Source organism: Athene noctua, chromosome 15 (genome assembly GCF_965140245.1).
Source record: "Athene noctua chromosome 15, bAthNoc1.hap1.1, whole genome shotgun sequence".
Lineage (NCBI taxonomy): Eukaryota > Metazoa > Chordata > Aves > Strigiformes > Strigidae > Athene > Athene noctua.
Window position 1 is genome coordinate 20300493 of NC_134051.1, and position 235090 is coordinate 20535582.

At 43.3% G+C, this 235090-nt stretch overlaps 7 protein-coding genes across 31 annotated transcripts; 6 read left to right on the forward strand and 1 right to left on the reverse strand.

The window, feature by feature from the left end:
* Positions 1-6798: 6798 nt before the first annotated feature.
* PDPK1 (3-phosphoinositide dependent protein kinase 1) lies at positions 6799-41316 on the forward strand. The gene is made up of 14 exons (XM_074919162.1): positions 6799-6922; positions 19879-20148; positions 25228-25270; positions 25462-25599; positions 26815-26959; positions 29303-29400; positions 30126-30201; positions 31610-31678; positions 32164-32260; positions 33461-33634; positions 34027-34244; positions 34865-34922; positions 35832-35984; positions 36547-41316. Exons 1-14 carry the CDS (start codon positions 6899-6901, stop codon positions 36652-36654), a joined length of 1671 nt encoding a protein of 556 aa, XP_074775263.1. The 5' UTR covers positions 6799-6898; the 3' UTR covers positions 36655-41316.
* A 397-nt stretch (positions 41317-41713) lies between these two features.
* Positions 41714-78619, forward strand: KCTD5 (potassium channel tetramerization domain containing 5). Of its 5 annotated transcripts, XM_074919815.1 has the most exons (8): positions 41714-41957; positions 51888-51996; positions 53105-53196; positions 54305-54400; positions 57495-57611; positions 64391-64516; positions 67238-67296; positions 72159-76406. In XM_074919815.1, exons 1-7 carry the CDS (start codon positions 41724-41726, stop codon positions 67280-67282), a joined length of 819 nt encoding a protein of 272 aa, XP_074775916.1. In that variant the 5' UTR covers positions 41714-41723; the 3' UTR covers positions 67283-67296; positions 72159-76406. The 5 variants fall into 5 exon arrangements, with proteins under 5 accessions (XP_074775916.1, XP_074775918.1, XP_074775919.1 ...); XM_074919817.1 differs by lacking the exons at positions 67238-67296; positions 72159-76406 and adding an exon at positions 77840-78619; XM_074919818.1 differs by lacking the exon at positions 67238-67296.
* Positions 78620-81545: 2926 nt separating this feature from the next.
* UBE2I (ubiquitin conjugating enzyme E2 I) lies at positions 81546-94534 on the forward strand. 6 transcript variants are annotated; one of them, XM_074919332.1, is made up of 7 exons: positions 81546-81649; positions 86324-86402; positions 86635-86718; positions 89933-90005; positions 90746-90855; positions 91025-91104; positions 93886-94534. In XM_074919332.1, exons 2-7 carry the CDS (start codon positions 86337-86339, stop codon positions 93947-93949), a joined length of 477 nt encoding a protein of 158 aa, XP_074775433.1. In that variant the 5' UTR covers positions 81546-81649; positions 86324-86336; the 3' UTR covers positions 93950-94534. The 6 variants fall into 6 exon arrangements, with proteins under 6 accessions (XP_074775433.1, XP_074775437.1, XP_074775432.1 ...); XM_074919336.1 differs by having other exon boundaries at positions 81564-81649; positions 86327-86402; XM_074919331.1 differs by lacking the exon at positions 81546-81649 and adding an exon at positions 81882-81992 and having other exon boundaries at positions 93886-94532.
* Positions 94535-96204: 1670 nt separating this feature from the next.
* TSR3 (TSR3 ribosome maturation factor) lies at positions 96205-100579 on the reverse strand. The gene is made up of 6 exons (XM_074919330.1): positions 100447-100579; positions 100107-100329; positions 99102-99295; positions 98151-98324; positions 96698-96761; positions 96205-96619 (listed from the first exon to the last, which is right to left on the reverse strand). Exons 1-6 carry the CDS (start codon positions 100541-100543, stop codon positions 96472-96474), a joined length of 900 nt encoding a protein of 299 aa, XP_074775431.1. The 5' UTR covers positions 100544-100579; the 3' UTR covers positions 96205-96471.
* Positions 100246-109434, forward strand: GNPTG (N-acetylglucosamine-1-phosphate transferase subunit gamma). 4 transcript variants are annotated; one of them, XM_074919327.1, is made up of 12 exons: positions 100542-100656; positions 100727-100781; positions 101003-101070; positions 102137-102191; positions 102307-102390; positions 103410-103503; positions 105022-105136; positions 105692-105774; positions 106040-106168; positions 107572-107653; positions 108707-108873; positions 109212-109434. In XM_074919327.1, exons 1-11 carry the CDS (start codon positions 100542-100544, stop codon positions 108829-108831), a joined length of 1005 nt encoding a protein of 334 aa, XP_074775428.1. In that variant the 3' UTR covers positions 108832-108873; positions 109212-109434. The 4 variants fall into 4 exon arrangements, with proteins under 4 accessions (XP_074775430.1, XP_074775428.1, XP_074775427.1 ...); XM_074919329.1 differs by lacking the exon at positions 100542-100656 and adding an exon at positions 100246-100324 and having other exon boundaries at positions 108707-109434; XM_074919326.1 differs by having other exon boundaries at positions 108707-109434.
* On the forward strand, positions 109422-110516 carry UQCC4 (ubiquinol-cytochrome c reductase complex assembly factor 4). Its single transcript, XM_074919338.1, has 2 exons — positions 109422-109568; positions 109652-110516. Exons 1-2 carry the CDS (start codon positions 109543-109545, stop codon positions 109989-109991), a joined length of 366 nt encoding a protein of 121 aa, XP_074775439.1. The 5' UTR covers positions 109422-109542; the 3' UTR covers positions 109992-110516.
* A 544-nt stretch (positions 110517-111060) lies between these two features.
* Positions 111061-164843, forward strand: UNKL (unk like zinc finger). Of its 13 annotated transcripts, XM_074918932.1 has the most exons (16): positions 111064-111145; positions 112948-113157; positions 117957-118133; positions 120978-121111; positions 123087-123222; positions 123929-124046; positions 128411-128495; positions 132975-133129; positions 141104-141292; positions 143442-143504; positions 149175-149340; positions 152637-152729; positions 155537-155767; positions 156428-156630; positions 157456-157710; positions 160803-164843. In XM_074918932.1, the coding sequence occupies exons 1-16, from the start codon at positions 111066-111068 to the stop codon at positions 160956-160958; spliced, it is 2451 nt and encodes an 816-aa protein (XP_074775033.1). In that variant the 5' UTR covers positions 111064-111065; the 3' UTR covers positions 160959-164843. The 13 variants fall into 13 exon arrangements, with proteins under 13 accessions (XP_074775043.1, XP_074775033.1, XP_074775036.1 ...); XM_074918935.1 differs by lacking the exon at positions 141104-141292 and having other exon boundaries at positions 132960-133129; XM_074918933.1 differs by lacking the exon at positions 152637-152729.
* The last annotated feature ends 70247 nt before the right edge of the window (positions 164844-235090 follow it).

Consider the following 235090-nt stretch of genomic DNA (forward strand, 5'->3'; position numbering starts at 1 on the left):
TCTGTTTTTATAGTGTCATGTTTGAGACTGGTATGAGGTTCAAGCTGTGTTTTTTCACAGCTTCTCCCAGAATCTCTGACCTTATTCTGAGTTTTGCCTCTAAGTGTGATATATTTCCTTCCAGTGGAAGATAAGAGAACTACCATCTAATAAGGAGACATAATGTGGGCTTTGGTCAAGCCTTCAAAGCCTTCATGTCCTGGGACTTCCCAGTGCATGTTATGTGTATTATCTGCAACCGGAACAAAGGGGCCAGTATTTTACCCTTTCTTTTCATCCTGCTGAGTTTTACTAGAGGAAAAAATTTCAGACTATATGTAAGTAATGCTTGTAATCCACTAAGGAGCTGAAAATGTTCTGTGACAAAGATTTTGGTTTAGTTGTAGGTTTGTTTTGGTTTTGTTTTTTTTTTTTTTGTCCTTATAAAGTAGAAGAACTAACACTGTATGATTATTCAGAAGTAAATAAAGCAGAGGAATTAATGCAGACTTTGATTTTTCAGAAGTTAGTGTCAGAGAGCTTTGGAAAGAACTGTAGAAAACATTCACTATATGAATCATTTGTAAAAGTTGGTTGGAAAACATAGAAGAAGGAGAGGGAGAAACTAAATGCTCTCCCTAGTTGGCAAACCAAAGCACTAAGCCAGTGCTGCTGCTCCCACCATCAACAGAAAAAGGGGTAAGAAGGGGACCAGCATGGTGAGCTGTCCTGTGGCGTCTAGCACGTGAGGACCAGCATAGTTCTGCTAGTGCCCAGCCAGTGGCTACACCTCTGGTGAAGTACTGGTGTTCCCAGTAATGAGTGATAGGAGCTGTATCTCCATCACACATTCTGCTGTTTAGTCATCTGCATGTTCATTTCAAGAGGGGTAAGATCAGACTGCATGATTCTCAACAGTATAGGTACCACAGCACTGGCACAAACTCATTTTGAAAGAGCAGCAAACAAGTCACAACATTCAGCCTGTTGTGCCCTCTCAGTCAGGGTGACTTGTCTGCACAGGGTGGCTTCTGATGCATTGAAGCAAAACACGAGTGTCAAACTGGTGTTTGGCATGCTGAAACATTCCCCGCAGCCATGAGCTTCAGGGCTTGAGATCACTGATCTGCAAACTCCTGCCCAAGGGTGCAGAAGCCTAGCCTGTGAAAGCAGTAATTTTTTCCTGAGACTGTCATTAGTCAATGGCCAAATAAAGCCATAAATCTTTTCCTGGTTAACTAAGCAGATAGGAGGAGAGTAATTCCAGAGACAAGAGAAACAAGCTTTCTCTTTTTAGTTTACTTTTGTTAAATTTGATCGTTGTGTAAACAAAGGACAGAGAAGGTTGGTTAGACTCAGAGCAGCACCATCTTACAAACTGCCCAGCGTGAACTGTCAGTTCCAGCTCCACGGCCCTGTCGCTCCATCTTTCCTGTATGGCCGGGCTCCTGCGACTCATGAATCCTGTGCTGCAGAAATCTTTATCACCACAGGCCTTTTCAGACAAGCATATGCACTCGAGTCTCCCAGCATCCCTCAGGAGAGTGTATGCTCTTTCACAGAACCATCCACATATTCACTCACTTAGCCAGTAAAAACACACAAAAAATAGTCTATTTAATCTTCAGTAATTTAATCTAATCTGCAGATCTGTTCCTGCTAGAGGCACAGCAGTTCTGAAGATAGAGGCACTAATCAAGGACAGAGATCTAAACTATCAGTTCTAAAGCAAGAACCGTAATATCTGATGACGTGCATATTTATGTACTGGTGATCACAGCTGGAAAGGAGGAGAGGAGGTTCTTTTTATGCTTTTTATGAACACACAGAGGGGTGGGTTGGTTTGTCTTTAACAACATGTAAGCCAAGGATAAAGTTGCAACATGAAAGTGCAGCACTTGGATTGCTTCTTCCTGGATGCTCATGGAGCCAAGTTAATTGACAAAATCCCAAATCCCAGTGTCAAATCTTACCATTTCAGGGCTGGTGAACAGACTGATTTGATCAACACACTTCATATTTTCAGTGCAGCACAGAAACTGCGTGACAGCATCAGCTCTAGATATCATGTGCACGTACAACTGCCCAGTATGATGTGGCAGGTGCCTCTGTCCACAAGCAGAACGTTTATATTTGTACGGTGCTGCAGGCCCAGCACAACGTGGCTGCTTGAGCCAAGCTGGTTCACGTGGAGCCTTGTATAGGCAGTGCCAGAGCACAGAAGTAACAATCATTACAGTCTAAACACAAGTAACGAGTTGTCTTTTGTATTATCTTTTTCTAACGTGGTCTGTCAAATGCTGAAAAAGTTGTAAGCTCCCTGAAGACTTTTTCATAGCATACTTTTACATTCAAAACCAGACAATAGATGTATTCAGAATGAGATTCACAGCAGTAAACAAAAACATTAAGAGTGCTTTCACACAAAGCAATAGCATGCCTCACCTGGTTTCGGCGTGCAGAACTGGTTACCCCGTCCTCGGAAGGAGATTACAGCTTTCAAGAGCTTGTGCAGTGGTTCCCACAGCTCAGTATATTGCAGCAGGAGGAGCCCCAGCGCCAAACACAAACCTTCTGACTACTAATACCAGTTTCTTCATGTGGTTAAAGATCCTACACACAGTTTAAGACTCCTGAGCCCTCCCATCACCTTTGCTTACCTTCATGCCCTAGAATCTGCACTGCTGCTACCGCCAAACTGTGGGGTTTTGTTTGCTGGAGATAAGGATGAAGTTGGTTATTCAGTCAGCGTTCTGTGGGAGGAAGAAGGCAGGATGCATTCCTCCCTGGCTGGGAAATCTTGGGCCAGCTCGGAGCAAATAAATGCAGCCAGCTCAGCAATATTTCTGGGGCGGGATAATCCAGTGACAGGGAAGTCACCCGCCAATCTGAACGGCGTTTGTGTACATGCCGGAGGAAGCCGAGGGTTTCTTTATAACGCGCCTGTCTCGGATCTTCTGACCTTTCTTAAGAGTCAAAATTTTATTTTCGCTTTACTGCTGCCACAGCTGCTTGCACCTGCAAACTAGGTAGTAAAAATGAATTTCTCTCTCTGGGTCTGACACCCAGAGAGCTCCGGGCGACTTCGCACCTGCGGGCTGTGGTGGGGGGTGCCGGGGGGTGCCGGTGCGGGATGCCCTGGCCGACCCTGCCCCCCCCCGCCAGCGCCCCCTGCCGGAGGATCCCGGCGCGGCCGGTGCCCTCCGTCCCTCGCACACGCCGAACGGCTCCGCCGGGTCCCCGGGCCCGTCCCCGGGCGGGTACGACAGTCCCTGACAACCGCTGCGAGTCACCGGCAGGGCGGGGGGGCGCAGGTCACCCCCAATGCTGCAGTGACCTGACCCAGCCAACGCCATTTCCCCGGGACCGGAGCTCCCCCTTACCCCGGTTCTGCAGGAGTGTGGGTGCGGAAACCTGGGCAAGCACGGCGGGGAATTAAGGCTGCTGGAAGAGAAGGGCGGTGACTGCTCTCACACACTGGTAAGAAAGGTGAAGGGGCAGAGCGCAGACAGGATGACGGGTTTAGAAGTTTAAATATCATCACTGTGTAAACCTCAGTTTAGTCCCGAGCCACCGTGTACTCGATATGCACTTCAGAGAGATTCACAGAGCATGGCTTCTGTAAATTGATTAAGATTAGATTTAGCTTAGTTGAACGCTCCCGATCAAACAAAAAAAATGAGGTTCTCAAAGCATTTTGTATTACAAGTTGCTGGAGCTACTTCAAAATGTGTATTGGGGTATGAAGGAAGCCCTATCTCCACACGTTTAGGGACCATGGAAATGGGATTTAAATTATGCATAAAATAGGATTCTGCAGTCAGAGACAGAAAGAGATTTTAGACACCTAATTTAATTGTCTAGATTTTACAAGCACCAGAGTTCTCTGTTCTGTTGCCATTACTGGTGAAAGGCTACATCAGTTACACCTGCTTTGTGAATTATGTTTATGCTACTGCTGGTACTTCTGATGATTAATTTTTTCCTTTGCATTTTGTGTAGAACCACCCTCTTATTTCAATTCTTTATATGGATTGCTACCCACTTCTTTGTATTTTCCAAGGATAATGTTTTTCCTTAACATAAAACTACATTCAAAAAGTAGTAGAGATTATCTGTTACCACGGCCTTCACAGCTTCTGCTGCTTGCACTGTGAAATGCAAACACATGCAGCACATCAGAAATTAACTGCAGGTGCAGAACACCCATTTGCTTTTTTAACAGGAGTAATGGTTTGGGCATACCTAAAACTAGAGCAGGCTTTTTCCAAGCAATCTCAGTTTAGAGGTCATGTGACAGAAGAAGGTTAGCACCCAGGGCTGCAGAGAAATGCATTTGCACTTGAACTTGTTTCTTGGAAAATCACAAAGATGTTTTCTGAGTGATGCTGTTGAGGTCATACGACCTTGCAGAGTGGGAAGACACTTGTAACTAGTAGGCAAATGCGTAAGATCCTCTTATCGAGGAAGGCTAGACAGAAGATTTGTTGTATTTTTTTTTAAATTTTGTAAATAAACTGCGATCATGAAAAATAAAGACTCCTGGCAAACATGAGTGTTGAATTATAGTAAGGAAAGCAGGAGAAACTCTGCAAAGTTGCAAAAAGCTTTCGTGTAGCTTATGGCATTAATGCTGCAACGGTGTTTGTGGCTACTGAATGTTTTGTTGCTCTGTTGGTTTTCACGTACATGGATTCAATTTTTCTCTCATCTGTTGACAGTTTTGGCTCTATAACTAGACAGTACCATAATGGTACGCACAGCTGATTGAACAGTCAGATTTATGTTTATGTCACTGCATATTTTTATAAGGCTTGTCACAGAACTAGTAAATTTTATGGATCACGGAGCAGTTTACAGCTATTTCAAAGGTTACACAGGTGAGAGTTGTGAGCACAAAGAAAAGGAAAGAATGAAGAAGGGTATGCTCTTGATGACTCAGCTGAGTTGTGTGCGTCAAGGCAGCACTGTTCAGCCTCCCCTCCTATCCCAGCAGGGATAACTTAGGCAGACGTGATGTCCAATTCATTTGTATCCCTGCTTATCCGGGCTGTGTATCAGCCACACGCACCATACACGTATGAGCTGAGGCAGACACAAATCAGGCAACAGCATCACTATAGGCAATTTACTGCTTAACATCAGACAAACTGTAGCATTTTCCTTCGCAGAAAAACAACGAATGGTGCCTTCAGAACAGCGGTAGCATAAGCACACAGCAGCATCTAAAGCTGTTTCATGATATACCAGCGAATCATGTCAATTAAAGTCTTTCAGCAGGGGAAGCATTCACTGATGCTGTGAAGAGCAGCTTTGCTGTATCATCCTTAAGAGATGAAGACAGTGCTGCAAAGTCCAGCGGCTTCATCTTGCAGAGATGATGGTACTAGACCTGCTGGAGAACTTGTACAGTAGAGTTTTTTTATCTCTTGCTCAGTTGAAAATAAACTGAGAAACTGAAATTAAACAGAAAAGGGGGCAACAACAAAATGTACAAATTTGTCAGCAGTCTGAGGAAAAAGTGGAGAGGCCTATTACTGACCAGGGAAGGGAGAGAATAATAGATGTGTAACAGATTGAAGTACAAAGCACCCTTTTTGCTTCAGTAGAACAATATTGTTTAACAAGATAATTACTAGGATTCATTTTAACAAGATGATAGTAGTGCACAAAACTTGACTTAAACCCCTTAACAAGTGTGTTAAATTCTGCAGGGTCTGACAGAATTCACCCTAAAATATTTTTTTCAAAACCAAAATTACCCAAAAGTAAACCATAATTACCCAAAGCAGTCTCTGCAATGTTGAAAGTTATTTCTGAGAATTAATGCAGAACAAGAATCCTAGAGGGCTTTTTAAATAAAACGTCTCATCTCTTAATGTAGGAAAAATAGGGCCCAAAGTAATGATAAACCAAGTGGCCTAACTTCATTCTTTAAAAGGATTCTGGAATAAAGTACTAAATATATATATATTTAATATCTAGAGGATTAAAAAGTGAGAAGCAATATAAATTGCTTCATCAACTTCTGTCTTTGACAAGAGAGCTCACTTGCTAGTGATTGGGAAGAAGATATTACATAATTTGGTAAGATTTTCGACACTACAGTCTGAAAGAGTGAGGGTACGCTTAAAGCACCCCCCGACACACACACGCATGTGCCCGTCACGGCCAGCGGCTTTGTCCCAGCTGAAGGAGATCATCATGGGGGGACGTTGATTTGGGCCGGCTACCGCAAAAACCTGCCTAGGGAGAGTTCAGCTCCGAGCCTGCAGCTGTGCCGCCCCCCCCGCCCCTGCAGATCTGTGTCTCCCCGGGGCAGGCGGGGGAACAGCCGGTCCCGTCCCGGTCACCCCCCGGCAGGCCCCGGCCGCTCGCGCCAGCGCCGGGGTCGGGGACGCGCCGCGGTGCCGCTGGACGCGGCGGGCGGGAACACGCGTCCCCCCGCGCACCGGACTGGGCGTTTCCGCGGGCGGTGGGAGAGGGCGGCTCTACCGGGGCGAACCCCCGCGCGGCGGCTCGCGCCCCCCGACCCCCTACGTCACTCTCGCGCCGTGGCGCGGACCCGGATGTGAGCGCGAGGCGGCGGCTGCCCCGCCCCCTTCCGCCCTCACCGGCCCCGCCCCCGGGCGGGAGCGGAAGCCGGCAGCGGCGCCGCACCAGTGCGCATGCTTGCCGCGCGTGCGGGCGCCGAGGCTGGCGGCACCGCCCCGTCCGGACTCGTACGTGAGTAGCAGATGGCGCCACCAATGGGCGGGCGGGACGCCCGGAAGTCCCGCGCGCGGCGGAGGGGGGGGTATTGTTGTGGGTGACGTCACGGGCGGAGGATGCGGGCGCCCCATTGGCTCGGGCTCGGCTGCCGGGCGCCGGGGGCTTAAAGGGCGCCGGGAGCGCGGGCCGCGCCGGCCGGGCGGGGCCCATGGCCAGCACCGGCAGCCGCCTGGTGAGTCGGGGCGCGGGGCTCGCGCTTCGGCCGCGGGGCGTGGGGGCAGGAGTAGGCCCGGGTGCCGGGGCCGGCCCGTGCGGGGCTGCCCCTCCTCGCCCTGTGCGCTGCCGGGTCGTGGCGGTTCCGTGGGCGGCTCCGCCGCCCGCTTGGGCTGGGAGCGCGACCGGGCGAGCGCCGCGCCCCGCGGGGCCGGCCTCGGCACCGCCGCTCCCGGTCCTCGTTCCTCTCCTCGCCCCCTCCCCGCCTCCTGGGTCGCCGCGGGCCTCGCGGGAGGGCCCCGCGCCTGTCCCCGGGGTCGGCGGGCGCCCCGAGCCCGGCCCGCGGGCGGGAGGAAGCGGGGCTGGGGCCGAGGCTCGAGTAGCCGCCCCGCGGCCTCTCGCGGAGCCTGGCTCTTGGTTCCGGGTACGGGGCGTTGGCGTGGCTTCGCCGGGCCGTCGCCCACCGCGGGGGCCGGCGTTGTTGCCCTGGGGACGCCACCTGTTACTCCGCGACCGGTTTCTTTCGTAGTGGAACCCAACGCGTGAGGACGATCGCCAGGGCCGCGGTAGGGCGCCGTTTCGAACGCAGTTGTTTACGTTAGTCTGACAGCGTAAAGCTGTAGCGTTCTGTGAGCGCTGATTGATGGAAGATGGAGTTGTAGCCGATACGCAGGGGCGGTAATGGTAAATTGTAGTTTGCACTGTAGGTTGTACAGTTTAGTTAGTGTACAAATTCCCCTATGAAAAGACAGTTTTTTACAGTCTTTCACTGATGTCTGTGTAACTAACCGGCAGGGATATGTTCCTTGTGTGCGTGTTGCTCTGTTTCTGGGTCTCCTTTCTATTGGTTGCAAGCTGCCAGGCTTCACTCTGCAGCACTTAAAACTTTTTCATCAGTTGGAATTGGCTAAAGAGGATCTTCTGCGTGGGGACTGGCATATCCCGTTTCGCTGTGCTCTCCTCTTCATGCTCAGTGCTTTTTTCATCAGGGTGTTACACCAAATCGCATTTGTTGACTGAAGACAAGAATTATGTGGAGTAGCCCTACAGGGGAGGATATAAAATACTGCATTGAAGGTTATGAAATAAAGCGATGCTTGATTGCTGAAGAAATTAGTTTTGCTTTTCTGCCACTTGATAGAGCTCCATATGGCTGCTGCTCAGCATCAGAGATGACTTCTGTTTACTTGGACTCTTTTGAACAGGGAGTTTGCTTACCTTTGTGCTTCTGTCCTTTCTTGTTGCTTCTCTGTCTAGGTTTTTCTCTCTAAAATGCTTCAATTTCTCTTACTTTACTATATACAGTTTAGGTCCCTGCCTGTAAGAGAAACTTACAAAGAGGGAATGAATGAAGAACAAAGTTGACAACCATTTTTGTGAAAAGTAAAATATTTTTTCATGGTAACTTATTTTTAATTTCTTCTTTTCCGTCCTGCTTAATAATTCTCTGATCAGAAGGGTGTACTGACTGGCAGTAGCAGATAGACGTGGCTTGATTCAGCTGATCTTTTTGTAGTTCATATTATATAAAATGTGGGAAATCCATTATTTCTGAGATGCTGAGCGGTTTGTTAATATTTGTGTGATAGAATTAATTATGTTAATGAGTTCTGTGATTATTTTACTATAAATGCAAAAGTCGCGGGAGGGGAGGGTTGTCAAGCATAGAGCACAACTTTGAAAAGGAATATTCCAGCATTCTGCTGCTTAAAGATTTAATTTTTGTATTTGTGTGTGTGAACAACTCATAAAACATTCTACTATTTTATGAAGATGTGATACCAAGGAGAGAATTGCACTTTTAAGAAAGAAACAACTTTAGTGCTGCTTTAGTTGCAGGTGTCAGTGTGGTCTTACTTATTTGCTGTTAATGCCTTCATTATAAGCATATTGGGTATCATATCAAGAAATGCTCTACCTCTCAAAATGAAGAGTCTGGAAGAACGGTTATTTACATTTTCCGGCTTGAGAGGTTTTCCCTACATGCCTACCTAATTAATATTCTCTTGGTTTTTAGCATAAGACTATAACTAGTCTTTATCACTCATGCATAGGCTTTTAACTGTGATAAGTTTTCTGTAAATCTCTTGCCAAAACTGACTGCTGGAATAGAAAACAGTAAAAGATACAGTTGTTGAGAAGGTGCTCAAAGGTGAAAAAATGGAAGAAGCTTAAGAGGAGCAACTTTATATGCATTCATATTTCTAACATAAGAAGTGCTGGTAGCTAGTGGAAAGGAGATGATCCAGAGAATAATCTGGATATAATAGCAATGTTCGACTAAACAATGACTCCACTGTCTGGGCAGACTTTTATTTTTAAAAGCAGATTATTCTTTGGGTTATTGTTCTATTACTTACAGTGCTAGAAGTAATGTCTGTTTTATATAGCTCTTGAAATTCTGCAAGTAGATTGCTGTAGCTGGATATTGTAAGACACCCTGCAGACTCGGGCTCATTTCACTTCCCTAAAGCAGATCAGTTGGAAGGCAGCACTGCAGGAAAAACTTGGGAAGGATGCCGACTGTTGAAGTACTTGAATGAGTTTTGGTACAGAAGGCATGAAACCAGGGGTGCAGTCACTTTGTTGGACTGAGAAAAGTAATAAACTGGCAGAGTAATAAAAATAGGTTTGATCTATAAAGATGTGAAGTATTTTAGTGATCCCTGTTTTTTAACAGTAAACTTGTATTTTATCTAATTCTTGTTTCCTAGAAAAGCTCTATGGATTGCTTTAGAACTGACACAGTTTATGGCATCAGAAAATGTGCAAGTGAGAAATTACTTTTTAATATGGAAAGATAAAAACTTGTTTCGGGAAACATTGTTTGAAAGATAAAATCCTTCTCCAAGTTCCTTATATTGGAGCTTCCTGAAGAATTTGTATGAAGCCAAGGAATTATTGTTTCTAGTATTTCAAGTGGGAAAGCTTTTTTTTTGCAGGTGGCCAAGTTAGATTATGTATATGTAATAAAGAAGCAAAAAAAGGGGAAGGAGATTATTTTTCTCCCTTCCCACTTCCCTTTCTGACATCTTAGTTGCAGGTAAGCTTGTGGAAAGTTACAGAGGTCTAACTAAAGTATATGAGAGGACTGAACACAACATGCCCAAAGGTGTCTGTTTTGTCTAGAACCTTATTTTCCATGTCTTATGGATTCTACTCAACAGTGCTGTAGGAAATAACTAGTTTGTTGTGTGACTAAATACTGAAGTTGAGACTTGCTTTCTGCTTTAAAAGACAAGCTGTAAATACTTCACCTGGCAAATACTCTGTAATTCTTTATGGTGAAAAATTGCAAGGATTAACTTGCTTAGCACATTCTTCTGAAAAGAAAGTATTAAATTTGGTGGTCAGTTCTTCAGTAATCCTGCAGGAATTTAATTTACAGTTCTTGACTGTGCTGTCCAGCCTTTGTACACTCCACCTGTGTACTGCCACCCCTGCGTGGCTCCCTCTCTGCTCTTCGCCCAGAAGTCTTCTTTTTGCCTCCTAGAGCTGCTAGTGAGGAGCCTTGTATAGGGCATCCTTTTGTGTTTGTTAGCATCAGCCCCCATCCATGCTGCGCAGCACCGCTTGCTGCTAGTGTGCTTCATGAGATAACTGATGGTGTAGAATGTGATCTAGACTACTGCGATTACAGATGGCTTTTGTTTTCTTGTGAGCTGGCCCGGATCTGTTTGTGTGAAATGAATTCTCAATGGCTTGTTTACACATATAGCTATTTGGGCCATAGGCTGGCTTTAGGTTCTTCGAGATTTTTGTGGCTTCCTGTTTCTGGTCTGTTTTGAGGCTTAGGCGTGGGGGGAGGGAGGTGGTGCAAGGAGGCCCTAAATAGTCTGCCCCTAAAGGTGCTTGGAATTTAAGTGCTTTGCTTAGCAGTAAGGGAGGTTAGGGGGTAACTGGCTGATGTGCACGTTCTTACAAATCCTTTCATTAGCTTTAATCTGTACCTGAATTTGGAATTAGAATCCTAGAAATTAGTGTCAGTAAATACCACCATATATTTAAGGTAGAAAAAGGCATTTGCATTAACTGAAAAGTTTGGGTCAACATTGCTCTGTATGTGAGAAGTTAACTTCTGTAGAAACAAAGTCAGTCTTGTGGATAAAACACCTTTATTCCCTAAATGAAGACTCAAAACAATCTAACAGTGTAGGGGTGTTCTCTGTGCTTCCAAATCCTTGAGACTGTTAGTTGTATTTTTGCTGATATAACATGAATCTGGTTTCCTCATTACTCACTCACAGATAAACTGTGTTGTAGATTTACTGCAGAAAGTGAGGAACTGGTGGTATGTGATCAGTTCAGTTACAGAGGAGGTAGTGTGTCACAGATGAGCTTTGTTTCTGGTGTTTTGAGATTATTTGGTAGGAACAATACAGTAAGTCTCCCCAACTTTAAAACACTTCTTTGTATACCACGAACTTTGTGAGGATGTACATCAAGAAAGCTTAAGAAGAAAAATCAATTCATTTTGATTCTTCTTCAAAGTTAATCTGCTTGATTATGTTTGGAAGATAGGATTTGTGTCTTCCAAAATTGTTTTAAGACGTGAGGCAAACTGCTACCTAGATACTAGACCCTTCTTTATCAACCTGCTTGTGCCTTACAGTAATACAAAGGAAAGTCCCTGAAAAAAACAATTTTGCTAATCAAATTATCATTGGTTATTAGAGCATGGCATTATGTCAGGCTTAGCCAGGGCTTTATTTATATTTCCTCTGAAATAACTATCTTATAATGATTTATTCCAAGTATTTTCACCATTACCTTCATATTACTGTAATTTTTCTTTAAATTGTGTTAGGGCTGTTAGTATATCAAGCAGACTACATCATCATGAATTCTTTTCATACTTCCTTTTCTCACTATTGCGAAGGTCCCGGCCAGTTTAGGTGGAATAGTGTCTTTGAAGAATTATCTGCTCCAAGCTTTCCCTTAACACTTACAATCTTTAATCTTGAAAGGTATTGCCAGGACATTATTTTTAAAGAAGTTGTCTTTTCTTTTAAATGATGGCCATTTCTATCAAGATACTTTTAAGGCATTTTTTGGGGGAACAGTTTTATGCAGTGCTTCAGTGAATGTGAATGCACCTTGCAGCATTTGAGAGGTTTCAAATGACGCTCTGCCTGAAGGTGAGCATAATAGTTTTGGTGGGCCAGAGCCTAGACTTCAGTCAGTTAGCATGGCAGTCTATTTAAACAACAAAAAAGTCCTCCTTTTATACAACAGAATGCTTTTGAAATTTGTATGGTTTATTCATAAAAATGGTCTATTAACAGATTTTTCATGTGGCAACTTCTGAGATCAAAAATTTTCACTCCAGATAGATGTATGACTTCAGATTCTTTTGCAAAACAGAATTGTGTTACAATAGCTTTTATAATTGAAATAGGAGATTTCAATCTGTTCTTTTAAATGCAGTAATCAGTAACCATTTATGAACCTTGATCAAAGTATAGATTTTGACAAATTGTTTGGCTTCAGACTGTTTTGCTGACTGTAATGGTCGGTTTCTCCAAGATGTGGAGTTGATGGGCAATTTGTTGGGTTATGAGCTAGATCTTAAGTTCTCTATGGTAATCTTTGCATACCATTTGATGATGAGGTTTGAAAGTGCTGATGCAGCTCTATACAGCATAAATGCAAACCACTTCTACAGAAGATTTATGTTTGATGTTAATGCTTTTTTAATGTCTACAAATAATTAATACTTGGAGTAGGGTTTGTTGACTGCAGTTTGAAGAAAATGACTTACTGTGATCTTCAAAGAACATCTCTGTAGAAAAAAAAATCCTGTTGTCCTGAGGAAATATTTTTGGCACCTTTGTAACCTAGTACTGTTTTTAATAAGTGCCTCATTTGTTTTTTGGAGAGGAGTGTTTGTTCCTAGAAATGCCTGTTGAATTTATTTGTTATGATATTGCATTAGACATTTGAATTATCTGCCTTAAGAAAGGTTGAACAAGATCTGTCATTTCAGTACAAGCTTCACTTCTTGTAATATGTTGAAGATTAACCAGCTTGTTTAATTAACTGCTTTGTATAGTACCTAAAACCATGAGATTTTAAAAAAATGCCTTAATATTGCCCCATTTGATCAAATTTTATTATGTTTTTCGCGCTACATTTTGCACTCTGCTGCACAGAGATAAGTCATTAAAGGATGACTTAACGTTTTCATTCCAGAGAAGAATAAGTATTTGCCCATGTAATATTCAGTTATATTTTTTTAAAAATAGATTCCTTCTTTTCAATGAATGAATGTTGAGTGTGGTTCTTTAAAGCCTTTGGCAATTTTTTCCTCAGATTTCAGAATCTGAAGGCGTACTTCTGATTTCCTTGTCCCAGTCTAGTGGTATTCTTTCCTGATAGGGGAGATGTCTGCTATCAGGCTGTGAGCAGAGTACATGTTCTTAAACACCTCCTAAGTACTATGATGTTTTGATTTTTTAAATATGTCTGTATGTACTTGTGTCAGAGTTCCTGTTAGGTGCGTGAACAGTTTACTAGCTGTTTACTGCATTCACAAGTACTGCTGAGGCTTGACTTAATCTGAGTTTTGTCCTGTCCATTACATGCTTGATTTTGTTAGAAGAAGACAGTCTGACACCATCTAGTGATGCTTTTTAAGGCATATGAATGGATTTTCTCTTTTTCTTTGGGCAAATATTTTAATTCCTTAAAGGTAACAATAATGTTGGCAAATAGATGTATTATTAAGTTCTTTAAATTATCTGACAAACTTCTAAGGGTATCGGCATACAGTGGAGTTTCATAAATTATTCAGTGTATTGTTTCTCTCTATATACACACATATGTACAATTGGTTAATAGAAAGAGGATGCTGTTGGTCACTTAGCAGAAAGTCTGACAGTCTGTTTTTAGACAAAAGTCCAGAGCATAAAGAGACATGAGCATATAAGGTATGAGAATTGATGTTTACCCCGGTTTATGGAAGCACACCATCTTTACTGTTCTGGGTTGCCTTCATTCATGGCAGTCACTGTGGCGCAGCAGTGTACAGAGTTTGTGAAAGGAAGACTGGTGTTGAATATTGATGGGGATTACATGATAATCATTACACTTCCTGCAGACCACTCCTGGGTGGGATTGGTGGATAATGGGAAGTGCCACCTGTACTGTGCTCTCCACACTGGGAGGTGAGGCTTCTACTTGGGTTTTGTTATTTTGAGTCAGTGTTTCTTACCTTTCTGATAGCTGAATTGCCCTGCTTTTGCCTGTGTTCTCTTTTTAGGTTCTGTGAGGAATAGTTTGAGGACATATATTCAGGCTCATATTAGTATCTGACCTGATGAGTTGCTTTTTTTCTCTTTTTGAATATTCTGGAACTTCCAGGGTGTCTTGCACTCTAGCCTTTGAAGTGGAGGCTGTCACAGATAGGTATTGGAGAACCTGGAGAAGGTAAATATTTGCATTGTGGGATATGAGGGGGGAGGATGCCAGTGGGAAAGCTGTGCATAGTATCTGTCCATTGCCATTTCTTACGCTCTTTTTCAGACACAAGATGTGTGTCAGATGCAGTTGCTACATGTTTGTCAACCCCCTGAAACACCAGTGCACCCTGAAAAGCATATGTTATATATAACTGCCTAGTCATTCATTTTTTCGCTTTGCATTTTGCAGATAAATCCTTAGGAGACCCCAGGTTGTCAATGTTTAAATTATAAGCAATAAAAAATAAATTTCAATTTCAGAATTTTTGGCTTGTATGACAGTATGAAAATAATTTACAAAACCCCTCAGGCCAAGCCCATCTAACTCAAACAGTCTTCAGCAGAATCTCAGTATTGGTAAATAATAGCAAGTCAGTTTTAACTCTAAAACTACAAAACACCTGTCCAATGAAAGTGCTGACCTTCTCTCAATGTGAAGTGCTTTATTCCTCCTTAATTGCACAGATAAATAGATGACTTCATATTTTCACTTGACAAGTGCATTAATTTGTACATTGAATCTTAGATTCATAGATTTTGTAAGATCTTCCTGTTTCTGTATCAAAGGGCTATGTTTGGCAGAGATGTGATGGGATACTGAGAGCTGTGGAGAGTATCTTATACTATCATGTAGTATCTGTTTTGAAAGCCTCGCAAATCCCATTTGCAAGTGAAAAGATTAATTCATAGATATCCTAGAGTGCTGCTATGTTGCTTTTGGAATCCTGTAATTTCTTAAACAGACTGTGCTGATGTAGGACATACATGTTTGTATTGGTTTGTCTTCATGATAGTCTGTGAGCTTATAATTTCACCTAACATTTATGACATACACCACTCAGTAATTCTTATATCCAGTAAGACTCTTATTGAATTTCAGGTGATCCTAATTTTTAGAGTTCTGTATTATCTGATACCACAAGGGTAGAACATTCAGATTCTTTAATAAACACAGATTTTAAGGAGCTTATTCTAGTCAGATGATTAGATGTTTTTTCAGGAGTTCAGTGTCTTGATTTGTTTTGGTTTTCTCCTTAGTATTTGCACAGTATTTGTGGCAGTAAGACTGCTTCTCCTAGTTGATGCTTTCTAGCTCCATATATTCGGGTATGGTCTAGTTTAAATTCTTTGTCCACTTGTTTCCCACCATTACTCCTACATTCTTGAGCTGTATTTGAATTTGTAGTAATGTTTTGGTAGATAAAAAAGTAAGGTCTCACTGTCTGATTTACCAAAAGCTGTAGATTGCTTTAAGAGATATGCTTTTTTGTCAAATGGTGTGTGTGGTTTTGGTTTTTCTTGGTCTTTAAATTTATATAATAATTTTTTTTTTCTTTCAACCTTTCTGGTTTGAGAGCAAATCCAGGTGTGAACTGGAAGAGGTCCGTGTTTAAGATGACTGTTAATTATAAGTTGGTTAATAATTTAACCAGTTTTGCTTAGAATATGTCCTGGATTCATTTTCCTCAACAGTATTCTGTATTTGAGACGTTATATAATGCCAAGTCAAATGTTTTATGGATGTCTGCATTATTTCATCTAGTAGACCTGTAATAGTTTACCCTAAAAAAACATTCATAGAGGGTTTTGCCAGTGTTCTAGTTTATACAGTCTCATCAACATTGTTTATAATCAAAACAAATGTACCAGTTGAGGTGTAGAGCTAATGATGCTTTGTGTAAATAATATTTTCTGTTAGCAAGGTCTGCTTCCAAAAAAATTGTCCTTATAGGTAAGTGGATGGAAGAGCTTTTCTGATCATGTCTGCCCTATTAATGCAGCTAGAGATTGAGTAATAAAAAATTCAGCAGCTAGACTCAGTGTTATCAGACAGGTGATAGGTTAGGACCCTAGTCACACTGACTTTCTTTGTAACCCAAATGAGATCTTGTTAGAGCTTCAGTGGTAGCAAAGATCTTTTGCATTGGTTCAGTTTTTCTTTTAAGGTTTGTTTCTACAGTTTGCAGGCAAGAGGGAAATGAACAATAATTGGGACTTACTTCACATGGCATGTAAATAAAAGGAAGCCTGTTTGTAGTGATTTAGTGAAAATTAGTTAATGAAGATTTTGCTGTGTCTGTTGGTTTGTAATTCTGCTTACCTTCAGTGGGTTTGTTATTTTCTTCCTTATTAGGTTTTCAAACTCACAGTACATTGCACTAAGAAGGAAACAATTTCTATATGGAAGTGAATTAGGAACACCACCCTTAAGAGCTTGAGAAAGTGGCTGGTATTAGAGGCTATTTTTTTTAAAAGCAGAGATAGAATGATTAGATCAGTGGTTATCAGTGTGGTCCACGGTGATCCATGATGTGCAGTAGGTAAGTCTGTCACTCTGTGAGAGCTTGTGCTTTCAATGGCTTGTCAGCTGAGAAATGTTGGTAATTGCTGGAAGGAGAGCATTCTCGAGCTTCTGAGGAACTGAAGATGAGTTTAGAAGGTTTTTAAATTCTTCAGTGATTGCCTTCATGTCTCACTAAAGTCTGTATCTAGCATAAGCAGAATCTTAAATCTGATTTTTGCAGAAGAGTAGCTGTGTGAGGTTAGACTGGATGAGCTAGCCTGTATTGTCTGGCATATATGAAGTCATGTATGGTCTCTGCAGACATGTTTTTTGGAGTCTTTCAAAACAAAACTGAAGGTAAATAATACAGGACACAAAATACTAAACAATAATGGGTGTGGAAAGACAAGTGTAGGAGTGACCTTTTATATAAATGTTCAGGTGCAACACACCTACTTGCATAGTTCTGTCATTTCTGAGTTAATTGATACTTTAAATGTATTGCCTCTTCCTCTGTCCTTCTTGTTTTTAATCTTGACTTTCCTTTGAGAAAGTCAGGGGACTCATTGACGTTATGCCTTGTCTAGAAATAACCTTCTTTTCCTACAAAGTCCTTTACTCCTGTCTCCGTTCCCCTTAGGACTTCTCTATACTTGATATTCATAGTGACTTAGTTTCAGATACTGTGCAAGGAAATATACTGTGTCCAAACCTTTCTCCCCCTTTCAGTGCTTTTGTGGTGGTTTTTTTCCTTGTTTGTTTGTTTTTTCAAGGTGATCTTGCTAGCTGCAGAATCTAATCAGATCCCCCACAGTGCTGCTGCTTTATTTACCTGTAAACCCTCAGCTGCTCTGGAATAGCCGCACTGGAGCCAGTTCATTGTAACAACCCCAATATTTAGTCTGTCTACACGTGGTTTTTATTTACTATATTTCAATTAATGAGATGTTTCTTACATTGGCATCACTTCACTTGTTGAGCAGTCATGCCTGTGTCAGCCTTCCTGCACACTCGATAGGGAAGAGTACAACCTGTTTTTTAATTCTAGCTACTCTGTATCTTCATAGGGGCTGCTGTTCGGGTAGCTGTCTGAAGGAAAGGGGATTCAGCTGAGCCATGTTAGGGACAGTAATTAGTCTGGGAAAGGTGTTGGCTAAAATAGCTGCACAGAAGGCATGAAAGGAACTGTGACCTGCAGCACACATACTTTTATGTGTATGTGCTGTTTTCATAATAGCATCGATATACTTTCTTCAAAGGGAAGAAATGCTGCATAACTGATTCTGAGTAGGGCCTTGTGCTCCTCTCTGGGGGAGTTAATTCTCTCATCTGTCTCCAAGTCTTCCCCTAGCCTCGTCCCCTCCTTTTGTCCTCACAAAAGTGGTACAAAATATAGCAACTAGCTATCATTATAGGCAGATTCCTCATCAGTCTGTGCTGTATCACAAAGGTCTGATGAAAGAAGCTGTTACCTGTTCGTGGTCTGCTGCTCCATTGGTGTAGTCATAGCTCTTGGAAGAAGCCCTAAAATAGAGATCCTGGAGCAAGTTGGCACTCAGGTTGAAAAGGGAATTTTCCCTCTGCTTCTTGAAAGATACTGTTTAGAATAGTTGCTTAATAATAGATAATTTTCACTTGTGGGAATTGATATTTATGTATCAGTTATGGAGAGTGGAGAAAATGGAGAGTTTTATTTATACTCTTTTTGACCTTGTTACCTTTGTTTCAGTTTAGGAAGTGTATGTTGGCGTGCTTAGGAATACGTTTATCATTGTTCTGTAATGCCACTAAATGTGTAAGTAAAGTGTATTTCTGAATTTTATCTTATTTTTGAAAGAAGTTTAGTTGTTATTAAAGGCTGCTTTTCCCTACTGCATAGAGCACAGCCAAGTGAGTAATTGCTAATTTGGGAACTAGGTGCTTTAAGCCCATATGCATGATTGCATGTGAGTCCAATTCCCTTCTAAAGTGGTTTCTGATAGAAATGCAAAAAATTGTTCTGAATCAATTTGAAATTCATGAGATAAAAAATTATTCTTGTCAGAAGTAATATTTATTTGAATATCAACATGAGGTATGTTACAGACTAGGTCAGAGTTGTATAATACATCTGGTTTGAGCTTAGGATATTTTTATTAAATCATAGTTTCGTTCTGCTGGATGTATGTTAGAATACTGAGATTAAAAAATGATGTTCAGACATGGTGTTACTTTTCTTAAATATTCCCTCTGTTTGCATACCATTTCAGTTTTTATTGTCACAACTAGTTCAACAGACTGTCCCGTTGTCTGTGTTTTCTGGCCAAGTAAAACCCTTCAAGCAGACACCTGACAGACTAATGGAGGTGTATTACCAACAGAGAAGGAAAGCAGCTTGACAAGTTTCCTTAGTCTTGGGAAAAATTGATAAAAGGGTACCAAATGATGATTTGCTTTTTATGTTACAAGGATCAGTATTTGGAGTGTACTTGCTGTTTTCTGGGCTGTATCTGGGTCTTTCTTTTGGAATTGGGATGTCTTCATGTGACTGTATGTACAATTTAAATAGTGTAATCTCCCTTGTTTTAAAAGAACATGGACCAGAACATTCATCAAAAAAAGTATTAGATATTGGTGATTACAAAAGCCTTCACTGATCTGCCTTTTGTATGTTCTCTTCTTCCTGTCCTTCCCTAATGTGTATTAAAGGGAAATACTATTGGAGAAAGTGAGATTCCAAGTAAAAATTCAGGAATGTATCCTTGGTCTTCATTAAAGTTTTCAGGCTTGGCTTGTTCATTTACAGTTCATTGTAACTTGGATCTCTAATGTTAGTTGTGAATACAGGTGTTCATTGCATAACTAGATAATTATTCTAGTTTCAGGAAAACTACTACTTGTTAAGATTGAACAGATGGCTCTGTCTCTTAAGCACGAGATAAATGCAGGAGAATATAATTGAAATTTGATACCTTGGTGTTAGGGAGCATTTTTTTGAGCCTGAAAAAAAACATTCTTGAATTAAAGTGTTCAGACTTTTGACTTACGGCTATATGTGTGTGAGCAGCATGACCTAGAGTTGTTTAACAGTCAAAAGCTGCCGTTTCCAAAATAAATCCTAACATACCCTCCTAAAGACATTTTAATAACCCTTTCAAATAGGACTTTGAGATGCTTGCATGGAAATAAAGTGCAGATGTGTGTGGTAATTATTTGAAGGTGTGGGAGTAATGGTTTCACTTCTCTTTTCAGTATGATGCTGTTCCAATCCAGTCTAGTGTGGTGTTATGCTCCTGTTCATCCCCATCAATGGTGAGGAACCAGGCAGACTCCAGCACTCCATCTGTCATTTCCACCTGTGGCAGCAGACAGGGATCTAACATGGAGGGCACTGCAGCTGAATCAAGATCTAGTTCAAACTCCTTGCAGCAACATACAGGACAGCAGCCTCCACAGCCTCGAAAGAAACGACCTGATGACTTCAAATTTGGGAAAATTCTGGGTGAAGGATCTTTTTCAACGGTAACTTTACTTTTTATAGGAACTGCCAAATTTGTTGTGCAAGTAATATTTCTGAGATTTAAATCTGGAGAGAACAGCTTGAAGACTAAATGAGTGGGACATAGCTGTTTTAAGTATTAAGTGTTGCACTAAATGTGGGTGCTGATTTTTCAAGTACTGTTTAAACTCACCAGAAGTTCAATTGTATCCTGATGACTTGATGCTTGGCTTTTTTGGAGACATTGCTTTCTAATGTAAGCTTCATAGCATAATGGGTTGTGTTAAAATTTTATGATATAAAGGATTAGATCTGTGCTAAGAGTTTGTCGTGGTAAGAACTTCTACGCAATGTCCTGTCTGTGGCAGGAGGTACTGCCAGATGCTTAGGAATGGAAGTTAGAACAGTGATACTTCTCCAGTATTGTTTCTCAGCCTCTATTGTTATGGCCATCAAGGACTCCATGAGCCACAGTTAGTATCTTTGTATTCAGTAGCCTTAAATGGATTGTTTCTAACTTTTGCTTCCATGGCATCACACAAGAATGAATTACTAAAGTGTTAGCTTAAAGAACCCGTGAAACAATTAATACTTTCATTTGATGTTTTTGTAGTTGCCCCATTGTAAGACAGTAAGTAATATTTCTGAGTCTTTTTCACAAGTCATTTGTATATACCTTTTGGTTGTTGACTGGTAAGTGCTGGGTTTTTCTAGTTCTTCCTACACAGTGTGCTGTGGTGTTTAGGAAGCAGGCCTCTAGTAGTCATCAGGGCTAATTCACACTGAAATGCATAGTTTGCAACTTGCAAGTTTCCCTAAAGAATCCATCAGAGTTGCTGCCTCTTGGGTATACTAGAACACACTGCTTCAGTGGGACACTAAATTTCTCCTTGTGATCTCTGAAAGTTAGCACCATGTTCCTTTGAGGACTTCATAGGTCCTTGCCCAGGCTCTCAATAAACCTCTATCCCAGCATTCAGCTACCTATTCACTGGTAGGTGGGGGGTTTTTGTCCCAAGTTAGGTAGCTCAAATGCATTTAGGTGGGCAGCAGGAGAGAAACTGAATACCATGGAAATGTTAATCCCTGCGTAGCCTTATTCTTTTGAGTTTTACAAACAGAATTTCACTTATCATAATCAGTTGAGCCTCAAGTAGTGCTAGAAAGAGCATGTTCAGGAGTTAGGTCTTCCTGCCTGTCCCTTCCGCTGTCAGCCTTTGCAGTTCTGGTCCATTATTGCAGTGCTGTGACTTTAGAAACTGATAATTACTTTTAGGGATGCCTTTCATAATGATCATACTCCACAGGAAATACTTGCTTTTGCTCTTTCCATGGCCACTGAACCAGGTTACAAACTGTTGCTGGAGGGGACTTAACAGTACTTGCTTGTTTTTTTTTTTAAAAAGTAATGTCCAGTCCTGTCTTCAGCAACTGAATGTTTTTAAGATTTAAATTTTAAAAAATTGGTTTAAAAACTTTAAGCTGAGGATAATGACTGTAGCCTTGCAGCCTATAGACTGCATCCTTCCAGAAGGAAACTTGCTGCTCTACAGAATCACAGAAGGGTTGAGGTTACAAGGGACCTCTGAAGGTGACCCAACCTCTCTGCTCAAGCAGGATCGCCTAGAGTTGGTTGCCCAGGACCGTGTCTGCTTTTGAATATCTCCAGGGATGGAGATTCTTTAACCTCTCTGGGCAACCTGTGCCAGTGCTTGGTCACCCTCATGGCAGAAAGGCGTTTCCTGATGTTCAAATGGAACCTCCTGTGTTTCCTTTGCACCGCTGCTGAAAAGAGCCTGACTTCATCTTATTTACACTTGCCCTTCAGATATTTATATCCATTGGTAAGATTTCCCCTGAACCTTTTCTTCTGTAGGCTGAACAATCCCATCTCTCTAAGCCTTTCCTCAAATGAGAGATTCTCCACTCTGTTAATAATCTTAGTGGTCCTTCTCCGGACTCTCAGTAGCTCCATGTCTCTGTTTTACTAAGGAGCTCAGAACTGGGCACAGTACTCCAAGTGTGATCTTACTAGAGCTGAATAGAGGGAAAGGATCACCTCCATCAAGGTACTGGCAACATTCCTCCTAATGCAGCCCAGGATACCATTTGCTGCCTTTGCAGCAAGGGCACATTGGTGGCTCATGTTCAGATTGGTGTCTGTCAGGACATAAAAGGGAAAAAAAGTTCAAAACAGGGAACAGGATAAGATTTCTGCCTGCCCATTTCTCCAGTCTGTTAAGGTCCCTGTGGATGGTAGCACAACTCTCTAATGTATCAACACTAAAGCTTTTCATCTGTGGGGCATGTATCTTCGCGGTGTTATCGAAACATCTCGCTAAAAAGCATATGCTTTCTTCTTATTAAACATGGTTATAGATTCAGAAATCTGATTATATTCCCCAAGATCTTCACCAATATTCTGACTGGAAAAGTGTTCCTCTCAAAAAGAAGGGGCCATACCTCAAAAATGACAGATTCAGAATAAAAAAAAATAAAAATCATTTAGTCGTCATAATGATATATTCCGTTTTCTTGGACTTATAATAAGCTACCACAAACTCTACCTGGTATCAGTGCTGTATTTCAAATTCAGCAGAGATGCACATGATCTGGCTTCAGGGATTTTTCCTCAGAGCATTCTGCAATTTTGTGGGACCTTGGACTCATGCCTGATATCAATAGACAGACAGATCCAGGGCCTTCTAGTTGCTTCACTGCTCTTTTAAAGTAGTAAAAATCTGCTTGCTTTGTAGACAGCTTCAAGTTCCTCTCAGAATAATATTGCTTATGGGCTGGCAGAATTACAATTCTCGTGTTTGGGTAGGCATGTTGTCCTGCTCACCTCCTTCTGTATGGCTTGTAGATATTTTTTTTTTTCCACCCCCTTAGTTTTGTCTCCACTTATAAATGAGGCTTCTCTTAAAAAGAAGAGAAGCTCTAGGGAAGTATGAGTGTCTGACTAAAACCAGTTCTTAAATGCAGACTTAATCCTTAATCTCCATCAGTCTGAAGTATTTGTTCTGGTTTAGAGTTGGGCTTGCCTGCGATCTCTGCCAATTATTTCTGCTTTGTATTCTCTGTTGAGGGTTCCCTGCTCTTCTTATCTCACCTTCCTCCAGCTTGAGACATTTAATTACATTTCTTGCCTTGCTGTTGTCTGAATTTGCAATTTACACATTTACATATTCTGTGAATGCTTTTGGGTTTGTGTTTGTTTTTTTTAAGATACCTATATTAAGGTCTAATTCCTTTCTATGGAACTTATATTCCTTATTGATACTACTTCTTTCCATAGGGTGGGTAAGATTCAGGCCCTGCATAGCAGAGACATGGTATTAATATGCACTTCTTGGTTTTTTTCTTTTTTTTGTTCTGATTCCACTGGGGTTTTGGGGGGATTATTAGTTAGGAAATTAGGATATATGGTATACTCAGGTTTGTTCAGTGAGGAAGAGACTTGAGAGTACCCAAGTACTCATGCTAGGAGGTAAATATTCAACACTGTGTACTTAGAACACAGCTGTTCAATATCAATATAAGTATGTGGGCAATACATCTGAAATCTAATGGTAAAAAATTTGAGACCATGCAGGACTGGAGGACAGTCAGTCTTTGGAGCTATACAGCTTAATTCAAGTTTGGGAGTTATTGGCCAAGATACATTTTCATCTGTGTCAGTTGATCACTTCTGCCATCCAACTATGGACTCTATGTGTCTATATACAGGCAAGATTGCCTATTGGATTTTTTGATTTTTCTGATGGCACTGAATTGTTTTATGAAAACGCACAACTAGCAATTTCCAAAATGCAGAAAGTTAGCACTATATATCTGGGTATTTATTTAAGTACTGACTTTTAAAGTGACTTGCTTTGGTAGAAATGGTAGACTTGATTGATGAAAACTTGGAAAAGATAAAAACATTCTCCTTTGATTGCACAGCTTTAAATAATGTTACCTGTGTACACAGAAGGGTCTCAAAATCCTTATGCAGAGATGCAGCTTGTAACAGACTAGTTGTTTCTTGTGGAAATTTTCACTGATCAAATACTGTGAACGTCAGTGTGTTTGCAGACGATGAAATTTAGAAAATTAAAGGTGCCTCTAATGAACTGAGATTTCAGTTTTCTAATACTGAAAGAGTGCAACTGTATGCACTTCTTTAATCTGAAAAAGTGCCTTATTTAGAAGCTCTTTTTCCTAAATGCCTAACATTTAGTATCAGGTGTACGTAATACTATTTTGGAGTACTCTGTTATAACTTATTTGGCAAGGGGTTAGAATAAAATTGAAAGTGGATTAGAAGCAAGCCTGGTGCAGTGATTTAAAAAAAATAGAAAATTAGTATAATGAGATTCTAGCAAAATATTGGAATGGATCTAAACTTAAAATGAGAAAAGCAGGAACTAGTTATCTGTTGTTACAACGTTATTGCTCAGGTTAATGCAAGAAGACTTCTGAGATTGTCTTAAGCAGACTTTTATACAAGTTCTTTCTTGAAGATGAACTTTGTGTTCCTCCAAAAGCTTTTCTCTTTATAAATGTAGAACTGCCTGCCTGAAGCGTTAACCCTTGCTTCTGCTGACTGGAAATCCTTTACTCCTTTCTTTAAATCTTTTTCCTAACAAACTGTAAATAGTTGAAAGCCCTGTCTCACTTCTTCCTTTTGATCTTTCAGATAAAATTTATCTTTCAATCTTTGTAATTTCTCTTAAGAAAAAGTACTGTGACAGATCTTTGTGTAAATATTTGTGAGTGCACTTGTTGCTCTTTTCCCCTTTAAGAAGATTCGGCAATTTACTGTGACTTATGTTACAATCTTCAGAATTATTGTGGGAAAAAAAAGGCTAATTCAGTGATTATCCAGTCAGGTGTGTAAGTCTTCTAGAGAACCAAGCATTGTACTGTTGAACTGAATTTCTGCAGAGTCTTGCTGAAGCCAGCATAATATGAACATATGCTTAAATGTTTCGCTGATTACGGTTGTGATAGCTTATTTTGGACAATCAGTATTCTAAATACGTACCGGAAGATCAAAAATCAATGTTAGTGTATGTCTAATGAATGGTTTCAATACATTTTCTCTTCTCTGGCAACAGGTTGTCTTGGCTCGGGAACTGGCAAGTTCTAGAGAATATGCCAGTAAGTATTGACTTCTTCAACATGAACTTTTAAAAAATGTAATATCAATGTAGTCCTGTTACGGAACACCTGTTCAGAAGACAGAATTAGTAATTTTGATAACTTTAACCAAAAAAACCCCAAACAAATTGCTTAAATGGACTCCATTTGGTTGTACCTCCTTCATTTTCACTCTGTCTTTTTTCGTTAAGTTAAAATTCTAGAAAAACGTCATATCATAAAAGAAAATAAGGTGCCATACGTGACACGAGAGAGAGATGTAATGTCCCGTCTGGATCACCCTTTTTTTGTGAAACTCTACTTCACCTTTCAGGATGATGAAAAGCTATGTATCCTTTACATTTTAAAGCTTGCTGTAACACTTGCTTAAGAGTACCGATACCCAGCTTTGTTTCCTTTGAAACATTGTCTAACAGGAATGATGAAAATAACCTGAGATATTTAAAATACCTTAATGTTTGCAATGCAGTTTTGCAGTCATACTTTTAATCTAAATTAAGCAAATAGAATGAGTATGCCTCCTCAAAGAGAAGAGTGGGTGGCTTCTGGGACAGGGGAGATGAATAAAATAATACCTTATGTTGTACTTGTGGTCAGTGCTGAAAAGCAACTTGCAAGAATCTTAAGTGTAAAATAATTTTTAAAAAATAAATAAAAATTTAAGGGGTGTATGAAATGGTTTAGAAATGTTTTACGTTTCTGATTTATACAGTAAATGCCACAATTTCTGTGTTTAAAATAGGGGTAGCTAGCTATAGTACTATTTTTTATTTGAACAATTAAATCTATTACACTTTTTTCTTATGTAAAAGTGCTTACAGAATCATCTGAATGATAGAAAGCTGAAACTCTTGTCTGGGCCACTGTTTCCCAAGTATTCTCTCTAACAGTAATTGCAAAGTGCAGTTTCACCTTGAAAACTGATCTGTGGTTAGCTTTTTTCTTCTTGTTTGTGAATTCCCTCCTAAACTTCCTGCTTCAAATTGGCTGTGCTGAGGGTGAAGGGATAGACTGGCCCATTTCTGGGGTCAGTAGGTAGCTGTGCTTTTCAGAGGCTGGTAGCAGTGCCAGCAGGCCCCGTAGCGTGTGTCTGTACATACGTACACGTGTGCACTAACAGAACTCACAGGGGCTCTCGTTTGTAATGTCAACACTTGCCCGTTGAACACTGAGCTGACTCTGGAACTTTCCAGATGATGGGGCAATCTTAAACTTAGCTTGAATGCTAGTTATGACTGTAAATACTTCTTTTTGAGGGTGATTATGTATACAGTTTAAATGAATTATTCAGGTGACTGTCTTGAAAAACTACGAATTTAACCCTTTATGTAGTCTGCTATGCTAAGAAAGTGGGACCTGTGTCCTGGGTGGTTAATGTATTTAAGAAATTGTTTTGGGTTGCTATGTAAACTTACAAATTAACCAACTTCTTCCCTGTTGTTATATATAAGTTTTTTAGTAGTATTTCTGGTCTTTGGAATGAGGTGTGGGGAATTTTGTTCTAGAATGGTTTAGTGATAAACCTTAACTATACTTACATTCAGATTTTGGGCTTAGCTATGCCAAAAATGGAGAGCTGCTAAAGTATATACGCAAAATTGGCTCTTTTGATGAGACCTGTACCAGGTTTTATACTGCTGAAATTGTATCAGCCCTGGAATATTTGCATGGGAAAGGAATAATTCACAGGTAATAAGAAGCTGAGACCAATATGCATTTGATTATGCACAAGGTGTTGTTTCTAGAAATGTTCTTTGTGAGGTCTAAAGCAAAGTGGATTTTATGGGAAGCTAATGAGAGCATAATAGTGTTTCATTAGCATTAGTACTGTTGTTAACAGGGAGCTAAACAAAGAAAACTTTAGGAGGAGAGATCATCTCTGTTATTAGACCAACTGTTCTAGAAGGAAAAAGTAAGCAAACTTTTTGGCCTGGAATGAACATTACCAAAACCTTGTATTTGTCAAGCTTGGTCATCAGTCTAAAACCAGAAACTGACTTTTTAACTACACTTTTTTTCTGTGGTGTTATGTAACCAGAATTCTGATGGTGTGTGGATTAGTGTGCAGCATGTCATCAAGAAAAGTAAAATTAATGTATTTCAGTTTTCACTGAGCGAACAACTTCCACAAAGCTGAACAATAACTAGATAAATGATGAAATTTAGCAAAATTTTTAATCAGACCTTTGCAGTTGTTCTGGATGTAATGATATTGTCTGGATAAGAATGTTTTGTCATTCATATTTATTAAACAAATTAAAGGTGTGTGAGAAATCTGAGACACAGAACTTCTTTTTGGATAAGAAATATATTGTATGTGTAGGTTCCCAAGAAGTTGTTCATGAAACAGTAGATGCTAATTGGCCAAAAGCTGGCTGATTATAATTCTGATAGTATTATTTCTTCTTTCAGTTATATTTAAAAGGACAAGGTATTTTCCTAAGACTTTTCTGTGAAATGATTGGGAATAGAATCTAAGGGGACTGGATGTGGAGGGTACTAAAAGCATAAAATTTCATATAGTGGGAAGAAAAGAGTTCAAGAATTCCCAGCTACACTTTGATTATATAGCCTACACGTTAGGCTGGGAGAATATAAAATGAATATAGCATGATTGTCAGTATTACTAAGCCTATATTGGAAATCTTGTATTATAAGAGCTGCTTTATATTTGCCTCCATATGAAGGCTACTATGAGAAGCTCAAAAGAAAACAGTGAAATTGTGCAATTAGAGAACTTAGTATAAATTTTATTTGATTAGAAGTCCATAGCTCTAGCAGTGCCTGACTGAAAGCTCTTGGGATTTTCTGCTGCCTAAAGAAATATAACATGAGATAGAACCACTTTAAGATACAGGCTACTCTGGAAAAGTTACTACAGATATATCCCTCTATGTATTTAGATATATAGCTATATCCTAGATCCATAATACAATATTAATACATAATACAGGTATATGGTATAGAAACTGTGTATATATGTATAGAGTACAATATACATACATATGTATATATAAAAAAAGCCCCCCCTGAACTGTTGAAGTCCATTCCGTTCATGTACTCTCTAATTCTCTCTGAGAATACTTACAGGAAAATTAACAGGATTTTTATGGCTTGTGTGTCATAATTCTTCCCAATTTTCTTTCCCAGCTTTCTGCGCTAGTCCACAGACTTTAAACTGTACAACTGCCCAACGCTTGCTTTTCAGTAATAGGGGGCTTTAATCTGAGGAAAATGATGCTGCACAGCGGTTGATGGAAACAGCTTTGAATTTGCACTGATTTTTCTTACCAGTGAACCGAAACAACTCCCATTCTTCTAGATTTCTTTTGAGCATCCAAAAATACGTCTTAGGAGGGAAATATGTTGTCTTTCCTTGTCAACTGAGGAAACTTGGTGTAATTTAAATAATATAAGTGTAACCCAATGCTGCTGTTTATGTTGTTGTAATGAACCTCTTGACATCTCACTCTGTATTGCTGTGTATCGTGTGTGTAATAGGGTGAGGTCTGGTTTTATTCAGAACCAGAGGCAGTGTCCATACAAATGGTACACATACGTTTGAAATACAGATTGTACACAGATTTGTAGGTGACAAATGTAAACATCCCATTCTTAAAGCAGAGGTGATTTACAGTTCTGGACATTTTGCTGGGGCTGAGGGGGTTGCCATTGGTTGACCTAACTGAAGTTTTGCACTGAGAAAACAGGCCTAGAAGATCAATCTGTCAGATGTTATATTAATTAAGGTTTGGGAGTAAAGGGGTGTGCTGTTTTAATTTCCGTTGAGCAAGTGAGATGCACAATAGCTTGGTTTTCAGATTGTTACTTCAGATCTCTTCAGAAAAAATGTTAATGGGCCTTTCAGAATCTGTTAGCGGTCTACACGTTGACAGCTGCAAGTTCGAGGAAAATTGACACGACAATGTTCATGGAATGTCTGCATCATTTATGATAGCATTATGTACATAAGTCACTAGACCATTCTGCAACTTCGTGTGCTGTTTAAATACAAAAATCTGCCTTTTCCAGGGACCTTAAGCCAGAGAACATCTTGCTAAATGAAGATATGCACATTCAAATAACAGACTTTGGAACAGCAAAAGTGTTATCTGCAGATAGCAGACAAGGTATGCCATTATTTACTTTGCTGTGTGACACTGATAACTGTAGCAAGTGGTTCTTTGAAAATGTATTTATCAAATTGTAATCTTCAGATATCATTACCTCTTACCTAACAAAATCACTGAGATCTTGAAAGAGTTTTGACTGCCAGTGCTTAGATTGTCAAAAGAGGTAATGCTTGGCGTAGTGGTATAGCCAGCTAGATCACCAAATATCGTGGGAAGTTGAACTACTTCAAATTACTTATCATTTGCAAGACAAGAATACAAACAGGTAGTTACTATGTCTCATTTGAAACAGCTTTTACTCTGTTATGTACTTAACCCTGGTGACTTCCAGAGTTGCTTAAATGTGAGAGTTATAGAATTCTTGTGTCAGTTGCTTTGTATTAACCTGTGAATCAATGATGCTGCAATGCCTGAAAAAGGCACTAGGCTGAACTGAATTTTATAAACATAATTTTTTACTTGAATGTAGTAAGCTGGCATTGGTAGATTTTATACCTAACAGTGCCTAAATGCCTAGCTTCTTGAATCAAATAGATATCACAGAGTAATTGATTTGTCTTTTCCAAGCAGTTTTGGTGGATGGGTGGATAAATTACTGTGGGTTCTTTGTAGCGTCACATAACTTGCAACAGATTGCTTTTTTTTTTATTGGGTAAGGGGAGGCGGGAGGTCGACTTCTCCATAAGTATGTCTTTGCTTATTTCTTTCAATTTTCTTACCAGCACGGGCAAACTCATTTGTAGGGACAGCCCAGTATGTTTCTCCAGAACTGCTGACAGAGAAATCTGCCTGTAAAAGGTGAGGACTCGATTGTATTTCAGAACTTCACTGTTTCTGTCAGGATACTGTCAAATTAAGGGGAGTGGATGAATAAAGCAAGCAAGCTTAGTATTTCAATGAAATGAGATGCTTGAGTACAAAGGTTTTTTAAGAAACTTTGAAGTATTTTTTTAAGTGTTGCTTCTTGTCTGAGTGCTGGTTTCCTCAGTTCATCTACTTTCTGGAGTTCTACAGACAGGATTAGGTGTTATTAGGAGAAGATGTGTAATGTGAATTTAGGTTTCTCTTGCACATAAATCAGTAAACTTTATTCTGTTATCCAAATAACATAATCTTTTTGATTCTGTTTCATATGAGCTTGCTCTAATATGGTAATCAGAATGTCACATTCTGTTGGTTAGGGGAAAGGCTACAGCTTTCATTGACTTGTATTTAGATCAACTTGCAGTTACCTTTGCTAAGCTCTGCTTGGAGTTTGCAGGGGTTTAAAGCTCATCTCTCTAGCTGGTGTGAGTGAAACCCATAAGGAATTTATCTCCTTTAAATTGATTCTTGATGTAACCTACAGACTGTATACCTGCTTTATTACAATGCTGGAAGAATAATCAAAGTAATCACTGACAAATCATAGGGAAAAAAGGTCTCATATCAGTAACTGTGGTAGTTTGTGCTAGAGTTTCTTCAAATGCTACACCGTTAGACTTTGCATTTTGCTTCGAGTAAAGAGGTTTTGACTGGTTTGGCTAATGGAAGGACTTCATCAGGCTATCATTTCTTTTTAGAAGTTACATAATGGATCATTTTTACAGAAAACTCATAATTTGAGTAGTTTTGAGTCTTTGTTAGTATTTTAGTCTTTCATGAGGATTTCTGAGCTTTAATCAAATCTGTGTATAGTTTACCTTGAGGTAAAATAAGTTAAAAATACTTTTTCAAGCCAACACACTAAGACTTAAGACATTCCCTTATCCATGTGCTATATAGCCTGTCTTTTTGTCTTAAAAGGTTTAAGTGGAAAAGCTGTATTGTGACTCTTTACATAAAATATTTAGAGGAAAGGATTTTAATTTTGAAGGAGCATATATTGCACTAAGTTGGATGCATCTATCAATTGTGGTAGTTGATAATAAGTATTCTTTTTAGTCTTATTATGTACCCATTAATTATTTTCACTGAGCACATGTGCTTGTAGTCAGTAGTCGTGGAATGGTTACTGTATGCTTTTTGTTTCCGAAAGTTGTGTTGCTAGCCTACTCTTCTGTCAAGGAATGAAGTGAAAATAGTGTGGTAGTTATGCTAGGCAGGTTTGTCCCATGTGTTTGTGCTATATTCTAACCAGCAGAAGCTTACAATTTTTTTTAAAAATTGGTTTTAAAGACTTTGCATAGGAAAACATGTGATATGTTTTTACCTCTTTCTCTTGAAGCTCTGACCTCTGGGCTCTGGGATGTATTATATATCAACTTGTAGCTGGATTGCCTCCATTTAGAGCTGGGTAAGAGTTTTAAGCTAATTCTTTACATGTGGATTATAAATACATTGACTTGGTTTTAGCTTTTACCTTACTAGCAGTTCTGAAGTACAACTTCTCATGGTGCAGTGTTGGTGTTAATGTCATGCCTGCTTTTATTTGTCCTTTCTGATGTCATGAAGATGCTTAGACAGCTATAACTAGAGTTCCTGAGAGAGATTCCTTAATTTATCCTAGGATTTCACATGTAATTTATACCATGAAGGTAACTATGCCTACATGAAGAGGCACCTCTGTACTGAGCCGTTTGAACTTGTTATTATGCAAGTATCTGGTGTTTACAGGATCATAGATACTTGGAAGACTGTGCCCCTTTACCCTAGAAAGATTTATGGGAATGTGACTTAACTTGTAGATCTCCCATTTAATATTTGTCCAGGTTATGCACTGTTAAGGTGGAAGAACCTTGGAGAACTAATAACAAGAGCTAATATTTTTCTCTTTTGCAGAAATGAATATCTTATATTCCAGAAGATAATAAAGTTGGAATATGACTTTCCAGAAAAATTTTTTCCCAAGGCAAAAGACCTTGTTGAAAAGCTATTGGTAAATATTTGCTGCTGTTAAATAATTTGATGACATTGGAATCGTTCAGCTTACGTAGTTATTTTTTTCCTAAAGTTTCTATGCACTCTATTGCAAACCTTACAATAAGAATGACTGTGAGTGTTATTGACTGCGTAGGGGAGTGTCTTGAAAATCAACGTCCATTACTAAACCGCACTCAGATTATTTTTTAAAATCTGAATTCTAAAGCATGGACAAGGAATGTCTCTCAGTGAAATGGAAGCAAGTGGTTCTAAATATTGTACATTACACAGAAGTTAACATTCAAATACTTAGGTTTACACAGTACCCAGATTAATTCTTGTTGAGTTGTATAATGAATTGTTTAGTTGAAAACAGTGTTCTCTATCACAGGGAGAAATACTCATTACAATGTAAATCAGTTCACCTTGTATTTTAGCATGTACTTACCTTGCACTTATTGCATGTCTCTAATAGTATGAGCCAAAGAATTACTCTGCATGTGAATGTTTGACAGGAACAAAAAGTAGTTCTGTCTCATCAGTGAGATACAGCCATGGCACTAAAATGAATATGCCAAGAACATTTTGGGTGGCATAAGCTTTTTGAAGTTCAGTAGCCTGGCATATTAGTATGGGGTGGAAGGTGAGGAGGAAACTGTCCTGTGTTTGTGGGTGATGATGAGTGTGACCATTGTAAAGGGCCTATCAGCATGTGACCAGGCCAGCTCTATGGCCAAGCCAGTGCCTGCTGAATGGTAAAGTCCAGATTGTGTCAACATCTGAGAACTGTGTGGTTTTAGGGTGCTTGAGGGGTTGGTGTTTGACATCAGCTATAGCTTCCACAGCTTGCATCACTACAGCGTGATGCAGGGCTATACTTAAATGAGCTATATCCCATCAGGACTTTTCTGTGTGTTTACTTGGTTTTGTTTCTGTTTTTATGAAGAAACAAAGCCAAAACATTGTGTGGACCCAAAATGCTTTGGACCCTTTCTCTAGATCTTTGAGCTGGTCTAATGCAAAATGTTGCTGACAAGACATACTGACAAATAACATCTTGTATTGTAAGCAGTCTCCTTATATTCTAGAAACGTGTGCTTAGGGCAGGGAGACCAACTGGTTTGAAGTTTTTGCATGCTGCTGTGCAAATGTGAACGGTGCTCACCCCTTCCTTGTCATTATTTTATGCATGTTAACTTAATTGTAATTTTCTCAGGTTCTAGATGCTACCAACAGATTAGGTTGTGAAGAAATGGGAGGATATGGACCTCTTAAGGCTCACCCCTTCTTTGAATCCATTGTGTGGGAGAACCTACATCTTCAGACACCCCCAAAACTTACAGCGTATTTACCTGCTATGTCAGAGGATGATGAAGACTGTTATGGAAACGTATGTTTGTCCGTTGCTATATTCAGCTCTGATGCTGCCTGAGACTTTCATTAAAGCATAATTATTGCATATTAAATATTTTTATTGAAACCACTGATTGGTTGTATTTGAATGAAGACTCAATTATTAAGAATCTAACATAAAATTGCTGGTTCAAACTTGAACTAGTTGGCATTTTTTTTCTGATAAAGTGTTTGGAAAAAATACTGGCTGGCTTGCTTTTGACCAAGCATACTTTTTTGGATAAGTGCCTGTTTATAGTCTATAGAGAGTAGGCTGTCTTTTTGCCCAAAACTATAGTAAACAAAAGCATGTTTAAATTAAAAGCTGCAGTTTAGTGCAAAATAAGCTTTTTAATCAAAGAAACTTCTTCATTTTGTTTCATCCCTCAGTATGACAATCTCCTGAGTCAGTTTGGTTGCATGCAAGTTTCTGGTTCTGCCTCTTCCCATTCACTGTCTGCCCCAGAGACAAGTACACCACAGACGTCAGGAGGGAATATTGAACAGTATATTCATGACCTTGACAACAATTCCTTTGAGCTGGACTTACAGTTTTCTGAAGATGAAAAGAGGTTACTTCTGGCAAAACAAGCCGGTGGAAATCCTTGGTAAGATCTTTGAATACAGCTCATCTGTTACTTGCATAGCAGTATGGAATCCAGATAAAAAGTTTGATTCAAATTAATATGTCAGTCTTAATATCTTCAAGGAAAAAATTAGCAAATAAGGTTTTTTCTTCTATTTTTAAAGCAGTAGCAGTGACAATCTAATACTGTGTTTCTACAAGGTCTAGAAGATGTTGTAGAGTATGTTTATAAGATAGGCAGAAATGACACTATACCACTGCTGAGAAGTCTTCCCTCTACAGAGTCCTAGAACTGGAAAAGGTTCCTTCATTCTTTCAGTTGCCTTAAGTTGTTGTTTTAATGATATTCTGTTAATGTCTAACCAAAATACCTCCAGACCATCTACTTATTAGTGGTTATCTTCATTTTTGAAAGGAGGTTCTTATTTGTGATTTTTCTTTTTTCTTTTCCTACTGTCAGATTTTAGAAAAAACTCTTTGGCTTGGAATGAGGCAAAGCCCAAAACTCATTTAGTAAAGTTTTTTGGGACTCTTTGGCAGAAAGGAGATACTAGGGACAGACATGAAAAATTACTTGATGATAATAGAAGCTATTTCTGTGGATAAATTGCTTCTGGAGTAATAGTTACTTTTTTTTTTAAGGCATCAGTTTGTAGAAAATAACTTAATCCTAAAAATGGGTCCAGTGGACAAAAGAAAGGTAAGGGCTTTTTTTAATTCTCTGTAACAAAATTCAGCTCTCGCATTTTTGCACAGATGCAGCATAGATAAGGAACCTGTTTCAGAGCTTCCTTGCTTAACCTATTTGTAAATGTGAAATTGTTTTGTTTATTTTTTAAATGTAGTATTGTATTTTCTTACGAATAGATTGGTTTTTTTCTTAGTTTAGTGGTGTGCTCTTGATTATTGGAAAAGGCTAAAAGAAAACATTCTACTGATGCTTTCATTTTGCAACTGTAGTAAAGAGTTTTCGTTCCCCCTTCTCCCAGTCTGACAGAGCCCGTAAATGCTTCATATCGATGCACATCTGCATGTGGATTGAGCCACATATATCAGAAAATAAAATACAAGTCCATATTGTCCTTAACTGTGGTGTTTTTCCTGGAATTGACTAGTGCCTGTAGTCTGAGAGTGTCAGAGGTGACATTAGAACAGCTTTAAGTATTAATTTTAACATGGTACAGATGAGCAACGATAGTCTGTCAGTTTTACAGGAATGTAGGTTCTTTTTCATCTAAGTTACTACCTGCTTGTTCCTAGTTTTCTTTACAAAATCATGAGTATTGATTTCTGTGCTGGAATTCTGGACAAATAGCTTTTGCTTCACGCTGTACGGCTAGTTTTATATTTTATTTGAGCATGAAGATACTTGCTTAAAATAGTACTTGTGTTCTGCCATGTGGTAGGAACGCACTGCAATGCCCTAAAAAAGGGATTGAGGTCAAATATGTAAAGCAAAAGGAAAACACAAAAGTCCCCCAGACTCAAACATACTATCTTATCACAGAGCTGTTTTAATTCTATGTCTGTTGTTAAATTCGGAGATTACACATCTGGTTTTTTTCTCCTCATGCTTTTTTTGCATTGCTGCTTCTACTTTTCTTGTTAGGGATTGTTTGCACGTCGGCGCCAATTGCTGCTCACAGAAGGGCCCCACCTGTATTATGTGGATCCTGTCAACAAAGTTCTAAAAGGAGAAATTCCATGGTCTTTAGAGTTGCGGCCAGAAGCCAAGAATTTTAAGACATTTTTTGTTCACACAGTAAGTGACTTTAATTTCTTTGTAAGTTGCACTAAGGTCCTTGGACAATTATTGTAAGTTGTTAACAAATAAATTTTTCTGTAAAAAAATATAATTCCTTAAATACAAGTGTTGATAGCTTTAATTTAGGAAACAAACTCCACCCAAACACAAAACCCAAACAAAACCAAAACAAAAAACAACAAAATAACCCCTACATACACATTTCCCACAAAAAGACAAGTGTGGTTTTCTGTTACTCATTTGTAGATAAACTATAAATAGATTTTGGGATTTGAAAGAAGTTCTTAAGAAAGACTTTTAAAATTTAGCCCTCTTTGTACGTAGCAGATCACAAGGAGTGTGCCAACAGTATATTGTCAGTTGACTGCTTAACAGTATTGATATGCCAGATGTGTGGTTATTCAGTAATAAATAATGTTATATAATTGTAATTTAATTTAACTTTTGAAAAGTTTAAGAACTGCTTTTGAATAATTATTTTATTGGTAGGTGCAGAATAATTACTGTTTTTTGGTTAAACTGTGTGTGGAGTACTCATTAAAATGTTGTTCACTTATAGCCAAACAGGACATATTACCTGATGGACCCGAGTGGGAATGCTCATAAATGGTGCAAAAAGATACATGAAGTTTGGCGGCACAGATACCACCAGAATGCTGCTAAATAGTAAAGCTCATCCAAAATTTCCCTGTTTACCTACTTGCTGCTAGAACTCCGTGTGCAGCCGATCAGAGGAATCTTTTCAACCCACCTTTTACCATCTCAAGGGGAAGCATATGTCTGAAATGTTCTGTTTTTTTTTAAAAAAAGAAAAAAAGAAAAAAAGAAAAGCAAAAACCTAATGGAATTCAGGGTCGCTTTGCTCGCTCTCTGTGCTTCTGTTGAGGCTTCCACATGCATATCATTGCAGTGAAGATCTTGCTTTTGTGCACTTCAGCTCAATTTCTGCTGCAGACTAGTGGATAGACCTTGCATTACCAGCTTCATTTAAGATGAGTTAAAAACCAATCCACACGCACACACGCCGAATCATGTACCAGCCTTGCATTTTATGGGGCTGGATTTTTCTGTGACTTTCAGATTATCATTAAACTGTATTTCATCAGGGAGCTTTTATATGCCTCTCCTAAGCACCACCTCTTTGTTTTCTCCTCCTTTCCTCACAGTCCCCCAGCTTATTGGTATATGGCATTTGTAGCCAGGTCAGTTGCACCCATGTGTAATTCCTAATATAGTTCTGGTTGCAGGATTTATGTGGTACTTTAGTAATTATGTGAATGATTAAGATGTATGTGTCTGGCAGACAGGCTCCAATGATACAGGTTTTGAGAGAGTGAAATGCTGAATACGGCACTGAAGGTTTTCTAAAATTGAAATGTTGGCTTCTGAAGCTTATAAGATTTTAAACATTCAATTTAAATTTTAATATGAATCATATGTGTGTTTAATCAAGGGACAATAAACTTACCAGCATGCTTTTAACTAATGCTAACTAAAAAAATTAACTAGTTAGTATGGGGGGGGAAAAGATTGCTATTGAAGTAATAAATAGTTTTTCACCTTTTTGGGAGATGAGGGCTAGAAGCTTTCTTTCCAGGGTGTGCATGTATTGTGCATTTTAGTGGGGCCAACTATTTACCTGGGTAGAGAAGGAAGTGTGAAAGCTTTGTACAATTGATTACTTGACTCTTTTTTGTCTCATTGTATAACGAGATATACAAATAATCCTATTTTTGATCCTTGGGCAAATATTTAGCAACTCTGAAAAAATGCAAGCCATTGAAATATTAGATCCATAAAGTAATCTGGTTAAGAATTCAAAGGAAAATATTGATACAAAGGGGAAAATATATGGTACTTAAGGCATATCTATAAAACAAAAATATTTTTTATATCAATCTCTGTCCTCTTCAAATTAAGGCTCTTTTTGTGGTCAAACATTTCTTGTAATGTTGCAAAGACATAACTTTGTGCTAAAAACAACTTCCCTAATGGCATTTTCAACATGACCGTGTTCCTGCAGGAGGAATGGCCTAGGTCTGGACAAGGGCATTCCTTCCTTGGTTTAAAAGCAGTATAAACATCACATCTGTTTATTCACCTTCTACACATACCATCTCTTTGCATTTTGAAGTCTCGTACTACGATGTGCTTTTCTTTCCACCAAAGAAATAAATGCTCCACTGCAGTGTTGAAAACACTCATGGGTTACTGTTCCAAAAGCAGTATTTTAAAAGCAGGGGTTTATCAGGAGTTCTCAGAAAACACATGAATAGATATCTTGGTGTTGTACAGAGTGAAGGGGAACCGTTATGTGGTTGAACTTGGTGACAGTTCAGCTTTTCCAGTATCTTTCAGTCTTTAAAGGAGGGAGTGCAGTTGCCTTTTCTTTTGGAGGAACAACATCTGTGTAGTCTTCTGTTCCCCCACCATGTACACAGGCTTGACAAAAGTAAATCACTGGCTTGCAGTGCCCGGTGGTAAGGGAGCTAAGGTGTCCCGCAAATGGCCGAGATGAGAAAGAGAACACTGTTCCCTTTGCATCAAGAGAAATTTCATCCCGTACAAGGTACGCTCCTTGTCACTGAAATTTCAGCAGTACACCTTCTATCTGTGCCTGTATTAACCCTGTGCTTACTGTTCTAACCAAGATGAAATGTTGTAAGTCTGTTGCAGTGCTATCCATTTGTTCTCTGGCTGTCAAATTCCAGCTGTATGTTGGGTCTTCTAGAGGCAACCCTACCGCTTCTGGATTCAGTCTTTGATGTGGAGATGTAGACATATTCCCAACTTTATACAGGAGAGTTTGGCAGTGATGGAGATTCATGGTGCCACTGCTATTCAGTGTGACAAAACTTGGCCTCAATAAAAGTCTGGCAAAGTTGTTCTGCCAGTAGTGAACACCTTAGTTAGCTTCATTAGGAGATGATCTCCATTGGCTTGTTCACTAGGTGGAAATCTAGGAATGCTTAAACATGTTTTCTGTAATATTTAGACTTGTAGTCATTTTGCCATAACAGAGTAATTACTCTGCTTTTTCACACCTTGAAAATCCTCTCAGTAGACTTCCATCCTGCCCACCGAAAGCTTTCAGCCAAAGAAATCTCGATAGCAGTAGGCTATCAAGAAGGTTACTGGAATGCAGACATCAGCCTTCCAGACTTCCTTTTCTCTTTTGACAGTGCTGTCATCAGGAAACTGTGAGCATCTTCTACAGACATCCCTTCCCCTAGACCTTCAGCATTCCAAATCAAGTCTTCCTTAGCTGCTGCTTTTTTTGGGAAGGGACTAGAACTTTACTGAGAGGTGTTTGCCTTTCGTGGACTGTAAGTGAAATCTGTGGTTTTGAAAGATGGCAGAAGAATAGAGTGAGGCAAGACAAAGCAATCACATGGATTTAAGTATGTTTCACCAGTTTGTCCACTTAAATGTGTATTGGCAGGTGCTGTATACTATGAAGGGCTGGTTCCTGTTTTAAGTGTGGTAGCTTCAGATCTTTATCCTGAAGATGGCTCCTGTGGTTCATGGGAGTTCGTGGAATGAAAAGTACAAGGGAGGTTCTTCAGAGCTTCAGATAAGCCAGTTAATTTTCTGCTCTCTATCCGAGGTCTTTCAAAGCACAAAGGGGGTTGTTAGGCACTTGAAGACTCTTCAGACTCCTCACTGCAAACCTGCTGAAAACCCAGTCTGTTGATTGATTCATTCCATCTTTTGCCTTTTGAACAATTGCCAATCATTGATAAAGAATCTGGTCAGTAATGTTGTAATTCTGTTTTTCTTGGGATTTGAACTTCAGCAAGGTGTTTATTGTATTGGTTTTCTGTGGGGTGGAGATTAAGAAAGGATGAAGTACTACTGCTAGAAAGGATTTTTGAATCACACTGTTCTATTCAGTGTCCAGCACAGTCACAGGAAGTTTAAAACTACTTTGATAAACTGGAGATATGAGTTTATACCATTGGCTTTAAAGTCCAGTTTTGAGGAGGATTTATGTTTAGGAAGACTTGCTTCAGATGTGATGTTGAGGCATTGAGAGCAGACTGATATTACCTAATAAGACCTCATTTCCTGAGCAAGCACTTAGATGCTGAAGACATCTATCTATCAGATAGTACTGTGCTCCACTTTTCTCCTGATGTGATTTAGTTGTGAAGTATCTGCTATATATAAACCTGGAAAAAGCTCTGTGAGTTGAAACAAAGATGTGATAATTGTAGTCTGTTTTCATAGTTCAAGATGCTTAATTTAATGTGCTTGAAATAATTATATTTTGTGCTGGGAACTTTGAAGAGTCCTGAGGATTTCCCACATGTACCTTTCAAAAATTTTTTTTGAGTTATTTAGTGAAGTCAACACAATTATTCATTTGGCTTGTGGACAAAACATTTGATTTGAACACCTTGCTGAGGAGAGAACTTGTGTGTTAATAGTTGCCTAAAGATGTGGTCTGAATTCTGATCACTCCTTTCTAGTAGTGACTTACACGAATAGGTGTGGTATTTATATCTGAAATTTTGCTGAATGCCTGTAATATTTTATGCAAATATTTCATTAATCAAATGGAAGTGCTCCTGCAAAGCTTCATGACACAGATTGTCCATCGGTTGATCAAGTGAGCTTACAGACAAGTAATTTTCTGACCCAAAATGGCATGCTTTCAGTTAATACTGGTAATTTAAGAATGTTTCCTTTTTCTTAGAAGAAATATGACTTTTATACAGCAAATAATTGGAGAGGTTCTTAAGCACCTGATAACCTGGTCTGTCTGTCAGCATGGTAGTGAATGTAGATGGTTGCCATTTGACAAAGCTTCCTATGACCATGTACTAACTCTGATTGGATGTGGCAAATGTTCTCAATTGTAGCAGAACTTACAATTACTGTATCTGACAAAAGAGAAAAAATAGGAACCAGGAACCATAACCATAATCAGTTTTGATAGTTGTATGCTAGCTGTTTTCAGGTTGGTGGCAGTCAGTTACGTGTGTAATATTCTCTACCTGGTTTGTAGCTGTAACTGTGATGTACAGATAAAAGAAGAAAACCCCAAACAAAAAAAACCCAAACCCCCTCAACAAACACCACGAAACAATCTCCTCTCTACGAACTCGTGAAAACAGAAGCAAATAATGCAATGATATGAGATACACACTTTTGTATTTTTATTCTTATAAGGTTATTTGCTGGCTCTTGTTGGCCTCTAGTTCAGTCTGTGTTATTTAAATTCTAATATATGAATTATTTGGATTGAATTCATGTTCGGGGCCATGGTGTTGTATGTATTGATGTACAGCCTTGAATGTGAATAATTATTGTAAACTATATTTTACACCTTTTTTCTGGCTTTATTATATAAATTTTCTATTGGTCGATGATTTAATCATATCTCATAATTTAATGACTGTTTCCTCTCCTCTCGACAGATCTGTGCTGTAGATGTGTAGTTAGTGGTGGATGACGGATCTCTCTATGCTCGGTAGTCTGTAATAAAGGCATGTAGGGTCCTGGCCGGCCTCCGCCTCTTCCTTCCGCGCGGGCGGGCCGGGCCGGGGCGGGACCTCCGCGCCGCTGGGGGCGGGGCGGGGCGGGGCGGGGCCGCGCTTGGCGTCGCGCATGGCGGCGGGGCCGCCCCGGGCGCGCGCGGGGCAGGGAGCCGTCCCGCGGGGACGCTTCCGGTGGGCGGGGCCCGGGGACCCGGAGCTGGGGCGGACGCTTCCGGCGGCGGCGGCGGCGAGGATGGCGGCGGAGAACCACTGCGAGTTCCCGGTCCCCGCGGCCGGCGGCCTGGGCGCGGGCGGGCCCTGCCGCCGCTGCAGCTCGGCGCCGCCGCCCGGCGCGGTGCCCGGCAAGTGGGTCCGGCTGAACGTGGGGGGCACCTGCTTCCTGACCACCCGGCAGACGCTCTGCAGGGACCCCAAGTCCTTCCTCTTCCGCCTCTGCCAGGCCGACCCCGACCTGGACTCGGACAAGGTGAGCGCGGGCCCCGCCGCGGCCGCCGCCTCGCTCCCGCGGGGCCGCTGGGCCCGGTGCGCGGCCGGGCCGGGCCGGCGGTGTCCCCGCGGGCCGTGGGGCAGCGCGGAGCCCGGAGTGGCCGCGGCGGGGTCTGCCGCCGCGCTGCTCGACGAGCCCGGGTACCTGGAGGGGGTGGCTGGGGAGGGAGGGTAAGGCAAGTGCTTATAAACACCACGGAGAGCGCAGGATCCGTCCTGCGTTTGTGTAAATCTTGATGCTGTCTGACCGGGCTTAGTTTCAGCGTTTTGATGGAGCCTCTGCCTGCGCTGATGGGTTATTTCTGCACTGTCATCACTCTTGTTCAGTTTCAAGAACCAGATCAAACTACTTCTGATAACAACCTATCGCTCTGCCACAGCATCCTGTGTTTCAGTAATTCCTTCAGTAAAATGTTACTTACTCTGCATGGACTGCAAACGGTGGGTGATCCTGAATACTCAGGTATTCATTCTGATTCAGTTTCAGTTGGGAACGAAAAGCCACCAATTAAGATTTTTTTTATGGAGTGGTTTGTAGTGATGGATATCAAGTGTTTGTATATAGCGTTGCCTCTGAAAGACGGTTGGGAGCACAATGGATAAAAATGGATGTACAGTACAGCACACTGAGGGAAGAGGAAGGGGCAGCTTACAACCCTTGAATGTATAACCAACAGGTTGGAAATAGTGGTGGGTTTTATTTTTATTTTCAAATAGGTTGGTAGTAAATTTCTTCATTTTCTCACACATAACCTCCAGAAAGGATATTTTAAATGCTGAAGAATTTAGGGAACAGAACCTGAATAGTGTTCCAGAGTTAGAGATGAAATACCTTAAAGTGTGGTGGTGTGGGGATTGTGTTTTGTTGTCTTTGGTTTGGGTTGGGGTTTTTTGGGGAGGATTAGCTTACGCTGACCTGTAAAAATAAATTTTAAAATGTAGGTGGCTTGCTGCTAGGTCAGAAACTGTCTTTACTTGGGAGGGAGTAGGAAAGCTTTCTTCTAAGGTTTCTTAAATAAAAGATAAGCACACTTAATTATTAAGGCACCTGTTTCAGATGTTCCACTGCAAAAAGGTGCTTATTTGCTATCTTTCCATGTCATCAGGGAGAGAAAGAGAAGGCCATTTTTGGAAGAAATGCTTTCATTCTAGGTAAGGCATTTGGTTGCCTTCTTTTGCTGGTTGATGGAATCAGTTGTCTTTCACAAGCACAATCGGTGAGGTGTTGCTGTCTTGCAAGAATTTAAAGAGGCTACTAATGTAAACAGTTTCTTTTTTAGTGTGCTTACATTCTTGGGTTGTAGCAGCAAATCACAAATTTATGCTAAGGTTATTTAACTATTTGGCAGGATATGGAGAGACATGATAAATTGTTTTCACATTTCTAGACTTATGTAGTTATAGTTGTTAATAGCGTACATGACAACTGAAAGCTAGCTGCAGTCACAGCCTTGGAAAGATATCCTCTGCTTACAAGGAACATGCCTACACATTATTTGAGCTGCTTAGATAGGACAAAGTGTCATCCTTTTTTGCTAGTGTAGAAGTCTAATGGAAGCCACTTTAGCAAGATGCAAACAAATTGCATCGTCCTGTCATCGTGAGTAGTCTTTTTTATAAAATTGTAGCTGGTATACTTATCTTTAATAGATTATTTTGTAATGTGAGGCAAGCAGCAGGTATAGAGAGAACTACAAATTGTTGAGGAAAACCTGGATTTAGAGAAAAGTCCTGTTATTCGGAGATGTGTTCTCCAGGCTTATGAACCTGAATGTCTTCAAAGTGGTGTACAAAAAGCAAAGCCTTTCCTGGTTAAATGGTCTTTTTAGTACAGTGCTTGTCAGGGTTTCATGTCCTATTGTCTTGACGATCTGTAGTCACTGATTTTCAGTTCAGCCATTTAGAGTCTGGTTTTCTGTCATCTTGGATTTTGCAGAAGTGGCCTACCTCTTAGATTACCCATTATAGTGTCTTAGTTACAGTACCTAAAATTACTTAAACACGTAGAGCCTTTTTTCTAAGGATTTGATTCAAAATCTTTATATTCTTCATCTCTTGTAAACAGGAAAACATAATCCAAGCAGTTCCTTTTTTCCCTCTGAATGATAACAGGTATCATAGATGTCTCTTCAAGAAGAAAAAAATTCCTCCCTGACAGCTCACTAGTTTGTGATCATACTCTCTTGATGCAATAGCACATCAGTGTATTGTCTGTATGGTTTCATTTTAAAATATCAGAGGCTGTTAGCTGATGAGCACAGTTATTTCGAGGGGAAAATTGGTGGTATTTGTGTTGTCATCCTGGACTCTGGTTCTTTGCCACCTATGTGTAAATCAAAATCTGATAGTGAAAAATTGGGGTTTTTCCCTCATGGTTTTACTTTCTGGAGTCCTGTTGCGAGCTGTAACCTGATACTGAGTTGACATCTTTTTCTTAATTATGTACTAAAGATTATTTACAGTGACTACTGTGCAGCACAACTCTGTGCTCATTAAACAGTTGTTCTTGCAAGGTGCAGCTAATAGATAAAGATATTGCCCTCTTAAAGCCTGGAGCATTAGAGCTGGTCTTTGACCTGTAATTCCCTGGTTTTGATTCCATCGTGTTTTCTTCCTAAAAATCACATGGGTTTTAAACACCTAGTTTTAAAGTGAGAGAGAATGTGTATTTGAGCTCGTGTAGGCTGGTGCCTGTTACACCCATCCCAGACCTACTTGTCCCCTCCTCCAGATGATGAGGTGGGGCAGGGAGAATCCTGAGGGATGAGCCGGCAGATGAGATTATCAAAACCTACAGCCACAGCCTCTGTTTGAAAGAAGTGTGAAAAATCTATCCTTAAATTTTATCATGTCTCCTGTATGGGGAGTTTGTCTGGGATGGACTTCAGTAACCCACTTCGGGAAGTTTTAGATATATTTTCAGCAGATTAATACTGAATTGTGCTCGTAATACAAAAGATGTTTTATAGTTCATAGGCATATTTCATATTCCTCTGATCATGCTCCATCTGCTAAGTATGTAACTCGGCAAAAATGAAGGAGGAGGTACGTCTTTTTATAGCTTCGGTGAGTAAAACCAGTTTATGGAAAGCTCTAGCGTTGTCCCAACTGACAAAAGGGAGAGGGTCAGATTGCACATCTGGAAGCAAGATCAAGCAGAAGAGCCAATAATTAAATTAACTTGTACACCAGTAAATATATGTCTTTGAAGAAAAAAAGTTTAGTTCACATTCTTTCTTGATTTGCAATATTGCCGAGTCAGAATCTTTAGAAAATGAAGGCATAAGAAATGCTTATCTCAGATGAAAACACACCTACCAGCAAAACCAAACAATAATAGAGCTGTTTCTGGTTAAGCTCACCAAGTGAGGCATATAAAATTTAACCATGTTGATACATTAAGATCTTCTGAAAGAGGCTAGGTGGATGAGTTTATTGGAAGTTAGAATAAGAAACTGAAGTAGTTCATAGGTTGTACTTTACAAATACCAGTTGCATACATAATGATTTTCCTCTAATTTCTACACCAAGATGCTTTTTTCTTATTTAACTACATAAGTCATAAGATTTCTTTAATGCTTGCTATTAAAAAGAATTGAAAGGCTTCAAGAAAGGTAGCATGTTTGCCTTCCAGTTATCTTCAGGTGCTAATGTTGAACGAGGCTCTGCAGCCTGGTGCTTGGTATTGGATATGTTTCCAGCTGCAACAGAAGAAAGATCAACCTTGGCACACTCTGTGGCAAAACTAGTGTTGAATGGAATGAGGATAGTGATGTTGATTCTCTGAATTTAGTCTATTTCACAATGTGATACGCATCTTTGTATTTATTTGAGAATCGTTTCAGCAACTGAATGAGTGGTAGTGGTCACACCTACTGTTCACAATAGGATTTGTTTTCTGGAATATTTAGATCTTGCTTTAGAGATGAATACACAAAAATAGACAAGTAGTCTAGCTCGCATTTTCATCCGTGCTTAACTTAATGCTCGTATTCTAAGTTTTGCTGCCAGGTATTTCCTGATTTCAGCATCTTTCTGTTTTATCTATATGCCACTTTTTCTTTTATAAACTGTTTAATCATTCTTTAAACTTTCCCCTGATTGAAAAGATTGTCAGCCTTTCTTAAGGTTTTTGGCAACAGTATTCATGCTTGATTTTTAATCCCTTTCTAAAGCGTAATTGTACTGAGGTAGAAACTATTAAGGAAGCAAGCAAGCACTGAAAGTTTTAGATCAAAATCTTCCTGGCAGCACATCCTTAACCATCAGCACTGAAAAGTATCTTAATTGTAGTCATTATGCTAAGATATATAACTGAAATAAACTTTACTTGTCCATGAGATTTCTGACTAGTTAGGTGGGTTGTGTTATTAATGTAGTTTTGATTAGTACTGGCAGTCTGCTGATGCTCAAAGTTTTTAGGTCACATAGTTTGAGAAAAATGTGTTCCGAGCATCTAGCTCAAGATCTAAAAAGCAGAGGGGGTAGGGAAGACAATTATTTCTAAATCCAGATTTAGTGCCAAATATTATTGTATTTCTGTGCATATTGCTACCTTTAGCAGAATTTTCTGCCTGCTCAGTGTGTGTATACAATGTCAGTTTTTTAGATATCCATGTTAGAGTGCACAGCTTTGAGCTAAGAGCTTGGCAGGGTGGATTCTGAGTTTGTCCATTCTGGAAGAGCACTTCAGAAATCTTCAGACTAGTTTTGGCCTCAATGAAGATCATTGACTGGAAATAAATTTCTGACACTTCAACTAGTGTATTAATGCAGTTCTTGGGGAGAGTGTGTGATGGGATTAGGGAGGTATTAGGGAGTATGTATTTGGTCCCACTTTTGTGTCCTCCTGGAATCCTGTACCTGATTCTTTCTGGTATCCACAATTCAGTCACTTAAAAAATTGGAGAACCTGAAGGGTAGTCACCAGATGAAATATGATTTGGCAGAAGGTTGTAAAGAACAAAACTTTTTTTTTGGCAAGGAATCTTGAGGAGTGACTTCTCAGTCCAGAAGTACATACATGGAGACTAGAAATGTAATAGCGAAGCCTGTTCAGTCTAGCAAAGGTATTGTGAGATTCAGCCAGTGGAGTGTGAAACTATAGATGTCCAGGCTAGAAAGTACATACTTTTAACAGCGACAGTAATTAGTTATTGGAATGGCTCGCATTAAATGGTTAGGTTTCACCCCTGCTTTCTAAAGGTTAAATAAATTGAGTCCTATGTATGTTTTCAATTAAGATCAGGCTAAATATTTGTTATGATTCATTTGACCCTCACTCTCTATAAAGATTGAAGTGAAAATGATTGAGACTGGAATACATGATCATTTAAATGTTTTGGGGACTGTTTTTCAAATCCTTTGAAAATACATGCACACCTTGAGTCTCCTGCCTTCACAACTGCTGGATTGTAGATATGCTTTAGGGTTAATTTAGGAAAGAAGGAATGTGGTTTTGAGCTACACTGACCTTTCATTGGTGCACTGAACCAGGTGGTTGAAAATTTAGCAGGACTTTATTAGGCTTCCTCTAAAATTCAGTGGTATTTGTAACCCAGACTAAACATTGGTGTGGGAGAGTGGTAATAAACAACTGCAGCCTTCACTGTAGCTCAGTAATGTTGTCTTTTAAATGGTGTCCTTGCAGAAAGGAGGAGGTATGGGAAAGGTCTAGGACTTACGGACAAGGAAGGGAAAACTCCTGGTAGAGAGAAGAATGTAATGTAAAAATAGAACTGGGTAAAAATACAAACACCCATGTAGTTAATTAGCACTTCTGTGTTGGATGTGCAAAGACAACTGGAGCATTTGATCTGAGGATCCTCACAAAGAGTGGCAAAATTTGTATGGAACACCTGTAGGGTCGAAATTTGGGGTCATGTGACCACATTGAATAGAGAGGAAACTTGAGTTTCAGCTACTGTTCTGGTGAGAATAACACCTGTTTGTATAAAATATATCTACAAGGGAGAAGACTGAGACCTTATTAGAATATAGATTTGTCCGGCACTTGTGGTATTCACCTGAAACTTGGGAAATGGCTTCCAGATACCCACACTAGTTGTCAGTGAGGATTCGGACCTGCTCAGAACTTGCAGTTATCTGAGGAAGTAGCACAGCTGGGACAACCCAGTCTATCAACATTCAAGACAGCAAGCTTAAAGCTAGTTCGGTTACATCTGCGCAAGCTGTGGTCGCACCTTTTAACTGCCTAGATCACATTTGGAGTGCAATTTACTATTCTTGTCTTACAATAAACCAAAAATGTTTATTTTAGAAAGAGTGTCCAAAATGCTAATTACATGTGAGAATACAGTGTGTTTTCATGTATATGTGGATAATCCAATCCTGACTGTTCTGAAAGTGTGGAAAGACTTAGGACCCATATTTTGAGAGTTCTAGGTGGAGCAGATAACTGCATTACTGTGTCAGCTTCTGTTGGATTTATGTTTACATAAACATCCTTAAAGATCTAGTGTAATCGGCTTTTCCTAGTGATTTCAACGTGAAGTGCTTAGTGTACACTGAAGGATAGTCAGGTGGCTCTCTCTGAAGGAGGGGTGAGAAGGCATTTGCTGTAGGAAGATGCCTGGGAAGTCAGTTTTGTGCCTCTTCTGCCTGTGCATTCTCTGCACGTTGTTACACACTGTTCTTACTGAAGGGTTTACGTTCTGAGTCCTGACTCCCTGGCAGTAATCTGTAGCATACCTGAGTTATAAGGTCAGAGTCCAAGACACACATCTTTCTCTTTGGAAGAATGTTAATTAATGCATGTTTTCTATATCTGTAATCTGGGTAAGCAAGTGGACAGTTACTTTGAATTGTTCAGTCTATTCATAGTTTTGCATGGAATTTACATACTAAAGTGAATCTTATTGACAGAATTTGGATTGCTCACTTTTAGAATTTAGCTAGAGTTCTTTAACTGTTGATATTTATTAACATAAAAAAGAAAAAAAGTTACTATTACACCATAAATTATAAGACTTTTGTGTTCCTTTTTCTTCTTTTTTTATTATTTTTTGAAGACACGTTGTTGCCTGAAAGGCTTCATAGAGTAAACTGTGACACTAGTGAGATGGCACTTTATTCATTTGTGGTATGTGCCATACATGTGTTTGGTACAGTATTTTTAATGTGGAGATTAAGCATTTTTATAGATTTTAGATGGGAAAACTTGCTGGTGATTAGGAAAGGAATGGGTATAATGGGAAGAAGTGAGATGAGGAATAACAGAATGGAAAACCAGGTTGTGGATGATGAGTAAAATGGTTAAAAATAGGAAGAAGGCAAAAGCAATTGTCTTATGTTTCACAGAGTGGATGCTGTCAGTGTGTGTAAAGCATGTTTGATTCAAGTGCTAGTAATAAGCTCTGGTGTGCATGCTAGGCTAATGATTTCAGGTAACACAGGTTGCTGGTGACGTCTCATTAGGTGGAAGCTGAAAGAGAAGGCCTGACATAGCTTGTTTCCTCTGTGTTTGTGTTGGAAGCTTCTTTAGCATATAGAAATCTACTCAGGTAAGAGTAATTTCAGATACTGTAGTCCATTAAAAAAAAACCAAAAAAAGCCTTTGTGTAAGGAGTGAAGTAACCATTGTTACTTGGGATTTCATTTAGAGCTTTTAGTTATTTGTTTCTGTGACCCACCCGTCTTGTCTCTGTCATGGTGTAGAGCTGGTGGTCAGCAGTGCTCCGGGAGGTGAAGGGTAGTGTAAAAGAATGCAACAATCTTATTGAAGAAGCTTGTTTCTAGAGACTTATTTTTCTTAACCTGGAGGACTTCTGGTTTTGTAAGCCTGTGTCTTTCTTAATTCAGTTCAACTGATGACCAAAGACTCTGCTTTTTTTTTTTTTTTTAAACTGTTTCTTTTTATCAGTTTTAAATCTTCCTTTCCAACGTCATGGTTTCTGTTCCTGTATTAAATAATACGTTTAAGCTTATAATTCATACAGTTGTCAGCTAGTTTAATTTCTTTGGGTTGTGTCTGTAGATTGTTCATTCTTGAAGTGTTTTGGTAATGTAAAAGTATTTAAATGTGAAACATGAATAATATGCCGTTTTATGCACTTCAGCTATCCGCTGTTTTTTGCTGTGAGACCATGAGTTCAGAAATTGTGATTAGACTTCATCAAGCACGGTCTGCTCTGAGTGTGGGTTAACTAACAGCACATTTTAAATGACAGTGTGTCTAAGTGTAAAGCATTTAGCTTTTAATTATAGAAAGGTTTCTTATTTTTTTCTGTAGTTTAAGCTGTGGTCTTTCTGCATTCTGCCAATCCTGGTAAGACAAGCACAGTTATTCAGAAACTAAATTCGTATACCAGAAAATGCATCCATCATCTTTTTTCCAATGAAACATTTTAGGAACTTTAGATCCTGTTAAGTAGAGAGAGTTTTCAGGTATCACAGTTCAGTAATCAAACCTTTTACATATCAGCATTAATGTCCAAATGCAAAGGATTGGGTTAGTAGAATTTTTTTCATGTGGAACAAGTATTACTGTCACATGTAGTTTTGGGGGAAAAGATTCAAATTTAGCTAGGGTTGTTGCTAGTGATGCTTTTTTAGTATCTCCTGTAAACTGCTAGAATATTAAAAGTAAGAATAAATTGAAGTGTTTGAGGTACTGGAGCATCTCTCCAGTACATATCTGTAGGATATCAAAGTATGTCAGTACTGCATTGATCACAGATATTCACAGATAGACTCTAAATTATGTAGGAAATAGCAATTTTACTCCATTATCTCTTTGTCAAGAACATCAGCTATGCAGGCAAATTTCATAGGATCACAGACTGGTTTGGGTTGGGAGGGGCCTTGAAGCCCATCCAGTGCCACCCCCTGCCCCGGGCAGGGCCACCTTCCACCAGCCCAGGTTGCCCAAAGCCCCGTCCAACCTGGACTTGAGCCCTTCCAGGGAGGGGGCAGCCACAGCTGCTCTGGGCAGCCTGTGCCAGGGCCTCACCCCCCTCACAGGAGAGAATTTCTGCCTCAGATCTGATCTAAATCTGCCCTCTGTCAGTTTAAACCCGTTACCCCTTGTCCTATCCCTACACCCCTGATACGGAGTCCCTCCCCAGCTTTCCTGTAGCACCTTTCAGCCCTGGGAGGCTGCTATAGGGTCTCTCCGGAGCCTTCTCTTCTCCAGGCTGAGCAACAACAGTGCTGTACTCCGTCCAGTAAACCAAGCATCAGCTAGTTTGATCTAGCCCTTCTATGTCTGTGTGAGGTATGTAGGAACTGCATCTTCAGTATACTTTTTTTTTTTAGAAGATGCACATACAACCCTTGCTTGGTATGCAGCTGGTCTCAGTACCCTGTAAGTATTTGTACATCAGAGCTAAGACAAAACCAAAAGTTTTTAAAACAAAGTGTTAAGGTTAAAGAGAAGGTAGGTTTGTTTGCCTTTAATTAAAAAAAAAAAAAAAAGGCCAGCAAATCTGGAATTAGAACTTCACTGGAATGTAGCTGTTATTCTGATTCTTCAGGTTTCCAAACAAAATGATAGTTTCTTGTTTTTAAGTATTATTTTTAACCTTAGTTTTCATTGTTCTCACTTACTGCTTAGATCTGTCATGCTAACAGTGTTCATAATCTTTTGATAAGGGTTGGTGGGGATTGATCAGGTAAGAGAAGTAGTGCAATACGTGATTAAGTTGAATGATCAGTATGATACGATTACAACTACATTGTTGAATTCCTTTTAATGACTTTATTTGGCTTTAAGTGATGTGGCTATGTCTGAATACATGCTGGCTGTTCAGATGCCAAGCTTTCATTTCCTCAGACATTCAAATTACTGTGGGTTTTTTGGCTTGTTTGTGGATTTTTTGGTAGTGTTTGGGGGGTTTTTGTTGGTTTTGTTTGTTTGGTGGTTTGTTTTTTTTTCTTTTTCCTAATCTAGGATGAAACTGGTGCCTATTTAATAGACAGAGACCCGACCTACTTTGGGCCAGTGCTGAACTATCTCAGACATGGGAAACTGGTTATTAACAAGGACCTAGCTGAGGAAGGTAAGATGTTACTAAATCTCTTGCTTTCTTGTCACTTGCTTATTGTTGTCACTGCTTTTGAATCACCAAAAATAACTTTCAAGTAGATGGTAAATCTTAATCAGTGTAGCATTTTGATGTTTCAAGCAAAGCTGGTAGGTATCAGGCAGCTATTTATTGGAGTGTTTTGAGTATGATTCCTGATTTCACAACCTCTGTCCCCAGTTAGAAATAGAACATAAGATATACAAACATGAGGGGGGACGCATTTTATCCTATAATCCTGTATTTGGGTTTAGTCCTCTTCAGGCATAAGAATACTGGCTGTGAAACAAGCTTTAGAAGATGTAAAGTGAAGTAAGAGTGAAGCTCTGGGATGTTTAGAAGTGTGGAATATGATTTTAAAGAGTAAATTCTGCGCTCAGCATCTCTCTCCATGTGCCCAGTTCATATCAATTTTAACCTAATGGAGGATGACTGTTTTAAACATACAGTACTAAAACTGTATCGATAAGGTATTGAAGAAATCAATCAGAGAAATACAGTCTAACAATATTAGCAGGAAATAATATGAACTATAATTTCCACGTGTTTTGTTAAATACAGTGTGTGTGGAGAACAGGTAAGCTTTGAACATGTGAGTGGGAGCAGTCTGTAATATCTGTCGTTAAGCTTTTGTTTCAGGGTCTAAGGTCTCAAATCTTAGGTATTGAGGAAAATCCTAAACAAGGAAACATTTTCTGCACACTAGTAGCTGCAGAGCTTTTCAGTAGGACTATCTGAATTCCTCTCTTACATTCTAGCCTGAGGCGAGGCCTGAGCTATGCTCGTCCATCAGTCTGCTATGGAATGACATTTTAAAAAATTTGTTTCTTGCCTCTCATTCTGTATGTGACATGGCATCAGTTTTGTTTGGGGTTTTTTTTAGGACAGTTTTTCAGAATGACCTAAACTTTGAACTACATGTGCCTGAAGGAAGTCAGAATCGTTAGGCTGGTAAATGACCTTTTCCTAGGGTAAAATAAATCATTTTCTATAGCTGTAGAGAAGGTCATCTTAGGAACTGGTTAGTGGTTTTGGCCTGGAATCTTTGGTTACACTCTCTTTCCAAAAATTGTTCTCATACTAGGTGTACTGGAAGAGGCTGAATTCTACAATATCACATCACTAATAAAACTGGTAAAGGACAAAATAAGAGAAAGAGACAGCAAAATCTCACAGGTGAGGCTGTTTTCTAGTGTGCTTTTGATTATTTGTTCTATGGCAAGTGGTGGGTGGGTTCCTTTTTTTTTTTTTTCCTCCTTAATTACTCATTTCCTCAGTAAGGTACTGAATGGCTGCCTCCATCACTGGCTGAGCTGAAATCATTAGTATGCAAAGATTAATATTCTTAATCGCGTGTAACTGCCAGACTGCTTACAAAGGGCACAGGCATATGGTTCCAGTTTTTGTTCAAAAACTGAAAACATTCTAAAGAGTTGTTTAAAAATGACTGATAATAGTAAATTTGTCATAATATCGTTTCTGGAAATAGTTATTTTAGAACACAGCTTTTGTAGAATGTATTTTTCTCATATACATTTAAATACTCTGAATATGATGAGATTGCCTAACTATGGTATAACTGCTGTTTATACAGCGTACATACAGATGCAGTTTAGCTCCTGTCATGCTTTTGTAGCCAAGTTTGTTTGTAGTGCTCTGTAGTTGAGAAGACTCCGCTTCTCATAGCAGCTCATGAATTTTTTTTTGTGAAAGTGAATATGATAGAGAAACGGTTAAGTAAAGAAAGTATTCCGGTTTGTTCTTTAACTCTGCTACTCTGGCCTTCCCTGATAACAGTCTTCATGGAGATATTACAAACTCATATTACCAAATTTCTCCTGAAGCCAGGTTGTGGGATAGCGGTGTTGCTCTAAAGGGTTTCAGCTGAAATGATCCTAGTAATTCATTGCTCGGTATGGGAAACTTTGACAGGGAAATAAAGACTTTTTTAAATATGGTCAGACATTCCTTAAAGTTAGGTAGGCCTCTGCAGAACCTCAACCTTGATTTTGAATGATGTGGTTTGCTGCCACATGGAATGGTAGGCAAGTCTTAAGATTATGTTGTTATAACTGGTAAGAAGCACTTTCAGGCCCTGAAGCATTCATGAAGCATTGAGTCTTCTCCAATTTTAATTTTGAACAGATGAGATTTCTTTTAAAGAAAAAACAGAGTATTCAAGGTGATGTTGCTTACCATTTGTAAAGAATATGGACAGTTTTAGGCAAGTCACAAATGTGGTGAATTCCATGCTGTATTGAGCATCTTGTACTTCTTCTTGAAGGTGCCAGTCAAACATGTGTACAGGGTGCTGCAGTGCCAGGAAGAGGAACTCACTCAAATGGTTTCCACAATGTCTGATGGCTGGAAGTTTGAACAGGTAAAAAAAAACCACATGGGATATAATTAAAAAGTCTTCTAAAAATTCAGTTATGTGAAAGAGGAGTATAAAGTCAATTCTATGCATCTTTTTAGGTTCAGTCGTTTTCGGACATTGAATAAAGGTACACAGTTACGTTAGAATTTGGTATTTGTATTCTTATTTGTCAGGGAACAAAAAAACTAGCTTTCCAAGAGGTAAATTGTGCTGACTTGCTATAAAAACATCTACATCATGTTTGAAATGTAATTCTTCGGTGTCCACACATGAGCACTTAAAGGGTGAATAAACCAAAATTGACTGATACAAGTTTATACGATAGTAGGTCAGATACAAAGAGGTCTGGGTAAAAGAGATGACCTTGGGAGTTAAATGTTTGTCAGGCCCAAACAATAGGTCTTCAGAGAAAGGACTGATACACATAAGAGGGTGAACGTAACCAGCGTGGATGTGAAGCTGGATAGGTGTGAGGTACATGAATCTTTTCATTCTTTGCACTGCATAAAAAAAACTTTGTGTGTACATTCAAGAATACATTGTAAAATTGCAAGATCTACTCTGTTATCTTTGCTAATTTCTGTAAATAAGAAACCAACTACGTGGCCTCTTCATCCTTCACATTCCTCACCTACCAGAATACTTACACTGCATTGGAGCAACAAACCTGCTAACTCTGGAGTGAGACAAGTGCTCAGCCACCAGCATCTTTTTCAGTGTCTGGTGCCAACTGTAGGAGAGATTGGAATAAACACAAGGTCCTTAGCCTGTGCAGTCCCACCCTAATAACACAACAAAGCAACATTTTTTAAAAGTATGACACACAAACATGAAAGAGAATGTTTTATTTATATTTGATGAAATGTGTAAGGTGCTGGTGTTATGGAGACAGCCACGATCAAATAAGCTAAACCAGCACAGAGAAAGCTGCTTACACTTCAGTTCTTCAGCTCAAGTGTTACCAGGTCTGTTTGGCATGCTGGAAGCTGAATGTGGTTTAAGTCCCTGAAAAAAAGCTCTCACTTGATGTACATGACTGTTTTTGATCAGCGCATTGACAAAGTTTCTTTGACATTCTTCTTTAAAGGTCGTGAGAAACTGGCTTTCATTACAGATAGAGATTCTTTACTTTTAACAGATTAAATGATATTATGGCTTTTACCTGTCCTAAAGCCTTGTATTCTTTGAGAATGTTGTATTTTGGAGTAATACTGCGTTGAGAGTGCAAGTGTTGAAAGAACTATTATAATCTCTTTTAGAATTTAGAATCTTTTACGACTGAAAAATTCCGGTGGTTTCTTGAACGTTATGTCCTTGTTTCATCCAGCTTTCACCCTACTTCCTCCCTCCCCCGTGTTGCTCTCTTGGACACAGTTTGAAGTAGATAAACACAGCACCAGTATGGTCTCATACTACTCAGCTTCTCATTACCCTCAGACTAGGCCATTCTATCCTTTGGTTGTATTGCAGACCTGCTTTTAGCAAACATCATTCACCTGAAACATGACTAGAATAGTCTATATAATCTAACCAGTTTTATTTGAGATTTGAGAACACTGTAGCATTTCTGTAACTTTTTATCTTTTCTAAACCTGCATTGCTCAGCAGCATGCTTCCTTCAGAAGCAGTCTTTGGGGTGCCACCTACCACGCTTTGTACATATTATCATTGGTGGGATAGAAGTCAGCTTTTTCAGAGGAGTAATATTCCTGTGGGATGAGAGTCCTTGTGCTCTGTGCCCCAGGTAACATATTTAAGTGGTTGGTTTGATCAAAAATATTTCTTTCCCCGTAATGTTCCAAAATTTTCTGGTAAAATACAATTGGATGTGGTGATTAAATAGGATTGGAAGGTGTAAAACTGATGCACTTTTCCAAATACAAGTGAAAGCACTGCTAGAATACTGCAGTTATGTATCAGTCTCAGTCCAAACCCAACTGCTAATAGTTGTGCTGCCCCACTTCTGTGATCTCAGTGAGTTTATTTTGTAGATGATTTTTAGCTTCAATTGTTACGTCTTCAGGCAATCTGAAAAAACAGTGTTTTTGCAATACTGCATAAAGAGAAACTTGGAGCTATACAAAATTGCTGTATGAAAAGGCTTTAGGCAGCAGTGCCGTGTCAGTGATTAATATAACCTGAGTCTGTCACCATAATGCTGTCTGAAATACGTTCGTTCACTGTATGAAGAGGACGGTATTTAGCTGCTACCTTCAAAATTATTCACCTAACAATAGCAGGATAAAAATAAATTTACTGTTCATGAGCCTTCTCATTATTAGCAATCTCCAGTTTACTCAGAATAGGCAGTTGTTGTCTAGTTCCTTACACCTAAAGCTCTAATCTTTCTCAAGTGTGCTGACAGGCTATGCTTTAATTTAAATGGGCTAGGAATTGCCATGTATTATTAAGACAAAATATTTTTTGTAATAAGTTGAGAAATTTAGCTGAGGTTGTTCTGAACTTCCGAATATTAGACATTTGGTAAGTGTGAACAGAGTTCTTGGTACTGATGTTTATGGGAACAAGACAGACAATTTTTTCCACTTCCGTTTTTTTTTCTTGGATCTTCTTTAAATTGCCCCTTCTAAAACCAATTTACAGCACTCAACTTTTTTTCCTCTAGTTGGCTTCATATGTTTCCTTAGCTGTATTTTGTTTATCAATATCTGGAATAAGGTGAAGCTCTTTCATACCCAAGCTTGATATATTGCTTTACATAACACCTTCCAGTCTTACATCCATGTTACCTTCTGCACTTTGCAAGTATGACAGGAAAATAATGCTCACTTTCATAATACACCAAACTTTATGTTTTTCAGAGTAGTTGGCTACGTCACAGTGATATGGGAAGTTTCCTGACTTACTATCAGTAATTCTTAGCTTCCCTTGAAATTACAAAGGGCTTTGCAACTGCCTTCATAAATTTTAAGTATGCTGAAATCAAACTTGTAGCTTGATAGCAACCTGTTCTAGTGGCAAGTAAATGTTACCTGAACGTTTGAGCTCATCTGTTATTTGTACGATTTGGATAACGGTATGTGCTTCAGCTTTACAAAGGTTTCTTTTTGTGTTTTGCTTTGATTGGTTATTTCAGCTTGTCAGTATAGGTTCCCAGTACAGCTGTGGCCGGGCCCAGCAGTCAGAGTATCTGCTGATAGTGTCACGGGAAGTGAAAGGGGAAGAGAGATGCTTCCAGAAATGCTGCAGTGAGGTGTGTCACACCATTCTTTTTGCCCTCACACTGATATGCTTGGCCTCCTTGCATTTCTGCTGCTTTCAAATCATTCCACTTTATTCCTGGATGTACAGCACATAGTAATTTGTGTGTATTTGTGACTGGCTTTTATTTATATTCACGGTATTTCATTATACATTATGAATGTTCATATTGTAAAAATAATAATAAACAAACACACCCCCCCAGTTATTTAGTTAAAGGTTTTTCTTAAGAAGAGTGCTTCTCAATAGGTAATTTCCTTTCCTTAAATCTTCCTCCAAAGTTAACAGCCTTTGATCCATGCTTGTTAAACAAAAATGGTACAATTTAAACATTAGGAGCTCTGAAAATAAAGCTTTGAGTTCACTGGATTTAGAAAGGGATATTTCTGTGTTAATCATTGTTCTAGTTTGAGTGTATCTCATCGACCTAATAGCCAGTGAAGTTTTGAGTTTGAACTCTTTATTTCTGGTAACTCAGAACTCTTAACTGTTTTTTAGGTATATGAAGGATTTTCAAACTGGGACAACAAATAACAAAATTTTTCAGAAATAAAATATGGGGGAGTGAGAGGAGAACACAACCAACAGTTTTAAATCTTGTCTCAAGTGGAAAGAACATCCTGGTTTTTTTTGACTTTTTTCTTCTTTGTTGTTTTGGTTTTTGTGCCACTTGGGAAATTTCCTTGAAACCCAAACGAAGAACCATAGCTTCACTCGTTGGCTTTTTAGGCTGTCTCATCCTTCCTGGTCCCCTCAGGTCACTGCTTTTTTAATTGGTGTGTTACTTCACAGCGCTCAAGAGTTTGGAAATTTTTTGCTACCAGTAACATTGGAGGCAGTTTCCAGCTCTTTACATAGCTGTGCTCCATTTTGAAGTGTCTTACGGAAATTGATTTGGGAACCTGGTGTTCTGTAGTATTTTTCATCAATAAAATACTGAGAGTACTTGTTCTTTTTCTTGCTGTATAAATGGTTGTTCAGTCTGAAAGGTCAGTATAACATCCTGAAGATAACATGGCAGTAAAGCGACTGGATAGGAGCAGAACCTTGCGTATGAGTTTACGTGGACTCTTAGCTGTGCAGTTCTAGATTCTGTACCTGCTCTGTTGCCTAGCTGAGTTCCAGTATCTGCTTTCAATGTAGCGAGCACTGTCTGTTTCTTGCAGTTGTATAGGTAACATTTGGAATGTGGAATTAATGCACTGGGTTTGCAGGCATTCTGGAATGAAGTAGATGTGTCTTGTTGTTGAGAACGTGTAGGGTACAGGCAGCATGACGTTATTCACGTATTCATGTCCTTAGGTAGCTCAAAGTAAAATTCAACATAGTAAAATGGGAGAAGGGGGAAGACAATGAAGAAATTAAGGCAAGTATTGAAAAAAATCTGGAAGTGAATGAATTTTCCTTCCTCCTAGATTTGAAGTCTGGCAATTGCATTGAGAGACCTGAAATAAATACGCTTGCCATCCTAGGGTCAGTCATCAGCGTTGAGTTTAATGACTGATATGTATGTATCTTTATAACATTTTGCAGATCCTTTGAGAAGGCAGTAGAATTAATGCATTGTAACTCTAAAAGGTGTAGAGGCCATTCTTATGTTCACATAACATGATTCTGTAAAAAAAAAAAATAAACGGAGGACTTCTATCAAATGTTAGTATAATAAAAATTAAAAAACAAGCCTTCTGGGGTACAAGGAGTTCACCACATCTGAAACAGAAGCAGTAATATTCAAAGTAGAGGAATACTTAAAATAGAATTTGAAAATAACTATTACGAAATTTACTCAGTTTTGAGAACCAGACCACCACTGAAAGAAAAATTGGTAGTCATGAATTAGAAGAGTTAGTTAATGTAATTCCAGTGGGAAACGGGGAAAGATAGGGCTGTTGTTTGTGCAAGTTGGAGTGGTTGTCTGTGATGATAGTACTATTGCTAATTTGTCCTGTAAATGTGCTGTATAGATTCTGAATCAATATTGTTAAACCAGCACAACAAATCTGTATAGGCAAGTTGTTGAAATGTGGCTGGTTTTGAGGACTCTCAATTCAGTTAGACATGAGATTTGTTCACTTAAGTAATAAGGTTCCTGAAAGTGATGCCCGAACCATTTTGCCTACTCATAGGGATATTTTTAGGTGTACCGTCATTGATTTAAGACAAGAAGAGATTGATATATTTTGCTGCCATTGAGTAACTTGATGCAGGAATCACTTGACCTATTCTCTCAGCTATACATACCACTTGTATCACAGGTTTTTCTTAAATAGTCTTTTGAAAGTCACAGTTATTTTCTCACAGAGTTGCAGACTTAGGAAAAGTTCTTCAGAAAGTTACTTCATTATTGTCCCTGAAATCATTCTTAAATCTTTCCTTTTTGAAAGCAAGCCTGACCATAGCTAGGCATCAGGTAGTTTCTGTCTACCTTTACTCATGCCAAACCATTTTGGTGTTTTTTTTTTTTTTTAAACTTTGCCCTTACAGATTGTCATTTTTTATCTTACAAGTTCAGGCTTTATGAGACAGAAACTTCCCTGTTAGTATTTCTTTGTCTTTACAGGAAAATCCTGACCTGTATTGGCACATCAAGCAATATAATGGAAATAACTATATTTGTTTATTATTATTATTAATAATGATTTTCATTCCTGCCTTTTTTAGTTACAGCTGACAGCCTACTAGTGTCAGCACCCTTATTCCATGCAAACAGTGAATGGATCATGATCTAAAGAATATTCTGTGATAAGTACCACTGACATTTTCCTATGCTTGGTTATGACACTGTTGGGGCTCACGGGGATGCTCAAGCAGGATCACACTGCTTTAGTAATGAAACAAGTCATGGAAGGAAAGAACCAGTGAGGAAAAATACATACATGCATATATACATACGTGTATATATAAGCATACAAATCAGTGAAATTCTGAGTTTCAGAATATTCTTTTTTTTCTTTCCTTAAGTTCTTGTCATTAAAACTCTCTCTGCTGTTTAAGCCCCGTGAGCTAAAAAGTGTTTGTCCTTTCAGAAAGTCTGAGAAACAGCAGGCTGGAGAGTTTGAAATCCTTTCCCTGTGCATCCTAACGTGTGTTTTGCAGACCTCAAATTTCTCTGATACGTTGTGAGCCGTTTTTCTTGGGGGGTGGGGGGGACGACAAAGATGAATGGGACAGGACACATGATAGGATGAGACAGGACACATCACACACGACACAACAGACAGATGGACATGGGGTGAGGAGTTTAACAAGTCCTTCCAGTGTATCAGCATCCTCTTTAAAGTGTTTCCACCCCAACTGGGAACAGTGGGGTGACTTTGAATACAAGGGCGAAAATACTGCTTTATTTCTATGCAAATATCATGTTCTTAGTCACACCCATGTGGAACTGCTTACAAGAGTATCATGTGCTGGAGTTCTGAAGAACTTCTGTTTAACGCTGCAGAAGTGACTTTATCTTGAAATACATCAGCTGATTAATAATGGCAAAAAGTCATCCAGATGTTTTGCAGTCAGCTAAATCAATAGCCCTATCCAACTAGCTAATAAGTAGTCAGTCTGCCACATCTCCTAAAAAGACCAAAAGGTCAATTTATTTGTATTATGACGCATTAGTGGGGGGTGTAAGTAGCTATCAGCTGAGGACCTGTCAACCTTGTTGAATCAGGATTGATGATTTGGCTGATGTTTGGATCTTGTATCATATCTGCTTTCAGAGAGGTCATTTAATTGTTTTGAGTGTCAATGAGTAAAGAAGAATTTTTCATTCTGGTAGTTTTTATCATAGCTTATCTGATAGCAAGTTCTTGCCATTTTGCAAGAAGAAAAATTGCCTGATAAATCATACACTTGATTTTATTATTCAGATTTCTCTTCAGAGAAGGTGAATTATGCATGGCTTTATTTAAACATGTATCCAACTTTTTGAATGTTTTCTAGCCTTTTAGCCTGGGTTAAAAATACTGTTTAAAATAGTCCTATTTTTTACCTCAATAAATGAAGCAGTTACTTTATTTGTATTGTATGGTTTATAATTGCTATATAATATATAGGATAAACTTTATACCACTTCAGCATGCTTAGAGCCAAGTTAACTGCTTTTGTCCTGAAAATCTGGGCATGATAATTTTTGCTGATGCAGATAAGCAGACACTTCTTTATTGACAGCCAGACATGTAGGGGAGTGCTCTCACCAACAACACGTGCCAGGCACCAGAATCATACACCTTATATAGAACTTACTCATACATATTCATTAAGTATTCATACATAAATATACAATTTCTAAGAAATCATTAACGTATTCTCCTCCTATTTTTGATTCTGTGCAGTAGAGGTTAGAAATGTCTAGAAATGGCTCTGGGGTGTAACGTGAGTAGGTGGTCCATGAGTTGGGGGTTGCCATCTCTGGATGGAATTACATTTTGCGTAAGGACACAGTTTTCTTGGCAGGCACTTTCAAGCTGTTACGGTCATTTCCCTCAGTTCCCATTAATCCTGGACCTTGACAACTACTTGCATTCTTCTAGTCCTATATATGTATTATAAATCAGTTTACAAATCATCTTGCGTTTTGTTACCTAGGTTCTAACCATTCCTACTGGACAATTATGACCAATCCCTTCGGCCTTGGTACGGAGCTGTACAGGGGATTTTAGAGTAGCAGTCGGTTGCTAGATTCAAAGTACAATAAATGTAAATAAATTATTTTTACTAAAATATCTCTTAATTCTATACTTATATTAAAACACAGTTTAATTTCAGTTGATAATAAAATCAGTAACAATAGGAAGAGAATCAACAAATCTTCTCTATATCTGAAGTCCAGGTTGATTTTCCAGCTTTTCAGTGGACTTTCTTAGTCCATTTTGTGCAACTGAGCAACTCCTGTATGGGTTTTGTGATGACACAAATATGTTGTGATGCAGACTGCAGAGTATCCATTGTGAAAGATTAGCTGACTTAACGTCTCAAGATAAACAGTGCTCTGTATTCCAGTGAGGATTGAATTGGTGCTTCTGAAACACCTGGAGATTTGTAACTTCGTTACATGGTTTTGGTGGAAGAAATGTCTTTATCACATTCATTTTTGATCAGCCTGTGCTCGCTACTGACTATGTATGCATATTGCAGAACTAGTGTGATGTTAGGAGTGGAGGAGGGAGGGAAAGTTTTCTGGTGATCACACCCAGACAGTGTAGTTAAAGTAGGTCGTTTGAGAGTATTGAATTTTGATTGCTGGTACTGTTCATTGGAGGCTGAGTCTTGCATGCTGTAATACCCTCAGGGTCCAAAAACTTTGACGTGGCCAAGGCCTGACCTCAGCTTGGTTCGTTGTGCAGACACGTTGCCTGCTGCTCTTTGTTGGCTCGATCTGTCTCTGGAGGTGCATGCTTGGCTGTCCTGCCACCATGCTGGAACGTCCGAGCATCTCTCTCCTTAAAAGTGCAATGAGCCTTATTTTCTCCTGACAGTGCTGTATGGAAGCTGCTTTTAACCTTGGTCTACCTCCCGCTTCTGTTGAGGGAATGATCTTATCCTTCAAGTACAGTTTCTGGATCAGGATTTCGTCTTGGCTGCATCTTCCCTGCTTTAACAAGGCTTTTGCTCTCTTTGGTGCTCTGTTAGACTAATGGTAGTACAGAGTTCGTTGTTAGACAGATAACTACAGTGTTTCAAGTGCTCTTGCCCTAAAAAACAAGTCAAGTCTTTTCTGTGGGGCTGTTACCACGGCACTTTAATGATAGAATAGAGATTGGGTAATAGGACAGCCTTATCACATGTGTGTGGTGGTTTGGTAGGTAGATTTAATACCGTTTTGATAATGACATTTAGATACAGTGTATCTGTGCAACGGGTTGATTAGGGCTTTGATCTGTGTCAGTAGTAATTGCACCGTACATAATCTTGTCATGCTTTTGAAATGAACCTTTAAAATAAATGAACCAGCTACATCAGAATTGATTCTGGCTTGGGAAGGCAGGCTGTGTAAAGCTTCTAGCATTAGGTAAGTGTACTGTGTGTAAGGTAAGAGAAGTTACATGAAATTTCTGCCATTTGATAAACATGCTGTGTACAAGGTAGTACTGATGTTGAGTATATCCTTTCTCAGTAAATTGTCATTTATCATTCAATATTGAGACTTGTAGAAGCTTGTAAATACATCACATTTCATTATATATGGCTTCCACTTGTAGCGCTTCCTTAATTAACTCCCTTGTAGCAATGTTAATCTTGGTGTCCCACCATGCTGTGTCTTGCTGTTTTCCAATCAAATGCAAATTTTGTCTTTGTCTGCGCAAAATATGTTTTAATTGAAGTACTGTTATTCTGTAAGTGAAGTGGTGGGTATCCCTTAAAGTCTAAAGTGCTTCTTGCATGCAGCCATTTATATGTTAAATCATGCCACATTAAGATACCACATACAAACTTTTTAAAAATTAACTTTGGAGGATGGGAAGGTTCCCAGTAAATAACAGAAACAGAGAACAGGCTAATTCTCCACTCACCTGTCTCTGTAGCCTTTTCTTTCACAGTATAATAATAATTGTAAATCATTAATTCTGTAAATGTTTAAAAAGAAAAGCTGTGTTTATCTTACCATCAGAGTGTCAGTGTATTTGTCACCATCAGAATGTATTTGCATTGAAGTGGAGAATCATGCTTCAGGCACAACCAGTGGTTTGAAGAGCAGTGTTTGTACTAATGATGAGAACTTACGGAATTTGTTTTATCTGAAAATGCAATTGACTTTTTTTTTTTTTCATCTTTCAGCTGGTCAGTATTGGTTCTTCCTATAACTATGGCAATGAAGATCAGGCCGAATTTCTGTGTGTTGTCTCAAAGGAATTGCATAACACTCCCTATGGCACAACCAGTGAACCCAGTGAAAAAGCAAAGGTAAGTTACTAGATACAGGACTACAGAAATGATGTCAAATTGGATGGGCTTCACTAAGTCATTCTAAGCCTACCTCTGTTCCAGACCATTATTTAATTGCCTTTTTCCCCCCCTCACTCATGACTAATAATGGTTTCCTGTCCATTGTATGAGAGTCTGTAAAGGGCACAGTCAGCATGCATTTGTTGTACCAAATGGGTTCCTTAAATGCCGTAGTCTGTAGTGTGCCTGATACCTGTCCTGGTTTTTTGAGTATTGGCAGATATTTGCTGTTTACAGTTGAGAGTTGAGGTTTGTTTCTTACACACTTGAATGCTTCCTTATTCTGCCATTGCTTCAGTTGAGAACTGTTTTTCTTGCTTGAGTTCAGCTGAAGAAATCTTACTGTCAAAAATGGTAGTTGTAGTATGCCATCTCTCAAAAATGTAGGCATGTGCACTATACTATAAACTGAAGGTATTTGTTAGCTTAATATTTTCAGGTTTCTACTTAGTTCTCTTTACTTTCTGTAACCAACTTTAAAAAAGATTGTAATGGCCACAGTGTCTTAGCATTTTACTCAGTTGTCTTTCAGAGTTTGTACAAGGAAAAATGTAAAAACACAACTGGCTAGTAATAAGACAGACCAGTTATGTATGTATGTATTTCTTCTCTTCAATGCCCATCAAACAGTTTTTATCGTCATATTGTTGCTTTGTATGAGGAGATGTCTACAGACAAACTGGATACTTGTATTAGCTTTTCTTTTGGTATATATAGATGGGAAACAATTGGTAAAACATCAAAGGTTGCTTTTTCAATTATTTTTGAAATTATTTTGAAATAATGCTAAGAACTGATGTGGATCTTGGCACTGAAGCCTCAAATAGATAAAACTACACTACTTTCTGTGCCTTCTAACTTGGTTATGCAGCTACACAGACGGAGACATTTCTGTAAATTGCGCTATAAAAATACTCTAAGCTTTCTGTTGGATTCTTAGTGAAATGATTAATTTATGCTCTTTTGTAACTGTTGAGATAAAACTTCCAAAGAGTTGTAGGGGATTAATGTAATCAAGGGTAAACAGTGAATGTGGGTAAGCCACAGCTTACTCTTTCCAAAACCCTAGTCAAGGTCTGCTTTTGCCAGGATGCTTCAGGAAGACTTTAAAAGTTAGAGGTGTTTGGTAATAATTTAGGGCTGACATATGTACCCGAAATAAAACGTGGAATTCTAGAACCTAATAAACATCTTCATAAGAAATGGTAGTACATCTTCAGGGAACTTCAGAAGTTGCCAGAGTTCTGTTGCATTCCTGATGTAAAAGAAAATACAGAACAAATGGAACTATTAAACTCTTAAGTACAAAAGCTAGTTCAAAGTGCAGTACAACTCTGTAAATTCAGTAGCTCTGAGAAGCTGAATTTTATACCTCTCCATTGAAGTGCTCCTTGGTCGTCGTTTCAGAGAAGGTAATAGAGTGTAATTTGACCAGGGTGATGAATAAGAATTACTGTTAATTTTGGCTGGAGATAATGAACATTCACTCAGTTTGTCCTGGAAGAGTTGAACTGTTGGTAGCAATTAATGGCAATACTTGAAGAATCTTTTTTTTATACATTGTGTTTCTAATGGACTGATAATTTTTTTTTAATAGGTATATGTTGTGCCGGGGGGGGGGGGGGGGGGGAATTTAAAAAAAATTCTTTTTGGTCAAGAGGTTTCTGACAGCTGTGTTCAGGAATCTTGACTGGACCTTGGGACCTGTTGTCTCAGTAGTTCTCTCTTCGCCAGCATTAATCCTCTAATCTGCAATCTATTCATTAGTGTCTGAGTTGGTCTCATGAATCATATGATTGAAATTCTGGTATCCAGTGATATATACAGAATAACGTGCCGATATACTGGGACTTTTAGAAGCCATGAGAAAGTCTTCCTATTACTTTTACAGCAGGTTGGGTTAGAGAAAACAAAAACCTGCCAGTATGTAATTTTTATTGACAAGCATTTCAATTTTAATTAATAGTACTGGACTTTCAGAATAGAGAAAAGCATTTTTCTGATAGCCCATCTAACCAAGCTTCACCTTCATTCCTTCCTAGAGACAGTTTTTCTTGTCTTTTCTTTTTTTTGGAACACAGTTTGCATAGTAAGTTAGTAGCTGACTTCTGTGTAACCTTCTGTTACACCTCAGCGAAGGGAATTAATGGCATTTGGAACATTGACTTTAAATGGTTCCAGTGGCTTTTACTGGTAGCCATAGCTACTGAAGGGTAACCTGTATTCCCGTGAGCATTCTTCTCTTTCCTACCGCTTTATTGACTTGTCACTCTTGGGAAGTCCAAAGCTTGTTCATAATGTCTGCATCCAAAGTTAGATTCTCAAGTGATATCCTTTCCCATCCGTGGCGAAGAGTACACGGAGTTTAAGGTACCAGCTTTACAGTTTTATTTAAATTTTCTCTATACTTACAGTCCCTGTTATGTTGCATGGCACTATTGGCTTCTATCTGCTGACTTCAGGACGTTTGAAAAAGGGAATTTTCATGAAATCTGTAATGGTCCTTGAAATTTTCTGCTGTCATACTTTCTTACAAAAAGTGGGAGTCTCAGATAAAAGTAAATAAATGTAATTCCCAGATGCTTCAAGTGTAAGTGGACTGTACTTTCTTGCAGCTCTGACTCACTTGCAATCTCTTCTTTTCCCTTCCTTTCTCTATACTTGCTGCATGCCACTCAGAGTGAGGATGAAGAAACGGATTACGATATGAATGACTCAGATTAAGTGTAAATGTCATGGTGAGCACTAGCTGCCCTAGGATTTTACCCAGATGCTTTTCTGACCCATTCAATTCCTACCCCCCACTAGTGTCCTTTGGCTAGTCCTGGTGGTGTGTGTGTTTGTGATTATAGTTGTGGCATGGTTCGCAAAGATAGAATTCCTGTTCTGGATATTGCTTCTTTGACAGAGTAATTAGTGTTGCTGTTACAAGCTGTATTACGATTAGTTCCTTTAAAGCTTTTCTGAGAAGAAAAGTTATTTGTGTAGATTCTAGGATCAGATTTGCTTTTCATTTTTATTTTCCATGCACCAGCTTTTCTGTCAAATTTTTTTTTTAGGTGTAGAGGCATCTGATACAAGCTTACAGTAAACGTTCTGAGTTAGATGTCTGATTAGGCAATAAATCAGCAAACTTAACTGAAGTGCAACATAGTCAAAAGATGGTCTTACCTGATAATTTTGAAACTAATAATTTTTGAATCAAGACCTGGCAAATATAAGTAAAATATAAGTAAATAGTGTGATCTTGGTGCTACAGTTATATTTATCACAGGAAACAACTCTTTTGGGGAGGGATCTGGTCCATTCTACTCTAGTTTGACATCTTCCTGAAGCTCAAGGTACTTTAAAAGTCACAAGTGAAAGAACACAAAAGTTGCATCAGAAATAACAACTTTTGCAACCTTTTCCTAATGTGTCTGCAAGAACTGCTCATGTTTATTCTGCTATCCAATTTCTAGAAGATAACTCACCACTGACTGTTCAGTGACAGGGTATGTGGGTCGTCACTTGAGCCTATATAAACTGGAAATACTGACCATTACGTGAGATTGAACTCCAGCTTCTCACCTGGACACCTGAACTTTTTAGCTGTAAAGCAGCTTTATACTTATCTCTGAAGTGTTGCTTCTGCATAGCTGAAGAAGAACCTACATTATTTTCTTAACGGATGCTAACAGAAACTACTGCTGAGGTAGAATAAGGTCTTTTGCCAAGTCTTCAGGAATGGCCTCAAGGAATGGATCAAATCTAAAGCTTTATTGAAAAAAAACAAACCTGACACTTTGCTGGAATTCAGTGAAAGATTCTTAAGCTGCCTGAGAGATGAACAGTCCTTGAAACACTGTTCTATCTGCTGCAGATTTATTTTGAGTGGGAGGAAAATAGTTATCACATTCTGCTTCCCTAAGAAGCAATCACGTGTAGGTTCCTAGTATATGAAAGTTCATTCAACATTGCTTAGAGTGTATCAGTCAACTTTGGATCTGGTGCACTTGGAGAAAAAACAGAACAGAAACAAGAAAAGAAAGAAAACTGAGCACAGCAGATCTGCACCAGGGTCAGGACAGTCCCCAGTATCAGTGCAGACTGGGTGAAGAATGGGTTGAGAGCAGCACTGCAGAAAAGGTCTAGGGGGTACTGATTGGTGAAAAATGAGCCAGCAACGTACACTTGCAGCCCAGAAAGCCAGTTATCTGGGGCTGATCAAAAGAAGTGTGTCCAGCAGGTCAAGAGAAGTGATTCTCCCCCTCTAGTCCTCTCTCGTGAGACCCCACCTGGAGTTCTGGCTCCAGCTCTGGGGTTCCTGTACAGTGAAGGTATGGACCTGTTAGAGTGGGTCTGGAGGAGGGATGTGAAAATGATCTGAGGGCTGGAACACCTCTGCTATGAAGGCAGACAGAGTTGGAGTTATTCAGCCTGGAAAAGAGAAAGCTCTAGGGAGATGTTATTGAGGCCTGCCAACACTTAAAAGGGGCTTATAAGAAAGACGGAGAAAGTTTTTTTTTACCGGGGCCCATAGTGACAGGACAAGGGGCAACATTTTTAAACTGAGAGAGGGTAGATTTGGATTGGATACAGTGATGAAATTTTTTACTATGAGGATGGTGTGACACTGGAAGAGGTTTCCCAGAGCAGCTGTGGATGCCCCATCCCTGGAAGGGTTCAAGGTTGGGTTGGGTGGGGTTCGAGCATTCTTTCAAGCATTTTGTCTAGTGAAAGGTGTCCCTGTCCACAGCAGCGGGCTTGGACTAGATGATCTTTAAAGGTCCCTTCCAACCCAAACTGTTCAGTGATTCTGTGATCTGAAGCGTGTGGTCAGAGGAGCATTAATCGTGGAGTCACCAGTTTAGCTAGTAGAGCATGTTCTCAAGTGGAAACATCTTCCTTGCTTGATTCTGCTCCAGACATTCTCCTCAGTCACAGCTGTTACCAGTTTGGGAGAAGACCTGCCATAACTGTTTTCAAATTTTATTGACCTCTGTTACTGTTGAGACATCTTGGTATGTTTGCCCAGTAAGTCACTAAAATCTTTAGGAATAATGTCATTAAAGGGTTTTGCAGGGGCAAAAAAAGGAGGAATTTTAAACCAGTCAGTCATTCTTTCAGTACATAGTAAGTAAAATTTTAATAGAATTCCTGATGATTGGAATTCAGTTTCTTCTTCAGACAAAGTCACTGCCCATGACTACAAAACATCCTCTTTCGCATAGTTTCTGAACAGAGGTGAGTGGAATACCGCTCCTGAGAGCTTTCTGATCAGAAATCATTTCCCATTTAATAAAGATAAGGGTTATAGAAGAAGTACCAAGCGATGTGTGTTGAAGTATTCCCTGATATGATCGATTTTTCTGCTTTACATTGGGTTTACTGGCTCAGTAAAGTGTGCAAAGTTCAGCATCTAGATCTGGCTTAGCTTTATCTTATTGTATGTGTTCCTGAAGTTACAGGAGGTAGTTCTATTAATCTTAGAAATACTTTTTATCTTCTAGGAGAGAATAAACTCAAATGTTTTATTTTAAATTGGAAAGATTCACAAAACTAATAGATCCAATATTATTTTCGAACTGTGCAGGTGCTTGTTTCAGCCATATTTTCATCTCTGTTGGAGGCTGTTTCACTTACTGACTTCATTTGCTGGGTCGGACTGTTATTTGTTATGTGGACATCTCCTCCAGCACTTTTATTCTCAGCTGTGATCAATAGCAAATACTCGAGGAAAGAGTTGAAGTATGAAGCATTTATAAAATTAACTTCAGATATATTTCCCCACCTTCCAGTAAGCCTCAGTTTAGGAATTTTGGCTTCAAGCCTGCATGGAGATCACTATGAAAGCTACAATGACACTGTGATACCATGAGTAGGTATCAATGACACTATCTTCTGTAAGTTTGTCTAATCCCTTTTGAATATATTATACCTCCAGTTGCTGAGCAGTTTTCAGGGCCTGGCTTTTCCTTGCAGTATTCACTTGTATCTTTTCTGCAGTTTCATATGAAATGCTTTTTGCTTAGTACACACAGTAAATTATTGTCATGAAATAAGCAAAGTTCTGCATTGAAGACAGCTATACCATTGTCCAGGGATTGTGCCTTTGCTTTCTTCTAGCTTTTGAAATCAACAGCCCTTCCCAGCACTACAAAAACTGCCAAGAGGCAGAAGAAAATGAAGTATCATTAGGGATACTTTTATGTATAGGTTAACATTGTTAAGTATGTGTGCTCAGTACATTTGAAGCTTTGCTTAGTGTTTTATTTGGCTACTGTCATGATTGGTTCGTTTGCTTAAAGGCTTCCCTGCAGTACTACGCAGCCTGAGAGTTGACCTCATTATTGCTGATTGCCACTGGGTTTAGAGGAGCAACATGAGAAACGTTGTTGCTTGGATAGTCAGTCCTAAGACTTGGATCCTTTCCTTACTGGAGGAGCCAAAGAGAGTTGAAACAGAAAAAGAGAAAAACAGTCAAACTGAAGTAGACTAGATGTTCTTCATGTTATAAGATGCTATAGACAAGGATTCCATTAGACTTTAGTCCCTATGTTTAATATATGTCTTTTAAAGTGAATATTAAACAAACCAACTGCTTTTAGAAAGAAAAATCCTTTTACTCACTGTAATGGGAATCTCAGTTCCTTGGTAACAGTGGAAGAACCAAATTCCATAGACAGAATTTTTGACAAACATATTCCTCCTCGTGATGGTGGAGCCTGCCTTCCCTCACAGCTGCCTGGCTTGGATGTTTCAGAGGATAATGATGGACAAGGTAATGTGTGAAAAGTTCAGTGTGCTGTGTCCTCTGCCCACAGAAACAGTTGTCACATGGACAAGGATGCCTAAAAAACTTGTGAGATCTGGCATGAGCAAATAATACTAGTCTAAAAATATTTTAAAACTGCTGTCAGAGTAGTACTTACTTTCATGTAGCTGGTCAGTCCAGCTGATAAGCTTTGTATGTCTGAACAGCATAGTAAAAGTCTGAAGAAAGGTAGTTGGTTGACTTTAGTTCATGCAAAAGACCAAGCCTGGGCATCTGTTTCAGATTTTACATCAGTCTGTTGATTTAAATCTTGCCAGCTCGTACTCCTGGCCTTTGAATGCTTCCTGCATCATCTCACCCAGTGTGCCATTTGTGCGAGTTGCTAGTTCCTGTTTTCAGTACTAATTTATGGGACACAATTTGCAGCTGAAACTTCAGAGGTTTAAGGACATTTTACTGGAGTGGGAAAAATGAAGATTAAATTCAGTTTCTAATAAAGTACCCAAGTTCATGTACCACACAGGAGCTAAGTGTCCTCAGAACTAGGATGAGGTGAGATGGCTTCCTTTTTACCTCTACCAACCCTTAAGCTTTGGTTATGTTAATCATACACAGTTCCTAGCAGTGATTTACATCTGTTTTCATTGTTTGATAGTAGGCACAGTATGTATCAACCTGCCTTTTTTCAGCTTTAAAGCACAGACTTCAGGAATGTACTTAAACTGGCTCCCTGACACTTTATCAGTTATTTGAAATAGTCATTATGCTGCTCTTTGACCTCCATGCTTTAGGAATGACATTGAACAAATTTTCATTTATAGAATTTTTATTGGTCTGTTTCAGATTTTGCAAGAACGAGGTTCCAGGATGTGAAGACAGTATTGAACGGTGACAATTTTTTCTCTTTTATTCCAAGACGCAGTGAATTGTCACACTGAAGAGGCTCAGCTGAAAAAGAAAAAATCTGATTTAGACAATTTTCTGTTGATCTGGGTTCAACCATTTTTGCCTATAAGCTGGTGTCAACTGGCTGAAAGCATTGCAAGATTACATAATGGGAATAGATGGTGTGGGAGTGTGTGTTAAGTTTTGGTTGTAGTGCATGGTTGTACTCTCTTGTGGGCTGACTGACACTGGTCATTTGAAAAGAAATGACCATGCACTCGTATTTTCCTCTGAGACATGTAGCACTTAATGTCTGGTGCTGGATGACCCAATGTTGATAAGTTCAGAGACATTTTCCTACTAATCATTATAAACGTTTAAAGGACAATGTAATTGGTGCTACACACACACACACACACACACACACACACACACACACATTTTACAGCCCACAAATGCAAATATTTGGGCCTACGTTGTTTCAGACTCAGTGGCAGCCCCAGTTGACTGTGTTACACTGCACATTCCTTTATGGCTCTGTGACATACTCTATTATGTAATAACAGCCTAGGAGATCAACTGAAACTAGCACATAAAAAGTTACACAACAGACAAAAGGTTACTCTAAAGGAAGGGTGTATATATTGACTGGATTTATAGCATATTTTAATACCCAAAGGGAAGACTAAACTCAGAGAAAATGGCCTTCATCTGAGTTATTCTTGATGTTCCTTCTGCTAAAACAGTCTCCTCCTGCAAAAGTATGCTCCAGTCTTAGCCAGATGTTTGGAAGGGGAATCAAAATTCACTTAAAATGAACAGCTGAACATTGTTTCTTTTGAGATGTTTGTACTCATACGTGTGTTTGTGCTTTTATAAAATGCCTATAAGCATTGAACTCTGTGGATTATGGTAGAGATTTTCCAAGATCTGGAGTTTGTACAGAAATATGGCTGGCTAGTCCTAGATCCTTATCTCTATGACTGGGATAAAAATCAACACAAGCTCATCCAATTTAAAAACTTATTACTTCAGACATTCAGGATACCTGTATCAAGCTTTCTATACTGTTTCAACTATGCAGTTAAAGAACAACACTGTTTGAAAACATCTGGCGCAGCTTTATTAGTTTGTCCTTGATGAAGGCTAGTACACAAGACTGGAGCTTTTTAATACACTATGTTTTGAGCAAAATCTTTAGCACATCTTTAAAACAGTTAATGGAATTGACAGTATAAAACTCAGCTTCATTGACTTACGAGAACAGTAGAAAGGAGTTTCAAAAAGCTACAAGATTGTTTTGAATTCTAAAGACATTACAGTTTTCGTTCTCAGTAAGTTCAGGATTTATGCATATACTCTAGGCAATCCTTTACGCAAAAGCCTGATTTTCAAACACCCAGGGTCTACTCTTTTTTTTTTTTTTTTTTTAAAGGATTTACTATACATTGATAAAATGAGCAGAAACAATTTGTAAAAACCATTTCTACTAAGCAGGTTAAGCAATGGGCTAAATGTTTTGTCCATGCATCTAATGCTTGAAAGGGTTTGTAATGCATTTTGCAAGTTGGATGTGGTCTGCACAGGAAGCTGCTGGCCCCTCCACAGCAACACATAAAATGTTTGTCTTTTTTTAAGATGTTAAAACTGAATTGAATTTACTAAAAATGTAATTGTGTAGGAGGAAATGTTTATACTTTTATACTTTTTTAGGCACCCATATTTTATCAGCTTAAATTTAGCACCCAAATTTCCCCTAAATAGTAACAGATTATCTTGTGTATCTGAAAATAAGCATAACAGTTGTCTGTGTTAACTGCATATTAAAACATTTCCTCTGCTGCAGTAGCCACTGTGTTTTTAAACAGTATGACTTCACCGAGTTCTCTGAGCTCCCTAGCTCATGGAATTGCAGCCAACCATGTTTCTTGTTGTTTTCTTGATGTGCTCTGCAGAGTAATTTGGGATTGGCCTAAGTGGATTTTAATGCCTAAAATATCTGTTTTACAGTGATCCTTCTGAATCAACATTTCTGTTGTCTCTCTTAACCCCCAAAAGACAGAATATTTTATTTCATAAAGTGAAATTTTCAAGAATAACAGCAGCAAAGCATGAGTAACAAACTGAGCAAACTGAACAAATTTAGAATATGTAAAAGAGGGGTTTTTCTAAGTGTGTTTTTTCCACTGGAGTATTTTCAGTTTAAAAACATGCTTTTATGGTGAGATTACCTGCAATTTAGTTTACATTGTTATCCCTGTTGTAGCAAATTTTGGGGAAATGAGTGGTTAATCATTTTGCACTTTGTTTCCAATACCTCACAAAGATTTTAAGAAAGAAAAAAAAAAAAAGAGAGAGAACTTTAATAGGCAGGTACCTTGTAAATTATTTAAACTATGCTGTTTGAGACCACCTGAACTAACTACTTTCCTGTTCTTGCTAATGTTATTATTACTTTAATTTTTGTGAACATGTGAGGCTTTCAGATAGATGGAAGTGCTACTGGTATGCCTTTTTCAAGGCATTGAGAACTGATTCCTAAATAAGTTTGATTTCTTTTTATTTGACTCTTGTAATTTCAAATAAAGTTAGTTACAGTAACAAGGTAATTGCATTAGAGTCCAGTCTACATCACCAGGTTTTGCAAACATTGCTCTGTCTGTTAAGATCTTGCAGGATGAGGTAATGTACTGATACAGTTCAAACTGGAGTCCTTTGTCCCTTTTCTGTCACTTGGAGAGTATTTACCTCAGAACTGCCGGTGACTATGTAAAGCCGATGGACTCCCCAGGGGGCTCTACCTGAAAAGCTGGACTGCAGAAGGCTGTGAGGAAACTCTGGATTTACACAGCTCCTCTGTTCTTAGACCAGAACAGTATTCCAGATTGGAATTTTTAAGATCCTGAGCACGAATTGATCATGGCAGAAGGAAATAAAGCAGCAAGGGAGAGATACCAAATGTAACAATTACCAAGATGACCTCTCATGAAAATGTCAACTCTGTGGAAGATTTAGCTTTCTGCCCTTTTGCTATACCAATATTCAGTGAAGCTGTTGGCATGTTATCTATGGAACAGGAGGTTACTTCAGCGGATTATTAGTGGATTTTCAGTGAAATTCTTGAAAGGCTTTTACATGACAAACATCTTGCAACACTTGTTTAAAAACTGAAGAGTTCAAATTTACCATAGGAATTTCTTTCTTTGAGTTAAGAAACATCATACTGTTGGCCTTAAGTTTTGTCAGAGGCTAATTTTCTGTACTGGAGATGACATTTTTGTGTTAAATGCTTTTAATTTCTTCAAGCAGCAATTAAATCAGTTTATCTGCAATGACCAAACCATGCCGAGGCCTCTAAGATGTGAATGTCACCTGGTCTGTAATAACTCTCCAAAAGTATAGTCTGACTCAGCAGCTCCCACAGTAAATGTGAAATAGATTTTTTTTTTTTTAAACAAATGACAAAAAGGTTACCTCTAATTTTCTCCCACTTATTCTGTGGTTTCCATGGATTGTGGCTAATTGCAGGTTTTTATCCCACAGCAATTTAATTGTGTGTCAAAGGCCTGATTGTATTTAGAAGCTTATATTGATTCTCTACTAAACTTTCAGCTATCAGAATCATATACACAGAAAATTTGGAAAATGTGCTGTGTTTTTTTTTTAACTCAACTAGGTTTCTTGTAACGATAAAAGTTCCTTTCGTTTTTCATTGTAGCATTAGTAAAAGATGTTTCTTAAGAAATTGAGCTCAATGTATCCATCTAACTTTTTCATCTTCAGATTGTCTTTGGACAGTAGCTGTGTAGCTCTATTTCTAGCAATGCAAATGCACATTTATGACTGATTAGAAACAGGACCATTTCCTGAAGATACCAAAATTGAATCTATCTCCTCTTTCTCTGAGTTTTTTTTTTTTTTCAGGAGAAAAATGAAAATTTCTATCAGATTATACAAAAGAAACCTTGATTGCAAGCATGCTTAGGGAATAGGTCTGTTGAGTAGGATGATGGTGTTTTCAGAAGACTGCTTCTCAGAACAGAACACTCTTCTTTGAATGTTGAGGTTGTTGAGAGTTGTCAGTGTCTCTGAGCAGTAGGGAGCTACCACCAGCAAATTAACACACGTTAATTAAAAATTACCATTTTTATTAATATTGCAAAACTGCAACAGTATCTGATTGAATGAAATGACCTAGAAACTCGATTATCATGTGTATTGTCCAGTCATTCAGCTATACTGGAATATATTCCTTGAGAAGTACCGAGAAAAGTGAAATACTGGGCTTGTCATGGAAACCAAAGTCAAGTGAAAGAGTCTGGAGATGAAGCCTGGGATTTTGTTCACTTGAGATGTGATAAAATCAGCAAGTGTCATTCTCCTATTTTATTCTCTCACCACATCAAAAGCATCTTTCAAGTTTTTCAAATTAACTTCTTCAATCAGCCCTGAAAGGTGGGGCCCTTGAAGAGAGATGAGATTTTGTTATGCCTTTAGCAGTACCTGCTAGCTCAGGACAGTAGGATTAAAACTTCCAGGGGTCATTGGAGAAGTATCTTTCCTAACACAACAATTTTGAAGTACCTACGGTCTGATGATGCTGCTTGCCACTTCATTATAGTTTAGACAGCAGTTATCTCCAGCTTTAAGGACAATCTCAGGATCTTACCTGGGTTTGTGTGTGGAATTATTGATTCTTGAAATAGTATAAATATTCAGTTTAAAAAAAATTGTGGAAGGCTCTCTGAACTCAGTGTCATGTAACTTTCCTTTGGCTCACAACAATCAGGAGCTGTCTTTAAAGGCTTCTTACTGAACTGAGGCTTTAAAGGGCTAAATAGATTTTATTGTTCAGTTTGCCTAAATGAGTGTCAGACAGAAGGAACTCTTTCCATTTTCAGTGCAGAAATGCTAAGGGCTGAGATCCTTTCCAGGGCTAATTTGAAGTTCTGGAGACATATAACGTTTAAAAAGCAGCTAGTCTGTTTTTCTTTCAACTCAAGGACTCTTAAAATAATTTTTACAAATCGCTGAACTAATTGCAGATACAAGTGTTCATCTGTGGCTTGAAATTTCAGTATCCAGTTGGGTGAGGAATACACTAGAGAAGATAGCACACTCGCCCACCGCTGTATCATTGCCTGTGCTGAAATCTGCCAGCTTTTATGAACAGTGCTGGCAGTCAGGAGACATTGAGGGAGATTCTGCTCCAGGAAATTGTCACTGAATATTTCATTGCAACTTAACTGTCCTTCAGCAAGATCTACCAAGGCGTTAACTTCTCAAAAGTTCAGTGAATAGATACTGCTGCAAGCACAGCTTTCAGGGCCCATCAAAGGGTTCTCTTTAGCATGTTGTGTCTTAATAATTACTAGAATGAGAGAAACTTTTCAGAAAGTTATTTTGCTGCTTTGGGGGTGGGTGGAAGGGGAGGAGGCTCTGTGACAGTGCTCTCCTTGTTTTAGAAAGCTGAGCCTAAATTTTGATCTGTTGTAACACCTGTTGGGATTTCCAGGCCTGTTAATCTGAAATGTAAGAGTTAATGTGTTTATGTACATGATTCCTGCTCCTTTTGAAGATTTTTCCAAAAGCTTATGCACAACTTTACTCAAACTTAACTTGGCTCATATACTTGCTAGGATGAAGCAAGTGCCAACCTGTCAACCTGGAACTGAAACAAGATCACCACACTGAAGGCATATCAGATAGCAACTGTTTCCACCTGCTTCTGTCCTGAGCCTCATCTGAGCCTAGCTATGAAAAACCCATTTCCTATGGACTGTCTAGTCCCACCTACCCAATTCAACAGATGTTCCTTTTTTTTTTTTCCTTTTCCCCCAAATCACCGGTCTCAAAATTAGTTGTGCATCAGCTGTTTGTGTTAATATCCAAGTGGCCATACTTGCAACATGTTATTTCCTGGATAGTGGATTAGCAATAACACTTTATTTTGTGCCAATTCATTATCTCTGAAGTGTTCTTACTGCAGCAAAGTTTGAGTTTTGATCTGGTTTTAATGCTTTTGCATTAGCCAAAACTCTTAGCACAGACATAGGCAAGAAAGTGAATCCATGGAATTTCTCTGGATAAAAATCTGCTAGGGCTTCCCAAATCATTTGAAGATGGTTACAGTTAACCATAATTTTAAAAACAAACATACAATTAAAATGTGTGTGGGTATTTTTTTAACCTCCTTTTCATAACACTAGCGTGTTGTAAACTGCATGAAATAAACCTGTTTTTTCCCTTTTAAAGTCTGATGTCTTAAATCTTTCTTTACTAAATCCATTAATGTTGACATTAACAGTGTAATATTAGTGATATTCCTAGTTCAGCACTTCAGATGCAAAATGTAATTGCATTTTTGTGCAGTGATTCAAAGCAGTAATACTTTTTTCTTTGTAAAGGAGATGTATCCTTTTTTGCTGCCCCAAAGACTTTGTCACAAAAAATCTGTGTTGATTCATGTATATATCTGCTGGGAAATTAAGGTATTTTTCTTTGCATTTACTATGACTGTTGCTCATCATTATAGTAGGAAATAGTATATAATATTTAGTATAATAGTATATAATATAATATCCCCTCTGCTCTGGATATATAACCACACAAAAAAGATGTACCAAGTTTTAATTAATCACTTTGCGTACATTCTCTTCCATGCAGCTCACAGATCACTCTGCTTAACATCACACATTTATTTTAGAATGTAGTACTTTGCTTTTTAATATAAATGCTTCTTTTGTCTGAAAAATTAAGCTAACTGAAATCAATGCTGTATGTAAGGCCAACATACAGTATTAAGAAATGTAAGTAAGAAGCCACTTAGTAGGTGTTTGCTGCAGAAGTTTTAAAGATAAAAGTGGTTGAAGGAAGTAAATGATTAAGTACCATTGTTGCTGAAATTATTCAGGCAGTTTGACAGCTGTGCCTTTTATAAGTACAGAAAAGTTCATACTGTTGGTATTGAGAAGACCACTGGACTGCTCTTATTTTCCAAAGTGCTAGTAAGAATTAAGTATGAGAAGCTAAGACCTGTGAGTTCTAAAATCTTAGTCTGTACAGTTACATGTGAGGTGAACTTCATCTTCACACTTTAGTCAGTTTAAAATGCAAAGCATATTCTAATCTTTCCTTATATGTCCAGCACATATCCAGCAACTTCAGTAAAATGGTGTCATTTTACTAAACTGATCTGCATTTTAACTGCATTTTAATTTTACTAAAATAGGTCCTCTAAGTACAAAGATTGCTCTAGTATAAATTAACTAATCAACGTGTGCATCTATATTTTTATCACTGTCTTACTAAAAGTATTTGCAGTCAACCTGCACTATTTCCAATCCAGATTCCTACTATGTATATCTGTAGCCTCAGTTGTCTTCACCAGTTAGTGAAAATGAGAATGTAAAAGGGACAAGTGTGTACCCTGAACCAGAAGGTGAGCCGCAGCAAAGGGCTGCATGGTGCTCAGCTGCCCTCTGAGCTCAAACCACACCAGTAAGTCAAGTCATTAACATCCTGTTTGGATCTTTTATAACATTTAGAGTTTATTTGGAGCTAGCTTTCCTTCCAGTGGGAAGTTTCACTTCAGAAAGATAAAAATGACCCTGCAAATTCATCTTTTGGTGTGCTGAAGTCTTGCCCGTCAGCCATAAACACATAGTCCATATTTTTGTGATGTTCCGTGAGACTGCAATCTGCACAATTTCATGAGATAAATCCTGATTTGAAACTGCCCACCTGCATGGGACGAGTTCAAGCCTAAAGGCAGCCTCCAGCAGGGGAGGTGAATCCACAGACTGAAAAGTCAACTCCAGCTCTGGTAGATGTGCGATTCCAAGCACAAATTTAGACCCATCCTGGAATGAGAGGTTTCTTTGGTGATGTATATATAGCTGTTGCAAATATGTCTGTGGAAGCTTTGGAAGGAGTTTGTCCCTTTTCCATCTCTGAAGTCTCTTAAAAACATTAAGCTAGTTGACTGAAGAGATTTAAAACATATCTTGTTATGTCAGGCAATGCCCGTTGCTTTGACAGCTCAATAGTTTTCTTGATAACAGCCTAGAAGTAAAAAACCAGAAAGAATACTCTAACTGTAGGAAATAAATTTAAACAAGCATAGGAATTGTGCAGGGGAAAAAAGGCCTGCAAAGAGCTATAACAGACCACTTAGCTTGTCCCCTTGGTTAATAGCAGGAGCAACTACACTTAGCTTTGAAGACCCAAATGATGAAGACTCCATACCCATGCTTTCCCTACTAAGTAGTGTTGTAGTATCTTTGCCAATAGAAGGAGTTTTTTTAATACCTCACCTCCATTTTTCTTACTGCAGTTTAAACTGATGACATCTTGCCCCCTCCATTATGGTCATGAACCACAGATTATTGCCTTACCCTGTGCAACAGCATTTCATTTTCTCAAAGATGGTTTAAAGGTCCATAGTGCGTACATCACGTATGAAATGATACAAAAATAGAAAACCAACAAAAACCACAGAAATTTTAAGTGGGAATATTAAAAGCCCAGTAGGATAAAGTATAAGTAAGAATGTCCAGCAACGCCTAGATTGATTCTGCCAGCTTTAAGTGCCAGTTGTAACTGAATCCCAGTTGCCTGGGGTTATGAAGAAACAGAATCCCTTTCGTCAGCATTTTAACGTGTCTAAGATGAATCGCTCTTGCAGGTGCCTGCTCGCCTAATGGGATGTTGAACAAGGTCCTAACGTCAGCCGTGTTTTGATTAGGGCCGATTCACATCTAAGTGATTATTTATTGAAATAGTTAATTCTGGAGTTCCCAAGAAGAGAAACCATTCTGAACTTTAGTACTACATAGAACACAGTTCAAGAAACATTAACACAGACCAGTGCAAGGTGTGACCAAGTGGAAGTTTCGGGACTGAAATTTCTTATGTTTCATTAAAATTAGAAAAGTAATTCAATGACGGGAGCAGAATGTGATTTGTACCCTATATGCCGCTACACGCCATTCTTAGAAACCAAACCCAACCCCACACACGCACACAAACCCCAAACCAACGGGAAACAACCCCCAGGGAACAAAGCTGCCTCCCCAAACCAGGTAACACCAACGCGGACTCGGGCCAAGCACACACCGGAGGAAGCCTCCGCGCCCCGGACAGCCGCGCGCCAGCGGCGGCCCCGCCCCCCTGGCCTCCTTCCGTCCCGGGGCGGCGCCAGCCGGGGAGAAGCTCGGGGGGGCCGCCCCCCGCTGCCTCTGACAGGCTCTCCCGCCTGCCTATCACCTGCGCAGCCGCCGCCAGGGGCCGCGCCCCCGTCCACCAATCAGAGGCCCGGCTGGGCGCGGGGGGCGGGGCTCGGCCAGACTCGAGCGCGTCTCGGGGCCGGCGCGGCCTGGTAGACCCGCGCGAGCGCCCGTCGACGGAGCCGAGCTTTGCAGGGCGCGGGCGGCTCCTCAGCGCCCGAGGTAACGCTGCGCCCGGGCCCGCGAGGGAGCGGCTGGGCTGAAGGGGCCCCGCCGCCGTCCCGCCCCGCGCTCAGGCGGTGCGCGGGCACCTCTGGGTCCTGTGGCGCGGGGGTGCGCAGAGCCTGGCGGACGGATCGCGCGCAGGATCGACCCGCGTCCGTGTGGCGGCGCGGACGGGTCGGGCCGAGGGACACAAGGCGCTGCCGCGCTGCGCGCCCAGGAGAGAGAGGGAGGGAGGGAAACTCCGGACCAGAGACAAAGGGGGGGGAGCCGAGCCGGGAACATCCGGGTCATTCGCTGCCGCTTCAATCCGGGACACGCGCGGGTGCTGCGGCCGATCACGGTGAGGCCTGGCCGGGCGAAGGGCCTGGGGCGGCGGGGCCTGGCGCGGCGCGCGGGCGGCCCCGGCCCTTGAGCGAGAGGGGCCGGGCTGGCGCTCGCCGCCCGCGGCGCGAAGGGACGGGCCGCGGCGGGGTGCGTGGGCCTGGCGGCTCCTGCCGCGGCCGCGCGGCCGGGCCTCAGCGCACCGTTGCCGGCATGAGGTGGGCGCTGCGCCTCCCGCGGCCCGTCTCCGGAGGTCTCGGTCGCCGCCGGCCGAGTTGGCCGAGGAGGTCTGGGTGCCACCGGGCCTGCGCGAAGCGGTCCCCGCCCCGACGAGTACTTGCCCGGGAGCCAGCGAGCGGGCGCCGGGGTGCCTTGTGCAGGCCTCGGACGCCGGCCCCGGCCCCTTCGCGGAGCCCGCGAGACCAGCGGCCTTCGGCGGCGGCACAGGCAGCGCTCGGCCCTGCCGCGGCTGCTCCTGGCCAAGTTACTTGGCCGATCGGGCACCGAGACCCGCTGCCGTGCGGTTCCTTTTGTTGTTATCCTTGTGGCTCGGCTAGCCGCTCGCCGAGTACCGCCTCTTCCACCTTTCTCACGCCGCAGGCAGGAGGAGGCATTCCGTTCCAGTCCAGAGTTAGCATACTTGGATTAAACCTCAGCCCTTGGCCTACTCCACCTTTCTGAAAAGTAAAATTTGTGTTGTTTTGGGGCAAACTATTCCAACTGATAACTTCTTCCTGTGTCAGTATTTAACTTGCACAGTAAAAATGTGCGGCTAACAATCCTAATGTTTTTTTTCTTGCTCTTTGGCATTAATAAGACCTATTGAAAGTTCTTGAGACTTAAAGAGCATGGTGTTGATGTATTTAGAGACTTATCATGGGTCAGAACTGCGGGTGTTACTGCTGTTCTGTGGCACAGGAATGCTTCTTTGCCAGACCTGCTATTTGTGTTTGGAAATAAGTTCTCCCTCCACCCCGGGTAAAGTGATCTGTAGGGGAACACGAAGTCTTTGCCTGTGAGTTGGTTTGGTTTTGTCCTTTTTTCCAAAACAGGTAGTAGTAATAGTGGTAGAGGCAAGCTACTGAGTAAATTTGGAAGTTTTTGTTAATTTTGTAATTAGTTGATAGCTGTAAAAGGGACGTTGCTACCTCTTAATGTCAAGGTGTCTTTGGGGAGATTAAAACCAAACAAAATGTGAAGACTGGTCTCTTAGGCTTGTGTGACCCCTGCAAGATAAGGTTGATACACTTCCCCTGGTGCAAAAATTTGTGTTCTCTCCAGTGATGTAGTGCAAAAATATGTTGGGACTTCAGTTCTGTTCGTTAGCAGTAAATTTCTCGGGTGAAGAGAACAAATTAAAATCCTAAGAACTGGGGTGTTTGGAGTTTTTTGTTTGTTTGTGTAGTTTTGGTGATGTGTGTGGTGTTTGTGGGGATGGTTTGTTTTTTATTTTAACTACTTCATGTTAATTGAGAAGTCTTGCATTTGTGGGGTATTTCAGAAGCTTACAAGAGCTAAAGTTAACATACGGATATTCAGGCAAGCTACTATTCCAAAGGAGAGGGAGGAAAAAACCCGAAACAAACCATGCATGTAAATTATTGAAGAAGGTAAAAGTACCAGTGAGAATATGATATCTTCAGGTTTAATACCCATTTAGTATCTCACTCCTTCCTGCTACTCCATAATTTCTGAGATCGAAATATATACTAATGTAATCAATCTCTGTTTGCCCTGTGTCAGCCTCCAGCAGAACTAAAATTATTTTACTGAAGACCTGCTAGAGAGTATATTTGGCAATTTGTTAATAGCTTGATTTGCTTTTGCGAGGTGCTTACCTAACTGGATCTTAATTTTTGAAGTAGGCTTTCAGTCGTCTTTGTCTGTAATCTCTACTTGGTAGTAGTTTGTGATGAGGTTTTAGATGCTTGTCTGCCCCTGTCGGGGTAACTGAAGCCTGTGGAGACCATGTACACTGAAATTTTGGGTGTCGTTTGTTAGTACTTAACTAAGTCAAATGCCTCAAGATTTGAAAAGGTGTTTGTAGAACGTAAGAAAATTTTAATTTACTGGGACACAGTATAGTGCATAACCTGTTGCAAAAGCAAACAGGATATAGAGCCTGAAAGCTTGGGTTCCTCTGTTGAGAACTCATTGGATTGGTGGTGTTCTGTAGGACATACATTGTTTATATGCCCTGTGAGAAGTTGGCATTTCCCTTGGGGTGCATGTAATTAATTGGCTGTTAGCCACAGGAAATATAATTCATGTGTTTGAAAGCATCCTGTAATATGTTTCTTGGCAGAAAAGGTAGCTGAGTTACTAAACTGTCTAAGAATATTTGAATGGTTTTCTCAATTTTCTCAAACGATTATGGTGAGGTTAGTATTATTACAGTGGACCACCAGGTACTAACAGCACAACTGAAATTCTGCCGTATATTCACTAATTTATTTACATCTGTTGCCAAGAGCATAGGCTCACAAAATATTTAAAATTATTCCCTGTATAATTTGATTAAGGGAGAGGCTTTTTTGTTCTGATGGTATTTTTTCAGTGGCTCCACATCTCCTGTGTGTGAACGGACTAAAATCTGAAGTGGTATGTACAGTTTGTGTTAAGTCCTGCAAATCTTCTGACATAACCAAGATACAGATGCATGTGTTGGGAATACTAGGGGAATATTGGACTGAATATAGGAATTTTTGCGTGCGTGTTTACTGAGTGTTTTTAAAAAGTTTTATCTGAATTTACTTGCTAGCTGAAGTTGAAATTATGGATTATGGCCATCCATAAAAAACTGACTTTGAAAAAAAGCTAGGAGGAGGGATATGAAATGCCAGCTGTCCTAGGAACTGCAGTAAAACTATTAATCTGGTGCTGCACTGCTAAGCCACTTTTGATGATGTGTAAATACTTAAATTGGGAGCATGCTGTCTTCTAATCTTTAAAGGGTAGAGCAGATGAACATGAAATGAACATGTCTACCTATCTTACATGGAATAGGCCTGTGCCTGGTAAATCTTCCTAGTGTGAACATCATGCTAAAGGGCATAGCATGAGCATGTGAGATTTTTTTTTAAACAAGAATCTTTGTGAGCTGCAATTCATATTGTTAATAGTAGTAGATGGCAATACTCTTACAAGTAATCTAGATATTAATGGAATGCAAATTTTGCATAATTCTTAACCAGTGTTTAAATGTTTGTTTTAACAGAGTGGTAACACTCCTTTCATTAATTTTGTGAGCTTGTTTAGTGGAAGAATTGTACTCTCCTGGCTGTCATAAAGGCCTGTTAGCTACTTACGGAGTTGAGAACAAATAGGCCTGGCTTCTCCAACTGCCAAGTATCAAGTATCTTACTTAAAATTGGTAGAAGTGCAGTAGGGAGGAAGATTAAAAACCTTCACTGGAGTTGGTTTTGAGCATGTGGCTAGTGAAACCCTGAGTTTAGATACAGTTTGAGAATGAGAAATAAACGCTTGCTTTGACTACTGTTCTGGGTGAATGGAGAATCCTCCCCTGAATTTGAAAGCACTGCTCTGTTGCAACCATCGTGTCTAGAACTGTTCTTGCATCGTATGCAGTAGCGACCTGGGCTTTATGTGTTTCTTCTGCAGTCTCAGTCACCATGCTTGGCTGTTACTGAGGCAGGGAAGGTGCAGGTAGAGGATGCAGTTAGTTTATACTGGAGTTGAAAACCTGCCTTGTGGAATGAGTGGGCTGCTGGCTCTTCCTTAGCTCAGTTCTGGATTGCTGTCTGTTCCTGATGCTGTCTAGAAGTTGTATAGTGGCATCACTGCAAAACTGAGGTGACTTTGTTAAATTCTGTGGCCGTGGTGATTTTCGTGTAGAATACTGGCTTTCAATGGGAGTTTATAGGACAAAAATAACATTTCTTATTCCCCTGTTTGCCAGAAAGAGGAGCAGTACAGGTGTTTGCCCACAGGAGCAAGCCGTACCTTTTGTGGTGTAGTAGGAGATAGGTATGTACTTGTACTTGTCAGTTGCACAAGTAGGAAGTCTGAGCACTTTTCCCATTACTAATAGTGTTTCTGTTGTCAAGCTACTGTCAGTCATTTCCAAGATATGGTTCAAATATAAAACACAGGGTGAGGATAATATTTTGTAGGTCACGTCCAGTCACTAAGAGGTTGTTGACATGGGGAAACGATGTTATTCTTGATGTTACCTTCTGAGGGTGTACGGAAATGTGTGTTTTGGCTATAGTAGTAAAAATCAGAGGCCAAAATATTTCCTGAGTTAGCAGGGCTTATAAACAGATAATATAATGTGTTGTTTACACTGTAAGTAAAAGTTTATACTAAAAGCAGTTATCTTTGTTTTAGAAGGGTTCTGAATATGTCTGGCATAGCTCTTAGCAGACTTGCACAGGAGAGAAAAGCCTGGAGAAAAGATCATCCATTTGTAAGTATGAGGACTGTCAGATTCTGACTCTGCAGTTATGGTGTTCTGATGATTTTTTTTCTTTACTCTGATGTGGGTTTTTTTAAAAAAAAAAATTATTTTTTTAAATTAAAAAGGTGCTTAAAACTGTGTGGCAAAAAGAAATAACTCTGTGTAACGATAAAGTATGTAATGAAGTATTCTAAGTACATCTTCTGAAATCCTCACCCTTTGGCTTTTTGCCTTAATTCAGGGATTTGTAGCAGTACCTACAAAAAATCCAGATGGCACAATGAATCTAATGAACTGGGAGTGTGCTATTCCAGGAAAGAAAGGGGTAAGACTTACCGTTTTCTTAACATCTCACGGCTAAAAGTGACATAAGCCTGCTCATGCTTTACACTGACAACTGACAGTATGACTTACATGTAGTTTAATAGAAATGCTTGGATCATGCTGCAGCCTTAGAATCCAGGTGGAGTGGGCTAAGAATAGTAGTGGACAAAATACACCATGAGCCTGTTCAACTGTTAGCACTGACCACCTTAAGTTTTCAGAGGAGTGTGTAAGAATTCTGCATTAAGCAAACTTTAAGATTGTCGTCTTCTGCTTTATGACAGGGTTTATTGTGACTTCTGTTCTTACTAAATGCTGGTTTAAGCCCTAAAGCATGAAAATTAATACTACCAAAATGTTGCTTCAGCTGGTTAACTGCTGATACCTTTTTTTGTCCACAAAACAGGACTCTTCAGTCCTAGAAAAGTGCTGTAACACTGTTTTTAACTTTTTGAATTTCATGGAAAATAATTCTGCGTTACCAACATGGAATTTCATTGCTCTCCATTTTATGGAATTTCTCTTTTTTTATTGGGGAAACAAGAGTAGAACTCTCTAAAATTCTTTCTTTTTGTCTGATTTCACTTGTGCTTCTGTGTCCCTTTCCTTAAAATAACAAGGGAAAATAAGTAGTCTGTAGAGACCAGAATTGTTTATTTTTATTCAGCTTGATCTGGTTCTAGGGGATAGAACAAATGCAGACTTTCAAGTGGAAATAGTAATTAATGCATGAAACTTCTTCGATTTTTGTACTCTGTCATTACAACATCTCATTCTGAGCAGATTCTTCTTTCTCTTTTTCAAGATGTTACTTAGCATGTAGAGATAGTTCTTGAATTAATTTGATGCAGTTGTTTCTTCTGAGATAATACTTTTACTTAGTGGTTTTCATTCTTATGGGTCTTTAGTGTTTTGCATTGGATGTGGTATTTCTTTTGTTGCTTTGCCTGTTCTACTGCCTCTTGCCAACTTGCTTAAGATTTCGTTTCCTAAATTCTGAGAAGTATGTAGGCAAAACCTGCAGGTTCTGTACTACTGCCTCAGTTTAATGCTGAACGTGGCATTGCCGTTTTGTTGTAACAGCTCAATACTGTGGCAGTTGTCAGCACAGCTCAAGTGAGTTTTTTAAGAAGCACTTAAAAATAATTTAACTACGTAAGGAAAAACTTGTCCCCTTGTGTTCTGCCAAAACAAGATTATCCCTCATAATAGCCAATTATGTACCTTATTGAGATGTCACTTTAAATACTTCTGTAAAATCTTCATGCTACTGCTTTAAAGTTTTGTAAACCACAAAATGGAGTGCACTGGACCCTTGAAGCCAACTGTTTGCTTCTTAGAAAACACATCACACCAGGAAAAGATCAGTTATGCTCATGCAATTCCCAGTAGAGATTTATTTTAAAAATCATGGTTTTTACTTGTGTAAAAATGCTGTCTCTTTAACAAGAAGCACCATGCCTTGCTCATCTCTACCAGACCAACCAGTTGTTCTCTTGCCTTTGTGTTTGGAGGCATGCTGTACTGCACTGCTGCTCCTGAGACACAGGAGTGGTTGAAACCACCGAAATGCTTTCTTGTCAGCCAGATCAAAAACTGAAGTAAACTGATGTTAGTCCTGGGTTGGATATCTTTGATCACTTTTTGACAGCAAATCACTTGTTCTTCAAGTCAAAGTGTAGGTAGTTAACATCTGCAACCTGTCCAGTAACACGCATCGATACTGCTGATACTGCTGTTGTACTAGTATCTTAGTAGAGCTTTTGAGTGTCTGCTGTCTTTCATTCATAAGGTTATGTTGCTCTGTCACAAAGACGGTAAAAACTTTGTTGACTGTTCTGGTGTTCTACCTGAAGAAATGATTAAAAGCTGTTTGTCTTCCCCTATGACTGAAAGCAAACAAAACAGGAAAAGTTTATTCTATCCAAACGCTCTTCTAAAAAGGACAAGTTTGTCTCCTCTGAGAACATAGGGAGAACAGATTATTTCTAGTTGTTGACGACTGATTAGAGCTGTTCAGAAGAAGTTCTTTAAATAGACTATAGCAAATGTAATCAAATTGCTTGCTTTTTAAAACATGGTTATCTTAGGATTCCATAACACTTTTGGGGTGGGTGGTTTTTTTGGTTTTGTGTTTTTTTTTTTTTTTCCCCCCTCTTTGCTTTCTCTTTCTGCTGAAAATCACATAATTCAGGTAAGAAAGAATTAGGGATTTCCTCCGAAGGTGGTCTTCAAACATACCTGTCTGTCCTTGAGGATAAGACTTGATTATTCATGCTGTTAAGATGTGAGACCATCTTTATTCCAGTTTGTTTTAAAGAATGAACACAACACTTAATTCTGTTGCAACATTTTCCTAGCAAGGGCAAGTTACAAATAAGTGGTCTGAATTTTATATATATATATATATAAACTTTCCTGTATTTCTGTACTTCTTACCAGAATTCAGTTTGTCAGAAGATCTGCTTTTTTTCCCTCATTTCCAAGTAAGATGACAAGGAAGTATATATTGGAGACGGGCTTTCTGTCCTTTGCTAGATGTTTTGAGTAGTGCTGTCTTATTTGGTCTGCTCTGTAGCATGGGAACTGCTCTTACCAGTGCTTTTCCCAGTTTCTGATGGGGATAAAAAGCGGCTTAGAATTTCTGTTACATAAAAAGATGGAATCTGTGACACTACTTGCTACCAGATGCAGATAGCATTAGACTAGTGACTCTCCTATTAACTGTACCAGTACTATAGTGCTGTCCAAATTTTTTTGTTCATTTTTGGTTTTATTAGCTACATTCTTGTGAGGCAAATAGAAGCCATTTACATCCACGTGCTAAAGGGGTGTATCCATATCCTATCTTCTCAGACTTATTTTAACTGGGAATATAATGACCCCTTTCTCATTGCACATGTATCATGTAAAATTTTGGAAGTATTCTGTTCTTCTGTGTACTATGGAAATTTTAGTTGTGTATGGAGATCGACAATGATCCTGGCTCTGACTCAGCAACACTTACTAGCAGTAAGGAAGTGGAAAAGCAGAGTTTTCTTTCTTCAGCTCCTTACATAGGTAGGATAACTTGTCTCAGTCTAAACAGCATTTTCTGCTGTGTAGCACAATGATGTTTTGTGCTTTGCCTGAAAAACTGTATTAGTGATAAGCTTTTTTCCCACAAGTTTGACTTATCCTTGCTGTAATTTAAACTCTGCCATAACTTTTTATAGACACCATGGGAAGGAGGCTTATTTAAACTACGGATGCTTTTCAAGGATGACTATCCTTCCTCACCCCCTAAATGTAAGTAAAATTACTTTAACCCATGGTTTATTAGAACAGTGTTAAACTCCTCTATGAGCTTCTATGAATGGTTTATTAGTTTCTTACAGATTTTTTTAAAGGAAAGCTGCTTTTTTCTTCCCCCCGCCCTTGCATTTAGAAAGCTGTGATGGAATAAGTGAAGTGTTCAATATAACAAAATTGGGAGGGGAGGAGGATTGCTGTGTGGCTTTCCTCATAGTTTGACAAAAGCACCACTTGAAGTGTTTACTACTTGATCACTCTTTGGAAACTAATAGGCAGGCATGGTTAGATCAAGTCCCTTCATGTGTTCTTACTTGTTAGGTTGGTCTTCTAAGCCAAGAACTCAGAAGGCACAAACTTAGCAAAAATAATTTTAAAAGTTCCATCAACTTTAACCGTTTCATCAACTTGCTCCAAAACATGGATTTATTCTTTTTTTGGTACAATATCCAAACAGAAGATACCTGGTCACAGTGATGGTGTTACATTACCTGGTTTGATATCACAGATGCAGTGGAGTTCCTGCTTTAGCTGTAGGCTGAGCCGGGAAGAAAACCAGTATTAATAATTCCAGAAATCTGTGCAGGGTTTGTTTTAGGGGGGTGTGTGTGGGGTGTCTCTGGCCAGGTTTGTTGGTTTGTTGTTTTTTTTTTCCCCCCCCCCCCCCCACTGATCTAAACTAACTCTCTGATCTTACTCTTAGTGCTGCATGCAAGTAATTATCTCTTCTTCATCAGGTAAATTTGAACCGCCATTATTCCACCCAAACGTGTATCCTTCAGGAACGGTGTGTCTCTCCATCTTAGAGGAGGACAAGGACTGGAGGCCAGCAATCACAATTAAACAGGTCATTAATTGTACTAAAACATATTCTTAGCCCTTTTATTTGCTTTGCTTATCTGATGTGAATGTAAGAGGTTCACTGTGTGTTTCTAGAGTTGGTTTCTAAGAGTTTTTTAATTGAATGTCTCTTAGTAATACCCACGCTTATGTTACTTCTGTTCCTTTTTCTACAGATCTTGTTAGGAATACAGGAACTTCTAAATGAACCAAATATTCAAGACCCAGCTCAAGCAGAGGCTTACACAATTTACTGGTAAGTATCTTTGTGTATCAGCTTTAAAGCTGTCATGTTGCCTATAGCTTTCTGCTACTTATAACGTGCTTAGGAATGATCAGAGGAATTTTCTTACCTTCATGAGTGTATACTGCAGAGATGCCTAGCGTGTGCTAAGCTTGGACAAAACAGCAACTTCACAGTTATTAGGCTAGTGGAGCTTTTAATAGCATCGCAACTGTGATAAAGTGCAAAGACTCCTTCAGTTAGACCATGATTCTCATCCTGGTTCTAGACCAACATAGAATCCTTTCCCCTAAAGGCTGAGTAGAGATGCGACAATGATTTCATGAGACCAGTGATAGGGGAGACTGAATTAGGCAACAAGTACCATTCATCAGTATAGGAGTAACTTACTTGCATGCAGTAGTGGGTACCTATAAGCACTCGTGCCTGAAGGATGAAGGAGAGCTGTGATTGCTGTAGGAAATATGCAGCACTTTGTGAAAACGAGATCTTCCGAAGAATAGGTTAAAAAGTACAGAAAGCTTGTGGCTTTAGCCAAATGAAGTTTGCATTGGTTAGGAAGGGTGGTTAAGTTGTGAGCTAAAAAGTACTTTTTTTTTTTTTTGAGGCTTAATCTTAAAAATTTTCCACCATTAAAAATGGATTGCTGATCTGTAATCTTTAGGGGAGCAAAACACTTTTAAACAAATGCTTTTGGCACTGACAGCTACTGGAATAATGACCAAGACAGAAGTACAGAATTGCCATTCTGGAGAGAAGAACCACTCTCCAGGAGAGTGACAAGTTTTAAAAATGGCATTTTATGAGACTTCACAATACAAGCTATGTAGGATCTTAGTGAAAAGGAAACATAGGGACGGGTAGTCTCAGAGTTAAAAATAAGGCTTCACTCAATGTTATTTTTTAAGTATCTACTGAAGAGTTGGTGGGACTGAGTGCATATGGAGGACAGTTAGGTGGCCAGACCTTTGGGAGCCAGTAATGATGAGGCAGCTCCCCACTTTTTTTCTTGGTAAAACCACTCTGAGGGAATATGGGGCAGGAATAATATATTTTTATACAGTCTGTGTGTTTTATCACTTCCCACATGCATGTATGTACAAACCGAGACTTCACTAGTCTTGTTTCTGCTTTATTGTAAGCACTTGTAGGAAAAAAAATCTATTGAGAATAAACTATAACATATGCTTTTTGTTACTTCAAATATATATATTGTCCCTTTCATCCTCTTCATGTCTTTTGGACATGCATAGTATTTCAGATGGGTTACTATATTTCTGCAGCTTGAGTGTGTGTGTCTTACTATCTAGTGAGTAACTGGTAGAAGCTGCTCAACAGAGCAGGATTGTGTATGCATCTGTAATTTGGCATAGTTGATAAATACTGGGGAAGATGCAGTGTTGTTTAAATAGATGTCTTTTAGTCAAGTTGTTAAACTTCAAGAATAAACTTTGTATTCACAATAAGAATACTTATTCTCAGGATTGCTTTGGTACTGTCACTCTGTAACTAGCACTCCTAATGTGCTAACCTGCTTCCTCCCTGCTGCAGGCATGCAGAGTCTGCCACAGCAGGCATTCTTTTGTGTGGATTCTGACGGTGTAAGACTTAACAGCTAGGTTGTGTTCTCATGTGACAATGCCGTATAACTTAAAGAGAATGTTAGGATAAAGTTTGTAAATTTATGAGAAGCAATTAGAGTACTTTCAGTCTGTTTGCCAGTTATTGTTCATTGGATGTGACCAAAATGGGCTTCATTTCTTCTTCCCCCGAAACTGTCAACTTCTGAGGATATAATTTGCTGCCTCTTTTGTTTTTTTACTGCAGCAAGCCTTCATAGCTGAAAGTAAGTTAAGTTTACTGCAAAGCTGTCTGCAAAATCTAGTCACTGTAAGCTACCTTTGGCACAAGAGTAATGGTGACAAATTTTTGTTTAGCTCTTGACTGACACTTCTGACAGCTAATACAAAATATGGTGCTGAATGTAAATGGATGCTCTACTAAGCTACTACCATCCCTCATTGGTCCAAGAATAGAAAACAAAGAACTTGCCCTTTTATTTGTTGAGTCTGAGGCTTAATGACTGGTCATAGTTCCCTGAAGTAGTACTTGCTTGTTTAATCAATCTGTTGCAAGTATGCTAGTCTTAATGAAGTACAGTGTTTTTTTCAGAATGCTGAGCTAGCTTTTTTTCAACTGAAGGTCAGGATAAACCTAACCCTGTGAGTCATGGTCTGCAGAGATAAAGGCTGAAGCTACCATACTGTTACCATTTTCCAGTTTCTTAAAGCACGCTTCCCCTCTCTCCCCAAAGCAGTAAAGATGATACTTTTATAATCATATGAAGTCCACCAACTGTTAGTGAACTGCTCTCAACCACTCTGTGCCGTTAGGATACTGGTATTGTTGATGACCTCAGGTCTTAACATGGGGAGTAGAAGACTTGTTCAGATGGGTGAGAATGCTTGGACGTAAGGTACAGCTGGCCTAGAGAAAGAGCAGGCACAAACCTGAGAGAGACTGGTATGGTATGGTCAGATAGTACAATCACCTGACAACAGACGAAGTTTGGGAAGTAACTAGTTAAACTATACTGTACTTCCCTCCAAATTATCAGGGTAATGGTCCAGAAAAGCCTTAAATATATGGTAGTGTTCAGTGAATTCCTATCTAACGGTTTTGCCTTCAGCAATGACTTTAAGTTTCATGTTGAAGAGCAATAGAACAGTAACTCTGTAATATGGCCTCTTGATTTCTCAAGCTGTAATTATCCTTTCTCTCTCTTCTATTCAGCCAAAACAGAGTGGAATATGAAAAGAGGGTTCGAGCACAAGCCAAGAAGTTTGCACCATCATAAGCATCTGTCATGCAGCATCTTAAAAAGGAAGGGATTGGTTTGGCAAGAACTTGTTTACAAAACTTTTGCAAAATCTAATGTTGCTATGTACAATTAATATCCACTTAGGGGAGGGGGTCGTATGTGTGCCATTTTCCATATTCGCCACTTGTATACAGTTCTAAATTTGCTGAATTGCCCCCAGTTTTTTCATACAGGGTCTCTTCCTTCAGTCTTTTGTATTTTTGATTGTTATGTAAAACTTGCTTTTATTTTAATATTGATGTCAGTATTTCAACTGCTGTAAAATTATAAACTTTTATACTTCTATAAATTCACTAGTATCTCTAGTTACTTTGCTATCTGATGCAGGCATGCTTTAAAATGTTAGAACTATATTTAGCCTCTAGCTGGCTGTATGAAAAAAAAAAATCATGCCCTCCACCCCCTTCCCTCCCTGAATTTGTTTTTCTATCTTTCAGAAACTAGGTTGTTATTGCTTAAGAGCCTCTGAGATCCAAAGTCAGCCAGCATCCTTATTCTGCATCACTTCCTTTGTGTTTATATGGCGTTCTGTCTGTGTTGCTGTTTAGAGTAAATAAACTGTTTATATAAAGGGCTTTGTTTCATTTATCTTCATTAAAATGATTAAAAGACTGCCATTTAAATGGCTCTGAGCACAATTCAGTTCAAGTCCTGTTCTGAGGCCTGTGATGCTGCATTTACCTTTTGTTTAGATGTTGCCTTCGTTTCTTTTCCCTGCCCCACCCCCAACATGAATGTGGCCCTTCTTTGGGCCCCGAGTGGTAACTGCAGCTATTCACCTTTGATCAGTTCCTTAAACAGCTTACGCAATGCCTGACTAGCTAGAGACCACTTGCTTACTGTGCATAACGGGATCAACGTACTGGTGTGACCACGTTAACATAAAATAACACAAGCGTTAGACTGATACGAACAATTGTAGAAGCTGTCCGATGAATGCAAGGGGACCTACTGCAACGGAATTTTAAATGGTACTTGTTTATCAGAAATACTTCTGTGCCTTCTTCCATATGTCAATGTATATAGCTTTTAGGAAAAGGACGTGCTCTATGCAATTGCAGTTTCCTTCTGTAAAGGAAATCAGTTAAATTATGTAAGTTATTTTCATGTATGTCAAGCTGATATGCCCTCTATTAAACTTTCACTGCTTTTTTTATTGTATTTTTTTAGTCAAAGTCATTCTGCAAAACAAATGAAGTGTGAAGAGCTTTGTTCCATCTGAGCTGTAGCTTCTTCAGTGCTTTCATTACTAAGAAATGGCTACTGCTAGAGACTGAAGTTACTCTAAGTGTGATACAGCTCTGTTCTCAGATCTGTTCTGCTTCTCTGCATTTGATTATGATAGCTTTGTAACATCAAAGCATTCCCCTAAATTAGAATAGTTACCACCATCACATTGTTCTCAGTCCTTTAAATATTGTGTAGGATTGTTTTGTTGTCACTATCTAGAAATCCTTGTTACAACAGCGCTTGGGGTGGGGAAGTAAGTAATTGAGAAAGTGAGTTAAAGGAAAAGATTCCCTGTCAAATTCATTTACTTGAGCTTTTTTTTTTCTTTTTAAAGGGAAATGGAATACTTATACCACTAAAACTGCTGCCGTGACTCCCAATACTAGCTCCAGTAGGGCTAGCATTTAATCTCTAGTAGAAGAAGGTTGAGAGGTGAAAATCTTGCTGTGACTTGAAGAAACTGTATATATGAAGGTAACACTATGAATTGTCCTCGATAGTACCTCCAGTTCTACTGAAGGTTGCTGAAGTTTAGGCTCAAGTATGTTCCAGTTGGGTGCTGAAAACGCAAAGGAGCATTCTGTGGTACATTCTGAGTATAAAGTGCCAAAACACTGTTAAGTTGCTTAGGACTGTCTATCAGGGTAAATAAAAAAATAGCATGTAGTTACTAAAAAGACATACTGAGATGTTAAAACAATTGCAGGAAGCATTCTTTCCTTTTGAGCTTTGGTAGTCAGTTTACCCTAAACTAGATGAAGTAGTTGAAATACATGTGGCAGGTTCAAGCAAAAAGTCAGAGACTCCTTATGGGGTAGGTGCTCTGAACAGGGCAATCACTTAGTCATGTTTTCCAGTTGAAATATAGCCCAGAAGTGAGAAGAGTTTCCTTCATGTGCTATTAGGTAGAAATAATCCCTATCAACCACTCTCCAGACACACTGATTAAAGTACAGGCTTTTTTTAACTTAAAACCAAACTTCAGGCTCCTTACATAGTAATTAGCACTCCATAAACAACTGTCTAAAAACTAAATAACATAAAGCCTTTACGTGCATAGACAGACTATAAACTCAAACAGAGCCCAAGGTTCACCCAAAGGAAGGCATTTGCTAAGCACCAAGTTACAGGTGAACAAGCCACACTTAACTCTTCACAATAAAATTTCTTTATACAAGATGTTACAGTTCTGGGATTGTTGGGGGATTTTTTAAATGTTCTTGTGGTATGTGGGGTTTTTCTGTGTGTTAATGAGTTTGGGGTTTTCTTTACTTTTCAAATAGTTGATTTATTGGCTCTTGTTGCAGCAACTTTACGCTACCGTGATCTTCTGGACTGCTCTCAGCACTGCTTTCAGTGGCATCGTCTGGAGTGCTCACGCTGTCGTCCTCAGATTCTTCATTGCTTTGTGCTAATCTGGAAACATTTTTTCAGGATTATAAAAGCAAAGCAAATTATAGTAAGAGAAATAGTATTTAAATTAAATTTCATTACCCCGGGGAATTGATTGGTCTGTTGAGATTACAAAATTCTTTTCCTGAGTCAACATCAAATGGATCTGGAAAAAGAAAGAACAAACACACACAACTGATGAAGAAGGTGTATTTTAATCGTCTGCCTTAATTTTCATTTTAAGAGAAGATTATTGGCAGGGAAGGGAAGGCAGAGGAAATCTGATTCCGCATTCTGATGAGTCTACCATCGTAGTTTGGTCAGAAACCAGGGGAGGTAAGACACAAATGTCAAGTTCTATCTTGTTCTAGTTACTCTTTTCCATGCCATTTGTGTCCCCCACCCCCAAGGGGTTCAGTAGCTCTTTAGGGGTAGTCAGACTGTACACACAGGTTTCTAAGGCTTTTGGTAAGAAAACATGTCCTCAGAATGGTTTAGTTCTGAAAGGAGCTATCTAGTTAGTTCATGTCCAGGTTTAGCTCTTGCTGAGTAAGGGCAGGGCTAGATTTGCCTTGGTTTAGACAGGTGGGGAGGACTCTTACTTCAGAGAAGTCAAACAAGGCATGATCACTTTGGTACCACAGTCCATCCAGAAAATGCATAGGACTGTGGGTGGAAGTGTGCTTTATTTGGCATAGGAGTATTGCCCCTTAGGAACTGTCTTCCGTTTAATGTAACAGTAGTTAGGCTTCCACCAAACAGGATTATTCCACTCAGCCTAGCGTATCATGACAAAGAGATCAAAGTTCAGAGAAACTAAAGGCTGTCTACCATCTCCTTACAGTGGGATCCTCTGGCCTGTTTTTATGGGACTTCACTACTGTGAAAGGAAAACATTAATTAGGAGCATCTCTTCATATGTTCTTGATCATTTGATTTGGCTTTTTTTGTGCTGTCTTGAATGAGACAAGCACTCACCTGTGAATATAGCCTGAAATACTGCGATACCAGTAAGTTACTGGAAGGATCTGGGAACAAACCACTACTCTTGCTATGTTATTTTCATTATCCTTATAGGTCTGATATTAAACATCTTGATTAGGGACTATAGACCGTTAATGGACATGGTTATTTCTGAGGTTTATGTATAACTAACTTGCTGTCAGACTGTATGCCTATTATTTCTCTTACAGATTTCATGAAATTACTAGTCTTTTTACTCATACTCTGCTTTTAACATCTCTAGATAAAATGAGGAAGCACTGTATTTTCTTTTTACTCCTTTGTTCTCCAGTATCCTTAATCTGATCAGGGTATCTGCTCCACAGTTCTGCTGTGAATGCACTACTATATGCATTAAATTGCTTTAGTAATTTTCATCTTTTTTGATTTGAAAAAAATACACAAACTTGCTTATAGGAAGAATACACAGTATAAAGACAGAGCCACACATCTCAACAAAGCTCTTCTAGCTTGACAGTATTTTCATAAGATTAAAGATTGTAAGGAAATTAGGAAAAGGAGGTGTGTGCTATATGTCTGTGTTTTTTCTTACCTATTTCTTTGTCTTTTGTTTCTTGGACACTGGATAAAAAATCCTTTTCAACTCTCAGCACTTCTTCCTGGCACTGACAGTCTGCGTATTTTTCCAAGAGATTCTTGTTCAAGTCAATAAATGCCTTACCCCATTTAAACTTCCTTAGAAGAATGGTGGCTAGGTCTGGGAATCCTAAAACAGAAAACAAATAATCAGTTTTCTTTTTCAGTGTGAGAAACAAAAAACCCCACCTATGAGCTGAGTGAAATCTAAGTGCAGTACAGATGCATGTATCACTACAACAGTGACAAGTTTGCCAGCACTTTTTCAGTGTTTGGGGATTCAGACTTTTAAAAGGATTAAAAATCTGTTCAGATTTCAGTTTAACTGGAAATAATCTAACTGAATCCAAGAAAAGTTCAGTCTTTTAGTGAGTTACATAAAATTTTGTACAGGTAATGAATGTTTCAAGCTCTAGCTCCCATAGCCCTTCAGTAAGAGGGCAGTTGTACATACATTTTCAGAAGATAAGATTTGTCTGCAGTATAGTAGAACATGTCTTTTCAATTGTCAAGGTAAGTTCTGTGATGAGTTAGCAAAACGTAACAAGAGGGGGCAATTTCTTTTGTTCTCAGCCAGAACCCACCCTATTAACAGAGTTGTTACTTCTCATTAAGACAAAGGCACTCTGTCTTCTGGGGTTTTTTAACAGTTTTTCTAACATTAAGTGCCATCCTGACAAAACCAGGATCATCAGTTTACCTGTGCTGTTTGGTAGCTGACCTGAACACCCCTCAGATACCTCCATGCTAACAGACACAAGTGCATGGAAGAAAACTAGACAATTGATTGCAAAATCAAGGGGCTGACCAGTGGGGGAGCACTACAGCTTATTCTATCAGGAATCATCTCATTTATCAAGGAAGAACTGCTGGTAACAGAGTTGACATCAGACACATTACAGCCTACCAACAATGCAAAAAGCTGCAGCAAAAGCTTCTACGCAGGACAGTTTCCATGGCCGGCCATAGTTTACAGGGTTTGCAGCCACCAAGTAAGGCAGCAGCCGTAGATGACTTCCTCTCATCCTCTTAAAGGGAGTTTCTTCTAATCTGGCCCACGAGCAATCTATGACTGCAATTCCACTCTGAGCAATGACATGCCTGAAAAAAGCAGCATTACTGTATTTGAAAAACTGTTATCACTGTGTTGACAAAATAAGTGACAAGTGAGAATTACAATTGCCACTTTATACTGGCCACAGATTTGCATACAACCCCCTCCTCTTATCAATCAAAAAGCATACATTTTACAGTGGTCCAAAATACAGATGCAATGAGAAAGAATAAGAACATGCTTTCCTCCAAACGTGTGTGGCAGAAAGGCTTATCCATCTTTCAAACCAAATGTGAAAAATTCTACGTTTAAAAACGTGTCAGAAGTGCACGGTTAATGGCAAAGCTTACATTCCTAGAAGTACACCAGAGTTCAGAAGTAGGTTCTCTGATAGCTTCTAAAGACTGATCTTTTCTCTGAGTAAATAAATACACCTTCATAAAAATGCCACGGGCACATTTGAAGAAAATTCTCAGCATTTCCCCCAAATAAGTTTTCTAGTTGCTGCATTGTGTTGTCTAGCTAAGAACTGGAATATGGAATCGTGAAGGATACAGTAGCTACGGGGGGCCCGTGATTCTGAACAATTTAACCTATTAACCATGTACTTTGATTTCTCACTGGGATCTGCCTGCAGATGCTTTTTTCACCTGAGGCCAGCTGTGTAAAGGTGTTAGGCTGATGTCATAAAAGCCGCTCTATTCCTCGTGTTCAGGCGTCGGTAACAGGAAGGTCAGATTGGTTCCGCAGCGCAGGTCTGGCTGTGGATCAGTGGTTACAAAACGCTCGCCCCGGTCCCCCGTCGCCGATTGGCACCCCCCGCACAGGCGCGGCCGCGCGGGCTGGCCGGGGACTCACCTGTCCGCCGGGGAGAGGCGCTGGGCGGCCAGCGGGCTGAGGACGAGCCCCGGGAACCGCTGCCGCGGGCGCAGCGTCCGGAGCAGCCCCGCCCGCGCCAGCTTCCTCCCGGTGCACTTCTTGGGGTCGCAGTGTCCGAACTCCCACATGGCGAGAGCGCACGGGAACTTCGCCGCCGCCTCCGGGCCGGCCCCCGCCGCGGCCCCCTCGCCCTCCAGGCAAGCTGAAAGCAGCAGGCGCGCGTTAGTGCCCGGCCCGGCCCCCGGCCCGGCCCCGGCAGGGCCCGGCGCGGGGCCCAGGACAGGCCCGCTCGGCCCGGAGGCCGCCGCGCGCCCCGCACCTCTCAGGGCGGCCTCCGCCTCCGCCGCGAAGGTGTCGAGGCTGCGAGCGCCGCGCCGGCCGCTCCTCCGCGGGGCTCCGCGCCGGCCGCACTCCATGGTCCCGCGCCTGGGCGGAGCGGCCGCGCCGCGCCCCCGCGCCCTTCCGCTTCCCGCGGAAGAGGCGATGGCGGCCGCCCGGGTGCTTCTGGCGGCGCTGGGCGCAGCGCTGGGTGAGCGCGGGGGCCGCGGGGGGGCCGCGGGGGGCGCCGGGCGCGCCGCCAACTGCTCTGTGCTCCGCAGGTGCCTTCGCCTCGGCGGGGAAGATGAAGATCGTGGAGGAGCCGAACACGTTCGGGTACGTGCCCGCCCAGCGCGGCGTATCGGCCCGCGGGGCTCCAGCCCGGTCCCTCGGCCGGGCCGGGCGCTTCTGCGGACTCAGCCGGCGCCCCGCGGGCCGGGCCGCCGCCCCGCGCGCGTCCTGCGCGGCTGTAGGTGCTGGGACGCGCGGGCGGAGGGTGTAGCCGCAGCCGGGTGCGTAGCTCGGCCTCAAACGTGTCGCTTACTTTCTTTTGAAAGGTTGAATAACCCGTTCTTGCCTCAGGCGAATAGGCTGCAGCCAAAGATGTCCCCGTCTGCAATATCAGGTAGATGCAAGCGTTCCCTTTTTGTACAGTTTTCATCGTTTAGTGACAGTGATTTGCAAAATAGCCTACCTTGACTTTATGCAGACAAAGACCAATTTTATATGTCATTTTATGAGTACCGTGGAAAAGAAGCAGGGACAAATACATCGTATTGTGCTTCTGAAGGGTTAAAACCTAGATGAACCTCTTTAGTGTTCGATATCCCGGTGTTGTTTGGACTGGTTTTGTCACAGTGCTATCGGTATGTTTCAATCTCTGTTTTTTGAGCCAGTCCCAGATCCCTCTGATCCTTACTAAAAACTTTTTTCCTCTTGACACCACCCCTGACATCCTTGAGATTGTCATATAAAAGTCACCCCATCATTTGATAGTACTTAATACTCAAAAATAGTTTAAAAAAAAGGCTTAAGAGTAGTCTTGGAACAAGTTAGAGGCTCAGTTTAAGACATAAAAGCCTGGGTGCTGCAACATATATCCACCACTTCAGCAAAATAAACAGGAATCTAAAAAATTCTAGACTGTATATGGAGGAGAGTGCATAAAGTAAACACTGAAGGCAAAGAGCAAAATGGAAATAACCCTCATCTCTCTGCTAACCTTAGGCACAGACTTAAAGGGAAACTTAAATACACAGCACCGTCAACATTCTGAGCAAATGGGCTTTACTAGTGTAAACCGGGAATTTGGGTGATACTGGGGACAGACAGCGCCAAGCAAGACTTCTAGTGATTTCAGTGTTAGATTTTGGGAGGATTTGCACTGATGATTCCTTTTATGGATCTGGCCTCCAAATATTTGTTTGTATGCAGGTTTCTTATTTCTATTGTAGAAGGAGGTGTATCTATTTCCCTGAGTATACAAGATGAAAAATGTTAAAGAACGTGATGTAAACCAATATAGCACTAGTGGGAATTTACAGTAATCCATGTGGAAGATAGAAATTTCCTTATGTACAGCAGAAAGCTAAATTTGTCACATACTCCTTGCAGTTTTGTCAACACAGTGACTTGGTTAAATTTAACAAAACCCATTATTTTTCCTTGATGTAATTTTGTGGTGTTTTTAGGCCCTGCACATCTCTTTAGGCTTGCTGGCAAGTGTTTCAGTTTTGTGGAATCCACGTGAGTAATGGATTTGGATATTTGATTCTATATATTTATTAGAAACAAACTAGTTTGTTATTTCAGTCTGAAACATATCTTACTGCCTTTTTCTTTTTTTTTTTTTTCTTTTAAGCTACAAGTATGAGTTTTGTCCCTTCCATAATGTCACTCAGCATGAGCAGACTTTTCGATGGAATGCCTATAGCGGGATTTTAGGGTGAGGCTTTAGACCTTTTAAGTTTTACCTGTGTTCCTAGCAGACCATTTTATAGATTCACAAAGAGGAGGCAGTTTTAAAATTAAGATTCTTTTATTTGTCAGCTTAGGTCAGTGTAGTTCCCAGGGTGTTATGCATAAAAATAGCCCATCTTGAAAAATTCAGATTTTTTTTGTTGATAAATACTAACCTCTTATTTTAGCTGGAGGCTAAATGTTCATGTGAGAAACTAGTAATGTATAAATACAGCTTATATTAACAAAGATTTAATGTCTGTTCACTATTCTCGCTTTGAGTTGAATATAACCTTGCAAAATGAAATGTACTTTATGCCTAGTGGTTGTGTTGAATATATTTAATAAAAGGTAATAAAAGACTGATGTAGACCCAAAAAAGTTTCTCGAAGTAGTCAAAGACCTCAGAGTATCCAAATCATAAGACCTAAAATAAATTTAATTATAAACCAGAGCACTGCTTTAGAATTACTGCCTTTCTACATATTTTGTAAATAGATGTTTCCTTTTTTTCCTTATATGCACAATAATTAGTGAGCCAATATGAGAGGAAAAGGGCACATCAAGATGCTGAGAGTATCATTGGCTTGATGACTAGCAGAAGTAGAGACTGCTTTTTGTAGGTGCTCTCACCAGCACTAAAAATCCTGCAGACATGAGTTGCACAGGGTACTTGGCATCATGGAATTTGTTGTGGGATTGATCTATAAGGTGTATTTTAGTGGCTTTAAACACAAATTTATAAGTGCACATGGTTTGCAAACTGAAAGCTGATCCGCAACTGTGCTCTCAAAGTACTATTGATGTGCCCTATATGGCAGCCTGGATAACAAACTGCACAGTTTATAAGGTCTTGGCTGTTAGAAATGGAAATACTAAAATAACAAAAATTAAGTTTATACAGTTAAATTGAACATGGTGTAAGGGTGTTCCTGTTTTTTCTTCCTGAGTGTTCACCTTTTTCTTTCCGGTGACTTAAAATAAAATGATGTCCTGTTTTTTCAGAATCTGGCATGAGTGGGAAATTGACAACAACACATTTATTGGAATGTGGATGAGGGAAGGAGACTCATGTGAAACTAAGAGCAGACAGACAAAGGTACAATAACCTAGCCTATGCTGATTCAGACATCATGCCTCTCTAGGCACGCTCATGACACTACAGACTGAAACGTTCCTACCTTGAAGAAGCCATCATTTAAGATGTGATATAAAACATAAAGATGAATCCTTGTAGGAGCTAGGTCAGTAGAGGAGGGAAGCTAAAGTCAGGATAAAATTTTGACGAAGTTTACTTACGTATTCTCATTGGTTACTTGTAAGTCTTTTTCCTTGTTAGAGTGGAATATTCTGGTATTACCACTACTGTGGGAACATACAGCGCTTTGTAATTTGTGTCAGGAAAAACAAAGAAAATGAGCTATTTGTTGAATTTAAGATGCCAGCTGATTGTGTTAAGAACATCCAGGAGAAAGGGAAAAGAATTAGGCCGTTAACAACAGCATCAGAGAAGCTAAGTAAGGTGTTAAAACAAGAGCAGAGGGCATGCCAGGGGAAGGAAAGAATCAGATATGTGGGAGTGGCAGAGGAACTGACTAAAGAGAAACAGATTCTGGTGTGAGTACATTTTAAAGAAAAAGTAAAAATTCTTATTTTGTGGAGTGGTTAACATGTTCGTTCTCACATTCAAACGGTCTCTGTGCCAAATAACTGTTCAACTAGAAGGATAAGGAAGGGTGTCTGAGACTTGCCCAGTGTGTGGCATGTGATTTGCACACATCCTTTATCCGTTTATTCATTAACGTTTTTCTACTTCCCACTTCAGTGTGTTGTATGGTTTTACAGATATAACGAATTAAACCTCCCATTCCCTGGTGACGTAGATCGCTATTGTGAAGAAGAGTTAAGGATACCACATAGTTCACAACAGGCTGCTTTGCCTGTAGAAGATGCTTAGCTATTGCAGTGATGGGTGACAATACAGTGCTTGAGAGAGGGATATATTGTTGGAACAAACTAATGTGAAGATTGGATAAGGGACAAAACATCTTGGCCAAGATGAAAACATTCTGTACGGTAATGGAGGTGCCTTGTTAACATCTTTATTTCCCATAGGGGCTGCAGAAAGAATTACAGTTCTTGTATGACCTTTGATACTGTGATTCAGACCTTTCGCTGGCATTTAGTTTTGAACACAGAAAATACTGGTGCTGCAATTTAAAAGATGAAAACAATTGTCTGCAGGCTAGATGTGTATAGTTCTCTTTATTTAGCACACTGGTCAGAACTAAAATTTGTGAAGTGAATTATGCTTATGTCAGATGAGGTTCTGAAGGGCATCCTGTTCACTGTCCTTTTTACTCTCCTTCTTGCTGAAATATGGTGCTTGGGAGTCCAAGGAACAATATGAGATGGGGGGATCATTTCCCATTAGAAGAACTGATTTTCACATTTGACAAAATAACTTGAAGGTGTGCTTGTTACGATTCTTTCTCTGTGGGTGACAGTATGTACAGAAATGTATCTGCTAGCATTGGGAGAGAGCAAATTGATCATCAATGCTGGTCCTGTTGTATGTGGAGGTGTTTAGCTCATTTTTTTTTTTACTGGTGTTTAGGTTCATCTTGTTTGTGGAAAGAGCAATAAACTGGCTTATGTGTCTGAGCCGAGTACTTGTGTTTACTCTCTGACATTTGAGACTCCTCTTGTGTGCCATCCCCACTCTCTTTTAGGTAAGATGTAGAAAATCATTTCTGTGTGAAGCAGCTGGCACATGATACCAACCTCAGAGTGTAAATTTTTAGGTTCTTTGAGTTTATAACTTGATGTAAATGTGTATTAAATATAACATATAATTCGAACTGTGTTTTAAATCCCAGTCATTATAACTCATAGGTATTTATCAAATAAATTGTCATTGCTAGTATAGACCCAGTGAGTGATTTTTTTTTTTTCCCCCCTTGGACTGGGTGTAGGAATCAGCCCTGTAGTATCTGCTCATTTACTTACATTACAGAAAGGGAGAGCTCAGTTGGAATTAAATTCAACAAAGAATTATGAGGCCTTCAGGCTGGAACTAAGAGAAGAACTCTTGGTCAGTGACATTCTCCAGATGTATGAAGCGGAATTTTAAGTTTAACCCCAACTCTTGAAAGTAGTAGAGGCTATGTAATGCATAGAAACATTGAGGTCTTAAAACAAATACGTTTGCGTGCTACTAGAGGAACATTTAACTATTGCAGGACACTGCTGTTGGTTTGTACATGGTTTGACTTCCATTTTTTCAGTTTATCCGACTCTGACTGAAGCATTACAAAGGAAGTGGGATGAAGCAGAGCAGCTTCTGTATGATGAACTAATAACTGAGCAGGTTTGTTAATTTCTTCCAACTTTATTTGGTAAAGAACAATCACTGTCAAATAGCCAAACCTGGTCTCTGCAGTTCTTCCTTTTGGAATGGATGCATTTATTCTGCAGTTGGCAAATAGCAATTTTTGTGCTCTGTAACTGCTATATCAGCTGCTAATTTGTAAATCCAGTGAAGCTTGAGGAATTAGAATGGCCAGTGCAAATTACAAGCATAGATGCGAGTAGGGTGGATTGATCTATTGTCTTTTGGAAACTTTCTTTTTTAGGGATACAAAAAAATACTGAAAGAGATTTTTGAGGAAGCAGGACTTCTAAAAGCAACAGAAGAAAAGGAAGTTGAAAAACAGAATAAGAAAATGAGTCTGGAATTTGAAACAGTGGAGAAGTGCAGTAAGGTATAGAGCACAATATTTACAGTATGGAATTGTCACCTTTTTACTGTATGACATATCAGTGTGACAGCGTTATGTAAATACTCTTTGGATTTCGCTGAAATCTGTTAATGGGATTATCTTTTCTGGTTTCAATATGTAACAGTCTGCATACAAGATGACTTGATATCTTTATTCCAGCCCTTACATCAAAAACAAACCAGCACAACTGAATGCTGGTGAGAAGATGGGGTGGTATGTAGGAATTCATGTAGGCACCTTGTGAGTGCTCTGTCAGGGGAGTATCAGTCTGGAAGTAGGAAGGAATTACTACTGAAAATAAATGTGTAACCAGTCTTGGGAATGTTGACACTTCCCTCTGTGGATAATTACCCAGAGTTGTGTCAGAATGTATTGGCTGTTGTGCAAGCAAAAGGCAGAACGATCTATGCTGTGTCCATTTCTGAATGACTTCCATGTGTGTGAACAGTCCTTCTGCAACAGCATTGAAATGGGGAAAACAGAGGAAGACGGTGTGCTCAGCCTCAAAGAGTGCACGCTCAACATCATAAAAAGAGTATGGAAGGGAATGAATTATAATGCAGCAAAGAAGCTGCTGTTGTCATTTTATTAGCAAAGACAAAACACCACGTAGTAATTCCTGAGTATAACCAAATAAACTGTGGTTAAGCTGAATATACTTATATGAAGATCACTGTTTTGATGTGGTACTGTTAGGAGCTGGAATATTCACCTCTTCTTTTTTTTTTTTTTTTTTTTTTTTCCCCCCAATAGTTAACAATACAGTATTTAATAATTTGTATTTCTTTTTCTGACTTACTTAATTGACAAAGTTGGCTGGTTTGGTAACTGCAGAATCTTAAACAGTCGATCTTTTGCTTTTTCTTAATTCGTATGAAAACCAAAACAATAAAAAATTGGGGCTCCTTTGAGATTTCAGATACGTGGTTTGAGTCTCAAAAGTAACGAGCAATCCCTGGCTCTAAGTTAGCAGCAACTGCTGAAAGGGAGAACATGAAGTTACTAAGTCCAGTGTGGAGGAGGTGAGAAATTTCCAGACTATAGCATTATAATATAAAGTAAGATTAGGCTGGTCCTGTAGCAAACTTATGAATGCAATTTTGTGTTATGATAAAATGCTGGTTAGAGGATAGATCCTAAATAGGTACAGAAAGCATTCCTAATTTGTACTCTCAGACTTGGAAGAAGCTGGCTTCTGTTTTGGCAAGATAGAAATACATCTCTTTATAAAATTTGTACCTTTTTCTTTCAAAAAGCAGTTTATAAGATCTTTTCAGTCAAAAGCTGTAACAGCTGTGCACAGACCCCTTATTTTTGATTAAATCCCATTTTCTATATGCATTTGGAGAGTGGGAGATCCATTTTAAATGTATTTTCTTTTTTAGGAATACAAGCAACTCTCTAAAGAAATAAAAAAACTTAAAGATTTATTAAGTCAGTATGGTATTGCATACAAAGGAGATTCTGGTGAGTTTTTTGGTTCTTTTTCATAATTGTCTATTCAGAATGTGAATACCCAAATGTTGTTTTCAGTTACATCAAGGATTAAATAATATACGGGAGTAAAAATCATCAGACAGAGTTTGTAGTAAATACTTAGGGCTTGATTCCTGTTCAAGAAGACTTGTTTTGCCCCCCAAAAATCTGTTGATGACTTGAAATTTTAGCTTTATAGAAAAATTTTGACTGATGTTGTAACTGAAGTTTGTCTCCAGTACTTATGGTGCCAAAGAAAAAGTAAAGAGGTGTTATGGCATTCATATCACATAAACATCTTTTAAGTAACTCCACTTTCTACCGCAAGGCCTGACTTCAAGAACACTTGAAATGTTCTCTATTTTATTTGTTTTTATCCTTTCTTAGTCACTTTTTTTTCCCTCTTTTTGATTTCTGTTAGGTAAGTACCATATCACATGCAGTTTTTGGAAGGAAAGACTGTTCGGTGCTGGCTGTGAAGAAGCAAGGCTTATCTGGATTAATTCCAGACAAGCTTTTTTTTTTTTCTCTTGTTCTTATTGCTGGGGGTGGGGCTGTGTCCCCGCCGCCTCTCCCCTCCTTACAGTCCATTGTGCCATTATTACATGAACTGTAATATTAAGGAGGATTTAATTTCCCTGGATATATATTTACACCTTTCATGTTCAGAATTGCACTTCAAGAAAACAATGAACCTTTGAGCTAATTAAATTAGCTTAAAATTCGTGATATACTTAACTATCTTATTTTTGTTTTGAGAAACTTTTCTTTTTTAAAAATTGATTTTATTTTCTAGGGAAAACCCATCATATTAGAATTTTTGTAAAATGTCTCTATGTTTAAACTAGTAACTGTGTAACTTGCACAGTGTTTGTGCCTGTTTGGTAGTGCATGTGATTACTGCAGATCACAACTATATAATCAAAAGCAGAATTCACAACTTAGTTTTGAGATAAGCCATTGAAAGTATCTAGTGCATTCTGTGACAGAAATGTTTGGTGTTTAAAAGCAGAAGTAACTGACATTTTAAACTAAATATTACAGCTGAAAATACCAGTGTTGAACATGTAAGTCACAAACCGGTGACTGCAGCGACAACAACTCTTAATGGGTCCAAGGATGATGAGCACCTGCATGGCGATACAGGGGTTTGGAATGACACTGCATGAGGAAACTTGGGTGGTAAACACCAGGGTCATACACAGTGTCGGGTGAGTTGAACGTGCCTCGTGTCACCAAGATGGTTTTACCTTCTGTGAGTATTCTTCCTGAATTTCTGCCCTCAAGCAAAGGGGACGTAGTGGAGCGGGGGCTCACCATTACTGAGGGCAGTCGGCTAATCTGAGAGCATTTGTAGAACTTCTTTGCTAAGGCCGGTATTGGGCAGAGCTTTATGGATTCTGTGTCTTCAGTCCCAGCTTTGTTAATTTATTTGATCAAGCACGGTGACAGGGGTGTAAATACAAAATAGTTCAAGGCCAAGTGTTGTAAGATGGTGTATGAGGGGTAATAAGTACGATATTAAGATGTTTTTTCATCTGTATGCTAGTGTTTTCTGTGCAGACTTTAAAACAGAAAAAAAAAGTTCTCTGCCGCTGCCCCCGCCGTGCTCAGAGCTGATGTCATCTCCGGAGAGCGCCGGACGGGGCCGAAGCTGCTCGGGACCTGGCGGGCTGCTGCCGCCAAAGCACCGAACTGTTACCGAGAGCGGTGGCGTGGGGCACCTTGTGGCGGCTCTGTGTACGGGACGTGAATAAAGCCGCCTCTCCCGACCCGCGCTGTGGCAGCGTCGCCGCGGGGGCCGCGCAGGCCCCGCCCGCCCGAGGCGCCCGCGGTTCCGGTTCCGGCGGGGGCCGCGTGTGCGGAGCCGCGCCGCGGGGATGAGCTGGGCGCTGGGCCGGTGGCGGTGAGGCGGCGGGCGCGGCCGGGGCCAGGGCCGGGGCCGGGGCCGCGGCCGCGGCCGCGCCGCTGACGCGTGTGTCTTTGCAGGGCGCGGCGCTGCCCGCGCCTGCCCGCGCCCCGGCGGGGGCTGGCGCGGCGGCGGGGCGAGGAGGCGGAGGAGGGCGCGGGCCCCATCCCCTTCTCCGCCAGCGAGGCCAGCCCGCGGGTGTGGAGCGTCAGGCGGTCCATGGGCAGCGACCACGAGAGGCCGTGGGTGAAGGTGCTGCCCGTCAGCCTGGTGTGCGGCGGGCTGCTGCTCTGGTGCGCGTTCAGGGACAGGACGGACATCGATGAGCGCCTGGAAGCGGCGTTCTCCGGCCTCACCGCGGACTCGCTGGACGCGGCCCGGGAAAGCGGCGCTCCCCTGCAACCGCGGAAGGAGAACTGAGGGCGAGAGTGCGGGTCCCGCGAAGGGAGGGAGGAGCTGCCGAAAGCTGGCCGGCATTCACCAGGTTAAAAGATGTGTTGGCGCTTTAACGGGAAAACTTAAGTTTTCCGACCTGTCGGCAGCCTCACCCAGCGAGCTTGATCCCCTCACGTATCGTGCTGCCGTCGGTGCTGGTCTCGGCTTAAATCATTTACGCTGGCAGCACAAGGTGTAGTTTCTTCCAGCACTGCACAGTAGGGACGAACAGGATCTCTTGCAAAACAACTTGCTTTTGAAGAGAAGTTTTATAAAACCCATCTCTTCCATGGATCATTTTTCGTAGATGCAGTGTATTACAATATCAAAGCTGTAAGTCTAAAATTGCTGCTGAAGGTGACCTTGATTTGACACTTTGCTAGTCACAGAGTATGTTCAACTTACATTGAAGACAACTGTAAGTGTACGATTCATTAATATGTGATTCTCTGTGTTGTGATTTTTTTTGTAATTCTACTAAACAACATAGAAACTACCTTCAACCCTTAATGCATAGTTGGTTCTTGCTTTCTGGACTAGAACTTTTTAGGCATGCCTAATTTAGGTGATCATTATTGGTAGGAGAGATTTTTGCGGGGAAGTGAAGGGATTGGCTTGCATTATATTGGAGAGGAAACCTCTATAGTTTCATTGAATAACGTATCTGGGATTTCCTACAGATTCATACATATCCGAACTTGCACACTCTGGAAACTTCTTGGAGAGGAAGAATCTAAGCTACCAATACAATTTAGTTTCCTTCAAAGTTAGAGACAACTTTGAAATGTAAAAACGCAGAACTGGTTTTGTGCTATTAAAATGCCTAATTAAAAAGCCAAAACCAAAACCCCAAACCAGCCTCCCGGCGGGGCTGGCGGCCACGCCCTGGCGGGGACACGCGCCGGTTCGCGTGCGCGCGCTGCGGGGGGGGGCGTGGCTGCCTGGGCGCGCGCGCGGCGCGGGGCGCTCTCTCGTGGGGCGGGGCCGGCCGGGTCGCGCCGCAGGGGGCGGGGCCGGCAGGACGGGGCCGCGCCTGCGCGCTGCTGGCGGCCGGCGAAGATGCCGTCGGTTTCGAAAGCGGCGTCGCGGGGCGGCGGGGCCGGCGGGTCCCCGCAGACCGAGCAGCCGACGCACTATACGTAGGTACCGCGCGCAGGCGGCGCCCCGGGCTCCCCGCGCCGCGCCCGGAGGGGCCGCAGCGCCCGAAGGGGCCGCAGCGCCCGAGGCGAGGGGCCCGCTCGCGCGCCAGGCCTGCTCCGCGCGGCCTCCTGCCCTGGCGGCGGGTCTGCGGGGACGCGGCCTGGCCCCGGCCGGCCTCTGCCGCGCTCTCTGTCCGGCTCCGGGAGCCGCGGGGAGGAAGCCGCGTTCTGCGGCGTCCCGGGCACGGCTCCTGCGGAGCCTCTTCGGCGGCTCTGCGCGCCCTGCGTCCGCGCCCGCCGCCGTACCCCAGGTCCGCCCGGGGACCCGCCGGCATCCGCCGGCACTCGGAGTCCGCGCTCTCCGAGCCGTGACAGCGGTTCTTCCACCTCCCCTGAGCGTTGCGTAGCCAGCCTCAGCCCGAGTCCTTAGGACGTTTCCGTGACAATTTTTGCAGACATTCCCATGCTGAAAGACGGCTCCCTTGTGCTCGCCACCCTCTGCAAGCCTGTCCCTTTTTATTCAGACACGGTCTGTAAAGACCCTGCACCCCTTAGCACTCCTGACAGTCCATCTCGTGTAGGAGCATGTGCTCCCCACAAATGCAGCCTAATTTATCTCTTAATTGTGGCATTCCTTCACTCCCGTCCTCTGTATCATCACTTCTATCATGTTACGTTTCCAGCACTCAGAAAGACCACGAAAATGTAGCCACTTACAGCCCATCCTACAGCGCTTAATGTCCAAAACCTCCTTTTTCCTTTTTTTTTCCTGCTCCCCACAATCCTTGATAATTTAAGAGGTTCTTCTCTAAACTTAGACATGCTTCATAACTCTGTGCCGTTAGATCCCCCATGTGCCAATTTAAGCAACTGAGAAAAGATGCCCTTTATTCCTCTTCTAATCCTTGCTTGTCTCTCTAGCTTCAATTCCCCTGTAGCCTGTTACACATCCTGCACCCTTTTAAGTTTCTGCAAAGCCCCCATATACCACTTCCTCTGCAAATACTCCCTAACTTCACCAGTGTAATGAACTTGCTAAATTGGCTAATAGATATATAAACTGAGACAGGGAGGAGTGCTGTCTTACATCCTTTGACAAATGTACCAGTAGTGTCCAGCCTGGGATGACCTTGATATCCTGTGGAAAGAAGTACCAGGGTTCCTAACTAGCTTCTGTGCCCAGCATGCTAATGAGGGACTGCCTTATTCACACCTAAGTAACCTTCAAAGACCTCAGACTGTCTCAACACAAATGTAACAGTCGCTGAAAATAAGTTTGCTGAAGTCCTCTCATAGCCCCTGATAACCTTCATAGAGCTCTTTTAACCCTCTAGCTTTCTCTATAGTGTGTCCACATTCTGGACATGTTCGGATTAAGGACAAACATATAAATCAGATGTGGTTTTTAGCTAAAATAGCCTTTGTAGGACTATTTTGTATGGTAGCAGCAAGATGAATGCTCATTCAAGTAATTTATAATTGCTATTTGGTGGTTACTTAGGACAATATTTTAAATACTGTACTTTTAAAATTAATGTATTTATTTGATTTTAGTTTAGTCACAAAACAGTATAATTTGCCAGGTATTCCGCTGTATTTTATTAGTAATGCATCTGTCAAAAAATGAAGTCACTTGTATTCAACAGCTAAACAGTAAATTGTGCACAGGAACTAAAACTGTATGCAGGTACATTTGTACAATTTTTCACGGGCTGCGTGCACTGAATTGTCAAGTGCCCTGTTAATACTGTAAAAATGTGCCTCCAATAAGATAAACTTGTAACACAGTTTAATTTTTTTAGGTATCTAAAGGAATTTAGGACAGAGCAGTGCCCCCTATTTTTGCAGCACAAGTGTACCCAGCACAGACCATTTACCTGTTTTCATTGGCATTTCCTAAATCAGCGTCGTCGTAGACCTATACGAAGGCGTGATGGGACTTTTAACTACAGTCCAGATGTTTATTGTACAAAATATGATGAGACTACAGGAATCTGCCCAGATGGAGATGAGTAAGTGATTTCTCTCAGTCCTAGGTGTTTATAGTATTATCAGTGACATTAAGAAAAAATGCTGATTTCTCCTTAGCGAAAATGATCGATAGTATCCTGCTGCAGTTTATTTGAAAACAGATTTCTATCAGTGATTTGTCAATTTTTGGCACACAGACTTTTATATAAGGATGTATTCTGTAGGCTATCATAGAGTTAGAACTATGATTTTGCATCGTGATGATCTTTAAAGCATAACATCGTAAACTGGTTTTCTACTGCTATTGTTCCTGCAGGGGGGATTGAGAGGAAAATGTGAACCTAACTGAATTCCCATAAACCGAGGAAAACAATGTTTCAAGAAGAGAAAAATTTGAGTAAAGCAGACCGTAAATCTAGAAAATGAAGATAGATGTGAGTCGAGAAGATGAAGTCAGTTTTCTTTGACTCAGTTATAATGTGAGATTATTGGAGACATTTGTGAGAAGTTTCAGCTGAACTGTGGAGGCCTTATTTTACATTTGATCCTGAGAACTGGTGGCTAGAAATGGCAATTGATAGCCAACTTAAGGTAGAAGAGAAAAGGCATACAGGGCAAATAGTTGGGAAAGGCAAAGGATGTTAAAGGTAGCTTTCTTAAAGATAGCATGTCAGTAGTGGCAGGAGATAAAAATGGAGGAAAACAACATTTCTGAAAACATGCTTACAGTGTGGCAGCATTCTTGTTCCAGAACTCAGCAAAGGAGTATTTTTTTGATCCCGTTTTGTCTTCTGGCTAAAATTTAATCTTTTATTTTAAGCAGCTTCAAATTCTGATAGAAATAGGTTATAAACAGTAGTGCCAGGACACCTTCGTTTTAAGCTGTCTGTGACAACATATTGGTACTTTTTTTGCCGTTATCTATGCCTCTGTTTCTCTATTCTGCTCATCTGGATACACGGTTAGGTTAATGCAGCTTGTGAGTGGACAGAGAACTACCGAGGGAGGTGGAGTGATGACACCCATAGTTGTTGTCAGGAACATACTTTTAAGAGAATTAAATTAGAAATTGTTGGTTTCAGCCAGGCTTGACTGTGATATTTCTTTCCAAAGTTCAACTTGGAATAAAAGGAAGTCCAAAATCTTAAAGCTGTTTAGAAAAGGGCTTTTCTGAGGGTGGCAAATTAAAACAACCTGTTCTGAGGAAGGGCCTGTGAGAAAGACTAGGTGACTTGCACAGTTAGAGGCATATATTTTGAGTAGTGAATAGCGTTCCTCTCAATTTCACAAATGAGGATAAAAGTGATACTTTATTTTTGTCTGACATGTTTTTCAACCATTGTAGTCAACTGAAACCAGATTCTAGAAGAGAAAATTATTTTGAATATGTTAGTATCTGTAATGTAAAAGTGCTCTAAGGGTGAATTACAGAAACCATCTACAGAAGAGCACTTCAAGTGATCATAGGAAAAAATACGTCAGTGCCTCAAGGTTGAACAGAAGTAGAGCTATGTAGCTACACTTAGGAACATCTGGCATTATCCTTTAAACTGGAACTGTTCTATTCTTAAAGGATATCTTTGGAATGGTTTTGATCTGATTAAGAGTATGAAAAGGAAAGGCACGTTTCACTTATCAGGTAACCTTTCAAGTTTTTGTGAACGTATGCTCTGTTTCATGATATATATACACATCTACTTACTTTGAATAGTGTAATGACAGTTTTACATTGTGAGATGCAGATGCAGAAAACAAAGCTGATTTCAATAGTTAAATGTTGTGTGTAGACTCCAAAAGAACTTAAAAAAAATACAGAGTAATATTCTTTGATGTTTCATGATTACTAAGTTAGGATTCAGTACAGTTATTTTAAGCTTGGGAGTTGTCTGTAGAAATATGTGCCATAAAATAGATTTGTTATTCTGCCTGGGAACTTTTTTTTTTTTAAATAAAAAGTTTGTTCCTAAGGAATAAGTGATGTCTGAAGAACTTTAGTGTCCAACTATGGTACATAAGAACAAGTTTATCAGTTTGCAGCCATGTAATCCGATGATAATTAAAATCAGCCATTTTAAATCAAAATACTAGTCTTGTTTAAAGCTATGTATTACAGTAGTTTATGTTCCATTAAAATAGCTCATTAATAAAGTGAAGGTATGATGTAACATCCCTCTAGTTCATTAAAGGTTGAGTAGAACACCTGTTCTGTGCATATTTCAGTGCTTTGGCTTAGTTTGATACTATGTGTGGATAAGTACTATGTGCCATCTAAAATCTGCTTTTATTAGGGGTTTTTACCTTTCTGAGTAATGATCCTACGATGAACTATAGCTGATCAAGATGTTTGGTTATTGTGGTATTGTACGAATAACACGTTTTCATGTAAAACATACACATGCAAAATTGATGCCACTGGTTTTGCATTTTGAGGTTTGCTTGCTGTTTAGTCCCCCTGAGTCACCTTTAGAACTAGCCCTTATCTAGTTCTTTACAAGTTTTAGACAAAATTAAGATAACAAACTCTCCCAGTCACACTGGATAGCCTTGCTAAAGCATTCTGCTAGTTTCTGGAGAACTTCACCTGTATGGGACTCTTTTGGCCGCTAGCAACATGTGCAGTAGGAAAGCTGTGGTTTCAATAAAATTCAGATTTCATTAGCTATTGATGGCACAAGTGTTGAGTCTTAGGGCAAACAAACCTAGGTTTAATTTAGCAGAAATAAGAGTCTTGTGACATAGTTTGTATTTCTTTACCGGCTTGTTTTTGGAACCCATGTTGTCTTTCAATGGGAGAAATTGTGACCTGAGTATCTATACTCTCTCTCTCACACTGCATAGAACAGGTTGTGCCTAGCTTGTTTGACAAGCTATGCCTATATTCCATTGATTATCTTTTTTTTAAACAGTAATTTAAAAATAATTGAATAATTAACATTTTGGGGGGAGACCTCCACTGATAAAGTGATTCCGCTTGGGAAAAACTGCATACATTTAAGCAAAAGTGTTTGCCCTCTGATAAGAAACTTAAAAGACAAGCAATGAGATGTAAACACCTGTACACTTCTTGTATGGAAGATAAGACATTTAATTCTTGTTTCCAACAGGAATGGAAACTTAAGTAGATGAAAATGGAGGCGTGAACATTCAGCATAAGAATGTGACAGGGTACTCTCACCTTTGTGAGGTGTGCATTTATGTGAGTCAAAGATAAAAGTTTGTGATGAACGCTCTGCTGGGAAAATGGAAACATTTGGCCCCTGCAAGGATTCTGCTAGTGGTGTGACAGCAATAACAAACATACAGCCTCAGGTGGCATTTCCTCTTGTTCAGAGTTCTGTACAGGACTAGTGCTGGCAAAAGTATTTGTTTGACTCTTGTGGGTTTTCTCATTTTTCTGTGTCAGTAGGCATTCTGTCGGAACAGGAGGGCTGCATCAACGCTGTTCACACATCACACAGAATTTCTCACAAAGTTCAGCTGAGGCACTGTAAGGGGTCCAAAAGATTGCATCCTGTCTGTCTTTCCATGTAGATCCAAGAAGTGTGAAGGAACTTTCAGATCCTGAGTGTGGACTGTGCTCCATCTTACACTGAGAAAATGAGATGTAGCACTGAATTTGGTATATGTAGTCTTCCCATTAATTTATTTTGTTGGGTTTTAAAGAGATAGGTATAGATCATTAGCTGCAGCCCATTTATCTTGTTTAACAGAATGCTGCTTTTAAATTCCTACAAGGAAGCAGACTGATTCTCAGAAATCAGGAACAGTACCAATTCCTGGATGTCAGCACAAGCTGCAGGTGTTTAGCACAGCAGGAAAAATGTATGATTTTCATGTAAATATATAAATACCAGACTTGTAAATGTTGTGAACAATTGCATTTGTTTAGTCTAGTTTCTAAATAACCTTTTTAGAATATAGTAAATAAAGCTTAAACCTGCATAAATTCTTACAAGTGTTAAAGTCTGCTTAGTGCTTCACTATTCTCCCTCCCTTCAAAGTAAAATATTTCTGTGGGACTTTTCATTTGTTGTTCTGTATCACTCTTAAGCTTTTTGGTGCAGTTTCTTTTTACTTTGGGATGGGGGAAAGTAGTTTTTGGAGATTAGTATTTTTTCACAACTAGCAGAGACCAAAATTAATTACACTGAAATAAACTGGGAGGGAACAGACATGCCTGTGTATATATTTTTGTGGGTGTTTTAAAATTTGTTTACTATTGGTAGTTGGAATTAGAATCTATACATGATGCTAGCAATTTTAAGGTACAGACCGTAACTCACATAGTTGTGCCTGAAAAATGATTAGTATATGTACAAAGATGTATTGCTGATATAAAAATTGTTCTTCTCCATTTAATAGAAGGGTCATTTTAGATTGCCCCGAGATTGTTCAGTAAATTCCATGTCTATAAAGAGCAGTTATGAAAAAAAAATCACCGTGCTTCAGGTACCCCTTGATTTTAGATGATAGCGTTCAGAAAAAAAAAAAAAATTCTTGCACCTCTTAGTGTAGAAATTATTTGATCTTTTGCCAGTATGGAAGATGTCATTCTTTAGTTCAGATAATGTTGCTTACAGGGGTGCTTACTAGATTTATTCGTAATATCTTTGTGAGTCAGCCTGTTATAAATTCTTAGAACTTTAGCAGAGACTAAGAAATAGATAAATGTTTTTAATTTTGAAGCTGATCTGTGGTGGTTGGTTGGGACAATTTTTGTTTCAAGAATCCTGATGAGTTACTTGTTATAAGTTAATAAGAGATATATCATTATTCAGGATTAAATTATGAAAAACAAAACTCAAAGCAATGCTCTAAGTTTGGTCTTTCTATTATGTAGTTGCCCTTACCTGCATCGAACAACAGGGGATACAGAAAGGAAGTATCATCTCAGATATTACAAGACTGGGACATGCATTCATGAAACAGATGCCCGGGGTCACTGTGTGAAGAATGGAATTCACTGTGCCTTTGCTCATGGTCCACACGACCTTAGACCACCAGTATATGATATAAGGTAGTCTTGTTTCATATTCTTCAGCCTAATTAGCAGGAAATATCACATGTCTGTTACCACCACATACCAGAAAGTGCAGTATGCTTTGCATGAAAAATATACTTGCTGCTGTAACTGTAAACATGAGTACAATTCACTGTTCATCAGCGATAGCAGATGGAAGCACACTGGGAAATATAAATACTAAGGGTTTGCAACTTGCATTTTCAAGAGCCATATATGTAATTCTTATGACCGATAAAAGACCAGTCACTCTGCCTTTTGTCTTCTGTGCCTTGTAAATTTGCATGTGTTTTTTATCTTCACAAGTTCATGATTTTTTTAAGCCATCTTTCTGGTTCTCAGCTTGTATGTTTGACAGTTTGCTTACTGATGTCCTGGGTTTTTTAATCATGTTGTATTTTTTCATGTATAAGATACCGGTATTATTTTCTGCTTCTCTAATGTATAATCAAGTTATCACCAAAAAAAGGTACTTTGTGAATCAGGGCAGTGGTAGGTATGAGTTTTAGCTGTGTCCAAAGCTGCGAGATAAGCGTGTTGTTGGGAGGTGTTACAAATGGGTGGAAGGAAGCTCTTGCTACAGAAGGTGGTCTGTATATACCAGTAGGAAAGGATACCAGTTCCTAGATAGCTTTGAAGCCTTGGAGGGTCACAGTTACCTCTTACTGGATACTGGAAGAGCATTCTGGGGAGGTATCGCTATACGCTTGCCCTATTCTTATACTCTTCCGTAGGCATCTGCTATCGGCTACTGTTGGAGACAGGATTCCAGGCTAGATGAACCTTTGATCTGAGCTGGTATGGCTGCTACCTTACATTCTTACCTTTGTCATCCCTTATTCCCAACCATCTGTTGGAAGATGATAACTCTTCCTTCACAATAATTTCAGTAAAGTTAGTGCCTTTTCAGTAATTTTGTAATTATTTAAATTCATATTTTGCCACAGAATACACTGCTGCATTGCCTGGTCACATACTGTTTAGTTATATATGGCTTTTCTTTCTAGAAGACTTTCTTCAGTTAGCTAGCTGATGATGTTTCTACAAGACATCTGTTCATTTTCTTTTTTCTTCTTTTAAACTTTCCTCTTTTAGCATATGCAGCATGATGCCACATCAGTCTGAATACAGAATGCTTAGTATCTTTGTAATCTTTTGCATCATATTAGAATGAGGAACAAATGTATAGCAAGACTGAAACCAAGGTCTGTTCTCTAAATGTCTTCTGATGTGTTACATGATTGTTTACTGGAGATTGACTACATACAGAGCATCAGGAGGAGCTGAGGTGTTTGTGGTAGGAGTCTGTGTTTAGTGGCTTGAACCTACAAGTAGGCTATCTCAAACTTCATTGGTGTTTGTGAAGAACACTTGGGTGCCATTGCCTCTCCTGATTTCAAGTATCCATCATTCATAAGGAAGTCCAAACAATCGGGTTTTATTTTTTCTTTGGTGGTCTTTTCGCTCTACAATGGACACAGATATTAGGGTTTCTTTGTTATAAGTAAAGAGCGGATAAATAGCAGTAGAATCAGTGATGCAGATGTTAATTTTTTTCCCTTAGTAGCCTTGTTCTTCTACATATCCACCTTAAAGAAAAACCACTCTCTACTAACTACCTGTTTTCCTTCTCATTGCCTGCACCCTGACTGTTTGAAAGGTTGTTAGACTTGGCTTTGGGTCTGTCTTGCCTTCCTTTCCCTTTGATATTTTCTTTCTTGGAGGATACTTGGGGTCTGGAAGTTCTTGAAATGATGTGTAAGTGATATAACTAGTTACGTTATAAACAACCACAGCTTTCAAACTTGTCTTCAGAGATCCTGAGTAGAAGTGGTTTGGTACAGGAGGTAAGCTCCTTGAATATTTGTGTCTAGGGAAAGTGCCAGTTGAAAGTGGAGGCCTTTGATTCTCACAGAGTACTATAGATCTGCCTCTGGTACTTGATTCCTCACCTTGTTTTTCCATTGCTTCAAAAGCTGCTTAATATAGTTATGCTATAGTATATTTTTTTATTTTTTATTTTTAATCTTGAACTGATTTGCTATTGTTGAATCTCTGTACAGCTTAATTTTACTAAAATGTTGTAATAAGATTGTCTCAGATTTTTTGGTAGAGGTTTCATACCACTAATACAGTACCTTTCAGTTTGGTGGTAGTCATTCTGATCTTTCGGTAAGCTTGTGGTTGCCTACCTGCAAAGCAGTTGTAAATTCTTGCAGAAGAAATTCTGTTTCCTCATGATGATTCTTGTTTGTTACTAGGTCTCCGTAATGTCTTGATAAACTTTTCTTGCAAAATCTTACAGTGAGCCAAAAGTACACTTGGGCTACTTTTATATGATGTAGTATTCAATAGCTATGTTTTGTACCTTCCTTCAGTTATAACTTTTCCTCTTAGGGTATTTAATTCTCCCTCATAGAGGGGTTCTGTATTTCTGATTACTCTTATTGCCCTTTCTATATGTTTACGTTTTTCAGTTCTACCATGTCCTATGTGGCAGTGGAATATCAGAAAATAATACCATATTCAAAATGTCAGCACGCCAGCACACAGAGGTACAGATGGGCATTGCTGGTACAAACATTGTGTACATAATGTCAGCATTCCTTCCTGTGTTCTCTTTGATTTGTTTGACATCGTTATTCCTAACGATTGTTTGCCAGCTTCAGCTCAGGTAATGGTTTGAAATACAGTCAATTTATTTTATTTTACAATTTAGGCTTGTTAAGAGCTAGATTAAATTACAGAATTTTGGTAGACTTGGACAGGATTATACCCGAAACAGATAGAGTTACTGTAGCTATACAGTTTAGCAGTGTTGTTTTCTTTTCCCCATTACAGAGAACTTCAGGCACAGGAAACCTTACAGAATGGGCAGATAGGATGTGGTGAAGGCATTCCAGATCTGCAACCAGGAATTTTAGCAAGCCAGGCAATGATTGAGAAGATCCTTAGTGAAGATCCAAGATGGCAGGGTAACGTTACCCTGTCTCCTTTCTCTGTTTCTTTGTTGGTGTTTGATCCAATTTGTTGGTCCTGGGTCTTAATCTGGGAGACATACAAAAGCCTTTTTAACAGAGTAAAGAATTGGTTTATATAAGTAATATGGATATTTGAACAATCTGTACTGTCTGTCACATTTATATTCAGATTGGATTTTGAAAATGTTTTGTTATGTAAACATTTAATAGGTCTTTTTCGGTTTACTTGATGTAAGTGTTGCTAGTCTGTGTCAATTGAATGTATGTTCTTAAAAGTCAGTAGGAGCTCAGTTGTGCTAAGTAGTAGTAATGATTAGAATCTTCCTTTTTTGAGTCATTAATAGACTAGTTAATGGACCGTTATTCTTTGCTGAGCTTGACTAACAGGAACGAAGTAGAATATTAAACAGAAAATTGTAGCAGAATATTTAAATCGAAGAATGTCTTGAAAGTGTTATATTAGATCTCTTAAAGTAAATCCAATTGCCCTAGTTTCCTTAAGGCTTTCAAAGTTGGTTCTCATGTTCTTGGTTTAGACTTACTTATTATGTAGCCAAAGATGTTAGTATCAGTTGGATATTGTTAGAGTTCCTGCCCAGGTTTTACTTTAGAAAAGACTGCCAGGTACAATTACTTCCACAAAATTAATGTTTAGTGTGGACTAAAACATAGGGAGAGGTCACATGAAGATACTGTCTCTAAGGAATTCAAGGGGAGAGAATAATACGGTACGTCTCCTCTATGTTTTTAAAATCAACTATAGGGTGAGTTTCAACCGTTTGAGTACTGATAATGTGTAGATCTTAACTCTCAGCTCTAGATCAAAAAATACTGGATGTTTGATGTAAAAAAGACAGCAAAATTGACCAACTACAAGCACTCCTATTGCATTCCTTGCATTGTGACAGGTCTGTGTTACATAATGTTGTATCGCTTCTGTCAATCCCTGTAAATATGGTGAGACTGCACATAGTTTCTGGAGATTGAAAATCATCCAACTAGTGATTTCAGCCTTATTTTCCTAAGCCTTTAATGAAACTATTGGAAAGGACTGAACAAAGAGTAGACTCCATGTGATACTCTTCTTAGTAATCCTTGCTACTTGAAAGGACATAATTAATGACTCTTTGAGAATGTTTGCACAAATCCCACAGGAGTCTTGTAATATTGTGCAGTTTGTTTCTGAGAACATCTCAGACTAAAAGGATTGCTGTGTCAATATAAATGACATTGACTGCTTCTGTTTTACCTACATCCATTTTCCCACCTTAGGAAGAAGTTAGGTTGGTTTGACCTGATTAACTCCTCACAAACCCATGCTTGCCATTAGCTAAATTGTACCTTCTTACTTATTTACTTGCTCCGTTGTTTTTATGAATTTTTCTGTTTCTAGACAGAACCTTGTTTGTCATCTCCTAGTTCCTCCTTCCTGGAACCAAAGATGTAGAGACAGAGGCAAAGGTAGAGAAGAGGCTCTAGAATTTGTCAAGGAAGATTTTACTGGACAGCCTTATAACATGCCTTAACATGGAAACAATTTTGGTGAAATAAGGACTGTCAACACTAAAACTTAACAGAAATCCAGATATAAGATTGTATAAGTTTTTAGTGTTTGTTTTACTAAAATGAATAATGTATTTTCAGGTATACGTTTTCAAAATGTTAAATGTATATAATGAGAATTTCTGGATAGTTTCTCTACCAATAGATTTCTAGTGTTTTATTTGTGTACTTTATTGTAATATTGCTATTGAATATAAAAGCAATGAACATTGCTTTGCATGTAAAGGTGTTAGACTTATTTTTTAAAATGCAGGAGTCAGTCTAAGTTTATAAGAATGGAGGGGGTCTGTGAATCGTTGTTTTTTTTTTTTTTTTCCAAAAAACAGTGTGATACCTAAGCTCACTAAAGACACTCTGAATGCAAAAATTAGTTATTTATTTCTCTTAATTGTTGACCTGTTTACAGACACAAATTTTGTATTAGCTGGCTACAAGACAGAACAATGTACCAAGCCACCCAGACTCTGCCGGCAGGGTTATGCATGTCCTCACTATCACAATAGTCGAGATAGAAGACGAAATCCCAGAAAGTTCAAATACAGGTACATAAATACATATTAAGAATAGGCTTTTTGATCAGTCAGACAGTTGTTAATGGACTGATGTGTTTGGGTTCTATAATGCAATTGGATATTTCTATTGGAATAAAAACACATCTTTCCCAATAGACGTGCTAAAATTTTTTTTTGGGAAAAAAGCATCTGTTCAGAATGATCAGACAGTTCTGAAGACAAAAACTGTGAAGCTGTAATGGAAATGTCCTTCTTTCTTGTGAAGAATGAAAATAATTTCTATTAATCTTAGCAAAAATTGGAATCACTAGGTCAATTATAATTTCTATCTTTTTTTCTGATTTTGTTCTATGATTTACCATTTCTGAGCAATATTTTTAAGAACAAAATTTAATGCATCTCCTCTCTTACTTTTCATCATTCATCATTTTACATCATTCTTGTAAACTGTGGTTTCTTCATTGGTTTTGGTGGGTTTTTGCGCAGTGATACAAGGTTTAGAATTGATGGACTTGCTTGACAGTCTTAGGACTGTGAATAAATGTCATTAGACAGAAGATAGATAAAATCCTACCAGCACATCCTTCTGTCAAAGATTTTCCAAAAAGTCAGTGTCTCTCAGGATTTGCAACTTTATAGGTCCCAGAATCTAAGATTCTGAGATTTAGTGGGAAATTGTTTGAGGCTTCTGCTAGGAAGTAGATACAAACATGCTCTGGACATCGTTTTTTTCTAGGTCCACTCCTTGCCCCAATGTAAAACATGCAGATGAGTGGGGTGAACCTTCAAGGTGTGAAAGTGGCGACAGCTGTCAATATTGTCATTCTCGTACAGAACAGCAGTTTCACCCTGAGGTAAGAACTAAGTTTGTATTTATTTTTAGTGATTTAAAATTTATTATAGATTTATGAAAAAACGTGTGACATTTCATTCAGCACTTCCAGTTGTTGAGGTATTTGCTTAAACAAAACAAAATTTGCAAAGAAATAGTTATTTGTACTGCTGTGGTTTTCACTGATAGGCATTTTTATTGTACTGCTTATAAAAAAATAATTCATATTCTCTGGATTTTGGCATAAATAAATGTGTTCTCTTTTTTTACCAGACTTCTGGGATTGGTAATGAAGTCACGGTAGTAATTGCTACTCAATAACCTGGGACAGATTTCTATTTTTATAGTTAAAAAAGCTTTATTGCAAATAATTAAGAGAAACTGAATAGGTCAGGAGGAGATGGAAGGAGCAGAAAACTCTCCTAGTGGCTGAAGACACCAGAATAACAAGGTGATTTTGGATTCCTCTGTAGGCAAAGTCATTGTAACTTTGTTGGATGCTTGAGCGTAACAGTGAGATGCTACAGCCAAGAGCAGTGCCATGCAGTCTGCTGAGATTTAATTCTTATGTGTCACTATGACAATACTAAATATGCCATTAATGGACACAAACATGATACTGAAAAGACATGTTATGCTAGAAACTGCTTGTACAACATTGGATATCTGTTTTCATTTTGGGACCTTTGAATGGACATGAAGAGTTCACAGCAGAATGTAATTTCTTGCATTAGAAAGTTCAATACTTAGTAAGGTATAAGCAAAGACCATTCAAGCAATTGCTAATTTCTCTTCCAATTATGAAGATTATTGAAGGCATCTCAGGACCATAGTAGGAAAGGAATTCTTAGAATACTGACTCCAGGATTGTTGCAAGCTTCATATCATACATTCTCTATTGTAAGTCCACCAACTACATCTACACCTAAATAGGTATCAGCTGTTCCTTACTTTTGAGATGCTGCTCCAGAATTTCACTGTCCTGATTACTAGAGATTTTACAGTCCAGATTTGTTTCAAATCATCAAATTTCTTCTGCATCATATTTCAGCTCTTTTCTGTAGTAAAGGTGTCTTTCTGCTTAGTATTGCTACCATACATTTATTTATGACAATACTATGAATGAAAGTACTAAAATAAGTCACAAGGCTGAGCCTTGGGTTCTGCTACTAGTTTTGTCTGCTGCCTTCCTCTTTCATAACATCCATTGTCATCTCTCCCATTAATCAATTTAGCAGCAAATAGGAAACACTGCTAAGAGTCCTGTTGTTCCTTAAGTAATGGATCTTACCACATCCTTTACTGAAGTCTTTACTAGAATGGCCACATTTCTATTTTAGAGAAGGACCTTGTGATTTATCAAAGATCTGTCTCTGACAGACAGAATAATTAGCTGACATGCAGTGGCTTGAATCAGCTACTTTTGCTCTTCTCAAACATATGTGAGCTATACTTAATATACCTCAGTTATATGTGCTACTTCTGATGTGATGGCTTTATTAAAAGTACTTGCTAACTGCATGAGTCTTACTTGCCAGTTTTTTAAAAATTCTGATATAACAATTGCCTAATTCACTTCCTGTTCCGGAACTGATGGTGATTTGCTTCCACATCAGCTGTAGTCACTTCAGTCTTTGCTTGTTTTCATTAGCTGTGCTGCCTTTGTTGTAGTGTTGAACATAATTCCTACTGTTAATCAAGGCAGTGTGGTGAGGATGGTGTTATCATCTTGCCTAATTTTAGGTCTGGTATTTAATTTCACAGAAACTAGCAACATACGTGCACTGAAAGAGGAGTTTTCATTCAACATCATACCCTGTGATACTTTCCCTCCTTTGCTCCAGCTCTGACTTTCATCCAGCTTTTGCACCTCTGACTTGAGGATTCAAAGCACTCATTCAGTTCATAATGAAATTCAGTCTATTTAATGGTGGCAGTCAGTTGCCTTCATTCCTCAGTTTGCTTATTTGATGTCAACAACATTAGTTCAGCCTTACTTTTTTATGTCTGTCCTGGTTCAGCTAGGATAGAGTCAAGTTTTTTCCCCAGCAGAGAGAGAGGGGGAAGGGATCTTCAGCCTGGTTATTCATACCATGCTGACGTCAGGTCCAGGGGTGGAGCCTTTTTACTTTGGCTTCTGGTTTTGGGGGTGGCCATACACACCGCGGGCTTGCTCCTTGACCATTTAGCGGTATTTCTCTGTATATTTTTTGTCTTGTTCACTGTTATTGGTGTTTATTGTTATTATCATTGCTACTGTTGTTCAGATTGTTCTATCACTCTGTTGTATTAAATTCCTTGTTACTTTAGCCCGGGTCTGTGCCTAACTTCCAGCCCGACCGGCTGCGGGTGGGGGAGGGGCAACGGCAACGTGCTCTCCGATCCCGGCAGGAGCTAAACCTGCACAATGTCCTTTAATTTAAGTTGAATTAATACTCGCTTTATCCAACATTATCGTCTCTTACTGGATGTTTTAATCTACTTGTTCTTTACCAAATTCAGATAAAGAATATTGTCATTGCCTCTTGGCTTAGTGACTATTATTTTGAAAATCTCTTGGTTATCACATTCAGGAATAGCTTGATTCTACTGTTAATACATAGCAGCCGTGTTCTTGTCTATAGCTGGGAAGTTAGTCTTCTGTAATGATTTAGTTCTTTGAGTTTGCTGTCTGTCTTGTAATATCAGTATGTGTAGATGATGTGGCCATCTCCAGAATCAGTCTTTGAGGTGCAAGCTCTGCCACAATAGTATTTTGATACAGCTGCATTATCACTTCTTGTATCTGTAGCATGTACCAGAAGGCACTCTGCACCATCTGGGTAGCTCATAGGATCAGGAAGGCTATTTTTTGGCTAGGACCTCAAACTAAGACTGAACTTCCAATTACATCTTTTGTTGGAACCATTTGGAAGTCAGCTCTTCTCATTTTTTTTTTTTTTTTATTCTGCAACATTAGCGTCATGTATACAGCATTGGGGTTTTATATTTAACCAATAAACAGAGAACAGGAAAGAAAGGTAATGGGCCCAGCTTCATCTCCTAGTTTGAGTATAGTATCCACAAAAGACTACTTTGCTTTTTGCCATGTCTGTGATAACTCCTAATGAAACTGGTGGAAAGATCAGTCACGCTGTTCTGCTTGCTAAGGGTGTCATTTGGGTGAATAGTTGTCTACAGCGTGGATGTTTTCTCACTTTTTCAGTTCAAGGAAAAATTAATTATTTGGAGAGTGATAAGCAGCAGTAATAATTTTGTGATTTAGCATTTTTCTACAGTTTCTTGGATGATCTTTGTGTTATGCATGAACTAGTAATGAATATAGCAACTAAGTGTTCAGCCGCAATTCAAAATCACTTATGAGAGGGAAATTTATCTCAGATGCTTAAAATAGCTCTAAAATAAAGAGCTTACAGAACTAGTTGTTAATTTTTTTTTCAATACATAGTTTCATTTTTCATGTTTGCTTTAAGGTAGGAGTCCAAGGTAAACATTTTTTTACACAGCATATGCAAGTGCCAAAGAAGTGGCATTCTGAAATAAGAATTATTACTTACCGAGCCATGAATCACTCAACTGATGCTGAAAGCCAAAGAACACAGTACCAAGGTCTGGGGAACCAAAAAGATATCTCTGCTATTTGCCACAGACTTGCAAATCACCATAATTAATTTTCTAAAGAATCTATACGCTTTTAAATAAATTCTTAATATTGTTCTAATATGATAGCATGTCAGCTCCTCCTCCCAGCCTTGTGAGATCCAAAGATGATCAAGATCCCAGTGGAGCACTAAACTGAATCTGGATCTTACTAGGAACTTACATAATCATTACTGTCATGAACAGTCAGCATGACTTAAGTTCTTATGCACCCAGTCAGGTTAGAGAAAGATATTTGAATGTTAGTCTGATTTGAATATTAGAGGTGTCCTAATGAAGGAATTGTGTTGGAAAAAACATACTGTTTTGGTTTGGTTTTCAGCTGTGTAAGCCACTCTGCTACATATATTTCTCCTGCAAGATTTCTTAAAAGTGGTGTAAATTACTTTGAAAATTTTATTCCCAATGTTTGACTTGCTTCTATACAAAGTGGAAAACCAAAGCAGTTTAAACACTGCTTTTCTAAAATATTATTCTTCCTTATTATTTATTATTATACAGAAGAGGGATAAGATTGTCTTGTCTCAGGTTTACTTTTCTTAAAATTCTGCTCTTCAATTTAATTTTAAAAACTTATGATAAGAACTGGATTTTTTGAGAAAACCATGTAATACATATTGTCAGTACATACTCAGAATTTTTCATTTAAACATTTTAAACTTGTCTAACTATTTTGTTGTTACATAACAAATATGTTTAGGTTAACCTCCCTTCTGTTTTGTTTAGATATATAAATCTACAAAGTGCAATGACATGCGCCAAACAGGTTACTGCCCACGTGGTCCATTTTGTGCATTTGCACATGTTGAAAGTAAGTAAGAGAACTGTTACTTTTTATCAGTGTTCATAAAAGTGAACCATCATTTCTAAGCATCAGTAACAGAAGTGACTTAACATAATGAATTTTAATGCATACATGACATTTGATGTCACTTGTTTTTAGAAATTTATTCCATGTTTTCTAATACCATAGTTTGCTATGGGAGCTTGCTACATTTGCATCAAATTTGCATCAACAGTAAAACAGGAGGTGCTTTTCATTACAAATGCAGCTTGTCCCTGTAACTTTTTGGGCTTGATTTGGCAATTTCTACATACACCCTTGACTTCTATAAAATATGTTAGCTGTCCTATTGAAACCTATAGTAAACTTCTCAGGTAAAAGTTGAAAATCCTTGCAAGTATTTGCAGAACTAGGGACTTAGCTAAACTGAAAAAGAACACAGAGAAAATGATATCAGCTGTCCTCTTCATAGCCCACTTTTATCTTCACTGCATTCAAACTGTTATATACAGAAAAAGGGAAGAGGGACCATTTGTTTCCAAGAGAGCACTCAATTCTTCGGTATGCATCTACACAGATTAATTCTGAGTATGCATCACCAGATTCTTTTTAATAGTAGTATCAATTTAGGTCACCCCTACACCCTTCCTGCGCTTCGGAACGTGAAGTGTGCAGTTGCTGCAACAACTATTCATGCCTTCTTTTCAGTTGTGATGCAAGGCAGAACTCGAAGCATTTCTACGTAACTGGTTTCTTACAGGTGATAAAATCTATTCTTTTTTGATTATGTAGTTTTTAACTTGATTATGTAATCAGTAAAACCTCACATTCTTCAAAAAGGAAAAAAAAAATAGAAAAGGGTCTTCTGCTGTTACCTTACTTTTTGCCTTCTACTTTTAGAGCTGGAAGAGGGATGAGAGACCCTACCAATTCTGGAAAGCTCCAAATATCTGCAATTCAGTAGTATTTATCTTATGATTCTGTAATGGTAACTAATAGTAGTCTCCTCTCTCTGTCTAACCTGTCCAGGCAAATATGATGTTCTGTACAACCATTTGTTGTGTCACTTGCCTTACCTTTCAGTGAATAGAGTCGTTCTTGCTGCCCATAGCTCTTCTTTCTGAGAATCTGTGGTATGATCAGTTTGTCTTTTATCTTCTGTGGAATGATAGGTTTTACTTTTCTGTCACTTTGTTACTCAAAGAGGAAGGAAAACTAACCTCTGGCATTTATTTCAAGAAGCCCATTATTCTAAGACCTAGCAATTTTTCAAAACATTACAGCATTTAAGTCAGTATTAGTTATTTCTTCACATCAAAAGTAGCTCACTGCCTTTGCTTTCATGCTGTTGGGGCTGTCTCCTAAATCTGGTCTTTCACTGTTTGCCAGTGTTGACAAGTACTTCTTTGACTTGGGGGAATCTGAAAAGACATGTTTTGTTACAGAAGTAATTTATGGCACTGGGTCTCGGATAGAAGTTTTTTCTTTCCTGAAACAGCTGAAAGAATATGATTTAAACAAATTCTCTGCAACCATGCAGCATGATATAATTGTGACATGCTAGAAAATTCCTGTGGGAGAAGACTACATTTTCTCTGTTTACTTCCTTAGAGCATACTGAATGCTGCCTCCCTTCTTGCCTTTCCAGCATGGAGAGTGTACAGGATAAACTCAGCAGAGCTCGTGGAGATGGAGTTCTTCTGAGACCCCATCATGATTTTTCTGTGTGTCTTGATCATTAGTATCTTTAATAGTCCAGTTGATACTGATTCCTGTGAGAGTAATCATCCTCGCAGAAAGCTCTCTCATTGACAATAGACAAGATTTTCATCTCTACGGAAGAGTTAAGCATTGCCCAGGCTAAAGATAAAGAGGGCCAAAGGACAGTCCAAATGTAACAATTTGCTGATGTTTTTCTCCCTAAGGGATATCTTTCTAACCTGTTGCTAATCCTTCTACCCCAGCCCTGTTCTTTCTTCTACTCTGTAGGATGAATTATTGTACTCTTTAAAGATCTCCAGAACTCCAGAAGAATTCCTGAGACTCTGAACATGTTAGCAGTGCTAACTGAGAAGCAGCAGCTTAATTTTCACATAGTTGCATTAGACAGAATTTTATGTCCATCCGACTTACATGGCTCAACCAGCATGCTCTGGAACTCTTTGGCTTGCATCCTCTGCAATGAAGACTGCATAAGCAGGAAATCTCAACAAATGAACTTGAAATCTTGCAACAGTGCCCACCCCCTGTCTCTGGTAGTCTGAAATTAGATGTTTGGTTACTATCAGCAAGAGTGCCTTTCTGCTCTTGGCAACATCCAAGGCTGTTCTTTTCTACGGTGCCAAGATTACAATTACGAAAAAATTTACTTGTGATTTCATGAAAGATGGAATTCCCCAGGCCAGACTTGGACTGACCATAGCAACTCTCATATTCATAATACCCAAGCTATATGGCTGAAAAAATTGTATTCCATAAAGAGTACAACCCTATTTCTGCATGGCATCCTACGCTACTGATACACCATCCCTGAAGCACCATTGCACTGGCATTAGACAGTTGAAGTTCTTTTTGAGGGCACAATCCTAATCTCCATGAGCTTCAGTGATTGCCATGAGATAGGCCACCACATGAGACTGTTGCAACCTCCTACAACAGCTATAGGTCTTCAAGAAAACATGGTTAGACTGGGGAAGGCTTACACTGTAGAATTTTTAACTTTTGTGCAGCTGGCCACAAACTATGATGTTCACTCTTGGAAGAAATTAGAATGATGTAGAAGCACATGTTTTGAATTTAATGTGTCTGACTTACTATCAATAAGCAGAATAGCAATAACTAATCATGCTATTCTCCCTGAATACCTTGAAAAGAGAAAGGAGAGGTTATTTCTCTTTTAAATGTGTGCAAACCAGTCTTATACCACCTTTTTAGGGTCATATGACTACTTGCACTCATTTATAGCATGTTAGACAAGTATGGTTGTGTCAGGGGAAAAAAATCTAATGAAGATTTAAGAGAGAGCATGAATCAGACAGTGCTTTTCCTATGACAGTGTGGGGGTTGACTGGACATGAGATGGCTGACTGGACTTGCTCTGGGCAAGCAGCTATACAATGAGATGGTATGTTAGTGAAAGTGAGAGTAAATTGCAGAAAGTCAGTGCATCTGTTTCTGTCTTCCCAACTGTTCTTTGCACTCATTTTCTAGGAGGAACCGAGGGGGTCTAGTGACATCATCTTTGCAATCCCTATAGTTTCTTTTTCTTTTTTTTGGTGTGGCTGGACTGAACTTGTGTGTATAGTTACTAGTAGCTTTTTCCTTTCTCTTTTGTGACCCACACCCCTACTTTTTTAATTTATACAATAGTGGAAATATTTGGTAAAGCATTGGACTGTATAGTAAGAAGGCCATGGTATTGTGGTAAGTCAAATGCTAGATAGAAAAACCCCACATCATCAGAAACAATCCTCAGCTATGCTATCTCCACTGAAGAGAGGTGTCCATGTATCTCATATTCTATTTACTACTGTGGCTTGTACTTTCATACACTCTATGAGAGCTACTTATTGTTTCTAGTAGAGAGAAATTTTTAAATTTTATTTTTAACTGTAGTTTATCAGTGCCCCTTTCAGAAATGCAATAGTGGCTAGAGATGAAAAAAATTGTGCTGTAGCTGTAGAATTATTAAAAGATTTTGTTTTAAGTCCTGACTTCCTTACTTTGATGTCTGCTGTGCATGGATGATGAGGTGAGGAATGTTATTAACTGTAGCTGCTTACTAAAGTAAACATTTTTTGTTAATTCATCATGTGCCTGTAAAACTAGAAGTCTAAATCTCCTTAAAATATTGCACATTTAATGCATCAAATATCTAAGATGTTTACTAGTTTAACAAAGTAGCCTTTGGAGAATTGTGAAGGAATTGTTCAGTCACCTTGAGCTGCATTTTCTGGGATGAGAATTAACAAGTTATTGGTCACAATTTATGTATAAGTTAATAATGAACTTTCTCAAAGGTAATTGTTCATTTTTAAGTTAAATACTACAAGTTCCATATTCTCTTCAGATTGTTTTATGATTAGATCAGTTGGTTCTAGACTGAAAAAAGAGAACAAAGAACCCTGGAATTAAGATGCCATTATTACCTTTTCAGTCAGAGTTCTAAAAATGTGTTTAAACCCTCGTGTGATAGAGATTCTGGAAAATAAAGCAAAATCTAGAATAGTTTAACTATATGAATTCCGATGTACTTTCCACCAGTTTTTGATGGAGCAAGTAAAGTAAGAGTATCACGTTTGTTAGTAGCCACAAGTACATAATGGTGAATTACATTATTCTTACTTTGCCTTTATGCTTATATTTGAAGAAAAAGAGAGAGATTTCTTGTGTGTGATTGATGTTTCCATGTGACAGGTGCTGTGTTTGGTACTAGGTATGTAACTGTTAAATTCACACAGCTAAGTATCAAATCTGTGTGTAATTTGTTGGGGATTCCTTCAACAGAGGACACCATGAATGTAGTCATACTGCAAACTGGTTGTCAATCAAAGCCAGGCGCTCACCTGTTTTCAGCAGACAGCATAGGAATTGCAAATGAATGGAGCAGCAGTCTTAACTCCACAAACAGCATTACAAATAGCAGTGGGCAGTCTGGAAATGTAAGTGTAAATAATTCTGGAAAAGTTACTAATTATAATCACTGTGCCAATATACAATGTTTATTTTACTTCTTAAATGTCTGTTTTTTATTTCTTTGTACTTCAGCAAAAGAGAAGAAAGCAACACTTAGAATAAATGTCAGGCAGTAATATTTAACTGGTACTGTAAGCCTAAATGGAATGTCTGCCCTTGGCACCAGATTTAACTATGTATTATTTGTGTTTTCTCTTCTTGTTTTTTGTCTTCAGATGCAATATTTTGAATGCTACAGTGAGGAACATCACTGTTAATCGAATATACAACTACAGGAGAGCTTAATTTACATATTTATCTTTTTTCTATAGGAGAGGTTTCATTCATGGAAGATCTTGCCTGATCACAGCCCTCTTCTCTGCCCTAATTTGTTAACATTAGGAATGAATCGATGTCCTACCTGAACATGCTTTATACTTAGAACTTCTTACAGTGGTGCAGTACATGTAGTGTGTTTGGTAGTAGAGAGGTGTTTGATTACAAGGGTGGTAAATGTAGTTTATATTAGCAAATGTTATCAGTTAAGGATGAGAGAGAGGAAGGGGAAAAATATATTGCAGAGCTTTTATTTTCTTCCTTTCAGTATCAGTTGGAATAGATCCTTTTGTTAGGTTTTATGTTTGTTGCAAAATAAGACAGTGACATCTCTCTTGTTCTCTCCTGACTTGCATTTTTCTTACCTCATTTGCAGCACAGTCATAAGTACGTACACATTTACTCCCAGAATTTTAACTTTTAGCTTTCCAGTGCTGTTGACCTATACTGTTTGGTTAGAAAACATATAAAAGGACATATTTTAAATAATGTTTAAAAGGAATCACCAATAAATAGTGCAGTTGTTAAAACTTCTGGGTTTCTTTATGTATCTTCATGTTACTGTCCTGTAGATCGGGAATAAAGATACCAGTATGCCTACATTTTATCTTAGATTCTCAGTACAGAAGTCTGCTCTATATGTGAAAAGGTTCTGAGAGAGGGTCTGCCTTTTTATTTAGGAAGATAATTTTCTTGTTGCTAAGGTTCTGAAGCTTTCATCAGAGACCCCTAAAAGCATCTCTTTTCCCAGAAGTTTCTTGCCCTTTCATGAATGATTTATGTACAGCTGAAAACACTTAAACTATTCTAATATGCCTTACATCTATGGGGAATCTGCTTCCATGGGTTTTTCTGTTAGCCATTAGGAGTCTGATGAACAGTGTGTACATTTTCCATCCCGTGCTTAGTGAGTCTCTGCCTGTACTACTGTTCAGGTGTGAAAAGGAAAAAGTTGCCCCTACTGCCTTCCCTCTACTTCAAGTGCTATTGCAAGTAGCCACCTTCTTTCTGATGCCTGATGAAATGTCTGACGAAATGTTCTCTCTTTCTTTCACTTGACTACTTAACCTGCAGCATTACTTGATGCACTTCCATTGTTTGTTTTTTTGAATATCCAGTTCTTGATTTTTCATTAGAAGGTTGGTCTGGTTTTCCATGTTTAATTATTGAGTTTTGTTGCTTGCTTGCTTTCACCTTCTCCATCTGCTGTAAATTGCTTAATTTTAGTATTTTAAGTAGTCAGTCTGTTTTCCTCCCTCCCCCCATTTTCCATATCCTAGCAACTTACTTACATTCACGGTTTGTGTTTTTGTCTCTGTTCCAATGAGCTGTCTGTCTTTCTGTCCCTTCTTTTGTCTTCATTCTCATCACTGTCACACACTGGCCCTCAGTAAACTTAATTTTAGTGGTTCTTATCATGATGTGAAATTAGACTTTCTATGCCTCTCTTCCTTTGTGGCTTCAAAACAAAATCTCCCTATTTATCTTCCAAAACTTCTTTCACATATGCTGTTATATCTAGTATGCTGGGAGAGTATCCTGCTGTTTTGTTTGCTTCTAGAGGAAAAGGATGATGTAAGAGACCTAAACTCAGTTCTCTGCTCAGTCAAAACATACCTCTTTGACTGCGAGCAAGTTGCTTAGGTCCCCATTTCTAGAATGTGGAAATGCTATTGCCTTATCTGTAAATGTTATTGGAAGAATGAGTCCATTGAGATTCTGTATGATCCAGATTGATAGCGAGGGAGACTGTATAACTGTTTTAAATATGTACCTTATCTCACCTATACTGTATTCTTATGTCTTCATCTAAGTTGCCTTGTCAGTTAGACTGTCACGAGTCATTCCTCTGTTGTATCTTTCCTTAACATTTCAGTCAGGAAATAGTCTATTCAGCCTTTTTTGGTGTTAGTTCAGTTTCCATGGAGAGCTTCTACATCTGTGTTTCTTTACCTCCATGTTCTGCCTTCTGTTTTGAAGCATCTAACATTATACTTTTGTCAGATCCTTTGCCTGATCTGTGATAGTACTGTTTTTCTACATTCTGCCTTTGCAGTTCCCTTTGCTTTATACTCCACCAGTTGTATCATCTAAATGTACTTAAACCTCCACAGTGCAGTTTACCCAGTATGGTGCAGTATTTCCCTTGACTGTAAGTTTTCATTTCAGATTAATACTACTTGTTTCTCCATACTTGCCATCGCCTCTTATCTTTCCATTTGTTGTGTTGCTCTACCAAGACCTAGATTGGCTTTCTTGGCATACCCATTTTTCTCACATTGCATCAGTGCGGTGAAGTGCCTTAAGTAAGATTTGGAGTCTTTGTATGCATTGTAGCAACACATTCACTCCTCTTTCACAGTCCTATGTGTCTTCTTTAGGAGCTGCATTTACACCAGCAACTTCTACTTTCAGCTCTTACTACTTATTCTTAACCATTGCTACTCTTGTGTGCTTTGTTCAGTGTCCTCTAATTGCCAGAAGGAACACTCCTTTTTACTCATTCTCCTACTGCTCTTTTTTTATGACATGTTTCTTTTCTTTCACTCTTTATTTAACTTTAAGAGGGTCTTATAATTTCTTCTGTTGTGTTGATAAAATTCATGTATCTGAACTTTTCAGTTATGGGAAACAATAGTAGACTAGTTTTCTTGAGTATTTCTGTGCAAACAAGTCTTGAAACAGCTTGATCCTTGTTTCAGATACATTGCTTGCACTGTTTAAACTGTGATGCCCTACTTGGTTAATGAAGTTCAGCATGTTACCACTTCTTCATGTTTACTCATCTTTCCATTGCTTATTGGATGTCCTTCCATGAATTTTCAGCTATGTAATGTTTAATCTTCCAATATACTATGCACCTCTTTTCCTCAGTCAAGGTAATCTCTCTGGCATATAGTCCTTTGCATTCTGTATATATGCATCATTCTCACCCATAAGCTTCTGCCTCACCTGAATTTCATCCCTTCATTTCAACTGTTCTCATTAATATCCTGCAATTTTATTGCAATTTAACATACCCACAAGGTCTTCTCCTATGTCTGTTTTTCTTATAGTGCATGAGAGTTGGATTAACTAGGCTTTCTCAGTGCGTGCAACCATAGTTGCTGCTTTATATGCTGGTTGATTTGAGCTTTTGAGTGTTACTGTATCAATACAAAATGTATATTCTTTTGAGTAACCTTTCAGCCAAAGAAAATGTCAAGAATCTTATCACCTCTCCTTAAAACATGCTCAGCTCACGCTTTAGGATTATACTGCTGAGCTTCTTCATACATCAGGTCTCTGTGTTACTGGTACCTAACTGTGGTGTACCTAAGAGGTGATGATACAGAGCAAAGGCCTGCTGTATGATAAAATTTGTCTGTAAATATTGGTCAAGTTTATGGCACTGCAAGATTAATAGGAAAACTTGCTGTTTATTCTGGAGATGAAATAGGAGATACATTAAAGGTTAATTGCGTTGGTCAGTAATGGAATATATATGTTAGCACTTGCAGGCGAAGAGCCTAGTTTCCCTTTAAAGAGTAAAAGGATAGAAATGTTTGCCATGATGTCACTATGCCCAGAGTTCATGATCTATTCAAAAGATTGTGTATTTGCATAGGATATATGTTGCTCATAATGGATGAAGACAAGATAACCTGCACCATCTTTGTTTTATCAAGTTTATCAAAGATGTGTAAGTACTTGTTCACACGTTTGAGTTAGCACAGTTAAGAAGTCATTGCTTGTCAGCTCAGTCACAGTAAAGATTGTGTGTCTTTTAGCTCATCCTGATTGTAGACTCAGTGGTAACATTCTGCTGCCTTCATTAAGCCCCAAGTTGTCTGTTTTACTTCCTAGCTAGGATGGCTTGACCATGTGCATATGATCAGTTACCACACTCATTTGGTAAATAATACTTTATTAAGCTGTGACAATGCAACTGAGTTTGATTACGTGTACATGATCTAAGTCTGAACACTGGTGATGAATTATACTTCCTTTACTGTGGAATTAGTCTTCTGAGACAGTGAGGGTTGTAGGAAGAAAGTAAGTTACTTGAGAACAAAATCAGTTTTGCAGCTTAGTTAAAAATGCTTACATGTTACCTCTTCCTGTCATCTTCCTCTCCACCCCCCACAACTGTAGGCAATTTAACAGTATGTTTAAAGCCACAAAATGTAACAGAAATCAAGAAACTCAAGAAGCTGCTGTTTTCATAGGAAATATAACTAGTTTTATAGGTGCATGTTTCCTTATTTTCTTTATAGAAGTTCAGCTGTAAGCAAAGGCCTATAGTAGGTGAGAACCAGGGGAAAGAATGTGTCACTGTTCTACATGCTCTTTTTCAAAGCAATTTAGCTGCAGTGAAGAGTAGTGACAAATGATTCCTTTGTAAGAATCTAAGAGGCCAAGGTCTGTGCAGTTACAACATTATGAGGGTGTGACCCTTGTTAAGGCAAGCTTGGCATCTTTCAACTTGCGGTGTGTCAGAAATGTTCAGGCATACTCCTATCACCTTGAGCAGACACAAAATTGGAAAAGTTCTTTTGTAACCCTGTGAAAGTGATAGGTAATCCGAAATACATCCAGCTGCAGTGTTTAGTTAAGCTTAAAAATGAATCTTTGAAGATTTACAGCTGAGCCTCTGTAAAGTGAGAAATGTCAGCAAGTACTGCTCTTTAATTAGACTAAATCCTTAGGGGTTGAACTGTGTTCTTCCTGTGCTTGTGTCTTTGACTACACAGCACAGATTTCCATTTTTAGGACAGACACATTCCTGAAGATCACTTAGATCTGTTGAGTCTCTTTATCCCACACTCAGAAAATCAAATGCCACAAATCTTAAATTAAATTTGTAGGGCAGTTTCCAAAGATCATGTTGAAGACTTCCTCCAGAGTTGAGCCAGCTGTATGAATTATAGCTTCTGTTGTTTGTGCTTCTGTCTCAATGAAGAAGAAAAAGTAATTAAAAAAAAAAGACTAACAATTGGTAATAGATTTTCCTAGTATCAGTAGTGCTGAGGATGGTTCATGCCAACACTGATAACAAAATCTAAATTCTGCAGTATCGAGGAACAAAAAGTAAGCATTGATAGTTTCCCTTTCTCCCTCTTGCACTCTTTTTTGTATTGTGTTGTATTGTAACCTCTTAATGCTTTCATCTGTATATGTATGTTAATGCTACCATTGATACCTGCTGTAACCAGAAGGATCATGGATGGCACCTTACGGTCTTATCTAATGGCCTATATACCTGATATCATCTGATCTTGACCAGTAACTCTGTACCCCAAGCCCAGTACTTGTGGGTGAACAAGGGCATCATTCCCCACTTATGGCTATGTTGTCTGCAGGTAGCCCTCCAGGACAAGTAAACCCTAATGGCTATCTTCCTTCCTCCCTCTTCCCCTGATCTTCATTTGGTCACACTGTAGGGGAGCAATCATGATGTACATCTTCCTGTGTCATAAAATAAACTGTGTTGCCTGCCGACCTGGAAGAGTGGACATGAAAGAGTCTGAGAAACATTCTGTGCAGATTAGAGAAGTCATCCTTAAACTGAGTCAGTAGCTTATCTAAATTAGTGTCTTACTTTGGATGTTAGTCTGCCTTCACTGTCTAGTTTTTTCGTCTTACATATCTGTCTGCTGCATTAAGCAGCCTCATGCTACCAGAAGTATGTTTTTAAGTGTACTTACAAGATGAAACTATGTTATTCATAAAAAGTTTTCAAAATCTTTTGATATGGAGCTGAATATTTTAGCATGTTTTTATTGACAAAAAAAAAAACCCACATTTTTTTTAATTTCACTTGAGAGCAATGGTTTTTTTCCTGGCAGTGTCCTTTTATTTTCTTTTTCTCTATAGAATAAAGAAAGGATTTCAGTACTTTAGAGATGAAAAAATATACAAAGTTAGCATCATCATGCACAGGGGCAATCTTCAGTTTTGGATTTAAAGGAAATGATAACAGAAAGAGAAACGTTGCATGTTGTAACAAGTGTGTGGTCAAAACATGAATTCTTCAGGCTTTGACTTCAGAAGGAATTTTTTCTGAGTAACCTTTGGCTATCAATTTAATTATTTTTGCTGTGATACCCAATCTTCTACTTCTGTCAGCTCTCAGGGTAATGTACATTTCAGACTGTTGTGTAGAGAAGCAGTCTTTGGATTTAAGGAGCAATATAATTACAGAATCCACACCGATAAGGTTCATGACAGGAGATTTTCTGTAGAGATAGGAGTGAGTGAATGCATAGGTAATAATCTTCAGTGAGTATAGGGCTTAATTTGTTGGAAGTGGTTTTTTTTCTGTCCAGGGTTAAGACCTCATCCAGGTTCATGTCTGTCCTCTACCTGATATAGAAGAATCTGAATCTGAAGTTCCTGCTGCTCAGGAGGGACATTCTGAAGTTACACTGTTCTGGGGAGAGAGCTGTCTCTTGTTAAAATGCTGATTTACTTATAATACTTCCCCATTCTTTGGAGTATGGAGTGAAATTAAGGGTTAGGGTTAACCTTAAATCGAGACTTTAACAGTAAACTGTATAGTTATTCTTGTTTGTCTGACTCAGTGTGTATTTTGTATTTAAACAACCCAAAACATCTTTGGCAGAATTTCATTCCATTATTGTATTGTCTAGTTTGGTTCCCTGGAGAGGTGGCAGATTCTGTTCCAAAACAAGCACAGAAGGGATTGAAATGTGCATCATCACTGAGTGTTTGTTCTCACCACTGGGCTGTTGGGCATAGATGTAGGATGGAATGTATTTTCATACTGCCTTTGTGTGAGTCTAGTTATAAATCTAGTTTACTTAAAAATGTAGAAACAAGCAATGATGCCCACAATTCCACCATTACTGTAGGATGCTGGAACCTGAGTTCATAAATTTCAGGTTGATCAGAATTGTGCTTTTAGCAAAAAAATTGCCCAGACCTACTTACAGATTGTACCTTCAGCTTAAGCCTTTTACTTTAGAAGTTTAAAACTCTCTGGAAAATGTACAGCAGAACTAAAAATGATAAATTCAGTAATGTTTTAAAATACTAAAATGATAATTTATTAATTAATAAACATTTAAATAGTTAAGAATCTCAGAAAACAGCCTTTTGAGATTTACAAACAAGCATTGAGATGCTTTTTGCCAAGATTCTACATGTCTTTTTCTTTTTTAACTGCTTGGCTGGATACAGATGAATTCTTTTTTAAAAGAGTGAAATGTTGTATAATGCTTGCATTAAACTGTAAATTAAGAAATATATGAACAAATGGAAATCAAGGTTGTCAGCAAGTATTCCTTTATTTTAAATTTATATCCGTTAACTAATCTCTGCCTGTGATTCATTTTGTGTGTAGGGACCAAACAAGGTTATATTCTGTTATTACAAATGCATCTCATCTTGAAATCTGTATTTTTACCGTAGCTCCATGTTATTTTTGTCATCTGCTACTTATTTAAGCTAATACCAAAAAAAAAAAATATATATATATAAATAAACCAAAGTTAGTGTTGTATTTACATAAGACTGAAGTTAATTTAGAATTTCAACTGATAGTGTTACAGAGGGAGACTGTAGCTGTGAACATAAAAAAAATATCATAGTGTGTATTAGACACTGTTTTCTGTCTTCTACAGATTTCCTGTTCTTCCAGTCCAACTGTAACATCAAGTTCTGGTAGCAGTAGTTCTTTATCACCCCTTGGACCTCTTTGTAGACAGAGATCATTAGCAAATGGAGTTTTGTGTTCTGAGTCTAGCACATCAGGTGTTTCTTCACCAACATCTAGCTATCCAAAAGCACCAGGTTTTGAACGAGAAGATCAGGTACGTGAATAATATCGGTCTAGAAGTACAAATGCAATCTTAAGTTAAATTAGATTCAGCAGAAAATGTCTGCCTTGTGTATCGGCACAGATTTTTGATAATTTAGGACACAGAGATTGAAACCCTCTTCTTTAGTGAGCTAAACTGCATCAAATTACTTTACAGTTGCCACAGGCCAAGAACAGTCATGCAAACAGTCACTGCAGCTCAGCTGACATGCAATAAATTCTAACTATGCAGAAATGTGATTGTCATTTTGAGCCCATGTTGCCAAGAACAGAGCAAGATAACGGGAAAAAAAATCATAACTAGACTTGGGTAGGAATCAGTTTTAATGATTGTTGAAAATTAATAGTGAAAAGATGCATTCATTTCTGGGTGTTGATACTATTTATGAGTTCCAATCTTTGATTTCAGTCTGTTTCTTCTCCCACCTGCAGCTGCCTCTCTCCCTGAACAAATTCATTGCTGAGACAGACATAGATGATAAAATATAACAAGACTTTTGAAGAGAAGGAGAGGTATCTGTAGCATTAACAATAAGAGGAGAATGGTTGAAATTGAAGTTGGTGAAGAGTTAAAATCCTTTAGTCAGGGGGTGGAGAGAAAACAGATAATGCTAGAGACAGTGGGAGAAGGGAAGACTGATATTTTTCAGGGACATGAAACAACTCTGTTGGTCTGCAAAAAAAAAGCTGAAAGCCCAGGATTTTCTTGTTAAAGCTAATTTTTTCTTGCTCTGTTATAATACTGGTTACAATTCTAAATTGTCAGAAAGGTGCTGTTTAGAAAAAGGAGCTCCAATGGCACATTTAAATAAGCTGCTGCCAAGCTGATTGGCCTTCTTGCAAACCTGTGACTTACCAGAATTGCGTTCTATAACCTGAGATGCACAGAGAAGTGCAGAAGTAAAAGACAACAGGAATGAAAGGAAGGAAAGTGGGTTTTGTAAATGGTAACTTCTTGTAGGTGATCACAACATCGTTACTCTGAAGTTCTCCTGGCAGGATTGCTTTCTTACATGTAGATGGTCAGACTATAGGTCAGAGCTGGTCATTGTGATAGAAAGATTTCTATCTCCCAGTATAGAGATCAAGTGATCATTGACCAAATGTCATGGAAGCAGGGCAGTTACAGTATCAAATGGCTGCTTTCTGGACATGAGGCAACAGTAATTGAGAAGTGATGTAACCGTTGGTGAAGGTCTATTTTGCTGGTTTGTGACTAATGTACCGCTACAAAGGATGTGTCTCAGCAGCAAAAACATCCTGTGCTTGCCTTTCCGTGGCCACATTGAACCTGTCTAGAGGGAAAGCAGTGATGGACTTTGCAACTGTTAAAAAAGCATCTAGAGCGGTGAGAGGCACATAAGAGGTGGAGAGTTGTTACTGCTAGGGAGCTTTCATTACAAGACAGATTAGGAATCTCCCAGAGAAAACAAGGAACAGACACAGTAAGACTACCCAAAGGCAGCAGAAAGAACTGATTTTTTTCCTAAGGAGACAGAGAGCACCTTCCAGAGTTTACTGTAATTCAGGAGATCACTGCAAATTACTGACCTGAAAAGAACAGAGATCCTTTGATCCTGCTCTGCAAGGACACAGTGGGCAGAGAAAAATTGCTTAGAACTCCCTTTTATTTAAGTATGCCTCACTTGTTTCAAAAGTTATTGTATTATAAAATGGTGTTCAGAGAAAATCTTCCCTTATATTTGATTTTTTTGTTGTTATTATTGTAGCATGATAATTTTAAGGGAAAATCTAGGCAGTTCCACTCAGACTTTTGGCTACCTCAGGCTTCTATCCCACCAGCCTCTTGGAGAAGTATTGCCCAGCTGGTGGGCATTTGGGACATGTTATTTCTGTCACAGCATAATACTAACATGGCTACTTAATTTTTGGACCAGAAATAACTTGCATGTACTCAGTTATGCATATAAGTGGAACAGTTTCAACTGCTGTTCCTTCTCCATGTAGATTTACTCTATGATCATTAAAATTTAATTCTCCATATGGGACTGCAGTGAAGGAAATGAAATCCGCCTGTTGAAGATGCCATTACAGAGATGCCACTGAGCCTTCATAAACTAATAATATATTTACAGCAGTGACTTACTAAGTTTATATATTAGAGATTTTTCTTCTTTCAGGCAAAGCATCGAAGCTTCCCCGCTGAGAGTCAGCAGAAAATAAATGAACAAGACAACAAGCAGGTATTGGCAAAAACTAAATGCTGTAAATATTTTGCCCTTTTTAATAATTTATTAATGCAGTATCAAAGTTATGTGGCACTTTACAACATAGTCTAAGGAAAATTTGTGCCCAGTGACAGGATAAGAAGCAACGGGCACAAACTGAAACACAGGAGGTTCCAGCTAAACTTATGGAAATACTTTTTTACTGTATGTGTGAGACGGAGCATTGGAACAGGTTGCCTAGAGAGGTTCTGGAGTCTCCCTCCTTGAAGTTATGCAGAAGCCATCTGGACATGGTCCTGGACAGCTGGCTCTAGGTTCTGTGAAAATGTACGATAGGTGTGTGCTGCAGGGAGTACCAGGGATGAGAAGAATATGAGGCAGTTTGAGGATGCGTTTGATTATAGCAACTCGATGGCACAGTTTTCATAGTGACATTTTGGATTAAGTTAATTTGTGAGTGAATTGATAAAATTTAAGGAAGGCCAGAAGGAAGATGACAGTACAGTTGTTCAAGTGTCACATGCTCAAAACTAGAAAAATAGTTAAAGTGACAGGAAAGAGGGCATAGCTTTGACCTGTCGTGAAGCTAATCGGGTGATAGAGGTCATTCTATATATGCAAAGACCTTAAAACTCTGCCATCTTTGCACTGCTAGAACAAAAACCCTGATGCTTTTTTAATGACTATGTCAGGATAAATGAGTTTCACCATTTGCCATTCATGCAGCCATACAGGAGTGTATAATCTAAAGTGGAGGATTAAAATGTATCTTACATTTAAAAAGCAGGAGGAGTGGTGCAGAATAAATAAGGGAAGAAAACAAGATAGACTTGGATCCTATGAGCTCTGTGCAGTAAAATGATAGCACATGAACCAATTTAAAAGTATACATTGTTTTTTTTCCCTTACATGGCTATAAATCAGTGAGAGTGGCAGCCATGGAAACTTTATAATTTTTTCGATTTGCCCTAAAAGGTAGACTTTCTACCTCTATTAATGTTTGTAACAGAGTAAATAGGACATACCTAGTTTAACATCTTTATCAACAACCTGATGGAGGAATCAAGTTTGCAGATAACATGAAATTGGTGGGACCAGTCAGTAGGGCTGGGCTGCCATTCAGAGAGACAGACTAGAGGAATAGGCCAACAAGATCTTTGTGAAATTCATTAAGGACAAGTGCAAAGTCCTGCACCTGAGAAGCAAGAACCTCTTGCAACAGTACAGGCTGAGAACAAGAACAAACTGGAAAGCAGCTCTGCGGGAAAGGACCCAAGGGTCTTTGTAGACAGCTAGCTGAATGTGAGCCAACAGTGTGCTCTGGCAGCAGAGGAGGCCCAACATCATCACAGGCTGTATTACCAGGAGCATGAAGTAGATCAGTGGATGGGGTTACCTTTCTGCTTAGCACTTGTTAGACCACATCTAGAATACTGCATCCAGTCCCGGGCTTACAGTACTGAATTAGGGCAAGCTTAGCACATGGCTGCCAAGATGATCAGGAGACTGGAGCACTTGCCTTGCAAGGAGAGGCTGAGGAAGCAGAGCTTGTGTATCCTGGAGAAAAGAAAGCTTCAGCAGGACCTAGTAGCAGCCTTCCAATACCTATGAGGTGGTCATCAAGAAAATGGAGCCAGCCTGCTCACAGTGGTGCGCGGTGGATGGACAAGAGTTGCTTAAGTTGAAACAAGAAGCTAAGAATGGGTATAAGGACAATTTTTTTCACCATGGGGAGAGTCAAGCAGTGGTTGCTGAGTGTGATTGTGCAGTCTCCATCCTTGGAGTTTTTCAAGACCAGGCTGGCCAGACACTGAATAACCTGATCTGACTTCATTAGCTGACGTAGCTCTGATCAGGAGGTTGGACTAGGTGACCTCCCAAAGTTCCTTCCAACCTGAATTTTCCTGTTATCCGGTGAGCTTAAGAATACTTAGTGAGTTGTTTTAATTCTCTTCTTTTTAAAAAAAAAGTGTTATTTAAACTCCATTTAATTAGAGCAGAGTGTATGAAATTCTGCTATGTAATTATAAAGCTGTTGACATCTTTTTTTAATAACCTTTCTATCCCGTCTCATTTCTGTTTATTTTGTCTCTCCATTCTGTTTAGATATCCTCCAGAATGGGAGTGTTAAAGTCACAGATAGGGTCAGTTTTGGTCTGTCAAAAAGTTTCAAAAGAAGGAAAGGAATCTTTTAGCTGCACAAGTGTATCTGTCTGTAGGTACTGAGTAGGACAAGGAGCTTGCTGTTTGTAAAGACTTTAGGGAGGAAGAAGAGACTAGTCTAGTAGATGTAGGTGTTTATGCTGGGGAGAAAGAGAACTAACTGAAGAAATCCATCAACTTTGTGTGTATGTGTGAAATTTCTTTACTTCCCTCTCACCAAGGGGCCTCAGCTTAAGATGAGGCGGGCCAAAAGGGTATATATTTTGAGTCTGATAATTTTTCAGTAATACAAAAAGCCTGTACTGCCTCTCCTACTTGTATTGACTTTGATGTCATGTTTCTCCCATGACAGGGTTCATGATCAGGCTTATAACCTAGGATTCCTACGCCTTGTCATGTTTTCCTTTTACTTTTTTAATTATACAGCTGTTTTTATGGTTTATTACGTAAATATTGCTGGTTCAGAGATTATTTTTTTTTTGGCTCAAACATTTATGAAAACGGAAAGCAGCAATGTTCCATTTAACATTTTGCATTGGGATATTAGAGAATGTTTTGTGAATTGGGTGTAAATTACAATATTGGAACAAAGTTTGGAAAAGCATATCATAGAATAATGGAATGGTTGAGCTTGGAAGGGACCTCTGTTGAAGTTAAACAATCTTCAGCACAAGGTCCTGCACCAGGGTCAGGAGAGTCCCCAGTATCAGTGCAGACTGGGTGAAGAATGGGTTGAGAGCAGCACTGCAGAAAAGGTCTAGGGGGTACTGATTGGTGAAAAATGAGCCAGCAACGTACACTTGCAGCCCAGAAAGCCAGTTATCTGGGGCTGATCAAAAGAAGTGTGTCCAGCAGGTCAAGAGAAGTGATTCTCCCCCTCTAGTCCTCTCTCGTGAGACCCCACCTGGAGTTCTGGCTCCAGCTCTGGGGTTCCTGTACAGTGAAGGTATGGACCTGTTAGAGTGGGTCTGGAGGAGGGATGTGAAAATGATCTGAGGGCTGGAACACCTCTGCTATGAAGGCAGACAGAGTTGGAGTTATTCAGCCTGGAAAAGAGAAAGCTCTAGGGAGATGTTATTGAGGCCTGCCAACACTTAAAAGGGGCTTATAAGAAAGACGGAGAAAGTTTTTTTTTTACCGGGGCCCATAGTGACAGGACAAGGGGCAACATTTTTAAACTGAGAGAGGGTAGATTTGGATTGGATACAGTGATGAAATTCTTTACTATGAGGATGGTGTGACACTGGAAGAGGTTTCCCAGAGCAGCTGTGGATGCCCCATCCCTGGAAGGGTTCAAGGTTGGGTTGGGTGGGGTTCGAGCATTCTTTCAAGCATTTTGTCTAGTGAAAGGTGTCCCTGTCCACAGCAGCGGGCTTGGACTAGATGATCTTTAAAGGTCCCTTCCAACCCAAACTGTTCAGTGATTCTCTGGAGGTCTGTCCCCTTGTCAATGCGGGGTCAGCTAGAGCAGGTTTCTCAGTGCCTTGTCTAGTAGAATTTTGATGTGCTGGGTCTCTGTGTGTGGCAGAGATCTTGGCAGCAGGGCTGAGGGTACAGTAGTGGCCCCCTCTGACCCCTCCGGCTCCAAGTCAGACCTGCCTCTGGCCAAGGCCGAGCCAGTTAGTGACCGTGGCTGTGCCTCTGCCATAACATGTTAGGAAGGGGAATCTGGTAGGGGGTTAGGGCTGGTAAGGAGAAGTTAGGCGAAGGACACCTGTGCAAACACCATTGTCAGTGGGAGGAAGGAGGACCAAGTGGGAGGGGTGTGCCGGAGCAGAGACACTCCCCCCACATTCCATGGTGAGACAGCAGGGCCACCCCCCTGCCACACGTGGAGGTCACCCCCTGCCACACGTGGAGGTCACCCGTGGAGCAGGCAGCTGCAGTTGAGTCCGGGACTCTGAGGGGAGGAGCCCCCACTGCTACAGTTCACACTGGAGGACTCAGACAGCAGGGCTGACCCACGCTGGAGCAGCATGGGAGCAGCTGCAGCCTGTGGGATGAACTCATGGCAGAGAGAGTTTGTGGAGGACTGTCTCCTGTGAGGGGGGAGCCATGTGGAGTAGGGGAAGAATGCAGGAGAGTGCTTCTCCCCTCCAGGAGGAAAGAGCAGCAGACTGACAAAAAAACCACAATCCCTGCCCCCTCTGCTGCTGGGGGGAGGAGGTAGACATTTGGGGAACAAAACTGAGGCCGGGAAGAAGGGAGGGGTGGAGGAGGTGTTTTCAAGATGTGGTAACACTTCTCACTGTCTCATTGTGTGTGTTGTTGGTTTTGTTAGCAGTTGAATTAATGTTATTTTTCTTCCTCTAAGGAGCCTGAGTCTGTCTTTTGCCTGTGACTATAATGAGTGAGTCATCCCTCTCTATCCTTACATCAGCTCCCAAGCCTCTTGCTTCGTTTTTTTCCTTCCCGGTGATGGTGGGAAAGGGGTGAGTGAGCAGCTGCGTGGTGCTCATTTGCCCTCTGGGCTCAAACCACAATATTTGAATACCTCCAAAAATGAAGGTTCCACAGCCTCTTTGGGTGACACATTCACGTGTATTGCCATCATCACAGTAAAAAATATTTTGTGTCTAAACAAAACTTTCTGTATTTCAGTTTGTGCCCATTTTAAAAAAAAATTACTCATTCTCGTGTTTGTTATTGGCCTCAGTCTTGCACTACATCTAACTTGGAAATAGAAATTTTCTGTGGTATTGGTAGAAATCAGCAGAATAGAAACTGCACAATCACTGCTTATCACACACAAGGCAATGAAAGCATGCATGGATTGATTCAGTCACAGTTAAATGTTGGTTTTAGTAACTAAAATATTGGAAGGAATAAATAAACAGTAAACAATAAAAGGAATTAATATACAGGAAACTCTTCACCAAGTCCCTGTAGACTTTGTGAAGTTATTTTTCCATTTAGAATGTTACTTGGTTACATATTGTTTGCATTTCTTACATTTTATAATTTAAATGCATGATTTGTATGAAAAAAAGTGTTCAGTTAGGAAGAAGTAGCACAGGTACAGGTCATTATATAACATGATACATGTGTCCAGTGTAGCCATGTTTCTTATCTGTCTAAATCGAAGACCAGTTTGTGCAGCAATTGCATCTAGATAAAATGAGCAACTTTGCAGATCAGAAAAAAGAATATAATTTGTGTATGAATGCATAGTGAAATGGTACAGTTCCTCAATAGGTATTTTCCTTTTGAAAAGGAGCATCAGACTTCTGCTAACTAATTATATTTGTAGAGCTTATTTGCAAGTATTTAAACACCTTTTTTCTGAAAGCAGAATTGCCTCAGCATGGTCATGATGTCCAGCCATGTAGGAGAAATGCACTTGCTGGTAAACGATAAAGAAAATTGTCCTAATCGATTTATTTAGAGGGTTCTTCTGGATTTCTTTCTGCTTGAAATAAAATAACTACTTTAAAAAAGGACATTCTGTTTATTTCATACCTACATACATCTGTGTAAGTGTGTTGTGTGTGTATACATATGTTGTTTGGGTTTTTTTAACAGAGTCATCTCAGTGTTTTTTCAGCAGTTAACCCACTTGCTTCAAGTATAACTTCCAGTCTGGCCTCCAGTGTTGGATCAGATAGTTCATCTCCTACAACTGTCTCTGCTGTCAGTGCCAAAGCTCTCACATTCTATTCTGGCAGTAACACAGTTGAATCGGTAATAGGTGAGTCTTAACATTTAATCTCTGATTGTGTGTGCTTTGTTGCATTATTCAAGTTCTTGTCTCAGCAAATGTTCAAAGAGCTTATTGGTAAAGACAGTAATGTACACACCTGCTTTATTATATGTAATTAAAAGCAATATCTGAAATTTAATTTAAAAGTGTTCACGCAAAATCATTATTTTTCACAGGGTCTCCAATGTGAATGTAGGAATGAGTGAATGGGACATGTAAACTGGAACTTTGGCATTGGTATTGGCCAGTGATTTAAAAAAGCATGTAAAACCTTCATAATGCAACTCACTATATTGTTAGAAGTAGAAGTACTGTCTCCTCAACTTACGTTGATGGGGTGATGAAATAGACTTTTTTTTTTTTTAATGTTGCCATAGAAGGTGCAATTACAGATCCTACTGTGTTCCCATGAAAATGGAAGAATTTTCTTTGGCGGACTAAATATTCTCCAGTCTGGTTGTCTGCATGTTCAGGGACAAAATCTTTTGTTCACGCTATGTGGGCCAGATCTGAAAGGTCGCAAAGAGGAGGAGCCCTTGCTTTCTGGGTGCACAAGACAGATTCTGGGAAATGCTTCCAAAATTTCTGTCATTAGGCCACAGGCTTTCCTATGCTTCCAACGAGCTAGGCTGTTTATGTGGAAAATGGTGAAAGGAGATAATTATTTCAATAATAATTAGACACTGGGAACTTCAAAACTGGTCATAGTACTCCTGCTGGATCTCACAGGTGCTGGACAGAGAGGAATAATCACTTCTCCCAACCTGCTGGCTACACTTTGACTGATGTAGACCAGTATTCTTTTAGCTTTTATTGCCACAGAACATGCTGAACAAGTCACTCATCAGAATTCCTAGATCTTTTTCTGCAGTGCTGCTTTCTGATCATTTGGCCCCCAGCTTGTACTCTTGCAAGGGATTGTTCCGTCCCATGTGCAGCAGCATTGTATTTTCCTTTTGTTAAACTTGATGAGGTTTCTGTCAGTCCAGTTCCCCAGCCTTTTGAGATCCCTCTGAACAGCAGTCCTGACATCAAGTGTATCAATAGCTCCCCTTAATTTAGTGTTATCCACAAACTCGTTGAAATTTGTGGCATTTTTGCACTAAATGTGGTTTATTCAGGAGTGTGTGTCAGGGAATGTTGTGATTTGAAAGATGATGTATTTCACATTCTGTGGTGTAAGTCACATGATCAGGGAGTTGCTGTGATTAGTTGGTGTACTTGAAGCTTTCTGTGTTTAAATCGATGTGTAGCAGCAACCAGGAGACTGCAGACAGTGAGTCAGCACTTCGGCACGGTAAGTTAGGCATTCACTCTTTTAATTTTTCTAGGAAAGAAATCTGTGCAGAATATAGGGATGAATCTTTTTCTGCAGTCTTACAAGTATGTATAGGTTGTTTTCCTTAAAGGCTTTTTTGATGATCTGTGTGTTAGAGCAGAAAATAAATTTTAAATTATTTTTAAATTTCAGAATTAGAACGAGCAGAATTTTAGTTTTTACTCTATGCAAATAATACCAGCTTATGATTAATATTTTAAGATATACTATGGAATGAAATCATGTTTTTGTCAAGATAAACACTGCTTCTCAAATAAGTAGAGGCTAGTTGGCTGTAACAAGTTACTTGCGTAAGAATAAAAACCACAGTCTAATTTCTGTATATTAGGTGTGCTAATTCAATATAATTATTAAATTGTGATATGCTGAACAAGTGTTGCAAAGTCGTTTAAACGGTCATATGCTGTTTCCCATGTCCCAGTGTGATAGTATTATTGAGCATAAGAGACTCTTGATTCTTTTGAGAGAGAGTATGCCTCTGCTGTCTATGGATGTTTTTCTACAACAGTTTTCAGTATGCTATGTTTGCTAACAGAATATGAATCATAAAATACATGTCTCATGTAAGCATAAGTTGGTGTACCTTATGGCAACTCTGTAGATTTGGGGTTTTTCCTTAAAAGAATTTCATATGTATGTATAAATATTTTTACAGAGTTTTTCTTTGTGGATATACAGGATGGCACTGAAAATAAAGCACTGCATGTAATCAGAATAGTGCAGAAAATTAAAGACATTATTGTAGAACAGAAAATAAACACATAGTTTTCTTGTAGGAGGTGGTGGATTGAAAAAAGGGATAGAAAAAGATCTGCAGCAAGAGAAGGGGTTAGGTGATAATGGAAAAGGGGATAAATGGGTTTGGATAAAGGATTAGGGGAAATGCATGACAGTTAACATTAGCAAGGACTGAGGAAGCTTTGTCAGGCAGTGGGGTTTGGAGCCCTTTCTGTGGCCCTTTGTCTTGATCTCATGGGGAGCTCCAAGCCTTCTGTGTCTGCTCCTTAAGTAATAGTCCCCAAGAGCAGGGGAAGAGAAGGGTACAGGGAAGTTGTGAATGAGCATACCAATCAAAACTAGTTTTTAGCATTGAGGCTTGGACAGTGCATGACAGACTGGAAGAAGGTATATTGTAGCAGTCTACCCCTGTCAGAGTCAAGGGAGATTGGTTGAGTTGTCTGGTTTTGTTCTGATAAAAAAAAGAAGGAAGTATCATCTGAGAACATAAAATCTGCAGGGTGTTTGAATTCCTCCTGAATTTTTTTTTTTTTTTTAAAGAATAAATGAAAAATTTTTTTTTAAGAGAATAGAGAAATTAGATAAACAAAGTATCAAAGGAGACAGATTTGGAGAGGAATAAATAGGGAATGGACAGCAGTGAATGGGAACAACTCCAGTGGTAGTAGGGAGAAAGTGAGACCTTAACATTAGGGGACATCTGCCAGCCCAGTACTCTGCCCTGTTGTCTGTGTTAGATTCTGGGTGGACCTCCCCATGCAAATGTTTTGATCGCTTCCATTGCTTTCTGTTGGATGCTCAAACATGGGGATTTTGCCTGTCTGGGAGGCTTGCCATTCAAGGAAAATTGGTGTCTCTCCATTTGCTTCCTATATATGTTGTGCTCTTAAGATGTTGTCTGTATTCTCCCTCCACTCCACTGACTTTCCAGCATGTGAGGTGGAATCTGAGAGAGCTGGAAGGTATCAGAAATTAAGCTTTGAAAATCTAGATAATAGACAGTAAGGAGACATGTCAGTCCTTGTTGTGGTAGGGGAGGTCAAGTGTGGCAGAATGAGTTAAGGCCTCACATGAGGAGAACATGACAGGTTAGTAATTTAGGAAGGGTGCAGGCTTAGATTTGATCTACTATTTCTTCATTTCAGCCATCATGATAGTTTTATGGATAATTCAAGGATAATTCATTGCTACATGTTTTGTTTAACAGGTTCTGCTTTAGATTTGCACTTTAATGATGTGAACGTCACATCCATAGATAGAGAATTAGAAGATCAAGAAGGCAGTGACCTTGGATTAGCAAGTAAGAGGTCCAATTTGTAAAATTATGCTCATTTAAAATACCTTTCTTTCTCAGTTTCTAGTCATCAAGAGAGTTAACAGACAGCAAAGACTTTGAAGGAAAAGTCCTCATTTTGTTCCAGTTATTTAACTTTGTGGTGTAAAGGGATTGCACTGCTATCATCCTGTCTGTATTTTGCAAGGGATCAGTCTATTAAACATTTTGGTTCTTTTTGTAACATGCTTAATGACTTGGGCCTGTGGGCATAATAGGTGATGGAAGGATTTACATGCATTTACAGGAAGGTATTATGCTGTCCGGTGATGATGCTAACTGGTTGTTCTTTCACCAGAACAGTTTATATGTTATCTATTAACATTTTCCATTATTGTTCATGATATTCCCCTTCATATAGACCTGGAAGGAAACTGGTAATGTGTGCAACTTCAAATTTATTTCTCTGCTAGGGATGTCAGGCTCAACCATTCTCCTGATGCTGTAGTTTGTTTGACTGGTATTTCATTTACAGCCTTGTTCTATGCTGCAGTAATGATTATGCTTCATTGGAAGTACCATGAAGTATGGAACAGGAAGGAAATACTGTAACCAGTTTTATTTGTATGTGGAAGATAGTTCATGCCGTGTAATAGGTTGACCTTGGTGGGTAGCCAGATACCCATCCAGCTGCTCTCTCATTCCCCCCTCCTCAAAAGGACAGGGGGAGAAAATAAGATGAAAAAGCTTGTGGGTCAATATAAAGACAGGGAGATCACTTACCAGTTTCTGTCATGGGCAAAACAGACTTGATTTTGGGAAAATTAATTTACTGACAATTAACATACAGTTGGAAAGAGAAGAACTAAAAGAAGTCCCTGCTTTTTCCCCAAGCTCAACTTCACTCCCAACTCTTCTCTCTCCCTTCCCATCCCGAGCAGCACAGGGGGATGCAGAATGGGGGATAATTGGTCAGTTCAGAACAGTTCCTCTCTGCTGCTTCTTCCTCCTCACACTTTTCCCTGTTCCAGCATGGGTCCTATCCAGGGCCGCAGTTCCTGTCAGGAGAACCTGCGGCAACATGGGCTGCGGTTCCTACAGGCAGTATCCACCTGCTCTGACCTGCTCCTCTCCACAGGCTGCAAGGAAATTCCTGCTTGTACCCGCGTCTTCCACAGGGTGCAGGGACATACCTGCTCCACTGTGGTTTCCTCCAAACCCTCCACGGGCTGCAGGGAAGTCTGCTCCAGGGAAATCTCTGCTTCAGCAACTGGAGCACCTCCTCCTCTTTCTTCTTTCCTGACCTTGATGTTCACAGGGCTGTTTCTCACACCTTTTGTTCCCTCCTCCTCTGCCTGTGTGGCATTTTTTTGCCCTTTCTTAATTACGTTCTCCCAGCAGCACAACCACGTGGCTGAGGGGCACGGCTGTGTCGGGTGGTGGGTCCGTTGGAGCCGGCTGGAATGGCCATGTCCGGCGCAGGGCAGCCCCGGCCCTTCCTGGACCCCCTCACAGCCCCCCCCAAACCTTACCCCATAAACACTGGACATGCAAGCACACTGTATTTGCCAAAACTCGACTGTATTTGAAGACCACTTTAAGAACCAGAGGAGGGATGGTTCTTCTGCTACTGTTTCATACACTTTTTATCGGGGCTTTACTTTGTCTCTTGATTTTTAAGAGAATTCTTACTTGGTGAGATTTTTTAATTAAACTCCCTTTACTTTGTTGGTTCCTTGCTCCTCTTGGGGGGAGTGGTGTACATTTATTGTCTGGTATATTATGTACGTCTGTGGTTATATATCTGTCCTGTATCTTCCTCATATGGTTGGTCGTGAGGCTGACCTTGGTAGCATTTGCTGAGTATTTCAACATACTTTTTTTTTTAAGACACCATGGCAATGAAGCTTATAATGAGCATCCCTGTCTTGTTATTGTGAAATACTTCTAAGAGGAATTATGTTTTCTCTGATGACATGTATTCACCTGTTTCAAGCAAAACCATAAAACTAGAATCACAATCCTTGTTTTAAGTACAATCATTTGACTGCTATATTTTTTTAAAAGCAAAAGTGATGTCATTTTTAGTTGCTATTCAAACATATTGATCAATAAAATCTTCACAGTAAATATTAAACCATTTCCTGACCAGGAAACACTGCATCTATGCATGTTTATTTAAGTAATTGCATGATGGAACATCTTTTTTTTGATACCTATTTTTTATTATTACCATTATTTGGGGAAATTATGAACAATGCATTTGTTTGACTAAATTATTAGTTTTTACTTTGTTACAAACCCAGTTTTCATAGAGAGTTCAGTACTGTTGACATTTAAAATCTACTAAACAAAAGCAAAAGTATGTAGAGGAAAGAAATTGAGCTCTATCTGATTATTATGCTGTGGATGATTTTTGAAATACGTAGTCTTGCTTAACTCTAGTTTATATATTAAAATAAATGCCAAATTTTTCTTAATCCTTTAAGTTTCAGTCAATTTCTCCATTTGTGTTAGTTAGTGGCTATAAAAATGATTAAGTCAACTTGATCTGAAAAGTGTTTTCTCTTTCTTTGTAGCTGCAGATAAAGCAACTGCCTTATAAAGCTACAAATTCTGTTTTCAGGCACTTGGAAAACTACTTTCAAGTGTTCAATTTAAAAAATATTTTTGTAATAGAAGATAAATGAAGCTTTCTTTTTTAATGGGAGCTATTTGAATATATAATTTAATTTACATTTGATACATTTTTCAGAAAAATACTTAGAGACACCTGTGTACCTGCTTTGGAACAAATGTTGTTTTGTTTTTTTACCCCCCTAATGCATACATAGGTCAAAGATTACTGGGAAGTTCAGCACCTGTCAATATTCCAGGTTCTCTTGTTCGTTCCTCATCTTTACATTCATCATCATCCCTTTCAACCTCTCCACTCAGTTCTCTTTCACAATCGCTGTCTCAGTCTTTTGTTTCATCCGCTACGGCTCCTCACCACCAGCAGCCTCAGCCTTTGAAGACAGAACATAGTATGTTAGGCACCTCAGCCTCTTCTCACAACTCTTTAGGTAAGTTGAAGGGTGCACCTTGTGTATTGTAAGAGGGAACTCAATGGCAGGTAAGAAATGTCCAGTTCAAGGGTTTGCATGTTGCTTACGATTTAACCTGGACAGCAAAGCCTAGCTATTGTATTTGATAACAGTACTGATAATGGAGTTAATATGTGGTATGTGTGAGAAAGTTCAAGGAACAAACTTCTGTACCTAGTGAAGGGAAAAAAGGAATTCTTGGAAGAGGAGGTATTTACAGAAGCATTTGAAAGGGTTAAAATATAGCAGTTGGCATACAAGCAACAGGAATTAATTTTAGCTGCAGCATTTTCCTAAAGCAAAATCAAAAACAGAAAAGGAGGAAGAATTAAAATGATGTATGAGTTGCTAGGAACAAAGGTTTTTGTATGTACATGAATTCCCACTCTTCCTTCTCCTTGTGTGGACTGTAGTGTCTTTTATGGCAAGAAAAAAGCCCAGTGTGCTAAGTCTGAATTGCTCTAAATACTGTCAACATTTTCCAGACTGTCATATTTCTGAAGGTAGTGAAACAATGTTATGAGGCTTGCAGATAAATGTATAAATTTTGCATATGTGGCACATCTGTTTTGTTCTGCATATGAAACATTTTGCAGCAGTGTGTGCAGAATGACTTTTTTTCCTGCCTTTGTTTTACAGGTTTAAATGGTGTTACAGGTAGCATTTGGGACTTTGTAACTGGGAGTTTCTCTCCTAGTCCATCTCCAGTACTAAGCAGTGGCACTACCCCCTCTATAAATTCAAACACCAGTGGGAATGAACTAACTCGAGTTAGACAGGAACTTGATGATGCCAAGAGAAAACTAAAACAATGGGAAGAATCTTGGCAACAAGTAAAACAGGTATGCTAATTTATGCTGTTTGTTGCTTTGTGGTTATTTTTTTAACAAGCAAGCAGCTCCTACTGCTTTAAATTTTTACATACCTTCTTATACCTGGACCCAGAGCTTTATTACAATATGTCAAAGGAACGTTTTTTCCATCCTCAAAATGGGCTAGCATTAGGAAACTGAGCTTTTTAAAGGGCAATTAATTTTCTGAAAATTGATCTGCCTTTCTAGACAGGGATACTTACACATATTCATGATAGGGGTAAAACGCAATGTATCTTGATGTTTAAGTAACTAAAAACACACCTTCCGTCCCATACCTCTTTCAGATGATTAGCACGCAAAAAAAATAGAAGCTTGCCAGCAGCTGTGGTTGTATAGTGTACCTGGACAGTATCTAGCCATCTCAGCAGTCAAACTGAGGTTTCTGGTAACTGCCAGTCTAGTGTATTTTCTGTAGTCCTTTCCTTCCCCTCATGTTGTTCTCTCTGTAATGAGGAGTAGCTAAATAGCTGTACTAAATTTTGTTAGCTTTTGATCCCTCTTGATATTAAATTATGAATTCAACATTTAAAATGTGTTCCATTTATAGAGCTCTAAAAAGGCTTCTGGCTGTTTACAGACAAGTAACCATGAGATACCTAAAAATTACATTAAGACAAAACGAGTTGATAATTAGAAGGTAGGGTAGGTAGGGAGAAGCATTAAATTGACAGTAAAAGCATTGTTATGTCTAAAATTAGAGGTTAACTGCATCTTTGAAGGCTTTTGAATTTGCTCTTCTGTTGTCAACTTAAAAAGTTTATTTTTTATATTCTGGAAATCTCTTTCTCCCAGGCATGTGATGCATGGCAGAAAGAAGCTCAAGAAGCAAAAGAACGTGCTAACGTTGCAGATGCAGACAAACAACTTGCTTTTCAGAAGAAGGAGGAAGTGGAAAACAAATTAAAAAAGCTGAAGGCACAATTAGCTGCTTGTCTATCTACTACATTACCTTATATGAAAAACTATGGAGATATAGAAAAGATATCCTTGCCAAAGCTTCGTTCCTTACAAAATCAGCTGCACGTAGATCTAGAAACAATAGATGAGGTGAGTTTGTTCATCTGCATAACTATTTTTGATAAACTGCAACTGGCAGCTCAGTAACCTTCAATGACATATTTATGCCAGGTTTCATTTTAAAGAGCAACATTGCTCTCAGCGTTAAGTTTTATCTTTTCTGGAATAGTGAATGGTCCAGATTTCTCAACCTAATGGATTCTTCTGAGTTTTTGATCAGTTATCAGAATGAATTACAAGTGATTCACAAGAATTCTTGGGATGATTAAAAAAATATTTAAAACTAGCTTTTACCTCCAACATTTTGGGCACTATCTAAATAAATAAAAAAAGTTGCCCTAAATAAATTAAATAGTTACATGCTTTTCACTTGTTTAGAAGGTAGGTGGTGAGGTTCCCTGCTAGGAGATTGTGTAGTCAGAGAGCCCAGTACAGACTTGGAGCATAGAATCATTGACATTAGAAAAGACCTCTGGAAATCATCCAGTTCAACCCCCTGCTCAAAGCAGGGTCAGCTCGAGGAGGTTGCTCAGGGCCTTGCCTGGTAGTGTTTTGAGTATCTCCAAGGATGGAGAGTCCACTATCTCTGTGGGCAACCTTTTCCAGTGTTTGACCGTGATCACAGTAAGAAAAGGTTTTTTGTGTGTCTGTGTGGAATTTTCTGTTACTTTGTGCCCGTTGCCTCTTCTTTCACTGGATACCACCTAGAAGGTTTTGTCCCTATCTGTTTTACTCCCTCCCATCGGGTATTTATACACATGAGTAAGATGCCATCTCTTCTGAAGGTTAAACCTTCACAGCTCTTTCAACCTTTCCTTGTATGTCAAGATGCTTCAGTCCCTTGATCACCTTAGTGGCATATTGATGTATTTCACCTTCTCTAAAATCCAGACTCGGTTTCTGCCAGAATTTAGGATGCTCTTTCACTGCTGGACTGAGAGCATTTCTCAGGGCTCTCAAAGCTGGGAATATCAGGTGCCACTCCTCTGAGCACATCAAGGAAGGTAGTAATGACCATACACTGCTCCAGGCACCATACTTCAAACGTTGCTGAGCATAACTTGGTTTCACATTGCTTTCTCCCCTGCAGTCTCAAAGGGCAGTGACCACATATGACACCAATTCTTGCTGGTTTGTTTTGACTGCAACAGGACTGTGCAGACAAAACCCCCCTATTTCCCTTCACTACTGGGACAGTCTGCCATACTCTAGTACCAGTTTGAGTCCAGTAGTGTCTTCTCTGTCTCAGTGCACCTTCTGTCCAGTGCCATCTGTATCAGTGTGAACTACAGCCTTGGAAAAATAAAACGGGCTCTCTTTAGAAGAATTTAAAACATAATTTAAGTCTTTATCAATAAAGTAGGTGGGTGAAGATGAGACTTGCTAGTTACCAGGCCCCTGTTATCAAATACATTTACAGGATTCTGGATTGGATTTGGGATTGGTATTGTTTTTCTCCTAAGGGATTTTAAAGAGAAGCAAAAGACTCTTGGGATCTCTTACCAAAAAGTTACTACATGGTGAGATGGAAGTAATTTTGGCCAGGCTGGAGTGATCAGAACCATTCCCACCTTTTCCAGCTCCTCAGCTTCTCAGGTTTCCTTTACCACTGTGACCTCCTCTCACCTAGCCCTTCCTTCCAGGAGTAGGTTTGCTGTCTTAGGCAGCACCAATGTCACGACCTGCTCAGACAAGGGAGAAGTGACTTAGGTTTGTAAATCCCCAACGGAGTGGACAACAGTGACACAAGTCTCAAAGGCCAGACATTTATTAACTTCCCACAGTGTACTAGTTGCGTACACGGTAATTGACGAAGTGTATAATGAGTTGTGGCAAGCAATACAGTATGCCTTGCATTACTTAATGGTAGTGAAGGAAGAGGGGAAAAAGGAAAGGAGGGAGATAGAGAGAATAGAGACATAGAGATCACTGGTCGGTTCCTGCATCTATCCAACCAAGAGGGTTCCAGGAGGCGGCCGTCTTCTTCGCTTCACTGCACTCTCTGACCACCTCCCTCCTTGTCCCCCCCTCAATTTATACCCACTTTCCTTGAGTCCATCCCCTAGGTTGACCCACATACCTACGTATCCTACGTATGGGGAGGGGTGTTTCGTGGGGTGATGTAATTAGCATGATCTTGTTAATCTTTGTTAGCATATTCAGGGGTGTTAACTTTAATATGCGTTTTGTGGGTAACGAAGCTGGACAGATGGCCCCTGAAACTTGACCAGGTGCACCAGAGCAGAACTGGCCTGTCTCCTCATAACTCCCCCCTCCAGCTGCATCCTGTGTTATTCGGGCAGCTTTATCAATTTCGACCATCACACCATCCACCCTGGAACTGTGGTTTCATTCCTTGCAAGTGTTTGAGACATTCCTTAGCTCAGAGGGCCTCCATTCCCCCCACTATCCTTTATCTCTTTCTCGGGCTGTTTTTCTCAGTCTTTGTTTCTCGCAGGCCAGTCTCTTTCAGGACCTGTTTTTACAAGTCACCTCTCACAGTCACACATAGCGTTCTGGCTTCATCTCTTAGTCTGAACCATGTCTTGCTCTTCAAAAATTAGCACAGCTTTTAGATGCTTTTTAATTCTTGTTCCTTAATAGGGTTGATAACGGCTTATCACACGGAGACGTTTATTTGCCATCTTAACCTCCTCCCTGAAGTCTCTATCAGTTGCTTTATTCAAAGTACTGCACATTTGGTATGCTTCCATTTTGTCCTAATGTGAACATCTCCCATGGCATGGGAAAATGTAACACTGGTTTGAAACGGCAAAATGAAGGAGTCTATGACAATGAAAAAGGCTTGTTTCCTCTTTTTTTTGTTTTTGCTTGTTTGCATCACTCATCCCAATTATGCAGGAAAATTCCAGTCCAGAGGTTCAATCCTAGGTATTTTCCTTTCTAAAAGCACCTATGCTCCTCCAGCTGCTACTTTAAAGGTTGCATGTGCTCTGATCTTATGACACCCCCCCCTCCCCCCCCTTCAGCTATTTGTCATAGAAAAACATTGTCCTTTTTGCTGTTAAATTAGTTTATTCGGGACAGCTAAGGGTAAAGCTGCTAGAATGCAACTTTGTACTTTGGAATCATTCTCACTGAGTGCAGTAATCTTTTCACAGGTGATTTTTCAGCTTCAGTCAAAGAAGTGTATCATATGTCAGGAAGGTGATCGTAGCATTATCCTGAATCCATGTCAACATTATGTACTTTGTGATCGTTGTGCAGCTGCCCAAGAAGAATGTCCCTGCTGCAAGAAAAAAAAAAATCTGTGGTAACATACAGGCATAGTACTCATATTCATGAATAAATAATTTTATGTCTTTGTATTTTGTATAAGAATTTTATCACTTACAATTAATCCATTTAATAGTGCTAGACTGATTTCCATTCTGATGTGAGAAACTTAGTCACTTTAAGAAAGAAAATAAGGCTTGCTCACCTTTACATACTGGCTTCGGTCATTTGATGAGGTTCTGTAGTCTTGAGGTTCTCTAATTCCACCCCCCCCCCCCCCCCCATCCCATCCCATCCCATCCCATCCCATCCCATCCCATCCTTTTCTGATTTCCATTTACATTCCTAGTGTGCAAGCTACTTAGGTTCATATGCACTGTAATCACTTTGTATAAATCTTACCATAATGCCTGAATGAATAGTTTCTATCTTTTATTAACAGAAGGTGGGTACATAGATACAGTAACTACACACTCAACAGTACAAATGGCTCCTTTGCCACATCTGTTTTGTGCAGAACACCAGAGCCAGTGTTTTGAAATCGGTCTAACACTATGTTTACTTGGATGTTTGAAAAACTCTAATTAATATAAAAGCACTTTTTAATTATTGTGTTTTGTTAGAAGATAACTTGTAAATTGCTTCAAGCTGCTTTCTAGGTCTTATGTTTATTTTTTAATATGCAATAATATGATGTGTTATATGTGTACTGTGAATTTAAAATACTTCACATGGGTTTACTGTTAAATCACAGTATGATTAAATAGAAATGACAACTTAACTAGTTTTTTTACAATTTATAAGTTAACTGCATCCTGTAGGATTTATAAATGTACCAGTGGATACAAAAACAGTGAGGCACGTATGCTTTCATATTCAACGATATGTTTTCAATTTTGTGAAACAGATCAGTTTTAGTAAACAACTGTGCATTTGCCTATTTCCCTCAGTTTGAAGGTTTGTAGTCTTGAAGTTTTTGTACATCTCCTAACCTGTGTGGTACTCATCAGGAGCAGACATGATATATTTAATACTACCAAGTGCCTATGCCCAATATCCTATAAAATGGCAGAAGACATAAAAAATGAGTTTTTCAAATAATTTCTATTGCTTAATTTTGTATTGAACAATTTGACAGTAACTAGAATATGTCTCTTGCTTTTATAAATATTAAAAAATACACTTTTTTCAGTAATGAAGTAATGCGTGTTTGAAAGGAACTTCATATTTAGGTACGTAATCAGGCAGTGGCACTTTGACACGGTGATTCTTTTAAAAGGTGGTCTACCCTTACTTCATCCTGGTAGCTGGGAACATGCAATTCAGGAGGAGAAGTTAATTAATTGCTGCATGTTAACACTGTATATTTTTACTTTTCTTACATGGAATAATTGCCTGCATTACTACTTTTTCTGTTAAATTCAGGTGTGACACTAGTACAACCTAGATTGAAATGACCTACTACTGTGTTACATGATTTATATCTCCATATTACTGTATTTGGTACAAAAAGTGAGTTCACACAAGCAGCAGAGAGTTAATCTATTTAAATTTCAGTCATGCTAAAACAAAAAACAAGACATATACTAAAATCATTATTGTCGAAACAGAGCTTTTAGAACTGTGTCAGCATATTAAAGGACCCAAGCCAATAGTACTGAAATCACTCTCTCCTTTTTAGTGTTCCTTGTAGAAAGGCTTGAGTTAGCAAAAAGTCATTACACATTTCCTGTGAGAACTAAATGTACAGACATGTTGTTGCTTTCCTAAGACACATTGATCTGCAGGAACATGGAGACCTTTTGGGAAGGGAGAAATAGGATAAAATATTAAATACATTTCTACTTGTTTCAAAATTTTGTCTGAAGATCACTTTAAAGACAAAAGCTGGGTTTAATAATGTGATTTTCTTGACTTTAACACAGTTTCTCGAAAATGTACTGAGAAAAGTATAAAATTGGATTGTAATTGCATTTTCAAACACACTTTTCTGTCCTAAGATATTGCTGTTTTAAAAGTGTAGCCAGCTTTAGACTTTTAAAAAAAAGAACTTGGATCACCAAGTTTGTCTGTAGGTATTAGGTGTATTTTTTACATTTGTGCAGTCTATGATAAAGACTGATTTTTGAACCTTAACAACATTTTAGACTAAAACAAACTTAGTTATGTAATGGTTGGGTTTTTTTACCAGTGAGCAAATCCAAGAATGTGTAATTATAGGTTGAAATTATGTTACATATTTTTCAAACAAGCAGTTATTTTGGGCACCAGTTTACTGTATTTACCTAGTGTGGAACAGCATTCTGCAACCATTGTTCTCACAAAAAACATTTAGAAGTATCTTAGTGAAAATTTTTGCTTTAGTATTTTAGAATAAACCAGTTTAGGCCACATTGTGCTGCTCATATGCAGCTATGTGACATTTGTTACCCACAAGATATGGAAGCATGGTTTTTGTGCCGTCTTGTCAAAGTTTATAGTTCTTCATGTGTATTCTAGTGCATCTGACTATGTCCTAGGGCTGTTTTTTGGTCCCCCTTTTGGTAGTAACAGGCGATTTTCCTAATCTTGTGACACCAACAAAGGAATGTAAACAGCAATTGCAGTGTTAATCATCACATTGACATTCATAGTTTGTATGTGCTGCATTTTAGAGGAAATGAACTAATATGTTTAGTCTGTTGCTTTTTGAAGCTGTATGTTCTGTGTTTTACAATGATGAATCTTGAAAATCATGATGTGCGTTCTATAGTAGTATCAGTATTGAAAATTTTGCAGGTGTTCCCTGTAAGTTTCTTTGGTGCTGAGTTACAGACACATTTAAAAACTATCAGCAAGCCATGTGGAGAAGAAACATACCAAAGAAACGTACCTATGTATGAAATTTTCAGACTGGGCAGCTTGCTATAACTATAGACGAATCCTTAGGTAATCACTTGAATCATACATTATGATACATAGCAATTATATGAAAATAATATGGTTGTTCTTTACAAAATTCTTTTTGTGAGGAATTACAAGCAAAGTTTTCTTTACCTTATTAAAGCAAGTCAAGTGCAAATACAAATAAATACATACTTTTACACCTGTCCTTTAAAATGGAGGATAATAAAATGTATGCAGTTAACTAGAGACAACTATTCGGAAGAAGTCAGAAGTGAAACCTGACCGTTGTAAGCATTTATCCTTGTACTATATACACTATCTAGAAACTGGATACATTAAAGTTATATTTTAGTGAGACTACAGTACGGTAATTTGCTAATTTGCTGAAGTCACAAAACACATAAAAGCAAACTAAATAGATTTTCAAGATTCATTTTGTAACTTGACAAAGTTCTGTGTTAATTTATGTAAGACTATAATTTTTAATGTGAATGCCACTACGTTGTCACAGTTACTTTAGCCTGAGAATAATAGATTAAAATTCTGATTTCTCAGGGTTTTTACAGTTAGGAGCTGTAATTTAACCAGAAGTATGCTAATTGCAGATAGATCCCAAGCTGCATGTTATAGGCTTATTATTAGTCTTCTTTGAATAGCAGATTATGAGACATACTTGTTTTGTTCTATATTGCCATTCAGAGTATCCTAGTATTAAATATAGGTAGTAATATTATTACTGTCACACTATGCTTGTGTAACTGTGGTCATCATCAGACCCTAAATAAATATGGAATTTTTACTCATACTAATTTATGGAATCTGTTAATGTTTTGAGTGTACAGACAGAAATGATTTTGTGAATGAAATTGTTCTTAATACAAAACATATTATTTATAATGCGTACTCATTTACTTGTAGTGAACTGTTTAAAACTGTTAACACTTGTTAAAACTTTTCTACACTATAGCGTTTATGCAATGGTTTACAGAAGTCATTGAATTATTTTTATTACCAACATGGAAATAAAATTTTGATCTTTATTTCTGAGCTATACTGTGTTTAGAGACTCAAAAATATACAGGTATGTTTTCCTCTGCAATCTAATTATGGCATTCCTAATCATTTCAGGGTTGAAATCACTGGGATCAGCATTTACAGATTCAGTGGAGAAAGACGTTTAACCGTGATACAAAGAAACTGAATCAGCACAATGGTCTGCAAGACAGAGGCTGTCAGAGTAATTAAAACATAATCACTTTTCCGTTCTTCTCTGTACCACGTGCTAAGAACATCCGTCCTATTGGGCTGGGGCTGTCATCCTAAGTCTATGCCAGTATTCTGTCCCTAACAGTGGTGACAGGAGACGCTACTGAGGGGGAGCACCTAAGTCTGGGCTCTAGCTGCAGTCTGTGCTTTTCATACCCTCCAGTGTTAGAGATGTTAGAAACTGCAGTCTCTTTAGGCTCAACTTAGACAAGATGGTAGCTTTGTACCTTTCCAACTCAAAAGTTTGTCCTTTGTAAGATGCAGAGTGTGACAGCATACAGTACCGAGGGTGTGGATTCTCCGAGGGTTTTCCTGAGGTGTTGTCCATACCCTTCCTGGCAATGCCTATGACTTTTTCAGACTTTTTTTCCCCCAGCGGCCTATGCACATCCAGCCAGTTACTAAGAAGTCTTGGCTTACATGCTGTCCTTCCATGAGAAATTCAGTAATGAAGGTGGGAACAGCCCCAGCAAGGAGGGAGGGAGACAGACACACACACCACACAGAGTCTCGCATGATGACTTATTCCCAAGGAGACTGGCGATGAAGCTGCGGGGACACACAACCCTCGTGTGCCCCAGTTCCCTTCCCGCACACCTCAAAGCTTTGCACTTCTGCGCTGCTGCCGCCCGTCGACCAAACGTCGTTACTGCAGCTCCGGCGCCCCCGCGCTGCCGCCCGCCGGTCCCGGCCATGCGGTTGGTGCTGCGGGGCCTGCGGGTGCTGCCGCCGCGCTCGACGCTGCCTCCCGGGAAGGAAACGCCGCCGCTGCCCCCCCGCCTGTTGTCGGTAGGTGCTCGGGGCGCAAAGCGCGGAATGGCAGCGCCGGTGCCGCCCGTGAGCAAGTGCCAGGGCCGATCCGCGTCAATAACGGTCCCTGCTGCTGCCGCCTCTGTCCCCTCTCCCGAGGCCGCGCTGGGGCCGTGCGTGTCCGTTCCTGCCCTGCCCCGGGGGTGCCGCCGGCTGCGCCCAGCTCGGGGGCCAAAGGGACGGGCGGAGCGCGGGCGGGAGCCGCCGAGGCTGGAGCTGGAGGGGCCAGAGAAAGGGAAGGAAGGAGAACATCGAGGGCTTGTGGGCAGCAGCCTGGCCCTGCGGGAGGAGAGCGCCTGCCTCTCCGGGTTAGTGTGCCGTTAGGGTTAGGGTTAGAATTAGGGTTAGGGCTTAGGGTAGGGTTAGGGTTAGGGTTAGGTTTAGGGCGCCATTAGGTTTAGGGTTAGGTTTGGGGTTAGGGTGTAATTAGGGTTAGGGTAAGGTTTAGGGTTATGATGAAATTAGTGTTAGAGTTAGTATTAGGGTTAGGGCCTAGGTTTAGGGGTAGGTTTAGGGTTAGGGTTATGGTTAGGGTGCAATTAGGGTTAGGGTTAGGGCTTAGTTTTAGGGTTAGGGTGCAATTAGGTTAGGGTTAGTGCTAGGGCCTAGGGTTAGGGCCCAAGGTTAGGGTGAAATTAGTGTTAGGGTTAGGATTAGGGTTAGGGCCTAGTTTTAGGGTTAGGTTTAGGGTTAGGGCTAGGGTGCAGTTAGGGTTAGGGCCTAGGGTTAGGTTTAGTGTTAAATTTAGGGTAAGGTTTGGGGTTATGGTGACATTAGTGTTAGAGTTAGGATTAGGGTTAGGGCCTAGGTTTAGGGCTAGGTTTAGGGTTAGGGTTAGGCTTAGTGTTAGAATTAGGTTTACGGTGCAATTAGGATTAGGGCCTAGGGTTAGGGTTTGTGTTAGGGTTAGGGTTAGGTTCAGGGTTAGGGTTAGAATTAGGGTTAGGGTGCAATTAGGATTAGGCCCTATTTTTAGGGTTAGGGTCAGAGTTAGTTTTCAGGTTAGGCTTATGGTTAGGTTTACGTTTAGATTTAGGATGCCATTAGGTTTAGGATTAGGGTTAGGATTAGGGTGAAATTAGGGTTAGGTTGAGGGTTAGGGTTAGGGCCTAGGGTTAGGGTTAGGTTTAGGGCCTAGTTTTAGGTTTAGGGTTTGGGTTAGGTTTAGGGCCTGGGTTTAGGCTTATTTTTAGGGTTAGGGTGAGGGTTAGGGCCTAGGGTTAGGCTTAGGGTTAGCATTATGTTTAGGGTAAAATTAGGGTTAGGTTTAGGGTTAGGGTTAGGGTTAGTGTTACGGCCTAGGATTAGGGTTAGTTTTAGGTTTAGGATTAGGTTTAGGGTGAAATTAGGGTTAGGGTTAGGTTGAGGGTTAGGTTTAGGGCCTAGAGTTAGGTTTAGGGTTAGGGTTAGGATTATGGTTACAGTTAGGGTTAGGATTAGATTAGGGTTTAGGTTTTTGGAGCAGTTAGTGTTAGGTTTAGTTTTAGGGTTAGGGCCTAGTGTTACAGTTAGTGTTAGGGTTAGGGTGAAATTAGGGTTAGGGTTTTGTTTAGGGTTAAATTTAGGGCCTAGGGTTAGCGTTAGTTTTAAGGTTAGGGCACCCTTAGGGTTAGGGCCTAGGGTTAGGATTAAGTTTAGGTTTAGGATTAGGTTTAGGGTGAAATTAAGGTTAGGGTTAGTGTTCGGTTTAGGGCCTAGGTTTAGGGTTAGGGTTAGGGTGTCCTTAGGGTTAGGGCCTAGGGTTAGGTTTAGGGTTAGGGTTAGGATTCGGGTGCAATTAGGTTTAGGGTTAGGGTTCGGGTTAGGGCCTAGGGTTAGGTTTAGGGTTAGGGTTAGGATTAGGTTATGGGTTAGGGTTTGGGTGTGTTTAGTTTTAGGGTTAGGGTTAGGGCCTAGGATTATAGTTACTTTAAGTTTAGGGATAAGGTTAGTGTGAAATTAGGGGTAGGGTTAGGTTTAGGGTTAAGTTTAGGGCCTAGGTTTAGTGTTAGGGTTAGGGCCTAGGGTTAGGGTTAAGTTAAGGGTTCCGATTAGGTTTAGGGTGAAATTAGGGTTAGGGTTCCATTTAGGGTTAGGTTTAGGAGCTAGGGTTAAGTTTAGGCTTAGGGTTAGCGTGCAATTAGATTTAGGGTTAGGATTAGGGTTATTTTTAGGGCCTAGATTTAGTATTAGGGTTTGGGTTAGGGTTAGGGCCTAGGGTTACGTTTAGGGTTAGGGTTAGGGTTAGGGCTCCATTAGTGTTAGGGTTAGGGTTTGGTTTTATGGTGAAATTAGGTTTAGGGTTAGTGTTAAGTTTAGGGTTAGGTTTAGGGCCTAAGGTTAGGTTTAGGGTTAGGTTTAGGCTTATGCTTAGGGTTTGTGTTAAATTTAGGGCGCCATTAGGGTTAGGGTTAGGTTAAGGGTGCAATTAGGTTTAGGGTTAGGGTTATGTTTAGGGCCTAGGGCCTAGGGTTAGGGTTAGTTTTAGGTTTACAGTTCATGCCTAGGGTTAGGGTTAGTGTTAGGGCGCCGTTAGGGTTGGGGTTAGGGCTAGGGTTCGTGCTCATTTAGGGTTAAGTTTAGTGTTAGGGTTAGGGCCTAGGTTTAGGCTTAGGTTTAGGTTGTAATTAGGTTTAGGGTTAGGGTTAGGGTGCCATTAGGATTAGGGTTAGTGTGCAATTAGGATTAGGGTTAGGGCCTAGGGTTAGGTTTAGGGTTATGATTAGGTTTAGGTTTAGGGCGCCATTAGGGTTAGGGTTAGGATTAGGGTCAGGTTATGATTAGGATTAGGGGTTAGGTTTAGGGCTTAGTGTTAGGGATTAGGGTTAGTGTCATTAGGGTTAGCATTACAGTTAGGGTTATTAGCTTTAGGGTTATGGTCAGGGTTAGGGCCATTATGGTTAGGGATAGGTTTGGGGTTAGGGCCATTATGGTTAGGATTAGGGCCATTAAGGTTAGGGTTAGGGGTTAGGGCCATTAGGGTTATGCTTAGGTTTAAGGTTAAGATTAGGGTTAGGGCCATTAGCTTTAGGGATAGGGCCATTAGGATTATGGTTAGTGTTGGTTTTCTAGAGGACTTCCTGCGAGAGAATGGACACGTGAGCAATCCTGCATGAGAACAAGACTGATAAGAGACTCAGCCGAACAAGAATGCGATAACAATGTGACCCTGAATGAGGGGGGAGAAACTCAACGAGACAAACAACCCCCCTAAGGGGTTGGGACGGAAGAGGAAGTTCCACAAGGCAGGAAGCCTGGCAAGACTGATGTGGCACTTTTTATCCAATCATAAGAAGGTTTAAAGTGCGGGCTGAAAGTGGAGACCAAAATGGAGTGGAAGGAGCAGAATGACTGGCAGGCTGCAGGAAAGTGGAGGCCTAGATGCCACAGGGCAACTATCTGCCAGGAAAAAGGGGATGCCGGAAGGTGGTGCACGGACTGATGGGCAGTAGTGTTTGAAAAGGACTGGGAAGACAAAAAGGGATAAGAGGCCCTAGCGGAATTAGAGACGGTGAAATCACTAGAAAAGGAAGGGGAGACCTACAGGCGCATGTTGGACGAAAAAGAGGGTCAGGGAGCAAGACAGAGGAAGAGAGATAATGATGAGCGGAGACTACAAAGACAGAGAGTAATCAGCTGTGGGGGGAAAGGAAGGTGGGAAGGAGGGAGAGGAAGAGAGGGTCAAGAAGACAGAGGGATTGAAGGGATAAGCGAGCAAGAGATTGAGAAAGGGAGAGAGATCGGGACAGGCTACAAGCTGAAAGGGAAAGGGCCACGGAGCAGAAGGGAAGGGCACGGGAGCTGGGCACGAGTTTATACTAGGAAAGAACACCACCGAGAGGGGTATGGATCTCTACAGGCAAAATGCTTGGCAGAGGATGGAGGACCGAGAGAAGAAGGGAAAAGGGACAGGCAGTGATGGAGAAAGGAACAGTAGCAACTGAGAAATGAGAAGAGGGACAGGTCCGAGGCAGAGAGGTGGACAAAGAGCATCAACCCAGGAATGGGAACAGGCCAGACAGATCAGGAAAGGCAGCCTGCCTCCCTTCCTCTTGCAGCCTCTTGCATCCTGCCTCCCTCTTTCTTGCAGCCTGCCTGTCTGTCTGCTTCCCCTCCTCTTTCAGTCTCTTGCAGCTTGCCTGCCTGCCTGCCTCCCCCCCATCTTGCAGCCTCTTGCACCCTGCCAGCTTGCCTCCCTCCGTCCCTCTTGCAGCCTGCCTACCTCCCTCACTCCCTCCGTCTTGCAGACTGTTGCAGACTGTCTGCCTGCCTCCCTCTTTCAGCCTCTTTTAACCTGCCTGCCTGCTTCCCTCCCTTTTGCAGCTTGCCTGCCTGCCTCCCTCTTGCAAGCTGCCTGCCTGCCTCCCCTTGCAACCTGCCTCCCTCTTGCAGCCATGCTTGCCTCCCTCCCTCTTGCAGCTTGCCTGCCTTCCTCCATCTCTCTTGAAGCCTGCCTGCCTCCGTATTAACTTTCTCCCTTTATTTTGCAGCCTCTTGCAGCCTCCTGCAGCCTGCCTTCCTCCTTTCCTCCCTCACTTCCTCCCTCTTGCAGCCTGCCTCCATCCCTCCCTTCCTCCCACCTCTGACTTTTCTTGCCTCTACCTGCCCCTGGCTTCACACTCCAGTTCAACCTCCCACCTTTTCTCAGCCTCCAATTTTTTCTACTCTGTACTGCCCTGCAGGCTTCCACCCCATTTCAGTCTCCAACCTTTTTTTTCTGCCTCCATTTTTTCTGAGCTCTACTGCTCTCCAGCCTCCCACCCCTTTTCAGTCTCCCACACTTTTTCCGGCCTCCATTTTTCCCTGGCCTCTACTACCCTCTAGCCTCCCACTCGGGTTCAGCCTCCCACCTATTTCCGGCCTCCAATTTTCTCTGGCCTCTACTGCCCTCCAGCCTCCCACCCCTTTTCAGTCTCCCACACTTTTTCTGGCCTCCATTTTTCCCTGGCCTCTACTACCCTCTAGCCTCCCACTCGGGTTCAGCCTCCCACCTATTTCCGGCCTCCAATTTTTTCTGGCCTCTACTGCCCTCCAGCCTCCCACCCCGTTTCAGCCTCCCACCCCGTTTCGGATACCACCTTTTTCTGGTCTTTATTTCTCTTCCAGCCTCTCTTTTAGGTCTCTTGCAGCTTTTCTGTACTGCCTGTATTTGTGCCTTGATGTGCTCTTTGAAGAATTGAATCGATGGAAGAATTTGAATCTACTGATTGCTTCATCTCTCCCTCTCTTGTTCTCTTTTCTGTCTTTTCTCATTCTCCACCCGTCTGTCTTTCTCTCTGTTGCTCTTGTTGGTTCTAGGCCAGCATCCCACTCCCTGTCTCTATTTCTTCCGCAGTCCTCTCCTGCTCTCTGCCTCCCTGTTGCTCACCTGACTTCTGGATGCCTCAGTGCTGCCTCCCGGCTTTCCTGATCCGTCTGACCTGTTCCCATCCCTGGCTCGATGCTCTTTGTCCACCTCTCTGCCTCGGACCTGTCCCTCTTCTCATCTCTCAGTTGCTAGTGTTTCTTTCTCCATCACTTCCTCACTGCCTGTCTCTTTTCCCTTCTTCTCTCGGTCCTCCATCCTCTGCCAAGCATTTTGCCTGTAGAGATCCATACCCCTCTCGGTGGTGTTCTTTCCCAGTATAAACTCGTGCCCAGCTCCCGTGCCCTTCCCTTCTGCTCTGTGGCCCTTTCCCTTTCAGCTTGTAGCCTGTCCCGATCCCTCTCCCTTTCTCACTCTGTTGCTCTCTCATGCCTTCAATCCCTCTGTCTTCTTGACTGTCCCTTGCTCTCCCTCCTTCCCACCTTCCTTTCCCCCCACAGGTGATTTCTCTCTGTCTTTCTAGTCTCGACCCATCATTACCTCTCTTCCTCTGTCTTGCTCCGTGATCCTGTTTTGCTTCCAACATATGCCTGTAGATCCCCCCCCCTTCCTTTTCTAAGTGATTTCACCGTCTCTAATTCCACTAGGGCCTCTCATCCCTTTTTGTCTTCCCAGCCCTTTTCAAACACTAATGCCCATCAGAGCGTGCACGGCCTTCCGGCATCTCTGCTTTCCTGGCAGAAATTTGCCCTGTGGCGTCTAGGCCTCCACTTTCGTGGAGCCTGCCAGTCATTTTGCTCCTTCCACTCCATTTGGGCCTCCACTTTTTCCTGCCCTTCACTTACGCCAAGCCTCCCTCCCTCTTGCAGCCTGCCTACCTGTCTCCCTTCCTCCTGCAGCATCTTGCAGCCAGTTTGCCTGCCTGCCTCCCTTCCTCTTGCAGCCTCTCACAGCCTCTTGCAGCCTGCCTGCCTGTCTCCCTCCTTCTTGCAGCCTCTTGCAGCCTGCCGACCTGTCTCCCTCCTTATTGCAGCCTCTTACACCCTCCCTGTCTGCTTTCCTTCTTCTGGCATCCTCTTGCACAATGTCTACCTGCCTGCCTCCCTCCCTCTTGCAGCCTCTTGCAGCTTGTCTGCCTGCTGCCCCCCCACTTTCAGTCTCTTGAAACCTGCCTGTCTGCCTGCCTCCCGCCCTCTTTTAGCCACTTGCAGCTTGCCTGCCTGCCTCTCTACCTCTTACAGACTCTTGCACCCTGCCTGCCTGCCTGACTCCCCCATTTTTGCAGCCTCTTGCACCCTGCCTGTCTGCTTCCCTCCCTCTTGCATCCTCTTGCACAATGCCTGCCTGCCTCCCTCTTGCAGCCTCTTGCAGCCTGCCTGTCTCCCTACCTTTTGCAGCCTCTTGTAACTTGCATGCCTCCCTCCTTCTTGCAGCCTACCTTCCTCCCTCCTTCCATCCTTCTTGCATCCTCTTGCACAATGCCTGCCTGTCTCCCTCCCTCTTTCACAATACCTGCCTGTCTCCCTTTATCTTGCATGCCTGCCTCTCTCCCTCTTGCAGCCTCCTGCAGCCTGCCTGCCTCCCTCCCTTTTGCAGCCTCTTGCACCCTGCCTGCCTGCCTGCCTCCCTCCCTCTTGCAGCCTCTTGCAGCATGTCTGCCTGCCTGTCTCCCTCCACCTTGCATTTTCTTGCAGCTTGTTTTCCTGCCTCCCCCACTCCTTCAGTCTCTTGCGGCCTGCCTGCCTCCCTTCCTCTTGCCTGCCTGCCTCCCTGCTTCCTTCCCTCTTGCATCCTCTTCTACAATGCCTGCCTGGCTGCCTTTCTCCCTCTTGCAGCATGCCTGCCTGCCTCCCTCCATCTTGCAGCCTCTTGCAGCATGCCTGCCTGCCTCCCTCCATCTTGCAGCCTCTTGCAGCATGCCTGCCTACCTCCCTCCCTCTTGTATCCTCTTGCAGCCTGCCTGCCTGCCTCCCTCCCTGTTGCAGTCTCTTGCACCCTGCCAGCTTGCCTCCCTCCCTCCCTCTACCAGCCTGCTTGCCTGCCTCCCTCCCTCCTCTTGCAGACTGCCTACCTCCCACACTTCCTCCGCCTTGCAGCCTCTTGCAGCCTACCTGCCTGCCTCCCTTTTTCACCCTCTTACGGCTTCCCTTCCTCTCTCTTGAAGCCTGCCAGCCTCCCTATATAACTTCCTGCCTTCATTTTGCAGCCTCTTGCAGCCTGCCTTCCTCCTTCCCTCCCTCCCGTCCTCGCTTCCTCTTGACACCTCTCTTTTTTCTTGTCTTTACCTGCCCTTGGCTTCACACTCCAGTTCAGCCTCCCACCTTTTCTCAGCCTCCAATTTTTCTACTCTCCACTGCTTTGCAGGCTTCCTCCCCGTTTCAGCATCCCACCTTTTTTTTTTGCCTCCATTTTTTTCCTGGTCTCTACTGCTCTCCAGCCTCCCACCCCTTTTCAGCCTCCCACTTTTTTCCGGCCTCCATTTTTCTGGCCTCTACTGCCCTCCAGCCTCCCACCCATTTCAGCCTCCCACCCCGTTTGTATACCACATTTTTCTGGTATTTATTTCTCTTCCAGCCTCACTTTTAGGTCTCTTGCATCTTTTCTGCACTGCCTGCACTCCTGCCTTGAGATGCTCTTTGAAGAATTGAATCGATGGAAGAATTTGAATCTACTGATTGCTTCATCTCTCCCTCTCTTGTTCTCTCTTCTGTCTTTTCTCATTCTCAACCCGGCTGTCTTTCTCTCTGTTGCTCTTGTTGGTTCTAGGCCAGCATTCCACTCCCTGTCTCTATTTCTTCCGCAGTCGTCTCCTGCTCTCTGTCTCCCTGTTGCTCACCTGTCTTCTGGATGCCTCAATGCTTCCTCCTCTCTTTCCTGATCCATCTGGCCTGTTCCCATCCCTGGCTCGATGCTCTTTCTCCACCTCTCTGCCTCGGACCTGTCCCTCTCCTCATCTCTCAGTTGCTAGTGTTTCTTTCTCCATCACTTCCTCACTGCCTGTCCCTTTTCCCTTCTTCTCTCGGTCCTCCATCCTCTGCCAAGCATTTTGCCTGTAGAGATCCATACCCCTCTCGGTGGTGTTCTTTCCTAGTATAAACTCGTGCCCAGTTCCCGTGCCCCTCCCTTCTGCTCCGTGGCCCTTTCCCTTTCAGCTTGTAGCCTGTCCCGATCCCTCTCCCTTTCTCAATCTGTTGCTCTCTCATCCCTTCAATCCCTCTGTCTTCTTGACTGTCCCTTGCTCTCTCTCCTTCCCACCTTCCTTTCCCCCCACAGTTGATTTCTTTTTCTCTTTCTAGTCTCGACCCATCATTATCTCTCTTCCTCTGTCTTGCTCCCTGACCCTGTTTTTCCTCCAACATGTGCCCGCAGGACTTCTCCTTCTTTTTTTTTCTAGTGATTTCTCCATTTGTTATTCCCACGTGGCCTCCCTCTCTTTTTTGTCTTCCCAGCCCTTTTCAGACTCTAATGCCCATCAGAACGTGCAACCCCTTCCGGCACCTACTTGTTTCTGGCCTATGTTTGTCCTGTGGACTCTTCTTTCCTGTGGCCTTCCACCACATTTTGGGACCCCTGAAAATACTGCCCTTAAAGAGTCTTCTGAAATAGTCTGTCCAGTAACACTCCCCTGCCTTGAAATAGCCCCACCTGAAACAGTTCCTCCCAAAATAGTCCCCCCTGAAATAGTGCCTTCAAAAGAGTCTCCCTGAAGGAGTCCCTCCCGCAATAACTCACTCTCTGAAATAGCCTGTCCTGTAAGAACTCAGTCTCTGAAATAATCCCCCCAAAATATTCCCCCTTAAACTCGTGCCCCTCTGAAATGCTGGGGTTTCAACCCCAAGCCCCACATTAAGTTTGACATAGGGGTGATTTCCACAATCCTTCACAAAGTGGTGGTGAGTTTCCCTTTAAACTTCCCTCTGGCTTTGCAGGGAGAGCCATTAGGTAAATGTGCCCCAGGTGTTCCGCATTAAGTAAAGACAGGTCAGGTGTCCCATCGAGAGGATAAAAGCTGGGACCACTTGCAGGAAGTGTGGACTGGCTGTCTGTGTGGTGGATGCATTCTGAAGAATTTTCTGTTGGGGAAGGACCTCCCAACTCCCTGGAACTGGGCTCTTCAGGTCTGGCTTTTGTCAATGTGGGCTTTGTAGAGATTCAGCATCTGCCTTTCTTGCTCTTATGTATTTGGCTTGTTGACCTGGTTGTCTCCCATCCCTTCTATGGGAGACTGTATTTCACAGTTCATTGCAGCCATTGCTGGTCGTGCGGTGTCGTTGTTGGGATCGTTGTGATTGATGTCAATTATGTGTAACCCAATTGACTTGTACTCCCCTGTGATCACCCGTGTACCAACCCTTTAGTGTCAAATTTAATTTGGTTATTGGTTCATCTTGAGGCTGGCTGTGTCCTTTATGCTAGGCCTGATAATTGGCAAAACACCCTCAAAGTAGCACCCCTGAAATAGTCTGTCCTGTAACACTCCCGCCTCGAAATAGGACTGCAATCAAAGAGTCCTCCCCAAAATACGTCCCCCTGAAATAGTCTCCCTGAGACTTCCTCCTACAGCATCCTACAGCCTGCCTGCCTGCCTCACTCCCTCTTGCAGCCCCTTGCAGCTTGCTTGCCTGCCTCTCTCTTGCAGCCTGCCTGCCTCCCTCCCTCCCTCCAGATCTACCTTTGTCCCTCCCTCTTGCAGACTCTCGCTGCTTACCTGCCTGCATCCCCCCCTCAGTCTTGCAGTCTCTTGCAACTTGCCTGCCTGCCTCCCTCCCTTCTTCTTGCAGGATCTTGCAGCCTGCTTGCCTGCTTCCCTCCCACTTGCAGCCTCTTGCAGCTTGCCTGCTTCCCTCCCACTTGCAGCCTCTTGCAGCTTGCCTGCCTCCCTCCCACTTGCAGCCTCTTGCAGTCTGCATGACTCTGTGCCTCTTATAACCTGCCTGCCTCCCCTCCTCTTGCAGCATGCCTGCCGGCCTCCCTCTTTCAGCCTCTTGTAACTTGCATGCCTCCCTCCTTCTTGAAGCCTACCGTCCTCCCTCCCTCCACATATACCTTCTTTGCTCCCTCTTGCAGCCTGCCTGCCTGCCTCCATCCTTCTTGCATCCTCTTGCACGATGCCTGCCTGTCTCCCTCCCTCTTGCACAATACCTGCCTGTCTCCCTTTATCTTGTAGCATGCCTCTCTCCCTCTTGCAGCCTCTTGCAGCCTGCCTCCCTCACTCCCTCCGTCTTGTAGACTCTTGCAGACTGTCTGCCTGCCTCCCTCCCTTTCTCTTGAAGCCTGCCTGCCTCCGTATTAACTTTCTCCCTCTATTTTGCAGCCTCTTGCAGCCTCCTGCAGCCTGCCTTCCTCCTTCCCTCCCTCACTTCCTCCCTCTTGCAGCCTGCCTCCATCCCTCCCTTCCTCCCACCTCTGACTTTTCTTGCCTCTACGTGCCCCTGGCTTCACACTCCAGTTCAACCTCCCACCTTTTCTCGGCCTCCAATATTTTCTATTCTGTACTGCCCTGCAGGCTTCCACCCCGTTTCAGTCTCCAGCCTTTTGTTTTTGCCTCCATTTTTTTCTGAGCTCTACTGCTCTCCAGCCTCCCACCCCTTTTCAGTCTCCCACATTTTTCCGGCCTCCATTTTTCCCTGGCCTCTACTACCCTCTAGCCTCCCACTCGGGTTCAGCCTCCCACCTATTTCCGGCCTCCAATTTTTTCTGGCCTCTACTGCCCTTCAGCCTCCCACCCCGTTTCAGCCTTCCACCCCGTTTCGGATACCACCTTTTTCTGGTCTTTATTTCTCTACCAGCCTCTCTTTTAGGTCTCTTGCAGCTTTTCTACACTGCCTGCATTTGTGCCTTGATGTGCTCTTTGAAGAATTGAATCGATGGAAGAATTTGAATCTACTGATTGCTTCATCTCTCCCTCTCTCTCTTGTTCTCTCTTCTGTCTTTTCTCATTCTCCACCCGTCTGTCTTTCTCTCTGTTGCTCTTGTTGGTTCTAGGCCAGCATCCCACTCCCTGTCTCTATTTCTTCCGCAGTCTTCTCCTGCTCTCTGCCTCCCTGTTGCTCACCTGACTTCTGGATGCCTCAGTGCTGCCTCCCGGCTTTCCTGATCCGTCTGGCCTGTTCCCATCCCTGGCTCGATGCTCTTTGTCCACCTCTCTGCCTCGGACCTGTCCCTCTTCTCATCTCTCAGTTGCTACTGTTTCTTTCTCCATCACTTCCTCACTGCCTGTCCCTTTTCCCTTCTTCTCTCGGTCCTCCACCCTCTCCCAAGCATTTTGCCTGTAGAGATCCATACCCCTCTCGGTGGTGTTCTTTCCCAGTATAAACTCATGCCCAGCTCCCGTGCCCTTCCCTTCTGCTCCGTGGCCCTTTCCCTTTCAGCTTGTAGCCTGTCCCGAGCACTCTCCCTTTCTCAATCTGTTGCGCTCTCATGCCTTCAATCCCTCTGTCTTCTTGACTGTCCCTTGCTCTCCCTCCTTCCCACCTTCCTTTCCCCCCACGGTTGATTTCTCTCTGTCTTTCTAGTCTCGACCCATCATTACCTCTCTTCCTCTGTCCTGCTCCGTGATCCTGTTTTGCTTCCAACATATGTCTGTAGATCCCCCCCCTTCCTTTTCTAAGTGATTTCACCATCTCTAATTCCACTAGGGCCTCTCATCCCTTTTTGTCTTCCCAGCCCTTTTCAAACACTAATGCCCATCAGAGCGTGCACCGCCTTCCGGCATCTCCGCTTTCCTGGCAGAAATTTGCCCTGTGGCGTCTAGGCCTCCACTTTCGTGGAGCCTGCCAGTCCTTTTGCTCCTTCCACTCTATTTGGGCCTCCACTTTTTCCTGCCCTTCACTTACGCCAAGCCTCCATCCCTCTTGCAGCCTGCCTACCTGTCTCCCTTCCTCCTGCAGTATCTTGCAGCCAGTCTGCCTGCCTGCCTCCCTTTCTCTTGCAGCCTCTCTCAGCCTCTTGCAGCCTGCCTGCCTGTCTCCCTCCTTCTTGCAGCCTCTGGAACCCTCCCTGTCTGCTTCCCTTCCTCTGACATCCTCTTGCACAATGTCTACCTGCCTGCCTCTCTACCTCTTACAGCCTTTTGCACCCTGCCTGCCTGCCGGACTCCCTCATTCTTGCAGCCTCTTGTACCCTGCCTGCCAGACTCCCTCATTCTTGCATCCTCTTGCACAATGCCTGCGTGTCTGCTTCCCTCCCTCTTGCAGCCCCTTGCAACCTGCCTGTCTGCCTCCCTTCCTCCTGCCTTCCTGCCACCCTCTTACAGCCTCTTGCAGCCTGCCTGCCTCCCTACCATTTGCAAAGAGGCCTTTCACCCTGCCTGACTGCCTCCCTCCCTCTTGCAGCCTCTTGCAGCTGGCCTGCCTGCCTCCCTCCCTCTTGCAGCCTCTTGCAGCTGGCCTGCCTGCCTCCCTCCCTCTTGCAGCCTCTTGCAGCTGGCCTGCCTGCCTCCCTCCCTCTTGCAGCCTCTTGCAGCTGGCCTGCCTGCCTCCCTCCCTCTTGCAGCCTCTTGCAGCTGGCCTGCCTGCCTCCCTCCCTCTTGCAGCCTGCCTCTCTCCCTCTTGTGGCCTCCTGCAGCTTGCCTGCCTGCCTCTCTCCCTCTTGTGGCCTCCTGCAGCTTGCCTGCCTGCCTCTCTCCCTCTTGTGGCCTCCTGCAGCTTGCCTGCCTGCCTCTCTCCCTCTTGTGGCCTCCTGCAGCTTGCCTGCCTGCCTCTCTCCCTCTTGTGGCCTCCTGCAGCTTGCCTGCCTGCCTCTCTCCATCTTGCGGCCTCCTGCAGCTTGCCTGCCTGCCTCTCTCCCTCTTGCAGCCTCTTGCAGCCTGCCTGCCTGCCTCCCTTCCTCTTGCCTGCCTGCCTCCCTCCCTCCCTCTTACAGCCTCTTGCAGCATGTCTGTCTGCCTGTCTCCCTCCACCTTACATTTTCTTGCAGCTTGTCTGCCTGCCTCCCCCTCTCTTGCAGCCTCTTGCAGCCTGCCTGCCTCCATTCCTCTTGCCTGCCTGCCTCCATGTTTCCCTCCCTCTTGCATCCTCTTCTACAATGCCTGCCTGGCTGCCTTTCTCCCTCTTGCAGCCTGCCTTCCTCCCTCTTGCAGTCTCTTGCACCCTGCCTGCCTGCCTCCCTCGCTCCCTCTTGCAGCCTGCCTGCCTCCCTCGCTCCCTCTTGCAGCCTGCCTGCCTCCCTCGCTCCCTCTTGCAGCCTGCCTGCCTCCCTCGCTCCCTCTTGCAGCCTGCCTGCCTCCCTCGCTCCCTCTTGCAGCCTGCCTGCCTCCCTCGCTCCCTCTTGCAGCCTGCCTGCCTCCCTCGCTCCCTCTTGCAGCCTGCCTGCCTCCCTCGCTCCCTCTTGCAGCCTGCCTGCCTCCCTCGCTCCCTCTTGCAGCCTGCCTGCCTCCCTCCCTCGCTCCCTCTTGCAGCCTGCCTGCCTCCCTCCCTCGCTCCCTCTTGCAGCCTGCCTGCCTCCCTCCCTCGCTCCCTCTTGCAGCCTGCCTGCCTCCCTCCCTCGCTCCCTCTTGCAGCCTGCCTGCCTCCCTCCCTCGCTCCCTCTTGCAGCCTGCCTGCCTGCCTCCCTCGCTCCCTCTTGCAGCCTGCCTGCCTGCCTCCCTCGCTCCCTCTTGCAGCCTGCCTGCCTCCCTCGCTCCCTCTTGCAGCCTGCCTGCCTGCCTCCCTCGCTCCCTCTTGCAGCCTGCCTGCCTCCCTCGCTCCCTCTTGCAGCCTGCCTGCCTCCCTCCCTCGCTCCCTCTTGCAGCCTGCCTGCCTCCCTCCCTCGCTCCCTCTTGCAGCCTGCCTGCCTCCCTCCCTCCCTCCATCTTGCAGCCTGCCTGCCTCCCTCCCTCCCTCCATCTTGCAGCCTACCTGCCTGCCTCCCTTTTTCAGCCTCTTACGGCCTCCTTTCCTCTCTCTTGAAGCTTGCCAGCCTCCCCATATAACTTCCTGCCTTCATTTTGCAGCCTCTTGCAGCCTGCCTTCCTCCTTCCCTCCCTCCCGTCCTCGCTTCCTCTTGCCACCTCTGTTTTATCCTGTCTTTACCTGCCCTTGGCTTCACACTCCAGTTCAACCTCCCACCTTTTCTCGGCCTCCAATTTTTCTACTCTCCACTGCTTTGCAGGCTTCATCCCCGTTTCAGCCGCCCACCTTTTTTTTTTTTGGCCTCCATTTTTTTCCTGGCCTCCCACCCCTTTTCGGCCTCCCACCCCTTTTCGGCCTCCCACCCCTTTTCGGCCTCCCACCCCTTTTCGGCCTCCATTTTTTCTGGCCTCTACTGCCCTTCAGCCTCCCACCCCGTTTCAGCCTTCCACCCCGTTTCGGATACCACCTTTTTCTGGTCTTTATTTCTCTACCAGCCTCTCTTTTAGGTCTCTTGCAGCTTTTCTACACTGCCTGCATTTGTGCCTTGATGTGCTCTTTGAAGAATTGAATCGATGGAAGAATTTGAATCTACTGATTGCTTCCTCTCTCTCTCTCTTGTTCTCGCTTCTGTCTTTTCTCATTCTCCACCCGTCTTTTTCTCAGTTGCTCTTGTTGGTTCTAGGCCAGCATCCCACTCCCTGTCTCTATTTCTTCCGCAGTCCTCTCCTGCTCTCTGTCTCCCTGTTGCTCACCTGTCTTCTGGATGCCTCAATGCTGCCTCCATGCTTCCTCCTCTCTTTCCTGTTCCGTCTGACCTGTTCCCTTCCTTGGCTCGATGCTCTTTGTCCACCTCTCTGCCTCGGACCTGTCCCTCTTCTCATCTCTCAGTTGCTAGTGTTTCTTTCTCCATCACTTCCTCACTGCCTGTCCCTTTTCCCTTCTTCTCTCGGTCCTCCATCCTCTGCCAAGCATTTTGCCTGTAGAGATCCATACCCCTCTCGGTGGTGTTCTTTCCCAGTATAAACTCATGCCCAGCTCCCATGCCCTTCCCTTCTGCTCCGTGGCCCTTTCCCTTTCAGCTTGTAGCCTGTCCCGAGCACTCTCCCTTTCTCAATCTGTTGCGCTCTCATGCCTTCAATCCCTCTGTCTTCTTGACTGTCCCTTGCTCTCCCTCCTTCCCACCTTCCTTTCCCCCCACGGTTGATTTCTCTCTGTCTTTCTAGTCTCGACCCATCATTACCTCTCTTCCTCTGTCCTGCTCCGTGATCCTGTTTTACTTCCAACATATGTCTGTAGATCCCCCCCCTTCCTTTTCTAAGTGATTTCACCATCTCTAATTCCACTAGGGCCTCTCATCCCTTTTTGTCTTCCCAGCCCTTTTCAAACACTAATGCCCATCAGAGCGTGCACCGCCTTCCGGCATCTCCGCTTTCCTGGCAGAAATTTGCCCTGTGGCGTCTAGGCCTCCACTTTCGTGGAGCCTGCCAGTCCTTTTGCTCCTTCCACTCTATTTGGGCCTCCACTTTTTCCTGCCCTTCACTTACGCCAAGCCTCCATCCCTCTTGCAGCCTGCCTACCTGTCTCCCTTCCTCCTGCAGTATCTTGCAGCCAGTCTGCCTGCCTGCCTCCCTTTCTCTTGCAGCCTCTCTCAGCCTCTTGCAGCCTGCCTGCCTGTCTCCCTCCTTCTTGCAGCCTCTGGAACCCTCCCTGTCTGCTTCCCTTCCTCTGACATCCTCTTGCACAATGTCTACCTGCCTGCCTCTCTACCTCTTACAGCCTTTTGCACCCTGCCTGCCTGCCGGACTCCCTCATTCTTGCAGCCTCTTGTACCCTGCCTGCCAGACTCCCTCATTCTTGCATCCTCTTGCACAATGCCTGCCTGTCTGCCTCCCTTCCTCCTGCCTTCCTGCCACCCTCTTACAGCCTCTTGCAGCCTGCCTGCCTCCCTACCATTTGCAAAGAGGCCTTTCACCCTGCCTGACTGCCTCCCTCCCTCTTGCAGCCTCTTGCAGCTGGCCTGCCTGCCTCCCTCCCTCTTGCAGCCTCTTGCAGCTGGCCTGCCTGCCTCCCTCCCTCTTGCAGCCTCTTGCAGCTGGCCTGCCTGCCTCCCTCCCTCTTGCAGCCTCTTGCAGCTGGCCTGCCTGCCTCCCTCCCTCTTGCAGCCTCTTGCAGCTGGCCTGCCTGCCTCCCTCCCTCTTGCAGCCTCTTGCAGCTGGCCTGCCTGCCTCCCTCCCTCTTGCAGCCTGCCTCTCTCCCTCTTGCGGCCTCCTGCAGCTTGCCTGCCTGCCTCTCTCCCTTTATCTTGCAGCCTGCCTCTCTCCCTCTTGCGGCCTCCTGCAGCTTGCCTGCCTGCCTCTCTCCCTCTTGCGGCCTCCTGCAGCTTGCCTGCCTGCCTCTCTCCCTCTTGCGGCCTCCTGCAGCTTGCCTGCCTGCCTCTCTCCCTCTTGCGGCCTCCTGCAGCTTGCCTGCCTGCCTCTCTCCCTCTTGCGGCCTCCTGCAGCTTGCCTGCCTGCCTCTCTCCCTCTTGCGGCCTCCTGCAGCTTGCCTGCCTGCCTCTCTCCCTCTTGCGGCCTGCCTGCCTGCCTCCCTTCCTCTTGCCTGCCTGCCTGCCTCCCTCCCTCTTACAGCCTCTTGCAGCATGTCTGTCTGCCTGTCTCCCTCCACCTTACATTTTCTTGCAGCTTGTCTGCCTGCCTCCCCCTCTCTTGCAGCCTCTTGCAGCATGCCTGCCTCCATTCCTCTTGCCTGCCTGCCTCCATGTTTCCCTCCCTCTTGCATCCTCTTCTACAATGCCTGCCTGGCTGCCTTTCTCCCTCTTGCAGCCTGCCTTCCTCTCTCTTGCAGCCTCTTGCAGCATGCCTGCCTGCCTCCCTCCCTCTTGCATCATCTTGCAGCCTGCCTGCCTCCCTCCCTCTTGCAGTCTCTTGCACCCTGCCTGCCTGCCTCCCTCCCTCCCTCTTGCAGCCTGCCTGCCTCCCTCCCTCCCTCTTGCAGCCTGCCTGCCTCCCTCCCTCCTCTTGCAGATTGCCTACCTCCCTCACTTCCTCCATCTTGCAGCCTACCTGCCTGCCTCCCTTTTTCAGCCTCTTACGGCCTCCTTTCCTCTCTCTTGAAGCTTGCCAGCCTCCCCATATAACTTCCTGCCTTCATTTTGCAGCCTCTTGCAGCCTGCCTTCCTCCTTCCCTCCCTCCCGTCCTCGCTTCCTCTTGCCACCTCTGTTTTTTCCTGTCTTTACCTGCCCTTGGCTTCACACTCCAGTTCAAACTCCCACCTTTTCTCGGCCTCCAATTTTTCGACTCTCCACTGCTTTGCAGGCTTCATCCCTGTTTCAGCCGCCCACCTTTTTTTTTTTTGGCCTCCATTTTTTTCCTGGCCTCCCACCCCTTTTCGGCCTCCCACCCCTTTTAAGCCTCCATTTTTTCTGGCCTCTACTGCCCTTCAGCCTCCCACCCCGTTTCAGCCTTCCACCCCGTTTCGGATACCACCTTTTTCTGGTCTTTATTTCTCTACCAGCCTCTCTTTTAGGTCTCTTGCAGCTTTTCTACACTGCCTGCATTTGTGCCTTGATGTGCTCTTTGAAGAATTGAATCGATGGAAGAATTTGAATCTACTGATTGCTTCCTCTCTCTCTCTCTTGTTCTCGCTTCTGTCTTTTCTCATTCTCCACCCGTCTTTTTCTCAGTTGCTCTTGTTGGTTCTAGGCCAGCATCCCACTCCCTGTCTCTATTTCTTCCGCAGTCCTCTCCTGCTCTCTGTCTCCCTGTTGCTCACCTGTCTTCTGGATGCCTCAATGCTGCCTCCATGCTTCCTCCTCTCTTTCCTGTTCCGTCTGACCTGTTCCCTTCCTTGGCTCGATGCTCTTTGTCCACCTCTCTGCCTCGGACCTGTCCCTCTTCTCATCTCTCAGTTGCTAGTGTTTCTTTCTCCATCACTTCCTCACTGCCTGTCCCTTTTCCCTTCTTCTCTCGGTCCTCCATCCTCTGCCAAGCATTTTGCCTGTAGAGATCCATACCCCTCTCGGTGGTGTTCTTTCCCAGTATAAACTCGTGCCCAGCTCCCGTGCCCTTCCCTTCTGCTCCGTGGCCCTTTCCCTTTCAGCTTGTAGCCTGTCCCGAGCACTCTCCCTTTCTCAATCTGTTGCGCTCTCATGCCTTCAATCCCTCTGTCTTCTTGACTGTCCCTTGCTCTCCCTCCTTCCCACCTTCCTTTCCCCCCACGGTTGATTTCTCTCTGTCTTTCTAGTCTCGACCCATCATTACCTCTCTTCCTCTGTCCTGCTCCGTGATCCTGTTTTGCTTCCAACATATGTCTGTAGATCCCCCCCCTTCCTTTTCTAAGTGATTTCACCATCTCTAATTCCACTAGGGCCTCTCATCCCTTTTTGTCTTCCCAGCCCTTTTCAAACACTAATGCCCATCAGAGCGTGCACCTCCTTCCGGCATCTCCGCTTTCCTGGCAGAAATTTGCCCTGTGGCGTCTAGGCCTCCACTTTCGTGGAGCCTGCCAGTCCTTTTGCTCCTTCCACTCTATTTGGGCCTCCACTTTTTCCTGCCCTTCACTTACGCCAAGCCTCCATCCCTCTTGCAGCCTGCCTACCTGTCTCCCTTCCTCCTGCAGTATCTTGCAGCCAGTCTGCCTGCCTGCCTCCCTTTCTCTTGCAGCCTCTCTCAGCCTCTTGCAGCCTGCCTGCCTGTCTCCCTCCTTCTTGCAGCCTCTGGAACCCTCCCTGTCTGCTTCCCTTCCTCTGACATCCTCTTGCACAATGTCTACCTGCCTGCCTCTCTACCTCTTACAGCCTTTTGCACCCTGCCTGCCTGCCGGACTCCCTCATTCTTGCAGCCTCTTGTACCCTGCCTGCCAGACTCCCTCATTCTTGCATCCTCTTGCACAATGCCTGCCTGTCTGCTTCCCTCCCTCTTGCAGCCCCTTGCAACCTGCCTGTCTGCCTCCCTTCCTCTTACAGCCTCTTGCAGCCTGCCTGCCTCCCTACCATTTGCAAAGAGGTCTTGCGCCCTGCCTGACTGCCTCCTCCCTCTTGCAGCTGGCCTGCCTGCCTCCCTCCCTCTTGCAGCCTCTTGCAGCTGGCCTGCCTGCCTCCCTCCCTCTTGCAGCCTCTTGCAGCTGGCCTGCCTGCCTCCCTCCCTCTTGCAGCCTCTTGCACAATACCTGCCTTTCTCCCTTTATCTTGCAGCCTGCCTCTCTCCCTCTTGCGGCCTCCTGCAGCTTGCCTGCCTGCCTGCCTCTCTCCCTCTTGCAGCCTCTTGCAGCCTGCCTGCCTGCCTCCCTTCCTCTTGCCTGCCTGCCTCCCTCCCTCTTACAGCATGTCTGTCTGCCTGTCTCCCTCCACCTTACATTTTCTTGCAGCTTGTCTGCCTGCCTCCCCCTCTCTTGCAGCCTCTTGCAGCCTGCCTGCCTCCATTCCTCTTGCCTGCCTGCCTCCATGTTTCCCTCCCTCTTGCATCCTCTTCTACAATGCCTGCCTGGCTGCCTTTCTCCCTCTTGCAGCCTGCCTTCCTCTCTCTTGCAGCCTCTTGCAGCATGCCTGCCTGCCTCCCTCCCTCTTGCAGTCTCTTGCACCCTGCCAGCTTGCCTCCCTCCCTCCCTCTATCAGCCTGCTTGCCTCCCTCCCTCCCTCTATCAGCCTGCTTGCCTCCCTCCCTCCTCTTGCAGCCTGCTTGCCTGCCTCCCTCCCTCCTCTTGCAGACTGCCTACCTCCCACACTTCCTCCGCCTTGCAGCCTACATGCCTGCCTCCCTTTTTCACCCTCTTACGGCTTCCCTTCCTCTCTCTTGAAGCCTGCCAGCCTCCCTATATAACTTCCTGCCTTCATTTTGCAGCCTCTTGCAGCCTGCCTTCCTCCTTCCCTCCCTCCCATCCTCGCTTCCTCTTGACACCTCTCTTTTTTCTTGTCTTTACCTGCCCTTGGCTTCACACTCCAGTTCAGCCTCCCACCTTTTCTCAGCCTCCAATTTTTCTACTCTCCACTGCTTTGCAGGCTTCCTCCCCGTTTCAGCATCCCACCTTTTTTTTTTGCCTCCATTTTTTTCCTGGTCTCTACTGCTCTCCAGCCTCCCACCCCTTTTCAGCCTCCCACTTTTTTTCCGGCCTCCATTTTTCTGGCCTCTACTGCCCTCCAGCCTCCCACCCGTTTCAGCCTCCCACCCCGTTTGGATACCACATTTTTCTGGTATTTATTTCTCTTCCAGCCTCACTTTTAGGTCTCTTGCATCTTTTCTGCACTGCCTGCACTCCTGCCTTGAGATGCTCTTTGAAGAATTGAATCGATGGAAGAATTTGAATCTACTGATTGCTTCATCTCTCCCTCTCTTGTTCTCTCTTCTGTCTTTTCTCATTCTCAACCCGGCTGTCTTTCTCTCTGTTGCTCTTGTTGGTTCTAGGCCAGCATTCCACTCCCTGTCTCTATTTCTTCCGCAGTCGTCTCCTGCTCTCTGTCTCACTGTTGCTCACCTGTCTTCTGGATGCCTCAATGCTGCCTCCATGCTTCCTCCTCTCTTTCCTGATCCATCTGACCTGTTCCCATCCCTGGCTCGATGCTCTTTGTCCACCTCTCTGCCTCGGACCTGTCCCTCTTCTCATCTCTCAGTTGCTAGTGTTTCTTTCTCCATCACTTCCTCACTGCCTGTCCCTTTTCCCTTCTTCTCTCGGTCCTCCATCCTCTGCCAAGCATTTTGCCTGTAGAGATCCATACCCCTCTCGGTGGTGTTCTTTCCCAGTATAAACTCGTGCCCAGCTCCCGTGCCCTTCCCTTCTGCTCTGTGGCCCTTTCCCTTTCAGCTTGTAGCCTGTCCCGAGCACTCTCCCTTTCTCAATCTGTTGCGCTCTCATGCCTTCAATCCCTCTGTCTTCTTGACTGTCCCTTGCTCTCCCTCCTTCCCACCTTCCTTTCCCCCCACGGTTGATTTCTCTCTGTCTTTCTAGTCTCGACCCATCATTACCTCTCTTCCTCTGTCCTGCTCCGTGATCCTGTTTTGCTTCCAACATATGTCTGTAGATCCCCCCCCTTCCTTTTCTAAGTGATTTCACCATCTCTAATTCCACTAGGGCCTCTCATCCCTTTTTGTCTTCCCAGCCCTTTTCAAACACTAATGCCCATCAGAGCGTGCACCGCCTTCCGGCATCTCCGCTTTCCTGGCAGAAATTTGCCCTGTGGCGTCTAGGCCTCCACTTTCGTGGAGCCTGCCAGTCCTTTTGCTCCTTCCACTCTATTTGGGCCTCCACTTTTTCCTGCCCTTCACTTACGCCAAGCCTCCCTCCATCTTGCAGCCTGCCTACCTGTCTCCCTTCCTCCTGCAGTATCTTGCAGCCAGTCTGCCTGCCTGCCTCCCTTTCTCTTGCAGCCTCTCTCAGCCTCTTGCAGCCTGCCTGCCTGTCTCCCTCCTTCTTGCAGCCTCTGGAACCCTCCCTGTCTGCTTCCCTTCCTCTGACATCCTCTTGCACAATGTCTACCTGCCTGCCTCTCTACCTCTTACAGCCTTTTGCACCCTGCCTGCCTGCCAGACTCCCTCATTCTTGCAGCCTCTTGTACCCTGCCTGCCAGACTCCCTCATTCTTGCAGCCTCTTGTACCCTGCCTGCCAGACTCCCTCATTCTTGCAGCCTCTTGTACCCTGCCTGCCAGACTCCCTCATTCTTGCAGCCTCTTGCACAATGCCTGCCTGTCTGCTTCCCTCCCTCTTGCAGCCCCTTGCAACCTGCCTGTCTGCCTCCCTTCCTCCTGCCTTCCTGCCTTCCTCTTACAGCCTCTTGCAGCCTGCCTGCCTCCCTACCATTTGCAAAGAGGTCTTGCGCCCTGCCTCCCTCCCTCTTGCAGCCTCTTGCAGCTGGCCTGCCTGCCTCCCTCCCTCTTGCAGCCTCTTGCACAATACCTGCCTTTCTCCCTTTATCTTGCAGCCTGCCTCTCTCCCTCTTGCGGCCTCCTGCAGCTTGCCTGCCTGCCTGCCTCTCTCCCTCTTGCAGCCTCTTGCAGCCTGCCTGCCTCCATTCCTCTTGCCTGCCTGCCTCCATGTTTCCCTCCCTCTTGCATCCTCTTCTACAATGCCTGCCTGGCTGCCTTTCTCCCTCTTGCAGCCTGCCTTCCTCTCTCTTGCAGCCTCTTGCAGCATGCCTGCCTGCCTCCCTCCCTCTTGCATCATCTTGCAGCCTGCCTGCTTGCCTCCCTCCCTCCCTCTACCAGCCTGCTTGCCTCCCTCCCTCCTCTTGCAGCCTGCCTCCCTCCCTCCTCTTGCAGATTGCCTACCTCCCTCACTTCCTCCATCTTGCAGCCTACCTGCCTGCCTCCCTTTTTCAGCCTCTTACGGCCTCCCTTCCTCTCTCTTGAAGCCTGCCAGCCTCCCTATATAACTTCCTGCCTTCATTTTGCAGCCTCTTGCAGCCTGCCTTCCTCCTTCCCTCCCTCCCGTCCTCGCTTCCTCTTGCCACCTCTGTTTTTTCCTGTCTTTACCTGCCCTTGGCTTGACACTCCAGTTCAACCTCCCACCATTTCTTGGCCTCCAATTTTTCTACTCTCCACTGCTTTGCAGGCTTCATCCCCGTTTCAGCCGCCCACCTTTTTTTTTTTTTTTTTTGGCCTCCATTTTTTTCCTGGCCTCCCACCCCTTTTCGGCCTCTATTTTTTCTGGCCTCTACTGCCCTCCAGCCTCCCACCCCGTTTCGGATACCACCTTTTTCTGGTGTTTATTTCTCTTCCAGCCTCACTTATAGATCTCTTGCATCTTTTCTGCACTGCCTGCATTCCTGCCTTGATGTGCTCTTTGAAGAATTGAATCGATGGAAGAATTTGCATCTACTGATTGCTTCCTCTCTCTCTCTCTTGTTCTCGCTTCTGTCTTTTCTCATTCTCCACCCGTCTTTCTCTCTGTTGCTCTTGTTGGCTCTAGGCCAGCATCCCACTCCCTGTCTCTATTTCTTCCGCAGTCCTCTCCTGCTCTCTGTCTCCCTGTTGCTCACCTGTCTTCTGGATGCCTCAATGCTGCCTCCATGCTTCCTCCTCTCTTTCCTGATCCGTCTGACCTGTTCCCATCCCTGGCTCGATGCTCTTTCTCCACCTCTCTGCCTCGGACCTGTCCCTCTTCTCATCTCTCAGTTGCTAGTATTTCTTTCTCCATCACTTCCTCACTGCCTGTCCCTTTTCCCTTCTTCTCTCGGTCCTCCATCCTCTGCCAAGCATTTTGCCTGTAGAGATCCATACCCCTCTCGGTGGTGTTCTTTCCCAGTATAAACTCGTGCCCAGCTCCCGTGCCCTTCCCTTCTGCTCCGTGGCCCTTTCCCTTTCAGCTTGTAGCCTGTCCCGATCCCTCTCCCTTTCTCAATCTGTTGCTCTCTCATGCCTTCAATCCCTCTGTCTTCTTGACTGTCCCTTGCTCTCCCTCCTTCCCACCTTCCTTTCCCCCCACAGTTGATTTTCTCTTTCTAGTCTCGACCCATCATTATCTCTCTTCCTCTGTCTTGCTCCCTGACCCTGTTTTTCTTCCAACATGTGCCCGCAGGACTTCTCCTTCTTTTTTTTTCTAGTGATTTCTCCATTTGTTATTCCCACGTGGCCTCCCTCTCTTTTTTGTCTTCCCAGCCCTTTTCAGACTCTAATGCCCATCAGAACGTGCAACCCCTTCCGGCACCTACTTGTTTCTGGCCTATGTTTGTCCTGTGGACTCTTCTTTCCTGTGGCCTTCCACCACATTTTGGGACCCCTGAAAATACTGCCCTTAAAGAGTCTTCTGAAATAGTCTGTCCAGTAACACTCCCCTGCCTTGAAATAGCCCCGCCTGAAACAGTTCCTCCCAAAATAGTCCCCCCTGAAATAGTGCCTTCAAAAGAGTCTCCCTGAAGGAGTCCCTCCCGCAATAACTCACTCTCTGAAATAGCCTGTCCTGTAAGAACTCAGTCTCTGAAATAATCCCCCCAAAATATTCCCCCTTAAACTCGTGCCCCTCTGAAATGGTGGGGTTTCAACCCCAAGCCCCACATTAAGTTTGACATAGGGGTGATTTCCACAATCCTTCACAAAGTGGTGGTGAGTTTCCCTTTAAACTTCCCTCTGGCTTTGCAGGGAGAGCCATTAGGTAAATGTGCCCCAGGTGTTCCGCATTAAGTAAAGACAGGTCAGGTGTCCCATCGAGAGGATAAAAGCTGGGACCACTTGCAGGAAGTGTGGACTGGCTGTCTGTGTGGTGGATGCATTCTGAAGAATTTTCTGTTGGGGAAGGACCTCCCGACTCCCTGGAACTGGGCTCTTCAGGTCTGGCTTTTGTCAATGTGGGCTTTGTAGAGATTCAGCATCTGCCTTTCTTGGTCTTATATATTTGGCTTGTTGACCTGGTTGTCTCCCATCCCTTCTATGGGAGACTGTATTTCACAGTTCATTGCAGCCATTGCTGGTCGTGCGGTGTCGTTGTTGGGATCGTTGTGATTGATGTCAATTATGTGTAACCCAATTGACTTGTACTCCCCTGTGATCACCCGTGTACCAACCCTTTAGTGTCAAATTTAATTTGGTTATTGGTTCATCTTGAGGCTGGCTGTGTCCTTTATGCTAGGCCTGATAATTGCAAAACACCCTCAAAGTAGCACCCCTGAAATAGTCTGTCCTGTAACACTCCCGCCTCGAAATAGGACTGCAACCAAAGAGTCCTCCCCAAAATACGTCCCCCTGAAATAGTCTCCCTGAGACTTCCTCCTACAGCATCCTACAGCCTGCCTGCCTGCCTCACTCCCTCTTGCAGCCCCTTGCAGCTTGCTTGCCTGCCTCCCTCTTGCAGCCTGCCTGCCTCCCTCCCTTCCTCCAGATCTACCTTTGTCCCTCCCTCTTGCAGACTCTCGCTGCTTACCTGCCTGCATCCCCCCCTCAGTCTTGCAGTCTCTTGCAACTTGCCTGCCTGCCTCCCTCCCTTCTTCTTGCAGGATCTTGCAGCCTTCTTGCCTGCCTCCCTCCCACTTGCAGCCTCTTGCAGTCTGCATGACTCTGTGCCTCTTGTAGCCTGCCTGCCTCCCCTCCTCTTGCAGCATGCCTGCCGGCCTCCCTCTTTCAGCCTCTTGTAACTTGCATGCCTCCCTCCTTCTTGCAGCCTACCGTCCTCCCTCCCTCCACATATACCTTCTTTGCTCCCTCTTGCAGCCTGCCTGCCTGCCTCCATCCTTCTTGCATCCTCTTGCACGATGCCTGCCTGTCTCCCTCCCTCTTGCACAATACCTGCCTGTCTCCCTTTATCTTGTAGCATGCCTCTCTCCCTCTTGCAGCCTCTTGCAACCTGCCTGCCTCCCTCCCTCACTCCCTCCGTCTTGCAGACTCTTGCAGACTGTCTGCCTGCCTCCCTCCCTTTCTCTTGAAGCCTGCCTGCCTCCGTATTAACTTTCTCCCTCTATTTTGCAGCCTCTTGCAGCCTCCTGCAGCCTGCCTTCCTCCTTCCCTCCCTCACTTCCTCCCTCTTGCAGCCTGCCTCCATCCATCCCTTCCTCCCACCTCTGACTTTTCTTGCCTCTACCTGCCCCTGGCTTCACACTCCAACATCCCACCCTTTCTCGGCCTCCAATATTTTCTACTCCGTACTGTCCTGCAGGCTTCCACCCCGTTTCAGTCTCCAACCTTTAGTTTTTGCCTCCATTTTTTTCTGAGCTCTACTGCTCTCCAGCCTCCCACCCCTTTTCAGTCTCCCACACTTTTTCCGGCCTCCATTTTTCCCTGGCCTCTACTACCCACTAGCCTCCCACTCGGGTTCAGCCTCCCACCTATTTCCAGCCTCCAATTTTTTCTGGCCTCTACTGCCCTCCAGCCTCCCACCCCGTTTCAGCCTCCCACCCTGTTTCGGATACCACCTTTTTCTGGTCTTTATTTCTCTTCCAGCCTCTCTTTTAGGTCTCTTGCAGCTTTTCTGTACTGCCTGCATTTGTGCCTTGATGTGCTCTTCGAAGAATTGAATTGATGGAAGAATTTGAATCTACTGATTGCTTCATCTCTCCCTCTCTCTCTTGTTCTCTCTTCTGTCTTTTGTCATTCTCCTCCCGTCTGTCTTTCTCTCTGTTGCTCTTGTTGGTTCTAGGCCAGCATCCCACTCCCTGTCTCTATTTCTTCCGCAGTCGTCTCCTGCTCTCTGCCTCCCTGTTGCTCACCTGACTTCTGGATGCCTCAGTGCTGCCTCCTGGCTTTCCTGATCCGTCTGACCTGTTCCCATCCCTGGCTCGATGCTCTTTCTCCACCTCTCTGCCTCGGACCTGTCCCTCTTCTCATCTCTCAGTTGCTACTGTTTCTTTCTCCATCACTTCCTCACTGCCTCTTCCTTTTCCCCTTTTCCCTTCTTTTCTCGGTCCTCCATCCTCTGCCAAGCATTTTGCCTGTAGAGATCCATACCCCTCTCGGTGGTGTTCTTTCCCAGTATAAACTCGTGCCCAGCTCCCGTGCCCTTCCCTTCTGCTCCGTGGCCCTTTCCCTTTCAGCTTGTAGCCCGTCCCGATCCCTCTCCCTTTCTCAATCTGTTGCTCTCTCATGCCTTCAATCCCTCTGTCTTCTTGACTGTCCCTTGCTCTCCCTCCTTCCCACCTTCCTTTCCCCGCACAGGTGATTTCTCTCTGTCTTTCTAGTCTCGACCCATCATTACCTCTCTTCCTCTGTCTTGCTCCGTGATCCTGTTTTGCTTCCAACATATGCCTGTAGATCCCCCCCCCCCCCCTTCCTTTTCTAAGTGATTTCACCATCTCTAATTCCACCAGGGCCTCTCATCCCTTTTTGGCTATCCAGCCCTTTTCAAACACTAATGCCCATCAGAGCGTGCACCGCCTTCCGGCATCTCCGCTTTCCTGGCAGAAATCTGCCCTGTGGCGTCTAGGCCTACACTTTCCTGCAGCCTGCCAGTCATTTTGCTCCTTCCACTCCATGTGCGCCTCCACTTTTTCCCGCCCTTCAATTAGCCAAGCCTCCCTCCCTCTTGCAGCCTCTTGCACCCTGCCAGCTTGCCTCCCTCCCTCCCTCCCTACATCTTACAGACTGCCTCCCTCCCTCCCTCCCTCTTGCACCCTCTTGCAGCCTGCCTGCCTCCCCCCCTCTTGCAGCCTCTTGCACCCTGCCAGCCTGCCTGCTTCCATCCCTCTTGCAGCCTCTTGCGTGCTTCCTGGCTGCGGCCTTCCCTCCCTCTTCCAGTCATTTTCAGCTTGCTTGCCTGCCTCCCTCGCTCTTGCAGCCTCTTGCAGTGTGCCTGCCTTCCTCCCTCCCGCTTGCAGTGTGCCTGCCTTCCTCCCTCCCGCTTGCAGTGTGCCTGCCTTCCTCCCTCCCGCTTGCAGTGTGCCTGCCTTCCTCCCTCCCGCTTGCAGTGTGCCTGCCTTCCTCCCTCCCGCTTGCAGTGTGCCTGCCTTCCTCCCTCCCGCTTGCAGTGTGCCTGCCTTCCTCCCTCCCGCTTGCAGTGTGCCTGCCTTCCTCCCTCCCGCTTGCATCCTCTTGCACAGTGCCTGTCTGCCTCCCTCCCTCTTGCATCCTCTTGCACAATGCCTGCCTGCGTGCCTCCCTTGATCTTGCAACCTGGCTGCCTGCCTCCCGCCCTCTTGAAGCCTCTTGCAGACTGTCTCCATGCCTCCCTCTTTCAGCCTCTTTAACTTGCATGTCTCCCTCCTTCTTGCAGCCTACCTTTTTCCCTCGCTCCATATATACCTTCTTTTCTCTGTCTTGCAGACACTTGCAGCCTGCCTGCCTTCCTCCCCGCCTCTTGCAGACACATGCACCCTGCCTGCCTGCCTCCCCCCCTCTTGTAGCCTCTTGCAGCCTGCCTGACTGCCTCCTACCCACTTTCAGTGTCTTGCAGCCTGTCTGCCTCCCTCCCTTACTCTTTCCTTCCTGCCTTCCTCTTGCAGCCTCTTGCAGCGTGCCTGCCTGCCTCCCTCCCTCTTGCAGCTTCTTGCACCCTGCCTGCCTGCCTGCATCCTTCCCTCTTGCAGCCTCTTGCACCCTGGCGGCCTGCCTGCCTCCCTCCCTCTTGCAGCCTCTTGCACCCTGCTGGCCTGCCTGCCTCCCTCCCTCTTGCAGCGTGCCTGCATGCCTCCCTCTTTCAGCCTCTTTAACTTGCATGCCTCCCTCCTTCTTGCAGCCTACCTTTTACCCTCCCTCCATATATACCTTCTTTCCTCCGTCTTGCAGCCTCTTTCAGTCTGCCTGCCTGCCTCCCTCTCTCTTGCAGCCTCTTGCACCCTGCCAGCTTGCCTCCCTCCCTCCCTCTTGCAGCCTCTTGTAGACTGCCTGCCTGCCTCCCTCTTCCAGCATCTTGAGGCATGCCTCCCTCCCTCTCTCTTGAAGCCTGACTCCCTCCCTATATAACTTCCTCTCTTCATTTTGCAGCCTTTTGCAGCCTGCCTTCCTCGTTCCCACCCTGCCTCCCTCCATTCCTCCCTCTTGCCATCTCAGATTTTTCTTGCCTCTACCTGCCCCTGGCTTCACACTCCATTTCAACACCCCACCTTTTATCGGTCTCCAAGTTTTTCTACTCTCTACTGCCCTGCAGGCTTCCACTATGTTTCAGTCTCCCACGATTTTTTTTGTCTCCATTTTTTTCATGGCCTCTACTGCTCTCCAGCCTCCCGCCTATTTTCGGCCTCCATTTTTTCCTGGCCTCTACTGCCCTCCAGCCTCCCACCCCGTTTCAGCCTCCCACCTATTTTCGGCCTCCATTTTTTCCTGGCCTCTACTAACCTCCAGCCTCCCACCTCTTTTCGGCCTCCATTTTTTCCCGGCCTCTACTGCCCTCCAGCGTCCCATCGCGTTTCAGCCTCCCACCTATTTTCGGCCTCCATTTTTTTCTGGCCTCTACTGCCCTCCAGCCTCCCACCCCGTTTTGTATACCACATTTTTCTGGTCTTTATTTCTCCTCCAGCCTCTCTTTTAAGTCTCTTGCAGCTTTTCTACACTGCCTGCATTCGTGCCTTGATGTGCTCTTTGAAGGATTGAATCGATGGAAGAATTTGAATCTGTTGGTTGCTTCATCTCTCTCTCTTGTTCTCTCTTCTGTCTTTTCTCGTTCTCCACCCGTCTGTCTTTCTCTCTGTTGCTCTTGTTGGTTCTAGGCCAGCATCCCACTCCCCGTCTCTATTTCTTCCGCAGTCGTCTCCTGCTCTCTGTCTCCCTGTTGCTCACCTGTCTTCTGGATGCCTCAGTGCTGCCTCCTCTCTCCTGATCCGTCTGGCCTGTTCCCATCCCTGGCTTGATGCTCTTTCTCCACCTCTCTGCCTCGGACCTGTCCCTCTTCTCATCTCTCAGTTGCTACTGTTTCTTTCTCCATCACTTCCTCACTGCCTGTCCCTTTTCCCCTTTTCGCTTCTTCTCTCGGTCTTCCATCCTCTGCCAAGCATTTTGCCTGTAGAGATCCATACCCCTCTCGGTGGTGTTCTTTCCCAGTATAAACTCGTGCCCAGCTCCCGTGCCCTTCCCTTCTGCTCCGTGGCCCTTTCCCTTTCAGCTTGTAGCCCGTCCCGATCCCTCTCCCTTTCTCAATCTGTTGCTCTCTCATGCCTTCAATCCCTCTGTCTTCTTGACTGTCCCTTGCTCTCCCTCCTTCCCACCTTCCTTTCCCCGCACAGGTGATTTCTCTCTGTCTTTCTAGTCTCGACCCATCATTACCTCTCTTCCTCTGTCTTGCTCCGTGATCCTGTTTTGCTTCCAACATATGCCTGTAGATCCCCCCCCCTTCCTTTTCTAAGTGATTTCACCGTCTCTAATTCCACCAGGGCCTCTCATCCCTTTTTGGCTATCCAGCCCTTTTCAAACACTAATGCCCATCAGAGCGTGCACCGCCTTCCGGCATCTCCGCTTTCCTGGCAGAAATCTGCCCTGTGGCGTCTAGGCCTACACTTTCCTGCAGCCTGCCAGTCATTTTGCTCCTTCCACTCCATGTGCGCCTCCACTTTTTCCCGCCCTTCACTTACGCTAAGCCTCCCTTCCTCTTGCAGCCTGCCTGCCTGCCTCCCCACATCTTGCAGACTTCTGCAGCCTGCCTGCCTGCCTCCCCCCCTCCTGTAGCATCTTGCAGCCTGTCTGACTGCCTCCTACCCTCTTTCAACCTCTTGCAGCCTGCCTGCCTCCCTCCCTTACTCTTGCCTGCTCCCTCCCTCTTGCAGCCTCTTGCCGCTTGCCTGCCTGCCTTGCTCCCCCCCTCTTGCAGCCTCTTGCAGCCTGACTGACTGCCTCCTACCCACTTTCAAACCCTTGCAGCCTGCCTGTCCCCCTCCCTTACTCTTGCCTGTCTCCCCCCCTCTTGCAGCCTCTTGCAGCCTGCCTGTCTCCCCCCCTCTTGCAGCCTCTTGCACCCTGCCAGCCTGCCTGCTTCCATCCCTCTTGCAGCCTCTTGCATGCTTCCTGGCTGCGGCCTTCCCTCCCTCTTCCAGTCATTTTCAGCTTGCTTGCCTGCCTCCCTCGCTCTTGCAGCCTCTAGCAGCGTGCCTGCCTTCCTCCCTCCCGCTTGCAGTGTGCCTGTCTGCCTCCCTCCCTCTTGCATCCTCTTGCACAATGCCTGCCTGCGTGCCTCCCTTGATCTTGCAACCTGGCTGCCTGCCTCCCGCCCTCTTGAAGCCTCTTGCAGACTGTCTCCATGCCTCCCTCTTTCAGCCTCTTTAACTTGCATGTCTCCCTCCTTCTTGCAGCCTACCTTTTTCCCTCGCTCCATATATACCTTCTTTTCTCTGTCTTGCAGACACTTGCAGCCTGCCTGCCTTCCTCCCCGCCTCTTGCAGACACATGCACCCTGCCTGCCTGCCTCCCCCCCTCTTGTAGCCTCTTGCAGCCTGCCTGACTGCCTCCTACCCACTTTCAGTGTCTTGCAGCCTGTCTGCCTCCCTCCCTTACTCTTTCCTTCCTGCCTTCCTCTTGCAGCCTCTTGCAGCGTGCCTGCCTGCCTCCCTCCCTCTTGCAGCCTCTTGCACCCTGCTGGCCTGCCTGCCTCCCTCCCTCTTGCAGCCTCTTGCACCCTGCCAGCCTGCTTGCTTCCATCCCTCTTGCAGCCTCTTGCATGCTTCCTGGCTGCGGCCTTCCCTCCCTCTTCCAGCTTGCCTGCCTCCCTCGCTCTTGCAGCCTCTTGCAGCGTGCCTGCCTGCCTCCCTCCCTCTTGCAGCTTCTTGCACCCTGCCTGCCTGCCTGCCTCCCTCCCTCTTGCAGCCTCTTGCACCCTGCTGGCCTGCCTGCCTCCCTCCCTCTTGCAGCGTGCCTGCATGCCTCCCTCTTTCAGCCTCTTTAACTTGCATGCCTCCCTCCTTCTTGCAGCCTACCTTTTACCCTCCCTCCATATATACCTTCTTTCCTCCGTCTTGCAGCCTCTTTCAGTCTGCCTGCCTGCCTCCCTCTCTCTTGCAGCCTCTTGCACCCTGCCAGCTTGCCTCCCTCCCTCCCTCTTGCAGCCTCTTGTAGACTGCCTGCCTGCCTCCCTCTTCCAGCATCTTGAGGCATACCTCCCTCCCTCTCTCTTGAAGCCTGACTCCCTCCCTATATAACTTCCTCTCTTCATTTTGCAGCCTTTTGCAGCCTGCCTTCCTCCTTCCCACCCTGCCTCCCTCCATTCCTCCCTCTTGCCATCTCAGATTTTTCTTGCCTCTACCTGCCCCTGGCTTCACACTCCATTTCAACACCCCACCTTTTATCGGTCTCCAAGTTTTTCTACTCTCTACTGCCCTGCAGGCTTCCACTATGTTTCAGTCTCCCACCATTTTTTTTTGTCTCCATTTTTTTCATGGCCTCTACTGCTCTCCAGCCTCCCGCCTATTTTCGGCCTCCATTTTTTCCTGGCCTCTACTGCCCTCCAGCCTCCCACCCCGTTTCAGCCTCCCACCTATTTTCGGCCTCCATTTTTTCCTGGCCTCTACTGCCCTCCAGCCTCCCACCCCGTTTCAGCCTCCCACCTATTTTCGGCCTCCATTTTTTCCTGGCCTCTACTAACCTCTAGCCTCCCATCCCTTTTCAGCCTCCCACCTCTTTTCGGCCTCCATTTTTTCCCGGCCTCTACTGCCCTCCAGCCTCCCATCGCGTTTCAGCCTCCCACCTATTTTCGGCCTCCATTTTTTTCTGGCCTCTACTGCCCTCCAGCCTCCCACCCCCTTTCAGCCTCCCACCCCGTTTTGGATACCACATTTTTCTGGTCTTTATTTCTCCTCCAGCCACTCTTTTAAGTCTCTTGCAGCTTTTCTACACTGCCTGCATTCGTGCCTTGATGTGCTCTTTGAAGAATTGAATCGATGGAAGAATTTGAATCTGTTGGTTGCTTCATCTCTCTCTCTTGTTCTCTCTTCTGTCTTTTCTCGTTCTCCACCCGTCTGTCTTTCTCTCTGTTGCTCTTGTTGGTTCTAGGCCAGCATCCCACTCCCCGTCTCTATTTCTTCCGCAGTCGTCTCCTGCTCTCTGTCTCCCTGTTGCTCACCTGTCTTCTGGATGCCTCAGTGCTGCCTCCTCTCTCCTGATCCGTCTGGCCTGTTCCCATCCCTGGCTTGATGCTCTTTCTCCACCTCTCTGCCTCGGACCTGTCCCTCTTCTCCTCTCTCAGTTGCTACTGTTTCTTTCTCCATCACTTCCTCACTGCCTGTCCCTTTTCCCCTTTTCCCTTCTTCTCTCGGTCCTCCATCCTCTGCCAAGCATTTTGCCTGTAGAGATCCATACCCCTCTCGGTGGTGCTCTTTCCTGCTATAACCCTGTGCCCAGATCCCTGTTCCATTCCCTTCTGCTCCGTGGCCTTTTCCCTTTCAATTTGTAGCCCGTCCCGCTCCCTCTCCCTTTCTCTCTCTCTTGCTCTCTCTTCCCCTTATGCTCTCTGCCTTTTTAACCTTCTCTTGCTCTCCCTCCTTTCCACCTTCCTTTCCCTCCACATTTGATTTCTCTATCTCTGCCTTTCTAGTCTCGGCCCATCATTATCTCTCTTCCTCTGTCTTGCTCCCTCAACCTGTTTTTCCTCCAACATGTGCCCGCAGGACTTCTCTTTTTTTTTTTTTTTTTGCTAGTGATTTCTCCATTTGTAATTCCCACATGGCCTCCCACTCTTTTTTTGTCTTCCCAGCCCTTTTCAGACTCGAATGCCCATCAGAACGTGCACCCCCTACTGGCACCTACTTGTTTCTGGCCTATGTTTGTCCTGTGGACTCTTCTTTCCTGTGGCCTCCCATCACATTTTGGGACCCCTGAAAATACTGCCCCTAAAGAGTCTTCTGAAATAGTCTGTCCAGTAACACTCCCCTGCCTTGAAATAGCCCCGCCTGAAACAGTTCCTCCCCAAATAGTCCCCCCTGAAATAGTGCCTTCAAAAGAGTCTCCCTGAAGGAGTCCCTCCTGCAATAACTCACTCTCTGAAATGCTGGGGTTTCAACCCCAAGCCCTAAATTAAGGTTGACATAAGGGTGATTTCCACAGTCCTTCACAAAGTGGTGGTGAGTTTCCCTTTAAACTTCCCTCTGGCTTTGCAGGGAGAGCCATTAGATAAATGTGCCCCAGGTGTTCCGCATTAAGTAAAGACAGGTCAGGTGTCCCATCGAGAGGATAAAAGCTGGGACCACTTGCAGGAAGTGTGGACTGGCTGTCTGTGTGGTGGATGCATTCTGAAGAATTTTCTGTTGGGGAAGGATCTCCCGACTCCCTGGAACTGGGCTCTTCAGGTCTGGCTTTTGTCAATGTGGGCTTTGTAGAGATTCAGTATCTGCCTTTCTTGCTCTTATGTATTTGGCTTGTTGACCTGGTTGTCTCCCATCCCTTCTATGGGAGACTGTATTTCACTGTTTATTGCAGCCATTGCTGGTCGTGCGGTGTCGTTGTTGGGATCGTTGTGATTGATGTCAATTATGTGTAACCCAATTGACTTGTACCCCCAGTGATCACCCGTGTAGCAACCCTTTAGTGTCAAATTTAATTTTGTTATCGGTTCATCTTGAGGCTGGCTGTGTCCTTTATGCTAGGCCTGATAATTGGCAAAACACCCTCAAAGTAGCACCTCTGAAATAGTCTGTCCTGTAACACTCCCGCCTCGAAATAGGACTGCAACCAAAGAGTCCTCCCCAAAATACGTCCCCCTGAAATAGTCTCCCTGAAACCGTCCCTCCCATAACACTTCCCCAGGAAGAGTCCTCCACAGTACCCCTGAAATAGTTTTCCCCAATAAATAGTCCCCCTGAAACAGTACCTGCCATAACTCTCCTGCCACAAAACACTCTCCCCGGAAAATCTACCTCCACCAGTACTCCCCCCCCAAAATGTTCTCCCCAGAAACGGTCCTCCCCAAATCCTTTCTCCTGGAATAGTCTCCCCTCAAATGCTCTCCCCTGAAGCACTCCCTCTGAAATAGATCCCTCGAAAGACTTCCCCCTGGAAATAATCCCCCTGTAATACTCTGCTCTTAAAATACTCCCTAGTCAGATAGTCGTCCGTTAAATATCCCTCCTAAATACACCCACCAAAATACTTCCCCAAAGGAGTCTCCAAATAGCCTCCCTGAAATAGACCCTCCATATCAATTCCCCTGAAACGATACCCCCTGAAATATTTAGGCCCCAAAACAGTCCCACTGAAACTGTCCGCCCCCAAATAGTTTCCACATAATACACTCCCCTTTATTCTAAGGCCTACTTTCCCGGGGCCTCCCACCCATTTTGGTTCTTCCACACCGTTTGGCCTCCATGTTTTCCTGCCCTCAACTTCCCCTAAGCCTCCCTCCCCCTTGCAGCCACCACTTTTTTTGGTCTCTACCCCCCCCCCCCCGGCCAGCCTCCCACCATGTTTCAGCTTCCCACGTTTTTTTGGCCTTTATCTCCCCCTGGCCACCCACCCCAATTCAGCCTCACACCTTTTGTCGGCATCCAATTTTTTCTGGCCTCTACGGCCCTCCAGCCTCACACCCCATTTTGGATACCACATTTTTCTGGCCTGTATTTCCCTTCCAGCCTCTCTTTTAGGTCTCTTGCAGCTTTTCTGCACTGCCTGAGTTCCTGCCTTGATGTGCTCTTTGAAGAATTGAATCGATGGAAGACTTTGAATCTACTGATTGCTTCATCCCTCTCTCTTGTTCTCTCTTCTGTCTTTTCTCCTTCTCCACCCTTCTGTCTTTCTCTCTGTTGCTCTTGTTGGTTCTACGCCAGCATCCCACTCCCCGTCTCTTTTTCTTCCGCAGTCGTCTCCTGCTCTCTGTCTCCCTGTTGCTCACCTGTCTTCTGGATGCCTCAGTGCTGCCTCCTCTCTTTCCTGATCCATCTGGCCTGTTCCCATCCCTGGCTTGATGCTCTTTCTCCACCTCTCTGCCTCGGACCTGTCCCTCTTCTCATCTCTCAGTTGCTACTGTTTCTTTCTCCATCACTTCCTCACTGCCTCTTCCTTTTCCCCTTTTCCCTTCTTCTCTCGGTCCTCCATCCTCTGCCAAGCATTTTGCCTGTAGAGATCCATACCCCTCTCGGTGGTGTTCTTTCCTAGTACAAACTCGTGCCCAGCTCCCGTGCCCTTCCCTTCTGCTCCGTGGCCCTTTCCCTTTCAGCTTGTAGCCCGTCCCGATCCCTCTCCCTTTCTCGATCTGTTGCTCTCTCATGCCTTCAATCCCTCTGTCTTCTTGACTGTCCCTTGCTCTCCCTCCTTCCCACCTTCCTTTCCCCGCACAGGTGATTTCTCTCTGTCTTTCTAGTCTCGACCCATCATTACCTCTCTTCCTCTGTCTTGCTCCGTGATCCTGTTTTACTTCCAACATATGCCTGTAGATCCCCCCCCCCTTTCTTTTCTAAGTGATTTCACCGTCTCTAATTCCACCAGGGCCTCTCATCCCTTTTTGGCTATCCAGCCCTTTTCAAACGCTAATGCCCATCAGAGCGTGCACCGCCTTCCGGCATCTCCGCTTTCCTGGCAGAAATCTGCCCTGTGGCGTCTAGGCCTACACTTTCCTGCAGCCTGCCAGTCATTTTGCTCCTTCCACTCCATGTGCGCCTCCACTTTTTCCGGCCCTTCACTTACGCTAAGCCTCCCTCTCTCTTGCAGCCTGCCTGCCTGCCTCCCCACATCTTGCAGCCTCCTGCAGCCTGCCTGCCTGCCTCCCCCCCTCCTGTAGCATCTTGCAGCCTGTCTGACTGCCTCCTACCCTCTTTCAACCTCTTGCAGCCTGCCTGCCTCCCTCCCTTACTCTTGCCTGCTCCCTCCCTCTTGCAGCCTCTTGCCGCTTGCCTGCCTGCCTTGCTCCCCCGTCTTGCAGCCTCTTGCAGCCTGCCTGACTGCCTCCTATCCACTTTCAAACTCTTGCAGCCTGTCTGCCTCCCTCCATAACTCTTGCCTGCTCCCTCCCTCTTGCAGCCTCTTGCCGCTTGCCTGCCTGCCTTGCTCCCCCCCTCTTGCAGCCTCTTGCAGCCTGCCTGCCTCCCCCCCTCTTGCAGACTCTTGCAGCCTGCCTGACTGCCTCCTACCCACTTTCAAACCCTTGCAGCCTGCCTGCCCCCCTGCCTTACTCTTGCCTGTCTCCCCCCCTCTTGCAGCCTCTTGCAGACTGCCTGTCTCCCCCCCTCTTGCAGCCTCTTGCAGACTGCCTGTCTCCCCCCCTCTTGCAGCCTCTTGCAGCCTGCCTGTCTCCCTCCCTCTTGCAGCCTCTTGCAGCCTGCCTGTCTCCCCCCCTCTTGCAGCCTCTTGCACCCTGCCAGCCTGCCTGCTTCCATCCCTCTTGCAGCCTCTTGCATGCTTCCTGGCTGCGGCCTTCCCTCCCTCTTCCAGTCATTTTCAGCTTGCTTGCCTGCCTCCCTCGCTCTTGCAGCCTCTAGCAGCGTGCCTGCCTTCCTCCCTCCCTTTTGCAGTGTGCCTGTCTGCCTCCCTCCCTCTTGCATCCTCTTGCACAATGCCTGCCTGCATGCCTCCCTTGATCTTGCAACCTGGCTGCCTGCCTCCCGCCCTCTTGAAGCCTCTTGCAGACTGTCTCCATGCCTCCCTCTTTCAGCCTCTTTAACTTGCATGTCTCCCTCCTTCTTGCAGCCTACCCTTTTCCCTCGCTCCATATATACCTTCTTTTCTCTGTCTTGCAGACACTTGCAGCCTGCCTGCCTTCCTCCCCGCCTCTTGCAGACACATGCACCCTGCCTGCCTGCCTCCCCCCCTCTTGTAGCCTCTTGCAGCCTGCCTGACTGCCTCCTACCCACTTTCAGTGTCTTGCAGCCTGTCTGCCTCCCTCCCTTACTCTTTCCTTCCTGCCTTCCTCTTGCAGCCTCTTGCAGCGTGCCTGCCTGCCTCCCTCCCTCTTGCAGCCTCTTGCACCCTGCTGGCCTGCCTGCCTCCCTCCCTCTTGCAGCCTCTTGCACCCTGCCAGCCTGCTTGCTTCCATCCCTCTTGCAGCCTCTTGCATGCTTCCTGGCTGCGGCCTTCCCTCCCTCTTCCAGCTTGCCTGCCTCCCTCGCTCTTGCAGCCTCTTGCAGTGTGCCTGCCTTCCTCCCTCCCTCTTGCAGTGTGCCTGCCTTCCTCCCTCCCGCTTGCAGTGTGCCTGTCTGCCTCCCTCCCTCTTGCATCCTCTTGCACAATGCCTGCCTGCGTGCCTCCCTTGATCTTGCAACCTGGCTGCCTGCCTCCCGCCCTCTTGAAGCCTCTTGCAGACTGTCTCCATGCCTCCCTCTTTCAGCCTCTTTAACTTGCATGTCTCCCTCCTTCTTGCAGCCTACCTTTTTCCCTCGCTCCATATATACCTTCTTTTCTCTGTCTTGCAGACACTTGCAGCCTGCCTGCCTTCCTCCCCGCCTCTTGCAGACACTTGCACCCTGCCTGCCTGCCTCCCCCCCTCTTGTAGCCTCTTGCAGCCTGCCTGACTGCCTCCTACCCACTTTCAGTGTCTTGCAGCCTGTCTGCCTCCCTCCCTTACTCTTTCCTTCCTGCCTTCCTCTTGCAGCCTCTTGCAGCGTGCCTGCCTGCCTCCCTCCCTCTTGCAGCTTCTTGCACCCTGCCTGCCTGCCTGCATCCTTCCCTCTTGCAGCCTCTTGCACCCTGGCGGCCTGCCTGCCTCCCTCCCTCTTGCAGCCTCTTGCACCCTGCTGGCCTGCCTGCCTCCCTCCCTCTTGCAGCGTGCCTGCATGCCTCCCTCTTTCAGCCTCTTTAACTTGCATGCCTCCCTCCTTCTTGCAGCCTACCTTTTACCCTCCCTCCATATATACCTTCTTTCCTCCGTCTTGCAGCCTCTTTCAGTCTGCCTGCCTCCCTCCCTCCCTCTTGCAGCCTCTTGTAGACTGCCTGCCTGCCTCCCTCTTCCAGCATCTTGAGGCATGCCTCCCTCCCTCTCTCTTGAAGCCTGACTCCCTCCCTATATAACTTCCTCTCTTCATTTTGCAGCCTTTTGCAGCCTGCCTTCCTCGTTCCCACCCTGCCTCCCTCCATTCCTCCCTCTTGCCATCTCAGATTTTTCTTGCCTCTACCTGCCCCTGGCTTCACACTCCATTTCAACACCCCACCTTTTATCGGTCTCCAAGTTTTTCTACTCTCTACTGCCCTGCAGGCTTCCACTATGATTCAGTCTCCCACCATTTTTTTTTGTCTCCATTTTTTTCATGGCCTCTACTGCTCTCCAGCCTCCCGCCTATTTTCGGCCTCCATTTTTTCCTGGCCTCTACTGCCCTCCAGCCTCCCACCCCGTTTCAGCCTCCCACCTATTTTCGGCCTCCATTTTTTCCTGGCCTCTACTAACCTCCAGCCTCCCATCCCATTTCAGCCTCCCACCTCTTTTCGGCCTCCATTTTTTCCCGGCCTCTACTGCCCTCCAGCGTCCCACCCCGTTTTGGATACCACATTTTTCTGGTCTTTATTTCTCCTCCAGCCTCTCTTTTAAGTCTCTTGCAGCTTTTCTACACTGCCTGCATTCGTGCCTTGATGTGCTCTTTGAAGGATTGAATCGATGGAAGAATTTGAATCTGTTGGTTGCTTCATCTCTCTCTCTTGTTCTCTCTTCTGTCTTTTCTCGTTCTCCACCCGTCTGTCTTTCTCTCTGTTGCTCTTGTTGGTTCTAGGCCAGCATCCCACTCCCCATCTCTATTTCTTCCGCAGTCGTCTCCTGCTCTCTGTCTCCCTGTTGCTCACCTGTCTTCTGGATGCCTCAGTGCTGCCTCCTCTCTCCTGATCCGTCTGGCCTGTTCCCATCCCTGGCTTGATGCTCTTTCTCCACCTCTCTGCCTCGGACCTGTCCCTCTTCTCATCTCTCAGTTGCTACTGTTTCTTTCTCCATCACTTCCTCACTGACTGTCCCTTTTCCCCTTTTCGCTTCTTCTCTTGGTCTTCCATCCTCTGCCAAGCATTTTGCCTGTAGAGATCCATACCCCTCTCGGTGGTGTTCTTTCCCAGTATAAACTCGTGCCCAGCTCCCGTGCCCTTCCCTTCTGCTCCGTGGCCCTTTCCCTTTCAGCTTGTAGCCCGTCCCGATCCCTCTCCCTTTCTCAATCTGTTGCTCTCTCATGCCTTCAATCCCTCTGTCTTCTTGACTGTCCCTTGCTCTCCCTCCTTCCCACCTTCCTTTCCCTGCACAGGTGATTTCTCTCTGTCTTTCTAGTCTCGACCCATCATTACCTCTCTTCCTCTGTCTTGCTCCGTGATCCTGTTTTGCTTCCAACATATGCCTGTAGATCCCCCCCCCTTCCTTTTCTAAGTGATTTCACCGTCTCTAATTCCACCAGGGTCTCTCATCCCTTTTTGGCTATCCAGCCCTTTTCAAACACTAATGCCCATCAGAGCGTGCACCGCCTTCCGGCATCTCCGCTTTCCTGGCAGAAATCTGCCCTGTGGCGTCTAGGCCTACACTTTCCTGCAGCCTGCCAGTCATTTTGCTCCTTCCACTCCATGTGCGCCTCCACTTTTTCCTGCCCTTCACTTACGCCAAGCCTCCCTCCCTCTTGCAGCCTGCCTGCCTGCCTCCCCACATCTTGCAGCCTCCTGCAGCCTGCCTGCCTGCCTCCACCCCTCCTGTAGCATCTTGCAGCCTGTCTGACTGCCTCCTACGCTCTTTCAACCTCTTGCAGCCTGCCTGCCTCCCTCCCTTACTCTTGCCTGCTCCCTCCCTCTTGCAGCCTCTTGCCGCTTGCCTGCCTGCCTTGCTCCCCCCCTCTTGCAGCCTCTTGCAGCCTGCCTGACTGCCTCCTATCCACTTTCAAACTCTTGCAGCCTGTCTGCCTCCCTCCATTACTCTTGCCTGCTCCCTCCCTCTTGCAGCCTCTTGCCGCTTGCCTGCCTGCCTTGCTCCCCCCCTCTTGCAGCCTCTTGCAGCCTGCCTGCCTCCCCCCCTCTTGCAGACTCTTGCAGCCTGCCTGACTGCCTCCTACCCACTTTCAAACCCTTGCAGCCTGCCTGCCCCCCTCCCTTACTCTTGCCTGTCTCCCCCCCTCTTGCAGCCTCTTGCAGCCTGCCTGCCTCCCCCCCTCTTGCAGACTCTTGCAGCCTGCCTGACTGCCTCCTACCCACTTTCAAACCCTTGCAGCCTGCCTGCCCCCCTCCCTTACTCTTGCCTGTCTCCCCCCCTCTTGCAGCCTCTTGCAGCCTGCCTGTCTCCCCCCCTCTTGCAGCCTCTTGCAGCCTGCCTGTCTCCCCCCCTCTTGCAGCCTCTTCCACCCTGCCAGCCTGCCTGCTTCCATCCCTCTTGCATCCTCTTGCATGCTTCCTGGCTGCGGCCTTCCCTCCCTCTTCCAGTCATTTTCAGCTTGCTTGCCTGCCTCCCTCGCTCTTGCAGCCTCTAGCAGCGTGCCTGCCTTCCTCCCTCCCTCTTGCAGTGTGCCTGTCAGCCTCCCTCCCTTACTCTTTCCTTCCTGCCTTCCTCTTGCAGCCTCTTGCAGCGTGCCTGCCTTGCTCCCTCCCTCTTGCAGCCTCTTGCACCCTGCTGGCCTGCCTGCCTCCCTCCCTCTTGCAGCCTCTTGCACCCTGCCAGCCTGCTTGCTTCCATCCCTCTTGCAGCCTCTTGCATGCTTCCTGGCTGCGGCCTTCCCTCCCTCTTCCAGCTTGCCTGCCTCCCTCGCTCTTGCAGCCTCTTGCAGTGTGCCTGCCTTCCTCCCTCCCTCTTGCAGTGTGCCTGCCTTCCTCCCTCCCGCTTGCAGTGTGCCTGTCTGCCTCCCTCCCTCTTGCATCCTCTTGCACAATGCCTGCCTGCGTGCCTCCCTTGATCTTGCAACCTGGCTGCCTGCCTCCCGCCCTCTTGAAGCCTCTTGCAGACTGTCTCCATGCCTCCCTCTTTCAGCCTCTTTAACTTGCATGTCTCCCTCCTTCTTGCAGCCTACCTTTTTCCCTCGCTCCATATATACCTTCTTTTCTCTGTCTTGCAGACACTTGCAGCCTGCCTGCCTTCCTCCCCGCCTCTTGCAGACACTTGCACCCTGCCTGCCTGCCTCCCCACCTCTTGTAGCCTCTTGCAGCCTGCCTGACTGCCTCCTACCCACTTTCAGTGTCTTGCAGCCTGTCTGCCTCCCTCCCTTACTCTTTCCTTCCTGCCTTCCTCTTGCAGCCTCTTGCAGCGTGCCTGCCTGCCTCCCTCCCTCTTGCAGCTTCTTGCACCCTGCCTGCCTGCATCCTTCCCTCTTGCAGCCTCTTGCACCCTGGCGGCCTGCCTGCCTCCCTCCCTCTTGCAGCCTCTTGCACCCTGCTGGCCTGCCTGCCTCCCTCCCTCTTGCAGCGTGCCTGCATGCCTCCCTCTTTCAGCCTCTTTAACTTGCATGCCTCCCTCCTTCTTGCAGCCTACCTTTTACCCTCCCTCCATATATACCTTCTTTCCTCCGTCTTGCAGCCTCTTTCAGTCTGCCTGCCTGCCTCCCTCTCTCTTGCAGCCTCTTGCACCCTGCCAGCTTGCCTCCCTCCCTCCCTCTTGCAGCCTCTTGTAGACTGCCTGCCTGCCTCCCTCTTCCAGCATCTTGAGGCATGCCTCCCTCCCTCTCTCTTGAAGCCTGACTCCCTCCCTATATAACTTCCTCTCTTCATTTTGCAGCCTTTTGCAGCCTGCCTTCCTCGTTCCCACCCTGCCTCCCTCCATTCCTCCCTCTTGCCATCTCAGATTTTTCTTGCCTCTACCTGCCCCTGGCTTCACACTCCATTTCAACACCCCACCTTTTATCGGTCTCCAAGTTTTTCTACTCTCTACTGCCCTGCAGGCTTCCACTATGTTTCAGTCTCCCACCATTTTTTTTTTTGTCTCCATTTTTTTCATGGCCTCTACTGCTCTCCAGCCTCCCACTCCATTTCATCCTTCCACTTTATCACGGCCTCCAATTTTTCGGGCCTCTACTGACCTCCAGCCTCCCGCCTATTTTTGGCCTCCATTTTTTCCTGGCCTCTACTGCCCTCCAGCCTCCCATCCCATTTCAGCCTCCCACCTCTTTTCGGCCTCCATTTTTTACTGGCCTCTACTGCCCTCCAGCCTCCCATCGCGTTTCAGCCTCCCACCTCTTTTCGGCCTCCATTTTTTTCTGGCCTCTACTGCCCTCCAGCCTCCCACCCCGTTTCAGCCTCCCACCCCGTTTTGGATACCACATTTTTCTGGTCTTTATTTCTCCTCCAGCCTCTCTTTTAAGTCTCTTGCAGCTTTTCTGCACTGCCTGCATTCGTGCCTTGATGTGCTCTTTGAAGAATTGAATCGATGGAAGAATTTGATTCTGTTGGTTGCTTCATCTCTCTCTTTTGTTCTCTCTTCTGTCTTTTCTCATTCTCCACCCGTCTGTCTTTCTCTCTGTTGCTCTTGTTGGTTCTAGGCCAGCATCCCACTCCCCGTCTCTATTTCTTCCGCAGTCGTCTCCTGCTCTCTGTCTCCCTGTTGCTCACCTGTCTTCTGGATGCCTCAGTGCTGCCTCCTCTCTCCTGATCCGTCTGGCCTGTTCCCATCCCTGGCTTGATGCTCTTTCTCCACCTCTCTGCCTCGGACTTGTCCCTCTTCTCATCTCTCAGTTGCTACTGTTTCTTTCTCCATCACTTCCTCACTGCCTGTCCCTTTTCCCCTTTTCCCTTCTTCTCTCGGTCCTCCATCCTCTGCCAAGCATTTTGCCTGTAGAGATCCATACCCCTCTCGGTGGTGTTCTTTCCTAGTATAAACTCGTGCCCAGCTCCCGTGCCCTTCCCTTCTGCTCCGTGGCCCTTTCCCTTTCAGCTTGTAGCCCGTCCCGATCCCTCTCCCTTTCTCGATCTGTTGCTCTCTCATGCCTTCAATTCCTCTGTCTTCTTGACTGTCCCTTGCTCTCCCTCCTTCCCACCTTCCTTTCCCCCCACAGGTGATTTCTCTCTGTCTTTCTAGTCTCGACCCATCATTACCTCTCTTCCTCTGTCTTGCTCTGTGATCCTGTTTTGCTTCCAACATATGCCTGTAGATCCCCCCCCCTTCCTTTTCTAAGTGATTTCACCGTCTCTAATTCCACCAGGGCCTCTCATCCCTTTTTCTCTTCCCAGCTCTTTTCAAACACTAATGCCCATCAGAGCGTGCACTGCCTTCCGGCATCTCCGCTTTCCTGGCAGAAATCTGCCCTGTAGCGTCTAGGCCTCCACTTTCCTGCAGCCTGCCAGTCCTTTTGCTCCTTCCACTCCATGTGCGCCTCCACTTTTTCCCGCCCTTCACTTACGCCAAGCCTCCCTCCCTCTTGCAGCCTGCCTGCCTGTCTCCCGTCATCCTGCAGCCTCTTGTAGCCTACCTGCCTCCCTCCCACTTGCAGCGGCTTGCAGTTTACCTGTCTGCCTCCCTCCATTTTGCAGTCTCTTGCAGTCTGCCTGCCTACCTGCCTCTTGCAACTTCTTACAGTCTGCTTGCGTGACTCCCTCTCACTTTCACCCTCTTGCAGCCTGCCTGACTCTCTTCCTCTTGCAGACTGTTTCCCTCCCTCTTGCAGCCTCTTGCAGCTTGCCTGCCTGCCTCCCTCTCTCCCATTTGCAGCCTCCTGCAGCCTGCCTGTTTCCGTCTTTCTTGGAGCCTGCCTGCCTGTTTCCCTCCTTCTTGGAGCCTGCCTGCCTGCCTCCCTCCCACTTTCAACCTCTTGCAGCCTGCCTGCCTGACTCCCTCCCTTTTGCAGCCCTTTCACCTTGCCTGCTTTCCTGCTTCCCTCCCTCCTGCATCATCTTGCAGCCTGCCTCCCTCTCTTTTGCAGCTTGGCTCCCTAACTCTCTCCAACTTGCAGCCTCCCTACCTCTCTCTTTCTTGTGGTATTCCTGCCTTCCTCCCTCTTGCAGCCTCCACTTTTTTCTTGCCTCTACTTTCCTGGCTTCACACCCTGGTTCAGCCTACCACCTTTTTTCGGTCTCCAATAATTCCTACCAGCCTCCCATGCGATTTCAGCCTTGTGCTTTTTTTGTTCTTCCAATATTTTCTGACCTCTACTGTCCTGCAGCCTCCCACCCTGTTTCAGACTCCCACCTTTTTTCGACCTCGATATTTTTATGCCCTTTACTGCTCTCCATACTCCCGCCCAGTTTCAGCCTCCAACCTTCTTTCAGCATCCAATTTTTTCTACCCTCTACTGACCTGCAGTCTCCCACCTCATCTCAGCCTCCCATCTTTTTTCCGGCCTCATTTTTTTATGGCATCTCCCACCCCATTTCAGCCTCCCCCTTTTTTCGACCTCCATTTTTTTCTGACCTCTACTGGCCCCGGCCTCCCACCTCTTCTTTGCCTTCCACCACTTTTTGGATTACAAGTTTTTCTGGCCTGTATTTCCTTTCTAGACTCTTGTTTTAGAAGTCTTTCTATCTTTGTTTTGAGTCAACTCTTCCCTAGACTTCCACTGTGGTCAGAACAGTCTTATTTTTACCTCTGTCATGTATGGTGCCGCTGTTTACTTCCTGGTCAACTGAGGGTGTATGTATCCTGTTCATATCTCCTTCCGCATTACTCATTATGTCAGTATTCCTCTGTTTCTGTCTATGTCTAAATTTCTGATAGGTCCCAGAGACGTCTTTTACCCCTCACCCCCCCCTCACCCTCCTTGAGGCTGTCTGTGTGCCACAGCACACTTTGCAGCTCTCTTTCCATCCCTTGTACTCAGGCTGAACCCTCACTCTCAGGGTTTGTATGTGTCCCAGAACAGTCACCATATTTAATGCCATCTCGAGTCTCTAGATGCAGTTGTTTGTTCCCTGTAGAGATCTGTGCATTGTTGGGACCCCTTATTGAGTTGTAAATTGCGTCTTAGAGCTGCCTCCTGTGTCTGTTTCACTCCCAGCATCCTGGTCTAGTTGTGATGATGCCTCCCAGGGCCATCCTCATGCTCTACAGCCATCTTTTGCCTCTCTTGTGCATTTTTGAACCCTTTTCACTCTCAGATAACCTTTCCTATGTCACCTTTAATCTCCAGAACAGTCATCTTGTTCTATATGCTAGCTAGGATCCCGCTGTTTAGTTCCTGGTCCCCTGAGCACATCTGTAATTTGATTAGATCCCTTCTGTATGACCGGATCATGTCCTTGAGAATTATTTGGGTTGTGCTGCTCGTCAGAATCCTTTTGATAATGTCACAACGCCTCACGCATTCTTGGGTATTCACCGCAGCATGCTGTTAGCACCGTAAGCCCCCCGTGGACTCTTTTTGTCGCAGTTGCACTGCTCCTAATATCTCTATTCCCGAAGAGGAGCATTGTTTTTCTTGTGTATGTCATCTAGAATGCCTCTCAAGATCTTGCTTGTGCTTCATGGAATTTTGGTAGCATTTTGCCTGTGTTCCGATGTCTCTTATTTCTACGAGCCTTTTGTGACAGCTTTGTTCCCAGTCATTGCATGTCCCAAGACCTTCTTTGGGTACCACAACCCCATTTGCCCTCTGTAGTGGCCATCACTCCCTTCTCGTTTTCTCAGAAAGATGTCTGCAGGTTTGCATTTCAGAGCGCTTTTACTGTCATCGTCCATGCCATCTAGGGTGTCTCCATTTGCTCCTCAGCCTCCTAAGGACATCTGTAGTCTGCTCAAATCTCTTTCAGCCTTCCTCTTTGTGTCCTTGAGCTGCCTTTGGTGTCTTTGCCCCTGTTGGGACGACTCTAGTGGTGTTGTGATGTACATCAATGTTTTTGAGGTTGTTCTTAGCAGACTTCTAGCTCTCTAGCTGGCCTAGAAATGTTCGCATTCCATCAGAGTGCTCCATCTGTGACCCAGCCTGGTCATTCTGCCCTCTCTTCAGTCTAGCCATGCCTCTATTCAGTCCATGGCCTTCCAATGACACATTTACTCGGTCTGGATCCTTTTGGGATTTAATTGGCAGTTCCCCATTCCTTTTCTGATTTCCTGGCTTCCTCAGGACAGTTTTTCTCCCGGTCACGATGCGTTCCCGAGAACTTCTCGGTTTTCCAGTTCCCTCTTGTAGAGCTTTAGGTGGGGCCATCTTTGAGCTACAGAGCACTCTTTTGTTCATCTATGCTGTCTGGGATTGCAGCTTTCAGTTCCCAGCCACCCAAGACCATCAGTCTTGTGCTCAGATGATCACCTGCATTCCTTCTTGTCATCTATACACCTTCTTTTATCCATCGGCACCCTCTCAAGAGCCCTCTCCTCATAGTCAGAATGCCGGCGTGACCTTCCTCGATCTCCCCAGCACCTGGTAGCATTCCATCTCCTTTTGTGTTTCTAATGTTTTCTTACGTCTTCCCTTCTTTGTTTGCTACACAGCATTCATAGTCGTTTGCCTTGCTGTCGAGCATGTCTCCGTCTGGTTGTTTCTCCATTGTCTGTAGTTTGCCTAGATGCCCTTGCTGCGTATCTGAATTCTCTTTTCTTACTTTGCCCTTTCACATACTCCATGACAGTATTGTCTCGCTTTAGCTCTCTTTCAATATTATTTCTTTGTGCTCTTCAGAACTCTATTCTCTTTCTTTTAACTGCTTAGCATGCCTTCGTTCCACCCCCACCCCCCCCCCCCGATGACATTTGTACTTTGTTGAAATCCCCTTTGTAGTTCCTCATTGTTATCCCTGAGGTTTCTTTGGTCTTCGAGGCTCGCTCAGGCTCAGGACTGCTCCTTCACATTGCCAAGCTCTCGGAAGGGCTCTTTCAGCTCCTTATTTCCCCCATGGGAACCCTCTCCGCATCTATAACCCGCTCGCTCTTTCTGTCCTCCCATCCATTTGATGCTCCTCCATTTTGATCCTGGTCCCCTGTAGACATCTGTACTTTGTTCCCTTCCCTTTCGAATTCATTGTATCCCTGATGCTTCTTTGGTCTTTCTAATCCATGTGATGATGACTCTCATTTTGCCCGGACCTTTTGCAAAGCCATTTTTGTGCCTCAGAGCCATCTAGTTGTCGTACATCTTACGATACGTCTTTATTTGATACCTGGTATACGAAAGATGTGTGTTGTCGTTAGATATGTTTTGCGGAGAAATTATAACTTTTTGAGTTATAAAGCGGGTATGTTTATTCAGCGCTGGGCGCATGGGGGATCGCTCCACCACAAGCATGCGCATCGTTTGCAGCTCCCGTCCGGCTTATATGTTACAGAATAGTGCATATTCATAGAACGCCTATACATAGTCTACCCCCACCTCCCCTCACGGTAATCAGGTCTCCTCCCCTTGCCCCTGCGTATCGAGCTCCTTTGGCCTCGTTCGGTGGTCGCAGATTTACGGGCGAGGGTCGCACGGATGAAGTATCTCCTCTTCCTCGCCGATCAACTTTTCACCTCGTCGTTCTGCGCAGTCTCAGTTGTTTCCCTGGGCCCTGGCCAAACCGCCAGGTCAGTTTGTGCTAGAATCTAGGATGATTTGTTGCTGGAACATACAACTTCAAGGACCATAAGAAACTTCTCTTTGGGCTAGGAGATATTTGCCTAGCAATGTTATCAACACCTGGTATGTCTTGTTCGAACAGTCCCATACGCCTCCCCTTGTTTTTGTGCAGACCTTGCACCATCAATCTAAGATTGTTTAGACTGCCTGTCTCATTCCTCCCTTTTCTTCTTACTTAGTAAAATCTTTTACTACCTATTTATCTACTTCTTAAGCTATTTCCCTTGTCCTATAAGATGTTAGTACTATTCTACAAATTAGTTTATTTATTGTTTAAAACTCAGATTGTCATATATAGTTTGTAAGCATTTTGTAAGTTTCTAGATCCATACATATATAGCTACAGTAAGGATAAACAAAATTGCTACAGATATTAATAAAGCAATCACTGGGTGAAGGGCTGTGTTTAAGATGCCAGTAGTTGTCGGCGACCATCCGAAGAGTATATCCTACTAATTATGTTTCCCTTCTTGCTCAACCATCTTTAAGACCTTTTTTATCCTTTCCTCATCATGAAAGGTTGTGAGTAAAGTTTCTTGCCCTTTTTCCTTAACTTCTTCCAGTATCCGGTGTAAGTCTGGGTGTTTTAATAGGCTTTCTACATGACTGACATTTAATCCTATGGGGACAGGAAGTATCTTTACCATGAGGCTGCTTTTCAAGAGGGAATGTGTAACTACCAGGGCAGAATAATTGAAATCACACCCCAGGATGATGGTGAAATTACAAATACAATAATTTAGCTGCTGTATCAATTTCTTCTCTCACTCATCTATGATTATTGTGTCATACAGTGTCCTTAAATATGCACATCCCTTTCCAGTATGAACAATAATGGCCCTCAAATTTACGTTGGGGCGTGCTTCAAAGTGGCAAATTTTTTGGTTAGTATCTAAGCAAGTATCCTGGGTTATTAAGGTATTACTGTCACATATAAATCTCTGTTGTTCTTTCATGATCCAGGGTTCGAGATCTACTGCTTGCCATTTATTATCAGTATTCATAGCCCAGGTCTTATGTTCAAAGGGGTACAGTAGAGTCCCGTTGTAATTGACTCCAAGACTTACAATGGGGTGTATGGTGATTAATTTTGCATCATATATGGGTAACACAAAAGTTGTTACTGTATGTGTGTCAGGCCTATAGGTGAAGTTGACCATGTTCCACCGTGATTGTAACTATTTCTCTGTCTCTGTGGCACTATCCCAAACTATTTTTCAAATTTCAGTGGGAAGTGTACCCTCTTCTCTTTCCCTTATTACAGATTCTGCTACTGTTTGTATCCATAACTGGGCTTGTATGCAACTTAAAGCTATGGCAATATCACCTTGTAATTCTCCCAAGGTTTCAGCAATAAGTGTGTGGTCTTTTGTTTCTTGTTGCTCCCAATCTGGCATTATTTTTGACATTGCCTATTGCTGTACCCCTAATACTGATAGTGAAGACCTCAATGGTTGTTGTAATTTTGATATATCACTTGTAGTAGCTGCTAATTTGTTCATGATTACTTCTGAATCTATTGAATTTAACACTCCCAATTCGGTTCCTAATACTCCAGTAGGTCCCTCTGTGGTCTTTTCCGGTAGGTATTTCCCTTTGTCCTTAGCCCAGTTGTCCATCCTTCATCTGAGGTTCGTAAGAAGGGGGAACAATGTGGCTCTATATTAGAAATGTTAACTTGCATCTGTAACTCTACCTTTTTTAGAGACCATTTTGGATTGATCAGCACTTGCTGTTGGTCTATGTGTGATCACATATGGGCTGACCTCGTATACATTGGGTGTAAGATTTACAGTGATTGCTGTGGTTGTCACTAGGGTAGTCACCATGTTAAACTTAAAGGATAGCCCTAGTTTATCCTTGGTATAGAGACATGTCACAGAAACAGCAGGTTGAGTCAAAGTAAAATTATACTCGTATTCTAGATCTTTTGGATCACATATATGACCAGTACTTGACACGATGTATTTGGCATTTAATAGCTTGATTTTAGACACTAATTTGACACACTGACCAATGGGTGATTTCATTCATTACTCGACACTCTAATCTCTTGCCCTACCGTTCCCCATAATTGAGGTACTCCATTGACATCTTCCCATTCAGGTTTTGTATACACCTCTGTTCCCCGCATCACTACAGTAGCTAAAGTCAAGGTTGAGTTAGTATTGGTTATACCCATGCTTCCAGTATACCCAATGTACGCTTGGGACCACGGCCATTCAGCAAACCTTTGACCAGGCATTTGGGGAAAGGAGATTATTAGACTTATCGTGAGAAGCATAGTCTTCCCGGCTGAGTTTGTGTAACCTTCCATGGGGATTTGTGGGCCCTCTTTACTCGGGTGTGATGAATCCAGGCTGAGTATTCTTTAATCTTGACAGCCGTAAAAGTTGAGTAGCACTTGAAACGGCCCTTCCCATTGTGGGTCCAACGTCTTTTCTGTAAGAGACTTAACATACACATAGTCTCCCGGCTGAATGTTATGTACAGGCTCATCTAACGCTCTACCCCGAGTTCCAAATACATGTTTCCTAATTAGAGTTGTTTACTTAATGCTATTATGTATGAAGTTATAGTTTCCTCCCCAATTTGCATCGATGTTCCATTCTGTACCACGTAAGGTATGCTATATAACATTTCAAAAGGGCTCAACCCTTCCCTGGCCCTCGGTTTTGCTCATATGTGCAAAAGTGCCAGAGGGAGAGCCTGGAGCCAGGTCTGGTTTGACTTCTGCCTGAGCTTCACAATGGTTCATCTTTTCTACTTGGCCACTAGATTGGGGATGATAAGGAATGTGAAGTTGCCAGTCTATACCCAGATGGCAACTGATTTGCTGAACTACTTTTGAGATAAAGTGTGGTCCTCTATCTGAGGATATAGTTGCTGGGACTCCAAAGTGTGGAATTATTTCTTGTATTAATATTTTGTCACTTCCCAGGCTTTGGCAGATCTAGTGGGGAATGCTTCTGGCCAACCTGAACAGGCATCCGTTAATACCAGTAAATATCGATACCCCCCTTTTCTTGGAAGTTCTGAAAAATCAATTTGCCATTGTTGTCTCGGTCCATTTCTTTTTCTAATCTGGCCTACTTCTAGAATAGGGGTATTCTTAGGATTAGTCTGGAGGTAAAGGTCACACTGTTGAGTCACCTGTCTCACTATGATATACAGATTTCTAGCTCTAATATTCTTGACCAAATATCGGTGTAGGGCCTCCGCTCCCCAGTGCCCTTTCCTGTGTTCCTCTCGCACCAGGTGTCTAGCTAAACAAGAGGGAATTACTACCTTCCCTTGGGGAGTGATGGCCCAACCTTCTTCATTATATGATCCTTCTAGGTCTGTAATTAACTTTTGATCCTCTTGAGTATAATTAGGCTTACTTTCTGGGATGATTTGCCAATCAGGAACTAAAACTTCCTCTATTTTTACCTCTCTTTTGGCTGCTTGTTTTGCCTCTCTGTCTGCCAGTTCATTTCCTTTTTCCAAATCCAAGTTCACCTTTTGGTGGGCCTTAATATGCATGACTGCCACTTTTGGAAGTTGTACAGCTTTAGTAGTTCCAGAATTTCCTTTCTATTTTTGATGTGTTTCCCTTGTGAGTTCAACAGTCCTCTTTCCTTCTAAATTGCTCCATGAACGTGGACTACCCCAAAGGCATACTTTGAATCTGTGTAAATATTCACTGTCTTGCCTTGGGCTAGTCCTAAAGCACGAGTCATTGCGATTATCTCTGCCTTTTGTGCAGAGGTATTCGCAGGCAGCGGTCCCGATTCCAGTATTTCTTGGGTGGTAGTAACAGCATACCCAGCATACCTCTTGCCACTCAAAACATAGTTGCTCCCATCTGTAAACCAGTTCTCAGCATCTTCCAGAGGGGCATCCTTCAGATCTGTGCGGCTTGAGTACGTTGCTTCGATGGTTTCCAGGCAGTCATGTTGCACTGGTTCTCCTGTGTTTCCACTCAGGAAAGAAGCTGGGTTAATAATGTTAGTTACTACAATCTCCACATCATCTTGTTCTACTAATTCGGTCTGATATTTTAAGAACCTTCGGGGCGAAAGGCAATGTCCCCCTTTAATTTCCAATACTGCAGACGCTGTGTGAGATACAAATACAGTCATTTTCGTGCCTAAAGTGAATTTTTGTGCCTCTTGTATATTTAAGATCACTGCTGCAACCGCTCATAGGCATCTAGTTGCTTGGAGAAATAGGCGACTGCCCCACAATACAAGCCTAAGTCTTGTGCCAGTATTCCTAATGCAATTCACTGTTTCTCGTGTGAAAAGAGAAAGAATGGCTTACTTACATCTAGGAGTCCCAAAGCCGGAGCTGACATCAGAGCCTTTTTAACAGGTCAAAGGCTCATATGGCCACCTTATTCCATCGGAGATTTTTCTGTTGAGTGGCGGTTAGTGCATATAAAGGTTTAACAAGCAATCCATAATTATAAATCTATAGTCTGCACCACCCAGTCATTCCCAGGAACATTCGCAGTTCTTTCACTGTCTGTGTCCTCGGAGTCTGGCAGATCGCCTCCTTCTGAGCTCGTTCTAAAGTTCTTTTTCTAGCACTGATTTCATAGCCCAGATAAATCACTTTGCGTTGCATCACCTGGGCCTTTTTCTCGGCTACTCAGTAGCCCTGAAGTCCCCCAAAATTTAAAAGGCTTACCGTCTAGGTCACACAGGCCTCTTTTGGTGGCAATTAGGATGTTGTCTACATGCTGCAGCATCTCTTCAGGTGGAGTTGGCGTTTCAAGGTCTTTTGCTAGCTGGTTACCGAATAGCGGGGCCGTTCTTTAATCCTTGTGGCAGCACCGTCCAGGTTAACTGGGTCTTCTGCCCACTCCTAGGATTTTCCCATTCAAATGCAAATATTTTCTGACTCGCTTCGAGGAGAGAGAGGCAAAAGAAAGCATCCTTGAGGTCTAAAACAGTAGATCAGATTAGCTCAGGAGTAAATTGTGTTTACAAAGTGCATGAGTTTGCGACCACTGGGTAGAGATCTTCAGTTATTTTATTTATTGCTCTCAAATCCTGAACTATTCTATGTGACCCATCAGGTTTCCAAACAGGTAATATGGGGGTGTTAAAATTAGATTTGCACTCTTTTAATAGCCCTATTTGCAAAAATTTTCTATAACCGGCTGAATCCCTTCCCATTCCTCCTTCTTTAAAGGGTATCGTTTAATTCTTACCGGTTGTTGTCCTTCCTGAAGTTTTACCTCTACGGGTGAGGCATTCTTTGCCCTTCCAGGCGTGTCAGTGGCCCACACTCCAGGATAAACTCGATTGATAATTTCCTCACTGATTTCTCCTCCTGTGGGGATACTAATTAGGGACAAGCTCATGATTTGTATAAGTTCTTGGTTATTTACCTCCAGAGTAATCTCTCCATTGTTAAAGGTAATGGTTGCTCCTAATTGTTCTAGTAGGTGTCTCCCTAGGAGCACTGTTGTGGAGTTAGGCATATACAGCAATTTGTGTATGCCTAACTGCTTTCCCAGTTTATATTTTAAAGGTTTGCAAAAATAAGCCTTTTCACTTTGGCTAGCAGCTCACTTATAATCTTTTCCAGGGCAAGCACTAAAGGATCTTATGGTGGAACTAGTCCACAGTCCCTCTGCCACCCCAGGTGATTTCGGAGGGTAAAGAAAATGTCTGCATTATAAGACACCTCATCCTACTTCCCTTCCCTCTGTAAAAATAACATTAATTGCAAAAGCGTGTCATAGTCTAAGGTCCCATTTAGTGGCCATTTAGCTTCTTCTAGTTTGTAAAGTGGCCACCACTGATTACAATATTTAATCAGGATTTTCTTGCTTTCCGTGCTTCCTCTCCCTGCTATATCTTTCCAGTTGAGTATGCAATCCAATGGGCGTTTCTTTACAATTTTTCTCTGCTTATTTCCCATTATTATCCCTTCTTCCCAAAATCCTTTCTCTCCACTCATAGCAGTTTCTACACTGTTTTTTAACCTTCTCCTACTCTTCCTCCTTCACTTCCTAAAGTTCCAGTATCTTATGACTTCTTCCACACAATAATTATTGACTCCCGTCTTTTGACCGAGATGTCTAACGACACCTCTTCTTCCCAGCACTCTGCACACCTCGACCTCCTCTTATCAGACGCATAATACCACTTACATCGACAGTCTACGCACTCTGCTAATACCCAAGCTTGATGAAAATTACTAAAGGTAGGAACATAGGAGCACAGAGAAAGCAGGGGATTCTCCCAGGAACCCAATCTGGTACTACCAGTTGCCCAGAAGGAAGTGTGTACAATCCTTCTAGCAGGTATAAATCATTTCCCTGTGCCGACCATTCATTCCTTCTACACAAATAATTTGACCAAATCTAACTCAAACCGACAGAGAAGGGATTCACTTTCCCATCTCCGATTCATACAATGTTTTCACAAGACATACAAGGACAGTGTATTATTTAAACAAATATAAACTTCTCATTTATCTTGCAGCAGCTGCCTCTCACTCACACAGCGGCAGCAGCCTCTCACACCCTGCCCCTGCAGGCACACAGACACACAGTAGCGGCTGCTCTTACTCACAGCACACAGGCACACAGACACTTAAAGGGCCCATCACACTTTTCACTCATACCACAAAATATACCGAGTTTAAGCAATCACCAAATCCGTTTGTAACATATATCATAAACCATAAAACAATTAGCATTCAGTTCAAGGCCAGTATATCTACAATTAGTGCACTATACAATGACCTGAAGCAAGATCCTGCAGGTGACGGTAATTACCAGTACCCTGCCCAAAATGCAAACTGCCTCTTATATACCAGTCATCGGTAGTTTGCCCCAAAAGATCTTACTTTCCCGCGGATTCCCAAAACCAAAACCGAATGGGTATACCCCCTCCTCGGGACCGAGCCGTGCGCCAGACGTCTCTGCACGTCTTACCAGCAGCCCGTTACCGTTATAAACATACCTCTGTCTGCGAACCAGATGGTCCTTGTCTGCTCCTGCAGTGGACAGCTGGGAGCGGAGTTCCTCTGAGAAGAGCTCGGGGTGTACCTAGGACACCCACCCTCCAGCAGCGTCCCGGCAGCCGAGCAGAGATAGAGTCCCATCTGGGGTGCTAAGATGTTTTGCGGGGAAATTACTCTATAACTTTTGGAGTTATAAAGTGGGTACGTTTATTCAGCGCCGGGCGCATGGGGAATCGCTTCACCACAAGCATGCGCATCGTTTGCAGCTCCCGTCCGGCTTATATGTTACAGAATAGTGCATATTCATAAAATGCCTATACGTATACATAGTCTACCCCCACCTCCCCTCGCCTCTCACGGCAATCAGGTCTCCTCCCCTCGCGCCTGCGTATCGAGCTCCTTTGGCCTCGTTCGGCGGTCGCAGATTTACGGGCGAGGGTCGCACGGATGAAGTATCTCCTCTTCCTCGCCGATCAACTTTTCACCTCGTCGTTCTGCGCAGTCTCAGTTGTTTCCCTGGGCCCTGGCCAAACCGCCAGGTCAGTTTGTGCTTGAATCTAGGATGATTTGTTGCTGGAACATACAACTTCAAGGACCATAAGAAACTTCTCTTTGGGCTAGGAGATATTTGCCTAGCAATGTTATCAACACCTGGTATGTCTTGTTTGAACAGTCCCATCTGCCTCCCCTTGTTTTTGTGCAGACCTTGCACCATCAATCTAAGATTGTTTAGACTCCCTCTCTCAGAGATTTTCTTGAGTTTTTCAGAGAAGAGGATCACCTCTATCTATTATCTAGGCATCTCCTATGATCTTTTCTGTCAAACTTTGCTTTTTTTTTTTGTATAGCAAAGTAGGTGTTAGTTACTTAGGCTGCCTCATACACTTTCTGACATATGTCATGGCGGGTTTTTTTCCTGTCCTTTGGGATTCTCTAGAGAGTTAGGCAGAGAGACCATCAAGGTCTCTCTGAATTGTTGGCATGTACAATCAATTAGTTATATTGGAACCGTGATATTTTTGAGAAGGAATTCTTTTAGCATCTAATTCTGCTTTGTTCTTTAGTCCTATCTAGAACAAGGTTCTGTTAGAAGGTAGATAGCATACATGGTCTTGCTAGAAAATTAAAAAAAACAACCTGTAGAATTTTGGGTTTTGCACAGGAATCTAAAGCACATCGTTTTGAAGATCGATATTATCATCACATTTAACCAACTACTTCCCACATCTCTTAGAACAATATCTCTTTTTTTATATCTATACCCCAGAAAAAAAAAGGTTTTATTCTTTACCCGGTCACATCACCAGCGCAACAGACGCAGCAAAGAAGAAATATCATTTCCAGCGAGGGTAGCTTTCTTCATTCAGCACTTCACAAGCTGCAAAGTTAAGGCAGAGGAGAACACTTGCTGCTGCTCCCCTGGGAGCTTTTATGCCTTGTGGTGGTGAGGCCCTCCCCTCTCCCAGGTGATTGTGGTCTGGGTGGTGGGTGGGGCCTGGGGTATATAAGCCACAGCCTCTCCTCAGGGAGATCATTCTGCTCTCAGGCCTCTCTGAGGTTAGTGCTCCTTGAGTCAATAGCAGCTTTTGAGCTGTTGAAGCTCTTTGTGCACATGCATCTCGTTAATCACAGCAGCTATCATACCGGAGGTAAGAGTTTCAGCATCAGTCAAGGTTTGGCAGTCTATATAATAAGAATTACACCGATAGGTAGCAGGCTTTTTCAGGTGAGTAAATCTGTACCAGCTGGATGGAGCAGGTAAAAGGGTTCAAATGTATGCACTTAGTTTTTTTCCTCTTCATTTGAGATGCATTACATTTTCCTGTTTTTTTCTGACTTTAATGAAGATGGGACCTTGTTTTTTACCTAGTATCACCATCTACATTGTAAGTTGTCAATATCATCTGGCTAAATAGGACCGACGGTGAGATGACAGAGCAAGGGTTAGCGCAAACATCTCTTACGCATCCATATGCGGAGCTTCAGCATTTTCCAAGAAAGTAGCAGGCACGTGAGGCACAGCATCTTTCGGGATACAGGACAGCCAATCCCGTTACCTAACTGCACACAGAGCACCATGTTGTTTTGTCGGTGCTATGTAGGCAGCCTTTGCAATAGGATGAACCTCCAAGGTGAACCGGGGTAGTAGAGAAGAGGAGCACGGGGCCGGTGCTTTCACACAAGCACAAGTGTAACCTTCTGACTCTCGATATCATAGGTGCCACGAGCGACGCCGGCACGGAGCAGGCGAGCGGAAAGTACGACGCTTTCGAGGAGGAGACCGTCGCAGAACAGGGCCACGTCAGCCGACACGGTGCCGACGGCCAGTGCGATTTTTGTGCAGATGATGAAGAGGAACCCGGCATCTGTAGGAATATCCCAGTTAGCTGATGGAGCGGCTGTCAAAGATGGCTTCAGACCCCCAGGCCCCAGATAAGTCGAGGGACCGGTGTTTTGGAGAGGGCTCTGGGGCCAGGCCAAGGTTGGGAATCGCAGGGAGGGGTTTTCAAGCTAGCATAGGGGAGAGGGCCATACAGGCCCAGCACCCTTTCGTTAGGGAAAGGGAGCACATTACCTTTCTGCACGAGACCGCCACGTGCCAGGCAGGGCAGTTCCAGCCCACGGCTGCGTCGTCACGTAGTTTGTGTTTTCTGCGTCCTCGAGCTTCCTTAGGTCACAACATCCTCATCACTCTTTGCCCCGAAGCAGCACAGCGTGCGCTTCGGGAACCATTGCTAGGGCGTCAAAAGTCTCTAGTCATCGGCACAGCGCCGGTCGGGCGCTTCTTTTATCTCATGACAAAGACTGAGGCGTGGATAGGTCTTGGAAGTTTCAGGTCGCTCTGCTTTAGCAGCACCTTTCCAGGCTGCATTAACATCTCCGATCTTGCGCGGTCCACCTTTTCCAATACCTTTTATGAGAGTTTTTCCCTGCATCCTTACATGCTTTGATCTTGAAGTAAGGCGTCTCCTATGTGACTCATCTCTGTTTTTGTTTCCAGCCGCAGCATTCAATTCTTCTCTACCTGCCACGGATTATTCTTCTCAGTCCTCTCGGTCTTCTGATCCGGTAGCATCTCCGGTCAAGGAGTCATTCTTAGAGAGCTCGTTTTAATGTTTCCGTCTCACCGTTTGTCTTTGTGTGCAGTGTCGGTCTGTGCGTGTTTGTGTCTGGGTTGGAGCTGCTCTGCCTGGAGACACAGAGCAATAGTCCACGAAAGAATAGCAGTAGCAATCAAAGGCTAATGGGGTCATAAGTAGAGACTTGGTAGGGAGAGGACATACAGTCCATTTCAGGGCTAGCAGGTATATATGCAGGAGGTGCATGAGTTTTCTCTGTAGCATTTTTTGGAGATGACGGGGCCGTGTTTAACGGCAGGTCGCAGTCAAGATCTAGATGGTGTGCTTATAGGAGGCTTCTGGAATCGTTAAGCCATCAGTTAACATACAGGTGACTCGTTCAATGCCGTTTTTTGCCGAAGCAGAGGGGCGATCCGCGCACCAAAGGTCGACGGAGGCGGCGAGCGGAGCACCGTAAGAAGGTACTTAGATGTGCCGCATCAGAGGGAAGACATGATGGACGGCTATACAAGTAGCCTATAAGAGCATTTTATTACAAAGGTGTGAAGCAAGATAGCAGCACCGCAGCCAAGTCAAGCGAGGTGAGATATTACCAGTGTGCTCAAGTAGCAGTTATAGTTCGGGAGTTTTAATGTCGGTGAAGGCAGACGTATCCCTTGTCGTTTGCGTTTCAGGTTGTAACCGAGCCTCCACAGGAGAAATCCCGAACAGCAGAGGTAGGGCGGGCGATCGTACCAGGTAAAGGAGCGGGAGAGGGTTATAGCCGCCAGCAGGGTGTAGTTTTGGGTAGCATCTCACCCGGTGTTACTTTGGTTTTTGCAGGCGACCGACATAGCGTCGGAAGGGTGCAGTCACACACGGGAGGAGCAGCCCGAGGCGAGGCGGCGTCGGCCAGGTCCCTGTTGACGTGTCGAGTATCCCACGGCATCTAAGCGAAGCGTTTCTCTTAGGTTTTGCGAGCGCCGTCCAGGCAGCCTTTTGAATCGGATGAGCATTTGAGGCGAGCCGGGTCAGTAGCGAGGAGGAGTAGGGGCGGGTGAATTGTCAGAAGCACAACAGCGATTTTCGTACGTCTCGGTTTCTTAGGTACCGCAAGCGACGACGGCAGCACCGTCGTCTCCCGAGCGAATAGGAGAGAGGCGCTTTCGAGGGCGGCGTCGCGGAAGCTGTCGGCATCGGCAGGCGCGACGCCGACCGGTCGCACGGTTCGAGGGCGTCTAGGAGACGATGCGGAGGAACCGGCGAGTCCGGAACATCCTAGCTAGCCCATGCGGTTGCTGCAGAAGATGGCTACGGACCTCTGAAAGCTAAGTCGAGGGTCGAGGGTAGGAAGGGTCTGAGAGGAAGGGACAGGGTTGGGAATCGCAGGGAGGGCTCGTCAAGTCAGTACGGGGGAGAGGGCCGTCCAGGAACAGCACCCTTAGCGCCCATAAGGGGCGGCGAGTTACTTTTCAGCACTGGACTACCACGTTCTGGGCAGGGCAGTTCCAGCCTGTGTCGTTGCGTAGTTTGTCTACTGCATTCTATATCTTATAGCACACCACCCTCAGGTCTTGATGTCTTCGTAGCTCTTTGAGATCAGCAGGCATCTCCGTAGCCCTCCTGAGAGCATCGAGTACTAGGCTTCATCAGCATAGCACTGGCAGAGCCCTTCTTGTCTCGCAATTATAACCCGAAGCGTGGATCCATCCATCGTGTCTTGCATCGAGGAGGTTCTCGATCGGTCATCTCTCGCAGGGATGAGCTAGATGGCACCTGGAGCTGTGCTTTTGAGAGTCATTTTGGCACATAGAAATCTTCTGGGGTTTCCTACCCAGGTCTTAAGTCCTAAAGCCCGACTTCTCACCCATCCATCGTTCCGGTGTCACCGGTAACTTTGTCTCACGGGCCGCAGCGGTCGCCTCTCATTTCGGGCCCGCTCCGACGCATCCGTGCCATCGCGTCACCGTAGGGCTTCTCTGCCGGCAGCATCTTCCCTACGGTCATTGTTCTCGCTCGCGGTCTTCTCGCATCTCACCGTCACGTCACTTGCGGTGTCTGTGCTGTGTATATCTGTGTCAGAGCTGGACCTGTCCTGCCCAGACACGTGGCCATAGTAACGACAAGGGGAGCGTAGGCTCATAGTCGTGAATTAATACGTAGATGTGCCCTGATGCTTTTTGGCAAAGACCATACGGTCCATCTCTGGGCAAGTAGCTGTAGACCGCCGCCGCAGAATTAGTCTCCTAGCGTTCGACAGGCGCCGGAGGGCAGACACGCCGCAAGCGGCGATTCACACCCTAGTCTTGCGGGTTGAATGAGCCTTAGTTTGTCAGTGGGGTCAATATTTAGGGTTTTGGGTGTTTTAGCAGTAGTCGGATGGGAGACGGAAAAGGAAGACAAACCTTTGCTCTCACGAAAGTCTTTGTTAACAATGGGGTGACTCGCTCATGCGGTTTGGGGTGTTTAAAAGCAAAGGGAGAAGCAGCTCACCAAAGAGCAACGGAAGATGTCAGGGGATCTGCGTGACCAGCGCCTTCGAGGCCCTCAAGGTCTCGCGGTTTTATTTTATAGGTGTCGATCGCTGCGTCACGTGGGGTACCCGCACCCTTAGACTTTGCCAAGGTGAGAGATGACCAGTGTGCCAAAGCATTAGTTTTTCGGGGGTGTCATAATATCATCGTAGCTCAAATCACGTCCCGTTTGTCGTACAGGCGGCGACGAGGCATCGGCACAGGGGAAGGAAGAATCGTTCTCCGAGCAGCTGACGTAAACGAGCAGGGGAGAGAAAACACCGCGAGCGAGCCGAGGATCGGGGAGGCTTCTCTATCCCGTGGGTTTACCTCCCTTTCTTTCCCGGAGGGTTCACGCAGCAGAGTCCCAAGCACTTTGAGAAAAGGTGAGAGAGGCAATAAGCGGTTTGCTCAGACCTGCATTGCTGAAGATCACGCAGCAGTTCAAATGACCATTTCTCTTTGCTTTTGCAGGCATCGTAAGGTCTCTGCTCAGAAAGCAGAGGAATAGAGGCGAGTAGGCGGAAGAGCGGAGCAGCGGGCCGGGAGCCACCGAGCTTGTAATAGCTTACAAGTAGTAGAGGTGATGCATTTCTTCAGTTTCTTGGATTTGTGTGCCTCGTGAGACGGGGGGGTGTCGGGGCGCATGCAAAATAAAGGTATTGGGAGCGGTACGGCTCTTCCGAGGAGGGCATCGGGACGGTAGATGCCGATAAGGGTCAACATGCCCACGACCGGCCGCATTCTGTGTCGCAGGTGACGAAGAGGCACCCAGCGAACGCAAGGAAACGCCAGTTGGATGACGTGCTCCCGATAAGGATGAAATCTGGACCGTGCTCTCTGAAAGATAAGTCACAGGGCCAAAACAGCGGGTGGGGTGGTGGCACAAGACTTCAGTGTCAGTAGGGGGGCTCTTCAGGTTTTGTAAAATCTGCGGGGGAGGGGGGGGGGGGTGTCGGTCTTGCAGCGTGCCTCTCTGCGGGGGGGGGGGCGGGGGGCGCGTCGGTCTTGCAGCGCGCCTCTCTGCGGGGGGGGGGGGCGGGGGGCGCGTCGGTCTTGCAGCGCGCCTCTCTGCGGGGGGGGGGGCGGGGGGCGCGTCGGTCTTGCAGCGCGCCTCTCTGCGGGGGGGGGGGCGCGTCGGTCTTGCAGCGCGCCTCTCTGCGGGGGGGGGGGCGCGTCGGTCTTGCAGCGCGCCTCTCTGCGGGGGGGGGGGCGCGTCGGTCTTGCAGCGCGCCTCTCTGCGGGGGGGGGGGCGCGTCGGTCTTGCAGCGCGCCTCTCTGCGGGGGGGGGGCGCGTCGGTCTTGCAGCGCGCCTCTCTGCGGGGGGGGGGCGCGTCGGTCTTGCAGCGCGCCTCTCTGCGGGGGGGGGGGGGCGCGTCGGTCTTGCAGCGCGCCTCTCTGCGGGGGGGGGGGGGCGCGTCGGTCTTGCAGCGCGCCTCTCTGCGGGGGGGGGGGGGGCGCGTCGGTCTTGCAGCGCGCCTCTCTGCGGGGGGGGGGGGGGCGCGTCGGTCTTGCAGCGCGCCTCTCTGCGGGGGGGGGGGGGCGCGTCGGTCTTGCAGCGCGCCTCTCTGCGGGGGGGGGGGGGCGCGTCGGTCTTGCAGCGCGCCTCTCTGCGGGGGGGGGGGGGCGCGTCGGTCTTGCAGCGCGCCTCTCTGCGGGGGGGGGGGGGCGCGTCGGTCTTGCAGCGCGCCTCTCTGCGGGGGGGGGGGGGCGCGTCGGTCTTGCAGCGCGCCTCTCTGCGGGGGGGGGGGGGCGCGTCGGTCTTGCAGCGCGCCTCTCTGCGGGGGGGGGGGGGCGCGTCGGTCTTGCAGCGCGCCTCTCTGCGGGGGGGGGGGGCGCGTCGGTCTTGCAGCGCGCCTCTCTGCGGGGGGGGGGCGCGTCGGTCTTGCAGCGCGCCTCTCTGCGGGGGGGGGGCGCGTCGGTCTTGCAGCGCGCCTCTCTGCGGGGGGGGGCGCGTCGGTCTTGCAGCGCGCCTCTCTGCGGGGGGGGGCGCGTCGGTCTTGCAGCGCGCCTCTCTGCGGGGGGGGGCGCGTCGGTCTTGCAGCGCGCCTCTCTGCGGGGGGGGGGGCGCGTCGGTCTTGCAGCGCGCCTCTCTGCGGGGGGGGGGGGCGCGTCGGTCTTGCAGCGCGCCTCTCTGCGGGGGGGGGGGGCGCGTCGGTCTTGCAGCGCGCCTCTCTGCGGGGGGGGGGGGCGCGTCGGTCTTGCAGCGCGCCTCTCTGTGCATTTGTGTCCTGTTACCTCAGTGCTCTCCAAGTGTGCTGTCAGGCCCTGTCTTTAGCTTCAGCATTAGCTCTACCCCGTGCGGTACTCTCGTGTCTTTAGGTCCCATTTGCGACGCATGTATATGTGTGTGAGGTGGTGTCATTTTGTGTGTTTGTAGCCGTTGTGGAACGGTCACAGAAGGGGATGATAATGTGGCAGTGAGCACGGGCCATGTGGCTGGAGGTCACCTAGGCCAGTTTTGATGATAGCCAGTTGTTGTCACCAGGCAGCCTCTAGAGTTCCTTCTTTTGTCTTTTGCAGGTGTCATAGGATCACCAGGATTCCAGAAGGGAAATCTCTGACAATGTTCGCCGGAGGGTACAAAATGAAGAAGGACCAGCAGTAGTGCCACTCTGTAACGTATAACTCTTCTTCTAACGATGAGGACATTCAGTGTGGGTCAGGGGGAGCAGCAGCGATGCAGTTCCGGGCACAGTGGCAGAATTGTGGCGATCAGCCACTCGGGCAGGTGATGGTTGCACACAGCGAATGTTGAATGAGTGTTAGTTTTGGAAGGTAACCTTGTATGTGAGGATGTTATTCATTTCAGGATATAATGAATGTAGAGTGAGATAATGTGTAGTTTTAATAATAGCAAAGAAAATGTTGAGCAGGGAGACTTCTTTTATCTCCCTGACTGTTTATTGTCAGTTAGTCCTGGCATGTCTGTAACGTTCCGTTCACAGCCAGCATTTGGGCGGAGATTAGTTTCAGGCCACTGTGTCAGCAGGGGCAAAGAACGTTGAAGTCTTTGGGAAGCACTTTTTGAGGGGAGATGCAGCGATAGGCATAGGCAGTGTCGTGGGGGTTGGGCGGGTGGGTGGATTTGCTGAGAGCAGGGGGCAGTCAGCGGGGTAGTGGAATGAGCGGTGTATTTAGAATGTCTATGCAGGTGTATGACTGCTTAATGTGCCAGAATTGTTTTTATTGCAGGTGGAGTAAAGTTTGACTAGTTAGGGCAGAAAAAAATACAGAATAAAAAACCCCAGCCGGGGGATTTTTTTTTTCCTGTCCCCCGGCTGGGTTTTTTTTCCCCGGTCCCGGCCGCTCTGCGAGGCGACGTTCGTCGCCTCAGTTCGGGCACAGGGCGTCGCAGGGACGGGGTTTTCGCAGGCAGGGCCAGGTCGGAGGTCCCCGGGAACGGCGTTCCCGAGGAGCCAGGGGTCAAAGGCCGGTCGTGTTAGTCATGTAGCGGGACGGGTTTGCCGAGAGGAGGGGGCGGTCAGCGGGGTAGTTGAGCGTGCGGTGTGCTTAGACTGTGTCTGCCTGAGCGTGACTGTTTAATGTGCTGGTATTTTTTGTTGCAGGTCGAGTAGAGTTTGTTGAGTAGTTAGGGCAGAAATAAATATAGAATAAAAAACCCCAGCCGGGGGAATTTTTTTTTTCCTGTCCCCCGGCTGGGTTTTTTTTCCCCGGTCCCGGCCGCTCTGCGAGGCGACGTTCGTCGCCTCAGTTCGGGCGCAGGGCGTCGCAGGGACGGGGTTTTCGCAGGCAGGGCCAGGTGGGAGGTCCCCGGGAACGGCGTTCCCGAGGAGCCAGGGGTCAAAGGCCGGTCTTGTTAGTCGTGTAGCGGGACGGGTTTGTCGAGAGGAGGGGGCGGATAGCGGGGTAGTTGAGCGTGCGGTGTGCTTAGTTTGTGTCTGCCTGAGTGTGATTGTTTAATGTGCAGGCATAATTTTTTTGTTGCAGGTCGAGTAGTTAGGGCAGAAAGAAATATAGAATAAAAAACCCCAGCCGGGGGATTTTTTTTTTCCTGTCCCCCGGCTGGGTTTTTTTTCCCCGGTCCCGGCCGCTCTGCGAGGCGACAATCGTCGCCTCAGTTTGGGCGCAGGGCGTCGCAGGGACGGGGTTTTCGCAGGCAGGGCCAGGTGGGAGGTCCCCGGGAACGGCGTTCCCGAGGAGCCAGGGGTCAAAGGCCGGTCTTGTTAGTCGTGTAGCGGGACGGGTTTGCCGAGAGGAGGGGGCGGTCAGCGGGGTAGTTGAGCGTGCGGTGTGCTTAGACTGTGTCTGGCTGAGTGTGACGGTTTAATGTGCTGGCATTATTTTTGTTGCAGGTTGAGTAGAGTTTGTGGAGTAGTTAGGGCAGAAAGAAATATAGAATAAAAAACCCCAGCCGGGGGATTTTTTTTTTTCCTGTCCCCCGGCTGGGTTTTTTTTTCCCCGGTCCCGGCCGCTCTGCGAGGCGACGATCGTCGCCTCAGTTGGGGCGCAGGGCGTCGCAGGGACGGGGTTTTCGCAGGCAGGGCCAGGTCGGAGGTCCCCGGGAACGGCGTTCCCGAGGAGCCAGGGGTCAAAGGCCGGACGTGTTAGCCGTGTAGCGGGACGGGTTTGTCGAGAGGAGGGGGCGGATAGGGGGGTAGTTGAGCATGCGATGTGCTTAGACTGTGTCTGCCTGAGTGTGATTGTTTAATGTGCAGGCATAATTTTTTTGTAGCAGGTCAAGTAGTTAGGGCAGAAAGAAATATAGAATAAAAAACCCCAGCCGGGGGATTTTTTTTTTCCTGTCCCCCGGCTGGGTTTTTTTTCCCCGGTCCCGGCCGCTCTGCGAGGCAACAATCGTCGCCTCAGTTCGGGCGCAGGGCGTCGCAGGGACGGGGTTTTCGCAGGCAGGGCCAGGTGGGAGGTCCCCGGGAACGGCGTTCCCGAGGAGACAGGGGTCAAAGGCCGGTCTTGTTAGTCGTGTAGAGGGACGGGTTTGCCGAGAGGAGGGGGCGGTCAGCGGGGTAGTTGAGCGTGCGGTGTGCTTAGACTGTGTCTGGCTGAGTGTGACTGTTTAATGTGCTGGCATTATTTTTTGTTGCAGGTTGAGTAGTTAGGGCAGAAATAAATATAGAATAAAAAACCCCAGCCGGGGGATTTTTTTTTTCCTGTCCCCCGGCTGGGTTTTTTTTCCCCGGTCCCGGCCGCTCTGCGAGGCGACGATCGTCGCCTTAGTTCGGGCTCAGGGCGTCGCAGGGACGGGGTTTTCGCAGGCAGGGCCAGCTCGGAGGTCCCCGGGAACGGCGTTCCCGAGGAGCCAGGGGTCAAAGGCCGGTCGTGTTAGTCGTGTAGCGGGACGGGTTTGTCGAGAGGAGGGGGCGGATAGCGGGGTAGTTGAGCGTGCGGTGTGCTTAGTCTGTGTCTGCCTGAGCGTGATTGTTTAATGTGCAGGCATAATTTTTTTGTTGCAGGTCAAGTAGTTAGGGCAGAAATAAATATAGAATAAAAAACCCCAGCCGGGGGATTTTTTTTTTCCTGTCCCCCGGCTGGGTTTTTTTTCCCCGGTCCCGGCCGCTCTGCCAGGCGACAATCGTCGCCTCAGTTCGGGCGCAGGGCGTCGCAGGGACGGGGTTTTCGCAGGCAGGGCCAGGTGGGAGGTCCCCGGGAACGGCGTTCCCGAGGAGACAGGGGTCAAAGGCCGGTCTTGTTAGTCATGTAGCGGGACGGGTTTGCCGAGAGGAGGGGGCGGTCAGCGGGGTAGTTGAGCGTGCGGTGTGCTTAGACTGTGTCTGGCTGAGTGTGACTGTTTAATGTGCTGGCATTATTTTTTGTTGCAGGTCGAGTAGAGTTTGTTGAGTAGTTAGGGCAGAAATAAATATAGAATAAAAAACCCCAGCCGGGGGATTTTTTTTTTCCTGTCCCCCGGCTGGGTTTTTTTTCCCCGGTCCCGGCCGCTCTGCGAGGCGACATTCGTCGCCTCAGTTTGGGCGCAGGGCGTCGCAGGGACGGGGTTTTCGCAGGCAGGGTCAGCTCGGAGGTCCCAGGGAACGGCGTTCCGTGGCCTCATGTATGTTAAAGTAGTTTTGAAATCTGGTCAATGAAGGCATCATGCTGAGTGGTAGATGTGATAATATGATAAATGCTTTTAGAGCTAATGGTGGTAGGCAAAGCACTCATCAGGGCTTATGAACCCTATTATGTTTCATTAATGTAGTTTTGTGAAAATGTATTAGGTCTTTGTTAAGGTGTGTAAAATGTATGTTAAAGCTATGTTGTAATGAGGCTTGAGTGGAGGTGTAGTTGTAGTGTTGTTAATTCAATAGTTCTGTGTAATCAGCATGACAGGAAAGTCTAATTATTGATTGTAACTTGATTTGAGAAGCAGAAGCTGTTCTGTAATGTAGATGCAGTAAAGGTATAATTTGTTGGACAGGTTCCTGTGTGATTTCCATAGAATGTTAATAAAGTTGTATTATGTGCGGTAGGCTGTTGTGTGGTTTTTATGGGTGTATAAGTTTGTCTATGCAGTACCTTTTTGTTTGTCTCTCTCTTTCCACAGGTGTTACTCTGTTGAACTCGGTATTTGTTAGACTATGTCACTGTTGGTTGTGGATGTGGAGTATGAGCTAGTGCAGGTCGGGGAGCGGGACTGTGTGTACGTGTCAGTTGTGGACATGGACATAGAGATGGAGGTTAGTGTGGCGTCTCTAGCGATGGACTGTATTTCTGGGTTCTTTTCTTGGTGTTCTTGTCTGAGGTAGTATGTTTCTGACTGTGTATTTCTCAGTGTGATAAACTAACTTTGTGTTTGTGGGTATCGGTTAGGTGGTAGTAAGCAGCAGTAGAACATGGCTGCTGTCTGGGAGCAATGAACGGAAAAAGAAAACTAATGGTTTTAAGGAAATACTGCCAGCTAATTCCATCACGGTCTAGGCTGCACCACACTTATTCGTAGACAACAGTGTTATGACTCTATGGAGCAGAAAGACAGTACTACTCAACCACCTACCGAATATGACTGCACCCTGAGGTAAGGGTTTTGGCTTGCAGTCACGAGGGTGAGCACATATGGCTTAGAGATAGGGCAGATTGAATGGGATTCAGTTGTGAATGGGATTCAGTTGTGAATGGGATTCAGTTGTGAATGGGATTCAGTTGTGAATGGGATTCAGTTGTGAATGGGATTCAGTTGTGAATGGGATTCAGTTGTGAATGGGATTCAGTTGTGAATGGGATTCAGTTGTGAATGGGATTCAGTTGTGAATGGGATTCAGTTGTGAATGGGATTCAGTTGTGAATGGGATTCAGTTGTGAATGGGATTCAGTTGTGAATGGGATTCAGTTGTGAATGGGATTCAGTTGTGAATGGGATTCAGTTGTGAATGGGATTCAGTTGTGAATGGGATTCAGTTGTGAATGGGATTCAGTTGTGAATGGGATTCAGTTGTGAATGGGATTCAGTTGTGAATGGGATTCAGTTGTGAATGGGATTCAGTTGTGAATGGGATTCAGTTGTGAATGGGATTCAGTTGTGAATGGGATTCGGATTTTAGGGTTTTCGGATTTTAGGGTTTATGGATTTTAGGGTTTATGGATTTTAGGGTTTATGGATTTTAGGGTTTATGGATTTTAGGGTTTATGGATTTTAGGGTTTATGGATTTTAGGGTTTATGGATTTTAGGGTTTATGGATTTTAGGGTTTATGGATTTTAGGGTTTATGGATTTTAGGGTTTATGGATTTTAGGGTTTATGGATTTTAGGGTTTATGGATTTTAGGGTTTATGGATTTTAGGGTTTATGGATTTTAGGGTTTATGGATTTTAGGGTTTATGGATTTTAGGGTTTATGGATTTTAGGGTTTATGGATTTTAGGGTTTATGGATTTTAGGGTTTATGGATTTTAGGGTTTATGGATTTTAGGGTTTATGGATTTTAGGGTTTATGGATTTTAGGGTTTATGGATTTTAGGGTTTATGGATTTTAGGGTTTATGGATTTTAGGGTTTATGGATTTTAGGGTTTATGGATTTTAGGGTTTATGGATTTTAGGGTTTATGGATTTTAGGGTTTATGGATTTTAGGGTTTATGGATTTTAGGGTTTATGGATTTTAGGGTTTATGGATTTTAGGGTTTATGGATTTTAGGGTTTATGGATTTTAGGGTTTATGGATTTTAGGGTTTATGGATTTTAGGGTTTATGGATTTTAGGGTTTATGGATTTTAGGGTTTATGGATTTTAGGGTTTATGGATTTTAGGGTTTATGGATTTTAGGGTTTATGGATTTTAGGGTTTATGGATTTTAGGGTTTATGGATTTTAGGGTTTATGGATTTTAGGGTTTATGGATTTTAGGGTTTATGGATTAGGGTTAGGGTTAGGGTTAGGGTTAGGGTTAGGGTTAGGGTTAGGGTTAGGGTTAGGGTTAGGGTTAGGGTTAGGGTTAGGGTTAGGGTTAGGGTTAGGGTTAGGGTTAGGGTTAGGGTTAGGGTTAGGGTTAGGGTTAGGGTTAGGGTTAGGGTTAGGGTTAGGGTTAGGGTTAGGGTTAGGGTTAGGGTTAGGGTTAGGGTTAGGGTTAGGGTTAGGGTTAGGGTTAGGGTTAGGGTTAGGGTTAGGGTTAGGGTTAGGGTTAGGGTTAGGGTTAGGGTTAGGGTTAGGGTTAGGGTTAGGGTTAGGGTTAGGGTTAGGGTTAGGGTTAGGGTAGGGTTAGGGTTAGGGTTAGGGTTAGGGTTAGGGTTAGGGTTAGGGTTAGGGTTAGGGTTAGGGTTAGGGTTAGGGTTAGGGTTAGGGTTAGGGTTAGGGTTAGGGTTAGGGTTAGGGTTAGGGTTAGGGTTAGGGTTAGGGTTAGGGTTAGGGTTAGTAGGGTTAGGGTTAGGGTTAGGGTTAGGGTTAGGGTTAGGGTTAGGGTTAGGGGTGGGTTAGGGTTAGGGTTGGGAGGGTAGGGT

What these genes read in the sequence shown, in the direction of transcription:
- PDPK1 (XM_074919162.1), top strand. Translation starts at nt 6,899, where the DNA reads ATGGCCAGCACCGGCAGCCGCCTG. An exon ending in TTGCCTCCATTTAGAGCTGG is followed by an intron (nt 31,679 to 32,163) that starts GTAAGAGTTTTA and finishes TCTCTTTTGCAG; the next exon opens with AAATGAATATCTTATATTCC. An exon ending in ACCTTGTTGAAAAGCTATTG is followed by an intron (nt 32,261 to 33,460) that starts GTAAATATTTGC and finishes TAATTTTCTCAG; the next exon opens with GTTCTAGATGCTACCAACAG.
- KCTD5 (XM_074919815.1), top strand. Translation starts at nt 41,724, where the DNA reads ATGGCGGCGGAGAACCACTGCGAGTTCCCGGTCCCCGCGGCCGGCGGC. An exon ending in GAGACAGCAAAATCTCACAG is followed by an intron (nt 53,197 to 54,304) that starts GTGAGGCTGTTT and finishes TTCTTCTTGAAG; the next exon opens with GTGCCAGTCAAACATGTGTA. An exon ending in TCCAGAAATGCTGCAGTGAG is followed by an intron (nt 57,612 to 64,390) that starts GTGTGTCACACC and finishes TTCATCTTTCAG; the next exon opens with CTGGTCAGTATTGGTTCTTC.
- UBE2I (XM_074919332.1), top strand. Translation starts at nt 86,337, where the DNA reads ATGTCTGGCATAGCTCTTAGCAGACTTGCACAGGAGAGAAAAGCCTGG. An exon ending in GGAGAAAAGATCATCCATTT is followed by an intron (nt 86,403 to 86,634) that starts GTAAGTATGAGG and finishes GCCTTAATTCAG; the next exon opens with GGATTTGTAGCAGTACCTAC. An exon ending in CAGCAATCACAATTAAACAG is followed by an intron (nt 90,856 to 91,024) that starts GTCATTAATTGT and finishes CTTTTTCTACAG; the next exon opens with ATCTTGTTAGGAATACAGGA.
- GNPTG (XM_074919326.1), top strand. Translation starts at nt 100,542, where the DNA reads ATGGTCCCGCGCCTGGGCGGAGCGGCCGCGCCGCGCCCCCGCGCCCTT. An exon ending in GGCGCTGGGCGCAGCGCTGG is followed by an intron (nt 100,657 to 100,726) that starts GTGAGCGCGGGG and finishes TGTGCTCCGCAG; the next exon opens with GTGCCTTCGCCTCGGCGGGG. An exon ending in CCATCCCCACTCTCTTTTAG is followed by an intron (nt 105,137 to 105,691) that starts GTAAGATGTAGA and finishes CCATTTTTTCAG; the next exon opens with TTTATCCGACTCTGACTGAA.
- TSR3 (XM_074919330.1), bottom strand. Translation starts at nt 100,543, where the DNA reads ATGGAGTGCGGCCGGCGCGGAGCCCCGCGGAGGAGCGGCCGGCGCGGC. An exon ending in TGCAGCTTTTTGCATTGTTG is followed by an intron (nt 98,325 to 99,101) that starts GTAGGCTGTAAT and finishes TTTCTGTTTTAG; the next exon opens with GATTCCCAGACCTAGCCACC. An exon ending in AGACCAATCAATTCCCCGGG is followed by an intron (nt 96,620 to 96,697) that starts GTAATGAAATTT and finishes AAATGTTTCCAG; the next exon opens with ATTAGCACAAAGCAATGAAG.
- UQCC4 (XM_074919338.1), top strand. Translation starts at nt 109,543, where the DNA reads ATGAGCTGGGCGCTGGGCCGGTGGCG. An exon ending in TGGGCGCTGGGCCGGTGGCG is followed by an intron (nt 109,569 to 109,651) that starts GTGAGGCGGCGG and finishes GTGTCTTTGCAG; the next exon opens with GGCGCGGCGCTGCCCGCGCC.
- UNKL (XM_074918932.1), top strand. Translation starts at nt 111,066, where the DNA reads ATGCCGTCGGTTTCGAAAGCGGCGTCGCGGGGCGGCGGGGCCGGCGGG. An exon ending in CCACCAGTATATGATATAAG is followed by an intron (nt 118,134 to 120,977) that starts GTAGTCTTGTTT and finishes TCCCCATTACAG; the next exon opens with AGAACTTCAGGCACAGGAAA. An exon ending in CTCTTCTCACAACTCTTTAG is followed by an intron (nt 155,768 to 156,427) that starts GTAAGTTGAAGG and finishes TTTGTTTTACAG; the next exon opens with GTTTAAATGGTGTTACAGGT.